The sequence below is a fragment of the Cryptomeria japonica genome, chromosome 4 (assembly GCF_030272615.1).
Source record: "Cryptomeria japonica chromosome 4, Sugi_1.0, whole genome shotgun sequence".
NCBI lineage: Eukaryota > Viridiplantae > Streptophyta > Pinopsida > Cupressales > Cupressaceae > Cryptomeria > Cryptomeria japonica.
The window spans coordinates 352,904,462-353,192,819 of NC_081408.1; the positions used below are offsets into that span (position 1 = coordinate 352,904,462).

General features: G+C 37.8%; 1 protein-coding gene across 2 annotated transcripts; it reads left to right on the forward strand.

The window, feature by feature from the left end:
* The first annotated feature begins 16,280 nt into the window (after positions 1-16,280).
* Positions 16,281-216,328, forward strand: LOC131063638 (peptide-N(4)-(N-acetyl-beta-glucosaminyl)asparagine amidase). Of its 2 annotated transcripts, XM_057997528.2 has the most exons (17): positions 16,281-16,695; positions 16,827-16,880; positions 40,908-41,090; positions 41,340-41,438; positions 41,571-41,657; positions 60,745-60,827; positions 97,855-97,968; positions 142,484-142,538; positions 142,705-142,791; positions 143,443-143,498; positions 143,679-143,738; positions 144,120-144,207; positions 144,336-145,094; positions 145,222-145,282; positions 155,202-155,304; positions 215,344-215,478; positions 215,603-216,328. In XM_057997528.2, exons 1-17 carry the CDS (start codon positions 16,618-16,620, stop codon positions 215,712-215,714), a joined length of 2,214 nt encoding a protein of 737 aa, XP_057853511.1. In that variant the 5' UTR covers positions 16,281-16,617; the 3' UTR covers positions 215,715-216,328. The 2 variants fall into 2 exon arrangements, with proteins under 2 accessions (XP_057853511.1, XP_057853512.1); XM_057997529.2 differs by lacking the exons at positions 16,281-16,695; positions 16,827-16,880; positions 40,908-41,090 and adding an exon at positions 59,624-59,672 and having other exon boundaries at positions 41,336-41,438.
* Positions 216,329-288,358: the final 72,030 nt, after the last annotated feature.

Genomic DNA, 288,358 nt, shown 5'->3' on the forward strand with positions numbered 1-288,358 from the left:
AATACATCACTGGGGGCACTTTTGGCTCAACTAGATGAGAATAAAAAGGAAAGAGCTATATTATATCAGTCGGACACTGGTGTCCTATGAGATGAACTACACTATTATTGAGAAAGCTTGTTTAGCATTGGTCTTCACATCACAAAAATTAAGACATTAGATGCTAGCACATTCTATCAAACTGGTGGCTAAGATAGATCCGCTCAAAAATCTTCTTAGAAAAGCAAAACTTACAGGGAGATTGGCTAAGTAGGTTATGATTATTATAGAATTTGACATTGATTATATAGAACGCAAAGCTATGAAAGGACAGGTCATTGCAAATCAACTTGATGATGCTCTGCTTGAAGACAATCAACCTTTGCATATAAAATTTCTGGATGAATCCACAATGCACCTTACTCAATGATCTTGGAAAATGTTTTTTGATGGGATTTTTACTCAACAAGGTTCTGGTGCTGGAATTCTTTTTATCACTCAAAGATATTCAATCCCAAAGGCTTACAAGATCCTCTTTCCTTGTACAAACAATATTGCAGAATATGGAGCCTTCGTAAATGGAATCAAGCTAGCTATTGAATGTAAAGTGGTTGAGTTATGCATCTATGGTTGAGTTATACATCAACTAGATCAACGCTATTTATCAAACTCGGGATAGAAAACTGATTCCCTACAAAAAGAATGGTTGATGACTTTAAGAAGTACTTTATTTTTGTATCATTTCAACAGATTCCTAGATCAGCAAACAGAGCAACAGATGCTATGGCTACATTGGCATCTATACCACAGCTACAAGAATTTGAGTATCGCTATAAATTCCTAGTGGAAGAGCTTCATTATCCTGCTTATGATTCCCCTGGGTCCCAGATGGTCTGTTCTATTATTGGACATGACTCATCTCACTATAGTCATATCTACTCTTATTTATGTGACCAAATTATTCCTAATAACCTAACTCGTAATGAGAAAAGAAACCTAATCTGAAAATCTTCACGGTATGTCATCATAGCTAATGATTTATATAAGAGAGGTTTGGATAATACTTTGCTTAGGTATATAGAACTTGAAGAGTCCCAACATGCATTATCTAAAGTCCATGAAGGTATTTGTGGATCTTACTCAAATAGTCTAACTTTAGCTCGAAAACTGCTAAGGGTTGGCTACTATTGGCAAGATATGGTAAAAGATGCTCTAAAGTTTTCTAAAACTTGTGAGAAATGCTAACTACATGGGCATCTCATACATGCTCTAGCTAAAGAGCTAATACCTTTTATCACACATTGGCCTTTTCAGCAATGGGTGTTTGATCTCATCGACCAAATCTATCTTGCATCCTCTAATGGACATAAGTTTATCATAACTGCTAGTGAATACTTCACTAAATGGGTTGAAGCGGTTCTGTTAATCAAAGCAACCAACAAACAAGTAGCTATGTTTATCCTTAACTATATCATCTGCAGGTATGGCATACCTTTTTTTATTGTAACTAAAAATGGAGGACAGTTCAAAAACAAAGATCTAGATGAGCTCTGTGAAAAGTTCAAAATCAAACAACATTGGTCTTCCATATATTATCCTCAAGGTAACGGCCAGGCTGAGGCATCTAATAAAAATCTACTAACTATCTTACACAAAACGGTCAAAAAATCTAGAAAGGATTGGCATCTACAACTCAATCTGGCACTGTGGGCTTATCGAACAAGCATCAGAACACCTACAGGAGCTACACCTTTTGCTTTGGTATATGGAGCTGAAGCAGTCTTGCCTATAGAGGTGGAAATCCCTTCTTTAAGAGTTTCTCAGTAAGGTCTTGTCACTGATGAAGATCACAGAATATCTAGGTTGCAAGAACTCGAATTGCTATATGAACATCGACAAGTGGCGTTTGATCATCTACGAGATTATTAGAAGAGAATGTCTAGAGGTTATAACAAGAAAGCTCGAGACAAAGAATTTCAGGTTGGCGACCTTTTTTTAAGAGACAATCCTAAAAATCAACAGTTTCGAGAACAAAAGGGGAAGTTTGAACCCAACTGGCAGGGTCCCTACATCGTTACTGTAGCCTTTGGCTTTGGTGCTTATCAACTCTCAATATCGGAAGGAGAACAACTCCATGAACCAATCAACACCATCCACTTGAATAAATTCTATACCCAACATTCTTTGCTTCAACAATCTGTACAACGAAAAAGACCTGAAGAAATTCTAAAAATCAGAAAAAGTCGTGAAAAAGAAGCGAAAGAAAAAGAAAAGAAGAAAAGAAAAAAATCAAAATATAAAAGAAACAATGCCTTGGTGAAAACCTGGTAAACAAGTACCTTGGTAGTAAAAAAAAAGAAATATTCTTTGCCAAGCAGGTGAAAACCTGGTAAATAGGCGCCTCTTGTACTCAAGTGCTCCATCTATGAACACAAATTTGGCATTTCCTACTTTTCTACATCTTCGCTTTAGCTTGTATATATCCTTTAGTCGCTTTCATGACACCTTGGTTCTTCTTCGAACTCCCATGGCTTGAAACTGATCAACATCCAAGTCTTAGGGAAATCAACTAGTCAATTCCTAAGCAATTCAACCAGGTCATCTTTCTATCGGTAGTCTAGGTCATCCAATCTGAGTCAGTCACTTGTCTCCTATCCACTACTAAGTTTTACCACTGAATGAACACATTAAGTAAGAACATTGAAAACAATCATTGAAAATCGTTTGATCTCTTATTGAAATTTTCCTTGAATATTGTCCTTTAACTTGGTTTTTGATTATTATTCCCTCTAAGTAACTTGAGGAAGTCTATCTTGACTAAGGGGAGCAAGGACTGGGGGCATAATACTTTTCTTTGTTTTTTGCTTGTAGGAATAATTCCAATGATCTAAAAAAAAATCTCATAAGTTGGGTGTCTGTGATAAGTGCCTTCACATCAAGGTGAAATCGCCACACATACCTTGACTTCGTTTATTTGTATGCTACAGGGAGGTTGGAATCCTTTCCTTGTCTGTTTTTAGTAAATTTCTTTATTATGCAATCTGGATACATGCTTAATTTGTCCTAGGATATGTACGATACAAGGGTCATTGTGGACATGATAATCAATATTGTATATAACAAGGAAGGAACTCTGCTTTGTTTGGTGTGTTTGCACGCAGGTAACATTCATGTAATCTTGGCTCTTTATGCCTTGGTGCTTATGTTGGCTTGCTATATTAAAAATGATGTGACATTTAGGTCATTCTGGCTCTTCGTGCCTTGATGCTTATGTTTATTTCTGACATTGTAAAATGCTTAGTGATGATATAAATAAAATTAAAATCCAATGACTCGGTCCTAGCTTGCATACGCATTCATTTGCATTCATACTATTGCACGAAAAAACAAAAAATATATATAATTTTACATCCTTAGCTCATCATAGTTATCATTTATTGCATATAAAAAAGAAGCAAAAAAAAATCATATTCTTCTGCATTACATACATACATACTGAAAAGAAATGCATTCATATAGAACAAAAGCATATAGAAAGACATCTCACAAATCATCTCATGTAACTCGGCACAAGAACAATACAATCAATTCACTGACTCGTATATCTCATAAAAATATCAATGTTAAAGGGTACAAATGACATCAACTGTCGTATCCAATGTCTATCGGAGCAAGAAATATATCGAGTACAAAAAAATGGGGTTTACAAAATAACACAGAACGTCAAAATCTAGCTATGACCATCTCCCTCATCGCTTGGTCGTGGAGGAGGTGCCTGTTGAGGATCAACTTGTTTAGGTGCCTGTGCTCCCTCTGATCGAGCCATATACTACGAATAAGGCACCACCTGTCTGTCTACTAGCACTGTTGCACTGTATGCTACTACATAATATGTTGCCTGACTAGTCTGATGGAGGACCTCACGCTGAGAAGTAGCTAGCTCTGCTCTCAATCTTTGAAACCCCTGATCCCACTCTGATCTCACTCTTTGCATCTCCTGGTCTCGCTCTGTCCTCAGGCTCTGTAATTGTCGCTCACGCTCTGTGATATGTGCCTGTGCCACTACCATCTATGTTTGCAAACCCCGCACCTTCCCTCTCAGGGTACAGATGATATCTCTAGGTGTCTATCATGCTCCAGCCTCATCCTCTCCACCTCCCTGCTCCTCTCTCCTCTGTCAGATCCTGCTGCCTCACCCATCTCTACATCTATTGTAGCATCTCCTCCCCTATCGCCACCTACATCTCCACCCACTTCTCCCAAAGATCGACCCTCTCCCCTAAGTCATGGTCGTCCTCCCATAGGTGCTATGTTGCTACTCGCAGCCAAATATCCTCCTGCCCTCCTAGGTGGCGTCTCTCCTTGAGCTCGTGCAGGCACCTCCTCAACCTCATCTATACGAGGCACATGCTCTTCAGGATCTATAAACCAAGGAAAGGGGTGTCTCTAAATCCAATCTCTATATTGGGGCAATACCCTCGCGTCTGCCACATCCTCTAAGCACTCCCATCTTTGCGACTATAAACCCACTAACTCCTGCATAGTCAAGGCATATGAGAGTCTAGGTGCCCATCCCCATCTCTCCTCATCCCCAAATCTAGCATACGTTGTAAACTCATGGGATATACTCTGTGGTCTCCCATACTACCTCAAAACCCTAGACACTACAAACCGCTCAATAATAGTACCCAATCTGCCAATGAGAGGTCTAGTCATAAACATATCTCTCTATTGTACCCTCCAATCATCCCACAGCTCTAGACCCCTATATGGTCACCATACTATAGCTATCAAGTCATCTAATTGCCTCCTCCAAAAATCAATCTTTCTGAGGTGGGGTTGTGTGATATATTGAATATCGACATATAATAGGTTGATGTGCCTCCCTTGAATCATCCACTATAGGTCTGCAAATGGGGATATGCTCCCATTCCCATATATGCAAAACTAGGACACCTGTCATCATACTCTTCGCCTCTTTATAGGCGATCTCATGCATCTCATGGTACATATGTGCAAGTAAGCATGAACCCCAACCTAATCTAACTGGATGAGTAAGCAATCTCTCTAGCATTATACCTCATCCACATAAGAATCCATGTTGTCCTCTATCAGGCATCACGAAACAACCAATCATGCCAACCAAAATGCAAGCAAGAGGGTATTGTGCACCATACCTACTCAACAAATCATCCCAACTGATCGAACGATCAAGGATAGTGTCATCATGGAAAATACGTCTGAGAGCCTCAATGCCCTATCATGGAGTCGAATCATAATCTACCTTATATCCAGAAAAAAAGAATCCTCAAAATCCTGTAAATATCCTCAGGAGTGATCATCATCTCTCCAGTCGGAAAAATGAAATGTGTTATACTCTAAATGGAAACACTCAACCAATGCAATCAACTAACCGTGATTTACATGGATATCAGGCATCTGCAACAAGTATCTAAAACCACACAACCCAATATGACCTCTTTGTGCATCTGATAAGTCATGCATTAATCTCATAGTCGGCGGATATGTGCATCTGAAATGTATATCTGGCAACTAAACCTACGAAATTGAACAACAAAATCGTTAGTTGATGATCAAATTTGAGCTTAGAAAGTATTAAACATGTTAACAAATCCAAATTTACAACCTTGAAAATCAAAATTTGATGTTTTGGTCCTTAAAAACCAATAGTGTTTTCCATACGAGTCAGTACAGTCGAGCAACAACTCGTACGATAAAATATTATGATTTGCACGAGTAAACACTCCCATATGACAAATAGTAACATGCAGAACAATCAAATGGTCTATTAAGAACATCCTCGTACGATATAAAGCTAGACACCATATGAAAAACCTTACATGACCATACGATAAAACAAAAATTGCCAAATACTCATACGAGAAACAATATTGCACCAAATGATAAAATGACTAATGCCAACTTAACATGAAATTAAAATTGAGAAATTCAACAAAAATTCAAAAAGTAAGAAATGAACAAGGCTTGAGATCTATCACTTACTGTTGGGGGATAGTTTTGAGGTCAATTATGTCGTCTATGTTGCTTGAATCGATGCTCTTGAATCGAAATTGCCATCTTTCTTCGCAGGAGGTTTTTCAAATTTTGAACTTTGAGAGGTAAAAATGAATTGACAACGACACATTGAACTCCTTATATAGCCAAAACCCTAATTTTCAAACTTGCTCCGATAGACATAAAATTTGTACTCTAAGCTAAATCGACTGTTCGGAGTCCATTTTCGAGATCGAAATCAAAATCTGATGTCAATTTTCTAGTCGAAATTTCACAACGTTGACAACTTAGTACTTTCATCCTCAAGTCAATTTTTGAATCATTTTTGCGCTCAAATCAATTCTGATCTCACATTAATTCTTACATCAATCTTCATGCTTAAATTATCATTGCCAAATCTTTTTATCCTTTCAAAATTTCCTATCATCACTGCACCCACGCTATCTTTCGATTTCGCTCCCGAGGGGGCACATTCATTACATCTCATCATTGCGTCATCATTATTAACGATTATCATTATAAAAAAGTCAAGATTTTTTTTCAAATCTTCATCTAAGTCAAGTAGAAATCTTTTTAATCAAAGATTAATCAACAAAAACCCTATTGTTCTTCAATATTGAATCAATCTCTAGGGGCATATCAGTTTCATCGTACCAAATCAAGCAAATATTGTCTTTATCTGAATCAGTCTCTTAATAGTAATCAGTTTCATCGCATCTCATCAAGTTGGCTATTCATTTAAACTTAATCAAGAGTTTAAAGAGAATTTTTAACAGTGATCAGACCCTCGATCCAAATAGGTGTTCAGTTTCATCGCATCAAATTAAGTTGGACATTTTCTCTAATCGGTTCTTGTTCAATCAAGTTTGAAATCAGTTTCATCTCTTCGCTCAATCTAGTTCAATCAAGTTCTAGATCGATACTCATTTCTTGATCAATCAAGTTCAAGATCGGTATCTCGCTCTTTGTCGGTCCCAGTACAATCAAGATCAGGATTGGTATCACTTTAATCAACCGGTTCAACTTCATCACTTCAAATCAAGCTAAACATCTCACTTTTCATCAGTTTGTGATCCATCAAGTTCAGAAGTGATAATCTGTTTAACATTAAATTTTCTTTGAATCAATGTGCTGCTCGCACATCAATTCAAAGAGGGGCAAATGTAATACCATAAAAATGGTCACCTAAACCATAGGCCCCCTAATCTCGACTACATCACCAAGGTCCTAACCAAAGGCAAATTAAATCAATTATGATAACCTAATTAATTAATTCTCAGTCATCAATGTCACATGGCAAATAAATCACTCTATTTTAATTAAATAATCATTTAATTAATTGATCATTCCAAGTAAATCATTTTAATCAATTATCCTATTTATTCAATTAAATATCCTAGCATATTTAATTAATAAATAAATTTGCCATTAAATCATCAAAAATGAATTAATTTGAATCAATTATCCTATTTACAACTTTTAATGCAATTTTGCCATTTTTCATCTTTTTGAAAACTTTTTTGTGACATTTTCCCATAATGACCCCAAAACTTGACAAAAACCTTATAAAAATATCAAATAACCCTTAAATGACCTTTTACAAGCATTTATGCCTTTTCATGGCATGTTTACATCATTTTGACTCTTTGACCCCACTAGGTCCTAAATGGACAACTATGCAACTTTTTCACAAATGGCTCAAGTAGCCTTACATTATGACTCCATTGGATAAAAATGAACTCAAATACATACATATATTCTTTACAATTCATAAATGACCCAAATATAATCAAATAGTGCCCTTGGACATCTTGATGTGCTTCTATAATGGGGTTCTCTTGCACCAGTAATTTTTGTGAGTTGAACCTGTAAACCAGTGTAAAGGGTTAAACCTTTCTATGGCGAGGTCAGATCTGGTCTAGGACACCCCCAAAAGATGCTTCTCCTCAGATCTACCTCTTGGAACTGTAATAAAATCTCTCCAAGACAAATCAATGATGCTCTAATGGCTCTGATACCATGTGAGAATTTGCCAAGATCTAGAGGCAATGGAAAGCACAAATAAGAGAAAAAAAATGTGACAAGAATAAACTGTATTCCTATCAATGATGCAAAATGCTGATCAGCTGGATCATCAAAAGTTGTTCTTGTTGTTACATACAATAAAGGATAAGCATGCTTATAAAGACAAGGCTAAGAGACAAGAGAGCACACAATGATGACACGTGGCTCAATGAGATGAAAGGGTAGGTAGGGGTAGGTAGGAGAAATAGTAAAATATTCTACATGAGGTGGATCATCCACCAAAGGTGGAATTATCACTCCACAATAAGTGGATATAATAGAGTAATAACAAGATCACACCATAAAAGGTGGAAACTATCCTACATACACACTCCCAATGTATGAACATCTCCCTAAGTGTCTCATATGTAAACTACAACGTGGTGCATGTACCTAAGTAAACTTAAGTAAAATGTAATTATATCCAAGATGAATAATTAATTTCCCCAACAACTCATCAAGGAGCTCATCAAAGATGTGCAAGCCACCCTTGAAAGAAGTGATGAAGTTGAGTAGGATATCATTTCCATTTTTGACAAAGTATCTTGCAAAATCATAAGTCACGATGGAGAGCTACTCGCTGAAAATATAATTATTAATGACTTAGTGTTGAGCCTTTGTCAGGAGTTAGAGTCAGAGCATTTTGTTGTAGCTTCGATTCACAAGTTTATGAATTACCAAGTGTTCTTTGATAAAATGCAAACTACTCTCGAAGAACATAGAGAAACAACAATAGGTGTTTTGATGTCATCATAAAGACTATTGCAATTACCATAAATATAGCAAGCCCAGATCCTGATGAGTTGCGGAGATCTATTAGCAATTTCCAGTCTTTTAGAGTTAGGAATGTAAAGGAATAAAAAGTGTCTCATGACACTTACTCTTTGTTTTTTGTTTTTTTGACAAGTTACATGTAAAGACAAATTTTTTGATTGCAAGTGTCACTTTCACTCACATTCTTGTAAAATGTAATTACATGTAAGGAAACTACAAGTTGAGTTAGATTAGGAATGTAGTTGCAATAAGTCATGGGGGTTGAGATAATTTCTCAAGTTAGTTAGGATCCTCCCACCTTTTTCTCAAGGCTCCTCTCCTATATATACAGGAGAGGGTCTATTGTATTGGATTGGTGCAGGAGCACCTAGGCACTAAATGCATCATGAATATTTTAACATTTGTCTTTGGTTGTAATGTGTCGTCAAAGCTATGTAAGGTCCTAAGGACCATTTGGAGTCAAACCAAATCACTTTGTATGGCTACTAAATTCATTTAGGCTCATAGTGACCTATGAGGTCTTGATAAGGTCAAACATAGCCAAGCTTGAAAAAATGTCCATGATGAGTAGAAATTATGTAATTGGACTCATATTTTCCATTTTTTCATGTATTGGGGGTCATTCATCAAGTTTTGTGGCCACATTGACAAGTTGGTAAAAAAATGTCATCTTGGCAAAAAGTTGTCATGCACAAAATGCAAAAAAAAAGTTGTCAAAATGCAAAATGGGTTGTTAGAGTTAGTTGGAGTTGGTTTGGGGGTTGGTTTTGGATATAGGTAGTATATATTTGAGTGTGAGGGGTAAAATGAAGGTTGGTTGGGCTGTTTTGAAGAAAGAAATAAATAAAATATTCACATTTTCCTTAATTATCATTGCTTTTTTAAATATTGTAGTATGATATTTCTTTAGTTTCATGGTGAAAGTTATTTGTTTTTATCAGAAAGCTATTGGATATTATAAGGTAGTGAGTTAAATTCATTTTAGTGTGTGTGGCATTTGATTTCATTGCTATTTGAAGGAGAAATCACAGTTTCCTTAAAAACTGTCAAAACCTTGCCTAGTGTTCCCAGTCTCGAGAAAAATGCCATAAATCCCTTTTTAACTGTTGAATCTTCATAAAAATTTCAGGGAAAGTCTGTAACTATCTTATATACAACCTCACTAGAGACATTTTGTTTATTATACTTTCTACAAAAGTTATGGATGACTGTTTGTTTGTCTCAGATTGAAAAAATAAACCTACTTAGACCTAATTGCAGAAGTACAGTCATGATTTGAGAGGTTCGGTACAAAACAACCCTACCTAAGTTTTGGATATGTTTTAAAGAAGCCAAATGGGTACTTAAATATGTTTTTACAATCAGGATATCAAGTCTTATTCAAAAGTTGTGAATGATTGTTCTTATTTGAAGGGCTAGTAGATTCTAGGCCTAGTTGTATGGACAAGATACATTTTGAGATAACCTGTAGCTTTGGAGGGTGTTGATGGCCAATTTATGTTATATTTGGTTGATTTATAATTTTTCCAATGTCAGGTCCAATGTTGTGAAGTATTGAACAAAAATTGGTGTTTGTAGTTATTGAAGCATAGTGTCATTGTGAAGGAACCTTAACTTGTAAAGGATAAGAATGTAATGTTGATTGTGAACTTGAACCCCACCTCTGCATCATGGATATCTTTTTTGGCAACTAAAAAAATTCTGCAGAATTTTCTACTCATAAAGACTTTGAGTTTTATAGTTGTAAATTGTTCTCTTTTGAGTAATATAAAGGAGTGTGAGATTTCAGACTTTGTGTCGAAATCTTACTTTGTTCCCTTTGTGTTCTTGTGTCATTTTGGAGCATTGCTTTGTGCTTACTTGAAGATTGTAGAAGGCTACTAAGAAGAGCTTCACCCCAAATACTTTTAGACTTTGTGTTGCAAATATTGAAGGTGGAATTAGTTTAGTTTATGATTTGAAGCCTAGAAGTATTGCAAGACTTTTGCTTGTAGTAATTTCCATCTAAGATGGTTTCTCAAAGTGCATCATATTTGAAGACTTTGTGATGCTATATGTTGTACTTTGTTCTTAAATTATCATTATAAAAGGGTAGATAAGATTTTAGACATTCAAGACTTTGTGCTTGTTATTGTTTTCCCATCCCGGAGGAGTTGACGAAAGTCTGTGCTTTCTAGAAACTTCATTTCCTCTCTTGGTTTTGCTTTAAAAGTTGTTGTTATTATTTCTTTACAACTATCATTACTTTTTTGTGAAGAGAAAAGAATATAGTCTTTCTTGAAAGAAGAGGAAAGATTGATGTCCTACCTATATTAGATTAAATTAGTTAAGTAGATAGGGGGAGCCTTCCCTAAATTAGGAGAGTATTATACTCACACATTGTGGTTGAAACCATAATTTTGCACATCCCCCGATGTACAAAATTTTCAGCCAACACATGTTATCTTGTCATTCTCTCTTGTTGAAGCTATTTCATTCTTATAGGGATCTTGGGATTGTTGGGGAGTCACCTATAAACTCCTACATAGCCAAGGGTTATAAGAGTATTTGTTTTCTTTTAAGCACTTTTACAAAGATGTAGATATGTAAGTTAATATTAGCAAAATGAATATCATGATCTTCTCCGATAGAAAGAAAAAGAATCAATTTGACTTTTATTTTAAAAGAAGTATTATAGAGGAAGTAACAAAATAAAAATTTCTTGGGATTGACCTCAACAACAAGATTAATTGAGAAACGTGTAGATGGAAAAGAACTTTGGGAGGGTGGACAACACTTTTTGTTTTTTCAAAATAAATATAGAGAGGTAGAGATATGAGATTGAAAAATTATTCAAAATCTATTTCTGCTATTAGTGATTTTCATTATGCATTATGGATGTGAAATATATGTTAGGATAAAGTGACATTGACCTTGCAAATCTTATGCCATCCATGTGTTTCCATGTTCCTTGGAAAGTGTTCCCTAAGACATGAGAAGAAAAAAATTAATATTCATACCTTTTGGCTAATTGTAATTTTATTTTCAAGACGTGAACATGTGATAGTGATAAGATAAAATGGACAAATTACCTTCTTTTAAGTGTGCACATTGGGATATAAAGGGTCATGCTTTGCATGCCTAACAATGGGAGGAGAAAGTTTATCCATTGGGAGATATGAAGATTCATTGGAGAGGTACAAAGCATCTGAAAAGATAAAGGTTTGAGTGGATATGAGATATGCACCCATGTTGGAGAAATTTGAAGAAAATTAATAAATTATTATGTCTCATGGCTGTCCACTTTCCTAGGCATTTGTAAGTGGTTTCTTGCCTCTTATATTGGGAAGTTCAACAATGGTTTTCTCTCCCTTAGTTTTCAATAAATTGGAGCCATGGCAGGAGTAGTTTCACATAAGTTATTTGCAAGTTTTCAAGTGATTCCAAGTTTTACTGGAGAAGTGAAATGAACTATATTATTGTTGTTATCTCTACTTTGAAAATTAATAATATACTTGCCCCTCTTTCTTAGGTGGATTTTTTTCCAAAAGGGTTTCTCCACATAAATCTAGTGTCTTATTGGTTTGCTAATTTTTCATTGATGTTGAATTACACAATCACCTTTATGTTTAAGTGTTGGTAATATTTTTTTTAGATTTAAAATTAAATAAATAATTTTTTATTGTAGGTTTTCTTCACCTTGTTCTTCAACATTTGGTATCATAGCTAATGGTTTTGTTGAGGGGGGTGACTTTCTCTTTAAGTGTTGAAGCTTTTTCCTTCAATGAGATATTTTTGTGTGGTATTTTAGATTTGAGAAAAGCATTGAAAGCCATGGATTCTACTTCTCGCATAGATATTAATAAATTCAATGACACTGACTACGAGATGTGGAAACTGAAGGTGAAAGATCTTTTGAAAGAAAGAGATCAACACTTATTGATTTCACAAGGTACAAAGCCATCCACCAAGACCAATAAAGATTGGAAGAATTTGGACAAGAGGGCACAAGGAACCATTGAGTTGCGCCTTACAAATTCCTTCCTCTTGAATGTCTCCATATAAGACTCCACGTACAAGTTGTGGACAAGGATAGGTGATATTTACCAAACTAAAAGTTTGTCCAATAAGTTATATCTCAAAAGGAGGTTGCAATCCTTTAAAATGAAATATGGTGAATCTATTACTAATCATTTGAATGAAAATTATCTAATTTCAAGCCAACTTACATCAGTAGATGTTAAGATGGGAGATGAGGATAAGTGTATCTTATTACTTTTCTCTTTGCCTGGATCTTGGGAAAATCTAATTATTGCCATTAGCAGTGGCAATGCAGAGCCAAAGATGGACAATATGATTTCCATAGTTATTTTAGAAGGTGTGACGATAAATTCCATGAATGTTGGCTCCCAAGACGCCTTACATGTGTGAGGAAGGTCTAAAGAAAAATGACCTAAAGGGGATAAAAACAAGGATAAGTCTAAAGGATGTTCTAAGACCCTTGAAAAGAGAAGTATTGGAATTGTGGTAAAAGAGGGTATGTGAAGAAGGAATGTAAATTTAAGAAAAATAATGTGGATTCCTCCATGGAAAATTTCCTTGATGATGATTTTGATGCTTTGTTTATTTCAACTAACACTATTAGTGATGATGCTTGGCTTATTGATTCAGGTTTCTCCTACCACATGAATCCTCACAAGGAGTGGTTTTATTATTATAAAGCATATGATGGGGAGAGTTTTTTCTTGGTGACAATAGCACAAAAAAGATTGTTGGTAAGGGAAATGTAAACTTGTGTTTCAGTGATGGGAGGATAAAAACTCTTGATAATGCTTTGCATATTCTAGGACTTGCAAGAAATATTCTTTTTGTATCCAAGTTGAATGATTCTAGAATGCATGAAATTTTGGCAAATCTAGTTGCATATTTGTAAGAGGAAGTTTGGTGACAGCTAAACAATCTCAAATAGGGACTTTGTTTAGGCTAAATATCTTGACTTATTGTAACTTTACCAATGTAATTGGCATTGAAAATGTGTATATATTGTGGCACCAAAGATTGGGTCACTTTGGTGAAAAAGGTCTTAAGACCATTCTAAATAAAAGGCAGGTTGATAGTAATTATAATTATTTTGTTGCTAAAAATAATTCATGCAAGCATTGTGTGTTTGGTAAATTGAATATATCATCATTTCCTATAGGGTTTTATAAGGCAAAGAGACCATTAGAAATTATTCATTTGGATGTGTGTGGCCTAGTAGATGTTGATTCTTTGGGTAGATCTTGATATTGTGTTTATTTTATTATCAATGTCTCAAGATACAATTAGATTTATTTTATGCATTCTAAATATGAAGTTTCACTAAGTTTAAGGAATTTAAGGCCTTAGTTGAAAATAGATCTAATTATAAGGTAAAAGTGTTGAGATTTGACAAGGAGGGTGAATATTGTTCTAGGAAGATTGATGAGTACTATAAGCATGCATGCATTGTTCAATAGAAGACTACTCCTTATACTTAATGGAAAGAGCTATGAGCATGTTAAGTGGTGCTAAGATTGATAGGTGCTTTTGGGAAAAATATGTTGGTATTATTTGTTATTTAATTAGTAGATCTTCTTCTTCTTCTTTAATTCGTAGATCTCCTTGTTCAAATCATGCAAGCAAATTCAAGTTTAAAATGTTAGTCCCCTACAAGTTTCTCTAGTTGAAATAAGTGCAATTCCTATTAAAGTCTTTGCTACGGTGCATCTTTTAGGATATCTAAAAGAATGAGTAGATAGAAGCACTTTGTTAGCCTAATCTTATCTTCAAAGATGTCTTTAGCAAAATAAAAAAGTCATGGATGAAACAAAACTATAGGTGGATGAACAAATGACACATTCATTTGAATTCTCAGCCTAATAATGATAAAGATATACAAATTTTTGTGTTAGACAAGTTTCAAAAGTCTAAGTGGAAAGAGATGTTAGGGAGAAAGAAGAAATATTGCTTTGAAGATTTAATGTCACTTTGGACCATCAACAAAATGCTTATTTAGAGGTCATTATCCCTTGGAGATCAATGATTCTCATTGTCTAGTTGAAGACTAACTTACATTACCTTGGACTCAAATAGGTAGATGAAAATACCAAAAGAGGTATAGGAAGAGCGAGTATGTGTCTTTTGAAGTTGGGACAATTGCAATAGAAAAATAACTTTATTTTGTATTGTAAGCTTACACAGACATCTAGATCAAGTATATAAGAAATTTAGTAGCAACCTCTTTTGAGGATTTGCTTAGTGAAGAGACGATTGAAATGAAATGAAAGATTTTTATAATGTCCACAAGGCCAAAGCAACCTATGGGACCCACAAACAACACATGCCCCCTAGAAAAAATAGGGCATCAAAACCTTCTACAATTTGTAACCTCCTCTCTAGATATGCTCTTTTATAGTGAATTTTGATCAACAGGTTTGTTGTTTTGTCTAGTTTTATTTCTTCAAACAAAGTGTTTAAATTGTCCATTTTCAAAATGTCATCATAGCTCACATGAATGTTATAGTACATTGGGCATTCCATGACAAAATGTCGCTTTGTCTTTACTGCTCCCGTGTTGCAAAATAGACATATTATCTTTTCCCACTCTTCTTTAGGTATCATCCATCTACCTGTCTCACACCTCAGGTGATGGGAGCTAATTCTTAATTGAGCTATCAACATTTTTGCTTTCCATTTAGTATTCACTCATATGTAGGCTTTTTCCTCATGGTCTCTTGTGGGTTTGAGTTCTTAGATGTAATAGACTTTTTTACACCCATTTGTTTTATCCAATAGCTACTCTTGAATTTTTCTTTCACAATTTTTTTTTAATTTCTTTATTGGTGTTTGGACATTGCTGTAAATTAACATTTCATTTTTTCATCCATTTGTCATTTTATTTCATCCACATGTTCTTCCTTCTATCTAGTCTTTCCTCTATAATCATCTCAGGGCAACAACATTTTGCCATATTTTGAATTTTCTTTAGGTAACTTGGTAAACAAATGTGTTGATGTTTCCGAAGGATAGGTGCCAGTTTCTATTGATAGAATCTCATATTGGACAACAATTTTAATATTATGATTGCTTATGATTAGATATTTTCAAATTCTTTCTACTTGCCTCCATTTTGATTTGACATACTGTTGTCCCATATTTCACATCCATATAAAATCGCCAAAATGACCAACAAACCAAAAAACATTCTCTTGATATCCAATCCTCACAACTCTACATTCTTACACCTATTTTATTAAAATATAAAATAATTCATTATAAAAAATCCTATTAAACATTATTATATTCTATAGTAGAAAGAATCTCATAGACTACTTTCCTCATTCTATTCCATTTCAATTATTCTACTCAATTCAAATCAAATTAAATAATAGAAAATCAACACCTCCAACACCAAAAAAACAAGTCTCCGTCCCATATACTATCTTTGACCTTTCAATGGCAATGGTACTTCATAATTCATTCCTATAGAGCCGACGCCCCTGCAGAACAAACATCAGAAAACGTGAAATGCACAACATTTTCGTTGTCGTCGGCAATTCTTACGGAAATCTTCTTGCCCAAGTTTTAGTATTTGCGAGACGACGAACTTTGTTCCTGGCGCGGAGGGAGTCGATCTCACGATCTGTGATCTGAATTCTTGGGAGAAAATTGAAGTACAATTTAATTCAACTTGCGGCAGCTGAAATTTATTTGAATTGAATTGATAGCAGCCGTAATTGTCTTTGGAGAGTTTTACTCTGCAAAATGGTTGTTCAGAAGCTCGTGGTTGAACACAACGGAAACGAGCACTCCGTAGATTACGACACGGAATTAGGCCTAGAGGTATTTAGTTAATTCAGTCGACACTTAATCAAAAAGGTTTCAATTTTATTTATCCTGGAAATGATTTTGTTTAATCAAAAAGTCTCAATTTTATTTATCCTGGAAATGATTTTGAGTACAACCCGTTCCAGGTGCTGAGATACCAACTCTATTCTCTCACACTCGTTTCTCCTGACAAGCAGAAGGTATTATTACATTTGCCCTTTAGCTGTTATACTATGCTTTGAGGTGGATTTCCGCTACCAATTGTTTTTTGAGCTCTGTTGATGAGTATTGCGGCAATTGTACGCGTAATTGTTCTATGGTTAGCAGTGTTATCCTGGGACCCTTTTTGGTGTGGCAGATTAGAATAAAATTATTCTGCACACGGGGAATACATTTTTAACTTACTCCATCCACACGGCGTTGATTGACAAAAACTTATTGCTGTCGGATTCACCTGGGTAGCATGCCCTATATCAGTTGAGCGCCTGGATTTTTTTTGATGTAAATTGATTCCTTTAAATCAGGATAAACGGTAGACCGATTCCATAGAATCATTAGGCAAGATTAACTGCATTTCCTGTGTTTAGAAGTAGTTTGAAATAACTCAGTCTTGTGGGAAACAACTGTCTTTTACTATACACACATACTGTTTTGAAGAGTTAGAATTGAAGTGGGAGTCTTGCATGTGCCTAGTAAAGGATTCGAGACCGTGTAATTGGTAATTAGATAGGGACTAACTGAATAGTCAGCAGCAGTGAATAGGTACCAGCAGTTACCTGAATTAAAGTGAATGGTTACTTGATGCAAATGAATGATCTGCTCTCAGAATATATGGTTGGGAACTCCTTTCAAATAAAGGCTTGGATTTGGAGAAAGGAGGAGGTATTCGCTGCCTTTGGGCTACAGCTTGGAGAGGATTCTTATGCTGTATGTTTCCAGCAATAAATGTTAGCACAATGGAGAGTTTGGAGATATAAGACAATGTGCAGCAGCCTACGGGGAACTTTGATACCATAGCAATGCATGTTTGATGGAAAGTCTGTATATAAACAGCTATGCTGTGCAAATATAATGTAATGGTTCTATTATTCAATAGATAGTTATTTTTTTTGATCAATAAGCGCTGCCAGAGGGGGCAGCTCCCTATGATTCGAAATAGAAAACCAAAGTGACCAAATGCATGCCCTTGCCACAAGGGGTGCAACAAAGAACAACACTCAAGTGCACAGATACACAAACACCACTAGAACCTCCACTAGAGTTGCCACAGAAACTTGCATGAGTACAGATTCAAGTGGCAAGACCACTCGATTGCAGAGCAAACCAGACCCGAATTTAGCAAGCCCAAACCTCATCATACTTAGAGAATCGACAGAGCCAAAAGACACTTCTATAAATTACTCCTATCCTGGAGTACCAAATTTTCCATATTCCGCCAAGACGAGGAGCTGATTGAGATTGTTTCTTCTTAATACTTGTCAATAGCAACATTGGCGCAGAAATCAGCTACCTTGTTTGCCTTACAATACACATGGTTAATTGGAAAGAAATTCAGTCACTCAAGTGTTGCCATATCGGCATTATCCAACCTTGCAGCTTCTAGCAGTTCACAGATTTGGCTTTGATGGCATTTACACAAACTTGAGAATCTCCCTCAATCACTACTTCCAGCAGGTTCTTTGAATTGCACAGTCTGAGACCAGCTTCTAATGCAGCGAGTTCCGCTTCGTTGTTGGTACCATCCGCAATCTTCTTCGACAGTCCCCAAACAAGTTTACCATGACAATCCTTGATGATGCAGCCAATACCCAATCACCCAGAATTACCCTGACATGCACCGTCGAAGTTCAACTTCAAACGACCACGGGGAGGGGGGGGGGAAGGGCATAACCATTTGGCTGAAGCTCTCTTTTCTTTATCTTTAGGGGCGGGATTGACATAGTGACTGGGGATTTTGAGTCCCCCCTAATTTTTCATTACTTCATTGTCCCAATTTGTATAGATGACATTAGCTCGGAGGGGTGCCCTAGCATTGAGTAGTTTTGTAATCCCCTCCTCAATGTAGGATAAAAATTGCTCCACACTTCGTTCAACTCCTTGAAAAATTTGCATATTGTGTTCCTTCCAAAGCTGCTAGATGACCATCGAGGGGGAGACCATCCAGATTCCATATGTCTTTCCAATATGAATTGGGTATGAGATGTGCCCAACTCTTAGAAAAAGCTAGCAAGTCCTCCTGTCTTGGCCCCTTGCCAATCTAACTTCCCCATTTACCAGTCCCAACAGTAGGAAGCCTCCTTGCAGCTAAGAAGCAGATGATTGGCATTTTCTTTATTGCCTTTGTACATTGGGCACCAGATTGGTCCTGAAATTCCCACCACATGCAATTGATCCCCAGTTAGAATTTTCTTGTGCAGAGCGGTCCAGGTGAAGGCACCTGCCTTTGGGAGGATAGCTTTATCCCAACACAACTTCACCGGCCAATCTTTTGACTCACGTCTCAAGTTTAGTATTTGGTAGCCCAGTTTTACTGAGTAGCTGCTGGAATTTACTCCACATGAAACTGTTTTATCCAGCATCTGGGAGAGAATGATTTCCTACCTTTCAGCTCAATTCTGAGCTCTTCCTTGGCTTGGTTGCTCACCTCCAGCTCCTCCAACTGTTGCCAATCCCAATCAAATTCATCGTTGGAGACTGAGAAATCATGTTTGCAACACACCTGTCATCAAGATTGAGCCTTGGTTGGTTAAATTCCGCCAAATTATCCATTTCTGTCAATGGTTGATATCTGTTCGAAGACTCAAGCCAAAACTTGGCCAAAATTCCGCTACCAATCTGCCATGTGATGTGATTTGTTATTGTCGGACACTTCCAAATGTGAGAGCTAAGGTGGGTGTTTGCAATCGTCGGGATTTTCTCTGGCTCATTTGAGTCCAAATACTTTGCCCTTACCACATGACACCACAATGAGTTGGGGGACCTATAAAGTTTCCATTTCAATTTAGCCCCAAGGGCAATATTTTGGAGGTCGATGTTTTTGATGGCAGCAGTGCCATTAATTGTTTCTTCTCTGGCTATCTCCCAGCTGAGTAGAGGTACACGTCGGGTCTCATTTGACTCTTCCCAAAGAAAATGTTTTAATATTTTATTAATGCCCATTTCCACCGATTTCGTCAGCTTAAGAGTTGACATGGGATATTTTGGGACGACAACCAGAACTGATTTTGACATTGTGAGCCTTCCAGATAATGTTAGCCACTTCCCCTTCCAACTCGCGGCTTTCTTCTGACACGCATCCAAGACCCCCCCTACAAGTGTTCAACTTTTGTTGCTCCCTGGAAAATTGGAACCCCTAAGTAGGTACATGGTAGCTCCTTAATATTGAACCCCAGGAGGTTCACAATTTGGTGTTGGACTTGTCGGTTTGTGTTGAAGAAGAATATAGTAGACTTCTCATTGTTTATTAGCTGACCAAATTTATTGGCATAGAGGGACAGCTCGAACTTGATCTTGTAAAGACCCCTTGTCTTCCAAACATTGGTTTCCAATGAAGGATGATGGTATCGTTGATTGTTTTTGGTTTGTTTTGTAATTTTTTTGTGTTTTGTGGATATATAATAATGAAAAAGTAATGCACATAAATTTCAAAGAAAAGTCTGAAATCTGAAACTAATCTGATTTTATAGGAATATAGAGCAAAAATAATATAGGACCTCTATTTTATTAATTCCTATTACAATGATAGTCACAAGCATACCCGATATGCAACCAGTTGTTGTCTCTATGACTTCCCAGCCAAAAAAGCAACCTAGGTTTGATCTGAAATCATCAAGTGTTGATGGGTGATGATCATGCATGTAATGCCAAAGCCTTGGATGCTGCTAGCTGCCTTCTTCTATGACAAAACCAAAATTTTTATGCAACTCCTTGCTAAGAATCGAACCCCTTAATGAACTCCTTCTTTGCGGCAGCTATGAACACCCTAGAATCAGATTGCACCAGCTGGGAATGGAACCAAGAAACCCTTCAATTTGCTGCCTTAAAAAAACTACAATGGAAATCTGAAGTAAAACTGATAAAACCCTGCAATTCTTATATCAATATGCTCAACAATGACCCCTGGATGAAGCCATTCCTCTGAAGCCAAACTCACTAGGTCTTCCACCAATTTATAAGGCTGTTACACTGAAGATTGCTCATTCTCCAATGCCAAAACTCTGAAATCTGCAAGAACCCTCGCCTTCTTTCCAGAGCTCAAGAACTTCAATCAATTTCATCAAAATGCCAAGTCAAGAAGAATTGATTTTCACCAATGAAGTCCTTTATATTCTCCCAATAAGGTCGAATTCCTCAATAAAGCATTTAATGATATAACTTGCAATTAATAATCATGTCGCCAAATTTTGGAAAATGAGCTCTTAAATTAATTAATATTTGGTCCCCCTTTTCATGATGCTTAGACCCTCAACTTAAGTGATTTATTATAAAGTTATTTATAACTTTATAATCAACCATTTAATGAATTAATATGAATTTGGTCACAATAATATTAATATCTCCTTAAATACACCATATATTAACGTGCCGTCTGAAGTAGTAGTCTCTCCTCTTAATTCCCCATGTAACCAAATACAATCTCTAAAAATAGTTTGGGTCCATCTCTATTTTTTCTGACTTACTATAAATAGTAAGTATGGCAAACGGAGTCCAAATGATGTCGAACGAAGGCCAAATCCACAATACCCTCAAAAGACCCTCTAACCATCCTCATTAGCCTACGAGGGTTGCAAGATAGGCTAATCCTCTGCTACTACTGACTGCCAAGGAGAAGGGGACATTACAGTCCACCCTCCCTGAAATTGCTTGTCCTCAAGCAATCTCAACTTAGGATGCTGCAAAATTTCTTCTCTCCCCCACGTCGCATCCTCAACCGGCAAATCTCTCCACTTAACTAAATATTCCCTGATGACTCTGTTTCTCAATCAGCGCTCCTGGAATCAATAATAGTCTCAGGTACTAATATCAGTTTCCCCTCATCATCGAGAGGAGGTAGCACTGTGGATGGAACAACATGGTGTCCATTCACCTTTTTGAGGCGTGACACGTGAAAAACATTATTCACCTTTGCATTTGCCGGTAGCTCTAACTCATAGGCCACCTCTCCAATGTGCTTAGCAATCTTGAATGGCCCATAATATCTCGGCTTGAGCTTTTTTGCGCCACTCTTCTTAAGAGTGGATTGCCTGTATAATTGCAGCATCAAATACACTATATCCCCCACGTCAAATGACTGCTCCACTCTCTTCTGATCAGCATATTGCTTCTGCTGGTTCTGTGCCTTCTGTATATTCTCTTTCAGTGATCTCACAATGTCCAGACTCTCCTGAAGAGTATTCCTGGCACTCGGCACTCTGCTATCACTCAGCAACAAGTCTAGAAAGTTGGGCGCGCCATACCCATACAAGGCCATGAATGGTGTCATCTAAATGGACATGTGGTAAGTAGTGTTATAGCAGTACTCACATAAGTGTAACCACTATACCCATGCCTGCTACTGTTCGGCTATATAATTCCGGAGATAACCTTCCACCCATTTATTCACACTCTCCGTTTGACCATCTGTCTGTGGGTGGTAGCTCATACTAGGGGTGATCTTGGTGCCACTAAGTCTGAACAACTCTTGCCAAAAATGACTCATGAATTTGCTGTCCCTGTCACTGACTATAGTCTGAGGTAGCCCATGAAGTCTGAAAACTTCTTGAAAGAAAAGATTTGCAACTTGAATTGCTAAATAAGTAGCTGAGATTGGAAAGAAATGGGCATACTTTGTGAGCCGATCAACAACTACATAAATACAATCCTTGCTATGGGCTTTAGGCAGTCCAATAATAAAGTCCATCGAAATACACTCCCACTTCCTTCCTATTAGGAATGGGAAGTAGTTGGAGAAGCCCTGCTGGATATGTATGTTCTTGTTTGTTCTGCTGACAAACATGACACTCTCTGACATACTGAAGAACATCAGATTTGAGCCCCTTCCAGGTAAATCACTCTTTGATCTGCCTATATGTCTTATAGTAACCTGGATGTCCCGCCGTAGGAGAATCATGCATGGCCCTCATAATCTTGTTCTTCATCTCTGAACTTGGTACCAAAAATATTCTCCCCTTGTAAATGATGAGATCATTCACAATGGAGTACCTGCTATCCTGCACCGTACCATCCATAATGCTAGAGGCCCCCGAATCCTTAGCATACTCTGCTGCGATCAAATGCCTCCAATCCTTTGTAATCTCAATTATAGCATTCAAATGAGGCCTACGAGATAAAGCATCAACAACCACATTATTCTTTCCTCTGACATAAGTGATGTCAAAATCATACGCCTGCAATTTGCTCACCCACTTCTGCTGGCGATCATTTAAGTCTCGCTGCCCAAGGAAATGTTTTAAACTGTTATGGTTTGTTTTTATGCTGAATTTGGACCCTACCAAGTATTGCCTGAACTTGGCCAAAGCATGCATTATGGCCAACATTTCCTTGTCATAGATGCTATAAGTCTGCTCAACCCCCCTCAATTTCCTGCTTTCATAGGCGATAGGGTGCTTATCTTGCATCAAAACTGCACCAATCCCCTCACCAGATTCATCACAATGTAGCTCAAAAGGTCTAGAGAAATCTAGTACAACCAACATTGGACTTTTAGTCATCAACTGTTTGAACTTCTCAAAACATTGTTGTGCCTGATCAGTCCAAACGAAAGCCCCCTTCTTTGTCAAGTTCGTCAATGGTGTTGCCTACTGAGAAAAACCCTTGACGAAATGCCTGTAAAAACCACACAATCCCATGAAGCCTCTAAGTTGTGTCAGATTCTCCGGAGTAGGCCAATCTATAATAGCCTAGACTTTATTCGGATCCATCCGTACCCCCTCAGCACTGATGATGTGCCCGAGATATAAGAGCTCTGTCAAACCCAATGCACACTTGGACTCCTTGGCATACAAGGACTCCCTCTCTAAAATCCCCAATACTGTATCCAAGTGAGCTAAGTGTTCTTGCCATGTCCTACTATACACCAAGATGTCATCGAAAAATACTAGGACATATCTCCTCAACTGGTGCTGGAATACCCGGTTCATATTGGACTAGAATGTCGCAGGCACATTGGTTAAACCGAAAGGCATAACCAAGAACTCGAAGTGACCACAGTGACACCGGAAAGCTGTTTACTCTATATCTTGCTCCCTCACCTGAATCTGATGATATCTAGACCTTAAGTGAATCTTCGAGAAGAAGAAAGCACCACACAATTCATCGATCAACTCATCGATGCGTGGGATGGGGTATCAGTTCTTGATGGTCCTCTTTTTTAAAGCCTGATAGTCAATGCACATATGAAGTGCACCATCTTTTTTCTTAACCAATACCACTGATGAAGCAAAAGGAGACTTGGACGAATGTGACCCATGTCCAACAACTCCTTAATTGTTTTCTCAATTTCATCCTTCATTTTCTTTGGATGCCTGTAAGGTGTAATCATGATGGGTTTGGCACCCTCCTCAAGCTCAATAACATGCTGAATACCCCTGTTGGGAGGTCTACCTGGTGGAATAGCACTCAAGGTGTTTAGTCAATAAGTCCTATATATTAGGTGGATAATCAACCTTCTGCTGCTCAAACTGCGTAGGCATTATTCTACATTCTGTTGCCCACTCTAGCTGATCATGGCGAATTAATCTCTCCATCCTCCGGAAAGAGATCGTTCGCAAGCTCGTATCTGTAATTGCTTTGAGCACATGTTTCCTTCCATTGGCTTCAAATCTCAGCTCTATGTGTTTCACATTAAGTGTAAGCTCCTCAATAGCATGAACCCAAGTCATACCAAGCACCACATCCATGCCACCCATATGGACTACATAGAAATCAGCCTTAAATTCATAGTCACTAGAAATCAGCCTTAAACTCATAGTCACTCAAGCGCATAGAGACGTCGGTAATCATTTTGTTACATGTGAGTGTATAACCATCCACCACCTTAACACACACTCCCTCAAACTCTTGTGTCTGAATCCCACGCCTTGCTACCAACTTCTCATCAATGAAGTTGTTCGGGGCACTTGTATCAAAAAGGGTGATGACTCGCTGCCCTGCTAACAATCCTCGCATACTGAAAGTACCCTCTCGATGTAAGGATGAGATGCACATAGTAGGTCCTTTACTCTCTAACTCATTCTCAAATACTTCTGAAGCCTTTTCTGTCTCAGAATCCTCATGCTCAGTCTGCTGATCTGAAAAATCAGAATTATCATCATGTGCATAAACCCATTCTATTTGCTTGGCCTTGGCCTTAGGCCTCAATGGACACTCATGCTCATGTGAGTAGGGTGCCTTACACCAAAAACATAATTTTTCCCTTCTCAATTCATTCAAACTCTCCTGATTTTTGCCCATAGGAAATTTATTTTTAAAGTCTGATTTTTCTGGTCTTTTTGATGGAAATTTATTATCTTGTTTGAAGAGGAAAACTTAGGTGTAAACTTGCTTCTAGGTGCAGCTAGTTCCATGCTTCGTGCTTTCTTCATTGCTTCCATCAAGGAGGGTGGATCAAATGCCTTAATCCAACCTCTCAAAGGCTCCAACAATCCCTCCATGAATAAAATAACTAGTCTCCTCTTTGAAATGCTCGACACGATCTCTGCAAGTCTTTGAACTTCCCCAATATATGCTTCTAAGTTACTGTTGATGTGTTTTTTATGCACATGTGAACACAGAATAAAATACCTAAAGGTACCTTATCCTCTCTTGAGCAAAGTTTCCCGACTGCTGAAGATCTTGCCGAAGGATCAGTCGAGGCAACTCCAAGGTTCTTGTATGTAGGTTCTCTACTCGTGGATAAGCTCTTTGTGGTATGATGTGATTTTGCTGGAATCACAAGGGGACTTACACTTGACGACCTAAACGTTTGATTTGCTGGAATCACAGGATTTCACTAGCCTAGATTTTTTGAAAAAAAAGGAAAAGGATGAGGGCGAGGAAAGGATCTAATTCTGACACTAAGAATGTAGGAGCAATGAATAACCTTTGGTGAAATTCTAACTAAGTCTTGTTTTGACATCCCAGGACCATCTCCACAAGGTTAGTGCGATCTTTGGAGGAAAGCTTTATGATGTTCAGATCATCACTATAAGCATAGACACCATCAGGTTGATGCATATCAGTGAAGAAGCGACAATTGAAGTTAAGCTTAAGCTGAATGATTCCAGTTGACTACACAAGGCAAGTCTGCAATCAACAAATTGCTAGTAGTATAGATATACAAATTTCACCATCAATCAAACACATTTCTTCCACTCATCTAATAACATGAAATCAAATCTGAGAAGTATAAAGACCATGCAAATTGTTGAATTGACCCATAGATTTCACCATTTCTTCAATGAAGTTTTACAAGTCTTTTACAACAACATCTTGGCAACAATCTTTGCCTTCTCTTGCTATTTTACTCTAATTGCTATTCTATCAACTGACTATTCACTATTAGCTAACTATTCACCTTCTAACTCCTGACTAACTATTAGCCTTTACAAATGAGGAGCCAGGGCTTATATAGTGCCCACAATACAATTCAATGGCTTAGATCAATTTGAGATCAATGGCCAAGATTTTACAATGAAACCCTAATTAGGGTTTGTTACAACAAACTCAATTCTGGCCAATGAAATAATTGCATTATTTGGACACATGTCTTCTCTGGAATATTCGACCAATGGAGAACCGGGGTAGGTACATTGAAGTTTGTGCCATCTCCCATGAGTCAGGTACATTGAATCTGGACACGCTGAGGTGGACCAACCCGACTGGAGGAGTGATGACTGGGATGCCACCTTGTCCGACACTTGGTTGATGTTCAATTTGGTGATGTTTAGAAGCTAACTTTAATTAACTCTTCTGAAACTGTTTGCTTCTCCAACGGACCCTTGCTCTGATCTCCTTTGTCTTTGATGTGCAGGATGGATGGTGTACCTTTCCTTCAAATGTTGGACTGGAAGAGGTCGTCCTTGATGATGCTGGATCGGAGAAAGCCGTCTTTTAACTGCAAGACAAACAAAAAGATGATTAAGGACACATAATAAATTCATTTCAACATAGCATTTTATACCTTAAATCATCAACAAGAAGACATCAAAATTAAGTTTGTTCAAGAGTCTTTCCAGGGATAGGCCCTATAAGAATTTCGCCCTGGACCCTCTGGAAGGGTCAGGAGCGAATTTCACTTTTGTAGCTCCCTTCTTCATCATTTCATCTTGAATTCTCCTCACAAGGCAAGGAAATACTTCTCTTCTTTCATCCAACCCAAGATTAACTTGATTTTGCAAGGCAAAATAGGTGATTGAAGGATTTTCGCCCTGGACCCTTTGGAAGGGTCAGGAGCGATTTTCCTCCTTTGACCTAAAATCATCATTTCTGGAGACAACCATCAACTCAAGGGCAATCTCAAGGGCATCTTTTACCTTGGTCTAGGCATAGCTTAGCATAAATTTGAAAGGAATAGGTAGATTTAGGATTTTTGCTCTGGACCCTTTGGAAGGGTCAGGAGCGAAAATCACTTCTAGGCTCAATTCCTTCATCTTTCATGGTTTCTAGCAACTTAAAGTCACTCGCAGGGGCAACTTCTCCTTGAATTTACCTTAGCCCACACTTGATCTAGCAAAAAATTGATAGCAAAGAGAGGTTTTGAGAAAATTCGCTCTGGACCCTTTGGAAGGGTCAGGAGCGAAATTCTCATTCTTGACCAAAAATCATCATTTTTTCAACTTGAAACTTCTTTGCGAGGTAGAATTTCATCTTTCATTGCCCTAGGAACAAGGTTTCATGTCCAAGAAAGGTCAAAAAGTAGGCTTATAAGGAATTTCGCTCTGGACCCATTGGAAGGGTCAGGAGCAAAATTTCCTTTCCTGGCTAAAATCCTTCATTTTCACAACTTCCAAACACTCTCAAAGGCAAGACCATGTCCATTTCCCCTTTCAACATGCTTTGGACATCACAATTTGGTCAAATAGGGAAGGAAATGAGGTCTAGGAGGATTTTCGCTCTGGACCCTTTGGAAGGGTTAGGAGCGAAAATCATGATTTGGGCTTGATTCTTCCTTTTTCCAACTCAAAATCACCTCAAGAGGTAACTAAACATCATCCTTCACCCAAGGGATAAGGTCTTAAGCCAAAACAAGGTCAAAAGAATAGGCTTGCAAGGAATTTCGCTCTGGACCCTTTGGAAGGGTCAGGAGCGAAATTCACCTTCTTGGCTAGAATCCTTCATTTTTTCAAAGCTTTCAAACATTCCCAACATCCAAACATGTCTACTCTTCCCTTCAAAATGCCTTGCAAATCAAAATTTGGTCAAATAAGGCCAAAAATGAGTCTTAGGTTGATTTTCGCTCTGGATCCTTTGGAAGGGTCAGGAGCGAAAATCTTGATTTAGGCTTTAATTGCTCATTTTTCAAACTTCAATCTTCTCCTGGAGGCAAATATAGATTGTTCTCCACTTGAGGAACCAGGTTTTAAGCCCCTTCAAGGTAGCAAATGAGGATTATAGTGAATTTCGCTCTAAACCCTTTGGAAGGGTCAGGAGTGAAATTCCTAATCTTGGCCAAAATCCTTCACATTTCTACGTTCCATCACCTCAAAAGGCAAAGACATGTTATTTCCTTCCCAAATTCGCCCATGGAACAAGGTTGGTATCCAAAACAAGGGAGCAAATGAGGCTTATGAAGAATTTCGCTCTAGACCCTTTGGAAGGGTCAAGAGCGAAATTCCTATTTTTGGACAAGATCCTCACTTTTCAAAACACTTCTCAAGGCAAGGATTTTCGCTCTGGACCCTTTGGAAGGGTCAGGAGCGAAATTCCTCTCCCAGGCTAGAATCCATCATCCCAAGGTCTAAAATCTCCTCTCCAAGGCAAAGTTGCATCAAACCTTCTCAATCATGCCTCAAAAGTCTATAAACTTGGTCAAGCTAAGGAGAAAAATAGAGGAAATAAGAATTTTGCTCTGGACCCTTTGGAAGGGTCAGGAGCGAAATTCACCTTAGGCCATGATCCTGACTTCATTCTTTTGCATTTCTTCATTCAAACAAGTGCTTTTGCCTTCATTCAAGCTTGGGAATGCGTTAGTTCTAGGTTTTGGTCAAAGTAGAATGTCTTATGGAGAATTTCGCTCTGGACCCTTTGGAAGGGTCAGGAGCGAAATTCGCTTTGGACCCTTTGGAAGGGTCAGGAGCGAAATTTGACATTTTGGACTCTCCGTCAAGATCATTTTATGGAATATAACATTTAAGTATAAGAAACTTATACTTTAAGTTATATTCCATATATACTTTCAGGATGTTTGAGAGTGGTTTCGGACCTCTAGGAGTTATATTGCAAAATCTAGTTTTTGGAGGATTCTTCAGTTTTCCAGACAGTCAAATTTCAGGATTAGGACATTCCAGACTTAGCCAAATTTCAGGATCAGGGCATTCCAGACTTAGCCAAATTTCAGGGCATTTGAAGATCAGGATGACATTTCAGACTTCATCACTCACCAACTCGACCTAGCTCGGACCTTCAAGAATGATACCCACTCACAAAGCAAGACACAACTAGCAACGAGAGCAAAACTAGGCCCTAAGGAAGACTCAAAAAGAAACCCTAATTCTGGGGCCCTGTGGACTCACCCTGGCTCAAGCAAAGCCTGTAATCCAACGATCCCCTCGACAGCACTCATCCTGCAAAGGCTAACAGACAAAACCCTAAAAGACCTAGAAAACAAACCCTAGATTGCAATGGGGCGATGTGTGAATACGTCACAACAGTTACCCACCTGTTTCAGCTATGCCAACTCTCTGAAGTACATCTCAAGATCCTTACGATCAAACCGCTCTATCAACCTGTCAATGAACTCTGCATATGTATTGATATGATTGTGACCAAGGGTTATCAACCCGTGGTACCACCAATCATGGGCAACACCCTCCAAGTGTAATGTGGCGAATCTAATGGCATCTTCTTCGAGCATTGGTCTTAGTGACAAATAGTTATCTAGCTTCTGCACCCAAGCTCTTGCTATACTTTTGTCACTTCCATCGAAATATGGCATGGTAATTTTCCCAAGATTATGCTGATAATCCATCCGTGCTGGAGTGTGATAATCATTTCTCCCACCATTCCTTCTACTTTGTTGGTTCATGAACTGATCAAAAGACCACATATCTCTCAAATCTGGTGGTAAAGTGGAGTATTCTAAATAGGCCTGTCGAGCTTCATCTGCATAAGGTATAGGGGCAGTGACATGTGGCTGTTCTTCCCGTGGAGTGAAAGTAGGGAAGAGAGGTCTAGAGGCTGATCCTCTAGTAAAGGTATCACGCTGATTGACTGTCCTATCTCTCCCAATGTCTTCCATAATATTGTTGGTACCGCTCCCACGAACACCACTATTCTCCCCTGAATTGTTTTGATGATTTTGATTTGTTTCAGGTTGCTGATTGTTGTGTGATTGCTCCATTTTTCCTAGCAGCCGTGACATCATATCAATCAGGGTGTCAAATTTCCTTTCAATCCTGTCATCTTTATCCTCTTCCGCCATGTTTGGAGCTTCCTTGTCTTTTCCTCTTTCCCTCAAGACTTCTGAAAATGTTTCAACCTCAGGTACCTGTGGATTTTGATATTGTTGCCTTCACTGTTCCCTGTTATAGTACCTGATTTCCCTATCACTCATCAATCACAGGATGGCAGGATCTTGGCTCTGATACCACTGTAAAGACCCCTTGTCTTCCAAACACTGGTTTCCAATGAAGGATGATGGTATTGCTGATTGTTTTTGGTTTGTTTTTGGAGTTTTGTAAATATTTTTGTTTTGTGGATATATAATAATGAAAAAGCAATGCACATAAACTTCAAAGAAAAGTCTGAAATCTGAAACTAATCTGATTTTATAGGAATATAGAGCAAAAATAATATAGGACCTCTATTTTATTAATTCCTATTACAATGATAGTCACAAGTATACCTGATATGCAACCAGTTGTTGTCTCTATGACTTCCCAGGCAAAAAAGCAACCTAGGTTTGATCTGAAATCATCAAGTGTTCATGGGTGATGATCATGCATGTAATGCCAAAGCCTTGGATGCTGCTAGCTGCCTTCTTCTCTGACAAAACCAAATTTTTTATGCAACTCCTTGCTAAGAATCAAACCCCTTAATGAACTCCTTTGCTGCAGCTATGAACACCCTAGAATCAGATTGCACCAGCTGGGAATGGAACCAAGAAACCCTTCAATTTGCTGCCTTAAAAAAACTACAATGAAAATCTGAAGTAAAACTGATAAAACCCTGTAATTCTTATATCAATATGCTCAACAATGACTCCTGGATGAAGCCATTCCTTTGAAGCCAAACTCACTGGGTCTTCCACCAATTCATAAGGCTGTTACACTGAAGATTGCTTGTTCTCCAATGCCAAAACTCTGAAATCTGCAAGAACCCTCGCCTTCTTTCTAGAGCTCAAGAACTTCAATCAATTTCATCAAAATGCCAAGTCAAGAAGAATCGATTTTCACCAATGAAGTCCTTTTATATTCTCCCAACAAGTTTGAATTCCTCAATAAAGTATTTAATGATATTAAATGATATAACTTGCAATTAATAATGTCACCAAACTTTGGAAAATGAGCTCTTAAATTAATTAATATTTGGTCCCCCTCTTCATGATGCTTAAACCCTCAAATTAAGTGATTTATTATTAAGCTATTTATAACTTTATAATAAACCATTTAATGAATTAATATTAATTTGGTCACAATTGTTGAAATCCAATAGCTTGATCGGATTATGCGTGAAATAAATATGAGCAAATTACTTATATTGGGCTGGGCCCAAATTGTAACAAATGTAACTTGTAAAGCATCTAAATTGGGCCTTATTAGAGCGCCCAAACAAACATATCGTGCCCTTTGTAAATTTTAAACTAAGCCCCAAAACTGGGCACTAAAAGCAAGGGGCATTACAGTCCACCCCTCCCAAATTTGCTTGTCCTCAAGCAATGTTGATTTTAACTTTCTCAAACTAAGTCATCTACCAATATGAACCAAAAACACGGAGCATACACATGAAAAACACGAAGCATACACCTGGATAAGTGCAAACACGAAGCATACACGTGAATACACATATTGTCAGATTTCTTCTTATCGACTAGAAATATTCAATGATTCATCTTTACCTTGCAGAATGGCAGGATCATAGCTCTGATACCATTTGTAATGTCCCTTAGGAAAAATAACTGGAAATGCCCTATATATTTCAAAGTAGGGACATTACAAGATACGTGGTGTTGTTAGGGAGACGTGGAGTAAATCCATCCCAAATTAGATGAGCCTCGAGGGTGGTCCAGACGGATGTTCCTGAGACCTGGACCCAATTGTGGAGGTGGTGTCATCGCGCCCTAGTCAATTAAATCCCCATCTAAGGCTGAGGATTAGAAAGGAAGTAAGAATTGGGGCTTGGATATAGCCACTATCTGTACTATGAATAAATATGGCTATCTAGTTTAATAAATTAATTTAAGGCATGATAATATTAAGTAATGGGTGTTGATTATGTTAATGTTGATCAGATTTGGTTGTGGTAGAATTTAATTTTATTCTCTATCGCTGATTATCAACTTGTTGATGTTCTCTCCTTGGTTGAATGTATTTGCCAACTTACAAACAAGGTTGCTGCTACTGAGGTATGGATATGCTATTTTATTTTTCAACTTATGATCTGATATGTATATCGATCTCTATGACTTGCACTTTCGATTTTTGTACTTGCCAAATGAATCGATATTCTACTCAAATATATATATTGAATTAGGAGGCATGTCTTCAAAGAGACATGCCTTCATGTGAATCTAATTCACATGGAGACATGCCTCTTTGAAGAGGCATGCTCCTCTCAAAGTGAATGGCTGTGTTAAAGCAAATATGTGTTATTTCATATCGATTCACATAATGATTCAATTCACAAACAATATAGAGTTTAATCAATTCCTTAATCGATATTATAATTCTCTTGATAAGTCTAATCGATATCATTACACGATATGTATATTAATTTGCAATAACAGAATTTAGAACAAGATCGATTATGTTAATCGATTCTCACTAATCAATTCACATAAATCGATTCATTTGATTGATCCTTATTAATCGATCTGCCTTAGATGATTCATTATGTTAATCGATCCACAATAATCCATTTAGTATGATAATCGATTCACAGAATTTGCAATGTAAGAATAAATGATTTTCTTAATCAGTTTATATGATCAAAGATTGCTACATTATTGATTTATATGTTTGATCTATTTAATCATTCTCTATACTCAGCATGATTAATAATAGTACATAATAATATTTCTGAGTTATATATATATATAATGTCATCTCCTAATTATTAATCATGCTGACTATAATCAGCAATACATAAATGAATCATGTATTTGATCATTTCGACTGAAGCTACAAATCATTAACACTCCCTCTTAGCTAGGGAGGATGATCACAAGGCATACATAGTAGTACCACACAAGGTGTGGTAGAGATATCATCTCATGATATCAGGAGCACTGGTCCACAAATGTCAACACATGACATTCACCAATGTCTCATAATATCCATGATGGTATGTGCACTAGCATCAACCATATGATGCTTACCATAAGGATATAATTTCATGGCATATTTACGAATATTAACCATTTTAATATCCACCATGACATATCTCAACCACTAGAGATATGATCTATCATGACGTGTACACAGATATCAACCATATGATATCAATCATGATAGATTAGAAAATTTATTGTAAAGTCGTCACTCTACAATACTACCAAAATACAAGTGATTATCATTTAGGAGCCGTCACTTCTAAATGATGCACACAGGGACCTACAATGTCATAAAAGTGTTTATATTAAACATCTTTTAGAATATATTAGTACAATAATAAAGCTGAGAGTCATTCTCACAGTTTACATTTTAATCATACCAAGTTTACCTCAGAAGTGTTCTACCTTCGTTTTGACGAGAGATTTGGTGAATATGTCTGTTGATTGATCTTTTGTACCAATATACCTCAACTAGAATGCCTTTCTCTCCACAATGTCTCTAACATAGTGATAAGGCATTTCAATATGTTTGTTCCATGATGAGTTACAAGTTAGGAGACCGCATCACACTTGGTGAATCTCAAGCTTATCATGTATTCATCTTTTGAAGAATATTACATGGGACTCTATCCCATGAATCATAGAGACTTCTGACTGTTGCAGTTTCCTGACCACTAGAGAAACTATCTTGTCATGATCTTCTCCCTCTGAACCAAGATCCTTGGAAATCAATTTAAGTTGATCCTATAACTGCTCCCTCTGAAGCTCAAGTTCATGTATCAACTTCCCAACCTCTTGGATTGTCAGAGTCCCTTTGAATCTGATCTCAATCTTCAACTTAGTCAAGCATCAAGATCTTTCTCGCTTGGATGTACTCTCTTATGCTTCTTGATTCGTCAAGGTTTACTTTCCCAATGTTAACCCATGAATGATTCAGGAATATTATTCAAGGGTATAAGATACCAATCTCTTATTGTCAAACATTTCATCCTTCTGGCAACTTCCACAACTAGACTTAATTTCCTTGTCTGCTTTGTAGGAGATGTGGACAAGAATGTTTCTGAGTCTTTCACATTTGCAGTGTGTAATGATCCTTCTCATCCCTCATTTTAATGAATCTAAGATTTCACTCATTAGTACAACATAGCTGGAGAATCTGCTAGGTCTTTTACTTTCCCTGAAGGTTCCTTTTGGAGCTGCATAATTTCCAGCTTCCTCAATCATCTTTCTGGCCCATAGTGGTCTTTCCTTAGTCACATTAGTGTTTCTAGGTTCATCAGTTTAGTCCATAGGTTCAATGTGATTGTTATCTTCAATTAAGTCATGAGTCTCCCTCTTAACCCTAGTATTATTTCAAAGTTTTAAGTCTTAAGAGATGAATTCCTCCTTATTATGTGATCTAGGGTTTTGTATTTCTTGACTATTATATTTTCTACTAGATTCTTAAGTTCCTTAACCTTTTAAGAACTTCACTAAACTCTTTAAACTTTAGAAAATGCATTTGTTGCTTTCAATTCTATGCGAGCGCTCAGCCCGTGTTGGATTCATCATATCGCTACTGTAATAACTTAAGATCTTAGATCCCGCGTAACAATCCATTGATGACTTCCTCAAGTAATTTTCTACATAATACAAAAAAAATCCTCCTAACGAGGAAACTGCTATATTAATTTTATATACATATATATAGGATCTACTTTTACTGCTACATGTCCTTTTGATATTGAGGTTTTAGGTTAGGACTTTTCCATCATAAAAGTGATCCAGTGTCCCTTGTCTTTAAAATACAAGCTTTTCAGAATCTGAGTTGATCTTACTGACTTATGCAATTGAGGCTTGATTCTTGATCATGTCTGGGCACTTTACAGCAATATGACCATATTTATCACATCTAAAGCATTGAACTTTAGATAGGTCTCTTCTTTGTTTGAATGATTTCTTCTCGGTTGAGTCCTTGCCTTTCCCTTTCTCGAAGTTATTTTTCTTTCCTCTTTTGTGTGACTGAGAGTTTAGAACTTGCAACTCTTCATTAGAGTTTATTCCAATTCCTCTAGCGATCAATCTTGATCTTTCTTGAATGTAGTCAGTCTTTAATCGATCAAATTTGGAAGTTTGGGTCGTGCACTGATTCCTTGAATAAATGATTCCCAAGAGATAGGAAGCCCATTGAGTGCCAGCATGGTTAATTCCTTGCTATCGTATGTGTGACCAATTGTAGATAGTTGGTTCCTTAAGTCTGTTATCCTCATGAAGTATGAGGTAATAGTTTCTCCTTGGCCCATTTTGATATGGTGGAGTTCTTGTTTTAGAGTCAAAGCCCTGCTAGTGTTATTTATCTCAAACATGTTTTCTAGAGTGGAGAACATTAGATAGGCAGTATCTAATTTTGAGATAATAGGAACTATATGATCTTTTACTCCATCTACTAATAACATCATAGCTTTGTTGTTATTCCTTGTCCATAGGAGTTTCTCGTTTTCTTCCTCGGGTTCGTGTGAAGCCTTTTCCACAAATGTGTTTAATTCATGTTCCTTTAGTGCAAGCAACATCCTAATCTTCCATGATATGAAATTTGCAGCTCCTTCAAGACGATCCTCAGGTCTAACTCCATTCACCATATTGTCCAATAGACAATTCTAAAAAACAAATTAAATGAAGGTTAGTTGTCCTTTCTTGCAAATCTGATCAGATCTTTTCCTCAACTTGGCTCTGATACCATGTTAATGTTGATCAGATTTGGTTGTGGTAGAATTTATTTTATTCTCTATTGCTGATTATCAACTTGTTGATGTTCTCTCCTTGGTTGAATGTATTTGCCAACTTACAAACAAGGGTGCTGCTACTGAGGTATGGATATGTTATTTTATTTTTCAACTTATGATCTGATATGTATATCGATCTCTATGACTTGCACTTTCGATTTTTGTACCTGCCAAATGAATCGATATTCTACTCAAATATATATATTGAATTAGGAGGCATGTTTTCAAAGAGACATGCCTTCACGTGAATCTAATTCACGTGGAGACATGCCTCTTTGAAGAGGTATGCTCCTCTCAAAGTGAATGGCTGTGTTAAAGCAAACATGTGTTATTTCATATCGATTCACATAATGATTCGATTCACAAACAATATAGAGTTTAATCAATTACTTAATCGATATTATAATTCTCTTGATAAGTCTAGTCAATACCATTACACGATATGTATATTAATTTGCTATAACAGAATTTAGAACAAGATCGATTATGTTAATTGATTCTCACTGATCAATTCACATAAATCGATTCATTTAATTGATCCTTATTAATCGATCTGCCTTAGATGATTCATTATGTTAATCGATCCACAATAATCGACTTAGTATGATAATTGATTCACTTTAATCGATTCACAGAATTTGCAATGTAACAATAAATGATTTTCTTAATCAGTTTATATGATCAAAGATTGCTACATGATTGATTTATATGTTTGATTTATTTAATCATTCTCTATACTCATCATGATTAATAATAGTACATAATAATATTTCTGAGTTATATATATGTGCATATATATATATAATGGTATTTCCTAATTATTAATCATTCTGACTATAATCAGCAATATATAAATCAATCATGTATTTGATCATTCCGACTGAAGCTACAAATCATTAACAAATTATTGGGAAACTGGTAGCCTCCTAGTACGAGACATTACAACCTTTGAGTCATCTCATTTGATCAGGTTGTATAGCATATGAGGTTTCTTTGTTCAAGAGGGGATAGAATACCTTGGTATTTTATTCAATGTTTGAGTTGCATAAAAAACACATCAACAGGTGGTCCCTTAAGAAAATCATGTGGTACCACCTCATGTTTGAACACCACAATTGGATCCCATATCTTATTATTGTCATTATTCTAGTTACTAGAATCAAGAAGTGCCCCAACATCCAACTCAAAGATTGGATTATCAAAGGATGACTTTGCATCCATCTCAAAAAGAGGATTATCAACAAAGTGAAAATTATTTCTACCCTCTTGTTCCAACCAATTTTCCTATTGATTTAACCCTATATATGCAACTTTTGATTTCTTTGGAAATTGTTCCAAATCAAAACCCTTTTTAAAGCTATCAAGCTCTTCAATTACTTGGCTGATTTCCTTTGCCCTTCCTCATTCTTATGCTTTCTAAATTGCTCTGCAACATCAAACTGATTTTTTGATTCTAGAAGTGTCACTTGGACACTTTCTAAAGAAAGCTTTGTTGATTTAAGCTGAAAGGTGATCTCACCAACTTCCTTCTCTTTTCTTTCCAATGCATCAAGAGTATCTTTTGCAAAATTAAGGGTATGATCCTAGATCTTGAGTTAATTTTTGAGACATGCACAAAGAAGTTAAGGACTATGACAATCATAGAGTGCTTCATTAAATGGAATAATATGACCATTGAAGATGTTTTCTTGAAGTTTTTGGATATGATTGTGGATGCTAGTTTGATTTAAAAAATGTTTACACAATCAAATCTAGAAACCTCAAGCTAATATCATAGACTATTGAAATTTCATGTCTTTATTGAAGATGCTATTAAAAGACCAGATATAAAGTAGAGCCAAAGGCTCAAAAATACATTAATTGGTCATTTTTTTATTCAACTACAATTAACGAGTTACAATTATAAAGTATCTCTACTATAACCACCGACTAACTAACCCAAAACTAACAAATTAATGTTCTAATGTGATTGGTAATCACTTACCATATTCTCTGCACATATTATTTATCTATAAATATTAACATCCTAACAGTCACATGTGAGGACTAATTCCCAACATTTCTTCCTTTTGTGCTAACATGCAACGAGGAACTTTATACTAGCATTGCATCAACGATTGGCTTGGTCAATTGTTGCGTCTATCTTCTAAGTTGTTGAGGTTCACTTCTTTCATATTTGCCCACCCTTGATGAATGTTTTTCTTCCATGTTAGTTTCCCTTGATAATGCTTCCAATTCATAGCTACAAGACTTGTTGAGACATGCACAAACTCACGATTCTTGAGCTGAGTTGACCAAATGGAGGCCTAGGGACCTATGATTCAGTACTTGGTGAGTCCTGACAAGTAGGCTTGTCTATAAAAAGCAAGGAAAAAGAGCATAAAAAACTGAAAATGTTTAAACCTAAAAGCATGAAAGTTGAGCTTTGTTTTGGAGGACTTCTGCAATGATAAAATAATGAAAAATGTCATTTGCCACGAAAAATGTCTGCTCTAGCTTTAAAAAAAAATGTAAATCTTTTTAGGCCATGCTGGATGGAAGAGAAACATTTTTTTATTCTTTCATTTTTTCCCCAATTAAATTCCTAATAATTAAATTAGTTTTATACTTCTGGTTTGCATGCCAAACCCTATCCTTAGCGATTCTTGTAAGGTTGTAGTGGCATTTGCAAACTTGTCTGAGATACAAGCACATGACTCCACAATAAAGTTAGTAATGTTGTCTAAGGGATACAAGTTCCTTTCTACCATAGTTCATGACTCCACATTGTGATTTTTGTTTTTGATGTTATGGATATTGTTATCCATAAGTTTTGTACACCTTGAACACTTGACAATATTTACATATTTAAAAATCTTGTTTCCTTTAGTTAAAATCCGCTTTTATACTCATGTGTATGCGATCAAAGTAGCTTCTATTCAATTAGTTATTTTTGGCTTTCAAGTTTTTCATATTTCATGGTTTTTTCAATTTGCCAAGTTTGACTGCTAGTCCAAGTATGGGTCAAAAATCACCTTGCCAAATTTGAGCGTTGTCTGAGTCTTGTAACATTGATCTAAAAATTATTTTGTACATTTATTTTGAAAATTATTAGTTACTCCCTCCTTTTTAAAATATTCTGATTCTCCATTCCATATGCAATTACTTCCTTATTACTTGAAAAAAATCATTATTTTTACATTTATAAACAAATTTATGAAGTTTGCTTATCTTTATTCCTCTAAATTGTCAAAATCCCTTTACAGCTGATTTTGTACTATTACATGCCCCATGCATATCCCCTCTCCAATTCTTATTTACATCTTCGCAAATTGGACCCCTTTGTAAACTTTATCATACATTTTGCATGTGATCAACCAGTTAGAATAACACTACCCTTTAATATGAAGTGTTTAAACTTTTTTATAAAAACAATCAGATTGCACCAAAAAATCATTATTGTCTTTATCAAAGTTTGAATGTACTTTTTTAATCTCCCATAATCACTGTTCATTCAATAAAAGCAATGCATATTCAAAGTATGAAGAACCATACTCAAGATGAAGTAGTGAAAACTGCACATGGTTATTGACAAATATATTAGTAACCATAAGAGACAAATGGCCAAAATTAATTCCCACAAGCTACCTGACAGAAACAAATAAAAACCAAACAGGATCGTCCAACATCTTCTTGACTGTAACAGTGTATTGGTGACTGATTACAGACAGTAGCATTGACAGAAAAGATTAGATGGCATAAATGCCCCTGATCTTGTTGGAATGGATTCCAAACTTTTTGAAAACTTACAGATTCTCAGCATAAGCAGTTGTCACACAGTAACCACTTGGATGCATGTAATATTTTCCTCTTAATGCTGATTCCAGCCTCAAACTGGTTTGAACACTCACTGTTGTAGTGGTCTCCATCAACAAAATTTTCCACAAGTGATAAAATTAATTTCGCTGCCTGTGATGAATAGGTGTGGTGGCATGATCAACACAGCAATGAGAGTTGCATTTACATACTTACAAAGCAAGTAGTAGGCACAACCTGCAGGCAGCTGCTAATCTTCATGCATTTTGAACATTTCTTGGATAATAACATCAACATTTCTTTTTGGTCCATTCACACAGTGATTTTGGCACATATGATTTGAAACTTTCATAACAAATATTTACACACAAACCTTTGGCAAACTAAAACAGGGCATATTGACTTTTTTAAAATAAATTTCTCTTTGATGAATTTCATATCATAATGTAGCATGAAGCTCCGACTAAGTCAATCATGGATTCTATTGGCTTTGTCTTCTGTTTGAGGAAACTGATTCCATTTTTCTTAAGTTTAATAATAAATACTTTCTTATGTGTTCTTTAAGTCCATTAATGGCATGCTCATGGCTTGTTTGTAGCATTGACTTTTATTGAGATTTAGTGTTGTTCCACTGCCATGTTTCTCAAATTAGTTTTTGAAAATCATTTTGATGCAGGTTTCGTTGAAAAAATCGTAACATTCTTCATTTGTCTAGCTTCTTATAGGTGATATGGAATATAAAATATAACAACAAATTAAATCTAATTTGTCTTGGTTAATAAAGAGCTTAATAAACTGCATTATAGGCTGAAGATGCCAAGTTTAGTAACAGCAGGAAGTGCCCCTTCGTCTGGCATAATAAGTCGTGGGAGTATTCCTGGGCTCCTTACTGCATCATTTGATGTTACGAATTGTGCCATTTTTTATTGAAAAATATTATAAAAAATATAAAACCATTCACACCTTTGTTCTTTCTCTCAAAGATTTTAGGAGATAGAAATCTTCCCATTGAAAACGATGAAGATCTTCTGCACATATCTTCTGGAGATGTAGACAGATTGAGATTGGTGGAGGAAATAGAATCTGTAACTTCATCCGCCAAGCCTTCACTGGAAGAGATTGCTGCAATGGAAAAAGCTGACGAGGAACTGGCACGATTGTTACAGGTAATCTGTTGTCTGCCATCCTGATTTTATTACTCCAAAGTCAATGTTATTCAAGAGGATACATTGCCTTGTAATCTGTGCGTGTTTACATATAAAGCATAACATAAAATTTTTGACAGTAGAGACTGTAACTTGTTACATGGTACGGATATCATGGATGTATGGATTTGTTCATGAAATGAGGTTAAATATAAATTTTTGATTGGGAACTATTATTCTATTTATCAGAAGTATTGTGTGAACTGACAGGCTGAAGAAGATGCTCTACTCATCCAGCAACAATATGCTGGTCAAGGTAAAGAAGAATTTAAGAGAAGGGTTGAACCATATATAAAACAAGTTCTACTGGTATGCATATGTTTCATGCTTTAGCTGAGTGGAAATCTATTTTACTTATTTTCTTTATTTTTGTATTTCTTAGTTAAGAAACATGTGTGAGGACTTTTAAGAATGTGTGTCTAATAATAATTCCATTTGTAGTATGAAGATCCCGTTCGACTGGATGCAGCACAGAAATCAGTTCGCATTGATGAGCTCGAAGAAAAAGCCCTCATTGCCTTGGCCAAGGTAAAAAGGATTACCCATTTTGCTTTCAAGTTGAATACTCGATTTTGCTTTCATGTTCAGAATATGGATCTGTCGGCCTTCTATATTTATTTCAAGTAGCAGACATATACCAACATAATTTTAACTACATCTAGTGTGATTCTTTGAAGTCATCACAATTTTTTTGTTATTGCCTTTAGGGCTAGTTCTTGTTTCTCTGTAAACTTTGGAAAAATCTTCCTACATGATGAACTACTAAGATCCTAACCGGTACTGAGAGAGGGGTGGGGGGGTGAATCAGTACACACAAAAATTTGCTTCAATACTTTGACAACTCAGAACACAGATAACCGGTTGACTTTACCACTTTACTTAACCATAGCAATACCGGTCCAACAGAAATACTTCAGACAACATTCAACAGATCTCAGATCTTGATAGCTGCTTTACCAGTTTAGTCATGCATGAGTTGTATCAATAATACCACAGCCATTTAGCACTACATGCATATCCAACTTAATAAAAAACACACAATCATCACATGAAAACTCATAGCCCATAACACACAGATTTTTCACGTGGAAACCTGTTGATGTGTATTTTGTACACGACCAAACACAAAATAAAATACCCAGAGGTATCTTATCCTCTCTTGAGTAAAGTCTCCGAATGCTGAAGATATCATAAAAAAGGATCAATCGGAAGGACTTCAAGGTTCTGCTTTGTAGGATCTCTACTTGCGGATAAGCACCAGTGGTCGTTGTGTTTGCTGTTTCATCAAGGGGCCTTACGTGCTTTCAAAGAAAGCTTGTCCGTGTTACTATCTTTCCAAATGAGGAACAGGATTTTCCTAATACTAACAGATTTTCAAAAAGATCAAAAGGTAAGGGGTTTCAAGGAAGAGATACCTAAACTAATCCTAAGAATGACTTGATGAAGGCTGGTCTTGATAAGATTCTACCAATTTCAGTATCGCCAAAGGATTACAACTCCACTGGAATTGGTGCGATCTTCTAAGGGTATTCAACGATTTTCAAATCACCAAGGAGATAGATACTCTCAAGGAGATACGTACCAATACTTCCAATGATAATTGAACTCTTAATCAATTTCAATGTTTCCAATTGACCACACAAGGCGTTCTTACAATCAGTAAGAAGCTAGTAGTTTGGAATGTGAGTCTTATCAAAGATCAGGCACAACATTCGTCCTTCAAACTTAAAATCTAAATGATATTTCTACTAAAAGTGATTCAAGAAGATAAACAACCATGAAGATAGCCACAAGGATTGAAACAAAACACCATAACTTCAATATTTCATTGATCTCATAGCCAAATAAACAACAATTGTTCAACTTTCTCTCTTCACTACTCAAATTTGCTACTAACAAAATTAAACTTATTTCTCTCCAACTTTCTAACTTTTTTCTCTCTGTCTCTAACTCTTTAAAATGAAATGAGTGAGGGCTTATATAGCATCCTCAAGTACAATGGACGGCCTGGATCAAAAGAAGATCGATGGCTGAGATTTTGACACCTAAACCCTAATTAGGGCTTGTTACAAAAAAGTCCCCATTTAGATAAACATTATTAATCCATAGCCAATAAAAAATTGGCACAAATACCGAGGAGACATAGACCAATAGGAATTAAGTTGCCACATCATCTTATAACAACTTTTCATCTAGAACTTTGTTCCCTTTCCTATGCTCTTTTCTAGCATATTCAATGAATCTGGACACAATTCCCTCAATCTCAGCAATGGGAATCTCAGGAAGATTCTTCATTCGTTCTTCCAAATGAAGGACTTGATTAAAAGCAGTGAGAAGAGTCGTCTCCCACCCAGGCTCAAGTTCTTTGGTCTTCTCAATCAGGAACATAGTAGCATACATTTGATCTTGTTGCCTTTCTGTGATGATGTTCTTCCTTGCAAAAGATGACCTTGATTCTGTCCTCCAACTCTTGGATGTCCACATCTGTCTCGATCTCAATCCGCCTGTCAAGGATGGTACACAACACCTCAAACACCTTGTCTTGAATTGGATGGATGATGCCTTCAACTCGGCTGCATCTGGTGTTGACATCTTCAAAAAGGACTTCCTTCATCTGGAGCAGAGCTGACCACTGCAGGAGGCTATGGGTTCCTCCATTCATTATCTTTTCTTGCGTCAGAATCCTTCTTGGTGTTTCTCTTATCACTTGTAAGACTGGGAAGATAACATTTCTAGTGTGAGTGAATGCAGCCACAGTTATCATTAGATTATGGATAATCTCAAGGACCTGGATAGCTCGATGAACTGTCTTCATCATTCTTGTTGCAAATTCAACGGCTCCCTTGTGCGATTCATCAATCCAAGAACTCATGAGTTGAACTAGGCTCTTCGCCCTTTCTGCCTCACTTATTGATTCAAGAGGAAGTGCATGTAAAGGAGATATTGCTGGATCCTGTCGTCTCAAAGGCTGGTTAAGATGGCTAAAATAATTCCTCCAAGCACTGACCTCCTTTCCAAGCTTCTTATTCTTTTCCACTTCCTCTTTGAGTTTGTCTTTGAGTGTTTTCAGTGAATCAGTTGCTTCTTCCATAGCCTGCTCGGTGGTAAGTGGACCAAGATCAAATGTTTCTAGATCATATTCTTCTGCTAGAATCTCATCCTCATATTTGTCCACCACTGGTGTAGCTATCTGCACTTTTCTGGATCCTGTCTCATCTCTAATTACCTTTGACATCTTTGTGGCCTTCTTCTTCTCTATTGCTTCATGAGAATTTCCTATAAGGCTTTCCAAGTCAAATACATCTTCTTCCTCTTCAACCACAACTACCCTTGTCAGCCTCTCTTTCAACCAATCCGGAATGGCAGATCTTGTTTCCCTCACTTGTATTTCTTTAGGTAGAGGTCTATCTTCCCGGAAAGGAGATGTTGCTTCATCATCATTCTTTTCTTCACGTTGCTCATTAGCACCAACTTGGGGAGATTGACTTGATGAATGTTGAGGTGTCTGTCCTTTGCCTTGTTTATCATTTTGTACCATGGATTCCATAGACTCATCAATTTCATATACTATTTGCCTCTGATCCTCTCCTTGACTTGCTTCCTTTTCATGCCTAGAAGATGTGCTTGGTGGGCGATCAAGATTTATTTTCTGCTTCTTCTTGGAAGGTTCTTTCTTCTCAGGTCCTTCTTTCCTCTTTGAGCCTTTGGAATGAGAAGTATTCTCACTCACACTTGCCTCTCCTTCTTCTGGCCTTGCTTCCAAGGTGAATGTCATAGATACATTCTGCTCCTTCAACTTTTGATGCTGTATATCCACCCATCTGCGAGTGCAAGATAAAACGGGAGCCATCAAAGCTCTCAAGTCTAAAACCTCGGGCTCATTCCAATCTATCTTCACTTCTTTGTCTTCCTTTTCATAGGATGACTGGAGGTATCTACCATTATCCTGGGCTTGATCGGCTACTCTATAAATTTTGCATTTCCTGATGAGATCCAAGGGTAACCTGGAATGCATCTTTCTTTTGACCTCGACATCATCTTGGACATTCATCCAAAAGTCCTCCACCTGAGACTCATGCCTGTACTTCTTCCCAACTGTTTCTTCTATATGACCATGAGGATCAAAATTCTCTCTCGAGGCAAAGGATGTGAATGAGTATAGAGATAATTCCTTCTCTGCATCTTCCACTGCTTGAGTATTAGGACACACTTCAACTGAGTTCCCTAATATGATGGGCACGGTAATTCCATTTCCATGCTTATGTCTGGATGCCTTCGCATAAGCTGCCAATTGTCTAGTCACCTCAAGTAGTACTATCCTGTCTGTAGGATATCTTGGCAACATGTAGGGAGGTGAAGGACACCCATGAATTCTGATTTATGTGAATTTTGGAAATTGAATGAACCATGCACCATGCTTCTTCACGAGCTCTTGTGCGTCCAGAGACAGTCGATTGTGAATCCCACCTTGCAATATCCTGGTAATATTCATCGTGAAGGTGTCATTGACTAGCTTGTAGTCACTTCTGGGCGGATGATGTAGTTGAACATAAGAATCACAAACTCTTATTTCTCCGGGTCCTCTTCCAACAACTCCTCTGTGAGGTAGTCCTGCATACTCAAAACCTCTGATCAAGGCATATACAACATATGAACTCATGTGGAATGAGTTGGTAGGCCTTAGTCTTCTCAATTGCACGTCCAGGCTGTTGCTAATGATTCTAGCCCAACTAAGCATTCCCTTTCCTTGGACAATCAGTTGTATGAAGAAGAAAATCCATTTATCAAAGAAGAAAGCTTGAGGAGCACCTGTGACCCGATTGAGCAAGGTTATCAAATCCTTGAACTCTTCTTGGAAGTCGATTCTGTGTGGTGTATTGGGAATCTTGTTCAGGCGAGGTCTGCTCTTGAGTAGCCAATTCTTGTTTATGAAGTTCAAGTAGGAATCAGGATCATCCTCATAGATCGACCTAGCTCCTTCTAGACTTTTGTAGACCATTTCTCTATGTTCCCGGAGATGAAAAATCTCACTTATAGCTTCCTCCGAAAGATAGGCTAAGATAGTTCCATCCTCGGCCACGATCGTCCTTGAGTGTGAATCATAGTGCTGGGCACACTCAATCATCAACTCATGACACTTGACTGCGGGAGGGAAACCTGCAGCTTTGATGATGCCACTCTCAATTGTTTTCTTTGCAACAGGTGACGGATTGCCGATGTAGTGCGCTTCCCGAAACTTCTTCACATTGAAGTTTCCTAGGTTGGTGTCTCCGATATTACTCCACTTGGACACGATCTTGGTCTCTAATTCGTCATTTCTTTGATCCTCCTTGATGAGAGCCTGTCGAGTAATGAATCCTCCGGCCTTGGGGGTCGTCATTTGACACCTACACAAAAGCTTAGAGTTAGGATTTGAGCGTAATATCTTCATTATAGGAGATTTGAGACCTTTCAAGGAAATAACTAAATATTAATTTGAAAATAATGATAAATCTAAGAATTATGGATTTTCAAATTAAATTAAAATCAGATTGTACAAGACTTAGATTTTCAAAATGATTACTATGGAAAATCAAACTAAATCTTGAATAAAAAACTTCAAAAATCTGATTCTTCGTACCTCTTTCTTGAATTTTAGCTATCAAACTTGAAAAAATGAAAGAAGGAAGATGATGAATTTGCTGGGCAAGGATGTTTGATCTAAATTTCTGGTCTTCCTTTGGACGAATTATGCTCCAATCAGCCTTCAAAGAATTTCGCCTTCTACTAGCCTTCAAATACTTTGCAAATTCTGGAAATTAACCTCCAACTTAGCTAGAATTCGCTCCTCTAGATCTGCTCTTCAAGCTCGCATGAAAACAAGGAATGAATGATTTAAATTTATCAAAATACCCCTCCCTTATATAGGGCGCTCAACCTAATTCTCCTTGAGGCCGACTTGACAAATATGAAATAAAATGAAATAAAACCCCTTTCAAAGGATGGCCGACTTGGCAAATAAAGGGAAAATAATAAGTATTGAGCGCTCAATCATAATTTGTTATTTTTTAAATTAATTTCAAAAGCTTTAAGGGTGGATTTTTCATTTATTTCAAGGCTTAGCAATTAATTAATTAAATTATGAATGCCTTAATTCATGGCGAACTTGTTTCAGCCTCCCAAATGTCTTGTAATAGGCGAATTTTAGTGAAAAATTATGGGCTAGCTTAGGAATGTCAAAGCTTGATTAAGGCTTGATGAAAATTATTCTCCTTAGGTATTAAAAATATCCAAAGTGATGTAGGTCTAAATCCTTTCAAGGCTTGTTTGGACCCCTTTTCTAGGCTTGTTCACTTCATGACTCAAAATCTTTACAACCTAGATTTGCAATCTCTCATGTCCTTGTCTTCACAATTTTGCAACTTGCCCTTGACTCAATCTAACAAGGATGAAAAAAAGGTGTTTTTGAGGATTTCGCCCTGGACCCTTTGGAAGGGTCAGGAGTGATTTTCCTGACTAGGCCATGAATACCATACTTTCTTCACCTCTAAATCTTCCGGAAGGCGAGCTTACGCTTGTTTTGGCCTAACAAAGTCTTGGATTTCAACTTTTTAGCTCTTCACATGAGTAAATTGGGTGAAAATAGGTATTTCGCTCTGGACCCTTTGGAAGGGTTAGGAGCGATTTTCATCATTTGGCTCGATTCCTTCAAACTTGATAATTAGGCACCTCTAATCTTGACCCACACTAGACTTGGCATAAATTTGAGGGAAAAGATATGTTTTGAGAAAATTCGCTCTGGACCCTTTGGAAGGGTCAGGAGCGATTTTCTCTTTTTAGGTCAAAATTCATCTTTGCTTGATCATTAACTTCCTCCAAGGCAATCCCTAGGATCTATTCATCTCAACCACTAAGTTAGCTCAACAGGATTTTGAAGGAAACACTGCTTTTTAGGAATTTTCGCCCTAGACCCTTTGGAAGGGTCATGAGCGAAATTTATCTCTCAGGCCAATTTTCCAATCTCCTTCACTTCAATTCATCAACATTCGCTCAGTTTGAACCCACTTCCCAACCTACTAGCATTGGCTTGATCTTCACAAGGCGAAAAAGGTCAGTTTTGCTTAGTAACCTAGCCAGGGACAGGACCTATCCAAAATTTCGCTCTGGACCCTTTGGAAGGGTCAGGAGCGAAATTCTCTCTTGAGTTCAAAATTCACATTTTTTGAAGGTCCAAATCTTTCCAAGGCATTCCAAATAGTTTCTTTCACTGTAATCCAGGCCTAGTTTTACTCGAACCTTGAAGGAAAAGGTGACTTCAGTGTTTTTCGCTTTGGGCCCTTTGGAAGGGTCAGGAGTGATTTTTTTTGCTTGTAGCTCATTTTTCATCATTCCAATTTCAATCTACCTCACCAGGCTAGGAAATAGTTTTCTTCTTTCACCCAATCCAAGTTTGATTTGTTTTTGCAAGGCAGAATATGAGATTTTAGGATTTTCGCCTTGGACCCTTTGGAAGGGTCAAGAGTGAATTTCCTCCTTTGGCCTAAAAATCATCACTTTTGAAACAAACATCAACTCAAAAGTGGTCTCAAGGGCATTTCTTACCTTAGTCTAGCCTTGTCTTAGCACAAATTTGAAAGGAATAAGTAGGTTTTAGGATTTTCGCTCCAGACCCTTTGGAAGGGTCAGGAGCGAAAATCTTGTTTTAGGGCTATTTTGCCATCCTTTCAACTTCAAATCACCTCCAAGGTATAGAACATCTTGTCTTTCTCCTTTCCAGGGTATAAAAACCAAAATCTTGTCTTGAATTGCAAAGAAAAAAGGGAAATTTTCATTAGGCTTTCAAATTTGCATTCTTGGCAACCAAAATATACTCTAATGCAATCCAAATGCTTTCTCACACCCTTGTCCTAGCTTGGCCTTGCTCAAAATTTGGAAAAAAGATGTTTTCAAGTGTTCAAAATGTAGAGTGTGATTACAGAAGCAAAGGAACTAAAGTGGATCTGCATTGGCATTGAGTGTTGTTATCAAATCAGTGTATTACATGTTGACTTCTAACCATTTTAGTAGTTGGAAAATCCCTTAACCAAGTAGCTTTAACAAGATTTCTGTAAATCCTTTAATAGGGTGACTCAAATTCATTGAGTTCTTCAAATCCTCTTGCAAGGTAACCTTTAACAAGGCTCTAACCTTTAACCGAGTATTTAGCCATCCCTTAATTGAGTGATCCCTAGCAGGATCGGTTCCTAGCAGAACCTATTGTACCTATTGTAAAGTCCTTAACTGGACTAGGCTCCTAACAAAGCAGACTTTAGAAGAGTTCAAAGAACAACTTGTGGGTATTCATCCCCACCGTGGTTTTTCATAGTTGGGTTTCGATGTGAAAAATCAGTGTGTTATGTGTAATGCTTTTTCATGTGATGTCTTAGTGTTTTTTGTCAGGAGCGAAAATCACCTCTAGGCTCAATTCCTTCACCTTTCATGGTCTTTAACAACTTAAAGTCACTCTTAAGGGCAACTTCCTCTTGATTTTGCCTTATCCCACACTTGACCTAGCAAAAACTTGATAACCAAAAGAAATTTTGAGAAAATTCGCTATGGACCCTTTGGAAGGGTCAGGAGCAAAATTTTCATTTTTGACCCAAAATCATCATTTTCTAAACTTGAAACTTCTTTGCAAGGTAGGATTTCGTCCTTCATTACCCTAGGAATAAGAATCCATGTCCAAGAAAGGTCAAAAGATAGGTTTATAAGGAATTTCGCCCTGGACCCTTTGGAAGGGTCAGGAGCGAAATTTCCTTTCTTGGCTAGAATCCTTCATTTTTACAACTTCTAATCATCCCCAAGGATTTCAACATGTTCATACTTCATCTCATCATGCCTTGGACATCAAGTTTTGGCCAAATAAGGCAAGAAATGTCTCTTAGAGAGATTTTCACTCTGGACCCTTTGGAAGGGTCAGGAGCGAAAATCCCTTCTTGGGCTAAATCCTTCATTTCTACTTTCCAAAACGACCTCAAGAGGCAAAAGCAAGTCATTTTCCTTCCATCCATGCCATAACAAATCAAAACTTGATTTCCTTTATTGCAAAAGTAAGAGCTTTTAGGAATTTCGCTCTGGACCCTTTGGAAGGGTCAGGAGCGAAATTTCCCTTTTTGGTCCAAAATCCTTCATTTTCAACGCTTGAAAACCTTTCAAAGGTAATAAGAATGTCCAAGCTTCCTTCCAAGATACCCTGCAAATAAAAAATTAGCCAATCTTAAGATGAAATGAGCTTTAGGAAGATTTTCGCTATGGACCCTTTGGAAGGGTCAGGAGCGAAAATCTCATTCTTGGCTAAAATTGCTCATTTTTCAAGCTTCAAACCACTTCACAAGGCAAAATTAGATCATCATCCACATTAGGAGCAAGGTTTCCAATCCATTCAAGTCAAGAAACAAGGTTTATGATGAATTTCGCTCTAGACCCTTTGAAGGGTCAGGAGTGAAATTCTCCTTTAGGTCAAAATCTTGTCCTTCAAAAATCCACAAACTCCATCTCAAGGCAAGATCAAATCAATTCACCCTCAAACATGCTCTAGAAAGCAACACTTAGCCAAAACTGAGAAGAAAAGGTGGTCTAGAAGGATTTTCGCTTTGGACCCTTTGGAAGGGTCAGGAGCGAAAATCAAGATTTTAGCTTGATTCTTGACCTTTTGAACTCTAATCCTTCTTGATAGGCGAACACAAACCTTTCTTCACGCATCCTCATCAAGATCTTGTCTTTAGCCAAGTAAAAATGAGAGCTTTCAAAAATTTCACTCTAGACCCTTTGGAAGGGTCAGCAGCGAAATTCATCCTCTTGACTAGTTCCTCACCTTGGTTCATTTCATTTCCTTCCTGCAAAACTCTTTCAATCATTATCAGGTGCATTCGCTCATCAGTTTCTGAAATAACCACTCCGATCTCCATCTGATCACTGACTTTGCTCAATCAACTCAGACCTGGAAGCAAACATGACTCTAACAAGAAAACCATCAAACTGGACCTACCCTGACCTTAGACCTATCCACCCTGCTCTTCAATCTCACCATCCCGATTCTCCTGAAAGGAATACTTCATTAAGGCAAACTTAAGGTACCAGGTAGACGACTAACGACCTCCCAAAATTAGGCTAGACTCAGCTTGAAAGAAACCCCAAAACGAGCCATCAGAGATTAACCCTAAACTAGCCAACCCAGGCAACCACTCACTCACTCCGAACCCAAGCAAGTAGAGAGAAAAACTAACTAAGGGAAAGCAAAAACCCTAAGAAAAAGAGGGGGTCCCCATTCTGATGGGGCGATGTGTGAAATGGTCACAACATCTGGCGACACCACTAAGAATGTTCGCGAACATCTGAGAATCAATCCATCTTAAAAGAATACTTAGAGAATCTTCCTCAATAAAACAGGGAGTTAAACGACACTTACAAGAAGAGACTTTCGTATTGAGACAAAGTACTAAGTCCATAGTTATCTATGTGTGTGCAATGAGTTAATTCCCACGACAAGACAATCATGATCTCCAGGTTCCCCTGTGATTAGCTATGTAGTTTATCTGAACCTCAAAAGCATCCTGGATAGAGCCTCGCTACCAGTCAAACGTCCATAGTCCCGACGAGGTTATCGCCGCAAGCTCACAAACATTGCTCCATTGCCAGCCGGGCGTCTATAGCCCCGATGGAGTTATCCGTATATTCTCGTTAGCCAATTTTGGTATTTCATTTTACTTCATCTTTTCTTGATTTTTCTCTTTCATTTCCTCATTTTTTTTTTTGATATTGCTCTTTTATTCCATCAATTCCTTTGGCTCCTAAGCGGTGAAGCTTACTGGGGTTTGAGGATTGCGGTGGCGCTGAAGCCAGATTTTAGATTTTTCACCGATCATAGCTTAGCCTGAAAACCATAACGACTCGGAGATTATAAGTGTGAAAAGATATAATAACTGAAGGACGCTAATATCTGAGTCCAATAAGCCAGTCTGTCTTCATTGCAAATACAGCTTGACTCAAAATTTTATCAAGAAAAACTTCTTCGTTCTTCTAAAAAGACTTCATGATTGACCAAATGAAATGGACAATCTAGCGGGGAGTCAGAGTTCTTCATCACAAAAGCGCCCTTTTCAAATGGATACCCCTCAAAACAAACAAACCAACCCAACCTAAGACATCAAGAAAAAAACACCTAAACCAAAACCTAAAACAAAACTAAGGAAAACAACCAAGACACACCAAACACCAAACCAAACAAACCGAATTGAAAAGAAACTAGGCTAACTATATACAAAGGCAGACCTCCTGAACTTCTAGGATTGGAAGTAATGCTTAAGATACCTCCCATTGACAGGCAATGGGACGTCTTCCCCAGTTAAGGTCTTCAATTTGAACGCATTTTCTCCAAGAATCTTAGAGATTTGATAAGGGCCTTTCCATAGTCTATCAAATTTATCATGCTCTCCCTTCTTTTCGTGTGCTTTATCCCAGTATAAGACAAGATCCGAGATCCGGAACGCCTTGACTCTAGCTTGTCTATCGAACCATCTTTTGACAACTCCCTGATGCTTTGCAAAATTTTCCAATGCTTGATCTCTCTTTTCCTCAAGATTCAATAGTTGCGTTAATCGAGCTTGGACAACGTCGGTGTCCTCCATGTATTCTTGGATAAACCTTAAGGTTGGGATCCTAAGTTGCATAGGGAATACTGGGTCTTGACCATAAACTAGGAAGTAAGGTGAAATTCCTAACGCGTTCTTAGTCCTTATCCGATCTACCCAAAGGGCAAATCTCAGTTGGGTATGCCATTCTCTTGGACTTCTCTCCAACAATTTCTTGATTACATTGAGTAGGTTTTTGTTTGTCGACTCAGCTAACCCATTACCCTGAGGGTAATAATTGGATGAAAATTTAAGGGTTATACCGTACTCAAAAGCCCAATTTGAAAATCTCAATGATGTGAAGGCTGAGCCATTGTCGCAAACCAATGCATAAGGACACCCAAATCTTGTAATAATGTTTTCCTCAAGGAATTTAATTACGGCCTCAGTGGTGCATACCTTCAGAGCTTGAGCCTCCGACCATCTGGTACAATAGTTAGTAGCAGTGATGATATACTTGTGTTGTGTCGAGGATGCGGGGTTGATGACATTAATAAAATCCATTCCCCATTTTGCAAATGGTCTTGCTTCGATCACTGGATTGAGTGGCATGGCATGATTCTTCTCTCTGAAAGCAGCGACTTGGCAAGTGTGACAAGTCTTGACATGATCAAATGTATCTTTGAATAGTGTGGGCTAGTAATATCCTGCTCTCAGGATTTGATGGGCTGTGGCCAGGTTAGCACCATGTCCTGTACCAAACTTGGAGTGAAAATGTTCAATTATTTGTTTGGCTTCTTCTTTGCCAACACATCTTAGATATATTCCTTCGTGATTTCTGCGATATAGGACGGATCCTTGAAGCATATAATTCTGACATTTTAACCTCAATGCTCTCTTCTGAGTGGGTGTCATATGATCAGGACATCTGTGGTTGAGCAGGTAGGTCACAATTTCCTTGTACCATTCATCTGGAGTGACATCATCCAATTCATAAATTTGCTGGACTAACCCGGGCTCGTCAATTGCCAGTGTCTGAGCTAAAGCCTGCCCTCAAACAAGTTTCGTAGGCTGGATTTCAATATCAAATTCTTGAATAATGGCGACCCACTTGCCTCTTCTCTCTCCTAGTTCATTTTGCATGAGGAGGGTTTTTACGGCTGCATTTGGTACAATTGCATAAATTTTGGCCCTCAAGAGGTAATGTCTAAACTTTTTGATGGCTTTGACCAATGCATATGCCTGTTTTTCAATATTAGGATATCTGAGTTCCACATCTTTCAAGGGGGTACTCATGAATGCAATCGGGTTCTCGTTCCTCTCTTCACTCCTTTGGGTGAGAATAGCTGCACAAGTATATTCAGAGGCGAATGAATACAGGTAGAAGGGCTTCATGTAGTCAGGACTGATCAATACTGGAGCTTCTGCGATTGCTAACTTTATCTCTTCGAATGCTCTCTTGGCCTGTGCCGTCCATTCCATTTTGGCGTCCTTCTTCAACATCTCATTCAATGGCCCGACTATCTCGGCAAACCCTGTGATGAATTTTCTGACAAAATTGATTTTGCCAAAGAATGATTTGAGTTCCTTCTTACTGGCTAGCAGGTTGATGGTTGATATAGTTTTCACTCTATCAGGATCAATAGAGATTCCTTTTTCTGAAATGACATGTCCTAGTAGCTTCCCTTCTGTCACCCCAAATATGCATTTCTTAGGATTGAGAAAAACACCATATCTTTTGCACCTTTGGAAGACTTTTCTTAGATATCCACATGATCTTCCCTTTTCCTGGAGAATACTGTGATATCGTCCATGTATATGATGATGCATTTCCCAATCAAGTCTCTGAAAGCGATATCCATAGCTCTCTGAAAGGTGGCCCTGGCATTGATAAGTCCAAAAGGCATCCTTTTATATGCAAATGTTCCCCACTTGGTAGTGAAAGCGGTCTTCAATCGATCTTCGGGTTCAACCAATACTTGATTATAACCTGAATATCCATCCAGAAATGACGTCATTTGTGACCTGTTGACAATTTGCAATACTTCGTTTAGCGATGGCAGTGGATAATTATCCTTCTCTGAAGCTCGATTGAGATTTTTGAAATCGACACACAATCTGATCTCTCCATTCTTTTTCCTGACAGGAACCAGGTTGGTGACCCACGTCGAATGTCTTACTGGAAAGATGATTTTAGCTGAGAGCAACTTCTTAACCTCTTGATATATTAAAGGTTCCAGTAAAGGATTGATCGGCCTTTGTCTTTGTCTAAAAGGTTTGCTTCCTGGCTTCAAAGGGATTGTGTGAGTGATGATTGCAGTATCATACGTCTTGAGATCTTCATAGCTCCAAGCGATGACATCTGGGAAATCTCTTACATTTTTCAAGATACCATTTCTCTCTTGCGAAGTACAGGTCTTCCCAATGAACACATTCTTAACCTGTCTGTCATCACCAACATTGATTGTGTCGCACGCATTTCCTTCCATGCTATGGCTTTTCATCTTCCTCAATTTGTCGGGATCAAAGATTTTTTTTAACTCCACCATTCCTTTTGGAATAGTGTTTGTTTTCAAATTCAAAACTCCTTTTGCATCCAATTCTGCTCCTTCCACTTCCTCTTCATCAATGATTTGGGCTAGGAAGACATCCGTGTTGGTTAAGAAATCCAATATGTGCTTGTCGTCTTCGAAAACCTGAAAGTTGGTGATGTTGTCTGGGACTGAAGGTACTGAGGTCAGCTCTACTGTGAACTTTTTCAATCCTTCCATAGCTAATGGTACCAAAGAGCTGGCGACTTGTGCAAGAGAATTAGCCACTTGATTCTGATGTCTGTATATGGACTTAATATTGAAGGCCTCAAAACTTTCAATGAGATCCCAAATTCAATTTCGGTATCTAGTCAGCCTTTTGTCATGGCACACATACTGCCTTCTGATTTGCCTTATTACTATTTCTGAATCTCCATATACCTGCAGTATTTTAGCTTTCTTTCTGATAGCTAACAATAACCCATGAATTAAAGATTCATACTCAGCCACATTGTTGGTGCAAGGGAACTGTAGCCTATGGGCAGCAAGGTAGGTTTCTCCTGACAGACTGATCAATTCAAAGCCAGCTCCAGATCCTTGCTTGGATTTAGATCCATCGAACCTTAATGTCCACATTGGATTCCCTTGGTCTTCTGACTCTTGGACCTCTTGGCTTTCCACTGATGTGTCGGATAGAGTTTCATCTTCTGAAGAACTTTCAACTTCTGGGTCTTCAATTTCTTCTACAATCAATGTTCGTGGGACCCTCTTGTATACTTGGTCTAATACAGTCTTGCACATAGCACAAGATAATTCTAAATGGACGGCATTATGTATCCTACACCAGTTGGGGATGAATACCCACAAGCTTGTTTGTGAACTCTTTTGAAGTCCGCTCTGTTAGGAGCGTAGTCCGGTTAAAGACTTTACAATAAGGTTCTGTTAGGAACCGATCCGGCTGAGGATCACCCGGTTAAGGGATGGCTATATACCCTGTTAAAGGTTACCTTGCTAGAGGATTTAAAGCACTCAATGAACTTGAGTCACCTGGTTAGAGGATTTACAACAAAGTCTGTTAAAGCTACTTGGTCAAGGGATTTTCCTTCTGTTGAAATGGTTAGAAGATAACAGGTAAAACTCCGATCTGATAACAACACTACTTGCTAAGGCAAATCCTTTTCAGTGCCTCTCTTCTGCAATCACACTCTGCAGATTCCTCACTCTGGTTTGGCAAGAATCAAATCTCCAACACACGGACATAAACACAACTTTTGCCAACCATTACAATAAAAAAAATCATCGACCTTATAGACAACAATTAGGTCGGTAGCATAAACCCTAAACATTTAGGTTTTGCAATTACAAGCGGTCCAATCCTGACCGTCAAAAAGAATTACATCGAATGAAACGATCTAAGACAGATCTCAAGTCATTCTGCATCGTCCAATCTTCACCGCATCTGGAAATCAGTAACCCATCACACGTTCTTCACACACCGCTAAGAAAAATGCACATTCCCGAGGTAGACATTCAATGCATTCGATCTTCACGCGCAAGATCCTCAAAGAAATCCTTCACGTGCACACAACTGACGTGGCATCTAGATCCTCATCCTTATTTCTTAACTAACTCATCACAAAACATCATCGGCTGCACCGCAGAAGCCAAATCGCCAAACCGGAAACCCTCGAGCTAAACTGAGACTACAAACCGGTAGTCACACTGTGAACCCCGACACTGGTCCACTCCAACCCGGTTGGCTATAGCCGCTTCCAGTCTTCACACCGGTTCATACCGTTTCACCTATTGACATCAATGACAACATACATTATCACCGCTTCATGATATGCCAACACCATCACCATATGCCAACAATCTCCCCCTTTGGCATTGATGGCAATACTCAGTGAATCATTGCTTAGTAAAATATATATACGGGTTGACACATACCGGTTCAACTTAAAAGATCACCACCACCACCTGGACTGAATAGTGTGCACATTGCTCAATATCTTCTCCATCATATATCTTCTCCCCAAACAGTATATCTTCTCCCCCTTTGACAACAATTCCAAAGTGGAGGCATAAGCTTCCAAGCTCCACTATGCTGCTCCCCCTGTGGAGTAGCATCCTTCAACACATCAATCCTGTAAGATTTGACACTATAGTACTTGACTGATGTGGAGCACACATCTTTAATTTATTTCATGAAGGGGCAGAACCGCTAATTCACCTCTCAAATAGGTAAATGTAGTCTTCGGTAAGGTCTTAGTGAATATGTCTGCTAGCTGCTCCTTACTGGAAACATGTCTTAATACGACCTCTTTATTCTGAACCTTTTCTCTCAAGAAATGATACTTGAGCTCAAAATGCTTGGTCCTAGCATGCAATACCGAATTTTTGAAAATATTGATTGCACTAGTATTATCACAGAAAATACTCACCGGTTTAGATACAGTCACTTTGAAGCCATTCACTACATGCTTCATCCAGATTGCCTGAGTGCAGTTCATAAATGCTGCCACATACTCCGCTTCAGCTGTAGACTGGGAAATACAGCTCTGCTTCTTACTCGTCCACGAGATTAGTCTTCCACCAAGGAAGAACGCTCCACCGGTTGTGCTCTTCCGGTCGTCCACATTACCTGCCCAATCTACATCGGTAAACACTTTGAGATCAAAGTCACCATTATATGGATACCACAATCCATAATCAATTGTCCCTTTCAGATATCTAAGAATCCTCTTTACCGCTACCAAGTGAGATTCTCTTGGATTCTTCTGAAAACGAGCCACTATGCCTACTGCATGAGCAATATCCGGTCTCCTGAGCACCACATAGTGCAACTTACCGATCTTTGACAGGTACTCCTTCTCATTCACCAACGCTGTATCATCCTCCTTTGTTAGTTTGCAGCCGGTCACCATCGGTGTTCCAACCGGTTTGCTCTCCTCCATGCCAAAGGTCTTCAATACCTCTTTGATATACTTGGACTGGGTAATGAAGATACCCTCTTTCATTTGTTGAATTTGTAGACCAATGAAAACCTTTATCTCTCCAATCAGAGACATCTCAAACTCTTTTTTCATTTCACCTGCAAATGCATGACTCATTTCATCATCTCCTCCGAAGATTATGTCATCTACAAATACTTCACAGATCAGAATCTGATCACCTTCAGATTTTAGGTAGATGTTGTTGTCCTCACTTGTTCTCTGAAATCCTATCTTCATAAGATGAGAGTGTAACCGTTCATACCATGCCCTTGGTGCTTGTTTCAATCCATACAGGGCCTTGTGTAATCTACACACCATGTCACTATCTTCTGACAAAGCAAACCCATCCGGTTGCTCAATATACACTTCTTCTAGGATTCCATTCAAGAATGCAGACTTTACATCCATCTGGTATACCTTAAAACCTTTGAATGCTGCAAATGCAAGTGGCATTCAGACACCTTCCAATCTAGCCACTTGGGCAAAGGTTTCTCCATATTCTTCTCCTTCTTCCTGAGCATATCCCTTGCAAACAAGTCTTGCTTTGTTCCTTACCACTGTGCCTTCTTCATTCAACTTATTCCTGAAGACCCATTTGGTACCTATGACATTCTTGTGTTCCGGTCTGGGTACCAAGGACCATGTTGCATTCTTCTCTATCTGGTCCAACTCCTCTTCCATTGCCTTTATCTAGTCTTCATCGGTAAGTGCCTCTCTAGTGGTCTTAGGCTCAAATTCTGAAATATTGTTTGGAAATTGTTAAAAAAAACTTTTCCCTTGAACAAGTAGAAACTAATGCCATAGTTGATGAAACTTAAAATTTTGACAATTTAACTTGATTACCTCTATCATTTGAGGAGTTAGCTATTCCTTTAGGTGAAGCTTCTTTAATGGAAGTCCTTGTTGGCAAAGTCTATTATTATTTCTTTCTTGTTTTTATTATAGCTAATATAGACGAAAGTTTACAAATATGGCTTATACGAGCATTTGACTAAGACTTAGCTTTTCACAAGCATTCATATGACACTACTATATAGCTTCTTTTGAGCATTAACATTAGACTAATACTTAGCTCCTTTCAAACAACTATACTGGATAACCATGAGATTCAAGGATTCAAGTATGTCTCTCAAATAAAAATAATACGGTTTTAGCTTAAAATATTACTCAATACAAAAAATTCCTATGGGAACAACATTGTCTTCATTCTTGGTACATAGTTAAGGGCTTCAATTCTATGCCAAGCTGATTGTAAGCAGAGTTTTGAATTTATAGCAGGAAATATAGCAATTCAGTAATTTAAATTTTGGGGGCTATTTGGTTCCTATGCTCATAATTTGGGAATCCTAAAAAAAATTGTGTGCAATGGAAAAATACAGGAAAAGAATGCATGCAAAGGAAAAAGTTTGCAAAGGCTCACTCATGAAGGTAAAAAATATAAAATGTTTGCATGCAAAATTTATTCAAGGAAGGAACTAGAGAAGCATTTCAATCTTTTATGTAAGCACAGTTTGCATTTGCCTTGACAGTGGATGCAAATGTCTAGTGAAATTCTGATACCACTTGAAGTGTACCTGCATACAAAAGAAGGTATAACTATGGCTTGGTGGACATGCACACTCAAAAGAAAAGGATCGCATCTGCACATTCTAATAATAATGCTGGAAAAATTCTCCAAATAGATACTTATATTGATATGATTATTGCAAAAAGAGGACTAAACTCATATTAATAACAAAATTTTGCTTGCTACACAAGTTACTAATCAAATAGTAATACCCAATAGAGTGATGTCTAGACTCTACAACACATACAATGACAAAATAGGTACAATTTAATTATGTGACCATATTATAAAATATAAGCCTAAGACAAAATAACCCATTATGAATTGTCATATTTCTTGCTTTATAAATAATGGGCTTATGAACCAAATATCTCACAAAATGTTGTTTTTGGTATGTGACAACGGAGTTTGGAAATTATTGAAAATAAGCAAACAAATTTACTTCTCAAAATGCCATGTTTTAATTTCATTTCCTGGGAATTGTTACTAAAAAAGAGTAGAATCCATCCAAGACATTTTCCTTCAAGAAAAAAAGTTTCATTGGCATTTTTAAGAAACTCTTATTTATTAAATGATTGCATCATGGATTCTCTTTGTAAAAGTAGATAAGATTATGTTTTTCCACTGTCTACTAGAATGTATTCCATGTTCTTGTCGCTCTTTTACTACTAGATGTTTGTATTTTCTGAATTCTTAGCAGTGGCTGAAATGGTTGCTTTCTTTGATCCCTTTAATGGGAGATTTTTGTTAGTTGGATTTGCTATTTCTTCTGTTTTGTTGAAAATTTTAGTCCTGGTGATGGTAATTGTGAAAATAAATTTCATCTTTTTTGTATTCAAAATGGTTATTTATATGGAACTAAATAGGAGTACTATCATAATCCTTATAATCAGTGAATTATTCTGAGCGCTTGAGTGATGATGTATTTTTCAGGGAGGGAACTTTAAGCCAGATAAAGCTGAGCAAGATCATGCTTTGCTTCTACAGTTGTTGTTCTGGTTCAAACAATCTTTCAGGTTTCATTGCATGGTTTCTTGGTTTCCTCCTTATCATTTTTTATCAAATATTTTCTTTGCATATTCCTGAATTAAGTGATTCATGTGTTGCACCTGATAGACCTGGATATAATAAATGCAGATAGTTGGTATAGTTTTCTGTTATATCTTATTAACAATGCCATAGCTCTTGCTGTATGTGCAAAGTTTGTACTAAATTGTGTGCATCTTACTAACTCTTTGGCTGTAGAGTCACTTTGTTTTTCTCATTAGATCTACTTAAGAATAATCTTGCACTCATTGGATTGTTTATAATTTTCAGGACCTCAGATTGAAAGCAAATTTAATTGAATCATGAATCTCAAGGCTAAATGTAACGTTATTGTACCACTGAGGTTACAGAAGTCAGCAATTCAATAGGAAAAAGTATTTATGATCTTATACAGAATTTTTGTGCCTAGAGTTAAGTTGCATCATTAGTTTTGTGATGTTCTGTCTTAACAATTTGTATTTCTACTGATTCAAATCCGACCGGAGGAATGATGACTGGGATGCTACCTCAGCGTGTCTAGATTCAATGTACCTGACTCATCGAGGACGACACAAACTTCGAGGCACCTACCCTTGCTTCCTATTGGTCCTCACTCTTGGATTGTAATTTTCTCATTGGCTAAGGAAGTTTGTTGTAACAAACCCTAATTAGGGCTTCTATCTTGTAATCCTAGCTATTGGTTCTAAGTCAATCAGAGCCGTCTGTTTGTAAAGGGTTCTCTATATAAAGCCCTAGCTCCTTTTTTGTAAAGGTGAATAGTTGGATAATAGATAATAGTCGGTGAATAGTTAGAAATAGTGAATAGTCAGCTGATAGAATAGCAATTAGAGTAGATTAGGAGGACAAGGCAAGAAATTGTTGCCATTGATTGTAAATAAACTCCATTTTCATTGAAGTTATGGTGAAGTGTGTTGTTTCTTTGCAATGTGCATGGTCTCTTGTTGAATCTTCATTTTAGATGATAGATAATTAAATTGAATGAAAGAAGTTATTGAATGCACTCGCGTGGAATCCACCTAGTCCAAACCACTAGCCTTTTGTTGACGGTAAGTGCGCCTTGCGTGGTCAACTAGCATAGAACGAGCTTAATCCCGAGTCGTAACACCTCTGTTGTTCATGCATTATCTTGAATGGTGATCAGTATCTGATGGTGTACGATTTGAACATATTTGAAACATCCCTTAGAAGATCGCACTGAGTTGGTGTTGAATTGTTCAGCCTGATTGATGGTGAGACCCAGATCAGTAGGACTTCACCTAGTCATTCATCCATCTTCTTGCATTCTATGTCTTAGAGTAGACTCGCTAAACTCTGTACCTTTTGCCATTTCTTTATCTTCTAACCAGTAGATAGGACTTGAGTTCCAGTAAATCAGACGTTCAGGTCGTCGAAAGTAAGTCCCCTTGCGGTTCCAGCAAAATCACATCGTACCGCAAAGAGCTTAACCACACGTAGAGAACCTACATATCGGAACCTTGGAGTTACTCCGACTGATCCTTCGGCGAGATCTTCAGCAGTCGGGAAACTTTGTTCAAGAGAGGATAAGGTACCTTTAGGTATTTTATTCTGTGTTTGGTCGTGTACAAAAGACACATCAATAGAATTGGCGCTAGAAGGAGGGCATGATCGTGATAAACGCCTGAACAACTGATAGAATTAGGATGGCATGAAGGCGAATGCGAACTCTTGAATCCAAGGAAGATCAGTGGAAAGCCATCTTCAACGCCTAACGAGAGCTGGTACAGAGAAGGAAGGTGATCGCTGAGTCATCAATTGGACTTGCAAAGAAAGGAAGAGCTTTGCACAGCTGGAACCGGTTGAGCTTTCAATTTGAATATGAGATATTCAAGATCTCTCTTATTCCTGAAAATCCAAAAAAAAAGTAAAAGACCAAAAAATCCCAAAAAAGTGAAAAATAGAAAATTAAAAAAAAAAAAGAAAGATTTCTCGATGGAGCGACAACAGTTTCACAATGAGCAACAAGTTGATTTTCCTCAGCTTTGGTGGAGATTAAATACATAGCTTTATCCATGCCGATTGTCCGAGTTTGCAAGGCCAGGGCAGTGTCTATCCATGAGACAAATGAACATGATGAAATGCATTGCTTGAAATAGTTATCAAGGATGGAATTGGCAGCGCAGGGAAAAATCTTCTTTTGGGATGTCCCCAGGCCAGAAGCAGAAGAAGACAGTTTCAGCATCCCAGAAAGCAGAGATCCTCTTCTAAGCTTCTTGTGGATGATCAAGAGTCAGCTTATTTTGAATGGTGAAATACGTTTAGAGAACATATTAATTCCATTGTGGTGTAGGATTCATAATGCACCTCACTCTGAATTTACCTGCTTAGTATGTGAAATGGCCATCAATCAAGTCAGAAATCAGTTTGGAATGCCAACTTTGTCCAAGGAAGAGTGTATTGTGAACAGATCTTGGGGTGCACATCTCGCAGCTGAATTCAGGAGAACCTATGAACAAGACATTGCTCCAGCACCTGATTGTGAGGACTAGTTGTACGTTGACGATACAAATGCACTTGATAAACAATGTATTACAGTGGATAGCTCACCATGCCTTGCACCTGAAGAAAAATACCATGTGACGAAAGTTGAAGAAGCAATTGAGAATGCTCAAACAGTAATAAGGGAAGATCAAAATGCCAAGCAAACAATCAAAGGAGAAGATGAATCATTCCTTGACGAATTCTCACTCATGCTACAGAAGGAAATCCTTGAGAATGAAATACTAGAGGTTTCAAGTAGCATCCTTGAAGAGGACAATCAAGTTGACATATTGAATGAAGAGCTACGAATCATCATAAGTGAGCCCAGGTATGAAGAACAATTCAAAGGGGGGCTTAAAGATTTCATCACCATCATACTATTTGAGGAAGCACTGAAGGACCATATAGAGGAAGCACAAGTGGAATCACTGCCAAATTTTTTTCAAGATAAACAAGCTATGGTGAGTGATGCGATCCATCACCAATTGTGACCTCCCGAGACATCGCTCGGGGATGAGACATCACCTGAGATTATCTTTGATCAACTAGAGGAAATGTTTGAGGCTCAATCCATCAGGGAGTACTTGTTTTTTGACGATATGCTCACAAAATTCCATGAAGATGCTTGGTTTATGCAAGATGTCTCAATGAAAACAGAGAATGTTGAGCTATTCGAAGGGGCACTGAGCTTGTTTCAAGAGGAACTTCCAAATCAAAGTCAACATATTGTGGATGCTCGTGGAATGGTTCATCGTCAATGGCAACCTCCTGAAGCAGCCAGTGACCTCGCTTCCGACAAGGCAGTTCCATCTGAGCCTGAAATATGCCAGGTTGTCTCTTTCCTTAATCCTAGCCTTGAAAGTTATTATGATTTTGATTATGGGGGTTTTGGGAAAAAAACTTGCATTTGGATTGATCATGGTCCTAACGAATTACGTTAGTTGATCATTTTAAGTGAAAACTTGCTTGAGTATGAGAAATGCATGGTGAGAGTTTGCTTTTCTGTATTTAAGGATGAATTTGCTCGACTGAGAACCATCACTTTTGCCATGCTTCTGTTGCACAGCCTGAGAAATCATGTAAAGTCATGTACATATTTCACTTCTTTGAGTCGTGTTGAGTCTGGGAGTCTTGTATATAGCTTTTAGAGTAGGTTTTCCTTTCGTGTGTTTTAGCTTAGAGGTCTTTTGAGCCTTGTTCTTAATTTGCCTTGAGTCATTTGACTCATGATCTTGAGTGGCTTAGGTAGTTTAGTTGTTTGCTTTCTTTAGACAGTTTGCTTTTTGGTGTGCGCTTTAGCTTAGTTTGTTTTGGGTCGGTCTGTTGGTTGGTTTGTTGTCGGTTAGTTTAGTTTAGGTGTCCTGAGTGGGAGCCTCCATCTTGTGAGGAAGGTGTCTGTGTTGTTGCTCACACATTGGCATTATCTTGGATCTTATGTTAGACTCATTTCTCAGATATCTATTTATGAAGTGCTTTGAATCCGAGGTTATTCTTCTTCAACTTTATCATCTGATTAGGACTTGTGCTTGACTTGGAAGAGAATCATCTTCTGTGTCTTGATGCCGACATCTATTGATTACTATATCTTTATACATTAATAGACTTCGAGTCATTATGGTTTTCAGGCAAAGTTGTGATTAGTGAAAAATCTAAAGTCTGGCTTCAGCGCCACCGCAATCCTCAAAACCTAGTAAGCTTCACTGCTTACGAGCCAAAGGAATTGACGGAATGAAAAAGCAATATCAAAAAGAAAAAATGAGAAAATGAAAGAGAAAATTCAAGAAAAAATGAAATGAAATGAAATATCAAAATTGGCTAATGGGAATATGTGAGTAACTCAATCAGGGCTATGGACGCCTGGCTGGCAATGGAGCAATGTTTGTGAGATTGCAGCGATAACCTCGTTGGGACTATAGATGTTTGACTGGCAGCGAGGCTCTATCCAAGATGCTTATGAAGTTTAGTTATATTGCGTAGCCGATCACAGAACCTGAAGGTCATAATTGTCTTGTCGAGAGGAATGAATACACTTGCACACACCTGGGTAATCAAAGACTAAGTGTCTTGATCTGGTTAAGGATTCTCCTTCCATTTTGAGTACATTTTCTAATCTCTTGATAAGTTGGGTTGAATTTTCCAGAGGTTTTAAGGGTCGACTGAGTCTTTATCTCTGAAATGTTCAGGAACATTTATTCAAGGTGGCGCTAGATGTTGTGACGTATTCACACATCGCCCCATTGCAAATGGGGACCCCTACTTTTTTTGCTTTCTGGGGTTTGTTTTCTAGGTTTTTAGGGTTTTGTCTGTTAGCCTTTGCATGCTGAGTGTTGCCAGAGGGATCACTAGGATGGCAGGCTCTGCTTGAGCCAGGGGGAGTCAACAGGTACTCCAAGTTAGGGTTTCTTTGAAAGTCTTCCTTAGGACAAGGTTTTGCTCTTGTTGCTAATTGTGTCTTGTTTGAGTTTGAGGAGGTCAATGAAGCTTGATGAGTGAATATCATCCTTTAAGGTCTGAATTAAGTCAAATTGGTGAGTGATGAAGTCTGGAATGTCATCTTGATCTTCAAATGTCCTGAAATTTGGCTGTCTGGAATGTCATCCTGATCCTGAAATTTGTTGGAGGTCCGAAACCACTCTCAAACATCCTGATAGTATATATGGAATATAACTTGAAGTATAAGAACTTATACATAAATGTTATATTCCATATATGAATCCTGACGGAGAGACCAAAATGTCAAATTTCGCTCCTGACCCTTCCAAAGGGTCCAGAGCGAAATTCTCCATAAGACATTCTACTTTGACCCAAACTTAGAACTAACTCATTCCCAGGCATTATTGAGGGCAAAACACTTGTTTGGATGAAGAAATGTGAGAAATGAAGTCAAGATTTGAGCCTAAATGTGAATTTCGCTCCTAACCCTTCCAAAGGGTCCAGAGCGAAATTCTCCCTAGACACCTTTTTTCCTCTTTGTTTGCACACAAACCTAGTTCCTTGGGCGTAGTTGGAAGGAGAATGATGTATCTTTGCCTTTTGAGTTGATAGAATGTGAAAGAATGGAGGATTTTTGACCAAAACAAGAATTTCGCTCTTGACCCTTCCAAAGGGTCCAGAGCGAAATTCATTTTTTCTCCATTTTGCTCTTTAACTTGACCAAGTTTGGAGCTTCTAAGGCATGGTTTGGAAGACTTGGATGCATATTTTCCTTGGAGAGGAGGTTTGATGCGATGAAATGGTGAAAATAAACCTAGAATGGAAATTTCGCTCCTGACCCTTCCAAAGGGTCCAAAGCGAAATTCCCTATAGGTCATGTCCTTGGCCTAGGTCCAGAGCGAAAATCCTCATTTGACCCTCTATTTTGCCTAGGACATTGGAAAGACCTTGTTTTGAGCTAAGTAAGTGGCAAATAGACTTGATGGTGATAAGGAGAAATTGGTTAAATCAAGTTTGAAGTGAGTTGAGGAGGAAAGAGGTGTGAAATCAACCCAAAACTTGAATTTCGCTCCTAACCCTTCCAAAGGGTCCAGAGCGAAATTCTTAGAAGACACCCACTTCTTCCTTGACTAGACCAAGATTTTAGTTTGTAAGGCATATTGAGAAGGTTTTGACATGTTCTTGCCTTAGGAAGTGAATGGAAGCATCAAAATGTGAAGATTTTGTTCAAGATCAAGAATTTCGCTCCTGACCCTTCTAGAGGGTCCAGAGCGAAATTCTTGCGAACACCTATTTTTCCTTTAGAGGAGGTCAAGTCCTTGGTCTTTATGGCATGGATGGAAGTGAGATAACATGTCTTTGGCTTTTGAGGTGGTTTGGAGTTGAAGAAATGAAGAATCAAGCCTAGAACATGATTTTCGCTCTTGACCCTTCCTAAGGGTCCAGAGCGAAAATCTCCATGGACCTCATTTTCTTCCTTGTCTGGCCAAGTTCTTAGTGTCCAAGGCATGTTGGAGGGTAGATTGGTATGTTCTTGCCTTGAGAGGTAGTTGGACGCATTGAAAGATGAAGATTTTGCCTAGAACAAGAAATTCTTGATAAACCTCTTTTGCTTCCATGTTTAGGCCCCAAACCTTGTTCCTTGGGCGAAGAGTGGTGTATTTTTACCTTGCAAAGAAGATTGGAGTTGAAAAGATGAAGAGTCAAGCCTAGAGTTCAAATTTCGCTCCTGACCCTTCCAGAGGGTCCAGGGCGAAATTTCACAAAACCACTCTTTTCTCTCAATTTTATGCTAAGTCAAGTATGGGCTAGGGTAAATTAAGATGGGAGATGTCTTTAGGCATGACTTTGACTTGTTGGTGATCTTCAAACTTGAAGGTATTGAGCAAAAACATGAATTTCGCTCCTGACCCTTCCGAAGGGTCCAAAGCAAAATTCTTAAAATCACCTATTTTCCCTTTAAAGCAAGTCAAGTCTTTGGTTGTTATGGCTTGGATGGGTGTGAGGTGGCGTGACCTTGCCTTCAAAGATGAATTGAAGTGAGAGGAATGAAGGAATAAGCTCAAAATAAGAAATTCTCTCCTGACCCTTCCAAAGGGTCCAGAGCGAAATTCCTTAAAACACCCTTTTCCTTTCATTTTTATGCCAAGCTAAGCTTAGACCAAGGTTGGAGAAGTTGAGGGATGCCCCTAGGATTGCCCTTGAATGGATTGTTGCCTCCAAAAATGAAGATTCTAAGCTTGGACAAGGATTTCACTCCTGACCCTTCCACAGGGTCCAGGGCGAAATCCCTTATAGGTCCTATCCTTGGCCATGTTTTTTAGTGAAATTCTCCTTTTAACCATTTTTGAGGCCAAGTAAATGTTGTCAAGCAAGTTGAGAGATGGATTCCTAGGCTTTGGAGAAGAGAAGGCTAACATATGCTTGTCTTAGAGGCATTTTGAAACAATAAAATGGTGGAATTTAAGCTTAGTCAAGAGTTTCGCTCTTGACCCTTCCAAAGGGTCCAGAGCGAAATTCTTCAAACCACCTATTTTCTCCTTGTGTGAAGCCAAGACTTTGATTCCTAGGGCGTGGTTGAAGGTGGAGTGATGTTATTTTGCCTTGTAAGATGAATTGAAGTAAAGGAAATGAAGGATCAAGCCTAAAACTAGAAATTCGCTCCTGACCCTTCCAGATTGTCTAGGGCGAAATTCACAAAATGTCCTTTTTCTTTCAAATTTGTGCTAGGCCAAGACCGTGATCAAGGTAGATTGGGCTTAAAGATTGCCACAAGCATGCCTTAGAGGGGATTGTGAGTGAAAGAAGTGAGTATCTTGAGCTAAGGGAAGAAATTCGCTCTTGACCCTTCCTAAGGGTCTAGGGCGAAATTCTCTATTTTACCTAACTTGCTCATGATGAAGGTCAAGGCATGGATTCCTAGGCTTTGGACAAGAGAAAGATAACATATGCTTGTCTTGGAGGCATTTTGAATCAATAAAATGATGGAATTTGAGCTTAAACAAGAATTTCGCTCTTGACCCTTCCAGAGGGTCCAGGGCGAAATTTTATGGGGCCTGTCCCTGGGAAGGATTTCAAGAGAACTTCATTTTGATAACTCTTATTGATGATTTAAGGTAGAAAATGCTATGTTAAGTGAATTTATTACGTATTCTTAATCATCTTTTGGTTTTTTTTGCAGATGGGAGGAGACCAAGCCAGGACAAGGACGACCTCTTCCAGTCCATCATCATCAATGACGTCACACAAGTAGAAAGGGAGGACTCAAGGTGCTTTGAAGCATTGGAAGACTAGGGGTGTTCAAGTAGTTCAAGTTAGCCTCAAATCCTCATTCTACCACAAGATGACAAAGAAAGGCTTTGCCAGCACTTCAAGGCGAGATATGCTACTGGAGAAGGAAAACTTGACAATAAGGAAGCCTGGTCAAACAAAGGAAGTACATCATTCATCAAAGCACATCAAGGACAGAGGACGATCAACCAAGTCACAAGCATTAGGCAAGGTGGCATCCCAGTCATCATTCCTCCGATCGGATTGGTCCACCTCAGCATGTCCAGATTCAATGTACCTGACTCATTGGAGGCGGCACAAACTTCGATGTACCTACCCCTGCTTCTTATTGGTCCTCGCCCTTGGAATGTAATTTTCTAATTGGCTAAGGAAGGTTGTTGTAACAAACCCTAATTAGGGTTTCTATCTTGCAATCCTAGCCATTGGTTCTAAGTCAATCAGAGTCGTCAATTTGTAAAGGGCTCTCTATATAAAGCCCTGGCTCCTCATTTGTAAAGGTTAATAGTTAATAGTGGGTGAATAGTTAGAAATAGTGAATAGTCAGTTGATAGAATAGCAATTAGAGTAGATTAAGAGGACAAGGCAAGAAATTGTTGCCATTAATTGTAAATAAACTCCATTTTCATTAAAGTTATGGTGAAGTGTGTTGTTTCTTTGCAATATGCATGGTCTCTTGTTGAATCTTCATTTTAGATGATAGATAATTAAATTGAATGAAAGAAGTTATTGAATGCACTCGCATGGAATCCACCTAGTCCAAACCACTAGCCTTTTGTTGACTGTAAGAGTGCCTTGCGTGGTCAACTAGCATAGAACGAGCTTAATCCCGAGTCATAGCACCTCTATTCTTCACGCATTATCTTGAATGGTGATCAGTATCTGATGGTGTACGATTTGGACATATTTGAAACATCCCTTAGAAGATCGGACTGAGTTGGTGTTGAATTGTTCAACCTGATGGTGAGACCCAGCCCAGTAGGATTCCACCTAGTCATTCATCCATCTTCTCGCATTCTAGGTCTTAGAGTAGACTTCCTGAACCTTGTATCTTTTGCCATTTCTTTATCTTCCAGTTAGTAAATAGGACTTGTCATTCCAGCAAATTAGACGTTCAAGTCGTTGACAATAAGTCCCTTTGTGATTCCAGCAAATCACATCTTACGGCAAGAGCTTATCCACACGTAGAGAACCTACATATCAGATTCTTGGATTTACTCTGATTGATCCTTCGGCGAGATCTTCAGCAGTCGGGAAACTTTGTTCAAGAGAGGATAAGGTACCTTTAGGTATTTTATTCTGTGTTTGGTCGTGTACAAAAGGCAACTGATCATAATATTTCCATACTGGTATAAGCAAGCGGTCACCCTTGGTAGAAAGATTAGGAAAATGCCTAAGCGATGCTGCCAAGTACACCAAATATGAGTTCATGTAGACAGTCATGGTGGAAGAGACTGCTGAAAGTTTTTCACACAAGTCATCGCTGATGACTTCTCCCCATGATATATGATGGGACTGCCTTATGAACATGATGAACTGGTACATCCAGGGCTCAAAAACATTAGAATGTTCAAGGCCCATTATCCTGCTGAGGAGGGTTACGATGTCTCCTATTTCCCATTTGAAGTCACAACGGTACAACTTAGCCCACCTTGAGAAGGCGGCTCGTGGCTCATGGATCCATTTGTTGATATGTTGTTTATAGTCTTTTTCCCTTTTCACATAATACTCAACTCCACTCTCTTTGGAGATTTCCATGTAAACAGGTGCGAGAGGTATTCTGAAGACTTTCTCAATTGTGTCTGCATCAAGGTGGATTATTGCTTCGCCATCATCATTTTTAATGATTCTTGTCTCCTTGTCAAAGTGATTGGCGCAAGCGAGAACAAATTCAGGTTCTAGGGCAGCCACTAGGAAAGAAGATGCGTGATGTATATGGATGTCCAATAGCCGCTGCATATTGCTATCTTGTGGATCCTCAACCCTCTTGAAAAATTCTGACACATCCACATGCCCTATTTCTTTATCTCTTATGCGATCCGAAGGAGAGGAAACTTGGGAAGGCGCAACTTCGTTTCGGTACTTGTCATATTTGTACTTCATCTTTTTTGGAATTGGTGATGACGGCAAATCTGACATTGATGGACAACCTGGAATACTGTGATGAAGACTTAAAAGTGTTAAGGCAACATCATATTCAGCTGCAACTAACATTTTTCCTTCGTCTAATAGGAAAAATTTTGACTCTTGAACTTCATGACTGTGAGAGAAAGAGGGGAAATAAATGGAAATGGGGGAATCTTGACTTTGAACAATTTCGGATCTTGGGGAAATTTTTGCAAGTATACAAGTTGGAAAGGGCATACATGCAATCGGATTTTTAAAACCCGAATGCAAGTACACTTGTAAATTTGCAAATGGAGAAATGGATGGAAAACGAGAATTAGACTTGCGGAAAATGACGAAAATGGAAAGTACGGATATGGGTGACATGAATGGATAAAAATGGGAAAATCCGGGAATGTCATTTTCATGAAAATGGGAAGAACTTTTCAACATGTAATCCGGTTCTTAAAACCCGATTTTGAAAGGAAGGGTATTTCACATCTTTTCAACTTGGAATTTTAATAAAAAATGGTTAAATTCTTTAACCATAAGGGAAGAACAAAGATTTCCAGCCAACTTGTAATCGGGATTTAAAATCCCGAATACAAGTAAAGAGGGAAAAAGGGGAAGAACAATGCAATCCAAAAATTGCTTATGAAGGGGGAAAATTTCTCTCACAAAACCAATTTTTGGGGCAAGAACAAAATATTTATAAATAAAAATTAGAAAGAAAAACTAAGAAAAGAAGAAAATAAGAAAATGAAACAAGAAAAGAAAAGAAATCATACCTTTTCAAACTGAAAATGCCTCTCCAAAAGATGCAACAATCTTGGAATGAAGAAGACAATCCATTAAATAGAGACAATCCACAATGTCAAACCCTAGCCACGTTTTATAAAAACGCTACTTGCATAAAAACGTGGTGTCAAATGCAAGGGAAATGGCGTGGAAAGTGGCATAAACTCTTTCTAACCTCAACGCCTTAGCATACCAAGCGAAAACGATTTAGGATATTGCTGATTCGTGGCATCCTTGAAGGAGAAAAACGTGGTTTTTACCAAAAACGTGTTTTCTGTTATAAACCAAGAAACCAGTAATCTTAACCTCCAAATGGCGTGAAAGATGTCTACAAATGCATTAAAATAGGAAGGAATCCTAAACGCCTTCTACCTCCAAAAATTTCTCCACAAAAACTTGATTAAAATCCTCAAAAAACGTTTTTCCTTGCTGGTCGGGTTTTTTGAAAAGAATAACAAGTTCGAATTAGCATGAATTGGAGAAAATCGGGTTTTTGGGATGCAATAACAAGTTTAAAATTGCACTTTTTCATTAATAAGGCAAAAATTGGGTTTTTAAAATGTAATTACATGTTTAAAATCCTAAAAAATGCACTTTACAGAGAAAATCGGGTTTTTTGGACCAAATAGCAGGTTTTAAATGTCACTTTTCTCATTCCTAGGCAAAATCGGGTTTTGGAGAGAGATGTGAAAGTTTAAAATCACTTGTAAAGGGAAAATAAAATCCCTACAACAAGTTATAATTCACTTGCACACATGTAATAGGGGTTTCAAATCCCTATTACAAGCAAAAACCATTAAAGTAGGGGTTTTAGAAAAGAATTACAAGTTTACTTGTAAGTTAACCAAAAAATCCCTATTTTAATTGAAAAAGCCAAAAAGCATCAAGGGGGAAATAAAAAGCAAATTACAAGTTTTTATTTTTCAATAAAGTGCGCTTGTAATTAGCTAAAAATTTCCCTACAAAGACCAAAACAATGGAAATCATTAAAACTTGCAGTTCAAGGAAAATTCTCCACTTGCAGTCAGGGAGAAAAAACCCGAAATTGAAGGAAAGACATATCAAACGAATCCAGAATGCGACGAAATTCGAAATGTAGTTCCAGGATGGACTGAGGATTACGCCAGTCCAAGGATTAGTCGAAATTTTGCCTCAGGAAGCGTGCCATAGAGTAAATTTTTCATTTTTTCACAAAAAATTTATGTAATGGTCCTTCATTTTTGAAAACAAAAATGAGGACAACAAAGCTATCTTTGGATGTGTGGTGTAAGAATATAGTATTGCAAGATTCATGGTTCTCATACACCAAGTTGCATACTGTGTTCCACATGGTTTGGCATCAAGGACGGTGCAAAAGAGAAATCTATCTTTGAATGTTGAGCACTTTGTCAAAAAATCCTTTTATGATCTCCAAGAACGAAGTACAAAGGAAATTGCTTTTCACCGTCTAATGCCAACAAAATATGTCATTAGATGCTCATGTAGAGAACCATTGCCAATTGGTTCTAGCGCAAAAGTGCTGGATAACCAAGATAGGAAACCTGTAACCATAATCTCAAGACCGAGCATATCAGTATAGCAATGCAATATCATCCATTTAATAACTCCACCATTATAATTGATTTAAAAATGAAGGGTAGAGTTATTAATATGAATAAATAAAACAAATGAATATTATTACAATGAATGCTTGTGTAGAGATAATTTGAAGCAGTCATCGGTGAGGAGGGACCTCAAAGAGATCAATTTGGATCGGTCAGCAAGAGTAAACACAACGGAAACACATAGATAGGATGGAGGCAATGCAGATTAGATTGTTTTATTGCATGAAATTTGATTACATCCAACCGATAACAACCGGGTTACAACATACCGGCTCATAGGCCTGGTAGAATAGGTCACAACCGAGACCTTGAATCTTATGATCTATCTTCTACGCACAGTCTAGCTACTTGGTTCTCTGATTGAGTCCCATTCTAATGCGTAATTACAAATGTATATATCGATCCAAAGGATCCAGTTGGCCCAAAAGGGATCAAAACCCGAAGAACAAGACCTAACGTTTAAAATAAACAAGGCCGGCCTCCGCCAAGAGATTCCTCTAGAAAATCCAAAGGATGAAACGTAGATCGCGGGAAAGGTCGGCCACACGCCAAGGAACATCGAAATCAACGCCCAAGGCTCTGCAAGCTTCGGAATGGGGTCCGGTAGATCACCAGAACAGGTCCAGGCAACCGGTAACAAAGGAACAATCGGTAACAGGAAATTGTCATGGAAATCGGAAGCGATATCTTGCTGGAAAATGATCCAAATGCGGTGCGGTCTGGAAGAAAGAAAGATGATCAAGTCTTCAAGTAGAATCCAACTACATGGGATTCGATGAGCCAAAACTGGGATACACAGAAAGGAAAACTGAAACTGCAAATAGAAAACAAAACAGAAAGGAAAATGTTTTTGGTTGATGCAAGATTGCAATGAACCGGGGATTCTCTTGCATCAGACATTCGGGGTTATTGAAAAAGTGAGCCTCTCACTTTGCCGGGGTCAGAGGGAAACCAAGGTGGTCTGCCTCTGTGTGAGATATCCAAGATGAATCTTCAACTAGTCTGTCCTTCCACTTCACAAGATATTCTTTATACCGACTACTCTGGGTACTACACCCAATCCTACTTTCCAAAATCTCTTACAATCTGATCCGGTTCCTTCCGAGGCAACTGTTTCTCCAAGTCTGTAACATTGTCCTCACTGAATTCTGGTTCATGATACTCATGAAGATTTGCAATGTTGAATATAGGTGAAATACTTAGACTATCCTGTAACTCCACTTCATATGCATTTCTAGAACTGAACTTCCTCAAAATCCTGCAAGGTCCAAACTTCTTCATCTGCAACTTGTTATAAGTTCCAACCGAGAATCTCTCTTTTCTTAGATATACCATCACTTCATTGCCAATTTCAAATTCCTTATGTCTCTTCTTCTCATCTGCCTTCTTCGTATACTTGTTGTTCATGTCTTCCAAATGCTGCTTAACCTGAATATGCAATGCTGCCATGTGATCTGCAAAGTCTTCTGCTTCTAAACTTCTCTGGTCTTCACTGCTAATATCTCTCAATTTTGATATACCTCTAGGATGCACTTTGGTAACAATCTCAAAAGGTGTTCTTCTGGTACTTCTATTCACTGAATTGTTGTAGGAAAACTCTGCTTGTTCAAGGATTAAATCCCAACCTCCGGTTTTATCTCCCACTAAACATCTCAACAAATTTCCCAAACTCCGGTTAACAACTTTTGTCTGTCCGTCAGTCTGTGGATGAAAAGTAGAACTGAACTTCAAATCTGTCTTCATCTTCTTCCAAAGTGTTCTCCAAAAATAGCCAACAAACTTAGTATCTCTATTTGAAACTATGCTCCTAGGTAATCCATGCAATCTCACTACTTCCTTGAAAAATAGGTCTTCTATATGCAATGCATCTGATGTCTTCTTACAAGGTATGAAATGAGCCATCTTCGAGAATCTATCCACTACCACAAATATAGAATCATTCCCTCCCAGTGTCTTAGGAAATCCAAGTACAAAATCCATGCTTATATCCTCCCAAGGTCTTATCGGTACTGTCAAAGGTTTGTACAATCCCACATTCTGACTACTACCTTTTGTAACTTGACAAACTCTACAACTCTACACATATCTCTTAATATCCTTATGAATCTGGGGCCAAAAGTACTGCTCACTCACCAATGCTACTGTTTTGTCAATGCCAAAATGTCCAGCTAAACCTCCACTGTGTTTCTCCTTTATTAGGTTCTCCCTCATAGAACTCTTAGGTATGCACAACTGAACTCCTCTGAATAACATCCCATCCTGAATGAAATAATCCAACCATTTGCTTCTGTCTACCATAACCGGTTCTCTACATGCTTTTCAAGGTTCTACAAAATCTGGGTCTTCATCATACAAGGTCTTCAAATCTTCAGATCTTCAAATCCTAATACTGTCACTCTCATCTTTGTCAGCAAATTCCTTCTCCTACTCAATGCATCAACAACTTTGTTAGATTTCCCACTTCTATGCTTCAACACAAAGGTGTAACTCTGCAAGAATTCTACCCATCTCATATGTCTTTGATTCAACTTACTCTGACTGTTCAAATACTGCAAAGCTTGATGATCTGTATACAACACAAACTCCTTAGGCAATAAGTAATGTCTCCATTTCTTCAATGCTTGAACTATGGCATAAAATTCCTGATCATACATTGAATATCTCCTCCGGGCATCATTCAATTTCTCATTGAAATAGGCTACTGCTCTTCCTTCTTGACTCAAGACTGCTCCTATTGTTGTTCCACTTGCATCACAATCCACTTGAAATACTTTATTGAAATCCTGTAAAACTAACACAGGCTGCTCAGTCACTTTCTGCTTCAGCAGTTCAAAACTTTGTTTGCTCCGGTGGTCCACTTGAATTCCTTCTGATCTCCTCTCATGGTCTCAGTCATAGGGTTACAAACTGAATTGAAATTTTTGATAAACTTTCGGTAAAAGCTAGCCAATCCATGAAATGATATTACCTCTCCAATGCTTTTCGGTGTAGGCCACTCAACAATTGCTTTCACTTTCTTAGGGTCCATCTTCAAACCATCCTCAGATTTCACAACTCCCAAATAGACTAACTCATCCTTCATGAAAATACACTTCTTGATATTGATCAACAACTTCTCTTCTCTCAATCTTTGCAAAACTTGTCTTAACTGCAACAAATGCTCCTCTTTTGGCTTACTGAAAATTAGAATGTCATCCAAATACACAATAACAAACTTACCCAAGAATTTCTTCAATACCTCATTCATCAGTCTCATGAAAGTACTCGGTGCATTAGTCAATCCAAAAGGCATCGCCAACCATTCATACAACCCTTTATTTGTCTTAAATGCTGTCTTCAACTCATCACCTTCTCTGATCCTGATCTGATGATATCCACTCTTCATCTATCTTTGTAAAGTATCTGGCTCCACTCAAACAGTCCATTATGTCATCCATTGTAGGCAAAGGAAACCGGTATTTCACTGTGATCTTGTTTATTGCTCTTGAATTGGTACACATCTTCCATTCTCCATTCTTCTTAGGTGCTAATATTGCTGGTATTGCACAAGGGCTTAGACTCTCCCTGATCAAACCTTTCTTCAACAAGTCCTGCACTTGTTTATTCAGTTCCTCATTCTCTACCGGTGTCAACCGGTGTGTAGCTTTGTTAGGCAAACTAGCTCCGGGAACCAAGTCCATGCAATGACTAATACTTCTCACAGGTGGCAATCCATTAGGTACATTATCTAAAATGATGTCCTCATATTCTATCAGCAAATATCTTATCTCTTCCGGGTGTCCTCCTTCCGGTTCCGGTCTCTCAGTCTTCCTAGGAATTAAGGCAAAACACACAATTCTCATGTCTCAGCCCATCTAGGAATTTCCTTCCATCTACTAAACAGATTCTAGCATTCGTACAGACTTCATTCTTCAAAGGTTCCTCCAAAGGCAACAAGGTTTGCTTCATCCCATTGGCCACAATAGTGTGTGTATTCTTCCTCCCATCATGTATTGCCTGTCTATAAAACTGCCAAGGTCTACCCAACAAAAGATGACAAATATCCATAGGCATAATATCACATAAGACTTCATCATGATAATTCCCAATTTTCAATTTCACCAAACATTGTTCTCTTACTAACAACTTATGTTCATCCTGAATTCATGCTATCTGATAAGGCTTAGGGTGTTTCAATCTCTCCAATTTCAACTTATTCACCATCTCTTCTAAAACAAGATTATCTGAACTACCACTATCAACAACAACTTTACAACACTTATTGGATACCTTACATCTGGTCTTGAACAAATTCTTCCTCTGCAAGGGCTCTTCATTTCCTCCGGTATGACACAAAGCTCTCCTCATCACCAACAGTTCTCCATCTTCCGGTTTAGAGTCTGATTCGGTGGGATTTTCTTCCACTACTGCTGCTCTTCCGATAGTTTTTGTCTTCTTACACTCGAATGCACGATATCCTTCTCCTCCACACTTAAAGAAGGTTCCTCTGAATGTCCTCTTGTCTTGTCTTCCAAAGTTCTCATTCCGGTAACCATCTAGTTCTCTCCTCCGGTAGAAATTTCTATCATCCTTCCGGTATGAATTATCTTCTTTGCTCACTTCTTTGGTCTTGTTCTAATCTGTATTGGTTCCTCTTCCTCCTTGAAATCTTCCTCCGGTAAACCTTCCACCTCTACCTCTTTGTCTCTGTTCATGTCTTTTGTTTAACTTCTCTTCTGCCTTTAGGGCATACTGGTAAGCCTCTTCAACACTCTCCAATTTGATCATTCTGAGTTCGTCTTGTATAGACATTTGCAATCCAGTCAAATATCTTGCAACTTGTTCAACTTCATCATGAACATGTCCAGATCTGATATTCAAATTGTAAAATGCTTCAGTGTACTCCTTCAACACTAGATTCCTTCTGTGTTAAATTCTGCAACTTCCGGAACAAATCCACTTGATAATTCGCCGACACAAACTTTGACTTCAACTTAGCAATCATCCGATCCGATGTCTTAATCTTCTCTTTACCTCTTCTTTGTCTATCAACTTGCAAATGCTCCCACCAAAGAGATGCATGACCTTTCAACCGGGTACAAGAATATTTCACCTTCCTCTCTTCTGCAGTGTTTTCGAAATCAAAATACTTCTCCGTCTCCGAGATCCAATCCATCAATTCATTTGAATCCAACTTCCCATCATATTCCGGTGGGGTCAAATGAGGTTTAGTGTTCGCCCTACTCAAAACCCTCAAAAACCTTTCCTTATCTGGATCAACCGCCGGTAGGTTTCCTTGTTTTGCTGGGGCTTCTTCTCCTTCATCTTCACTTACATCTTCAATATGTTGGCCTCTTCTCTGGGCTGTCTCCACGACTTCTAACCGGGCTGCTATTCCTCGCAACATCTCCATCACAACAGGGTCTGTATTCCCGTGTGCTCCTCCATTCCTAGCTCCTGTTCGCGCCATCATTCATGGTAGTCCTCTGCAGCTGTAGGTCGGATCCGCAATCCGCCACCCTACAACAAAATTTTGGGACACACAACCTCCAGAACAAAACTTCACTCTGATACCACTTGAAGCAGTCACCGGTGAGGAGGGACCTCAAAGAGATCAATCCAGACCGGTCAACAAGAGTAAACACAACGGAAACACATAGATAGGATGGAGGCAATGCAGATTAGATTGTTTTATTGCATGAAATTTGATTACATCCAACTGGTAACAACCGGGTTACAACATACCGGCTCACAGGTCCGGTACAATAGGTCACAACCGAGACCTTGAATCTTATGATCTATCTTCTACGCACAGTCTAGCTACTTGGTTCTTTGATTGATTCCCATTCTCATGTGTAATTACAAATATATATATCGATCCAAACGATCTAGTCAGCCCAAAAGGGATCAAAACCCGAAGAACAAGACCTAACCTGCAAAATAAACAAGGTCGGCCTCCACCAAGAGATTCCTCCGGAAAATCCAAATGATGAAATGTAGATTGCGGGAAAAGGTCGGCCACACGCTAAGGAACATCGAAATCAACACCCAAGGCTCCGTAAGCTTCGGAATGGGTTCCGATAGATTATTAGAATAGGTCCAGGCAATTGGTAACAAGAAACGGTCATGGAAACCGGTTGCGATATCTTCCGGAAAATGATCCAAATGCGATGCGGTCTGGAAGCAAGAAAGATGATCAAGTCTTCATGTAGAATCCAACTCCACAGGATCCGGTGAGCCAAAACCGGGACACACAGAAAGGAAAACTGAAACTGGAAACAGAAAACAAAACAAAAAGGAAAATGTTTTTGGTTGATGCAAGATTGCAATGAACCGGGGATGCTCCTGCATCATAATTCATTTCCAATTAACACAAGAATGTATACCTTGATTTGGTCCAATGCGCACTCGAGTGTTTTTTTAAGAAGAACCAATGAAACAATCAATGAAGACATGATAAAAAATCAACAAAAGATTTCCAAAATTGAAGGGACTTTCCCCCAACTTAACTTCATACTAAAAAAGCATGAGGACAATAGGATAATCCAAAAAATCAAGAAAGACAATGATATAACAACACCTTGAGCCTTTTTTAATGAACAATAATTCTTTGTAGTGTTTTTGGTATGGTCATTAATGCATTCAAACCCATCTAGTTGTGCTTAATTATGAAATCAATGATTGGCGGGCCTAAATCAATAAGGGTGTGAGGAATACACATTTTGACCATATGCCTCCAAAGATCTAGATGTTTGAGTATAAAAATTTTAAATGATAGATCTTTTAGACATTCATTGTTCATTTAACACAATTCTTTAATTATCAATGTGTATAGCTCAACATTTCTAATTGCCTGATTAATTTCAACACACACATTTACGAGTTTCATAATAAAAATAACTTATATTGAAGTATTTCTTTATCTATGTGAATGCCCTCTAAAGGTCATGATTTGCTAAGTAAATATTCAATTGATCATATTGTTCTTCTAATTGGACTAAACCATTATCACATACATTAGTTGTATTAATAGATTTTAATTTTGGTTCACCAATGTCAAGCACATTACTAGAATGTAAAGGGATCCTTGAAATTTCATTCTTATATGCTGTTTGAACCACCTTATTATGTAATGTTTTATTAGGCATTGTGGTTGCCCTTGGTGGATATGTTGAAGTGGATGGTTGGTGATATGAATGGGATAACGAAAATGGTAAAAGTTGTGGATATAGAGTGGGTGGGATGAAGAGGAAGGTATGTTGAAGATGGTATTATATATGATAGGTATTGTGGTTGTTGTGAGCATTTATTTTTCCATTCTTTGTAGTATGGAGATTGTTTCCATTCACCATACCCACTAGATGGAGAAGCATTTTGTAAAGAAACATATTGTCTTTCTAATCCAATAGAATTATAAGACATTTTAAATCGTCAAACATACATGGATCTTTCCCATTGGATGTATGAAGTTGCCCGTGAGTTACAAAGAAGGCTTGCTCACTTCCACCTTTGTTTTGTTGAGGCTCACTTATAACTTGTATCTCCTTCACCATGCCTTCATTTTCTTGAACAACTTGGCATGTACACTTATCTTCTTCTCCATAGCAATTAGAACAACAAATGGTCAAATCTTCGTCTATTGGCTCTTTTTCAAAAATCCATTATCCCTCAAAAAATTTACTAATTATGTATTCTTGTTTGGCTATAGGAATGATACTTGTAAATGCATGTGACAATGATAATGGGAGACCAAAATTCTCTAAGTTGCATTCATTAGGTAGAGGGGATATAAAAACATCACCTTCTGTTAGCGTGATTTCCCCACCAACTTCTTCTTTGGTTTTAAAATTTGAAAGCTAGGGTCTGGGGGTGGCAACCCCTAGCAGGGTCTCTGGGCAACGCCCCCACCGCCAAGAACATTTTTGTTCTTTTGCAACCTCTAGATTCTTCATTTTTGAAGCATTTTTCTCTCAAAATTGATATGTTTGAAACTTTGAACTACCTTGAAAATGCAACATTTTAAAGTTTTTTTCTATTGTTTCTTCAATATTATTTGTTTCTTATTAGTTGACTCCAAGTTCGATCCATAGGTTCCCTACTGGGCTATATGATTATAATTGTATGGAACCCTTCACTATATTTTCTCAGGGACCCCACCCCTATTATAGATATATAGGGCTTGCTCACCTAGTTTATTCATCAGTCAACCGATCAATATTCTGACAATCAATAGTTCTGCCTAAAGAAATTGAGAGGCATTCTGTCCTACCTTTAATTATTGATTCATTGTTGGTGGTCTCCTATATATAGGTTCCCACACCACCCTCCGAATCTCTCTATTGCTCCACCCCTTGACCCTACCCTTGCCCTTCACCAACTGCAACGAGGAGGATCGCCAACTGCAACCTTACGGCCAATCTTGGTTAAACTCTATTTTGGACTGAATGGAAACAATGGATGCATTGGGGCACTATAATTCAGCCTGGCCCAAATTATTGCTGATGAGAACGGGATAGCTGGTCCCTAGATACTTAAGAATCCAGGAAGCTCTGTTCAATAAGTAGTGTGGATATATAAATTGTTTTACCTTCGAAGATCTACCTACAAAATCTAACAATGCAAATTAGGATTACTCACCTAGGCAAGGTTGACAATTGCTTGAGATTTCTTCCTAACACATTGGTCCTAACTTAACTCACCAACCTAACAGGCCTTTAGCACCTTTCCCCAACTATGGCACCAAAATGATAGGCCAAAACTAGGGTTGTAATGAAAAAATATTTAATATTTAATAACTAAGTTCAGTTTTCCTTAAGTGTTAATCTAGGGGCATAAACTTGCGAAAGGTGTTGTGGCTATATGCACAAGGGCTACAGGTAGTGAGGTGTGTGGGGATGAAAATGCAGCTACAAAATTTTCATTAAAACTACTACAGTTATGTTTCTGAAATTTGAAAAGTGTCTGCTATAGGAACAGTCGAGTGACTACTTTAATTCACTCAGAATGCTATCAAACAGAACTTTCACTCAGAAAAGGAAATACAAAGATGATTTTGGAATTCTCAAGTAATAACTAAAATAGACATTTTATATAGCACTCACAATCAAATCACTTTAATCCACAAATCATGCATGTAATGAAATAAAATAATAATCACATAAAATCAGAGAAACGGGACTCGCCCGGACTCGCCCAGACTCGGTGAGTCCGAGTACGAGTCATGCTCGGCGAGTCCTAGGGACTCGGACTCGGACTCGTCCGAGTCTGGGGAATAAACTTGCCAGACTCGCTGAGTTGGCGAGTTTGGCTCAAAATCGCCAGACTCGGCTATTGGCAGGGTTAATAAAATGACAAAAAAAAAACATTTTAAAAAGTTTTTTTTTAAAAGTAATAAGTTTTTTTGGAAGGGTCAGGAGCGAAATTTGACATTTTGGTCTCTCCGTCAGGATTATTTTATGGAATATAACATTTAAGTATAAGAAAGAAATGTCACTTATACTTTAAGTTATATTCCATATATACTGTCAGGATGTTTGAGAGTGGTTTCGGGCCTCCAGGAGTTATATTGCAAAACCTAGTTTTTGGAGGATTCTTTAGTTTTCCAGACTTAGTCAAATTTCAGGATCAGGACATTCTAGACTTTATCACTCACCAACTTGACCTAGCTCGGACCTTCAAGAATGATACTCACTCACCAAGCAAGACCCAATTAGCAACAAGAGCAAAACCAGGCCCTAAGGAAGACTCTCAAAGAAACCCTAATTCAGACTTGTAATAAGTTTTTTTGGCCTCGCGGGGCGCTGCCCCTCGACCTCGCCCTGTATCACGACAGGGAGCGCGCAAGGGGCGTTGCCCCTTGACTCCGCAAGGGGCGATGCCCCTTGACCCCACCTTGGGGGCGCTGCCCCCAAACCCCCGTCGAAAAATATGGGGGGAAATTGCGTCGATAGAAGTAGAGAAAATTTAACCTCCGAATCTGACATTGATTGGATCGACCAGGTAGATATAGAGATTGAGACTATAGCCATGGTAGAGGAGGAGCGGAGAGCACGAGCACAGACAGGAGATTCAGAGGCAAATAGTGACACGGATGTTCCTGATGTTGATGAGCATGGCATGGTGTCACGGGGAGCGGCTATGGCAGTCGAATCATCCAGGACCTACCTTAGACGCCTTCGCAAGGGGCCAGGGCCGGAGGGTGCAGGCTCCTCTGAGCCATAGACTTGTAGTTGTATTTACCTTTGGTATTTGTATGAAACATTTGATGATGATCATATGATGACATGGATTTTTTATTCCATGAGTTTTGTAATATTGTATACATTTGACAATATTTATATATCTATGTTTGTTATTTTCTTCAGCTACAATTTGCATTTGTGATTGATGTATACTTGTGTATGTAATCAAATGAGCTGAGTTTGATGATGTTATTGTGTCTTTAAGGTGTATTCAATAAAGGGTGTCTGAAACAAGTTTTAAATATTTAAAAATCTCTAAATTTCTTGAGTTTTTCACTATCCCGAGTCCAGCCGAGTCTGGAGCCGAGTCTGACGCCGAGTCCCGAGTCCGAGTCCGAGTCCGAGTCGGCCTTGCCGAGCCCGAGCTGAGTCCGAGTCCCGTTTCTTTGCATAAAATACTTAAAAAACACACAAAGGTATCACTAGGCTTCCTAAGGAGTGGGTCCTTCCTCTTGGTCGGCAAGGTGATTAAAATGCTGCTACAAAATACTTATATCATGAACTGTAGATCTTTATTTCAAAACAAAAATTAAAATCTTCAATTCCTATGCTATTACATATGCTCTTTTTCGCTGCGGCTACATTTCTGTGTTGTCTTCTATTACACACAACTCTCCTTCTCATGCCATTTTCTGTTCTATATAATGAATATGGCGTGTAACAATATTTCCCATTCTCATGCCCATTTGCTATTATTTCATGATTTAAAACTCACAAATTATATGTGACTGTTTTATTTGTTGAAATCAATTAATAAGGGATTTGTTATGATTGACTTCCATTCCCACATTATTAGTTACAACAATAATTGTTTTTGGCTTGCAGTTATTACCATTCCAAAGCATCACAACAACAAAAGAATATATTTTTTGGATCACGGCTGTCCCATATGAATAGAAAATAAATCATTATTTGTTGCAACAATACAACTACCATCCAGCTGAAGTAAATAATGAATAGATGAAATTGGATTTCAAATGTAATGTCGAGTGATAGGAAATCTGCGTTCTCCACTTCCAAAAGCATGCTGCAGGATTTATTTTCTCAACATATTGGAAGCAAATATTAGTATTACAATCTAATATTTATTATTCACATATTTTATTTAAAAACTAAAATAAATATTACTTATTTGTATTGAGTCATATACAAAAAAAGGTGGTAAAATAGTATGATAATTTATGGAAATGAAATATGAGAATGGGTATGAAGGCATATGAAGAAGGCTAAAATATGGAATAAAATGGAATGCGAATAGCTCTCATCACAAGTGCTGAGGGTAGTAGTGGACACCAACCAAACCCATTTATGTGACCTTTAGAAACCATGAAAACATATGCAAAGGGCCCTTTAAACAAGAATAAATCTCTTCTCCAATTTGTTTCACTTGTGGATAAAAAAAAAGAAAAAAGAAGGAAGGAGTAGGGTGTGGAATTGTCATGTCTGCAAGACAGGTTTTAGAGGCAGCTACAGAAGGCTACAATCTCATTTTTTGGGTGTTACAAGCCATGGAGTTAAAGTTTTTCTAGCACTAAAAGAAAATGAGAAGATGTAGTGCCATAGATTGCACATGGAGTTGGAAATGGGGGCTCAAGGTGTGACAATGCTGGTACCTTCTTCTGCAAGTGCACAATCATCTATGCCTATGTCATCCACGATTGGTACTAGTCAAGTTGGCACAAGAGGAAAGAGGAAGACAAGTGGTGGCGAGAAGCCAGGGTTAGTTGAAGCTATGTTTGATGTGCAAGCACAAGATGCTATTGTAAATTTCCGGATATATATATTTTTTTTTGTTTTTAAGTGCAATAAGAATTACCAACCAACACATAACCCGTTAAGGTTAGAAAACATAATCTCAAAGCTTGCTGAAAATGCAACCCTTCCACTTTTTGATCACTAAGTGCCCAATGTGGGAAGGTGAGAGCATACGGTGATAAGGGGTTCGTTAGCTCACAAATCTGCTGGAATTGATAAAGGAAATACAATTTTGGGTGGCAAGCCAGCCCCTTCTGCTTATCCAGTGGGAAAGCAAGGAACTTGGCGGTGAAACAACCAATAGAACAATACTGCAGACACAAATCACTCTACCGCAATATTTCAGCGGGAGGACTGAATTACAAATTACTCAACTCAACAACTTATGCAGCGGGAGGACCATTACAACCAACATCACTCGATCGCTTATGCAGCGGGAGGACTGAATTACAATTTATCAGATGTAGGCGGCAAGCCAGCCTCTTCCACTTTTCAACGGGATAAGAGATTACAATCCAGAATGGGTTAGTAGTACTACTACTTAACTTTACAATAAAAAGGGAAGTGAGAGTAGAAGAATAATGCTGAACATAAGAGATAATGATCATGAAACTCTTTCAACATAAAAAATAGTAGGCTGAAAATGCATAACCAACAACCCATAAACCCACTAAATTACTCATATCTCTCTCAAATCTCACTCAATTCACCCCAAATCACTCCCAAACCAACACTAGACCAGGAACAATTAAGACAAACCAGAAGGAAGCTACCAAAACACCCCAAATTACTTTGCACGCATCCAAATTCACCCTCTAAAACCCACACCTAGCTAGATATTTTTGATTTGCATTATTAAATTCAATACTCAGTGAAAAGTGCCACAAACTTACAATATGAATCGCCAACAGCAAGAAGGATGATTGAACCAGTACCCAGAACGACCAGTCACTCAGGCAGAGAGGTGCTATAAAAAACGTGCTTCAGCCGCAGGGAAACCAACAACTCCAGAAATCACTCCAAACTCCAAAAACACTGAAATATGCAATGAAAGTATCATAGATTACAACACGCAACTAGGTACTATATCTCAAGTACGAAACTGGAAAACACTAGGGAGCCGCACTCCGAAGCTTCAAAGTTTAGACGCCAATCCGGCAGCATAACGATGGAAATTTTCAAGATCGCAAAATGAGAGCCCAAGGCTCATATTTATAACTTCACGCCTCCCCAAATGCAAATGCAAATGGCGCCGAAACTCCATTCAAATTCACTTCATTTCGCCTTATGTCTCCCACCAACATGGCAACCACTTACCTTTCCTAGGCAAGTTCGAACTTTGCCTTAGGTGGCGTCTTTTTGCAATATTAAATATTAAACAAAAAGATGTTTAATCCTCCTAAATTGCCACCAACAAATTCGCCCTTTGACTTAGGAAATAACACATGAATATCAATTAATTATTTTTCCCTAAGTCATCCTCAACAATTAATCAGTAACTGCGAACATTTAAATATTAAACCTTTGACAAGGAAATACTATTTAATTAAATTACTTATGACTCCCATACTGATCATTAACAAAAACTAGGATGAAGCGGAGTAAAGAAGACCAAAGAACTGCTACAGGACCTGGACCCTGTCCACTGCCAAAAATAGAAATACTCCATACTGCCACTTACTAAAAATAGTAAGTCATGAATTACTGCTCCAAAAAGCATGATCTTCACACCCAATGACAGAGCATGGAAAGCTCAGTAGGGCAACATCATCCAAACAACCAACCCCTAACTTACTAAAAATAGTAAGTTCTTGCCTCACCAACGTTTGAAACCCTAATTCTTCATTCCACATAACCTACGGGTCTCAGGAATAGGCCAATGGATCACTGAAAGCACATCATCGAGAAGGGGACATTACAGCTATAGAGCCTTCTATTGCCAAATTTTATTTTGTTCATGCCATCCCATTTCATGTGGCTCATTCCTCGTACTTCAAACAAATGATTAGAGATGTAGCCTGTCATGCCCAAAATTTAGGGCAAAAACGGAACGATTTTTTTTTTTTAAATACTAATTAATTAACAAGTTCGCTCATACAACAAGCGTTATTGAAATTTCCATAATTATATTCGAGCTAATTCTGAAACGAACCAAGCATCGATAATCTGTTTAATTCTAATTGCGGAAAAACTAACTGGTTTAATTTTATATCCACGGGATACCTAGCCATTAAGTTTATTAAATCAATCACGCTAAAGAAATAGGAGAGGAAAATTAATTCAATCTCCAATATGACTATATAGTCTAAACAACCATATTTAAATTTCTATTAATTATTTACTCCAAATTATAACCAGAATTATATATATATATATATATATTTATATATATATATATATATATATATTTATATATATATATATATATATTTATATATATATATATATATATATATTTATAATTAAATACTTACTCGAAAATATACCAGAGTTATATATATATATAGATATATATATATATATATTTACATATATTTATATATTTTAATTCTTTTTCAAATAATGTCAATAACTTTCCAAAATAATATCAATCTTTTTCCAACCCTATTTAGGGTTCTATTTTTTTATTTATATATTAACAACTCTAAATTATCATAACATTTTTATTTCATTTACCCTAGCCCTACCCGGGCCAGGGTTTTATCCTCTTTATTTTTTTTTATTAACACTAAAATCTTTCCATAGGGCCGAACAACGGCGGCCATTTTTCTTTTTTTTTTATGCAGGGTTTTGAAGAAGGCGAAGGGGAAGGGCCGCGGGCGCCACTGTGTGAACGCACAGTGGCGGCGCAGCACCACTGTGTGTCCACACAGTGGGCGCCGCTTGCGGCTCGCACCACTGTGTGTCCACACAGTGGCGGCCGCGGCCGTCCACTGTGTGTCCACACAGTGGGAGCCGAAACGGCTCGCACTGTGTGCGGACCCCACTGTGTGTGCACACAGTGGATGCCGCGCGGCCCGCACTGTGTGTACACACAGTGGGGTCCGCGTGGATCCCATAATTCCCTTTTTTTTTAATTTAGTTTTTTTTTTAAAATTATATTATATATAAATATATTTATATTTATATAAATTTATATATATACAAGTTTAAAGGGTGAATATATATAAAATTATATATATATTTTTTTAATAAGATTTACATACAAAATTTTAAACAAGATAACAAAGGGAAAGCATTATGTAAATCAAAATTTCATGTGCACAAATAAATGTTTATGTATATATATATATATATTCATATAAATAATTGATTTATAACTTAGGCTCTATTATTTATTTATTTTAATTGCTGATAAAAGAAATTGAAGTAGATCTTTTGCTAAACTTTTATTCTAACACATTTTTTTCTTAAAATACATCATACTATTCTGAAATAAAACACATTCATTGATTTTTCCACTAATAAAACAATTACTTAAAACACCCTTATTCTTTTAAATACTTAGGATCTTTCAGCAAAATAACTCATACTTTCCAACAAGTAGAATATAGATAAAATTTATTTGAAAACTAATTTTTTTTCCATAATACAAAAGAAGCTTTTACATGCAACTCAAGGAGGCTTTTCTTTTTTTGAAACAAAAAAACAGAAGTAGAAATAAAACAAGCTTTTTTACAACTCTAAGATATTCTGCAAATTTTACAGGATGTTTCTTTGTTTAGCTACAACAATAAACCTCAAGTCTATTTTCAAGAATTACAACTTGCCTCTCATTTCTATGAATGAGGGCATACTTCTGAATCAAATTAAAACAAATATTTGCAAATGAATTTGAGTATCTTCAACAATAATCTTCTGTATCTTTTCATGGTTCCTATTCTCTTCTCCTGACTTTCCTGCATAATAGAAACACAATATGACCACGGAGTGCTCACCTCCCAGCCTAGGCTAACTGGTAGCCACCCCCGAGCTCGGAGAACCAATTCCTAGACGGGTAACAAACAGGCAAACACATAGAAGGCAAATACATACAGATTTTCAGACACACTCCCAACTTGGCTTCACAGCACCACACTTTGGTGATGATCTTTTCAAAGGGTGGTAGTGGACCAATACCCTGAGGAGAACTGCAAGTATGAAATAAACAAGAAGCCACCTCATGGCACAATAATTATATCAAGAATCTTAACCCCTTAATCCTTATGCCCCCCAAAGGCATTCTAGCCTTATTTCCCTCCTTATGACCCCCATTGCACAAACAGGCCATGCAGCAAGGGTCACACAAAGATCCCTTGTGATCGCTCTCAAAAGAGAGTCTCTCACTCGATGGTTGTCACTGCTACCACCCACAAGATCCTCTTCTCTCCCAAGAGTAAGAGGTCTTGAGAAAACTCCCAAAACACAAACCAATCATAATGCAAAAATACCCAATGAATTTCAAAAAAAACATTCAAGAACACAGATTTCTTACACCAACATACTTCCAGACATAAGCAAGAAGAAGACATTATAATGAATAATTGAAACCAACCTTAATCTGCCCAAAGGTGTTATGATATTTGAGGAAGAGCTGCCCAATCCACGAATCTTTTTCCTTCTACCCTTAGTCAATTTTTCTATTCCATCCTATTATTTTCTTTTCAAAATTTCTCGTCTCCAAAAATGGAGAGTGGGTGATTACCCTCCAAATCTCAAAAATCTTGCTTGAGAAGCTCATTCTCTGAGTTCTCACAAGTTTCTAAAAACCAAAAAGGAAAGAAAAGCAGAATGCAAAAAGACTCTCCTTCCAAAAGGAAAAATCTTAATTAGATTTAAACTTCTAATTTTCAATTTTCGCACAACTCAAAAAAGCCAATTTTTAAAGCGTTAAAAAGATCATTAAAAAATAGAAACTTGCCTAAAATTACCCCTAACCCCTAGGTATACCTTATGGGCTTTAGGAAACCCTATTAAACTACCCCTAGGTGTTCATTTAACCCATTTTAAACCCCTCTGAAGTTTATTTTCGGGTCAAACATATGTTGACCACCCCAAATATTATATTCCCAAAGTATTTATGACAACACATTATTTTATTTAAGAAGAACTATAATTAAACACTTTCCCACCAAGAGGCCAAATAAAACATTTAAATTTAAATCCACACGTGTCAAGTGACACAAATAAAACACTTTTACAAAATAAAACATGAAATTGTCTTTTGTGGTTTTACACGTTAAATTTAAGTAACACTTAACACTCATGCAGCATATACTGTTACGAATAAAATACAACACGAACGGGGTGTTGTCTCTCCAAATAGACAACCCCTGGCTTACGAACATACATAAGTCTAGGTTTGGTTCTCCGTAATTTTCCATGGTCACATGGTAAATTTCTTGCACATCTCAATTTACACATTAGTACTTTCAAATATCCACATATAATATAATTCAAAGGAATAACAATACACATCATCCCTTGCATGCAATTTTCATCTGCACAAATTATATACATCTTTTATCAAGCAAATTCACATAAGCAATTTCATCCCAATTCACATAAACTTAACCATACATCATAGTTCAATATCCAGAGTAAAGTACTGCAAATTCAATAACGACATCTATCATTGCAATATCATCCTATCTAACAATCATGTAGTGTTCTATCTCATAAAGCATATAAGTAAATCATCAAATCATAGCAATGTTATCCAAATCCTGAAATCATATAAGTTTTAAGTCTCAAAAAGCATCAAAATAAAGTATCCATAATAGTCTAAAAATAAAATTCCACTGAATGTCAGACTGAGTCGAGGTGAGGCCTCACATAGCCTCTATTGGTTTCTCAATAATACCCCTTGGAGATCATAAGCTACGCACTACGCTCCTAGACAAAGAGTATTCCAAGTATAATGTGCTAATTGAGGATATGAGTTAAACTTGGATGAGGACAGGTTGCTCTATTGTGATGAATGGGTGCACTGATATTAGATATCAACCAATCATCAATATCATAGTCACATGCCCTGCTAGTTCTTTTTTTTCTCAAAGCCATGGATTGTTTAAGGAAGTGTAAGGATACAAATGTTTACCATTTTGCGAGATGCCATAGAAGAGGTTGGACCCTCAAATGTTGTATAGGTGATCACTGATTCAACATGTGTGTGCAAATCAACTGGTTTGATGGTGGAGGGTGTTTACAAGCACATCTTTTGGACCCTACACTGTGTTCATGCATTGAACAATACATTGAAAGACATAGGGGAAATAGATTGGGTGAAGCAAGTGGTGGTAGAAGATAGAGATATTCAAATGTTCATTTGCAACCACCACACCTCAATTGCTCTCTTCAAGACATTTTCAAAGGAGTTCCTCAAACTTGTTGAGACAAGGTATGCCACTTACTTTATCTTGTTAGAGAGGATGCTTGAGGTGCATGAACCTCTACAATTGATGATGGTGAATTCAGAATGGACTAGATGGCCTAATTAAAAAGAAGATCTAAATGTAATTTCTACACTTCAACATAAAAGTAACCTCATAATTTTATGTCAATGAATTAAATAAGTTATTAGTATTAATATTAATAATAAAAAAATATAATTATGTGTATTAATTTTTAAAATTAATAATATATATTAATATATATTCTTTGTTGATTATTAATATTAACATTATAATTTTATTATATTATTAGTTTATTATATATGAATTTTATAGATTGTATAAATCTTATAGATATTATTATATTAAAATATTTATATATTTTTAATTTTTATATGTTTCTGTATGGATAAACCCAGAGCCACAAAATAAATTTTGGTCGAATCTACAAACCAAACCCAAATTTGTACCAGGACCAGAACTTAGATTTGTGATTAGAATAATTCCTTTTCCCTCACAAATGTCATTTTTGAAATAATAATAACATTTCATGCACAATGGCCCCTTTAATTAGGCATCCAATTTAACATGCTGAAAATTTCAAAAGAGATAACCATTCAAATAATCTAACCGTTGCAAAAATAGCCGCCAACATGAGCATAGAAAGATGGATATTTTTTTTTTTATAAATTCAAACAAGAAAATGAATAACGATAACTGAAAGATTAAGTACATTGAACTAAAAATTAAGCATACATGTAATATTTAAGAACTAATTAACTTGCATGAAATGAAAGAGAGATAGGGTTTAGAGAGTACTTTTCAACTGATGCTAAATTCTGAACTTCAAACTCTGTCATGATACTGGTGGGGAGGGAAAGTATCATTAGGGCGCTTTTCTGCCCAACCACGAACTATCTAGTCCCCCGTGCCATATCCTTTTGGACTGGCCCGACCCTTCGCAGGGAGGTAAAGGAATACCAGAACTCAATGCCATCTGAGACTTGGTGTTAGGACCTACACACTTAGTCGGTCATACACTAAGGGTAACTCCCTACTAGTATGATGCTCTGACTAAGGGTGTATTTGGTCCTAAAGATCAGACTAGTGCATGCATTACGCAGCACCACCATGGCCAAGGTTTACACTGTAAGCACGAGTCTTCGCGCTATCAATGATCTCACCCTTCTCGGCAAAAGTCTGGGTTAAGGAGTTCAGCTGAACTCGAAAGTAAATCTAAGGACCATCTTGGGTTTAGCGTTCAATAGTTATAGTATGGGTATTTCCAATGTTAAAAACCATTTCTACCTCACACAACTACTATGTTTTCAACAGGTTTCAACTGAACTCCTGGCTTGGTACAAGTCTGCATCGCTATGCTGGAACATGTCTATCGGTGCATGCTAAGATATGCGTACATGGACACGTGAGTACAATTACCTTTGCATATACGTCAAATATTACCAGTTATAACTTCACTAGTACATACTTGCCGGTATATGCCCAAGTACTTGTACTTATGTGCACGTGTACCCGCCCTTCACATGCACAGTGAGTAATCACGATGTTTAAGGTTTACAACTTATTTTTTATTTAGGATAGACTTCACAATAGCCTTAACCTTTGTTTCACAATGACATAAATTTCATGAAGGCAGAGATTCTGAGGATAAGATTTATTTCAGTCTATAGTTCAGCTGAGGAATACATGTAAATCTAACACATAGACCTGCAGTTTACTATACACAATTATATCTAATTTAGAGATATATGTACTCGCGTAAAGGTGTATAATATATCTATAACATACACCTGTTGATTATAAACTTTATGGTTTTTTGGTTTTAGTTTGACCAATGGAGCCTTTCTGCACCTCCATACTGGTTATGTTCTTATGATTTTTAGATTTCAGTTAGCTGAATGGTGTGAGTAAACATAACTTCCAGGCCTGTACATCATTACTCAGATATACCTATATTTATAGATATAATACATTTATATATTCATTCATACAAGTAGACCTTAATCATCCTGGTCTAATAACAGTGTGACCTTGTTGTTTATAAACTTTATGGTTTTCTGGTTTTAGTTTGACCGAATGGAGCCTTTCTGCACTATAATAATTTTCCTAACCTTTCATAACATATACATTCCAAAGTTATATCTATACACACAAATATATATATATACACATAACCATGTATACATATATATATTTATGAGTATATATATATATATTTTCCATAACTGTGCAGGTATGAGGACCAGTGCATAATTTCATAACCATTCTAATTGTACCAAGAACAGAAAGTAAATCTGGTTTAATACAAAAATAAGCTGATATAATACGTATTTTGTCATTTAATGACTGCATAAGGGTTTACCCTTCAAGTAAATCTGGTTTAATATAGAAATAAGCAGATTTAATACGTAGTTTGTCATTTAAAGACTTCATAAGGGTTTACCCCTCTCATTCATTCTTTTCCTCTCTTTTTTTTAAGAACCTAGAATGAGAAATGGAAGAAGAACTATCAGATTCGTAGGGTATCTAGACTACATGACCGGAAAGAAGCAAAATCCATCAGAGGTTGCACTCTAACGCACTTCACACTCAAAGCCCTTGAAACTTGGTAATGGCTGAGCACACAATCACGGAATTGCAGAGCAAACCCTCTTTCTTTTCCGTCTCGAAGAAGAACAAATAAAACCTGCCCCCTTCTCTTCCAAGGATGGTTTAAGTATATACTAACACGTGACTCTTCCTTTGTTCGCCCTAAAACCAGGCGGAAATTTGAAACTGCCCAAGGAGTCACGTTCATCCCGTGCTCCATTCACGCCTTCAGCATTTCTTCCTTCCAGCAGAAGCTTCCTGTGGAAAAAATATCTTTCCATCCTTTCCCAAAGAAATGAATGCATAAAAATATCTATTTGGTGCTTCTTCCCTCCTAATAAGCTCGATAAAATTATATCAAGGTTGAGAAATAAATCTTTTTAATCTCCTTTATATTTATTTATTAAAACCTCCTTCATGCCCGATAAAATCACAAGGAAAGGTGGAGCGATGAAAAAGGATTTATTAAAACTTATTTCCCCCTCACATAACCTTCACTTGCATAATTGAGTTGCCAATTTAAGTTAGCAAAATATTAATTTATTTAATTACAATAATCCTTGTCATGCAACATATTAATAGATTTGAATATACTTATTTATATATATTTATATATATGTGACCCATACATCCTACGTATACCTGACTGCGGTAGTACGTATACGACTAGGTATACGTACTACCATACCCAGGTACTCGTTTAGGATATATTTGTAACGTATATATACACATACATAAATATATATACCTATACACTCAAAGAATATCAGTCCAGTCAACTTAATTAATAATTAATGAAATAATTTATTAATATTAATAATTAATAATAATTACAAGAAGCGACAACCTTAGGGTTATAAACCCTAAATTCTCTACATTGACCTACCAGGTTGCCTAGCGCACTGGCTAACAAGGTCTGACAAGATCAACATAGGTTTACCTGGCTTAGGTTAGGGTTTTTCTCAAACGGCATTAAGTTCTTCCTTCCTTTCACCTCCTGACCTGATGATACTTTCCCTCCTTTTGTGGAGGACGACGATCTTCTGCACACACTTGGCGCACGGAAATCGGTTAGATCCAATCTTGTCTAGTTCTGGCAATTAATAATTCATGATAAAAGTGAAACATGATATCCTATTGCTAACTGAAATTCATCAATTTACTATATCAAAGTACATCAAACTGCATAGAAAACATAATTATCATTATTCACATATTGCATAATCATTTGAAAAAATCCATCATTTAAAGCATAAAACCAAGCACATTATACATCATACAAGTATATCAAAATGCACTAGGGTTAACATGTATCAGGACGTAAATACTGCACAAAATAAACTAGGGCACAAGTGGGATGTAACATCCAACTCTTAAAAAATTTCATTATCTTTCTATCGAGCTATTACATTAAATAGTCTTTATTATTTCTCAACATTAGACAATATTAGTGAAATATTAATTAATTATTTAAGAACTCACCCAAAGTGTGGAAAGCACTGAAACTGAATCAGAATCAAACTTTGGTCACACTAGAATGATACTGAAGATGTAGGATGATGATCGAAGCCAACCAGGTGACTTACTAAAATTAGATGTGCTTTCCAATAAGTTTGGAGAACACCCCAGGAGACCAAAAGCACTTTTGAATGTATCATAACAACCCATAATGCCAACTGAGCTTAGTGCCACAAATAAAAACCTAAAATTACTGAACTTGAATCCTCCAAGAAGTTTGGAGTCCTCAACACCCTTAGTGCTTATGGGAAAGCTCAGAAACTGGCCAAAATTTCATGAAACAATATTGCTAAAAATGGGTACATTACAAGATACAGTGGTAGGAATTATATATGGAACCAACTAGTATGGTCTGAACTCTGAGTTAATGTCAGAAAAAGGAAGCAATTTATGCTTTAAATATTCTCTTTTGGAATTCTTCCTCGAATGATCTGATATTTGTGATAAGTACTGGTTTGACCTCTTTTATCTTAGTGAAATCGCCATGTTATATATGTAAATTAAGACATCCTCCCCCTTGGCATTAACTGTACCCATGAAGCATATAGTGCAGCTTACTTAGGATCTGTGCTTTTGAGATTATCCATGGTTTGTTCGTAGCGGTGTGTAGAAAATTAGAAATAAAGAAATAAATTCTTAACTCACCTATATTTTTCTGACTTTATCAGATCCTTGATCCCCAAACTGCATTTAATGGGAATGATCAAAGCTATGGAGGAGGATTGTGCCACTTGGTAATAAAATTCTGATGCTATGCTAGGATATGTAATAACTATAAACAGATGTGCAGCTGTTTGGAACTTGGGGAGGAGATTTCAATTGGATTGTGAACATGAATTGAACAGGAAAGAGGCTCATACTTTCCATTTGCATGTCTTTGGTTATAGGACAATGCATCAGCAGTGTAAGAAACATATTTTTATAATTACCCCTGTTTTGTCTTTTATCATCAGGTTTGTAGTGGAGCTGATGTTGTGGGAATGAATGGATGAACTAAATGGAGTTTTTTCCATGGTGTACAAAAAGCAAAAGATCTATTTATTCTATGTGGACAGAGAACATGACCATAGTTGTGGTGCTTGCAACCCAAGTCTGATATCTTAGCATACAAGTGTATGTGGTGGCACTTGCCTTATTTAATACAAATGACAGGGTGTGAGGATTTGATGGATGATTTGGATTTGAATCATTTGAAACTTGAGGAAGCTGTGGTTACTTGGATTCTTAATAATAGCACATTCATAGTAGATCCTTAGGTAGTTGGCTGGTCTGTTCAGTTTACCCATTTTTAAAGAGGTGATAGTTGTGCCAAATTTACCTGCATCTGTAACCCTTGTAATAAATTCTCATAAAAAGCTTAGAGAAATTGTGGATTTATTTGGAAACACTGTATTTAGGAACTCCATCCAACCTCACAACTTTTAGCAAGTATTTTGCACTTATTTTGTTTGATATGCTTTTTGAACCTATCTTCCCACTTTTTGTAGTCAATCAAATACCATGATAGCATTTTGGCACAAATCTAGAGACTGATGCTCTACTTCTATTTTCCTTCCACCATAGATATTAGTATGTCCACAATTTTGAAATCTGTATTCTACATATAATTTTTTGTTTGAGACACTTTGAACATGATTTCTTTGCTGACTTTATAATATCTGTCCTTCCATGGACTTTTAGAATGTTGCTGGTAAAGTAAATCCAGTACTAATTTTTAGACTTTATTCTAATGATTAGATGTCTTGCAGAATTCACAATTCTATGATCTTAATCTCTTCTGTGCTGATTCTTCAGCTGGGTCAATCAACCCCCATGTTTTAGATGTGGATACGAAACTACTAGCATTGGTATGGGTAGTGCTACAGCTGAGGAGCTTCGATTTGGAGCGAATAGGGTTGAATTATACAGGTAAGATTAATGTTCTTTCTTTCTTTCACAGTCAATGCTTGATCCTGCTATCTGTCTCTTGATTTTAGTTTGCAATTAAAATGTTTTAAGCGATTTGTATGCAATGCTACACTAAAATTTGCACTTATATGATTTGAGGCCAGGAAAAATAGTTTCACTGAACACAAGCAAAGACCATAATGAACTATAAACTTTTATCTGTTCAAGTTTTCTTTTTACGATGTATAGAAAATCTGGTTTGATAAATTAATACTTTGTTGTATTTGACATGTTTGTTCATGGATGTGTAACTCTGTTTGGTTGTCTTAGATTCAATTCATGTTTTTGTGGGTGTGGATGTTATAAATACAATACTCCTTTTTTTTTTTCCGATCAAATTGGAACTAACGGTTTATTTATATGTGTCACTTACAATATTGATTCCCAAATTTTAAAATTTCTTACCTATTATAAAATGCCATTCTGCTGGAACTCTCTGGTGTTTGGAACACTCAATTATGCAGGATAAAGATCTCAGCATGCACAGAGTAAATGTAAGAACCTGATCTGATATACACTCTGCAATGATTGGCACACAAACTTCATTCACATTGCCATCACATTCTCCTTAGGAAAAGAACTTTCCAACTCAACTATCTAAAATGAAGGCAATGGTATTCTATATTGATGATTATCACGAACAATTTCTTTACAACAGTCCAAAAGCAAGCATGCATGAACTAAATCCTCAGGTTCATGAATGGTTCAGTCTGAAATGTTAGTCTTGGGCCTTTGCATTCTTATTGGTACTGAGCAAGAAAGGTCAAGGCCCCACAGATGTCTGCTCGACTTGTTCAATCAGCAAGACCTTCAAATGGGAAAGTATAATGGGTACATGGAAGGCTTTGATAAAATGCTTAAGAGAAACAATGTGTAATGGAATGCCATAGTTGTCATATTGAGCATCAGCATCTTGCATGGGTTGCATAATCATTGTCGGAGCCCAACAGGGTTGCCACAACCTCGTCGGAGCCTGTGTAATGTCCCTGCTAGTTAGAGATAAATTCCGTAAGGTCCCTACTAGTTAGAGATCACTTTCTTGCAAAATAGACTGTTAGAATGCAACAAAATATATATTACTAATCTAATTTGCAATTAAACTTCAATTACTTAATTAAAACTAATCTCAATTCTTAGGTAATAAAAAGGATATGAATGAAGTATTGGGATATGTCCTTAGACGGTTGTAATGCCCGCCTTCTTGGAACCCATCATGGTTCCAAGCCTTACCAGGAAATCGATGGATAATTCGATTCCTGTCTTGGATGTAACATCTTACATCCAAGCCTACCAGGGAAGATCATCATATATGATCAATTCCTTGCCTTGGATGATACATCCTATCATCCAAGTCTACCAGAGAGGACAGGCCAGATTCGTCTCTTCTTGGGTGAGCTTTTGACACCCAAACCTTAACATATATGCATATGAATACTCAGTATATACTGCCTACAAGGGATTATCATAATCCCTGAATTAGGCTAAGGGAACTTCCTCCCAATAGCCTCCACCATATAGCCACATTATTGTTATTCATATAACATTTTATATTTCATTATCATTTCTAATCAATAATTTATGCTTGCCTCTACATATTTCTTAATTACTATTATTGATCCTATATACATACAAATATCCTGCATACATACATATACATATTGCTACATATACATGAAATAATATTATTATAAAACTATAACTTTGTCAAAGAGACAAATCCATTATAAACATATATGTGTGTGTGTGGCACACACATCCACACACATATATTATTGTGGGGTAAAACTCAACTGCTTACCTTTCTCGTAGTCCGTTGGCGCAGCTTCTCTCGTTTTCCTTTCTTCCCCGTATTAATTAATTTGGGAGTATTATCATTGTCTAATTGTTGGTTGAAAATTTTGTACATTTGGGGAAATATACACAATTGTGGTTTCAACCACAGCACACGAGTAAAAACTCTCCTAATTAAGGGAAGGCTCCCCCTATCTAACTAAAACTGAAATAAAAATAGGATGGTACAACAGTTTTCTTTCTTCAAGAAAGACAATATCCTTTTCTCTTCACAGAAAAGGATAACGATTGAATATGAACAGCAGTAACTACTTTCAAGTGAAATGAGAGAAAAGAAATGAAGTTTCCTAAAAGCGCAAAGACTTCCGTCACTTCCTTCGGGACGGGACAGCAATATCAAGCTCAAAGACTTGACTATTGGAAGTCCTATCTACCCTTTGCTATACTAAATTTTACAATGAATAAAAGATAACAGCTCAAAGACTGGAATAATCTATTCTTTCAACACAAAGACAAGAACTAATGCAAGCTCAAAGACTTGCTGCTATTTCTTATCAAACAGTAAATTTTCCTCAAGAATAGACGCAAGCTCAAAGACTTGCTGCTCCTTCAAGAGAGTTTCTTATTTTAATTAATCTTCTCTACTTGCAGCTCAAAGACTTCAAATCAGATTGGACTAAGTTCCTTTAGAAACACTTGGCATAGAAGAAATAAAAGATTCAAACTCAAACATGTAGCTCAAAGACTCAAAACTTGAGTAATCCTTCTTTATTATTCTTTAAAAACTTTCAATCCACATACATAAGCTCAAAGACTTCTTGCTGTAAATTTGGCAGAGTTTTTTGCTTGCTTTCCAAAAGATGATAATTACAATAGAGTCCTCCAGTATTTATAGAAGAGGAGCCTTGAGAAAAAGGTGGGAGGATCTTAACTAACTTGAGAGATTCTCTCAACCACCAAGACTCATTCAATAACTAACTGAGACTTCATTAACTAACTAAGAGTTACTCCAACTAACTAAGACTTATTCCAACTACAATCCTAATCGGACACAACTTGTAGTTGCCTTACATGTAATTACAAAAGCACAAGTAATGTTTAACTTGCATTTTACACAAAATACTTTTACATGTAACTTGCCAAAACTAAATTACAACTAAAGCTTACAAAAAAGGGAAAATTCAACTAAGTGTTGAAAAACACTTAAGTTGCATTTTGTGAAGACACAAATCCTTGAAATTTCCGGATGCTCACTTGTAGTTCCTCGGGATTCGGTTCATGGGTGTTCTTGGCAACAACCATAGTCTTCACAATAGTGTCGTGACAGCGGAGGAGCGCAGAATTGTTTTTATCCAGGATAGACTGGATTTCATGCAGAAAGGCTTGGTGTTTCATCAATGATTGAATCGAAGTTGCCGAGAATTTTTCGCTCCTCCATTCATTATGAATCCTCATTTGTAAATCAGCAAGAACTTCTTCTTCTGGAATCAGCTCTCCATCCTGACTTACTATGTTGCAAGAGGCCCTTTCACAATGTGAGACAATATCTCGGTAAACTTCACCCCGGAATCTCCTTGCATCACCGATCTCCTCAACGAGGGATTTAAGAACAAGGGTCTTGTTTTCCAGGCGTTCTTCAAATTCCAAGTACATGTTCTTGGAAGAGATGATGGCATGCTGCTGCAAAATATTCAGCTGTTGTTGGGGCATGGTACGCCAGATTGTCAAACTTTTTTCAACACTTTCCAGATTCTTTTTGAAAGTGTTAGAAGTCTGATCCAGTTTCTCCTCAATGGTCTCTAGTTTAGACATTATTTGAAAAATGTCTTTTATTACTTGTACACATTGATCATGAAGTTGATCAACCCAGGAATCCAGTGCTTGTACCTTTTGAGCAGCCCTTTCCACTCCACGAATCGATTCTTGGGAACCAGAAGAACCTATGTTGTTACTCCCTTCAGCAGTAGGTTTTGTGATTTTATGAATGGCTGCCATAAGCTGTCAGTTTTCCTCTTCTAGCTTGTCTTTCTTCGCTAGAAGCTCATCACACCTTTGCACCAGTGAAGCAACAGGAAACTGAACATCATGTTTAATTACCTCATGCGTTTGCTTGCCCAACTCTATCCTCGTAACCTTATAATTAGTAGCTGACATTTCAAAAAGTGGCTTATCTACAATAGGTTCCATAATTTCAGCTACTTTCATCTTGTTGCTATCAACAGTTACCCTAGAGATAGTCTTAGCCTTCTTAGCAACTTTGGATCTGGACTGTTTGAGTTGCTGGTAATCAAAGGCATCAAGTGAGATTCCTTGCTTCTTCCTTTTCGAGGTAAAAGAACTAAGCCATGGAGGCAAAGTCATCAACTCTCTTCCAGTAGTAGCCGTAGGTAAAGGAGAAGCAGTTTCTGTTTGAATTACCGTGGTCACCCTGGGAGGAATATTTGTTTGGACATCGACCACGGTTTGCTCAGTTACCAATGGGCATGAATATTGCCTCATGAATTCTTCAAAACCAGAAGTGGAAGTATCAATTTCTCATAACTGGATGCAAGTAGAAATATCCTCAGGAACTTTCAACACACTTTCTTGTTGATGATCAAGAGATGGCTCGTATGCTGAAATGGGAATTGCATTCTAAGGAGACTCATCTATGAGCAAATCAGGAGGAGAAAGAGGCATCTCAATGGAAACTGGAGGAATGACCTCAAGAGGCGAGCCTGAAACTGGAGACTTAGGAGCATCATCAGATTGCTGCCCCTCTTCTGGATTATCCAGATCGATCACCTGAACATGGAATTGTGATTTTTCCTTCCCACGAATGGTCGTGTCCTCAAGAGGAAGCACTACTGCACGACTGACTCGTAACTTGATCCTTGTGCCTGAAGATGGAGCACCCTTCTTGTTGTCAATCTGAATCTCAGATTTTCGTCCAAGAGGCCCTGTAGAATCATCTTCTTTACCAACCTTGATTTTGATAAGTCTAACAGCATTACTTTTCAGCCTTGAGTTGGTGTTGGCCAAGATAGGCTGAAATCTGTCAAGGATGGATATGCACTCCTTGTGTGACCATTGGATCAAAGGAAGTGGAGCTTCCTCAACCCTCCGTGAAGTGTATTCAGGATCAAGTATATGCCCGTCATTATTCATCCCTTGTGGGATATCTGCCAAGTTCAAATCAACAATTTGCTCAACAGTGAGCCTGCAGTAATCCATCTTGAGGACTTCGGCTTCTGTGCGGAGATCTACCCAGATGTCTTCAATGCGATGAACATGCACAAAGGATTTCTTGATTTTCTCCTTCATACCTCTATAATCAAAATCAGCTCTAGGTTTAAACCTTTTGAGCTTGATTTCTTGCAATTCAGCCTCCATGGCCTTAGCCTTTACAGATGTGACAAAGGAGTATTGGCGAATTTTCAATGGGTTTGTGGTAGAGATCCCCATTCCAACCTTGTGTCTAGCAGACTGAAAAGTGTGAACAGCCATGATCTGTCTTCCAACTCCATAAGAATTATCTTATCGGTTGGGTATCTCGAAAGCATGTATGGCTGACCATCATAGCATCCTATCCTCATATAGGTGAAGGTGGGAAATTGTAGAAACAAACACCCATACTCAGACACCTTGACCGATGCTTCATCTGATACTCTCTTGTTCTTGAGATTTCTGTCAATCTGACACATGAAATATCCGAAGAATGCATCTTGGACCCTTCTAAAATGTAGTCTGCTGGGTCTCAATGGCAACTGGTCATAATATTCCTAAACTTGTATAAGCAAGCGATCACCCTTGGTAGAAAGACTTGGAAAGTGTCTAAGTGATGCTGCTAAATATACCAAATAAGAATTCATGAAGAAGGTCATGGTGGTAGGAACTGCTGCAAGTTGTTCGCACAAGGCATCGTTAATGATTTCCCCCCATAAAATGTGATGTGACTGCCATATGAACATAATGAACTGATACATCCATGGCTCAAAGACATTGGAATGCTCAAGGCCCATTATCCTGCTAAGAAGAGTGATGGTGTCTCCTATCTCCCATTTGAAATCACAACGGTACAACTTTGCCCATCTTGAGAAGGAAGGACATGGCTATTGGATCCACCTATTGATGTGCCGCTTGCAATCTTTTTCCCTCTTCACGTAATATTCCGCCGCACTTTCTTTGGTGATTTCCATATAAACAGGTGCAGGAGGTATTTTGAAGACCTTCTCAATTGTATCTGCATCGAGACGAATTATAACTTCACCATCATCATTTTTGATGACTTTTGATTTTTTGTGAAAATGATGGGTGCATGCAAGAACAAACTCAGGTTCTAGGGCAGCCACTGGGAAGGAAGATGCATTTTGGATATGGTTGTCCAACAACCGCTGCAAGTTATTATCCTGTGGATCTTCTACTTTATTGACGAATTCTGCCATATCAACGTGCCCTATCTCCGTGTCTCTGATGCAATCCAAAGGAGAAGAAACTTGGGAAGGTGCAACCTCATTCTGATACTTGTCATATTTGTATTTCATTTTCTTTGGAGTTGGAGATGCCGACAAATCTGACATTGATTGTGAACCTGGAATGTTGTGATGAAAACTTAATAGAGTTAAGGCAACATCATAGTCAGCTGCAAATATCATTCTTCCTTCTCCAAATGGGTAAAACTTTGATTTTTGAATTTCACGATTTTGTGAGAGGAAGAGGGGAAATATGTAGAAATGGGAAAATTTTGATTTTGACCAATTTCGGATCTTGGGAGAAGTTTCACAAGTATACAAGTTGGAAAGGACATACATGCAATCGGGGTTTTAAAACCCGAATACAAGTACACTTGTAAATTCGAAAATGGAGAAATGGACGAAAAATGAGATTTTGACTTGCGGGAAATGATGGAAACGGAAAGTACGGATATGGGGAACATGAATGGATAGAAATGGGAAAATCCGAGAAAGTCATTTTCATGAAAATGGGAAGAACTATTCAACATGTAATCCGGTTTTCAAAACCCGAATTTGCAAGGGAGGGGTATTTCACACTTTTTAACTTGGAATTTTAACCAAAAATGGTTAAATTCCTTAACCGTAGGGGAAGAACAAGAATTTCCAGCGAACTTGTAATCGCGATTAAAATCCCGAATACAAGTAAAGAGGGAATTTTTAGGGAAGAACAATGCAATTCAAAAATTGCATACCAAGGGAAGAATCCTCTCACAAAAACCTATTTTTGGGGGAAAAACAACACATAATTAAGAAAAAGCAACTAAGAAAGAAAATTAAGAAAACAAGAAAATAAAATAAAGGAAAGAAAGGAAAGAAGGCATACGTTTCAAAAATCCTGAATACAAGTAAAGAGGGAATTTTTAGGGAAGAACAATGCAATTCAAAAATTGCATACCAAGGGAAGAATCCTCTCACAAAAACCTATTTTTGGGGGAAAAACAACACATAATTAAGAAAAAGCAACTAAGAAAGAAAATTAAGAAAACAAGAAAATAAAATAAAGGAAAGAAACGAAAGAAGGCATACGTTTCTTCAAACTGAAAATGCTTCTCCAAAAATGCAACAATCCATAGAGTGAAGAAGCAAAATCAATAAATAAAACCGAACCGCAATGCACAAACCCTTGCGAAGTTTTTGAAAAACGTCTTTAGCAGAAAATCGTGGCACAAAATGCAAACTTGGAGGCACAAGAAGAGGTCAAATCTTCCTCAAATCCCAACGCCTTAGCATGGAAAGCAAAAACAATTCATCTTGTCAAAGATTCGTGGCATTAAACCCTTCCAATTTGCAACCAAAGGAATCACGTGGAGGAAAAACGTGGTATTCAATGCATCATTGATGGATCATTAAATAGCTTAAATCTTATCCCAAACTCCACGCCTAGGTGAGAGAAGGGAAAACGATTTAGGAGAATGTAGATTTGTGGAGTGAAAAACGCCCAAAATGTGGATTGAAGGAACCACGTGTTAGCTGATTTAGCTCAAAAAACCAGTAATGATAAACCCTCAATGGCATAAAATGTGTTTGTAAATGCATGAGAATAGGATAGAATCCTAAACACCTTGCATCTCCAACAAATTTGCCCAAAAAATCGTTTTGAAATCTTCAACAAATCCGTTTTTCTTGCAAATCGGGTTTTTGGAGACAAGGAACAAGTTCGAATTGTCATGAAACAATGAAAATCGGGTTTTGGGGAAGAAATAACAAGTTTTAATTCACTTTTTCCACTTACAAGGCAAAATCGGGATTTTTAAGACAAATAGCAAGTTTAAAATTTTACTTTTTCACTTACTAGGCCAAAATCGGGTTTTTTGGAGCAAATGACAAGTTTAAAAATTGTCAAAAATGCACTTGCAAGGCAAAATCGGGTTTTTTGGAGCAAACTGCAAGTTTTAATTACTTGTAAAAGGGAAATAAAATTCCTACAACAAGTTAGAAATACTTGCACATATGTAATGGGGATTTAAAATCCCTATTACATGCAAAAACCATTAAAGTAGGGGTTTTTTAACCAACTGCAAGTTTACTTGTAGTTGAGCCAAAAAATCCCTATTTTAACTACACAAGACCAAAAAAACAATAAAAAAAGACAAAAACAAGAAAGGGAAATTTAAAATAAATTGCAAGTAACATCTTTAATAAAAATGCACATGTAATAAGCTAAAAATTCCCCTACAACAACCAAAACAATGAATATCATTAAAACTTGCAGTTTGAAGAAAATTCTCCACCTGCAGTCGGGATTTTAAAACCCGAAATTGAAGGAAAGACATAGCAAACGAACCCAGAATTTGACGAAATTTGAAACGCAGTTCGAAGATGGACTAAGGGTTAAGCCAGTCTAAGGATTAGTCAAAATTCTGCCTCGGAAAGCGTGCCATAGAGTAAATTTTTTCATTTTTTCACAAAAAATTCATGTACTGGTCCTTCATTTTTGGAAACAAAAATGAGGACAACACTAATGTTGGGGGACAATCTCTGATGCAGACAGTCTTTCTCCCCTCAAATATATTAATCCCCATTCCCTTACATACCCATCGATGGGGGTGTGATACGAAGAGTTATGCCTTTATCAACACATTTTTTGCAAATAATTAACCAAGCAATCTTAGCCTTAACTAATTACTAATGATCGGATTGCCTCCATAATCTTTAATAGCACCTTTTTTCCTCATTCCTTAGTCCAAGAATCGTATTCAACGTGATATTGTGATAACACATCTTGCTTTAAGTATGTATTTATATATTTTTATTTAGTTTCTATGATCATATTATTAATTTATTTTTATTTGAATATTTCAGGAATATTATTAGTAATAAATATTAATAGATATTAATTAAATAATACATTCAATAAATAAATAAAATTCAAATAGTAATTCGTTGTTATTATTATATTAATTAATAATAATAATTACTTCATTTAGGATATATATAACGATCAAGGAGGGGACATGACAGCCTGACACACTTCTTGTAACTGCTCAAAAGTGATATTTAGAAAGTGGACTTTATAAGGTTATTGTGAAATTCAAACAGTTTCGAAACTTGTTCCAATATGCGAATGAAGTTTTAGATCCTCTCTCTTGCCAACAATGAATATGCAAATAAAGACAATGTTCTAAAAGGTTTTGGCATTTTGGGTTAGTTTCTGAATCCCTAGCAGTTCTCAAAACCACTTAAAGCCTCGACCACTCCATACAAACACAAAAGGTGTTTTCATGTGTCATTTTGGGGACGTTATAAGGTTTGAAAACCTCACTCTAATGTCAACAGTCAGAATGGAAAGCCTTGCTTTAGGAAAATCTGATCAAGTGAAGAGAACCAGTCACACTTCGAACTTGTTCCTTGTCTCCAAAAACCCGATTTGCGATAAGTTTTTTTTGAGAAAATAATAGGAAAATCTGATCAAGTGAATGAAAAGCCTTGCTTTAGGTAATGTCCCCTTTTGAGATTTCCCTTAATTCAGTCCTGAGGCAACAATTCTAAATTTAAATTAGAATTGTAATATATTAATAAATGCAATTTTGTCAAAATTAAATATGTTTTATTATAAAATCCAAAAAATGTTTATAGGGTAGAACTTATCTTTCTCTAGTTTGACAATCAGAATGTATTATTCCACTTGCATACCACTGAGAACAAGATGCTACTGCCTGTAACTTAATAACAATGCTGATCTGATCTATATGTCGCTGTCTCTGATTTTACATTTAGTGGATTATGTCCCCAAAATCTGATCATAAATGTGGCTCCTGCCTTCCTCCTATTTCTGCTCTTTAGCCATGTATCATATATTCTTCCCTCTACAATATTAACACTTCATATATTTTGATACAAATCTGAATTATGTTATACCTGCAAAATATTGTCCGATATAAATTTCCTTTCTATATCTGCAAGATCTTATTTTTACATATCTTCTACAGTAACAACCTCCTTAATATCTGTATGAACTTCTAGTTTAACAAGTAGATCTGATGTAGCATTACTTTTCATACAGCATCTACTTATATATTTTAATTCTTTGTATATTCGTTTTGTATACCTTTCTTTAATGTTTATTCTTCACATATTTACTTACTACACTTTTGAAACTGCTATAATTCTGGTCACTAGTCTGATACCAAGCTATCCCATCTCGTCCGTATAGTCTTTCATATATACTTTCGAATTAATCTTATATAATGCCTCCTTTTTATAATTTGCAAATGGGTATGATGCCTCTAAGAGACATTTCCGTCGTTTCTTCATAACAATCATTTATCGATTGTATCTCTTAACATAATCGCTGCCATGTTAATCCTCTTCATAGCCAAATCGAGTTTGGTACACAATTCATTATTTATTATAATCACTGTATTTAATTACCACATATGTCGTCTCTGCCTTGGTCACCATTCTTTGACCCCTCCTTATTAACCCTCACATTAATAGTGGTTACCTTAATCCATTTACAAATTAGGGCTGGGCAAATATTAAGCATGTTAAAAATCTTTTCTTAAAGTTATTGTTTTTTAACCCATGGTACCTATTTTTGGGCACCCACGGGCTTGAGTTCCCTTGGGTTTGTCCCAGGTGCATCCCAGGTGACCCACAGGGAACTCAGTTGCCCGAGACGCACTTGGGATGAACTTGAGGGCGAACCCGGCTTGTACCTGTTGACATGCTTTTTATGACAGCGTCGAACACAGAATAAAGTTGCCTAACACTCACTTCACTCTCTCTTGATCAAAGTACGATTGCATGCTAAGATTGCAAGAAGTTCAAACAATTGACTCCAAGGTTCCTTTATGCTACAGACGTGACTCAGTCGGCTGATGTGTTTGCTGGTAATCCAAGGGGCCTTACGTTTGCATCATTCTTTCACTTCTTTGTTGTGGCTGGAACTCCATCATCGGATATGACAATTTTGCGATGTTGCTGCTTCGAACGGACTAAAATAAACTGAAAGTAAAGGGGAAAGGGTTAGAAGGATCCAAATCTATTCCTAAGGGCAGTGATAACAATGAATAGTGCTCTGGTGGACAAATTTCAAATAAACCAAGCGCTGCTTCGCCAAGTTCAACTACAACTCTGCAAGAACCGGTGCAATCTTCTGAGGATATTGAAGGATTTTCAAATTGAGAAAGTGCATTTGAATACCCAAAACGGTGCAATCCAAATGACTGTCCACAATTGAACTTAGCACAAGTTTAGTGGCTCAGGCTAACTTTACACTGCAACTTACAATCGGCAAGATACAAAAAGTATGAACCATGGAAATTCATCAGACACCATTGCATTCTCCATTGAAATCAAAGCACTTTACTACTTCTAATCTAAGTGAGGAAGGTGAAACCATGCAAGCTTTGAAAAAATAACTTAAGTGGACATCATCAGAGAACAATGTTTCACTATTATTTTCTCAAAAAAAACTTATCGCAACAATTTCATGCAAAGCTCCATCCTCTTACAAATGAGGGGGGTCACCCCTTTATATAGGCCTCAGGCCATGATTACATGCAAACCCTAATTAGGGTTTTCCCTAAAAGATTCACCACACATGATGCAACAAGGTGGGAATCGGCAATAAATAACCCATTATGCCCATTTACAATTAATTTAAAGAGCCTAAAATAGCGCCCACTAGCACATTAAATGTGCCCCCATGATGTTGATTATGCTCAGAATATAACCGACACCATCATAAATGCCCATCTTTCTCCTAGTGATGGCGACATGCATGGAGAATCTATCATAATGCCATAAATGTGATGGCTGCATGCAAAGAGATGCTTCATTAATTCAGCGATTGTTGACTCGGCTGCCACTTGGTGGAAAAAACCCTGGAGAGAGAAAACTTCAAGAGGGAGAATCTCTGACTCTGGAAGTATTTTCTTGAAGTTTTTGAACTTGCCTTGCTCTGGAAAATATTTTCAATGACTTTTCAACATCTCCTATTTTTAAGGAATTTTGCACAAACTAGGGTTTCAAGTCCAGGAGGAAGAGAATTCTCCTACGAATCCAAATCTGTAAAACTTTTGAAATTTGGATGTGATTTGATGCCCGAGAATGGATTTTTCAAATTTTTCCCTGGGGGGAAATTTCTTGTTTAGTTCATCCATGATTCCTTCCTTGCCTTAGAAATTTTATCTTCAATTCATCCTTGGGTGTGGTTTCTTGTTGTGGAGGAATTCTCCTTTGGAAAGAAATTTGTTCCTTACCCTTTCCTGGAATTTCTTCTTCTTGGGTGCAATTCTTCCCCGATGAAGGAATTCATCTCTTTGTGCACTGTTCATTCTGGCGCCCTCCACAAGGCCGGGGCGAAAACTCCTCCTGAGGAAGGAATTCATTGTTTTGTGAATTGTCCATGTCTTCTTTTCAACATCCCTATTTTTTAGGGATCCTCCTGAAATTTAGGAGCCAGGTTCATTGCATGGAGAATTCTGCCACGATTTCGAAACTATAAAATTTTCCACACTTTGTCGAGATTTGGTGTCTAAAAATAGCAAATTCGAAAATTTGCCTGAGGGGTATTTTGCTTTTTATTCCTCCTCGACTCCTTGGATTCCATGCCTTGGGCAAAATTTCAACTTTTAGCTTGGGCAGAATTTTCACCATGTCAAGGATTCATGGATTTTTCTTTTGTCCTTGGTTGACCCATTTTGGTGCCCAACTGCATCCTTGGGCGGAATTTTCACTCTGCCATGGATTCATGGAATTTGTCCATTTGTCCTTGCCTTCCTCATTTTGGCACCCAACTGCATACTTGGGCGGACTTTTCACTAAGCCATGGATTCATGGAATTTTGCATCTGTCCTTGCCTTCCTTATTTTGGCGCCCAATTGCATACTTGGGCGGAATTTTCAGTCTGCCATGGATTCATGGAATTTTCCATCTGTCCTTGCCTTCCTCGGTTTGGCGCCCGACTGCATACTTGGGCGGAATTTTCACTCTGCCATGGATTCATGGAATTTTCCATCTGTCCTTGGCTCCCTCATTTTGGCACCCGACTGCATACTTGGGCGGAATTTTCACTCTGCAATGGATTCATGGAATTTTCCATCTGTCCTTGGCTTCCTCATTTTGGCGCCCGACTGCATACTTGGGCGGAATTTTTACTCTCCCAAGGATTCATGGAATTTTCCATCTGTCCTTGCCTTCCTCATTTTGGCGCCCAACTGTAGACTTGGGCGCAATTTTGCTCTAGCCAGGGATTCATGGATTTTTCCCTCTGTCCTTGGCTTCTTCATTTTCGTGCCTGACTGCATAGTTGGGCGGAATTTTTCTAGTGTGAGGGATTCATGGATTTTCCTTCTCTCCATGGAAATCCTATTTTGGCACCCAATTCCACATTTGGGTGGATTTTCACTTATGCCATGGATTCATGGATTTTCCTTCTCTCCATGGAAATTCCATTTTGGCCCCCAATTCCACATTTGGGCGGATTTTCGTTTGTTGCATGGATTCGTGGATTTTCCTTCTCTCCAGGGAAATTCCATTTTGGCGCCTAACTCCATATTTGGGCAGATTTTTGCTTTGGCCATGGATTAATGGATTTTTCTTCTGTCCCTGGCTTCTCCATCATTTAATCTCCCAGACTTCGAATATTTTGACCTCTTGAGATTTTGAAGTGTTTTCCCGAGCTTTCTATTTTAGGCATGGATTTCCATCACTTGACCCATTTCTGGCTTTCTGTGTCTGTTGTCTGACTTTTCGGAATTAGAAATGTCTGCGTACGCCTGATCCTTGTCCCCTTGTCTGACTGACCCTGCCAGTACTGACTTTCCAAAAATAGAAACTTTCCAGGTGTCAACGTTAGACCCCTAGACAGGGTGCAGGAATGACTTACTATAAATAGAAACTTACTAAAAGTAGAAATTACTAAAAATAGTAAGTTTGATTTTTGGCATAATGACGACATTCCGGGACTTTGAAAAATCCCTAAAAAATAGGGACTTTGTAAAAATAAAAAGTTGTTTCGTTTGGGCTCAAATTTTACTGGGAGGTCCCTTGAAGGGTCCTGATTCCATTCGTATGTTTAGTTTTCCCAAAACCCTATCAAAAACCCCTAAAATCTAGGATAAAAGGCATCAACGCAAAAACAAGACAAAACAGGCCCTAGGCTTAGCTGAATTTGCTCAAACGAAAGGCAGACTTGAGCGATATGACCCCCAACACTTGCAAAGCAGAGAGACTGACGAGAGTGCTGCGAAAAGACCCCAAAAACACAAGCCAAAAGACCGGGAGGGCCTAAAAAGTAGGGGTCCCCATTTGCAATGGGGCGATGTGTTAAAACGTCACAACATCTAGCCCCCACCCGCATTAATGTTCCCGAACATTTCAAAGACAAAATCTAATCCACGGGTGAGGTGTTGAAAAACACTTTAGGGCAAAACACAGATTAAAGCACATTCATCTGATATTGCATAATTGTGTGCATATGCATTAATTCCATCTCACAAGACCATCCAGACTCCTAGAATTAGTCATGGTAGGCTAAAAGGTATCTATACTTCAAAAGCATCCGGGACATTGCCTCGTTGCCAGTCAAGTGTCCATAGCTCCGACGAGGTCGTCTTTGGAATTCTCGCGAATATTGCTCCACTGCCAGCCGGGCGTCCATAGCCCCGATGGAGTTATCCGTATGCTCCCAAAGCCAATAATTTGATAATTCTTTTCATTTTTTATCTTTCTTTTCTTTTGCTATTTCATTTCATTTCCGTCAATTCCTTTGGCTCGTAGGCAATGAAACCTACTATGGGTTTGGAGATTCCAGTGGCGCTGAAGCAAGATGTAATGTTTTTACGAACCATAACTTCTCCTAAGAGATCTGAATGACTTAGAGCAATTGACTAGGCGTGGAAAACAACATCATCACCCCACCCACAAACAGGAACTCCAAACAATTTAGGCTACTCCAAAACCCAAGACCAAAGCAAAACCACTTGAGCAGACAAGCTCAAGGGAAACAAGCACCAAAGGCTGGAAACCAAAAACCAAAAAACCAAAACCAACAGGGAAACAAACAAGAAAGAAAAACAAAACAAAACAAGCCAAAACCCCAAAAACCAACGGGAAAACAAACAAAGCAAACAGAAAGGAAACCTGCTCTAATAAGAACAAAATTTCGAACGGACAATACTCACAAGACCTAAGTATATACAACTCCTAACATGATTTCTCAAGATGCGCAAGAGCAACATCGCATTAGTCATGGTTCGAAGCCTAGCAAATTCATCTTTAAACTCAGAAAAGTAATCTTTCACAATACAAATCTCAAACTCAAGCAAGACTTCAGGAAATATTATCAATTGTGGCAACTTGTCGAGACCATGATCAATCTATAAACAAGTTCTTCCTAGATTTCCATAATCAAATTCATAACTTTCAAATTCAGGAGCAAGGAAAGAGACAACCTTGTGGTTTTCATGCGTGGGCGAGAATTCTCGCATATCATCCACTGCTTCATCAAGAGGTCGAAGCTGGTGGTGTATCGTTCCACTGGCATCTGCCACATGCAACTCAGAATTCCAGTCTTCAGTAGGCATGCGGTGGCGAAATCTGGACTGAAATGGAAACTTGGAAACATGGAATATTTCAACCGCTAGCTCCTTTTGAATCTTTGATAACGAGTTGAGCCCCAACCCGAATTGCTCTTCATTCTTCACCAGGACAACTTGTTCCTCAATTGGCATCTCACGTATCTCAATTTCTTTTAACAATTCTTCTTGGATCTTGAGTAGAGGTTCAAGCATCGACCCGACCTGCATTTCGTACTCTACTTCCATCTCAACGGCCCACTGACTATCACATATTCCTTCCCGCCTCGAGCTGCTTATCATATCTTCCATCTGGAGCATGCACGAACAGACTTCTTCATCAAGGAGCATCTCTTCTTGCTTGACTGTGCAAACATTGCTTGCATTTGTTTGAACATCTTCCATTTCTTTATCAACCTCCACTTCAACGGGTGTTCCTTTCCTTGGTATGAGGTACGCAAATTTTCTCTTGATTGGATTGTGTTGATTGTCTCGCTCAATTGTGCTTTCTTCACTACAAGATGTTGTAGTAATACCTTCTTCATTTGATGCTAAGTCAATTGGTTGAAGGTGAGCATTCCGCCACTTTTCTATAGTGTACATCTTTGCCGATTCTTCCAACTCTGTTTGCATCTTAGCTTGGTGAATAGCTTCCTTGCATGATGGACATGTGACTTCAGAATGAGTGGTATTGTGGATCCTACACCAACATGGGAGCAAGATTCCCTCTACGCACAAGTCTTTCTCAATACTTAAACCTTTCATAACCATCTCCTTGAACCTCATAAAAAATTCACTTTCACCAATTGAAGCCTCGGGTTCTACTTTTACCGGTACAATGGGCTCATGTACTTTTGAAAAGGAAATTTTTCCTTGCAAGGCTAATTCCATCCTTGACAGAAATGTTGAACAATGCATCTCATTGTGTCCACCAGTCTTATGAATTCTACAGCTATTCCTTGATGCGAATTCAAACAAACTCCGTGGATGTAACTGCGCATTCAGTCTCCACCAAAGTTAAAGGATATCAACTTCTTGCTCCATTGAGAAAGTTTTTTTATTTTTATTTTTTTTTAATTTTCAATTTTCTGATTTTTTTGGATTTTTCTGACATATAAGAGATCTAACATATCTCTAATTCTTCACTTGAAAGCTCATACTGGTTCCGGCCAGCTTGAATTTCTTCACTTGTGAAAATGAACGATTTGATGTTCATGCCCTCCTTCTAGCGCCAATTCTGTTGGTTGTGGAGGAGGGTAAAAAAAATGGCTTGAGATAACCTCCACAAATTTGAAATGACAAAATCTGGAATCCGCGTATTCACCCCTCCCTCTAGCGCCAATTCTGTTAGTTGCGGGAGGAGGGTAAAAAAATAAAATTGAGATTACCTCCTCAAATATGAATCGACAAGATCTCGAACTATTCACGTTCAGCCCTCCTTCTAGTGCCAATTCTGTTGACGTGTTTTTTATGAAAGCGTTGAACACAAAATAAAGTTGCCTAACGGTCACTTCACTCTCTCTTGATCAAAGTATGATTGCATGCTAAGATTGCAAGAAGTTCAAACAATCGACTCCAAGGTTCCTTTATGCTATGGACATGACTCAGTCGGCTGATGTGTTTGCTGGTAATCCAAGGGGCCTTACGTTTGCATCATTCTTTCACTTCTTTGTTGTGGCTGGAACTCCATCATCGGATATGACAATTTTGCGATGCTGCTGCTTCAAACGGACTAAAATGAACTGAAAGTAAAGGGGAAAGGGTTAGAAGGATCTAAATCTACTCCTAAGGGTAGTGATAACAATGAATAGTGCTCTGGTGGACAAATTTCAAATAAACCAAGCTCTGCTTCGCCAAGTTCAACTACAACTCCGCAAGAACCGGTGCAATCTTCTGAGGATATTGAAGGATTTTCAAATTGAGAAAGTGCATTTGAATACCCAAAACGGCGCAATCCAAACGACTGTCCACAACTGAACTTAGCACAAGTTTAGTGGCTCAGGCTAACTTTACCCTACAACTTACAATCAGCAAGATACAAAAAGTATGAACCATGGAAATTCATCAGACACCATTGCATTCTCCATTGAAATCAAAGCACTTTACTACTTCTAATCTAAGTGAGGAAGGTGAAACCATGCAAGCTTTGAAAAAATAACTTAAGTGGACATCATCAGAGAACAATGTTTCACTATTATTTTCTCAAAAAAAACTTATCGCAACAATTTCATGCAAAGCTCCATCCTCTTACAAATGAGGGGGGTCACCCCTTTATATAGGCCTCAGGCCATGATTACATGCAAACCCTAATTAGGGTTTTCCCTAAAAGATTCACCACACATGATGCAACAAGGTGGGAATCGGCAATAAATAACCCATTATGCCCATTTACAATTAATTTAAAGAGCCTAAAATAGCGCCCACTAGCACATTAAATGTGCCCCCATGATGTTGATTATGCTCAGAATATAACCGACACCATCATAAATGCCCATCTTTCTCCTAGTGATGGCGACATGCATGGAGAATCTATCATAATGCCATAAATGTGATGGCTGCATGCAAAGAGATGCTTCATTAATTCAGCGATTGTTGACTCGGCTGCCACTTGGTGGAAAAAACCCTGGAGAGAGAAAACTTCAAGATGGAGAATCTCTGACTCTGGAAGTATTTTCTTGAAGTTTTTGAACTTGCCTTGCTCTGGAAAATATTTTCAATGACTTTTCAACATCTCCTATTTTTAAGGAATTTTGCACAATGTAGGGTTTCAAGTCCAGGAGGAAGAGAATTCTCCTACGAATCCAAATCTGTAAATTTTTTGAAATTTGGATGTGATTTGATGCCCGAGAATGGATTTTTCAAATTTTTCCCTGGGGGGAAATTTCTTGTTTAGTTCATCCATGATTCCTTCCTTGCCTTAGAAATTTTATCTTCAATTCATCCTTGGGTGTGGTTTCTTGTTGTGGAGGAATTCTCCTTTGGAAAGAAATTTGTTCCTTACCCTTTCCTGGAATTTCTTCTTCTTGGGTGCAATTCTTCCCCGATGAAGGAATTCATCTCTTTGTGCACTGTTCATTCTGGCGCCCTCCACAAGGTTGGGGCGGAAACTCCTCTTGAGGAAGGAATTCATTGTTTTGTGAATTGTCCATGTCTTCTTTTCAACATCCCTATTTTTTAGGGATCCTCCTGAAATTTAGGAGCCAGGTTCATTGGATGGAGAATTCTTCCACAATTTCGAATCTATAAAATTTTCCACACTTTGTCGAGATTTGGTGTCTAAAAATAGCAAATTCGAAAATTTGCCCGAGGAGAATTTTGCTTTTTATTCCTCCTTGACTCCTTGGATTCCATGCCTTAGGCAAAATTTCAACTTTTAGCTTGGGCGGAATTTTCACCATGCCAAGGATTCATGGATTTTTCTTTTGTCCTTGGCCGACCCATTTTGGCGCCCAATTGCATCCTTGGGCGGAATTTTCACTCTGCCATGGATTCATGGAATTTGTCCATCTGTCCTTGCCTTCCTCATTTTGGCACAACAACTGCATACTTGGGCGGAATTTTCAGTCTGCCATGGATTCATGGAATTTTCCATCTGTCCTCGCCTTCCTACTTTTGGCGTGCAATTCCATTGTTGGGCGGAATTTTCACTCTGCCATGGATTCATGGAATTTTCCATCTGTCCTTGCCTTCCTACTTTTGGCGCCCAATTCCATAGTTGGGCAGAATTTTCACTCTACCATGGATTCATGGAATTTTCCATTTGTCCTTGCCTTCCTTATTTTGGCGCCCGACTGCATACTTGGGCGAAATCTTTACTTTGCCATGGATTCATGGAATTTTCCATCTGTCCTTGGCTTCCTCATTTTGGCGCCCGACTGCATACTTGGGCGGAATTTTCACTCTGCCATGGATTCATGGAATTTTCCATCTGTCCTTGCCTTCCTCATTTTGGCGCCCGACTGCATACTTGGGCGGAATTTTCACTCTGCCATGGATTCATGGAATTTTCCATATGTCCTTGCCTTCCTCATTTTGGCGCCCAACTGCAGACTTGGGCGCAATTTTGCTCTAGCCAGGGATTCATGGATTTTTCCCTCTGTCCTTGGCTTCTTCATTTTTGCGCCTGACTACATAGTTGGGCGGAATTTTGCGAGAGTGAAGGATTCATGGATTTTCCTTCTCTCCATGGAAATCCCATTTTGGCGCCCAATTCCACATTTGGGCGGATTTTCGCTTATGCCATGGATTCATGGATTTTCCTTCTCTCCATGGAAATCCCATTTTGGCACCCAATTCCACATTTGAGCGGATTTTCGCTTATGCCATGGATTCATGGATTTTCCTTCTCTCCATGGAAATTCCATTTTGGCACCTAACTCCACATTTGGGCGGATTTTTGCTTTGGTCATGGATCCATGGATTTTTCTTCTGTCCCTGGCTTCTCCATCATTTAATCTCCCAGACTTCGAATATTTTGATCTCTTGAGATTTTGAAGTGTTTTCCCGAGCTTTCCATTTTAGGCATGGATTTCCATCACTTGACCCATTTCTGGCTTTCTTTGTCTACTGTCTGACTTTCCGGAATTAGAAATGTCTGTGAACGCCTGATCCTTGTCGCCTTGTCTGACTGACCCTACTAGTACTGACTTTCCAAAAATAGAAACTTTCCAGGTGTCAGCATTAGACCCCTAGACAGGGTGCAGGAATGACTTACTATAAATAGAAACTTACAAAAAGTAGAAATTACTAAAAATAGTAAGTTTTTTTTGTTGCAAAATGACGACATTCCGGGACTTGGAAAAATCCCTAAAAAATAGGGACTTTCTAAAAATAGAAAGTTGCTCCGTTTGGGCTCAAATTTTACTGGAAGGTCCCTTGAAGGGTCCTGATTCCAGTCGTATGTTGAGTTTTCCCAAAACCCTAACAAAAACCTCTAAAATCTAGGTTAAAAGTCATAAACCCAAAAACAAGACAAAACAGGCCCTAGGCTTAGCCGAATTTGCTCAAACGAAAGGTAGACTTGAGCAATATGACCCCCAAACACTTGCAAAGCAGATAGACTGACAAGACTGCTGCGAAAAGACCCCAAAAACGCAAGCCAGAAGACCGAGAGGGCCTAAAAAGTAGGGGGTCCCCATTTGCAATGGGGCGATGTGTGAAAACGTCACAATAGTACCAAGCCCAAAATCGCTTCCAACTCCAATTTTGGGGCGTAATTGAAGAATCTGGTAACTTAGAAAAAATGTAAACAATTGATGTTCAAGTTGCATAATCCTAGCTCATGATTCTATTGAGAAGTTGAATTTTTTATTTATTCTTAACTATGTATAATGCTTATTAGTGTTCCATGTGGACATGTCCTTGGATATTCAAGCGACATCCCCAATGTCCCAAATGTACTATGAATTGGGCACTTGGACTGGATGTTCCTTTTTTTCAGGATTGGACAATGTTTTCTATTTGATGCATAAAAAAAAAATTTAATATTTTAAGAAAATTTATAAAACCCTAGAAAGTCCTGAAAGGGAGGATCACTATTGCAAATGCAGCAGACTATATTTACTTTTTAAAATTTTATCTGCTTTTAGATTGTCAAGTTATTTTTAGAAACGTTTTCAAAATTTGGAATTTTTTTTGTTGTCCTTGAAATCTCCTCCTCATGTCCCCACATCCCTTGTCTTGGAAACTTAAAGAAACATTGAGACTATGTTTTTAGTTACTTTCACAGGAACAAAACCTAGAACATGGACAGTTTGCTTGTCGATTATTATCTCAATCTACTAGTTCATTTGTAATTGAGAGAATTTTCTCTGTGTTCTTTGAGCTTTGAAGGACTCTATAATGTCCCCACTCTAGTCAGTTTCAATGACTGATGGGTTAGCCTATTATTTTAGACTCTCGTAGGCTAACATTTTGGATAGAGAGTCTCAGTGGCAGTTCCATTTCTTCAGTTCAGTCTTGGGTTCAATTCAAGGGCCTTAGCAGTCAGTGTGTGGGCTTACTATTTATAGTAAGTCAATCTTACAATTGTGTTATTTTTAGTTAGGACACCTAGACACATGGGGGTTATTCAATGTTGACTCCATCTTCAGACGACACATCAAAAAATTGAATAATGAAGGAAATATTAATATTTAGTGGTTAAGTTATTTAATTAACTTATATGGTTGTTATAAAGTCATAAAATGATTTTATTAAATAAAAAGCCACTTAAATATTATAAAGTGATTTTTATTAAATCACTTAAGTGAATTTGGGCGCCCAAGTTGATTTATAAACTATGCAAAGTGAATTAAATACATTTTAATGTATTTAAAAGACATTTGGGCGTACTTCTTGGAAATCGTGCCTTTTTGGGTTTATTAAGGCAAAGCAAGCAATTCAACCTCTATTATTGATTATTTGACATTACTTGTTATTTTGGTCTGTGGAATTCTTTGACAAGGAGTTCAGAGGTTTGGCCATTGGAGAATAAAAATTCTTCGTGGATTTGTCATTGTGAGACTGTGGAAGATCAACTGAATTATTGCAATTGTGAAGGCTTCATTCAAGAGTCTTATTGTGCTTCAACAAAGATTGTTTTATCCAAATATTGTAGATTTTTCACTAAGAAAAGGCCAAATCAGGTTAGATGCCCCTTTTAGTAGCTTACTTCATTTCAATAAGCAATCGTACAATTTCCAGTTGCTAGCTGTACAATTCAGGCTTGGTACGTGGGGTCCAGGATAGGGTCGTTTTGTCTGGAAGGTTGAAACGCCTTCTTATTTTGCAAACTGGTTGCACCATTCCAAACGCCCATCATATTCAGGTGGTTTCATCACATTTTTGGCCTGGAGAAATTGTACTCTGGACTTGTACGTCTATTTTGGTCAGTTTCCCAGTCTTGGCTGGCAAACTCCAGAATTCTTTATTTAAAATAAGCTAAGGACCTATGGGTATGTTTTATGTGTTAGTTTCATTTGCAGCAGTTATCTAATTCATAATATAGATTCAATTGCCCTATACTTGGTATCTATTCAGTTTTATGAGCAATTCTTGCATGGTGCACTTGTTATTTTTATTTAAAATTGTTCAAAACAAATCAGCAATAGTATTTTAGGAGAGTTAGAACCAACAGGGTTCTTATAGTGGTGTTAGAGCTCTGATCCTGCCTTCCTGGAGGGTTAGAAGTTCTTATGCATTAGCATCAGTTTTGGCCTCACAGGTTTTATACATGCAAGAGACCTGGTTTATAGGGAAACCGAGATCAATTTGAAGAGATACCATTGGAAATCATGGGAGACAGGAATGATGTTGAACCATGTAGAGAGCATGTTAACAATGAGGACCAAGATGCTAGAATTATTATGAGGGGTCTAGTAACTGGGCAAGAATAGGTGGCAAATTTGTTGCAGCAACTGACTACAGCCATACAACAGATCACTATGCCTAGGGGACATAACCAGAATCAATAAGAAAATGGAAGTGTTGCTGGTCGCCCAAGGGCACAAGTGACACCCACATGCACCTATGATAGGCTTACACGTTCAACATTTTTTGAGAAATGAACCTGCAGAAGAGGACGTGGCTAAGGAGGAAGATGAGGCAGCCTTTATAGATAATGTGATGACACTTCATGATGAGTGGGATGCATTACCACCAAGAGTTAAGGAACATCTTAACTTTGTCAGGTTCATTAGTCAGAAGAGGGAACACAGAAGGAAATGGAATTGGAATGACAAGAAACCTTGGAATAAAACTAATGATCTTAAGTATGCAATCAACAAGCTCACACTCTCTACTTTTGATGGTAATGGTAGAGTCACAACCAGAGCTTGGATTAGTAAGTTGGACACCTTCTTGACCCTACGTCCTATGTCAGAAGAGGATGCCATTAAATTTGCAGGTTTGCATTTGGATGGGGTTGCCCATGATTGGTGGCACCATGGGATGGTTACCTTGCATCATGAGCTTATTACTTCTTACCAAGAATTCACTGATAAATTGGTTGAGTGTTTTGACAAAAGAGATCCAGAGTTGTATTTCAGAGACAACTTAGCTGAAACAAATGCGCAACTTGGAATCTTATATTAGTGGGTTTCAAAAGCTCTCGGTCATGGTCACAAGTATTTCAGAGAGGAGGCTGGTCATTCTTTTTGTTGAAGGTCTTTATGAGCCTATGAAGGGTTGGATTAAGGCTTTTGATCCCCCTAACTTGCAAGAGGCTATGAGGAAACGTTGTAGCATGGAACTTACAGCTCCATGTGGTAAGTTCAACTCAAATTATTCCAAACCATCCTCATCATATAATGACAGCAAATCTGATCCAAAGAAATCAGAAAATGTGGACCAAAAGAAGCTTGCAGCACCTTTGGATAGAGAAACAATTAATGATTTGCGTAGAAGGAAGTTGTGTTTTTATTGCAAGGGCCCTTATGATCAAAACCATGATTGTCCTCTCAAGCCTAAGGGTCAGAATATGCATATGGAGTGGCTTTATGAGAATGACAACATGACTGATAACATAGACCAGCAAGCTGATCAAGATGATTGAGAGACTAAAAATTCAGAAAAAAGGAGTTGAAAATGAAGGGGAATTTGAGCTAAAGGAAGCTCATATGTCTAGCATGCAAAGGGAAGGCTCCTTTAGATTACATGGACTCTTGGTTGGTCAAAGAGTCATTTCTTTACTTGATACAAGTGCAACTCATAATTTTATTGATGCACGGTTGGTGGAGAAGTGTGGTATTCAAATTCAATAGTTTGAAGGGATAAGGGTAAAAGTTGCTTATGATAACACTCTCACTTGTGATAGAATGATTTCGGATTTACCTACGAAACTCAATAACTATGAATTCAAAGCTGATTTTTATGTGGTTAACATGGGAAACATGGATGTGGTTCTTGGCATGCCATGGTTGCATGCAATTGGTGAATTTACACTCAACCTTAGAGAAATGGAAATGAAATTCAAGGTGGATGGAACTAATCATGTGATTAAGCTATCAAAACCAGCAACTTGAAAATCATAACTCTTAGAAGAATGGAGAGACTCATTAAGCATGATATGGTAGAGTGGGGAGAAGAGTGTAAATTGATGCCTTCATATGAGGAGCAGCATAAAACACCTTATCATCTAGATGTACAGAAGCTTAGAGTTAAGCACACGAAGGTGTTTAGTGACATACCACCTAGTATACCTCCCGATAGGGGCACATAGAACATCATTGAGCTGGAGGAGGGCACCAAGCCAATCATGATTACACCTTACCAGCACCCAAAGCGTTTCAAGGATGAGATGGAGAAAACCATCAAAGAACTCCTTGCTATGGGACATAAAAGGCCGAGTAAGTCTCCTTTCGCTTCATCAATGGTTTTGGTGAAGAAGAAAGATGGTACACTTAGAATGTGCATTGATTACAAGATGCTGAACAGAAGAACAATAAAGACCAGGTATCGCATTCCCCGCATTGATGAGTTGATAGATGAGCTTCACAGAGCTTGTTATTTTTTTAAATTGACTTGAGGACAGGATATCACTAGATCATTGCAAGAGAGCAGGATATTGAGAAGACTGCATTCAGATGTCATTGTGGACACTATGCGTTTTTAGTTATGCCCTTTGGCTTAGCCAATACACTAGCTACTTTTCAGTCCACTATGAATAAGGTCTTCTAGTCTTAGTTGAGGAGATTTGTTCTAGTATTCTTTGACAACATTTTGGTTTACAGTAGAATTTGGGAGGAGTACATGGCTCACTTGGATACTATTTTAGGCATACTTGACAGGGAGTCCTTGTACGCCAAGGAGTCCAAGTGTGCATTGGACATGGCAGAACTATTATATTTGGGCCACATAATCAGCAGAGAGGGAGTTCGCATGGATCTTGATAAGGTTCGTGCCATTATTGATTGACCTACTCCTGAGAATTTGATGCATCTCAGGGGATTTATTGGTTTATGTTCCTTCTATTGTCAGTTTGCTAGTGGTTTCTCATGGCATGCCGCACCACTTACTGATTTGACAAAGAAGGGTTCATTTGTTTGGACACCTTTAACACAGGAGTGTTTTGAGAAGTTCAAGCAGTTGATGACTACATGTCCAGTTCTAGCTTTACCAGATTTCACCGAACCTTTTGAGCTTCATTGTGATGCAAGTGGAGAGGGTATTGGTGTAGTGATTATGCAGGATCGTCATCCTATAGCTTTCGAGAGCAGGAAGCTAAGGGGTCCTGAGATGAGCTATAGCATTTATGATAAGGAAATGTTGGCCATCATGCATGCAATGGCCAAGTTCAGGTAGTACTTAGTTGGCAGCAATTTTTGTGTCAAAACTGATCATAACAACTTGAAATATTTCCTTGGTGTTGTCCTCATTTTTGTTTCCAAAAATGAAGGACCACTACGGTCAAATTTTTATGAAAAAATGAAAATTTTTACTCTATGGCACGCTTCCTGAGGCAGAATTTTGACTAATCCTTGGACTGGCTTAATCCTCAGTCCATTCTCGAACTACGTTTCGAATTTTGTCCAATTCTGGGTTCGTTTGCTATGCCTTTCCTTCAATTTCGGGTTTTAAAACCCAGACTGCAGGTGGAGAATTTTCTCCAAACTGCAAGTTTTAATGATATTCATTGTTATGGTTTTTGTAGGGGAATTTTTGATCAATTACATGTGCACTTTTATTTTAAATATGTCACTTGTAATTTATTTTAAGTTTCCCCTTTGATGTTTTTATCTTTTTATTGTTTTTTGGTCATTTTTAGTTAAAATAGGGATTTTTTGGCTCAATTGCAAGTAAACTTGCAGTTTGGTCAAAAAACCCCTACTTTAATGGTTTTTGCATGTAATAGGGATTTTAAATCCCCATTACATATGTGCAAGTATTTCTAACTTGTTGTAGAGATTTTATTTCCCTTTTACAAGTATTTTAAACTTGCAGTTTGCTCCAAAAAACCCGATTTTGCCTTGCAAATGCATTTTTGACAATTTTAAACTTGTCATTTGTCCAAAAAAACCCGATTTTGGCTTGATAAGTGAAAAAGTGAAAAATAAAACTTGCCATTTGTCTTAAAAAACTCGATTTTGGCATGTAAATGAAAAAAGTGAAAATAAAACTTGTTATTTTCTCTCTAAAACCCGATTTGCTTCATTTTGGGCAAATCGAACTTGTCGTGTGTCTCCCAAAACCCGATTTGCATGAAAAATCGATTTGTTGAAGATTTCAAAGCAATTTTTTGTGGAGATTTTTTAGGGAGGTAAGGCGTTTTTGCTTCTACCCTATTTTCATGCAATCATCAACATCTTTCATTCCAAATGGAGGTTATATTGACTGGTTTTTGGAGCTAAATCAGCAAAAACGTGGTTCTTTAAATCCACATTTTGGGCGTTTTTACTTCATAAATCTGCAGTCTCCTTAAGCGTTTTGTCTTCTTCTACCTAGGTGTGGAGGGTGAGAGGATTTTCGCACCATTTAATGATGCCGTTGGAGTTTATAATGGTGGCCACGTGATTCCCTTTGGCCACGTTTTTAACATTTGGCAGCGTTTTCAATCATTTGGTGTCATTACTTCTTCTTCTACCTTAGGCGTTTTGCTCTAATAAACTTGGATGCACACTCTCATATGGCATTTTGGTCCTCCAAGTTTAAGATTGCTGCTATATTTGGGGTATTTTTTACAAAAAATGTGATAAGGGTTTGATATTCCGGATTGCTCCTTTTCACCGGTTTTGCTTCTTCATTTCAAGAATTGTTGCATTATAGGAGAAGCATTTTGCATTTTTAAGAAAGGTATGTTCTCCTTCCTTTCTTCTCTTCATTTTATTATTTTCTTGTTTTCTTTATTTTTCGTTATTAGTTGCATTTTTGGCATGTGATGTTCTTCCCCAAAAAAATTGGTTTTTGTGAAAGAAATCTTCCCCTTTAAATGCAATTGTTGAATTGCATTGTTCTTCTCAAAATTCCCTCTTAACTTGTATTCGGGATTTTTAATCTCGATTACAAGTTCGCTGGAAATTCTTGTTCTTCCCCTACGGTTAAGGAATTTAATCATTTTTGATTAAAATACCAAGCTTGAAAAGTGTGAAATACCCCTCCCTTGCAAATTCGGGTTTTAAAAACTGGATTACATGTTGAAAAGTTCTTCCCATTTTCATGAAAATGCCTTTCTCGGATATTCCCATTTCTATTCATTCATGTTCCACATATCTGTACTTTCCATTTCCATTTCCATCATTTCCCGCAAGTCAAAATCTCATTTTTCGTCCATTTCTCCATTTTCGAATTTACAAGTGTACTTGTATTCGGGTTTTAAAACCCCGATTGCATGTATGTCCTTTCCAACTTGTATACTTGCGAAAATTCTCCCAAGATCCGAAATTGGTCAAAGTCAAGATTTTCCCATATCTCCCCTCTTCCTCTCACAAAACTGTAAAATTCAGAGATCAAAGTTTTACCCATTTGAAGAAGGAAGAATGATATTTGCAGCTGACTATGATGTTGCCTTAACTCTTTTAAGTCTTCATCACAGCATTCCAGGTTCACAATCAATGTCAGATTTGCCAGCATCTCCAACTCCAAAGAAAATGAAATACAAATATGACAAATACCAGAATGAGTTTGCACCTTCCCAAGTTTCTTCTCCTTTGGATCGCATCAGGGACACGGAAATAGGGCATGTTGATATGGCAGAATTCATCAACAGGGTAGAAGATCCACAGGATAACAACTTGCAGCGGCTGTTGGACAGCCATATCCATCATGCATCTTCCTTCCCAGTGGCTGCCCTAGAACCTGAGTTCATTCTTGCATGTGCCCATCATTTTGACAAAGAGTCAAGAGTCATTAAAAATGATGATGGTGAAGCTATAATTCGTCTTGATGCGGATACAATCGAGAAGGTCTTCAAAATACCTCCTGCACCTATTTATATGGAAATCACCAAAGAAAGTGCAGCAGAGTATTATGTGAAAAGGGAAACAGATTGCAAGCGACACATCAATAGGTGGATCCAAGAGCCACGTCCTTCCTTATCAAGATGGGCAAAGTTGTACCGTTGTGATTTCAAGTGGGAGATAGGAGACACCATCACTCTTCTCAGCAGGATGATGGGCCTTGAGCACTCTAATGTCTTTGAGCCATGGATGTATCAATTCATTATGTTCATACGGCAGTCGCATCACATTTCATGGGGTGAAATCATCAGCGATGCTTTGTGCGAACAACTTGCAGCAATTCTTACTACTATGACCACCTTCATGAATTCTTATTTGGTATATTTAGCAGCGTCACTTAGACGCTTTCCAGGCCTTTCTACGAAGGGTGATCGCTCGCTTATACCAGTTTGGGAATATTATGACCAGTTGCCATTGAAACCTAGGAGACTGCATTTCAGAAGAGTCCAAGATGCATTCTTTGGATATTTCATGTGTCAGTTTGATGTGGATCTCAGAAACAAAAGAGTATCAGATGAGGCATGGGTCAAGGTGTCTAAGTATGGGTGTTTGTTCCTGCAATTTCCCACCTTCACCTATATGAGGATTGGATGCTATGATGGTCAGCCTTACATGCTTCCAAGATACCCAATCGATAAGATAATTCTTATGGAGTTGGGAAGACAGATCATGGCTGTTCATACTTTTCAATCTGCTGGACACAAGGTTGGAATGGGGATCTCTACCACAAACCCATTGAAAATTGGTCGATACTCCCTCGTCACATCTGTGAAGGCTAAGGCCATGGAGGCTGAATTGCAGGAAATCAAGCTTAAGAGGTTCAAACCTAGAGCTGATTTTGATTATAGAGGTATGAAGGAGAAGATCAAGAAATCCTTTGTGCATGTTCATCGCATTGAAGACATTTGGGTAGATCTCCGCATGGAAGCCGAAGTTCTGAAGATGGATTACTGCAGGCTCACTGTTGAGCAAATTATTGACTTGAACTTGGCGGATATCCCACAAGGGATGATCGATGACGGGCATATACTTGATCCTGAATACACTTCACCAAGGGTTGAGGAAGCTCAACTTCCTTTGATCCAATGGTCACACAAGGAGTGCGTCTACATCCTTGACAGATTTCAGCCTATCTTGGCCAACACTAACGCATGGCTGAAAAGTAATGCTGTTAGACTTATCAAAATCAAGGTTGGTAAAGAAGATGATTCTACAGGGCCTCTTGGACGGAAGTTTGAGATTTAGATTGATAATAAGGAGGGTGCTTCATCTTCAGGCACAAGGATCAAGTTATGAGTTAGTCGTGCAGTAGTGCTTCCTCCTGAGGAGACGACTACTTATGGGAAGGAGAAATCACCGTTCCATGTTCGGGTGATCGATCTGGATAATCCAGAAGAGGGGCAGCAATCTGACGATGCACCTAAGTCTCCAGTTTCAGACTTGCCTCACGAGGTCATTCCTCCAGTTTCCATTGAGACGCCTCTTTCTCCTCCTGATTTGCTCATAGATGAGTCTCCTCAAAATGCAATTCCCATTTCAGCATACGAGCCTTCTGCTGATTGACAATGAGAAAGTGTGTTGAAAGTTCCTGAAGATAATCCCACTTGCATTCAGTTATCAGAAATTGATACTTCCACTTCTGGTTTGGAAGAATTCATGAGGCAATCTTCATGTCCATTGGTAATTGAGCAAACCGTGGTCGCTATTCAAACAGATATTCCTCCTAGGGTGACCACGGTAATTCAAACAGAAACTGCTTCTCCTTTGCCTACGGCTGCTACTGGAAGTGAATTGATGACTTTGCCTCCATGGCTTAGTTCTTTCACCCCAAAAAGGAAGAAGCAAGAGATCTCACCTGATGCCTTTGACTACCAGCAACTCAAACAGTCCAGATCCAAAGTTGCTAAGAAGGCAAAGACTATCTCTAGGGTAACTGTTGATAGCAACAAGATGAAAGTAGCTGAAATTGTGGAACCTATTGCAGATAAACCACTTGATGAAATGTCAGCTGCTGATTATAAGGTTACAAGGGTAGAATTGGGCAAGCAAACACATGAGGTCATTAAACATGATGCTCAGTTTTCTGTTGCTTCACTAGTGCAAAGGTGTGACGATCTTCTTGCAAAGAAAGACAAGCTAGAAGAAGAAAACCGACAGCTCATGGCAGCCATTCATAAAATCACAAAACCTACTGCTGAAGGGAGTAACTCCATAGGTTCTTCTGGTTCCCAAGAATCGATTCATGGAGTGGAAAGGGGTGCTCAGAAAGTACAAGCACTGGATTCCTGGGTTGATCAACTTCATGATCGATGTGTACAAGTGGTAAAAGACATTTTTCAAATAATGTCTAAGTTGGAAACCATTGAGGAAAAATTGGATCAGACTTCTAACACTTTCAAAAAGAATCTGGAAAGTGTTGAGAAAAGTCTGGCAATTTGGCGTACCATGCCCCAACAACAGCTCAATATTTTGCAGGAGCACGCCATCATCTCTTCCAGGGTCATGTACTTGGAATTTGAAGAACTCATGGAAAACAAGACCCTTGTTCTTAAATCCCTCATTGAGGAGATCAGTGATGCAAGGAGATTCTGGGATGAAGTCTATCGAGGTATTGTCTCACATTTTGAAAGGGTCTCTTGCAATGTAGTAAGTCAGGATGGAGAGCTGATTCCAGAAGAAGAAGTTCTTGCTGATTTACAGATGAGGATTCATAATGAATGGAGGAGCGAACAATTCTCGGCAGCTTCAATTCAAGCATTGATGAAACAACAAGCCTTTTTGCATGAGATCCAGTCTATCCTGGATAAAGACAATTCCGCACTCCTCCGCTGTCACGCCACTATTGTGAAGACTATGGTTGTTGCTAAGAACACCCATGAACCGAATCCTGAGGAACTACAAGCAAGCATCCGTAAATTTCAAGGATTCGTGTCTTCACAAAATACAACTTAAGTGTTTTTCAACACTTAGTTGAATTTTCCGTCTTTTGTAATCTTTAGTTGTAATTTCTTTTTGACAAGTTACATGTAAAAGTAATTTTTGTAAAATGCAAGTTACACATTACTTGCACTTTTGTAATTACATGTAGGGCAACTACAAGTTGTGTCCGATTAGGACTGTAGTTGGAATAAGTCTTAGTTAGTTAGAGTAACTCTTAGTTAGTTAATGAAGTCTCAGTTATTTATTGAATGAGTCTTGGTGGTTGAGAGAATCTCTCAAGTTAGTTAGGATCCTCCCACCTTTTTCTCAAGGCTCCTCTTCTATAAATACTTGAGAGGTCCATTGTAAATATATCTTTTGGAAGGCAAGCAAAAACTCTGCCAAATTTACAACAAGAAGTCTTTGAGCTTATGTATGTGGATTGAAAGTTTTTGAAGAATAATAAAGAAGGATTACGCAAGTTTTGAGTCTTTGAGTTACATGTTTGAGTTTGAATCTTTTTATATCTTCTATGCAAAGTGTTTCTAAAGGAGCTTAGTCCAATCTGATTTGAAGTCTTTGAGCTGCAAGTAGAGAAGATTAATTAAAATAGGAAAATCTCTAGAAGGAGCAGCAAGTCTTTGAGCTTGCGTCTATTCTTGAGGAAAATTACTGTTTGATAAGAAATAGCAGCAAGTCTTTGAGCTTTTATTAGTTCTTGTCTTTGTGTTAAAGAATAAATTATTCCAGTCTTTGAGCTATTGTCTTTTATTCATTGTAAAATTTAGTATAGCAAAGGGTAGATAGGACTTCCAATAGTCAAGTCTTTGAGCTTGATATTGCTGTCCCGTCCCGAAGGAAGTGACGGAAGTCTTTGCGCTTTCAGGAAACTTGATTTCCTTTCTCTCATTTCACTTGAAAGTAGTTACTGCTGTTCATATTCAATCGCTATCCTTTTCTGTGAAGAGAAAATGATATTGTCTTTCTTGAAGAAAGAAGAAAGATTGCTGTCCCATCCCATTTTATTTTCCAAGTTGTAGTTAGATAGGGGGAGCCTTCCCTTAATTAGGAGAGTTTTTACTCGTGTGCTGTGGTTGAAACCACAATTTTGTATATTTCCCCATGTCTACAAAATTTTCAACCAACACTTGGACAACGGGATCTAAATGAGTGTTAATAGAAGTGGGTCAACAAGTTACAATCTTATGATTTTGACATCTCCTATGTCAAAGGGACTTAGAACGTTGTTGTTGATGCCTTATCTCGCCGTCTCCATTTGAGCTCTATGGCAGATGTTTCCGAAGATTGGAAACACTTGATTATAGCAGAGTATGCAAAGAATCTGTGGGCTTCTGACATTATTTACGGGACAGTACAAAACAACAGGTACTCTCTTGTGAATGATCTCATCATTTACAAAGAGAATATTTTTTAGTCCTTGTAATGTCCCTATTTTCGTGAGCATCAGAGTTCGAGGAGTTAGCCTATTTTTAGACCCTTGTAGGCTAACAGGGTAGGGATAAGGGGGTCAATAATGCAGTATCTTAAGGAGTGGCCTGTCTATTTGTTCTAGTTCAGTGTTGAGTTCAGTTCTAGTCTTCGTTTCATCAGTTTCTGACATTATATGAGGATTTCCTAATTTTTAGGGAAAAACTGCTAAAAATAAACATGGTCCTATTTTCATTGGCGTGGCGAACTGTGGCCCCAACTTCTAACAGATTCAGTTTTCGAGTAATAATGAGGGAGATATGAATTTTTAAGTTGTCCCACAGGCAATTAACATTTTAATGAAATATTAATATAAAATCACAAAGTGCATCACTTAAATTTATTTAAGTGAATAATTAATATCTCCCAAGTTAGGCGTTGCTTTTAGGGTTAAGTTGGGAACCCTAAAAGCAAGTTATGATTTTTAAAACCCTAATTGCCAAAAATCGTACTTTTTGGGCATTTAGGCAGCCAAGATGGAAATTAAACCTCATTCTTGATATTGAGCATTTGACATTTTCTTTTGAGCACTTGGCTATGGCGGCTAGGGTTTGGACCTATTTTGGAGAGTGTGCCTTCTTTAGAATTCAGTAGCTTTGAGATTGTGAAAGATCAATCGAATTGTTGCAGCTTGGTTGGCTTCATTCAGAAGTCAAATTGAATTGAATTGGAGCAGATTTGGCTTCTTACAAGGCAGATTTGTTGTAGGGTTTTCCTATTTACTGTTTTGTTGTTGATTCTTTTGTGGTTTGGAGGCTTCTTTTCCCAAACACACAGCTTGCTCATTTATTGGCGCCATCTTCCACTGTTTGGGTGTCTTAGTATTTAAATAAGAGCAGATCTGAATTGTTCCAGAACAAAAATCAGAACTTTGTAAGTTGCTGATTTATTCTTTGTTTTCAATAAATTGGCTAAGGACCTACGGGTATGCTTCTAAATTCTCCAATTCATTGTTTCAGTTGATTAAATTCATGTATTATTTCAATGTGTTGCAAATTAAGAAACCCTCTTCTACAACTTCTGTCTATTTCTGAAAGACCATCTTAATAATAAAAAATTACAAAGAAGATCTACAGATTACAATAGGTTGAAGAGTCGAACCAGCAAGGGTTCATCACAGTCCCAGATTCAGATACGAGGAACAAGGTATTGAGATCTTTACATGATTCACCTATGGCTGGTCATCCCAGACACTTTAAGACCTATAGGCAAATACGGGAGAGATTTACTTGGAAGGGTCTGAAATTTGATGTTCTTCAGTATGTTAGGGATTGCTTTGTTTGTCAGCAAAACAAGGGTTGCTTCAGCCACTTCCTATTCCTAAGAGGAAGTGGGAATGCGTGTCTATGGACTTTTTTACGGGCTTGCCGAAAGATGAAGGGAGAGACAACATTTATGTGCGGTTGACTAAGTATGCACATTTCTTTTGGATCATGACTACTTATTTGGTTGCACAGGTAGAAAATCTTTTATTTCGTGAGGTATTCAGATTGCACGGGCTACCTCGGAGTATTGTCAGTGATAGAGATAGTAGATCCATGGGTAACTTTTGATAGGAGTTATTCAGATTATGTGGACAAAGCTCACTCCGAGTACTAGCTACCACCCTCAGACTGATGGGCAAACTGAGATTGTCAATAAATGAGTGGAAGGATACCTGCAAAATTACATTTCTGGGCAGCAGAAGGCTTGGGTGAAGTGGTTGCATCTTTGTGAGTATTGTTATAATTCCACTCACCACACGACTATCTAGATGACACCTTTCAGTGCTTTGTATGGCTATGATGCTCCTAGTTTTCTGGATTTATTGATGAGCGATTGCAAATTAACGAGTGCTGGGGACCTATTACAGGAGAACAAGCATATCATGAGAGCTCTTTGTGAGAACATTCAGAAGGCTCAAAATCAGCAAAAGCAATATGTTGATCAGAGGAGGGTTGAGCGATCTTTTGAGATTGGGGATATGGTGTATTTGATGCTTCAACCTTATAGGCAGTCCTCTCTTAGGAAGAAGGGCTCAGAGAAACTCAAGCCACATTATTATGGGCCATTCAGGATTATCAGGTGAGTTGGTGAGGTGGCTTATGAGTTAGATTTTACTGGTAGATAGTAAGGTTCATAATGTGTTCCATGTTTCTCGGCTCAAGAAGGCATTGGGACAACATATAGCTCCTTTAGACTTACCACCCTTGGATGATGAGGGGAAGTTGATTTTTAGTACCTGAGCTCGTCATAGAGACTAGAGAGCATCATCTTCGGAGGCGGGTCATCAGGGAAATTTTGGTTAAGTGGAGAGATCTGCCGATAGAGGATGCTACTTGGGAAAGTGAGAGCATTTTACAACATCTAGCATTAAGTTTGCTTGAGGACAAGCAAATTCAGGGAGGGCGGACTGTATTGTCCCCACTCTAGTTAGTTTCAGTGACTGATGGGTTAGCCTATTATTTTGGACTCTCGTAGGCTAACATTTTGGATAGAGAGTCTCAGTGGCAGTTCCACTTCTTTAGTTCAGTCTTGGGTTCAGTTTTAGGGCCTTAGCAGTCAGTGTGTGGGCTTAGTTGAGGGACATACTATTTATAGTAAGTCAATCTGACAATTGTGCTATTTTTAGTCAGGGCACCTGGACACATGGGGGTTATTCAGTGTTGACTCCAGCTTCAGACGACACGTCAAAAGACTAAATAATGAAGGAGATATTAATGTTTTAGTGGTTAAGTTATTTAATTAACTTATATGGTTATTATAAAGTCATAAAGTGACTTTATTAAAGTAAAAGCCACTTAAATATTATAAAGTGATTTTTATTAAATCACTTAAGTGAATTTGGGTGCCCAAGTTGATTAATAAACTATGCAAAGTGAATTAAATACATTTTAATGTATTTAAAAGGCATTTGGGTGTACTTGTAAATTGTGCCTTTTTGGGTTTATTAAGGTAAAGCAAGCAATTCAACCTCTATTATTGATTATGTTGTCCTCATTTTTGGAAACTCATTTTTGTTTCCAAAAATGAAGGACCACTACGTTGAAATTTTTATGAAAAAATGAAAAATTTTACTCTATGGCATGCTTCCCGAGGTAGAATTTTGACTAATCTTTGGACTGGCTTAATACTCAGTCCATTCTCGAACTACGTTTCGAATTTCGTCCAATTCTGGGTTCATTTGCTATGCCTTTCCTTCAATTTCAGGTTTTAAAACCTCGACTGCAGGTGGAGAATTTTCTTCAAACTGCAGGTTTTAATGATATTCATTGTTTTGGTCTTTGTAGGGGAATTTTTGACTGATTACATGTGCACTTTTATTTCAAATATGTTACTTGTAATTTGTTTTAAGTTTCCCCTTTGTTGTTTTTATCTTTTTATTGTTTTTTGGTCATGTTTAGTTAAAATAGGGTTTTTTTGGCTCAACTGCAAGTAAACTTGCAGTTTGGTCAAAAAACCCCTACTTTAATGGTTTTCATATGTAATAGGGATTTTAAATCCCCATTACATAGGTGCAAGTGTTTCTAACTTGTTGTAGGGATTTTATTTCCCTTTTACAAGTATTTTAAACTTGCAGTTTGCTCCAAAAAACCCGATTTTGCCTTGCAAGTGCATTTTTGACAATTTTAAACTTGTCATTTGTCCAAAAAAACCCGATTTTGGCTTGATAAGTGAAAAGTAAAAATAAAACTTGCAATTTGTCTAAAAAAGCCTGATTTTGGCTTGTAAGTGGAAAAAGTGAAAATAAAACTTGTTATTTTCTCCCCAAAACCCGATTTGCATGATTTTGGGTAATTTGAACTTGTTGTTTGTCTCCCAAAACCCGATTTGCATGAAAAATGGATTTGTTGAAGATGTCAAAGCGATTTTTTTGGGAGATTTGCTAGAGATGCAAGGCGTTTAGGATTCTATCCTATTTTCATGCATTTACAAACACATTTTTCGCCATTTAGAGTTTAATATTACTGGTTTTTGGAGCTAAATCAGCAAAAACGTGGTTCTTTCAATCCACATTTTGGGCGTTTTTTACTCCATAAATCTGCAATCTCCTAAAGCGTTTTGCCCTCTCTCACCTAGGCGTGGAGTTTGGGATAAGATTCGAGCCATTTAATGATCCATTGATGATGCATTGAATACCACGTTTTTAGCAAAAACGTGATTCCTTTGGCTGCAAATTTGAAGGGTTTAAATGCCACGAATCTTTGATAAGAGGAATCGTTTTTGCTTTCCATTCTAAGGCGTTGGGATTTGAGGAAGATTTGACCTCTTCTTGTACCTCCAAGTTTGCATTTTGCTGCCATATAAGACATTCTTGCAAAAACGTGTAAAGGGCTTGGCATTGCGGTTTGGGTTTGTTGACCCGTTTTGCTTCTTCATTCCAAGAATTGTTGCATTATTGGAGAAGCATTTGCATTTTTAAGAAAGGTATGTTCTCTTTCCATTGTTTCCTTCATTTTATTGTTTTCTTGTTTTCTTTATTTTCGTTCTTAGTTGCATTTTTGGCATGTTTTGTTCTTCCCCCAAAAATTGGTTTTTGTGAAAGAAATCTTCCCCTTGGTATGCAATTGTTGAATTGCATTGTTCTTCCCAAAATTCCCTCTTTACTTGTATTTGGGATTTTTAATCTCGATTACAAGTTCGCTAGAAATTCTTGTTCTTCCCCTACGGTTAAGGAATTTAACCATTTTTGGTTAAAATTCCAAGTTGAAAAGTGTGAATTACCCCTCCCTTGCAAATTCGGGTTTTAAAAACCGGATTACATGTTGAATAGTTCTTTCCATTTTCATGAAAATGACTTTCCCGGATTTTCCTATTTCTATCCATTCATGTTCCCCATATCCATACTTTCCATTTCCATCATTTCCCGCAAGTCAAAATCTCATTTTTCGTCCATTTCTCCATTTTCAAATTTGCAAGTGTACTTGTATTCGGGTTTTAAAACCCCGATTGCATGTATGTCCTTTCCAACTTGTATACTTGCAAAAATTCTCCCAAGATCCGAAATTGGTCAAAGTCAAGATTTTCCCATTTCTACATATTTCCCCTCTTCCTCTCACAAAATCGTGAAATTCAAGAATCAAAGTTTTACCCATTTGAAGAAGGAAGAATGATATTTGCAGCTAACTATGATGTTGCCTTAACTCTTTTAAGTCTTCATCACAGCATTCCAGGTTCACAATCAATGTCAGATTTGCCGGCATCTCCAACTCCAAAGAAAATGAAATACAAATATGACAAATATCAAAATGAGGTTGCACCTTCCCAGGTTTCTTTTCCTTTGGATCGCATCAGAGACACGGAGATAGGGCACGTTGATATGGCAGAATTCATCAACAGGGTAGAAGATCCACAGGATAACAACTTGCAGCGGCTGTTGGACAGCCATATCCATCATGCATCTTCCTTCCCAGTGGCTGCCCTAGATCCTGAGTTCGTTCTTGCATGCGCCCATCATTTTGACAAGGATTTAAGAGTCATAAAAAATGATGATGGTGAAGCTATAATTCGTCTTGATGCGGATACAATCGAGAAGGTCTTCAGAATACCTCCTGCACCTGTTTATATGGAAATCACCAAAGAAAGTGCAGCAGAGTATTATGTGAAAAGGGAAAAAGATTGCAAGCGACACATAAATAGGTGGATCCAAGAGCCACGACCTTCCTTCTCAAGGTGGGCAAAGTTGTACCATTGTGATTTCAAATGGGAGATAGAAGACACCATCACTCTTCTCAGCAGGATGATGGGCCTTGAGCATTCCAATGTCTTTGAGCCATGGATGTATCAATTCATTATGTTCATACAACAGTCACATCACATTTCATGGGGTGAAGTCATCAGCGATGCTTTGTGTGAACAACTTGCAACAGTTCCTACCACCATGACCTTCTTCATGAATTCTTATTTGGTATATTTAGCAGCATCACTTAGACACTTTCCAGGTCTTTCTACCAAGGGTGATCGCTCGCTTATACCAGTTTGGGAATATTATGACCAGTTGCCATTGAAACCCAGCAGACTGCATTTTAGAAGGGTCCAAGATGCATTCTTCAGATATTTCATGTGTCAGTTTGACATAGATCTCAGGAACAAAAGAGTATCAGATGAGGCATGGGTCAAGGTGTCTGAGTATGGGTGTTTGTTCCTGCAATTTCCCACCTTCACCTATATGAGGATTGGATGCTATGATGGTCAGCCGTATATGCTTCCAAGATACCCAATCGATAAGATAATTCTTATGGAGTTGGGAAGACAGATCATGGCTGTTCATACTTTTCAGTCTGCTAGACACAAGGTTGGAATGGGGATCTCTACCACAAACACATTAAAAATTGGTCGATACTCCCTCGTCACATCTGTGAAGGCTAAGGCCATGGAGGCTGAATTGCAGGAAATCAAGCTTAAGAGGTTCAAACCCAGAGCTGATTTTGATTATAGAGGTATGAAGGAGAAGATCAAGAAATCCTTTGTGCATGTTCATCGCATTGAAGACATTTGGGTAGATCTTCGCATAGAAGCCGAAATTCTGAAGATGGATTACTGCAGCCTCACTGTTGAGCAAATTGTTGACTTGAACTTGACAGATATCCCACAAGGGATGATTGATGACGGGCATATACTTGATCCTGAATACATTGCACGGAGGGTTGAGGAGGCTCCACTTCCTTTGATCCAATGGTCACACAAGGAGTGCGTCACCATCCTTGACAGATTTCAGCCTATCTTGGCCAACACTAACATATGGCTGAAAAGTAATGCTGTTAGACTTATCAAAATCAAGGTTGGTAAAGAAGATGATTCTACGGGGCCTCTTGGATGAAAGTCTGAGATTCAGATTGATAACAAGGAGGGTGCTTCATCTTCGGGCACAATGATCAAGTGACGAGTCAGTCGTGCAGTAGTGCTTCCTCCTGAGGAGACGACTATTCGTGGGAAGGAGAAATCACGGTTCCATGTTTAGGTGATCGATATGGATAATCCAAAAGAGGGGCAGCAATCTGACGATGCTCCTAAATCTCTAGTTTTAGACTCGCCTCACGAGGTCATTCCTCTAGTTTCCATTGAGACGCCTCTTTCACCTCCTGATTTGCTCGTAGATGAGTCTCCTCAAAATGCAGTTCCCATTTCAACATATGAGCCTTCTCCTGATCGACGACAAGAAAGTGTGTTGAAAGCTCCTGAAGATAATCCCACTTGCATTTAGTTATCAGAAATTGATACTTCCACTTCTGGTTTTGAAGAATTCATGAGGCAATCTTCATGTCCATTGGTAACTGAGCAAACCGTGGTCGCTGTCCAAACAGATATTCCTCCCAGGGTGACCACGGTAATTCAAACAGAAACTGCTTCTCTTTTGCCTACGGCTCTTACTGGAAGTGAGTTGATGACTTTGCCTCCATGGCTTAGTTCTTTCACCTCGAAAAGGATGAAGCAAGGGATCTCACTTGATGCCTTTGACTAGCAGCAACTCAAACAGTCCAGATCCAAAGTTGCTAAGAAGGCCAAGACTATCTCTAGGGTAATTGTTGATAGTAACAAGATGAAAGTAGCTGAAATTGTGGAACCTATTGCAGATAAGCCACTTGATGAAATGTCAGCTGCTGATTATAAGGTTACAAGGATAGAATTGGGCAAGCAAACACATGAGGTCATTAAACATGATGCTCAGTTTTTTGTTTCTTCTTTGGTGCAAAGGTGTGACGATCTTCTTTCGAATAAAGACAAGCTAGAAGAGGGAAATCGACAGCTTATGGCAGCCATTCATAAAATCACAAAACCTACTGCTGAAGGGAGTAACTCCATAGGTTCTTTTGGTTCCCAAGAATCGATTCGTGGAGTGGAAAGGGCTGCTCAGAAAGTACAAGCACTGGATTCTTGGGTTGATCAGCTTCATGATCAATGTGTACATGTAGTAAAAGACATTTTTTAAATAATGTCTAAGTTGGAAACCATTGAGGAGAAACTGGATCAGACCTCTAACACTTTCAAAAAGAATCTGGAAAGTGTTGAGAAAAGTCTGGCAATCTGGCGTACCATGCCCCAACAACAGTTGAGTATTTTGCAGGAGCACGCCATCATCTCTTCCAGGGTCATGTACATGGAATTTGAAGAACTCATGGAAAACAAGACCCTTGTTCTTAAATCTCTCATTGAGGAGATCGGTGATGCAAGGAGATTCCGGGATGAAGTTTATCGAGGTATTGTCTCACATTGTGAAAGGGCCTCTTGCAATATAGTAAGTCAGGGTGGAGAGCTGATTCCAGAAGAATAGGTTCTTGCTGATTTACAGATGAGGATTCATAATGAATGGAGGAGTGAACAATTCTCGGCAGCTTCAATTCAAGCATTGATGAAACACCAAGCCTTTTTGCATGAAATCTAGTCTATCCTAGATAAAAACAATTCCGCTCTCCTTCGCTGTGACGACACTATTGTGAAGACTTGAGTTGTTGCCAAGAACACCCATGAACCGAATCTTGAGGAATTAGAAGCGAGCATCCGAAAATTTCAAGGATTCGTGTCTTCACAAAATGCAACTTAAGTGTTTTTCAACACTTAGTTGAATTTTCCCTCTTTTGTAATCTTTAGTTGTAATTTTGTTTTGACAAGTTACATGTAAAAGTAATTTTTGTAAAATGCAAGTTGCACATTACTTGCACTTTTGTAATTACATGTAAGGCAACTACAAGTTGTGTTCGATTAGGACTGTAGTTGGAATAAGTCTTAGTTAGTTGGAGTAACTCTTAGTTAGTTAATGAAGTCTCAGTTATTTATTGAATGAGTCTTGGTGGTTGAGAGAATCTCTCAAGTTAGTTAGGATCCTCCCACCTTTTTCTCAAGGCTCCTCTTCTATAAATACTTGAGGGTCCATTGTAAATATATCTTTTGGAAAGCAAGCAAAAACTCTGCCAAATTTACAGCAAGAAGTCTTTGAGTTTATGTATGTGGATTGAAAGTTTTTGAAGAATAATAAAGAAGGATTACTCAAGTTTTGAGTCTTTGAGCTACATGTTTGAGTTTGAATCTTTTTATTTCTTCTATGCAAAGTATTTCTAAAGGAGCTTAGTCCAATCTGATTTGAAGTCTTTGAACTGCAAGTAGAGAAGATTAATTAAAATAGGAAAATCTCTAGAAGGAGCAGCAAGTCTTTGAGCTTGCGTCCATTCTTGAGAAAAATTATTGTTTGATAAGAAATAGCAGCAAGTCTTTGAGCTTGCATTATGTCTTGTCTTTGTGTTGAAAGAATAGATTATTCCAGTCTTTGAGCTGTTATCTTTTATTCGTTGTAAAAATTTAGTATAGCAAAGGGTAGATAGGATTTCCAATAGTCAAGTCTTTGAGCTTGATGTTGTCCCGTCCTGAAGGAAGTGACGGAAGTCTTTGCGGTTTCAGGAAACTTCATTTCCTTTCTTTTATTTCACTTGAAAGTGGTTACTGCTGTTATTCAATCGCCATCCTTTTCTGTGAAGAGAAAAGGATATTGTCTTTCCTGAAAAAAGAAGAAAGATTGCTGTCCCATCTTATTTTATTTTCCAAGTTGTAGTTAGATAGGGGGAGCCTTCCCTTAATTAGGAGAGTTTTTACTCGTGTGCTGTGGTTGAAACCACAATTTTGTATATTTCCCCAATTGTACAAAATTTTCAACCAACAGATTATTTGACATTGCTCGTTATTTTGGTTTGTGGAACTCTTTGACAAGTGTTTCAGAGGTTTGGCCATTGGAGAACGAAAATTCTTTGTGGATTTGTGATTGTGAGGTTGTGGAAGATCAGATAAATTATTGCAATTGTGAAGGCTTCATTCAGGAGTCTTATTGTGCTTCAACAGAGATTCTTTTATTCAGATATTGCAGATTTTTCAATAAGAAAAGGGCAAATCAGGTTAGACGCCCCTTTTAGCAGCATACATCATTTCAATAAGCAGTCGTACAGTTTCCAGTTGCTGGCCGTACAATTCAGGCTTGGCACTTGGGGTCCAAGAAAGGGATGTTTTGTCTGGAAGGCTGAAATGCCTTCTTATTTTGCAAAATGGTTGCACCATTCCCAATGCCCAGCATATTCAGGTGGTTTCATCACATTTTTGGCCTGGAGAAATTGTACTCTGGACTTGTACGTCTATTTTGGTTAGTTTCCCAATCTTGGCTGGCAAACTCCAAAATTCTCTACTTAAAATAAGTTAAGGAGCTACGGGTATCTTTTATGTATCTGTTTCATTTGCAGCAGTTATCTAATTCATAATATAGATTCAATTGCCCTATATTTGGCATCTATTCAGTTTTATGAGCAATTCTTGCCTAGTGCACTTGTTACTTTTTATTTAAAATTGTTCAAAACCCTTGAAAATCCATAAACAAATCAGCAATAGTATTTCAAGAGAGTTAGAACTAGCAAGGTTCTTACAAACTCCAAAGTATATTGAGGGATTTGCTACATGTTGGGATGTTGTACTTGAGGGTACCACACATGTTGACAAAAATGTTGTAGTTTGTCAATATTAATTTGATAAGGTGTCCCTTAGAGCATTTTGTCAACCAAAGGATCCTCTAGTGTTATCTTGAGATTGCCATTTATGATGTTGAGTCTTGAGAGAACTTAATAGTGCATAGAGATTGAGAATAGAATAATAATGGTGTATGAAACATTAGGTAGGTTGCTTCATCATTTTAATTATTTGGTTATTGTAGGCCTTACATTCTTCTATTTGGTAATCAGTTGATAAATTTATTTATATTTTCATGTTTGACATTTAAATTATCTATTGTGAGTGTTATTTGACAAATATGAAGTATCATACCAATCTTGAAAGTTTGTAACACCAATTTGATGTTTGAAATTTCAACTTTCAATTATCATAATTGCCAATTTAAAATGTGATATGATGACTTATATATTAAACCTTGTTCCATTTTGAAATTCATCTACTAATGTCAAATGATGAAACTGTGCATTTATGCCCCTCAACTAACATAAGGAGATTGAGGATCCACATGAAACTCAACTGTAAGGTAGAGGACCTCTAGGCACTCAACCAATACAGTTACAAGTAGAATTGAATGTGATTAATTCTATGATGATTTATGAAATGGTCTGATGATCTTGTATGCTGAACTCATTGTTTATTTTTGGAATTCGTTCATATAAAAAACTAAAATTCCTACATTTTTTCATCCACATGTGTGGGGAATATGTCTCTTGAACTTCTTTCCACATCCCTGCACCTGATGAATTTCATGTAACATTACTTGTATGTACCAAATTATTGATATTTGTAATTCTCTTAGAGACTAACTTCCATTTCTTTCAGTAAACAGCATAAATGTTTATTGTCATAATATATTAGTGAATGACAGGTGCAAGAAGTGTGCAGTGATCACTCGCTTTCCTCGCTACAATGATCCACTGAAGGTTTGTAATTTTGTATCACTCTAATACACCTTAATTCAACATATTGAATGCATTGTTATTGAGTTATATCTACATGCTTGGTTTACGATTTTATCAATTTGATGGTCATTTGAATTAGATTTTAAAGAATGTGAAGCTCATTGTTTGATGATGGCCTTTACTACAGCTTGTGGAAACTAGGAGAGGCCGCTGTGGAGAATGGGCTAATTGTTTTACATTGTATTGTAGAGCACTTGGGTATCAAGCTCGCCTAGTGAGTAGCTTTTTTTAATAATTGTTTTCTAACAAACAGTTAACCTCATTTGATGTTTAGAATGATCACTAGGACTAGAATGGCAAGTTTTGATTTACATGTTATAGGAGTATTGGTTTAGCTTGAATAAAGAATTTAGAAAAAGCGAAGCTGGAAATCCAATGAAATATGATATTGAAACATGGTAGAATCTGCTATATGGAGATAGCTGAGGAACATTGCTATCATTGTAATCTATGGATATGGAATATGGTATATGAACATATGGATATATGGTCATTGCCATTAGTGTGTTACATTTTGATTAGGCAATGATAAATGAAACAAATTGACTTATAACAGTTTAGTTATTTTTGTTATCATAGTGTGTATGTATGTCTAATCATTGAATATTCAAATAAATGGTTTACTTTTTACAGTTTCATAATTTATAATAATTAGTATAAAAATAAATACTTGAGTGTGGTACCTTATGTTGGGAACCTTGATGTCCTCTACTGTCTTCTTAATTTTGAGGGTAGGAGACTTCCTTGATACCTTTTTCCCATCCCTCCACACACTTTTGTCCTTTAAACATGGGATAACATGAACTGATTTTTTTGAATTTTTTCTGTTGCTGTGATATGTTGATCAGATATTGCACTTTTGCAGGTTTTGGATTTCACTGATCATGTGTGGACAGAATGTTTCTCAAATCATCTTGGACGGTAGTATCGATATCATGATTTAATCTTTATGGTTGACATTATAATTGAATTTTTACCTCTCCATGTTTGAGTTTGAATTTCCTTTGAGAAGCTTCACAGTCCTGTCTTAAACACCTTACATTTAAATCTCTATTACATAGTCTAATGCTTCTAGTCTTTTGTATTCATTAATTATGTCAGGTGGATGCATTTGGACCCTTGTGAATCTGTGTATGACAATCCATTGCTTTATGAAGAAGGGTAAGGATATTATTATTGCAACAACCAATCCTTATTAGATCTATATAGTCTAGGGGTTCCAGATTGTTGTTTTCATTTAAAAGTATGTGAACCTGGAGTATTTTCTGAATTGAAAGTTGTTTTAATTATGTAGATGCACACTAACACTTTCATTATAGTCATTAATTACAGTTTACCTTTTCTCTGTTCTCTGTATCTGAGTGTTATACGGCTGAATTTCATCTAGTTCTTAGATGAGACAAGTTTTTATTTATCCAATTTGGGTTTGCATGTTGTTTTCTGGTAATTTCAACAATGTAGTATACTGAAAATGAAGACTAGGCAGCAATATATCTTTGTGTTTCTAGCAGTGTTTTCCTAACTGTGTATTACTGTATAAAGGTGGAAAAAACAATTAACCTATGTAATTGCACTTTCAAAAGATGGAGTATATGATGTGACAAAGCGGTACACAAGGAAATGGCATGAGGTATGTTACCACTTAAATGAGCAATACCTCAAAGTTGGTTCTTTGGATTTTGCATTTAGACTATCTTTGAACTATCTTTTGCTTTGTGAAATGTTATAGCTCACCAACAAATAAATTGCTTGATGTAGATTCTCTCTCGACGTTTCATCACTTCAGAAGCTAATGTGCAAGAAGTAGTTAGCAGTTTGACAAGGGAAGCTCGAAGACATCTCTCTCCACTTGATCGGACTTTACTGGAAAACCGTGATAAGCAAGAGTTACAAGAAATTGAAAAATCTCAATACAGTCATGAAGAGCTTTCAGGTTCACTCCCAGGACGACAAAGTGGATCTAAGGAATGGCGGATTGCTAGAGCTGAGTTTGGTGCTGATAATGACATGTCATCCAAGAGTCTTCCTTGCCCCATCCGTACATGTATAGATGATCATGTGGGGAGGATCTATAAGTCCTTTGGCTTAATTTTACATAAGTTCATTGATAATGAATCAATGTCCAGAGTTGTGGATGAGATGAAGGCTGTGCAGATGCTTATATCTAATCTTAAAGAAACGCCATTCAGGATTCGTAAGATGATGGTTGATATCAAATATAACAGCTTGGATTTATCTAAACTCGTACAAAGTAATTCATATCAATACCTACTTCAGGCTCTCAGCCTTAAGAGTTGTTCAGATCAGAATGGAAAGATGTATGTTTGTTTGGCTCAGGAACCAGTCAAGACCTCTCTTGCTCTGCCTGTGGCCTGTGAAATTCTTGATGGAATTGTAAAAAATGCAGACCTCATAAAAGACCTCACACATAATGAAACTGTTAAACTGTTTATTAATTGCAGGAGAATATGTAGTGGCTCTGTCCAAGCAAGTGGAGAGCAACTCCCACTTGGAATAGTAAGTTGTTTCATTTCTTGAGGGCCTATAGTTTAGTTGTTATGGTGAAAATTGGAAAATGAGATATCTTGGTGCTTGAGATTTAATTTTATATTTAACTGATGGCTTCCCTATTTAAAATTTGCAGGCTACTTCAGCTTTCGATGGCCTTCCTTCAACTAAATGGGAAGAACCAGATGGAGCAAAAGGTACTTTTGAATGTACTTTAGCTTTAATAGCTCATTTCATGATAGGATGGCTGATTGTTTGTGACATACACTATATTGTGGTCAACACTTCTTTTATATTTTCTAGTTCCCAAAAATGGATAAAATCTTTTGAAGAAATTTTGTAATTGTGAACCACGGGGATGCATTCCCCCCCCTCGAATCCCACTTTTTTGGGATGGGGATGTCTCTGGGATGTGGGGATGGGGGTGGGGCCTCCCTTGCCATCCTGCCACCACTGCTGGTGCTCCACCAGAATATTCAGAGATGGAGAAATACCCAGGAGTCTCCGGGACGTCTCAGGGACACCTAGGCATTTCCTGTCACTAGACTTCACAAAAGTGCAATTTTAAAATTTTTTTCATTTTTTAATTCAATTATAGGGTTAGGGTCAAACCCTAATTGGATGTGGGCCTCATCCATGCCCCCTATGCTTTACAAAACCCCCCTCAAATCCTCTATTTAAGTCACATTTGTTTTTCTGATTTTTTTTACCAGCTAGGTGGAGATGATTATAAAGAGATAGCTTGAGTGAAGGCAAGTGTAAGAAGAGTGGCAAATTTGGTCCACTCAAAGAAAATTATGTCATGTTTTGGAAGATCCTAAAAACATCGAATATAGAATTGAGATCAACAAGCTTTGGGGAATTCTTGATGATAGTGTAGTTGCAATGCCTACTATTTTGTTTGGTAGGTCATAGCTTTAGTAGGGCCAGCTACATGCTTCAAGTCATACATTGCAGGCAAGAGGAGTGATGTCAAGACCTTCGTCCACTTCCAATGCTGTGGCTCAATCACGAGAGGGTAAGGGGACCGAGAAACACAAGTTGCAAAGTAATCCATAGCTGAATTGCTCAATGTGCAATTGAAGGATGAGATAGATGATGCCATTGGCAAGTTCTTCTTTGCCAATGGCATCCCATTTCATGTAGCTCGATCTCATTATTATAAGAAGATGATATCGATGGTGGCAAGGGGAGGACCATCATATGTGCCACTAGGTGAGACCAAAGTGAGGACCACGATCTTGGATAAGAACTATTCCAAGATCAATGTTTTGATGGAGAAGATGAAAGCATGTTGGGTGGAGTTTGAATGCAACATTGTTATGGTTGGGTGGATGGACATTAGCCATCGTCCACTGATCAACATCATGGTTACATTTGCAAAGGACCCATACTTTATCAAAGAAGTTGATTGTATAGAGCATCACAAAGATGTTGATTTTCAGTTTGAGGTCCTTAGGGAGACTATTGAGGAGGTTGGGCCACAAAATGTGGTCCAAATAGTGACAAATGCAACACGTGTGCAAATCTGTAGGAAAATATATTGAGGCAGCCTACAAACATATTTGGTGGACTCCATGTTGTGTGCATGTCATGAACAATGCACTCAAGGACATTAGGAAGATTTATTGGATTAGAGGAGTGGTCAACGATGCGAGAGATGTGCAAATGTTTATCTGCAACCACCATTGTTCACATGCACTATTCAGGACCTTCTAGGAGTTCTTGAAACTAGTTGAGACCAAATATACGTCCTATTTCATTCTCTTGGAGAGAATGATAGAGTTGCAAGAGGCACTGCAACTCATGGTCACGACAAAAGAGTGGAATAGGGGTGTCGAGGCCAAGATAGAGCAGGGTAGGAGGGTGAAGGAGATAGTGTAGAGTGACATCTTTTGGAGTGATGCAAAATACATAGTCTCGATCATTGCTCTAGGTTTCGAGGTCATCAAATATGGGGATGGGGATGCACCTACCCTTAGAGAGGTGTATGAGTGCATCGATTCTATGGTTGACTAGATGAGGGTTGCTGTGTGAGTGAAGGACCTCACTTTAGCATTCTACAATGAGCACATTTGATTAACCATTTAGCACAAATGGGGCAAGCTCAACACTCCCTTGCATATGGCTACTTATGCTTTGAATCCTAAGTGGTACAAGGCTTGTCCTAGTAGAGTTACACCGATTCAAGATGATGAGGTGAAGGTAGGGTGTTTTAAGTGCATTGATAAGATGTATGATGCTATAAATGCTGACACAATTTGCTTTTAGTGGGCCAAATTTGCCACTCTTAGGGGTTATTTAGATGCAGCTAAGATGGATGTAGCAACTATGGCACAGGAGGACCCAATTTTGTGGTGGAATTGTCATGATCAAAATTTTATGACTACCACTCTAGCAATTTGTTTTCTATATCAGGTTTCAAGTTCTTTAGCTGTTGAGATGAATTTGTCTACATATAGCTTTGTCTACTCTCTTAAGAGGAACAAACTCTACCATTAGGAGAGCAGAGAAGCTTGTGGCTACACGTGGTGCTTTACGCCTCATTGACCACAAGACACTTGTGAACAAAGAGAGCCCAGTGGCATGATGGGAGGTAGAGCCAGAGGAGCCATCACAGGTTGATGAGGATGCTACCACTTTAAATGCAAGGCTGGTTGGTTTTATTTTGGGGGATCTTGACTGTGAGGAATCCAGTAGGTCCAGTGATGAGGAGTTTGCAGATGATTAGAGGCCTTCCTTCATATAGCTTCATCCACTCTCTTAAGAGGAACAAACTTACATCTAGGAGAGCGGAGAAGCTTGTGGCTATACATATTGCTTTGTGTCTCATTGATCACAAGACACTTGTGTACAAAGAGAGTCCAACGACATGATGGGATGTAGAGCCAGAGGAGCCATCACAGGTTGATGAGGATGTTACCACTTTAAATGCAAGGCTGGTTGGTGTTAGTCTGGGGGATCTTGACAGTGAGGAGTCCAGTAGTTCCAATGATGAGGAGTTTGCGGATGATTAGAGGCCTCCCTTCTCTACATTTTGGCATTTGTACTTATTTTGATATCATGCTAGTAATTGTAATGCTACTCATTGTAATGATGTAATCATCTTTATGATATTTTCAATATAATAGAAATCTCCAATTTGACAATTTCATTTGTCATATCTAGTATTCAAGAAATCCTAGTATTTAGTATTTGCAATTTCGCTATTTATAATCTTACTAATTTACCAAAGTTTCATTTCAAATGTAATTCTTATACATCTTCTCACAACTTGTTTTTCAAGTACTATATTTATATTAGCATCACCACCCTGCCACCTCCCTGCCTTGTCCCCTCGTCGTCTCCCTGTCATCCCCAAACTTAGGCGCTTTGTCCCCTAACGCCAGTGGAACACTAATTTTCAATCAAGCTCAATACACCTCTAGTACCATAAGTAGAGCAACTTGATTTTATGTAGTTTATTAAGTATGTCATTTCATTCCAAGACTATGGAAACCATATGATGGTTAGGAAAAAGGTGGACAAAATAGAGTATGAGCTAATAGTGTACAATTTAGCTTTTATGATACGTTTATCCAAATGCGAGACAAAACAATCACATAGCACTATAACAACATTTCCCATAGGGATTTTTCTCTAGCACTAGGAATAAGTTTTTTGTATTCAATATATTGCTTTAGGGTCTTTATTGGATCACCTAGGCCAGGATTGTATGTTAGTATCTATTAGCTTGTGTTATCAGCCCCTTCCTTGCAAACTCTGGTTTGGGTCTAGGTGTGGTTTAGGTAGCGGTATGCCCTTGGGTTTTCCTAGGGTATTGTTTACGTACCTAGGCAATACCTTGGGCAAACGTGGGATGTACCCGACCATACCCATGGCTTGGGATGCCCAGAAAAGGTGTTTTCCACATCCCCCAAAGCATGAATTTTCCTAAACTTCATCTATTAAATTTGTTTATTAAGTTTTGAATATATTTTTCAACTTTTTATGCATAATGAGTTATAATGCCATTTTTTAAATTCTTTTTTCAAGTGTAGTGTTGTTGATTTGTCATGTTTTCATTTTAGGCTCGTACAAAATGGTTGGTAGTGCTAGTTTGGTTGCTCGAAATGAAGAGAATTCTTTTAAATTTGATGCAACGTCACCTCCTTGGTGACATACAACAATGATTCAACAAATTCCTAGTGGAGGGTGTTTTCTTTGGCAATGTAACCATTGTTAGAAAGAGTATAAGAGATTATATTTTCAAATGAAAGCTCACTTGTGCACCATCCCTTTACAAGAAATACAAGTTTATTCAGAGCCAAATAAAAAAGGGTTAAGGATCTAATACTGGCTTATGTTAAAGAATAAGAGGATGCCGACATGAGAAGTAATAGATCAAAGACTCTTGCACATCCTCTTGCCAAGAAAAGCTCTGAGAAACCTTTCATGTCAATGCCACCATCTTCTAAAGAAGAGAATGTTTTGGTTTCACAAAAAAGAGGCCTATTGGACAAGGCCTTCAGAAATGAAATCAGAGGTTGTTGATTAGAGCATTGCTGATTTCTTTTATGGCAATGGGATTCCTTTCAACATTATTAGATACCATATTGGTGGGATATGGTGAATACCCTTTGTAATATGCCTTGTGATTATGTTAGTCTTGGATATGAAAAGATGTAAACCATCTTATTGGTGAAGGAGAAAGATTCAATAGAGACATCATTGAGAGTGATCAAGTATACATGGCCTTAAATAAATGTGTCCATTTCTGATGGATAGAAAGATTGCAAAAATAGATCATCGATCAATGTTATAGTATTGTCCCCTAATTAGGCGATGTTTTTGAAGGTAGTGGATTGTGAGGAGCAAGTAAAAGATACAAGTTTCATACCAACATCTTTATAGAATCCATTGAAATGGTGGGGGATTGGAAATGTTGTCCAAGTCATAATGAACAATGCTAAAAATTGTAGGGCAGCTGGGTCTTAGTGGGGGCTATATATAGTCACATTTTTTGGACACCATGTGTAGTCCACTCTTCAATTTTGTTATTGCAAAAGATTGGCACATAAAGTGAATGGGTCAAACAAGTCTACAAAGAGGTCAAGGAGATTCAAATGTTTGTGATAAATCATCATGTCACAAACCATATTGGTGACCTTATGCAAGTTGGAGTTATTGAAGGTAATTTAAATTTAATTTTTTAATTTTTTATAGTTGATATGTGATGTGCATTTTTTTTAATACCCTGTTAGGTTGACAAAGCAAAATTTGCATCTCACACAATCGTCTTAAAACAACTTGTGAAGCTGTGAGAGGCCTTGATTTCTATGGTCATTAACAACTTGTGGACTGTATGGAGGCAGTCAAGCACAGATTGAGCCCAAAAAGTAAAAGCATTGAACCTAGATAATAAGTTGTGGACTTTTGTGGAATATGTTTTGAATTTCATTGAGCCCATCATGAGCAGGATAAGGTATGTTGTTATTGATTGCCTATGTTTAAGTGAAATTTATGATGTCATGGACTCTATGGTGGAGAAAAGAAGAACAATAATAGACAACAAGGAACATGACCCAAAGAAGACATTTTTTACAATTGTGGAAAAGAATAACATTGATTGTTGAAACAAGATGATCACCCCTTTACATCTCTTAGCATTTATTTTTTCACCAAAGCATTATAGCAAAGAGATACTTTCATTGCCAAGGAGGGTGGCTCTATATAGAGATGGGGAAGTTGCTACTGGCTATAAGGCTGCGTTTATAAAGATATATACAGATGAAGAATTCCAAAGTATTGTCTTGAGAAAGTTTGGCCAATTCATAGCTTCAAAAAATTGTGATGTTTTTCTCGTTTAGACAAATAGGAAAAGTGCTGATGAATGGTGGTATCTACATGGTCAAGGATCCATTTTCTTGCAGCTTCTTGCAATTAAAATTCTCTCCCAAGAATGTATCTTTTCATATTTTATTTTTCTTGTTTTTCAGTCAATGCTATCATGCTATTAGCTATATATTATATTTAGTAATATTATATTTTTATTATTTATGAAGTTTTGATTCTTGAATTATAAAATTAAATACAAAATGTTGTATGCAAACTCAACAGGTTGCAAGTTCTTCAGCTGAGCAGAATTGGAGTTTATACTCCATCCACTCAGTCAAGCACAACTGTTTGGATGCAGAAAAAGTAGAGGATTTGGCCTACATACACTCCAACCTTCATCTCTTGTCAGATAAGAAACTTGAATACAATGAGGGTGATACGTAGGAGGTATTTTCCATAGCAAGTCAAACTATGATATTGCTATCAAGTCAACTGTGTAGGTTTTTGAGTCAAACTCATTGACCCATGTTTCATGAGTAATGGTTCACAAGAATCCATCTCTCATGAGACAGGGATCTAACCCTTGAGTGTACTGATTTAGATGCTACAGTTGCACAACTTTACTAGGTCTCTATATATGAGGTAGCTTTTGCACTTGACACAACTAGTGGGAATGGCAATCCAATTCATTGTGATTCAAATAAAATTGAACCAAATGTTGACCTTGATGCTTTTGATGAAGAATATGAATATTAAATATCAAAGAGGGGTAAAGTTGATCTTGGGTTACACCTCCATTATGCAATTGAGGCCAATCAAAAGAAAGTTGCTTAGAAGGATGATGGTGGTTCTGGTGTGGGTGGAAGAGTGGTTGGTTGTAGTGGCAATGACTATGAGGTTCGATCTTTCCTTGGTTTACTGATTCTTAAGGACGGAAGATCCCTTTTCATGATAGATTAGGATGTGTGGGTGCGCTTTGCTTTTCCTTTTTCTAGTCAGGAAGTAAGTTTTCAAATTTATTTATTTATTTATTTTTCTATTTTTGGACTGTTTTGGAAGTGCTGCTTGGGTGGGGTAGTTTTATTGTTCCTCTGTTGTTTGTATGATTTAATGTGGTGTGCAGAGGCAGTTTTAGAAACTTATTTTATCTGCCCTTTTCTTTAATATGTTTATATTAGTATTATGAATTTATAGGTGAGGCCCCCAATAAAATCCTCAATTAAAAGTAAAAACTATTATTTCAACTATGTAAGTATTAATCTCATGCTATTCTACCCTAAATATCAACTTTTTCTGTATCCATGTAGGAATATCTGTTATTATTGGACTTTTGATATTTAACAATATGACAATGCTTACACATGCTAGATCTCTGGAATAAAAAAAAACTAAGTTGTGGTATACAACTGGAACGCTGTCACCGATCCAAGCTGTGACTTTCGAGACAAATAATTAATTTATACAGAAAACAATGAAACATTAGCTCAGGCACACAACTAAATGTTCGACACAATATCGTATAGTTGCGCACACACTATATTTCATGTACTTCTTACCATAATTGGAAGTTATTTGCTTACTGTGGCTGATTGTGAGAGGATATGCTATAATAGTCATGCAATTCAAAATTAGACTAGCAGATTAGTCCTCTATTCTATGTGCTATATTACTCGTGATGCATTACTTGTAGATTGTGTGGGCTATGGCAAACTGTAAAGTCTATCTAGGGTAATGTCATGCCCCCACCTAAGTAGTACTGTTAACTTTACATCAATCAACAGAAAAAGTGTCTTATTCATAAGACATCAAAATTTCTAATCCATAGAAGGCAGCGATTAGAGTAAAGAACAGCAATACATTATCAACAGCGATAATTAATATGTAAACAAACAAGCGCTCATATTATAAACAACAATTAATGAATCCAGTGATTAAAATGTTCAGAGATCTTTAAGCAGCAATTAAGAAATGGATGAGGCAGCGATTGATCTTGAAAAGACATCATTAAGGATCGGTTTGGAAGAGGCATGATTAAGAAAGGATATGACCCTTCTAAAGGGACAACAACTTCCAAAGGTCGCCTTCATTCAAAGGGACTAAGGATATAAAACATAGAAGACTGCGTTGGAGAAGGGGAGAAGGCAAGCAATAAAAAGGCAAAAATGGTACTCATAGAAAGGAGATCAGTTACAAGTCAGCAGCAAACAAGCATATAAATTGACCAGATCAGAAACTACTACATATTGCACATCATAGCAATCTTATTTCTTATGGTATGCAAGATCATGATGAATAGATAATCTATCAATATTTTATGATGGCATATATGACTTCTATATATCGTTTATTATATGAAGTAATCATATATGACTTATATATATTGTTTATTATATGAAGTAATCATTTATTTATTGCAATCTCCTATAAACCATTATTTAAGGATTAGGGAGGACCTCAATAAGGTCAGCAGGTGTGTCTTTCCCTTCTAAGTGGCCCACCTCTTGTCGAATGGACAAGAGTTCCTACCACTTGGGGCCAAGAGGTCGAGTATGGATACTCCGCACTCTTGGGCTTAGTCGTCGTGAAGTTAGGGTGTCTTATTGAGAAGTAATGATTAGAAGAGCAGGTGCATCTTCCCCTTCTAAGTAGACCACCTCATGCTGGATGGACAAGAGTTCCTGCCACTTGGGGCCAAGAGGTTGAGTATGGATACTTTGTGCTTTTTGGGCTTACATGTGGTGAAGTTAGGGCACCCTAACATGCTTCCTCTCCAATCCCTATTATGGTGGATTATTGGAATGAAATTGCTGATTCTTATCTTCTTAAATGATTCATTCAATTAGATTGAAATAATTAATAATGCATATGCATTTATATGTTACGCTAACCCTTATTGAAATATTGAAAGCATAGTTTTAAAACTCGTGGACTCGCCACAGACTCGCCATAGACTTGCGAGTCCATGGGAGCCACGAGTCGACTCGCCAAGGACTCGCGAGGCGAGTCCATCTGAAAGACTCGCGAGTCTTTTGCATGGACTCGTGAGTCTTTCAGATGGACTCGTGCGACCCAAAAAAAAAGTCACGCAAGCTTTAAAATTGAGTTTAACATGTGAAAAAATTTGGTCTCTCCGTCAGGATTCATATATGGAATATAACATTTAAGTATAAGAGACATTTTATACTTTAAGTTATATTCCATATATACTGTCAGGATGTTTGAGAGTGGTTTCGGACCTCCAGGAGTTATAATACAAATTCTAGTTTTTGGAGGATTCTTCAATTTTCCAGACTTAGTCAAATTTCAGGATCCTTCGGTGATGCCCCTTGACCCCAACTTGGGGGCCCTGCCCCCAAACCCCCGTCGAAAAATATAGGGGGAAATTGTGCCGATGGAAGTAGGGAAAATTTAACCTCTGAGTCTAATTAGGCTCCATATAAAAGCATAATTAGCATTGAAGAAATCTTGGTATTATACATTTTAGAGTTGAAAGTTTGAAACTATGAGTATGTGACATGTGTAATGTTTCAATTATGGCTCTTATGTTCTCTAAATGCATTAATTTCTTTATGTTTTTTTGTAAAACTACGGTTTTTTTTTTGCCGAGTCCTTGCCGAGTCTTTCACGAGTCCGAGTCCGAGTCCAAATTTTTGATTTGCCGAGTCCGTGGCGAGTCTGAGTTTTTCAACTATGATTGAAAGAATTCTAAGTTACCTAACATGATTGTAGGACCCATTCTAGGGTTTTATCTTGCTAGAGACATATTTATTGGTGAAGTTAAAGTTCTAACTATATTACACCTCTTGTTTAATCGAACTTGTGATTCTAGGGAAAAATCTAGGGTAATCCCAAAAGGGAACATTATAGGAAATAAGTTTGGGTCCATAACATGTCAAAACAAATGTGATTTCCAGAGTGAAAGCCAAATGCCAATGAACTTAATGTATTTTCTTTAAGCACAATATGTTCCTTCTAGGATGGAACAAAGATAATTACAATGTTTTTAATTTTTATACATTGGTAGGTATACAACTTACTTTCTTATAATTGGGAAAGGTTTACATTTATTGTGATGCATCATATGATGTAGAAGTTTAAATTTCATTTTGTCTTTTGAGCCTTTTAAATTCTTGATTGTGTTACAAAAGTAAAAACATATGGTAGTATTTACAAAAGCACTGATTCTAAACTAATAATTCTTGTATCGTCTAATTTTGCTTCAGAATTTCTAACTGGTTATGAAAGATATTTAGCTACTAGTAATTATTAATCAGTAGTATTGCACTTGCCTTTCCACAGGATCTTGGATAATATATAAACTACCAAATGGCTTAATACAAAATCTAGCTGCATATGAATTCACTTCAGCTAATGATGCTCAAGAGCGCGATCCAAAGGACTGGTAGGTTACCCTGTAAACTTATTATTTAAAACTTACATTTGGATGAGATTCTTGCATTTTTAGGCATATTGATATCATGTTTTTCTGAAAGACTTCAAAACATCTTCTGGTCATATCTCTGACAGTTCATTTAGTTTTGTATTTAAAACTTATTTTTGTGTGATCTTTTTCTCATAGAAATGTTTTGACAGGCATGTCATTTTCAGTGTACTTGAAGTATTTGTGAGAGCAGTAGTGAAATGTCCCTCGCTAATTCTGCTGTCAAATCACTGATTTCTAACCTTAGGAATTTTGTCAAACAATTGCCTTATGAAATCTGGACTTGCTGATTGGTGATTCTTTGTGGGTATTTTCAATGAAGATAATGATAGTATGCATTCAGTGGACTCAAATGAATTAAGGATGTAATACAAGGTATATGTAATGCAATAAGATCGCTGATGTGCACCTGCAACCAAGGGACATTAATGCAAATACTTGGCAAGCAACCTACTTAAGCAAATAAACACCTATAGCAAGGAAGCATTTTAACAAACAAATCATATGTAGCTCCAAACTCTTTTATAGCAGCATTTTAAACTGATTACAACGATTGAAAATGCATAGGCATTATTGCAAATAGTTGGCATGCAATACTTTCATACCCGGATTTCAATGTCAATGACTGCAGGTCTGAAAACTATTATGACAGCAAATTCTGGAAGTGCAAACCAGTAATCAAAGTCCCCAATAAATATTCTCCAATAAGTATGCCATCTGCACTTGACAAACTTTAATCATTGCTTGATATAAACCCCACGTGCCAAGAGGAAGGTACTGTAGCGTCACTGTACACGAGTACTGTAGCGTCACTGTTCATGGGTACTGCTGCAGCACATCAAACCCTTGTAAAACCTTTGAAAATTTTCACCAATATGCACAATGGTGATTCCTGAATGGAACCAATCAATTACAGGCAATCCTCAGCTGGTATCTGACAACCTCAAAATGCACAACTTTGAAGTAGCTATGCTCTCCAAAGAAAACAATGACAGAAACCCTGGTCTCTTCTCCAACTTGCAGCAACAAAAGCACATATGATCGATAATCCTCATTTGTATTTTTGTTGAGTCTTTTATACCTCCAAGAAAGGGCTCGATTTCCCATAATTGAGCTTTTTAATACCATTAAATTATAATGAGCATTTAATGTTTAATATATAATTCATTAACGTGAGCACCCATTATGCAGTCATATTCATATTGACTTTTAACATTTTTAAATGCACCCCTCAATACTTAGTCAATATGAATTATTATAATATGCCATTAATATTACACCATTAATAATAATTATTATTAAAGCATTACTTTAATAATAATTATAATGTCATTACTTTGAAAATAAGTGGCATTAATCAATACCGCTGACACCATAGGCTATTGCACTGCGTACCTTGTCCAACTGGATGCCTTACTAAGAATAGTAAGGTCAACCTCTATCAATTCACTGACTTATTATAAATTGTAAGCTCATGCAAATGAAGCCGTAAACTCCTGAATATTGCCACCACCAAATCAACCAATGAACTGGAGAAAATAATCACTGCCAACTGCCTCTTGAAGAGCTCATGTATGCCCAAAATGGACCCTCTAATCCACCATACTAGCCTACGAGGGTCAAATGATAGGCTAGTCCTCTGAACTCAAGTGCTGACTGAGAAGGGGACATTACAGTCTGCCCTCCCCAAAATTGCTTGTCCCCAAGCAATCCCAACTCTGTATGCTGTAAAATGTCTTCTCTCTCCCAAATAGCATCCTCTACCGACAAATCTCTCCACTTAATCAAATATTCCTTGAGGACTCTGGTCTGTAGCTGACACTCTCTAGAATCAATGATAGCCTTAGGTATTAATATCAACTTCGCCTCATTGCCAAGGGGTGGTAGAGCTGAAGATGGAATAATATTATGTCCCAATGCCTTCTTGAGGAGAGACAAATGGAAAACATTATGCACCGTAGCATCTGCCAGTAGCTCTAGCTTGTAAGCCACCTTTCCTACACGTCTGATAACCCTGAAAAGTCCATAGTAATGTGGCTTGAGCTTCTCGGTGCCACTCTTCCTAAGAGTGGACTGGCGGTATGGCTGCAGCATCAGGTACACCATCTCACCAACATCAAACAATTGCTCAACTCTCTTCTGATCTGCATATTGTTTTTGCTGATTTTGTGCCTTTTGTATATTCTCCTTCAATGACCTTATGTTGTCTTGGCTCTCCTGAAGGAGATCTCTAGCACTAGGCACCCTGCTATCAGTCAGCAACAAATCCAAAAAGTTGGGCACATAATATCCATATAGCGCCATGAATGGTGTCATCCGGATGGACATGTGGTGAGTGGTGTTATAACAGGACTCACATAAGTGCAAGCACTTCACCCACACTCTCTGTTGCCCTGCCATATAGTTGAGGAGGTATCCTTCCACCCATTTATTAACATTTTCTATTTGTCTGTCAGTCTGCGGGTGGTAGCTTGTGCTCGGAGTAAGCTCAGTCCCACTAAGTCTGAACAACTCCTGCCAAAAATTGCTTATAAATCTGCTATCACTATTGTTGACAATACTCTGAGGTAAGACATGAAGTCTGAATACCTCTTGAAAGAAAAGATACAACTTGAACCACAGTGTATGTGGTAGAGATAGGAAACTTGAACCATAGTGTATGTGGTAGAGATAGGAAAGAAGTGGGCAAACTTCGTAAGCCGATCAACAACCACATAAATACAATCTCTGCTATGGACTTTAGGTAAGCCCGTGATGAAGTCCATAGATAGACATTCCCACTTCTTGTCTGGAATGGGAAGTGGTTGAAGAAGTCCTACAGGAAATGTATTCTCCCGTTTGTTCTGCTGAGAAATAGGACACTCTCTGATATACTGAAGAACATCAGACTTGAGACCTTTCCATGTAAAACGCTCTCCAATCTGCCTATGTCTTATAGTACCCGGGATGTCCTGCCATAGGAGTATCATGAAAGACCCTCAATACCTTGTTCTTCATCTCTGAACCTGGTACAAGAAATATCCTCCCCTTGTAAATGATGAGCTCATTTACAATCGAGTACCTGCTGCCCTGCACTGTACCATCCATGATGCTAGAAGCCCAAGGGTCGCTAGCATATTCTGCTGCAATCAAATGTCTCCAATCCTCAGTAATCTCAACTAAGGAGCCCAAATGTGGCCTGCGAGACAACGCCTCCACATCTATATTGTAATGTCCTCTTCTCCCTAGCACCTAGACATTCGTGGAGTTTGGCCTATTACTTGATCCTCGTAGGGCAAGGGCTTGTTTAGAGGGTCACTTGGGCAATTGCTTGTGGCTTCACATTCCACTCTTATATGATTTTTGGTGAGATAATGTGTTCTCACATACGGTGTCACGTATGTTGTCAATTGCACTTTATATTATAATGATATTTTAATTATCTAAAGTGCAATTAAATAATAAAGTCACTTAAATGATATTATTATTTTAAGGGGAATCTTCTAGAAGTTCAATTAAATGTTATTTTATTTCTTCTAGAAGGAGGCCAACCTCTTGAAAGAAAAGAATAAATAGAGGGGGCAGCCTCATTGTTGGGCATCCAGGAATTGATATTCGCATTGTTGAGTTTTGTGGAGCCAAAGGTTTCTGTAGATCATTTCAGTTATTGGGAACGATAACTCTCATTGATAGCATAACTGAGGGAGTGAAGGATCTCTTGAAGGGTTGCATTTGCGGAGGTGATACCTCAGTCATCTCATGAGTGCTTAATTTGTGGCCAAAGGCCAACTTGCTAAGGTTTGATTTTGGAGGAATGAAATGGAGACATTTTGGTGTAGAAATCTTCATTGATTGTGCTACATAAATGCTGATTACACCTTCTAGCTCACCGAGTTTATTCTCAATCATTTTCAGACTTGCCACGGCTGAGGGAAACTCATGATTTTGTTCATAGAAACCCACATTGGCATCGACTTCACCCCCTAATTGGAGCACTCCACTCCTAATGTGGCATTGATGGTTTTTGAAGCAAGAAAGGGAACTTAAAGGCTGCAAATTATTTATTCTGATCTGAAACATACCAGAACAGGGGTGGCTAGGGAGGGAGTTCGATTTGGCCTTGGAGGGTCTCTTTCTCATTGACTACTGCTTGCTTCTTCACACTCCAGCATTGAGCGATCTTCTTACGAGGTTCTTGCTTTCATTTGGTCATAAATTGCATTACCAATAGAGTTGTTGGTATAGCTGCCTTAGCTGGTAATTTATAAATTCTGAGTATAGGAGTGTGCATGTATTTGCAAGCTTTGAGCTTGATGGTTGTAATAAGGATTGCATTAAATAAAGAAATCAGTTGTGAGCTCTGTATATGCTGCAATAAGTCTTGTTTCCAATCTGAGGTTGCATGCTATATGTTTGACAAAATGTCAACTAGCTGAATATGATGATTGTATGCATTCATTGTTAGTAAATTTACTCTCAGTTCATTGCATTACATTTATATGTTCAATCAAAGCAAAATAAAAACTACATCAGCATCAATAACACACAGAGTTATGCAAAATCTTCCCAGTGTCAATAACACGCAAGGTTATCAGTCTGAAATGCAGAACAACAAGTCTAATGCTTGTATGTGAATTGTTTGATATAAAACCTTGGCCAAAAACATCAAGGAAGCAATCAGATTTTAATAACAATAGGTTTTAAGGTGAAGGATAACTGTTTGACAATATTCCGTGAAGTCAAAATTAGATATATTCAGTAATATTACAGCAAGGGATATTACATATATTGTGTTTCCCTTTGACATAGGCGATGTCAAAATCATACACTTGCAGCTTACTCACCCATTTTTGCTGACAGTCATTAAGATCTCGCTGCCCAAGGAAATGGTTCAGGCTGTTATGATCTTTTTTGATGCAAAATTTGCTACCCACTAAGTTTTGCTTGAACTTAGCCAATGCGTGCATAATGGCTAACATTTCCTTGTCGTAGATATTGTAGCTCCTCTCAGGCCCCCTCAATTTTCTACTCTCGAAAGCAATGGGGTGCTTCTCTTGCATAAGTACTGCACCAATACCATCACCGGATGCATCGCATTGAAGCCCAAATGGTCTAGTAAAATCTGGTACAACAAGTACAGGACATGTAGTCTTTAGATGTTTGAACTTCTCAAAACACTGTTGTGCTTGATGAGTCCAAATGAAAGCCTTCTTATTCATCAAGTTTGTAAGTGGCGTTGCCTGCTGAGAAAAACCCTTGACGAAGCGTCTATAAAATCCACATAAACCCATGAACCCCTTGAGTTGAGTGAGTTTCTCTGGAGTAAGCCACTCTATGATAGCCCGAACTATATCCGGAGCCATACGAACACGTACAACACTGATAATGTGTCCAAGATATAGTAACTTTGTCAAATCAAGTGCACACTTGGACTCCTTGGCATACAAGGACTCCCTCTCCAAAATGCCCAACACTGTATCCAGATGTGCTAAGTGTTCCTGCCATATCCTGCTATAGACCAAAATTTGATCAATGAACACGAGGACAAATCTCCTCAGCTGGTGTTGGAAAACCCAATTCATGGTAGACTGAAATGTGGCAGGGGCATTGGTTAAGCCGAATAGCATAACTAAGAACTTAAAATGACCACAGTGGCAACGAAAAGCCGTCTTCTCTATATCTTTCTCCCTCATCTGAATCTGGTGATATCCTGATCTCAAGTCAATCTTAGAGAAGAAGCAAGCACCATGTAAGTCATCTATCAGCTCATCGATGCGTGGAATAAGGTATCGGTTCTTGATGGTCCTCATATTTAAGGCACGGTAATATATACACATGCGAAGAGTTCCATCTTTTTCTTTACCAATACCACTGATGAAGCAAAAGGAGACTTACTTGGACGAATATGACCCATTTCCAGCAACTACTTAATAGTTTTCTCAATTTCATTTTTCATTCTTTTTGGATGCCTATATGGTGTGATCATGATGGGTTTGGCACCCTCCTCCAACTCTATAATGTGCTTAATACCCCTATCAGGTGGTCTACCTGGAGGAATGGGACCAAACACCTTAGCGTGTTTAGTCATCAAATCTTGTATGTCAGGTGGATAATCTACCTTTTGCTGGTCCAACTATTCATGCATCATGTGGCACTCTGCTGCCCTATCCACCATGTCATGGAGGATTAACCTCTCCATCCTCCTAAAAGAGATCATTTGAAAACCCATATCAGATATTGCCTTTAGAACATGTCTTTTGCCATTGGCTTCAAAACTCATTTCCATTTGCTTCAAGTTAAGAGTGAACTCTTTAATAGAATGTAGCCGAGTCATACCAAGTACTACATCCATGTCTCCCATATTAACCACATAGAAATCTGCCCTGAAATCATAATCACTAAGGTGCATGAGAAGATCTGGAATCATTTTACTGCAGGAGAGTGAGTAACCATCAGCTGCTCTAACCTTGACCCCTTCGAAATCTTGAGTCTGAATCCCATGCAATGCCACCAACTTCTCATCGATAAAGTTGTGCCTAGCACTTGTATCAAGGAGAGTGATAACCTGCTGACCTGCCAATACACCATGCATCTTGAAAGTTCCCTCTTGCTGTATGGAAGAGATATGCATAACTGGCCCCTTATCTTCTGCTTCAATTTCTAACAATTTTGAAGCCCTTTCTGTCTCATACTTCTCATGATCAGATTGCTGGTCTGAAAGATTAGAATTATCCTCATGTGCATAAACCCACTCCATTTGTTTAGCCTTGGCTTTAGGCCTCAACGAACATTCATGATCGGAAGTGTAAGGAGCCTTGCACCAAAACACAACTTTTTCCTCCTCAATTCATTCATACTTTGTTGAATTTTTCCCATGGGAAATTTATTCTTAGTCCGATTTTTCTGATTTCTTAGGAAAGAATTTGTTATCCTTGTTGGGAGAGAAAAACTTTGGTGGAAACTTGCTTTTAGGTGTAGCAAGTTCCATACTACGAGCCTTTTTCATGGCCTCCTATAAGGTGGGTGGATCAAATGCCTTGATCCAACCTCTTAGAGGCTCCAACAATTCCTCTGTAAATAAAATGATTAGCATCTTCTCAGAAATGCTAGGCACCATCGCTGCAAGTCTCTGAAACTCACGAATATATGTCTCCAACCTACCCACCTGTCTAATAAGCTAAGCTAACTCTCTGAAATTTATACTCAGGATCCTTGTGATCAAATCGCTCTATCAATCTGTCAGTAAACTCTTGGTATGTAGTAATGAGGTTATACTAAAGAGTAAGCATGCTGTGGTGCCACCAGTCATGCACTAATCCATCTAAGCACAGTGTGGCAAACTTGATGGCCTCATCCTCTTGCATAGGTTCCAATGACAAATAGTTGTCCAATTTCTGGACCCATGATCTAGTAGTGCATTTATCACTGCCATCAAAATGTGGCAAGGAAACCTTGCCCACTACACGCTGAAAATCATGTGTTGCCTGTGGCACCTGATGTGCTCTATGCTCCACCCTGCTTGCACCACCCCTAGGTCTCTTCTGATCTAGAAATTGATTAAAGGTCCATAATCTCAGGGGCTAAAGTCATGTACTCTGCAAAGTGTCTAGTGACATCTCCTATAGTAAGAACCTGTGGATCTGGCACCTATACCAGTGGCTTTGCTTGTGCCTGTGCCTCCTCGCTAGGAAGGAAAGTAGGCTTATTGGGCCTAAACACAGAACCCATAGAAGATGTAGACTACTGAATCACCACTCTTGGCTGCTCTACACCTCATGTCCCACTTAACTATCTATTGATGTGTTTTTTATGCACATGCGAACACAGAATAAAATACCAAGGTATCTAATCCTCTCTTGAACAAAGTTTCCCCGAATGCTGAAGATTTTGCCTAAGGATCAATCTAGGCAACTCCAAGGTTCTTATATGTAGGGTCTTTACGTGTGGATACGCTCTTGTGGTATGATGTGATTATGCTGGAATCACAAGGGGACTTACGTTTGAATGTCTGAGCGTTTAATCTGCTGGAACTTGAATCCTAATTACTAATCGGGGAGAAAAAAGAAATAGCAAAAGGTGAAGGGCTCATAAAGTCTACTCTAAGACCTAGAATGCAAGAAGATAGATGAATGACTAGTTAGAGTCCTACTGGGCTAGGTCTCACCATCAAATTGAACAATTCAACACTAGCTCAATGCGATCTTCTAAGGGATGCTTCGAATATGTTCAAATCGTTACACCATTTGATACTGATCACCATTCAAGTTAATGCATGAACAATAGACGCGTAACAACTCGAGATTAAGCTCATTCAATGCCAGTTGACCAAGCAAGGCGCCCTTACAATCAGCAAGAGGCTAGTGGTTTGGACTAGGCGAATTCCACGCGAGTGGATTCAGTAACTTCCTTCATTCAATCTAATTATTTACCATCTAAGAATGAAGATTCAACAAGAGACCATGCATATTGCAAAGAAACAACACACTTCACCATAACTTCAATGAAAAATGGAGTTCATTTAATATCAAGGCAACAATTCCTTGCCTTCTCTTCCTAATCTACTCTAATTGCTATTCTATTCACTATTCTAGCTACTAACTCTTAGCTATTAACTATTAACCTTTACAAATGAAGAGCCATAGCTTTATATAGGGAGCGCTTTACAATCCAATGGCTCTGATTGATTTACAATCAATGGCTAGGATTACAAGATAGAAAACGTTAATTAGGGTTTGTTACAACAAACTCCTTTAGCCAATGAGAAAATTATATTCAAAATTTGAGAACCAATAGGAAGTAGGGGTAGGTGCCTCGAAGTTTGTGTCATCACTGGTGAGTCAGGTACATTGAATCTGGACATGATGAGGTGGAGTTATCTGACTGAAGGAATAGTGACTGGGATGCCACCTTGTCTGGTACTTGCTCGTATCTCTTTTGATACTCAATTTGGTGATGCTGAGAAGCTAACTCTGGTTAACTCTTCTGAAACTATCTGCTTCTTCAACGTACCCTTGCACTGACCTCGGTGATCCTCCTTCATTTTTGATGTACTCGATGAATGATGTACCTCCTTGACTCCCATGTGTTTGATGAAGCCTCCTTCCCGGTCAAGTCACTCCTCCTCTGGCAGCTCATATCACTTTGAAGTTTTATAAGATCTTTCTTTTGATATCTTTTGGTTTCTCCATGTGGTAGAATGAAGATCTTGAGGATAGCTTGCAACTCCTTGAACACTTGAAGTCTTCCAACACTTTAGAAGCACCTTGAGTCCTCCTATATGCATTTGAGGTGTCTTTGATGATGATAGAACTTGAATAGGTCGCCATTGTCTGTTCTTCCTTCTAGCCCGGTCTTGTTGATCTGCAAAACAAACAAAAGATGATTAATACATGACATATTCATTCTAACATAGCATTTCTTACCTTAAATATCCAACAAGAAGGCATTAGGATGAAATTCGCTCTAGATGGTCTCCAAGGACATGACCTATAAAATGCGCTCTGGATCCTCTCCAAGGACAGGCCCGCCCTATAATGAGATTTTCGCTCTGGATCCTCTCTAGGGACAAGACCTATAATACAATTCGCTTCGGACCCTTTGGAAGAGTCAGGAGCGAAATTTGCATTTTAGCTCAAATTGTATCATCTCATTACCTCAAATCAGTTTTCAAGGGCAAGTACACATCGATCCTTTCCCAACCATTCTCTAGGAACCAAGATCTTGGTCTCAACAAGGAGCAAAATAGAGGTTTAAGGAAATTTCACTCTGGACTCTTTGGAAGGGTCAGGAGTGAAATTTGCATTTGCACTCAACCTTTCATCATTTCCTTGAACTTTTCTCCTAGGCTAGGCCTTTGGGTCCTCCCCCCTATACTATCAAGCTCATCTACCTCCAAAGTGATGTCCATTTCAACGTTTTTGGCAAGAAATTAGGCTATCCTAAGGATTTCGCTCTAGACCCTTTGGAAGGTTCAGGAGCGAAATTTGCATTTTAGGCCCAAATCCTCCACCTTCTCACCTCTCAATTGCTTCCAAGGCATGATGACATCCTAGCTAAGACTCCAAGGTACAAAATTAGTCCAAATTTGAAGCAAAGGGAGGATTCTATGAAATTCGCTTTGGATCTCTTGGAAGGGTCAAGAGCGAATTTTGTCTTTTAACCTCAAATCCATCATTTCCTTCACTTCCATTCAGTTCTTAAGGCAAGTATATATCCATCCCCCCTCAACCATGTCCTAGGAACAAAACTTTGATTTGAACCAGGAGGAAATATGTGTTTTTAGGAGAATTCGCTCTGGACCCTTTGGAAGGGTCAGGAGTGAAATTCTTCCTCTGCTCAGTTCATCTTCCATTCATCCTTTCTTTGCCTTGAATTTCACTTACTACACCTCCTCTTATCACCATCAAGCCAATTCACTATCAAAACAAGGCTCCCTTAGTGCACTAGTTGAAATTGAGAGTCTTCTTGGAATTTCGCTTTGGACCCTTTGGAAGGGTTAGGAGTGAAATTTACATTTTGCTCTATTTTCCTTCACAAAACTCCATTTCTCATCCTTTAATCATCAGAAACAAGTCTTTTGCCTTCAAAAAATGCTTGGGAATTGACTAGTTCATAGGTTGGAGCAGGCTATAATGCTTCATGGAGAAATTCGCTCTGGACCCTTTGGAAGGGTTAGGAGCGAATTTTCTCTTTTTGGCTCAATTCTCATCCTTTTTCACATAGCTTTGCTTTAATCTTGATCTTCGATCCTTTTCTCTGCCATGCATGACTACCATTCAACGTCCCTAGTGAAGAAATAAGCCATTTGGAGGATTTCGCTCTGGACACTTTGGAAGGGTCAGGAGCTTAAAACAAATTTTGCTCTGGACCCATTAGAAGGGTCAGGAGCGAAATTTGCAATTATGTTCAAATCCTTAACTTTTTATCACTTCACTTTGTTTCACACATCAATACTCTCTCAACTATGCCATAGGGATAAGGTTTATGAGGCAAATTTGGACCAAGAAGGGAGATATAAGGAAATTCGCTCTGGACCCTTTGGAAGGGTCGGGAGCGAAATTGAGGAATTAGTCTTAAATACCTTCCAAACACTCAATCTTCACATCATTTTCAAGTCTAGACTTGATCATTAGGCATTTTCCAAGGATAAATAGGTCAGTTTCATATCAATCAATGCCTAGAACTTTATCATTCATCAACTGGACCAATCTCAAAACCCTCAAAGGGAAAATCCTTGATGATACTCACCCACAAACCTTCATTCACTTCCTTAACTCAAAGACATAGGTCTAAAAAGGCAAGACTCCTAGCAGGATATAAGGACTTCCTCAAACGCGATCAAGACTTAACCTAGAAACAAGAGCAAAGCTTGACCTAGAGAAGGTCTTCAAAGAGACCCTGACCTGGACCACTTACTGACGCACCTCAACTCAAGTAGACCCTGCTATCCTAATGATCTTTCTGGCAACTCTCCGATGCAAAGGCTAATAGCCAAGAACCTAAAAGATCAAGAAAACTAATTCTAGAAAGAAAAAAGCAGGGATCCCCATTTACAATGGGGTGATGTGTTAATACGTCACAACACTATCCCTGCTGGAAGGTTTGTTGCGGTGGAGTAAACTGTCTCATGGTGCCCATTAGCTGAGACATCATGTCCATCATATTATCAAACCGCCTCTTGGCCTCTGTATCAGGACTAATTGAACGTGCACGGCTCTTATCTCTTTCAGCCATGATACCTATCACACTGTCACTATCACTACTGTTGTTGCAAGATGAACTTTTATGGATTCCTAGAACACTTGAAGCTGTTTCACCTTCACCAAAAATTGGAGGCTGCCAATGACTTGCACCTCTGGTATAAACTACAAACTCTTCACCCTCACTCATGAAATGCTATGAAATCACAGGCTGGCAGGAAACCACTCTGATACCATTGAAATGTCCCTTGCTAATTCTGCCCTCAAATCATTGATTTCTACGCTTAGGAATTTTGTCAAAAAATTGTCTTGCGAAATCTGAACTTGCTGATTGGGGATTCTTTTTGGGTATTTTCAATTAAGTTAATGATAGTATGCATTCAATGGACTCAAATGAACGTATGCAAATGACTGAAATTAATTTAGGATGTAATACAAGGTATATATAATGCAATAAGATCGCTGATGCGCACCCATAGCCAAGGTACATTAATGCGAATACTTGGGAAGCAACCTACCTAAGCAAATAAACACGTACAGCAAGGAAGTATTTTAACAAACAAATCATATGTAGCTCCAAACTCTTTTATTGTAGCATTTTAAACTGATTACAACGATTGAAAATGCATAGGCATTATTGCAAATAATTGGCATGCAATACTTTCATACCCGGATTTCAATGTCATTGACTGCAGGTCTGAAAACTTTAATGACAGCAAATTTTGGAAGTGCAAACCAGTATTCATAGTCCCCAATAAATATTCTCCAATAAGTATCCCATCTGCACTTGACAAACTTTAATCATTGCTTGATATAAACCCCACGTGCCAAGAGGAAGGTACTGTAGCAATTACTGTTGATGGGTATTGTAGCGTCACTACACACAAGTACTGTAGCATCACTGTTCATGGGTACTTCTGCAGCACATCAAATCCTTGTAAAACCTTCGAAAACTTTCACCAATATGCACAATGTTGATTCCTGAATGGAACCAATCCATTACAGGCAATCCTCAGCTGGTATCTCACAAACTCAGAATGCATAACTTCTAAGCAGCTACGCTCTACAAAGCGAACAATGGCAGAAACCCTGGTCTCTTCTCCAACTTGCAGCAACAAAAGTACATATGATCGATAGTTCTCATTTGTTTTTTTTTTGAGTCTTTTATACCTCCAAGAAAGGGCACGATTTCCCATAATTGAGTTTTTTGATAACATTAAATTATAATGAGCATTTAATGTTTAATATATAATTCATTAAAGTGAGCTGTAAATGTAAATAGACTGTTATTACTTTCTGAGCAATCAGAATTCTGAGACAACTAGTTTAAAAGTTTTAGCGTAGGATATAAGGAATGTAAAACCAATTTTAATAGTCTTATCGATTTGCCTCTGTAGATGAAAAGCAAACGATTATATTTACTACCGATCACAGTATTGTTTTCTCCTATCAAAATTATCTTATTCAATGGAGAGGGTAGCGCATATATATCTTTTGTTTCCATTGGATCGTGCCTCCACAGGGGGTCGTGATCTTATGTGGAACCACGTGGTTCCACATAGGGTCGTGACCCTTGTGTGGAGCCACGATCCTTCTACACCGGCGATCATTTCCTTAAGTAAGCTCAACGATGCATTAACTAATCATAGCATCGCAATTTTGTTAGTTAGTACTAACTAAATTTAATCTTAATTAAATTGCAAATGACAGACTTAGTTTCTGTGCGCTGATAAAAATAAGGAGATAGATTTATTTTCCTGAGTGTTATGACTGAGACTATAATTAACACTCCCTCTTAGTCTTAGGAGTATAGACCTAAAACTTAATTGAGCTCACCACTAATCTCATGCGAATTACATCACCTAGGTGTGAAGTATCATCGTGTGATACTCAGGATATACTCGCTTTGATATCCAATTTTAAGTATCAGCCTGTGATACTAAGGATATACTCACTTTGATATCCCTGTTATAGTATGTGCACTGACATTAATCCGCTTACATAATGTCTACTATAACTTATCATATTATTGATATTCAAATTGTCTGATTTTTCAGTTTATATGATCTTTCAAACATTTATAAGATCGTCACCTTACAATGTTAAAATACAAGTGTTCATTAACTAAAGAATCGTCATCCTTTAGGAGTGAACACAGGGAAAGGTTACATACTTCATATACTCAAATATTTGACCAAGAAGTTTACATAAATTTTAGACATCAATTACATTTTAACCATACCAAGATGCCTCCTAAAGTGATCAATTTTCACTCTTGCTAGGGGTTTGGTGAGAATGTCAGCTATCTGATCTCCTGTATTGACATATTCCAGTCTTATTACCTTTCTCTCTGTCATGTCTCTTACATAGTGATATGGGATCTCAATGTGCTTGGATCTATCATGAAAAACTGGATTCACTGAAAGTTTAATGCAGCTCTGATTGTCACAATGAATGATAGTAGGCTTCAGACTTTCACCAAACAGTCCTACTATCAATTTCCTCAACCATACAGCTTCCTTAGCTGCCATGGATGCAACTATATATTCAGCCTCTGTGGAGCTTTGAGCTACGGAAGATTGTTTTCTGCAGATCCAAGATACCATAGTTGACCCTAAGTTGAAACAGCATCTTGAAGTGCTCTTCCTGTCTATCACGCTTCCAGCCCAGTCTGAATTAGAGTATCCATGTAGGTTCAATGCAGTGTGTTCATAATGCAGTCCATAGTCCAAGGTACCTTGTAGATATCTCAATATATGCTTTACTGCAACCAAATGTATTTCTTTGGGTTCAACCATGTGTTGGCTGAGTGCATTTACTGCATAACATATATCAGGTCTGGTATTGACTAGGTACATTAATGATCCAATAATCTGTCTGTATAATGTTGGATCTGAAAATTTGGAATCTGCTATAGCTTCTTTTAGTTTATGTAGGTTTGTTTCCATAGGAGATGACATTGGCTTACAATTCATCATTCCAAATCTCTTCAGAATGTCCATGGTGTATTTACCTTGATTTAGATAAATACCATCTGGTTTTTGCCATACTTCTAATCCAAGGAAATAATGGAGTACACCTAAGTCCTTCATCTCAAACTCTGAAGCTAGTTCTTGTTTGCATTTTGCAATGAGATGATCTTCGCTTGTAATTAATAAGTCATCTACATATAATATGAGTATCAACATTTCACCTTTGATTATTTTGAAATACAGATTTGGATCAGCAATGTTTTTAGAGAAACCTATCTCTAATAAGTAACTGTCAATTCTTTCGTACCATGCTTTGGGAGCTTGTTTTAATCCATACAGTGCTTTCTCTAACTTGCATACATGTGTTTTAGCATTATTTACCTCAAATCCCTCAGGTTGCTCTAGATATACTTCTTCTTCAATTGTTCCATTCAAAAATGCAGTTTTTACATCCATTTGATGAACTTTCCATCCTTTAGATGCTGCTATAGCCAGGATTGTTCAGACAGAAGTGTATCGTGCAACAGGTGCAAATGTTTCTTCATAGTCAATTCCTTCCTTCTGAGAGAAGCCTCGAGCAACAAATCTTGCCTTATGTTTTTCTATACTGCCATCAGCAGCATGCTTAATTTTAAAGAGCCATTTAGAAGATACAACTGATTTTCCTTTAGGTCTAGGCACAATTTTCCACACATCATTCTTTAAGATAGATTGATATTCCTCTATCATGGCATCCTTCCATACTTGTTGTTTAAGAGCCTCTCTGGCACTTGAAGGTTCAGCATTTAAGAGGTCTGTCGTTAGAGTAACATAGCTAGAAAACTTTGAAGGTCTTTTGCTTTCTCTAACTGTTCCTCTAGGTGCTGCAAAGGATTCTGCTTCCTGTACTGTTTTAGTGGCCCATAGTGGTCTCTTCCTGGGATTCTTTGTTGTAGTGTTCTCAAGTTCCAAGGTGTTATCCTCAGGATGCTCCCTCTGAGTTTCAGAAAGAGAATCTTCTTCCAAATTAATGGAATTAGTTGGGATTTCAGGTGTGATGGAACTCCTTGTTTTGTTAATAGCTATATCTTCCTCAAATATGACATCTCTGCTTAATTCTATTTGTCTTTGACCAGGGATGAATATTCGGTAGGCTTTAGATGTTTCACTATATCCTACAAAAATCCCTTTCTATCCAGTAGGTTCTAATTTAGTTCTTTTCTCCTTAGGTACATGAATATAAACAGGACATCCAAATATTTTGAGATGGCTAATATCAGGTTTAATTCCAGTAAAGACTTCTTCAGGAGTTTTGTCACCAATATGAGAGTGAGGACATCTGTTTTGAATGTATACAGCGGTATTAGTGGCTTCTCCCCAAAGTGCAGTTTCTAGGTTTTGATCTAACAACATAGCTCTTGCCGCTTCTACTATTGTTCTATTTTTTCTTTCAGCAACCCCGTTTTGTTGAGGATTGTAGGGTACAGTGAACTCCCTCTTAATCCCAGCATCTTTACAAAACTCTTTAAATACTTTTGATGTGTATTCCCTACCATTGTCAATCCTAAGAGTTTTGATTTTACTACTAGAGTAATTTTCTGTAATAGATTTGAACTCTTTAAATTTCCTAAGAATATCTTCAGATTCTTTACTTTTAAGGAAATAAATCCAAGTTTTCCTAGAAAAATCGTCTACAAAGATTACATAGTATAATGTGTTTCCTAGTGATGGTTCAGACATAGGCCCACATAAGTCAGAGTGAACTAGTTCTAGCACTCCTTTAGTTTTTCTAGAATTGTAGGGAAAGAGCTTTTAGTGTTTTTTCCTAGTGCACATCCTTTACAAACATTTGAATGAATTGGCTTTAGTTTAGGTAGTCCTGTGACTAATTTCTCCATAGAGGGTAGAGCACGAAAATGTAAGTGCCCTAGTCTTCTATGCCAAATTTCTGCTTGATCTATGACTTCATGAAGTAAGGTTTGATTTGGTTCATTACACAATTCATATAGGTGCCCTTGTCTGTAACCAATCACTTGTGCTCTTTTGAAGGTGGCTGTTTTTGGCCATGCCATTACCTTTCCTTCTATGAATGAGACTCTATATTCGTCGTCCTCAAGTGCAAAGATAGAGACTAAGTTCCTTTTGATGCCTAGTACAAATAGTACCCCGGTGAGTTGGATTGAGATTCCAGACTTCAGTCTTATTGTACATGTCTCGACACCTTTTACAGGATGTGCAGAGTCATCCCCTATTGTTACCTCTTCATTTGATCCCTTTTCCATTGAGTCTAGTAATTCTCTGAATCCGGTGACATGTCTTGACGATCCACTGTCTATCACCTAAGTGTTAGACTTGTTTGAAGCTTGATTTGATAGTGCTGAATATAATACAAACTTCTCAGATTCAAGTTCTGTGTTCCTCTCTACTTTGGCGAATGATGCCTGCTGTTTTACTTTGTCAGGACAATTAAATGACATATGTCCGTACTGATCACATCTATGACATTGGATTTTTGACATGTCTTTCTTATGAAAGCTTTTCCCATGATGGGATTTTCTCTTCGTGCCTTTCTTACGGGAGTTGGTATTCAAAATGTGGAGGTCCTCATCTTTAGTTTTGTGATTTCCCCCTTTCATTTGCCTTGATTCTTCAAGGAGATAGTCATCCCTTAGTCGATCAAATTCTGTGAATTTATCCCTTGCATTTATGCCTTGTTTGAATGATTCCCAGGATTCAGGTAATCCGTCTAGGGTAATCATTGATAGTTCTTGCTTCTCGACATGATAATCAAGTTTTTGCAGTTGATCTCTGAGTGAACCTATCCTCATGAAGTATGAGTTTATTGTTTCACCTTTATTTATACTTATGTGGTTCAGCTGTCTTTTTAGAGCTAGGGTTTTGCTCGAATTGTTTATTTCATACCTCCTTTCAAGGGTTTTGAACATTTCATATGCGTTGTCATATTTTAATATAAGTGGTATTATATGATCCCTTACTGCATCTATCATGATTTTTACAGCTTTATCATTTCCCTCATTCCATACAGTTTTCTCAAGTTCGTCTTCAGGTTCGGGCTTGTCTTCTTTTATGAATTTGATTACTTTGTTCTCTTTTAACACTTTCATAATTTTGACTTTCCAAGCCACAAAATTTGCTACTCCTTCGAGTCTATCCTCGAATCTGATTGTGTTCGCCATTTTAGAACTCTTCAATTTTGTAAACTTCACTTTCAGTCTATTCGGATCTTAAGTAGTTTGGCTCTGATACCATGTAAATGTAAATAGACTATTATTACTTTCTGAGCAATCAGAATTCTAAGACAACTAGTTTAAAAGTTTTAGCGTAGGATATAAGGAATGTAAAACCGATTTTAATAGTCTTATTGATTTGCCTCTGTAGATGAAAAGCAAACGATTATATTTACTACTGATCACAGTATTATTTTCTCCTATCAAAATTATCTTATTCAACGGAGAGGGTAGCGCATATATATCTTTTGTTTCCATTGGATCGTGCCTCCACAGGGGGTCGCGATCCTATGTGGAACCACGTGGTTCCACATAGGGTCGTGACCCCTGTGTGGAGCCACGATCCTTCTACACCGGCGATCATTTCCTTAAGTAAGCTCAATGATGCATTAACTAATCATAGCATAGCAATTTTGCTAGTTAATACTAACTAAATTTAATCTTAATTAAATCGCAAATGACAGACTTAGTTTCTGTGTGTTGATAAAAATAAGGAGATAGATTTATTTTCCTGAGTGTTATGATTGAGACTATAATTAACATGAGCGCCCATTATGAAGTCATATTCATATTGACTTTTAATGTTATGAAATGCACCCCCCAATACTTAGTCAATATGAATTATTATAATATGCCATTTTTATATTACACCATTAATAATAATTATTAAAGCAATACTTTAATAATAATTATAATGTCATAACTCCGAAAATAAATGGCAGTAATCAATACCGCTGACACCATAGGCTAATCCACTGCGTACCCTGTTCGACTGGATGCCTTACTAAGAATAGTAAGGTCAACCTCTATCAACCCACTGACTTACTATAAATAGTAAGTTCATGCAAATGAAGCCGTAAACTCTTGAATAATGCCAGCACCAAATCAACCAATGAACTGGAGAGAATAATCATTGCCAACTACCTCCTAAAGAGCTCATGAATGCCCAAAATGGACCCTCTAATCCACTGTACTAGCCTACGAGGGTCAAATGATAGGTTAGTCGTCTGAACTCAAGTGTTCACTGAGAAGGGGACATTACCGTCCGCCCTCCCTCAAATTGCTTGTCCCCAAGCAATCTGAACTCTGGATGTTGTAAAATATCGTCGCTCTCCCAAGTAACATCCTCTACTGGCAAATCTCTCCACTTAAACAAATATTCACTGATGACTCTGGTCCGTAGCCGATGCTCTATGGAATGAATGATAGCCTTAGGTACTAATATCAACTTCCCCTCATCGTCAAATATAGTTAAGTATTTCTTATACTTTAAGTTATATTTCATGTATATATTGGCAGAATGTTTGAGAGTGGTTTTAGATCTCTAGGAGTTATAATGCAAATTCTAGGTTTTTAGAAGATTTTATAAATTTTCAGACAGTCAAATTTCAGTAATCTACAGGCTCCTATAAACATTTTCTCACTCTCTCTATCTCACTCACTTTATCCGTTATCCCCTCTTTCTACCCGAGATCTAGACCTATCTCTCTACCTTTCTCTCTCACCCTTAGAACCTCGTGATGGGTGCTATCCTCAACCTTGTTTTGGCGAGGTGGAGAAGCCACAGTGGACTCCTAGGGCTAGATCCTCTAGTTCTACCTCTCCCCTAGTTTTCACTAGAGTTGGGAAGAGGAAGATGTAAAATGTTTTGATGTAGTTACTTTAGTTTTACAAAAATAGTTTGCTATTTCAATTTTGTTTCAAACTATCAACCATCAACATTCCATGAGGATGCTATTTTGTACTCTGTTTGCATTTAAATTAATCATATATAACTAGACTCATCTTGTTCCTTTCATGTACTCATTTATTGACTCATTGAATGCATCTCCTCATTGAATTTTGCAAAAAAAATGCATCTCTAATTAAATTTAAGCAATTTTTTAAGTTGTCAACTTTTTTGCCTTGTCGCATTTTTGGGCCCCACCGAATTTTTTCCGAGTTCGAATTTTTCAACCATGGTTATTACCACAACTAAGCACTGAAACTAATCCATTCAGAGTGGCCAAATGCCCTATGAATACACATCATTATGATATTGTTGCTACATAGCTGAGGAAGTAAAATCATATCTTTTTGTTTTTCTATGTAGTGGTTGAAGTTGTAGCATCCAATGGCACATTGGATAAAATCGATAACATTGGGTTTTGATAGATTCATCTGAGTGTAACAAGGTACTGCTGCTGAACTTAACAAAGCAACTGAAATAAGAATCATGAAAGAACATTTTAGATATGAAACGTTTTTTTTTTATAAAAGTTAATTGAAATAGAAATGTTTAACTTTTCTACTAGATAGTACAATAACAATATGTTACTAGAGTGAATAAAAGAGCATATATTATAAAAGATTTATTCTAACTTAAGAACATAATGCAAAGATCGAGGAGTTTAGATAATACTACAAATGGCAGGTCATCAAGTTTCTTCATTCTTGTGAATTGTCTTACAAGAGGGAAAGTATCATCAGGGTGATTTACCACCCAACTATAGACCTAGCAATCTCCCACTCAACTTTCAACTCAAAGTGGTCGTGCCCTTCTCAAGGGTGTAAATAGGTTAATCGGTCTGATGCCATATGAGATTGGTGTTTTGACCCTACACAACTCTAGTCGGTCACACACCATAGGAACCTCCTAACTAGCATGACCTCTGACTAGGTGGTGTGTTTAGACCATGTGCACTGACAAATGCTCGCTTTGCGAAGCATCACCTTGGCTAAGGTTTTTATTTTGTAAACATAATTGTACGTGTTGTCTTTCTTCACCACCCTACTCAGTTAGAACCAACATGTGGGTTTAGTCTTACTGGCCATTAAGAAAGTCTCTTATGCTAACTACATACTATCATGACTTTGAGGCACTTTGGCACTAAGTTAATTACCATTCTAGGTGCAGATTGGTAATGGCAAGATTTACGGTCTTCTACCTTTTATTTTATGGTCTCAACAAATATCTTGATTTCCAATTGTTTAAGCTTAACTGGCTTCATTCTTGTGATCATGAGAGGCTTACTACGTCCCCCTTATGATTACAGAAAAGAATCTCCAGTGCATGTTTCACTGCCTTTATTATAGCTTTGAGATAATATACCCTATCTTACAATAAGTGAGGAAGAGTCGTATGCATATTTACATCTGTTATGGTTCTTTGCATTTACTCTTTCATTGGTCTTTCAAATTCAGACCATGATTTCTGTTATTTCAATCTTTACTTCTTAATGGATTGAATCAAATAAATATAAATTTATTCTAACATTGTTTCTATTTCCAGGTGAGTCTTTGTTAAGTTTCTCAGGTTGCAATGAGCCATAACTACTCACTCAGCTTAGAGAGGGTTTCCAATATAATAACTGCAATATCTTTCCATTTAAGTGAAATTTTTGAGTTCATACGTAATCATTGCAGCATTTGATTTATAAATTTAGAGTCATTTTCTAATTACTTCAGTTCTTTCTTTCTGCTATTTCATAGTAGACTCTACAAGGTACATTTCTGCTGTTATGACTTTATAAATTAACAAGATATTATGATTTTCATAGCTATTCTTTAACAATTCATAGCAAGAGATGGTTTTCATGCTTTACGAAGCTTCTGTCTTGCATATGACAACACTTTAGTTTTAAACCATTGATTCCAAACTATAAACCTTTCAATTTAAAAAAACGAAGAACCATTTTGTGTGACCTAGATTAAGCTTGTTCTTCAAACTGAGGATGAACTCCAAGCTCCAAATCCTTCCTCTCAGCTTCTTGCCAAATTACTTGTAGAGTATTCCCTGTGCTTTGCTTTTCTAGTTATGCAGAGTTGTCCTCATTTTTGAATTTTCAAAAAATGAGGCAATCCCTATGACTTTTTTCTTGAAATTCATAGTTTCATTTCTCTAAGGTGTGTTTTACGAGGTTCAAAACTTGTATTTGTTTGTGTTCAATTGTTAATGTGTGTGTTTTTGTCATCCTTGTGGCTTGTTTGGACGTTTTAGATGTCTTTTTTCCTCTTTTCCTGTTAATTCGGGTTTTAAGTTCATTATCGCAAGTAAGGGAACTATTTTATTGCATTACAAGTAAACTCACTTTACTTGTACTCGGGTCTCTAAGACCCGATTACAAGTAATTTCATTATTTACTTGTAATCGGGCCTTGAGATCCCGAATACAAGTTCGTTTTTGCTACTTCTTGCAAGTTAAAAAAAGAGGCAATTATGGTTAGCTTGTCATCGGGTGTTTAGTACCCGATTTCAAGTATACCTTGTGAAACCCCAAGTGGGCATCTTTATGCTTGCGTTCCGGCCTCTTAGAACCCGATATTTCTCTCCTTTCTTTCTTATTGCCTTGCAATAAAGAGGGGTTTTTTGTTTCAGTCGCATTTATATGTGTTTGGGTTGCAATAGGATTGTACCTCCTTGCTTGTATATTTTAATCATTGAGGGGAGATTTGAAATCATTTCACTCTTGCAATTTCGGGCTGTGTCAAGACTTGGGTGATTTTCCTTTCATTTCTTAGGGGTTTTGATTCAAGGTAAGTTCATCTTCTCTTCTTTCTTTTATGGTTTCCTTATTTTCATCTTGGTCTTTCCTTATTTTTCGTATGCCTTAGTTCCAGTTGTGTTTGTGATCTTTGTCAAATGCGTATGGATGCATTTTAAATCATCCTTAATACGCTGTTTTTGTTTTATTTTGGGACGATTTTGTTTGCTTGAAATCGGGATTTGGAACCCTGATGGCGAGTTTTGTTTTCCAAGTAATGTCTTCGTTTTAGAATGCAATTTGCATTGCTATGGTTTGCCCTTTTACTTGCATTCGGGTATCAAAGACCCGATTGCAAGCTTTCCTTTAGCCTTTGATAGTTGCAACCTTGTGCACTTGCAGTCGGGTCTTTGATACCCAATTGCAAGCCTCTGCCTCCTTTGTGGATTTGTCTACTTGCATTCAGGTCTCCAAGACCCAACTGCAAGCCTAAAATACTAGCTTTCCTATGCGCGTGATTGGATCACATTTTCTTCTATTACTTTCAAACTGCAAGTTTATTCTTCCCACCAGTGTTGTCATCTTGTGCACTTGCAGTTGGGTCTCTAAGACCCGACTACAAGCCCTCATCCACCGTTCTACATGCTTACTTGCAATCGGCTCTCTAAGACCCAATTGCAAGCCTTTCGCTACCATTCATTTGCAAATCATGTGAACTTGTAATTGGGTCGTAGAGACCCGTTTGCAAGTAATTTCCAAACATATAAGACTTGTCTACTTGCAATTGGGTTTCCAAGACTCGATTTCAAGTGCAAAGTATGAAGTTTTCCTATCATCACATTAGTCATTTTACCTTTTCAATCCAAGTCAATTTCACTTGCAATTCTTTCTTCAAGATTCGAAATTCCACCCTTGTCATTATCAAAGTCTTATCTATAATGCACCACTCAAGCTTATCCTTTCATCTTTTCACTTTTTCCATGATAAATATCTTGAAAGTGTAAAGAATAGGCTTTGTTTTCCAAGTTCTTCCATTTGAAGCAAGTGTTATGGAATCCCCAATAGCTTGTGAAGATGTCTTAACTCTTTGGAGTTTTCATTGCAGTTTTGCAGATTCCTGTTCAATGACAGAAGAGCCGGCATCTCCTTCCAACAAGAAGATAAAATATAAGTATGATAAATATCAGAATGAGATCGCTCCTTCTCAAGTGAGCTCTCTTGTTGATAAGATTAAGGACATGGAGATTGGACATGTTGATATGTTTGAGTTTCTTGAAAGATCGGAAGGATCACCAAGTCATGGCATGTAGTTGCTCCTAAATAGTCACATCCATTTGGTTTCCACTTTCCTAGTGGCAGCCTTAGACCCAAAATTTGTTCTTGCCTGTGCTGCTCATTTTGATAGAGGATCCAAAACAATCAAAGATGATGATGGCAATACCATTATTAGGTTGGATGCAGAGACTATTGATAAGATCTTCAAGGTACCTATTGCTCCAGTATGTGTATATCTCTATGAAGAGTGCTTTAGATCATTACAACCAAAAGAGGTCAGATTGCATAAGACATCAATTCCAAAAGTCTCAGGACTCCTAGGACCTGTTTCTCTAGATGGCCCAAATTATATCGGTTTGATTTCATTGAGGAGGTTAGTGATATGATCACACTTCTAAGCAGGATAATGGGGTTGAAACAGTTCAATGTATTTGAGATTTGGGTGTATAAGTACATTGTAGTCATGAGGAAAGGGTAGTCTCATATCTTTTGGTGAGAAGTCATCAATGAAAACTTGTTCGAGTAGCTGTCATAAGTTTCAACCACCCTCACCTTCTATATGAATTCCTACTCAGTGGACATAGCAGCATCACTTAGACAATTTCTTGGTCTTTCTACCAAAGGTGACCGATCATTGGTACCGGTATGGAAATATTATGAGCAACTCACTTTAAGACCCAATAGAATTCATTATAGGAGGATGCAAGATGCCTTTTTTGGCCATTTCATGTGTTTATTTGATAAAACACTTATGAACAAGAGAGTGTCTAAGGTAGCCTGGAAGAAGGTGAATGAGTATGGGTGCTTTTTCCTTCAGTTCCCAACTTTCACTTACATGAGTGTTGGATGTTTTGAAGATCAACCATATATGCTTCCCATATATCCTACTGATAAGATCATCTTCATGGAGTCGGCTAGGCAGTTGAGGACGGTTCATGCAGTCCAGTTAGCCAATCAAAAGTTAGGCATCAACATATCCTTTCACAATCCATTGCAGATTGGTCGGTATTCCTTGATAACCTCAACAAAAGCCAAAGCAATGGAGACAAAACTTCAAGAAGTCAAGTTGAAGGTTGGGGCGTGTTGATGTGTATTTTGTACACGACCAAACACAGAATAAAATACCTAAAAGGTACCTTATCCTCTCTTGATTAAAGTCTCCGAATGCTGAAGATGTTGCGAAAAAGATCAATCGGGATGACTTCAAGGTTCTTTGTTGTAGGATCTCTACATGTGGATAAGCACCAGTGGTCGTTGTATATGCTGTTTCTTCAAGGGGCTTTACGTACTTTCAGAGAAAGCTTGTCCGTGTTACTCTCTTTCCAAATGCAGGAACAGGATTTTCCTAACACTAACAGATTTTCCAAAAAATGTCAAAAGGTAAGGGTTTCAAGGAAGAGATACTTAAACTATTCCTAAGAATGACTCAATGAAGACTAGACTTGATGAGATTCTACCAATTTCAGTTTCGCCAAGAAATTACAACTTTACTGGAATTGATGCGATCTTCTAAGGGGATTCAACAGTTTTTCAAATCATCAAGGATATAGATACTATCATAGAGATACATATCAATACTTCCAAGAATGATTGAATTCTTAATCAATCTCAAGGTTTCCAGTTGACCACACAAGGCGTCCCTACAATCAATAAGAAGCTAGTGGTTTGGAATATGAATCTTATCAAGGATCAAGCACAACACTTCGTCTTTCAAACTTAAAATCTAAATGCTATTTCGACTGAGAGTAATTCAAGAAGATAAACAATCATGAAGATAACCACAAGTATTACAGTAAAACACCATAACTTCAATATTTTATTGATCTCATAGCCAAATGGACAACAATTGTTCAAAATTCTTTCTTCACTACTCAATCTTGCTACAACAGTAACTTTCTAACTTTCTTCTCTTTAAGCTCTCTCTCTTCTCTAACTTTTTTCTCTATAACCCTTGAAATGAAATGAGTGAGGGTATTTATAGCATCCTCAAATACAATGAATGGCCCAGATCAAAAGAAGATCAATGGCTGAGATTTTGACACCTAAACCCTAATTAGGGTTTGTTACAAAAAAGTCCCCATTTAGATAAACATCATCAATCCATAGCCAATAAAGAATTGGCACAAAAACTGAGGAGACATAGACCAATAGAAATTAAGCTACCACATCATCCTATAACAACTTTTCATCTAGAATGTTGTTCCCTTTCCTATGCTCTTTCTTAGCATATTCAATGAATCTGGACACAATCCTCCAATCTCAGCAATGGGAATCTCAGGAAGATTCTTCATTCGTTCTTCCAAGTGAAGGACTTGATCAAAAGCAGCGAGAAGAGTTGTCTCCCATCCAGGTTCAAGTTCTTTGGTCTTCTCAATCAAGAACATAGTAGTGTACATCTGATCTCGTTGCTTATCTGTGATGATGTTCTCCTCTTTGCAAAAGATGACCTTGATTCTATCCTCCAACTCTTGGATGTCCACATCTGTCTCGATCTCGATCCGCCTGTCAAGAATGGTAGACAACACCTCAAACACCCTATCTTGAATTGGATGAATGATACCTTCAACTCGACTGCATCTGGTGTTGATGTCTTCAAAAAGGACCTCTTTCATCTGGAGCAGAGCTGACCACTGTAGGAGGTTATGAGTTCCTCCATCCATTATCTTTTCTTGTGCCCGAATCCGTCTTGGTGTTTGTCTTATTACTTGTAAGACAGGAATGATAACATCTCTAGTGTGAACGAATGCAGCTACAGTTATCATTAGATTATGGATAATCTCAAGGACCTGGATAGCTCGATGAACTGTCTTCATCATTCTTGTTGTAAATTCAACGGCTACCGTGTGGGATTTATCAATCCAAGAACTTATAAGTTGAACCAAGCTCTTCACCCTTTCTGCCTCACTTACTGATTCAAGAGGGAGTGCTTGTAAAGGAGATACTGCTGGATCCTGACGTTTCAAGGGCTGATTAAGGTGACTAAAATAGTTCCTCCAAGCACTGACCTCCCTTTCAAGCTTATTATTCTTTTCCATTTCTTCTTTAAGTTTGTCCTTAAGTGCTTCAAATGAATCAGTTGCTTCTTCCATCGCTTGCTCAGAGGTAAGTGGACCAAGCTCAAATGTTTCTAAGTCATACTCTTCTGCAAGAATTTCATCCTCATATTTGTCCACCACTGGTGTAGCTACCTGCACTTTCCTGGATCCTGTCTCATCTCTAATTACCTTAGACATCTTTGTGGCCTTTTTCTTCTCCATTACCTCATGAGAATTTCCTATAAGGCTTTCCAAGTCAAACACATCTTCTTCCTCTTCAACCACAACTACCTTTGTCAGTCTTTCTTTCAGCCAATCGGGAATGGCAGATCTTGTTTCCCTCACTTGTATTTCTTTAGGTAGTGGCCTATCTTCCCGGAAAGGAGATGTTGCTTCATCATCATTCTTTTCTTCGTGTTGCTCATTAGCATCAACTTGGGGAGATTGACTTGATGAATGCTGAGGTGTCTGTCCTTTCTCTTGTTTATCATTCTGTACCATGGACTCCATAGACTGATCAACTTCATATACTATCTACCTCTGATCTTCCCCTTGACTCGCCTCCTTTTCATGCCTAGAAGATGTGCTTGGTGGGTGATCAGGGTTTGTTTTCTGCTTCTTCTTGGAAGGTTCTTTCTTCTCAGGTCCTTCTTTCCTCTTTGAGCCTTTGGAATGAGAAGTATTCTCACTCACGCTTGCTTCTCCTTCTTTTGGTCTTGCCTCCAAAGTAAATGTCATTGATACATTCTGCTCCCTCAACTTTTGATGCTGTACATCCACCCATCTGCGAGTGCAGAATAAAACGAGAGCCATTAAAGCTCTCAAGTCTAAAACCTCGGGTTCATTCCAATCTATCTTCACTTCTTTGTCCTCTTTCTCATAGGATGACTGGAGGTATCTACCATTATCCTGGGCTTGATCGGCTACTCTATAAACTTTGCATTTCCTGATGAGATCTAAGGGTAGCCTGGAATGCATCTTTCTTTTAACCTCTAAATCACCTGGGAGATTCATCCAAAAGTCCTCCACCTGAAACTCATGCTTGTATTTTCTATCGACTGTCTCCTCCATATAACCATGAGGGTCAAAGTTCTCTTGCGAGGCAAAGGATGTGAATGAGTATAAAGATAATTCCTTCTCTGCATCTTCCGCGGCTTGAGTATTAGGACACACCTCAACTGAGTTCCCTAGTATGATGGGCACGGGAATCCCATTTCCATGCTTGTGTCTGGATGCCTTCGCATAAGCTGCCAACTGTCTAGTCACCTCAAGTAGCACTATCCTGTCTGTTGGATATCTTGGCAACATGTAAGGAGGTGAAGGACACCCATGAACTTTGATGTATGTGAACTTTTGAAACTGGATGAACCATGCGCCATACTTCTTCACAAGGTCTTGTGCATCCAGAGACAGTCGATTGTGAATTCCCCCTTGCAATATCCTGGTAATGTTCATCGTGAAGGTGTCATTGACTAACTTGTAGTCACTTCTAGGCGGATGATGCAGATGAACATAAGAATCACAAACCCTTATTTCTCCGTGTCCTTTTCCAATCACTCCTCTGTGAGGTAGCCCTGCATACTCGAAACTCCTGATCAAGGCATATATAACATATGAGCTCATGTGGAATGATTTGGTGGGTCTTAGCCTTCTCAACTGCACGTCCAGACAATTGCTAATGATTCTGGCCCAATGAAGCATTCCCTTTCCTTGGACTATCACTTGTATGAAGAAGAACATCCACTTTTCGAAGAAGAAGGCTTGAGAAGCACCTGTAACTCGATTGAGCAAAGTTATCAAGTCTCTGTATTCCTCCTGGAAGTCAATCCTACGTGGTGTATTGGGAATCTTGTTCAGGCGAGGCCGACTTTTGAGCAACCAATTCTTATTGATGAAGTTCAAACAAGACTCAGGATCATTTTCATGGATTGACCTTGCTCCTTCTAAGCTTTTGTAAATCATGTCTTTATGGTCCGGAAGATGAAGAGCTTCGCTTATAGCTTCCTCTGAAAGGTAGGCTAAGATGTTCCCGTCTTTGGTTACGATCGTCCTTGATTGTGAGTCATAGTGGCGGGCACACTCGATCATCAACTCATGACACTTGACTGCGGGAGGGAAACCTGCTGCCTTGATGATGCCACTCTCGATTATCCTCCTTGCAACAGGTGATGGCTTGCCAATATAGGGGACCTCTCGAAACTTCTTCACATTGAAGTTTCCTAAGTTGGTGTCTCCGACATTATTCCACTTGGATACGATCCTGGTGTCCAATTCGTCGCTCCTCTAATCTTCCTTGATGAGAGCCTGCCGACTAGTAGATCCTCTATCTTTGGGGGTCGTCATTTGATGCCTATACAAAAATTTAAGATTAGTCTTTAAGCATCATACCTTAAAGCATAGCTTTTAAGAACTTCCAACATTAATTTGAAAAGGACATGATTCCTCAAATTAATTATGAATGAAAGTTGGATTTTCAAGACTTAAACTTTAAAAAAAATGCTATGAAAATCAAAACAAGTCTTGAATAAGAGCTTCAAATAATTTGATTCTTCATACCTTCTTCTTTGAAAGCCTAACTATGAACCTCGAAAAATGAAGAACGAAGATCAGGCTTTGCTGGATAAGGATTGAATTGCTGGCCTTCTTGGATGAATTATGTCTTGATTAACTTTCAAAAGAAATTCGCCTTCCACTAGCTTCCAACACTTAGCAAAAATTCGCCTCCAATCTGCTAGGATTCGCTCCTCTAATCTGCTCCTCAAAATTTGCATAAGAAGTAATGAATGAATGATTTGAATTTTGAAACAATACTCCTCCTTTATATAGGGCGCTCACCCTAATTAAGCATAAGGCCGACCTAGCAAATAAGCTTTAAAATAAGATAAAATCCACTAAAAAGGAGGCCGACTTGCTTGTAAAAGCAAATAAATGTATTTGAGCGCTCACCTTTATTTTTTCATTTTTGAATTAATTTCAAGCTTTAAGGGTGGATTTTATATTTATATTAAGGCTTTAAAATTTAATTAATTCAATTGTAATGGCCTTAATTTATGCGAATTTAATTTAGACTCCCCAAATGTCTTGAATTTGGCTAATTTAGTGAAAATTGAGGAACATCAAGGTTTGATTAAGGCTTAATGAAGTTTCTTTATGATTTCGCCCTGGACCCTTTGGAAGGGTCAGGAGCGATTTTTCAAATTAGGTCTTGAATACCTCATTCCTTGACTCCAAAATCTCCTGGAGGGTGAGTTCATGTGTGTCTTGACCTACTCCAGGTCTTGCCTTTCAACTTTTTATCATTTTTCATGAGGAAATTAGGTGAAAATGTGAATTTCGCCCTGGACCCTCTGGAAGGGTCAGGAGTGATTTTTTCATTTTAGGCCAAAATTCTCCTTAGTTTGATCATTAAACTCCTCCGAGGTAATCTCCAGGGTTCATTTCTCTCCATCACTGGGTTAGCTCATCAAAATTTTGAAGGAAATGCCACCTTTTGGGAATTTTGCTCTAGACCCTCTGGAAGGGTCAGGAGCGAAATTCTCTCCTGAGCTCAAAATTCTCATTTTTGTAAGTCCAAAACCTCACCAAGGCATTCCAAATGGCATCTTTTACTGTAGCTCAGGCTTAGTTTCACTTGAATTTTGGAGGAAAAGGTGTCTTTAGTGTTTTTCACCCTGGACCCTCTGGAAGGGTCAGGAGCGATTTTTCTTGCTTAGGCTTACTCCTCCATCATTTTAACTCCGATCCACCTCACAAGGTTAGGCAATGATCCTCTTCATTCACTTCATGCATGCTTGGTTTGTTATTGCAAGGCAAAATATGTGTTTGAAGGATTTTCGCCCTGGACCCTTTGGAAGGGTCAGGAGCGATTTTCCTTCTCTGACCTAGAATCATCAAATTTTGAAACAAACACCTACTCACAAGTGGTCTCAAAGGCCTTTTCTAGCTTGGTTTAGCCTTGTCTTAGCACAAACTTGAAAGGAATGCACTGGTTTTGGATTTTTCGCTCTGGACCCTTTGGGAGGGTCAAGAGCGATTCTTAGGTTTTAGGGCAATTCCTTCATCTTTTCATCTTCGAATCATTTCCAAGTGATAGAACATCATGTCTTACTCCCATCCAAGTCATGAATAGCGAAATCTTGTCTTAAATTTGCTAGAAAAAGGGAGAATTTAGAAATTTCGCCCTGGACCCTCTGGAAGGGTCAGGAGCGAATTTCCCTCCTGGCTTCAAAATTTGCATTTTTAGCATTCCAATTCCACTTCAAGGCAATTCAAAAGTCGTTTCAAACCCATGTCTAAGCTTGGTCTAGTCCAATCTTTGGAAGAAAAGATAGGTTTTAGGATTTTCGCCCTGGACCCTTTGGAAGGGTCAGGAGCGAAAATCATGTTCTAGGCTTGATTGCTTTTTCTTGACAATTTCAATCATCTTCAAAATGCAAAACACTCTTCCTCACACCCATTCAAGTCAGAAAAACTAAAAAGTTGCTTTGACCTTGCAAGGAAATAGGTGCTTTTAGGAATTTCGCTCTGGACCCTTTGGAAGGGTCAGGAGCAAAATTCACCATTTGGTTCAATTCCTTCACTTTTTGATGATTTCTTGCAATCTCAATTCACTCCTAGGGGCAATTCTTTTAGTGTTTGACCTTATCCCATACTTGGCTTAGCAAAATTTGATAGCAAAAGGTGATTTTTGAGGAAATTCGCTCTGGACCCTCTGGAAGGGTCAGGAGCGATTTTTGCAATCTTGACCAAAAATCTTCATTTTTTCACCTTAAAACTTCTTTGCTTAGTGGGATTTCATCTTTTATTGCCCTAGGAACAAGGCTCTCATGTCCAAGAAAGGTTAAAAATGGGTTTACAAGGAATTTCACTCTGGACCCTTTGGAAGGGTTAGGAGCGAAATTGCCTTTCTTGGCTAAAATCTCCATCCCTCAATGCTATCAAACATTTCTCAAAGCAAGATCATGTCCATTCCTCTTTTCAACATGCTTTGGGCATCACAATTTGGTCAAGCTGAGCAAGAAATGCCTTCTATAAAGTTTTTCGCCTTGGACCCTCTGGAAGGGTCAGGAGCGAATTCCTCAATTTAGGCTCAATTCAATCGTCATTTCTAGTTGATTTCACCTCTCAAGAAAAAGACACTACTCCTCTTTCATCTATGCCAAGCTTGACTAGATTTTTGCAAGAAAAATAGAAGGATTTGAAAATTTTCGCCCTGGACCCTCTGGAAGGGTCAAGAGCGAATTTCCCTCTTTTGGGCAAAATCCTTCATTTCTTCATGACTTCTAAACATACCTAAGGGTTTGAATATGCTCATTCTTCCTTTCATGATGCCTTAGAGTCCTCAATTTGACCAAACAAGGCAAGAAATATCCCTCATAGAGATTTTTGCTCTGGACCCTTTGGAAGGGTCAGGAGCGAAAATTAGGTTTTAAGCAAAATCCCTCATTCTTCAAAGTTGAAACTTCTTCAGGAGGCAAAAACAAGCTATTCTTCTTCCATCATGTCAAAAACTTGACCTTCTTCATTGCAAAATAAGAGCCTTTTGGTGAATTTCGCCCTGGACCCTCTGGAAGGGTCAGGAGCGAAATTTCCCATTTTGCTCAAAGTTCTCCATTTTTCATGCTTCCAAATCTCAAGGATGTCCAATCTTTCCCCCAAGATACCCTGCACATCACAATTTAGCCAAAGTCAGTGAAAAATAAGCTCAAATGAAATTTTCACTCTGGACCCTTTGGAAGGGTCAGGAGCGAAATCTCCATTCCAGGCCAAATTGCTCAGTTTTCAAGTTTTAAACCACCTCATAAGGCAAAGTTAGGTCCTTTTCTAGGCCAGGAACAAAATTACAAGGCTATCCAAGGCAAGAAATAGTGTTTAGGATGAAATTCGCCCTGGACCCTCTGGAAGGGTCAGGAGCGAAATTCCTCTTTCAGGTATCATCTTGTTCTTCAAATTCAATCAAATCCTTCTCCAGGCAAGAACACATCAAATTACCTCCAAACGTGCCCTAGAAAGCATCACTTAGTCAAAAATGAGGAGGAAAAAAGAGGTTCATAATGATTTTCGCCCTGGACCCTCTGGAAGGGTCAGGAGCGAAAATCCTCTCTCAGCTTGATTCTAGATGTTTTAAACTCCAATTTTCCTTGAAAGGCAAACATAGATTCCCCTTCACGCATTTCCATCGAGATCCTGCCTTTAATTACCGACTCTGCTCAACTTACTCAGCCCGGGAAACAAACATGACCCTGACCAGAAAAAACCCTCTTTCAATCTAGACCTGACCTGAGATGAGACCTATTCACCCTGCCCCCTGATCTAACCAACTTGAATCTCCTAAAAGGCATGCTTCATTCTGGCAATCTTGAGGCTTCAGGTAGACGACTAACAACCTCCTAAACCAGACTAGACTTAGCTTGAAAGAAACCCTAAAACGAGCTTCCAAAGTTTAGCCCTAATCTAGCCAGCCCAGGCAGACCACTCACTCACTCAAAACCCTAAAAGCAGAGAGAAAAACGAGCAAAGAGAAAGCAAAACCTAAGGCAAAAAAAGAGGGGGTTCCCATTCTAATGGGGTGATGTGTGAAATGGTCACAACAGGGCGGAAAGTGATTCTACAGGACCAGTTGGGCATAAGTCTGAAGTTAGGGTTAAACCCAAAGAAGGTGCTTCTTCCTTAGGCACTAGGATCAAGCTAAGGGTAAGTAGAGCCTTAGTAATTCCTCCACAAGAGGTGTCATTGAAGGGAAAAGAGAAGCCTTAGTCATTCCTCCACAAGAGGTGTCATTGAAGGGAAAAGAGAAGCCTCAAGTGCAGATTCATGTTATTGATCCTGAAGATGAAGCACATGAGGAGAATACAACAGGATCCCCTCCTACTATGGACTTGGATTCTCCCCACATGATCATTCCCCAATTGTCTTTGGATGAACCTGTGTCTCCAATTGACACAAATGTGGATCCTATTATGCCGAGTGCATCTGCCTGCACAAATGTATCATCATCAGTTGCATACACTTCTCATGGCAACTTGGAGAGCATTTTTTTACGTTAATCCTTTATATGCCATTCTATCCAGCGTATCACTTCCAAAAATTGATACTTCTGCGATAAGTTTTGATAAGTTTATGTCTGAAGCCTGCCTTGATTTGTCATCTGAGCAAACACTTGTCGCTGTCCAGATTGAGGCTTCACCTAGAGTAACAACTGTGGTATAGGCAGAACCTGTTTTTACACAAACCACAGTTGTTGTCACAAATGCGAGTTCGTTAGATCTACCCCCATGGTTGAGTTCAATCACTCCTAAGAGGAAGAAGCAGGAGATTTCTCCTGATGTGTTTGATTTTTAGCAACTTAGGAAATCTAAGCCAAGGGTTGCTAAGAAGGCAAAGACAGTTGTGGGAGTTGTTGTGGACACCAATAAGATCAAATATGCAAAGGTGGCAGAACCTCTTGCTGATAAACCACCAAAAGAAATGCAGCTATCTGATTATAGATTCACTAGAATGGAGCTAGGAAGGCAAACACATATTGGAATGATGCATGATGCTCAGGACTCGGTGGCTTCATTGGTTTAGGGTTATGATGAGCTCCTGGCAAAGAAAGATAAGCTCAAGGAGGAGAACGCACAACTCATCTCAGTGATTCAAAAGATCACTAATTCTTCAAAGAAGGTTTATCCTTTAACTTCCTCCACTTCTGAAGAGTCCATCAAACAATTAAAGAAGGCTACTCAAAAGGCCAAAGCAATTGATTTTTGGGTAGATCAATTAGTTGATCAAAGTACTCAAGTGGTGGAGAAGGCATTGCATGTGTTGAGCAATGTAAGAGTGGCAAAAATGAAGTTGAATCAGACTTTATAAGCTTGTAGCCAAAATTTGGAATCCACATAAAAGATTTGAAAATCTGGCATGGGATGGATTAGGTCAAGTTAGAAACCCTATGCAACAATATGGTGATACCAAATAGGGAGAGATACATCTAATTTGATGAGCTTATGGTCAATAAATCATTGGTTATCAAAGACCTTATTAAAGATGTATAGATTGCTCTTGAAATGAGTATTGAGGTGGAGCAAGATGTCATCTCTAATTTCGAGAAAATGTTTTGTAAGATTTTAAGTCGAGATGGAGAATTTCTCTCTGAAGATCTTATACTTTCTGAGTTGGTGTCAAGGCTTCGTCAGGAACTGGAGTTAGAACAATTTACATTGTTTTCAATCCATCGGTTTGTGAATTGCCAAGTTTTTCTTGATAAGATGCAAACTGTTCTTGAGGAACATAGAGCAACAACAGTAAGATATTTCGATGTCATCATCAAGACTGTTGTTGTTACAAGGAATACAGTGGGTCTAGATCTTGATGAGTTGCAGAAATCAACTGACAAGTTTCAATCTTTCATGGCCAGGGATAGAGAAGAATAAGAAGTGTCTTATGACACATGAATTTTGTTTAGTTTTATGTATTTTCATTTTGACAAGTTACATGTAAAGTCAAAACTTGTAATTACAAGTAGTTTTATCACTTGTAATCTTGTAACTTGTAATTGCATGTAAACAAATTACAAGTTGGTTAGCAATAGAATTGTAATTTGAATTAGTCATAGTTAGTTGTGTAAAAAGTCTCAGTTAGTTAGACTTCTCCCACTTTTTTCTTTCAGCCCCTCCTCTATATATACAGGAGGGTGTTTTTTGTAAGTTTTTATCTTTTTAGCAAGCAAGAAAACTCTGCAGAAATTTACAGTCATAAAGACTTTGTGCTTCATACTTGTAAATTGGTCTCTCAAGTAATATCAAGAAAGCATTTAAGTTTCAAACTTTGTGTTGAATCCTTGGTCTTATATCCATCGTGTTCTTGTGTCATAGTGGTATATTTTTCTGCATTTGCTTGAGATTCTAACGAGATTGTTGAAAAGAGCTTTGATTTGATTTCTTGTAGACTTTGTGCTACAAGTATTAAGGATTAAATTATTGTAGTTAAGTGTTCAAAATTGAGAAGATTTGCAAGACTTTGTGCTTGTAGTTGTTCCCATTTGTAGTGATTCAAAAGTGCACCATATCAGCAGACTTTGTGCTGTTATATGTTGTACATTGTTCTTATTTTAATCATTTTGGAAAGGTGGATAGGATAGTAGCTTTGAGATTTGTTTCTATTCTCTCATTCCAAGGAAGTGACAAAAGACTCTGGGCTTTCGGGGAAACTTCACTTCCTTTTGTATAAGAGTATTTGTAGTTTTCAAAATTCTTTAAGTTGTATTTATTTTCTTAATTGTTGTTTTTTTTCTAGGAAGAGAAAAGAATATCATCTTTTTTGAAAAAAGAGAAAAGGATGTTGTTCCATTAGACTAGTGTTTAGTTAGTAATAGTAGAAAAGGGGGAGCCTTCCCTTAAATTAGGAGAGTTTTTAATTCTCATGCTGTGGTTGAAACCAAGGAAGCAATAATCGTTTGGCGAATTAATCGGCAAAACAAAAGTATAAGATTTTTTCAAAAAATCGGGAAAAAATCGAGAAAAATCAGATTTACAAAAAAATGTAAAAAATTGCAGAAAAGCAATCAAAAACTACTTTTTTTATATTTTAGGGCATTTCCGTAGCATAGAGATATTGTAGGCAAATAAAATAGACACGTGAACACATGAATTGCAAGAAATAGATTTTCGTTGTTTATATTCATATGACTGATTACGTTGCACAAAATATACTACACCATAAATAATATCTAGATGGTGATAGATGTCAAAATGTCAATTAAAATATAGTTTGTGACTTTGAACAAAGTCAACTTGTAAACTAAGTACAAAATTCCAAAATATCAAATGTAGGCAATGACATGCTAGAGGGCAGGAGGCCTTGATGATGAAGCTCTCGGGCGAGAGCTTGTCCTAATTTGTTCAACCCATTGAGGACCAAAGTTGGTTTGCCTCATGATATCAAAATCTTCAGTCTCAAATGGACAATCAACAACAACATCATCATCATCATCAGCATCATCACTAGCAATCAACTCACACTCTGGATATATCTCATCGAGGTCAATTGCTAAGCCATCCTTCAATAGTTCCTGATTTTGAATACAATTTAAAAAACTGCAACCATATATTAATATTCTCAGCTTGAGTTTTCCTTATCTTCAACCGGAGGTTGTGATGAACAAATACCAAGTCATTCATCCGTTGTTGTGATAGGCGGTTGCGTTTCTTGGAATGTACGTGTTCAAAAACACTCCAATTACGCTCACAAGTTGATGAGCTGCATGGTTGGCTCAAAATGCGCACTGCCTATTACACAGGTAATTGGTAAATAAAATGAGTATGTTAGTTGAATGAACAATACGTTCATATAGAATTACAAAGAACGAAGTTTCTAATAAGAAACTCGTCAGAATTAGAAATAATCTAATTATACAAGATATACATAATATTGACCATTAAACAATATAGAAACAAATAATACAAAGATATTATTCTAATACCCTCCCTTAATGGTCAATTTGTCTACTACACCAAGTAGCCCCCTGAACTTAACAAATTTATCCGGAAGTAGGGACTTGGTGAGGATATCTGCAGTCTGGTCCTCGGTAGGAACATACTGCAAGTCCACGGATCCATCTTCAACCAGCTTGCGGATGAAGTGACAATGAAGCTCAACATGCTTGGTTCTCTCATGGAAGACTGGATTCTTTACGAGTTTCAACACCCCTTGATTGTCACAGTAGAGGGGTGTAGGACCAACCTGAGACTGTTGGATGTCTGAAAGCGTCCATCGAAGCCAAACTGCCTCACAAGCAACTTTGACAGTTGATCGATATTCAGCTTCAGTCGAGGAAAGAGCTACGGCCCGCTACTTCTTACTGGTCCAAGTGATAGCACCTGTGCCCAAATTGAAGACATATCTAGATGTAGACTTTCTGTCATCAACAGAGCCCGCCCAATCCGAATTTGTGAAACCAATGAGTCTGGGGTCTTTGGTCTGTCCATAAAGGATACCAAAGTCGGAAGTGCCCTTGACATAGCACATGATTCGCCTTGTTGCAACCCAGTGTTCTGATGTAGGGGCTGTCATGAAGCAGGATATGTAGCTCACTGCATAGCTCAGATCAGGTCTAGTGGAGGTGAGATAGATTAAACTACCCACTAGTTGCCTGAAGTCGGATTCATTATCAACTGGAGAACCGGATTTGGCCAACAACTTCAGGCCTCGCTCCATAGGTGTAGATGCAGGTTTACAATCCTACATTTGGAACTTGTCCAGCAGAGCCCTGGCATATTTGGACTGAGAAATGAAGATGCCATGAGACTGCTGCCAAACCTCAACACCTAGGCAGTAGTGCAAAAGCCCAAGGTCAGTCATGTCAAAAGACTGGCATATATTCTGTTTGATTCCCTGAACCAAAGATGCTGAGCTGCCAGGGATGATCAGATCATCAACATAAATAACCAGAATGATGATATCACTACCAGTAGTGTTGACATACAGATTTGACTCAGATTGACTCCTTTGGAAACCTTGATCTGTCAGGTACTTATCAATTTTTATGTACCATGCTCGAGGAGCCTGTTTCAGGCCATAGAGTGCTTTCACCAGTTTGAGAACCTAGTGTTCTTTACCGACAACCTTGAATCCAGGAGGTTGTGTCATGTAGACCTCTTCCTGTAACTCACCATTCAGGAAGGCACTCTTGACGTCCATCTGATGGACCTTCCAGCCATACTGAGCTGCCATGGCTAGGACTAATCTGATGGTGCTCATCTTTGCAGTTGGAGCAAAGCTTTCCTCATAATCAATACCTGCACGCTGAGAAAAGCCTTTGGCAACAAGACGAGCCTTGTACTTATCTAAAGTACCATCAGCCTTGTATTTAACTTCTTAGACCCATTTGCACCCAATGGGTTTCTTGCCTGGAGGAAGATTTGAGAGAAACCAAGTGGTATTTTTAAACAAGCTCTGGTGCTTAGTTGCCATAGCTTGTTCCCACTCAGATATCCCTTTCGCCTCTATGTATGTTTGAGGTTCATACACACTATGAATGTTGGCCATGAGAGCAAAATTGACATAATCAGGCTGCTTGCTCGTTTTTCGAGCAGTTCGACCAACGATGAGCTCATCATCATGAAGATCAGCAAGTGTCTTAGCCCACCATTTAGGCCGAAGAGTAGAAGTGCCAACATCAGATGCAGGAGGCGCAATAGGATCAAGTTCATCAAATAGAAGATCGGATGAATCTCGTGGAAAATCTGGTGGTGCAGCTGCCTGTCTAGGTGATCCTACAGAAGAAGGAATTGGTGAAGGTGTAGGAGTTGGAACAACTGGAACCCTCCCATTAGGTGGACCTAATGGAAGACGAACACTCAAGTTTGAAGCTTGCAAAGGCTGATCCTCTGAATCCACAACAAGAGGAGAGCGCTGAAATGGCCCTCGGCCCTCATCAAAAACCACGTCCCGACTGAAGATGACACGATCTGTCTCAATATCAACCAGGTGGTAGGCTTTGTGATTATCACTGTAGCTGGTGTGCATAAGTTTCTGACTCTTGGTATCCAGCTTGGTGCGTTTTGCATCAGGGATCCAAACAAAGGCAATGGAGCCAAAAACCTTGAGGTGACTGATTTTGGGCTTGCGGCCTGACCAGGCCTCTAACAGAGTCTTCTTCTTTATGGCCACAGTAGGAGACTGATTCAAAAGATAGACTGCAGTATTAACTGATTCAGCCCAAAATTTCTTCGGAACACTCATGTGTTCAAGCATAGACCGGACCATTCCGGTAATCGTGCAGTTTCTCCGCTCAACGACACCGTTTTGTTGCGGGGTGTATGGTGTAGTGAGTTGGCGCTTGATGCCATGTTGTGCACAAAAATGGGAGAAAGTAGAACATAATTCTCCCCCATTATCAGACCGAAGAGTTACAATATGATTACCAGACTCTTTTTCTACTAATGCTTTAAATTTTTGAAACACAGCAAAAACCTTTGATTTTTGATGAAGAAAATACACTCACATTTTTCTACTAAAATCATCAACAAAAAGTAGAAAATACCTGGACCCAGTGACAGGAGTAGCCATAGGTCCACAAATATCAGCATGGACCAGTTGTAGTACCTTAGAGGCTCTCCAGGAGTCGCCATCCGAAAATAGAGTCCGATGCTGCTTGCCAGTCTGACATGCACCGCAAACTCCAAGGTTCCGGGTCTCAATTTCTGGCAATCCAATGACAAGATCTTCCCGAACAAGCTGAGAAAGATAGTGCACATTCAAGTGCCCATACCGTTGATGCCAGAGTGTACTAACAGAGGAGCGCTTGGTTGCCATGGCAAGCTCCAAAGAATCACTAGAATCAACTAGTCTAAATAGACCATGATCCTCAAGACCCACAACAACAATTGTCTGAGTCTCCCGATCAATGATACAACACTGATGTGAACTGAAGGTCACAGCTAGCCGAGGAGAATGTCTCAGAATTTGACTGACTGAGAGAAGGTTGAGTTTCATTCCTGGAACATAGTACCAGAGTTCCCAAACTCGCCGCGAGTCAGGCGAGTTCGCCGAGTTGGCGAGTCGAGCCAAGCTCGGCGAGTTTTGCTGACTCGGGACTCGGACTCGGCGAGTTTTGACCATAACTCCCCTGACTCGCGAGTCAGGCGAGTTATGGCAAAACTCGCCGAGTCCAAGCTCCAAAACTCGGCCACCACAGGTCAATGTTTTGACTTGTTTGACAGGTTAGTATGTTCGTCAGGATTCATATATGGAATATAACATTTAAGTATAAGTGACATTTCCTTATGTCTTTTCTCTTTCTTATACTTTAAGTTATATTCCATATATATTGTCAGGATGTTTGAGAGTGGTTTCGGACCTCCATGAGTTATAATGCAAAATCTAGTTTTTGGAGGGTCCTTCAAATTTCCAGACTTAGTCAAATTTCAGGCCATTTCAGGATCAGGATGACATTCCAGACTTTTAAGGCGAGTTCACTCTAACCATGATGTAAGGGATGGGACCTAGGAGGACACAATGCATTCAACCAAGGTTTGATTTAGCAACTTGAAGCGTGACCAAATAGTACACAAGAACCCTAGGAATGATCTAAATAACCCCTAATAACTCAACTGACCTAACCTCCTTCACTCCACCTTGAGGAGATCCACCTGATTTGATGACCTTTGAGAAACTCAATCCCTTTAATGCAAAGGCTAAGACACTAAAACGACCAACAACAAAACTAAAAGAGCTAACCCTAGAAAGCAAAAAGTGGGGGTCTTCATTTGCAATGGGGCGATGTGTGAGTACCTCACAACAGGGATGTTTCTTAAAATTTTGAAAAAAGGGGGTGAGTTGGGGATATTTCCTACCTATCCCCACATCCCAAAAAATCCCCCCATGGGGCACAAGGTTATTTTTGGCAAGGGACATGTCTCTGAGGAGCATATTTCAAACCCTTCTGGCCTCACAATTCCCCCTTCCATCCAACATATATATAGCCTAAAAACTAACAGGTCCAAGAAAGACCAAGGTCAACTATAGTCCCAAGGTAAAACCTAAGTTCAAAAAGCACACTATTTAATGCTACCATACACAAGCATTCCTTACAATTTCCAAGTGAAGATGTTCATGATGTCTCATGTTGGTGCTCCCAAAATTTCAATTTGGCCAAAGAAAATACTAAACAAAAGCCCCAAACAAGTAGATACTCTACCAGCATGCCTTTCATGGCATAACAAGCTAGCACACATTATAATTGGGCTTTATTCAATAATGGGTGCATGAAACAAGTTTTAAATTGTTAAAAATCTCTTAATTTCAAGGTTTTTTTAATTTTGCCGAGTCATTGCCGAGTCGTTGCCGAGTCATAGCCGAGTCACGAGTCGAGTCGGCCTTGCCGAGTCCGAGCCGAGTCTGAGTCTGGGAACTTTGCATAGTACACATCGAGGAAAATTAATTTCCTCTTGCCAAACTCAATCTGTACATTGCCCTTTCCGACAATGGTGTACTCTTCTCCTCCTCCAAAGATAACTGAATCTAAGTACGGCTGAAAAGCAGTGAACCAATCTCAACGATGAGTGAAGTGGCATGAGGCACCTGAATCTATATACCAGGCAGAGGAGTTGACTTGGTTTGCAGGTCGTTTAGTCATGAAGGTGTAAAAGGCAGACTCGCTCTGCTCAGTGTTCTCTGCGACATGTGCTTTCGGCTGCGAACTACTTTGCGTAGCCTGGGCAGCCAAGCGCTTACGACACTCAAGCTTCATGTGACCAAATTTATGGCAGTAATTGCACTGAACATTCTTCTTCGGGCCTTCTGATGACGGAGTAGAGTGCTTCTGCTGATAAGGCTGGGAAGGTTGTGATTTGCTTTTATCCTTCTGAAAGGATTTAGCTACGAGTGCTTGTTCTGAAGAGGATGGCACTAGGACCACTGCCCAACTGCTACTTCCACCAATCTTGCTGCAGAAGTTTAGCGTAAAGATCAGCGAACATTAGATCAACACCAGTTGAGGTGATGTTGAGAGTTTCGACAAAATGCTCATAGGACTTGGGTAAGCTTTTCAGAGTTATCACGATCATGTCCTCCATTTTCCGGCCGATGGCTTCTAACTGATCACGGATTTCTTATTGAGGTGATCCTGAAGAGATTTCCTCTCATCCATGACAATAGAAAATAGCATATTCTTCAGAAAGAAGGCTCTGCTCTTATCAGACGTTTCATGCAGCGTCTTGAGATGCTCCCATATCTCGGCAGCTGTGTTGCCGGAAGGTATCTGAGGAAGCTAATCGTCGGTCACTGATAGCTTGATGAGCATGACTGTTTCACGATTTTTTTCATCAAACTTTGTTTGGTCAGGACCTGCTGCAGAGGGACGGGTGGCCTTTCCAAGAACTAACTGATCAATAACACGATAATAAAAAATGGTGAGCATCCGCTGTTTCCAGGTATTATAATTTCTACCATTGAATTTCTGACTTCCCTCTAGCAGAATATTCGTCAAAGATGCCATTGCTGAAAACTGAGGTCAAAGCTGGTTGACCGGATAATGGCACAAATATCAAGGCAAAAAAATGCGTGAAATCACCTAAACGCGATGCGTGCAAGAAAACAGAGGCAGAAGACTGGCATTGATTTCGAGATATATTACAAAAAATATTTCGGCACAGATCCCAATGTACGGATTTTTGTAGGACCCAAAAAAATCTGACAGATACTCAGAAAAGCTGATGAAAAACCCAGGTCTCTGATTTTTATTTTCTGAAAATTTTGGGCCGTAGAAACAAAATAGAGGGTTCGAAATAAACCCTCAATGCAGAAGCACTAGAAAACGTGTGAAGAACGCACGTCTTGCTACAGAAGTTAAATGAAGGTCGTGAATGTTACAAAGACCCCGACGCGAAGTGCAGAAGACAAAAATCGCGAGCCGAAATCGCACGAAAAAATGCGAAAACAAACACCGCAAAAAATGCACAGAAACGAGATGGCTGTTGGGGGTTGCTGACTCAAAATCCTGACAGGAGTTTAAAAAACGCAGAAGTCGGGTGTGAAAAATCGCGCAGAGAGTAAAAACGGGCACGAAAAAAATCGCACAGCTCTCATACATGCACGTTTGAAAAATCTCAGACGGGAAGCATGGACGTGGGTGAAATTTTTTTTTCCCAAACAGATCCACGAAAACCCCTAGGATGAACTAAAAAGTTCCACTAATGGAAAAAATTTCGAATTTTTATCCTATGTTTGGTTGAAAATTTTGTACATTTGGGGAAATATACAAAATTGTGGTTTCAACCACAGCGTGTGAGTAAAACTCTTCTAATTAAGGGAAGGCTCCCCCTATCTAACTACAACTTTGAAAATAAAATAGGATGGGACATCAATCTTTCTTCTTCTTTCAAGAAAGACAATATCCTTTTCTCTTCACAGAAAAGTGATAGCGATTTTGATATAAAACAACAGTAACAACTTTCAAAATGAGATGAGAGAAAGGAAATGAAGTTTCCTGAAAGATCAAAGACTTCCGTCACTTCCTTCGAGACGGGACAGCAATATCAAGCATAAAGACTTGATTATGTGAAGTCCTATCTACCCTTTTTTATACTAATGCTATCAAGAACAAATTATAACAGCTCAAGAAGTGGAACTGGAATGACAGGAAACCTTGGAACAAAACTAATGATCTCAAATATGCAATCAACAAGCTCATACTTTCTACTTTTGATGGCAGTGGTAGTGTTACAGCCAGAGCTTGGATTAGCAAGTTGGATACCTTCTTGAATCTACGTCCTATGTCAGAAGAAGATGCTATCAAGTTTGTAGCTTTGCATTTGGATGGGGCAGCCCATGATTGGTGGCACCATGGGATGGTGACTTTGCATCATGACCTTATTACTACATACCAAGAATTCACTGACAGATTGGTTGAGCGTTTTGATAAAAGAGATCCAGAGTTGTATTTAAGGGACTTAGCTCAGCTGAAACAAATGGGTAGCTTGGAATCTTATATTAGTGAATTTTAGAAGCTTTCAGTTATGGTAACTAACATTTCAGAGAGAAGACTGGTCATTCTTTTTGTTGAAGGTCTTTATGAGCCTATGAAAGGTTGGATTTTTGATCCCCCTACCTTGCAAGAAGCCATGAGGAAGGCACACAGCATGGAACTTACCACTCCTCATAGTAAGCTCACTCCAAACAACTCAAAACCATTCTCAACATTTAATGACAGCAAGTCTGATCAAAAGAAATCAGAAAATGTGGACCAAGGGAAGAAGTTTACAGCGCCTTTGGATAGGGAAACACTCAATGATTTGCGTAGAAGGAAGTTGTGTTTTCATTGTAAGGGTCCTTATGATCAAAACTATGATTGTCCCCTCAAGCCTAAGGGTCAAAATAGGAATATGGAGTGGTTTTATGAGGGAGAAAACATGACTGATAACACGGACCAGCAAGCTGATCAAAATGACTTCGAGACTGAAAATTCAGAAAAGGAAGTTGAAAATGAAGAAGAATTCGATCTACGGGAAACTCATATATCTAGCATGCAAGGAAAAGGTTCTTTTAGGTTGCGTGGACTCTTGGCTGGTCAAAGAGTCATTTCTCTACTTGATACAGGTGCAACTCATAATTTCATAGATGCACGGTTGGTGGAGAAGCGTGGGATTCAAACTCAAGAATTTGAAGGCATAAAGGTGAAAGTTGCTGATGGTAATGTGCTGACTTGTGATAGAATGATTTCAGACTTACCCATGAAACTCAATAATTATGAATTCAAAGCTGATTTTTGTTGGTTGAAAATTTTGTACACTTGGGGAAATATATAAAATTGTGGTTTCAACCACAGCGTGTGAGTAAAACTCTCCTAATTAAGGGAAGGCTCCCCCTATCTGACTACAACTTTGAAAATAAAATAGGATGGGACAACAATCTTTCTTCTTCCTTCAAGAATGACAATATCCTTTTCTCATAGAAAATGATAGCGATTTGATATAAACAACAGTAAGCACTTTCAAAATGAAATGAGAGAAAGGAAATGAAGTTTCCTGAAAGCGCAAAGACTTCCGTCACTTCCTTCGGGACAGGACAGCAATATCAAGCTCAAAGACTTGATTATGTGAAGTCCTATCTACCCTTTTCTATACTAATGTTATAAAGAACAAATTATAACAGCTCAAAGACTGGGATATCTTATTTTTTTCTACTTAAAACCATGGGAAGTAGTATAAGCTCAAAGACTTAGAGCTATTTCTCACAAAATCTACTCCTAAATTCTCCTAAGAACAAGTGAAAGCACAAAGACTTGCAGCTTCTCTCAACAAAATATTTATTTTAATCTATATTAACCTCAACTACTTGCAGCACAAAGACTGCAAATCAGATGTGATTAAGCTCTTTAAGAAACACTCGCAAGAAAGATAATATAGAACACAAAGTCAAGTATGTAGCACAAAGACTCAAAGCTCGAGCAATTTCGTTCTATTCCTTTCAATTCTTGAATTCACACATGAAAGATCAAAGACTTCTTTGCTGTAAATTTGGCAGAGTTTTTGCTTGCTTTCCAAAAGATAAAACTTACAATAGACCCCTCAAGTATTTATAGAAGAGGAGCCTTGAGAAAAAGGTGGGAGGATCCTAACTAACTTGAGAGATTCTCTCAACCACCAAGACTTATTCAATAACTAACTAAGACTTATTCCAACTACAGTCCTAATTAAATACAACTTGTAGTTGCTTTACATGTAATTACAAAAGTGCAAGTGATGAGTTAACTTGCGTTTTACAAAAAGACTTTTACATGTAACTTGTCAAAAGAAAAACTACAACTAAAAATTACAAATATGGAAAAATACAACTAAAACACTTAAGTTGCAGCACGTGAAGACACGAATCCTTCAAACTTTTGGATGATCATTTGTAGTTCATCGGGATCCGGTTCATGGGTGTTCTTGGCAACAACCATGGTCTTCACAATAGTATCATGACATGGGAGGAGCGCAGAGCTATTTTTATCTAGGATGGACTGGATTTCATGCTAAAAGATTTGGTGTGTCATCAACATTTCAATTGAAGCGGCCGAGAATTGTTCGCTCCTCCATTCATTATGTATCTTCATCTATAAATCAGCAAGAACTTCTTCTGGAATCAGCTCTCCATCCTGACTTAGTATGTTGCAAGAGGCCTTTTCACAATGAGAGACAATATCTCGGAAAACCTCACCCTGTAATCTCATTGTATCACCAATCTCGTCAATGAGGGATTTAAGAACAAGGGCCTTACTTTCCAGAAGCTCTTCAAATTCCAAATACATGACCCTGGAAGAGATGATGACATGCTCCTGTAGAACGCTCAACTGTTGTTGGGGCATGGTACGCCAAATTGTCAGACTATCTTCAACACTTTCCAGATTCTTTTTGAAAGTATCGGAAGTTTGATCCAGTTTCTCTTCAACGGTTTCCAACTTAGACATCATCTGGAAAATGTCTTTCATCACTTGTGCACATAGATCATGAAGCTGATCAACCCAGGAATCCAATGCTTGTACCTTCTGAGCAGCCCTTTCCACTCCACGAATTGATTCTTGGGAACCAGAAGAACCTATGGAGTTACTCCCTTCAGCAGCAGGTTTTATGATTTTATGAACAGCTACCATAAGTTGTTGGTTTTCCTCTTGTAGCTTATCTTTCTTTGCTAGAAGTTCATCACACCGTTGTACCAGTGAAGCTACAGAAAATTGAGCATCATGTTTAATCACCTCATGCGTTTGCTTACCCAATTCTATCCTTGTAAATTTGTAATTAGTAGTTGACATTTCTTCAAGTGGTTTATCTGCAATGGGTTCAACAATTTCAACTACTTTCATCTTGTTGCTATCAACAGTTACTCTAGAGATAGTCTTGGCCTTTTTAGCAACCTTGGATCTGGACTGTTTTAGTTGCTGATAATCAAAGGCATTAGGTGAGATTTCTTGCTTCTTCCTCTTTGGAGTAAAAGAACTAAGCCATGGAGGCAAAGCCATCAACTCTCCTTCAGTAGCAGCTGTAGGCAAAGGAGAAGCAGTTTCTGTTTGAATAACAGTGGTCATCCTGGGAGGAATATTTGTTTGGATGGTGACCACGGTTTGCTCAGTAACCAATGGGCATGAAGATTGCCTCATGAATTCTTCAAAAGCAGAATTGGAGGTATCAATTTCCAACAGTTGGACACAAGCAAGAGTATCTTCAGGAACTTCTTGCACATTCTCTTGTTGATGATCAGGAGGTGGCTCGTATGCCGAAATAGGAATGGCATTATGAGGAGATTCATCAGCTAGTAAGTCAGGAGGTGAAAGAGGCGTCTCAATGGAAACTAGAGGAATAATCTCATGAGGTGAGTCGGATGCTGGAGACTTGGGAGCATCATCAGATTGCTGCCCTTCTTCTGGATTATCCAGATCGATCACCTGAACATGAAATCGTGACTTTTCCTTTCCACGAACTGTTGCCTCCTCAGGAGGAAGCACTACTGCCCGACTAACTCGCAATTTGATCCTTTTGCCCGAAGATGATGCGCCTTCCTTGTTGTCAACCTAAATCTCAGACTTACGTCCAGGAGGCCACGTAGAATCATCTTCTTTTCCAATCTTGATTTTTATGAGTGTAACAACATTACTTTTCAGCCAAGCGTTGGTGTTAGCCAAGATAGGCTGAAATCTCTCAAGAATGGATATGCACTCCTTGTGTGACCATTGGATTAAAGGAAGTGGAGCTTCCTCAACCCTTCGTGAAATATATTCAGGATCAAGTACGTGCCCATCGTCAATCATCCCTTGTGGAATATCCACCAAGTTCAAATCAACAACCTGCTCAACAGTGAGCCTGCAGTAATCCATCTTCAGAACCTCGACTTCTGTGCGGAGATTTACCCAGATGTCCTCAATGCGATGCACGTGTACAAAGGATTTTTTGATCTTCTCCTTCATACCCCGGTAATCAAAATCAGCTCTGGAGTGAAACCTTTTGAGCTTAATTTTTTGCATTTCAGTCTCCATGGCCTTAGGTTTAACAGATGTGACAAGAGGATACCGAGCAATTTTTAGTGGGTTTGTTGTAGAGATCCCCATTCCAACTTTGTATCTGGCAGACTGATGAGTGTGGACAGCCATGATTTGTCTTCCCAACTCCATAAGAATGATCTTATCAGTTGGGTATCTAGAAAGCATGTATGGCTTCCCACTATAGCATCCGATTCTCATATAGGTGAAGGTCGGGACTGTAGAAACAAGCATCCATACTCACTCACTCTTTCCCATGCCTCATTTGATACCCTTTGGTTCTTCAAAGTTCTGTCAAACGGATACATGAAGTAACAGAAGATTGCATCCTGGACTCTTTTGAAATGCAATCTGCTGGGTCTCAGAGGTAACTGATCATAATATTCCCAAACTAGTATAAGCGAGCGATCACCCTTGGTAGAAAGACCTGGAAAATGTCTAAGTGATGCTGCCAAGTATACCAAATATGAGTTCATGTAGAAAGTCATGGTGGAAGGGACTGCTGCAAGTTGTTCACACAAGGCATCGCTGATGACTTCTCCCCATGATATATGATGGGACTGTCTTATGAACATGATGAACTGGTACATCCAGGGCTCAAAAACATTAGTGTTCAAGGCCCATTATCCTGCTGAGGAGGGTTGTGATGTCTCCTATTTCCGATTTGAAGTCAGCGGTACAACTTAGCCCACCTTGAGAAGGCGGCTCGTGGCTTTTGGATCCACCTGTTGATATGTCGTTTACAATTTTTTTCCCTTTTTACATAATACTCAACTACACTCTCTTTGGAGATTTCCATGTAAACAAGTGCGGGAGGTATTCTGAAGACCTTCTCAATTGTGTCTGCATCAAGGCGGATTATTGCTTCGCCATCATCATTTTTAATTATTCTTGCCTCCTTGTCAAAGTGATGGGCGCAAGCGAGAACAAATTCAGGTTCTAGGACAGACACCGAGAAAGAAGATGCATGATGGATATGGCTGTCCAACAGCCACTGCATATCGCTATCTTGTGGATCCTCAACCCTCTTGACAAATTCTGACATGTCTACATGCCCTATCTCTGCATCTCTGATACAATCCAAAGGAGAGGAAACTTGGGAAGGTGCAACTTCATTTTGGTACTTGTCGTATTTGTACTTCATCTTTTTTGGAATTGGAGATGACGACAAATCTAACATTGATTGAAAACCTGGAATATTATGATGAAGACTTAAAAGTGTTAAGACAACATCATATTCAGCTGCAAATAACATCTTCCTTCTTCAAATGGGAAAAACTTCGACTCTTGAACTTCACGATTTTGTGAGAGAAAGAGGGGAAATATATGGAAATGGGGGAATCTTGACTTTGACCAATTTCGGATCTTGGGGAAATTTTCGCAAGTCTACAAGTTGGAAAGGGCATACATGCAATTGGATTTTTAAAACCCGAATGCAAGTACACTTGTAAATTTGCAAATGGAGAAATGGATGGAAAATGAGAATTAGACTTGCAGAAAATGACGAAAATGGAAAGTACGGATATGGGTGACATGAATGGATAAAAATGGGAAGATTTGGGAATGTCATTTTCATGAAAATGGGAAGAACTTTTCAACATGTAATCCGGTTCTTAAAACCTGATTTTGAAAGGAGTATTTCACATTTTTTCAACTTGGAATTTTAACCAAAGATGGTTAAATTCTTCAACTGTAAGGGAAGAACAAAGATTTCCAGCCAACTTGTAATCGGGATTTAAAATCCTGAATACAAGTAAAGAGGGAAAATGGGGAAGAACAATGCAATTCAAAAATTGCATATCAAGGGGAAAATCTCTCTCACAAAACTGATTTTTGGGGGAAGAACACCATATTTACAAAATTACAACTAGAAAGGAAAACTAAGAAAACAAGAAAATAAGAAAAAGAAAGAAGGAAAGAAAAGAAAACATACCTTGCATAAAACTGAAAATGTCTCTCCAAAAGATGCAACAATCTTAGAATGAAGAAGACAATCCGATAAATAGAGACATTCCACAATGCAAACCCTTTCCACGTCTTCTCAAAAATGCCTTTTGTATAAAAACGTGGCAGCATATCCAAAAGAAATGGCGTGAAAAGTGAATGAATCTTCTTCTAACCTCAACGCCTTAGCATAAGATGCAAAAACGACTTGGGAGATTGCTGATTTGTGGCACCCTTGGAGGAGAAAAACTTTGTTTTTGGCAAAAACGTGTTTGCATTTTGACACCAAGAAACCAGCAATAAATCAAACTCCCCAAACCCTAGAGTGGCGTGAAAGATGTTTGAAAATGCACAAGAATAGGGAAGAATCCCAAACGCCTTCTACCTCCAAAAATTTCTCCACAAAATCTTGCTTAAAATTCTCAAAAACCTTTTTTCTTGCTGGTCGGGTTTTTTGGAACAAATAGCAAGTTCAAATTTGCATGAAACAATGAAAATCGGGTTTTTGGAAACAAAATAGCAAGTTTAAAATTTCACTTTTTTCATTTCAAGGCAAAATCGGGTTTTGGAGAGAGATGTGCAAGTTTAAAATCACTTGTAAAGGGAAAATAAAATCCCTACAACAAGTTATAATTCACTTGCACACATGTAATAGGGGTTTAAAATCCCTATTACATGTAAAAAACATTAAAGTAGGGGTTTTAGAAAAGAACTAAAAGTTTACTTGTAACTTAATAAAAAAATCCCTATTTTAACTGAAAAAGCCAAAAAACAACAAAAACAACAAAGGGGAAATAAAAAGCAAATTACAAATTTTTTATTTTCCAATAAAGTGCACATGTAATAAGCTAAAAATTTCCCTACAAAGACCAAAACAATGGAAATCATTAAAACTTGCAGTTCAAGGAAAATTCTCCACCTGCAGTCAAGGAGAAAAAACCCGAAATTGAAGGAAAGACATAGCAAATGAATCTAGATTGTGACGAAATTCGAAATGTAGTTCGAGGATGGACTGAGGATTAAGCCAATCCAAGGATTAGTCAAAATTTTGCCTCAAGAAGCGTGCCAAAAAGTAAAATTTTCATTTTTTCACAATTTTTATGTAATGGCCCTTTATTTTTGAAAACAAAAATGAGGACAACAATTTTTATGTAGTTAACATGGGAAACACGGATGTGGTTCTTGACATGACGTGGCTTCATGCCATAGGTGAATTTACACTCAACCTCAAAGATATGGAGATGAAATTCAGGGTTGATGGGACTAATCATATTCTTAAAGCTATCAAAGCCAGCAACTTGAAATTAATCACTCTTAAAAGAATGGAGAGACTTGTCAAGCATGACATGGTGGATTGGGCAGCAGAGTGTAAACTCATGCCTACTTATGAGGAGCAGCATAAAACACCTTATCATTTAGATGTTCAGGAGGTTAGAGTTAAGCATACCAAGGTGTTTAGTGACATACCTCCTGGTAGGCCTCCTAATAGAGGCATAGAACACATTATTGAGCTTGAAGAGGGCACCAAACCCATTATGATTACACCTTACCGGCATCCCAAGCGGTTGAAAGATGAAATTGAGAAAACTATCAAAGAACTTCTAGCAATGGGACACATAAGGCCGAGTAAATCTTCTTTCGCTTCATCAGTTGTTTTGGTGAAGAAGAAAGATGGTACACTCAGAATGTGCATTAATTACCGTATGCTGAATAAAAAGACTATAAAGAACAGGCATCCCTTTCCTCGCACTGATGAGTTGTTAGATGAGCTTCACGGAGCTTGTTACTTCTCTAAGATTGATTTAAGAATAGGTTATCATCAGATCAGTGTCAGGGAGCAGGATATTGAGAAGACTGCATTTAGATGTCATTGTGGACACTATGAGTTTTTGGTTATGCCTTTTGGGTTGACCAACGCACCAGCAACCTTTTAGTCCACAATGAACAGCGTCTTCCAATCTCAGTTGAGGAGATTTGTTCTGGTTTTCTTTGATGACATTTTGGTTTACAGTAGAACTTGGGAGGAACACTTGGTTCACTTGGATACTGTTTAAGGCATACTTGACAGGGAGTCTTTCTACGCCAAAGAGTCCAAGTGTGCATTGGGAATGGCAGAACTTTTGTATTTGGGTCACATAATCAGCAAAGAGGGAGTTCGCATGGATACTGATAAGGTTTGTGCCATTGTTGATTAGCCTACGCCTGAGACCCTGACTCAACTCAGGGGATTTGTTGGTTTATGTGCCTTCTACCGTCGATTTGTTAGTGGTTTTTCATGGCATGCTGCACCACTCACTAAATTGACCAAGGGTGCATTTGTTTGGACACCTCTCGCACAGGAGTGTTTTGAGAAGTTCAAGCAATTGATGACTACATGTCCAATTCTTGCTTTACCCGATTTCACCAAACCTTTTGAGCTTCATTGTGACGCATGTGGAGAGGGTATTGGTGCAGTAATTATGCAGGATCGTCACCCTATAGCTTATGAGAGCAGGAAGTTTCGGGGTCCGTAGAAGAGCTATAGTATTTATGATAAGGAAATGTTGGCCATCATGCATGCAATGGCCAAGTTCAGGCAATATTTAGTTGGCAGCAAGTTTTGTGTCAAAACTGATCATAATAGTTTGAAGCATTTTCTTGGACAGCGAGATCTAAATGAGCATCAACAAAAGTGGGTCAGCAAGTTACAGTCTTATGATTTTGACATCTCCTATGTCAAAGGGACTCAGAACATTGTTGTTGATGCTTTATCTTGCCGCCCCCAATTGAGCTCCATGGCAACTGTGTACGAAGATTGGAAACACTTGATTATAGCAGAGTATGCCAAGAATCTATGGGCATCTAGTATTATTGATGGAACAATACAGGACAGCAGGTACTCTCTTGTGGATGACCTCATCATTTACAAAGAGAGGATATTTCTAGTCCCAGGTTTTGAGGTGAAATGCATTGTATTGAGGACTTTCCATGATTCACCTATGGCTGGACATCCTGGGTACTTTAAGACCTATAGGCAGGTACGGGAGAGATTCTCTTGGAAGGGTCTCAAGTTTGATGTTCTTCAGTACATCAGAGAGTGTTCTGTTTGTCAGCAGAACAAGCAAGAGCACAACTTCCCTGCAGGGTTACTTCAACCACTTCCTATTCCTGACAGGAAGTGGGAATGCGTGTCTATGGACTTTATTACGGGCTTGCCAAAAGCCCAAGGGAGAGACAACATCTATGTGGTGGTTGATCGGTTGACTAAGTATGCACATTTTTTTCCGATCACGACTACTTATTCCGCTGGTCAGGTGGCTGATCTTTTCTTTCGTGAGGTATTTAGATTGCACGGTTTACCTCGGAGTATTGTCAGTGATAGGGACAGCAGATTCATGGGTCACTTCTGGCATGAGTTATTCAGACTTTGCGAGACAGAGCTCACTCCGAGTACCAGTGACCACCCCCAGACTGATGGACAGACAGAGATTGTCAACAAGTGGGTGGAGGGATGCCTGCGGAACTACATCTCAGGGCTGCAGAAGGCTTGGGTGAAGTGGTTACATTTGTGCGAGTATTGTTATAATTCCACTCACCACATGACTATTCAGATGACACCTTTCAGAGATTTGTATGGATATGATGCTCCTAGTTTTCTGGATTTATTGATGAGCGATTGCCGAGTACCGAGTGTTGGGAATCTGCTACAGGAGAACTAGGATATTATGAGAGCACTTCGTGATAATATTCAGAAGGCTCAGAATCAGCAAAAGCAATATGCTGATCAAAGGAGGGTTGAACGATCTTTTGAGATTGGGGATATGGTGTATTTGATGCTACAGCCCTATAGACAATTCTCTCTTAGAAAGAAGGGCTCAGAGAAACTCAAGCCACGTTACTATGGTCCTTTCAGGATTTCTAGGCGAGTTGGCCAGGTGGCTTATGAGTTAGATTTACTGACTGATAGTAAAGTTTATAATGTGTTCCATGTGTCACACCTTAAGAAGGCATTGGGACAACAGATAGTTCCTTTTGCAGTTCTACCACCCTTAGATGATGAGGGGAAGTTAGTGCTAGTACCTGAGGCCATTCTAGAGTTCAGAGAGTGTCATTTGCGTAGAAGTGTCATCAGGGAATTTTTTATTAAATGGAAGGATCTGCCGATAGAGGATGCTACTTGGGAGTGTGATAGCATTTTACAGCATCCAGCATTGAGTTTGCTTGAGGACAAGCAAATTTTGGGAGGGCGGATTGTAATGTCCCCATCCTAGTCAGGGACTTGGGATTGAGGAGTTAGTCTATTTTTGGACTCTTGTAGGCTAACAGAGTATGGATAAAGGGGTCAGTAATGCAGTATCTTGAGGAGTGGTCTGTCTATTTGTTCTAGTTCAGTGTTGAGTTCAATTCTGGTCTTCGTTTCATCAGTTTCTGACACTTTATGAGGATTTCCTATTTTTTAGGGAAAAATTGCTAAAAATAGACATGGTCCTATTTTCATTGGCATGGCGAACTGTGGCCCTAGCTTCTGACAGATTTAGTTTCAAAGCAATAATGAGAGAGATGTGAATTTTTAAGTCGTTCCATAGGCAATTAATATTTTAATGAAATATTAATATAAAATCATAAAGTGCATCACTTGAATTTATTTAAGTGAAAATTTATTATCTCCTAAGCTAGGCGTTGCTTTTAGGGTTAAGTTGGGAACCCTAAAAGCAAGTTATTATTTTTTAATCCCTAATTGCCAAAAATCGTACCTTTTGGGTATTTAGGCAGCCAAGATGGAAATTAAACCTCATTCTTGATATTGAGCATTTGACATTTTCTTCTGAGCAGTTGGCTATGGCGGCTAGGGTTTGGACCTGTTTTGGAGAGCATGCATTCTTCAGAATTCAGTAGCTTTGAGATTGTGAAAGATCAATCGAATTGTTGCAGCTTGGTTGGCTTCATTCAGAAGTCAAATTGAATTGAATTGGGGCAGATTTGGCTTCTTACAAGGCAGATTTGTTGTAGGGTTTTCCTATTTACTGTTTTGTTGTTGATTCTTCTGTGGTTTGGAGGCTTCTTTTTCCAAACATACAGCTTGCTCATTGGCACCATCTTTCACTGTTTGGGTGTCTTAGTATTTAAATAAGAGCAGATCTGAATTGTTCCAGAATAAAAATCAGAACTTGTAAGTTGCTGATTTATTCTTTCTTTTCAATAAATTGGCTAAGGACCTCTGGGTATGCTTCTAAATTCTCCAATTCATTGTTTCAGTTGATTAAATTCATGTATTATTCAATATATGATGCAAATTAAAGAAACCCTCTTCTGCAACTTCTGTCTATTTCTGAAAGACCATCTTAATAATTAAAAATTACAAAGAAGATCTACAAATTACAACAGATTGAAGAGTTGAACCAGCAAGGGTTCATCAAACATTTCTTACACATATGTAAGGCTGGGGTCCCATGGAGGGGGGCTTCCTAGAAAATAGAGCTGGAACTGCTGAGATTTTTTAGGAAAATTTTAAATTTGTTGGTCCCATGAATTTTGTAGTGTAGTTTAGCTTAGAAATTTAAGCTCCTAAATTTAAGGAAGTTGGTGGTCTCATAAATATAACACCTTTGTCTTTTATACTATGTGGATGATAAAAACAAGTAAAAATAATTCATTTCCCTTGAAAACTATTTTTTAATAGAAATTAAACTTAGATGTTTGACAAGTGATAGATAACATCCCTAAGCTGGTGGAGCAATTTCTAGCCCCACCCGTTTTTCACCCACTCAAATTTGCAGGCCTAAAAAGTAGGGACTTCTATTTTTAAGGAAAAGATTCCAAATAATCCCACAACACAAAAAAATTTCTTCATGGGACTACCTCTTGCTTAAAATTAGAGCTTAAGCCCCCCCCTCATGGGACCTCTACCTAAATATTATTGATCAATTTGATATTTACAAAGGAGACAAAAAATTCTTATATAGAGTTTACAAGATTATCTTTCATAATGAAAATGATTTAGAATAAAATCACGAAAGACAAAAAGGAAACTTCCTAAAACTAACTAAAAAATAGAAGACATAAAAGGAAGTTTCTAAATACCAACTAAGATGACCATTATATCAATATTACAATATTATTTTAATACCCTCCCTTAATGGTCATCCTACTAACTACCCTACAGAAGACTTGACATAATTTGTAGGTCATTTGGTCATGAATGCATAAAAGGTTGACTCCTCTTTAGAACGATCTACAACATGAGCCTGTTGAGACCCTCCTTGGTTCTGCAGAACTTCTAGATATGACCAAGGTTACTGATGCAGAGCACATTCCATTACACATCTATTTTCAAGCACATGGTGGTGTCTACAGGTTCATTTGTGATGTAATAATGGGTTGGATCAATGATCACCCTTGATGTAATTGAATGCCTTTTTGTATGGTCAATAATCTCTTAGGTGAGCATATAAACCTAGAGGTCTATTAGGCCATGAAGGCTTGGAATTTGGATTTTCAATGTTAGTATGTCTAGGATGTTGTCTTAGGTGTTTGGAGTCTAAAAATGACAAATAATGACCTTGGACGTGTTTCCATAAGGTCTAGATGGTTAATAATGGATGTTGTCCTAAGTTGCAAAATGTTGCATTTGTTGTCAAACAACTTTTCAAAGTTGCCGGTAGGATGCCAACTGCTTCTCCAAAGGTTCTAACTATTTAAAAGTTGGTTATGGACGTTGGAAAAGGTTTATATATGCTTGGACAACCGTAGGAAGGAGTCGAAAGTTTGTAAAGTTTGGTGGAGAAAGAGAATAGAACAAGTATGATTTCGCCATAACAGTGATATTTTTCGTACTATCCATACAGAGCGTGAGATCTACTGATGAATTTTTGATTGGGTTAGAAAGAACCCTGAAACACCCTTCCAATGCATTTGGTCTGACCTCTTGAAGTAAAGTTTGGTGGAAGTTATAAGCGTTTTATCCTTTGCGGGTCCGAAACCCTCCATTTTCAAGGGTTACAATGTAAATAAGACCCTAACTCGCCATCTACTCATTGGGATCCAATGGCCATGGGTAGAATGCAAGTTAGGGGCATGTATTTTGAGATTCTAGAGGGGCGAGGTCTAAGGAGTTGGTTGGTACCTTACCACCAAGCCCTAGTCTAAACCGGTTGAGGGTTTAGATTAGATTAGATGAGTTTCATTGAGCATGCAATGAACAATGATGATATGATGAGTTGAATTGATAGAATTGGAGTATGTGGACATAGAAGAAACCTCTTGAAGAGTTGGAACGTTCCTGTGATCCCATTCTTGTATACCTCCTTTGTAAAACCAGTCTAACTTGATCAATTAGGCCTGTGACCCAAGTAGGTGTTGAAGAGTGCAGGAATAGGGTGGAATCCCAATCTTTTGGAACCTGATAGTAATCCCAAAAGGGTGTCTGAAACCTAAATTTGTTTAGGGTGTTGTTTGGTATGATCTGGAGAAAAATCCAAAAAGACAGTGAAATAGGGCTACTAACCGGTAGGCTTGTACCGGTAACCCTGTGCCGGTAGGCCAGTTTAAGCCTCAAAAGCCAATATTTGCTTTGTGCTTCAAAATAGCATTGTGGAAGATCTTGATAGGTCTTAGGAAGTGGGTAGACGTGTTGTGCCATCCCTGGTTAGGGGTAAGAGTTTGATTTCACAGTTGAGGTGTGAATCGTAGCCGTGAGGGAGACTCAAGGTAAAGAAGACCAAGGTGTGTAGGTGGGTTTATCACCCTACTGCTGCCAACCTTTGCATCAGTTACCACAATCTATTCACAATCCTTCCAACCTAATGTTGGGTAATAAAGCCAACCCTCCCTTTATCTAGAGACATTGAGATCAACTTCTCTAAAAACTTTGATTTTTGTTGATTGAGAAAATTGGAAAAAAAATTGAAACCGCCATTTTGTGAAAAAATCATCAAACCCTCAATGCGATGCTAAAATCACACCCCTTTGTTTTTGTGGAAGAAATGATAAAAACCCCAAAAACAAAAAAAGACCACGATGTTTAGGACAAAATCATTGAAAACCCTCCATGATTTTTTTGTGGAAAAAAAATCAGAAAAAACGTGCATAAAAAAACCTATCTAAAAACCACAATTTTTGTAAAAAAAAATCATCAAAAAACATGAAATTGCACCAAAAACCCGAGGTGCTCATTGTAGGAAACCCATGAGTATGTAAAAAAATACCCATCATAGTAAACTGCAGAAAACCCATGACCATATAATAAAAAAATCAACGAAAGACTTGCAAAGATTTTTCATGGGAAAAACTCGAAACCCCCCAAATGTAGAAATCATGGGTTGGGAATAACGCCCATGACGAGCAAGAGGAGAAACCAAGGCCCATGAAGCAGACTCATACTGCGGGCAAAATTCCTAGTTGTGAGATGAAGCTGTGACCCAGAAAAGAACAAAAACCCATGATTTTTTTAGACAAATCATCAAAAAAGATCTTGTTCATACCACGATTTTTCAAAAAAACAAAACAAAACGAATAGACACCACGATTCTTAGATGGAAAACAAGACGTTGAAGGTTGTTTTGGCGTTGCGATTTATAGAGCAAACAATCCAACATGATTCTAATGAAAAACCCGCGTGATTTTTGACACTAAAAAGATTGCACGATTTTGCAAACAAAAATGACATGGTTCCACCTTTGTCGTGCGATTTCCAAACATGAACTTGCAAATTCTCAACAAAAACTAGGTCGCGAACTTGTAGAGAAAATAACCCAAAATGTGGCATCACCTGTCGCAAGAAACCAAAAAATGACCCATGAGCTAGGAAAAAATAAGTTGTGATTTTTAGCTTTAGAAAATCGACTAGAAAAGCACACCCACGAATTTCCAGATCTATGAAAACACCAACCAAATTTTTTTTTAAAAAAATCGATGAAAAAACATCTAAAAAATAATTCAAGTAAGAATACCACTGCGATTTTTCTTAAAAAATCTTAAAAACTTTTGGAAGTAAATTCCAGGTAATACCGACAATTTTTTTTTAAAATTCGTCAAAATGATTTAACCCGCTTGGATACCATGTAAATATTATCGATTAAATTGATATTTACAAAGGAGAGGATACCTCCTTAAATAGAGTTTCTAAATACGAAAGACATAAAAGGAAGTTTCTAAATACCAACTGATGACTAATATATATATATATATATAGTAAATCTTCATCAATGACCAACTAGGAACACTAAGTTGAGACCCATAGGCATTTAGGAAGAGGAAATATAAATTAATGTACTTGCCGATAAGTGTTGCTCAAAGTTTAACATTGGACCTATTTTATCTGCTATAGGAGTCTGCATCAAGGGTCTGCTAAGAAGATTAAGTGGAGCTATATAGGCATTTTTGGAAGAGGAAGGAGAAACTAACAGACATCGATTACTAACATACAAACTGAACCCTTCCATTGGAACTTGTATAATTATGTCCATCTATATTTTGGGCAAATACTTGTCTAGATAAAGACTTCCTTGTCCGTGCTTAATGCTTATTGATATGAGTGTTTCAGTTGTTGACAATTGCAATTCACATTTTCAGTTTCAAATCTGGCAGAACATATGCCATGGAGGAGATATGTTGGTCCTAGCTAGAAGATTTTAAATCAAGATGGGTATTGTGCATGAAAAGTCCTGAAGCCCCCAAAAAAACTGGAAATTTGAACTGGCAGTATGATTGTTCTAAAAATGCTATTATGTAATTGTTTCAATCTGGCATCTTGAAGAACGTTGCAGCTTAAATAGACAGTAGTTTTGATAGGAGAATGTCAATTCAGTTGCTTTGTAATTAAAAAATTTGGTTTGTGGTAAGAAGTAACACAAATATACTATCAATTAATTGAGTTCTGCAATTGAAACTGAGATGTGTTGTAGTTCATGATTTAGATTTCTTGAAATCATCTTCAGGGTGCTAGAAGGAAGTAGTGATGGGCATCAAACTTGGGACATTCTTGACGAGAGGAAGTCTCAGATTTTTGAGAAGCGATTCATGCGTAAAACCTTTCTGATTGCTCCAGAAAAGAAGATGTTCAATACTTTGAGGTATAGCTTTTACAAGCATTCCAAGGAATTATGCATTACCTTAATTTGATACTTGTGCATTGTCCTTGAACATCCTATTATCATATACTTTACAGAATGCTGAAATTGGTTCTTTCTTGAGCAGGTTCAGGTTTTTATCAGTGCAAAATCCTAATGTAACAACTCGACTACAAATTGCATGCATTGATCTATATGCCAAAGAAGACAAGCCCTTGACTAAAGATTCTTTGGAGTGACTCTATCTATAAATTATAAGAAAAAGATGGTGCAGTTATATTTCAATCTAGTAAAAATTGAATAATATATACAAAAATTCTTGCTCAGAATTGAACATTCCAATACAAGGAAAATTCATGTTAGAATAGTTATCATGTTTTAAACTTTATCCAATTTGAAAATTGTCATTTGAATTCAGAAGCCGGAGACAGTGCAACACAGTCAAGTAAGGCTTAAGGATCCTTTTCATAAACCCTGCCGAATTGGATAGATGGAATGTATTTAAAGTTGAATTTTCGTTAGATATTAGGTTTTATATTTACTATCAATTCAGCAAGTAGAACTAGAAATTTTCATCATTTTACTGCTGTTGTGATGTTGCCTTGCAGCATTTATCTGCATTAGCATTTGGAGCGAACTTATTCTTCAAATACAATTGCGACAGCAATACATAAATTATCTTTGTAGTTCCTATAGAAAGCTTCCAATGGATTTCTTTGAGGAACTCAATATTGGCAGTTGTAGACCTGTCTGAAGTAACGTTATGAGTTGGTCTTTATTTTGAACATTGTTTAGCCTTAAGAATTTAATTTCTTGAGATTAAATCTATCAGATTACTGATTTAAATTTTCAACCAGCACACTTCATTCCCTTTTCATTAGTTATTATATGAATCTTTTTGCTTTGTGGTCAATTTTATTGTTGACGATGTATGCACTTATGCAAGAGTCCTGCCCTATCACGGTATTCTTCAGAATTTTAGAAATATGCTACTATGTTAAACACAACAGTACAAAATTTTTCTTGGGAATAACGTGGCAAACCAGAAGATAATGTTTTTTCCAATTTATTAGAAAAATTGGGTTAAAGTTTGGGAAAAATAAGAAAAAAAACATTGTAGAAATTGAAAAAATCCAGAAGCCCAAAATTAAATCAACCAAAACATAAAAAGAAAGCTAAAAAGCCATGGAAAATAATGAGTTAGTCACAGGCCATGATTTAATCAGGATGTGTTCATGATTTTATTGGTCAAAATCTTGTTTGAATGATTTTTTCAGGGAAAATCCCAGCATAGTGAGCAAGAAAAGATAAATCATGATGTTTAAGATTATTTCCCTTTTATTAAAACTACACAAAATCTATCAGTTCCTTCATGTCAAGCAAACTTTTAGGACTTGGAGTCAATGTAGACTCGACATTCTAAAATAGGACTCAAACTTGGGACTCAGCATGGACTTGGTAAAGAAGAAAACCGTAGTTTTACAAAAAGGAAGAAGAAATTAATGCATTTAGAGAACATAAGAGCCTAATTTGATTATCAGTTTATCTTAGTTCAAACATTACACACTCTATATGATCTTCAAATAATATTTGTAATTTCATCATTCGTACTCATAGTTTCAAACTTCAAATGTATTACAGCATCATGAGTTTATAAATGTTTACATATAATGATATGTCAAAAGGAGAAAAACAACCAAATACAATCTACATTTTTACTCTCTTAATGTAATTCAATTTTTCAAGCCTCGAACTAGAAGGTGCTAGTGCTACATTATCTAAATGATTATGAAATGTTTCTTGATCTTCAAAACTATCTTCGTTCTCCTCCATTGCATTCAATCTTGTTGTTTCTACTTCTTTTGTTGCTTTTGTTTCTTCCACTGCTCCTCTCTCCAAGTTTGCAAGATGATCTTTAGTAAGGAGGACATCATCATCATCGTCATCATTTTGCTCATTGATAGTCCATTCACCATATGGATCAATATCATCCAAGTCGATGGTGTTGGAATTGTTTGTCATTGATGTCAAGATGGAAAACTAAGGTTATTTAACTATGATTGATGTCATAAGGAATAGGAGTATGTTGGATGATACAATTGGAACTAGATATGCATTACAGTATGTATATTCAATTGTGACAAGTACAATAACAATGATCGTGAGAGGAGGCTAGAATGAATAGTGATTAAGGAAATTGATCGAATGTTCAAGAAAATAAGACTGATTATATGGTTGATTCTCCAAGGTGATTGAATTCTTTGCTAACCCATCTAATATACAGTTATGACAGTAATTGGAATTGTTTATATTAATTATAAACAATAAACATTAAGCAGCAGTTACAGACATTGGAATTGTTTATATTAATTATATAAACAATAAACCTTAATCAGTAGTTATAGACAAAGAAGAAATATTATAAATAGAAAAGGTGGTCTATTAGGTGCAGCAATTAATGTTAAGAAGAGTAGCAAATTACAATAAATTGTTTTGGGGCCCACCACCTTATAATACAGCTCACTAAAAGACAAAATAATCCCACATATAAGAGTTATACGGTAAGTGCACAAAGATGGTGGTAAAAAAGGGGGGTATAAGTGGACATTTTTTTTTTTGAAATCAGGTGAACTTGAATTTGGAGGCAAAATTTGAAAGTCATCCACTCAAGATATGAAGATAATCAAAGAACAAATATTGTAGTACTCTGAATCTAGTTTCCAAACTACTAAACTAAGGAAGTCAAATCTTTCGCGCACGAAAAAATGAACCTGATTTTTTCTGAAAAACATAACAGTGTCTGACGTGCGCATCAAAAAAGTCATAGTTAGATTTAGTATTTTGACAAATCCTTTGGCAGAAAGATAGTTAAGAGTGAGCATTAGAAGATGTGTAATTCTTTGTTGAATATTTTTTTTTTATGATTTTTCCAATCGAGCACATCCTGAAAATTAGATACATGTTCGTGCGCGAAGCATAAGTTGCATTAAACAAACTGAAAATACAATTTTAAATTTTTTTTGTAAAGAATGGAGTGCACTACAATAATATATAAAGTTTTTTAAATTTGGATAAGTATATCAAAAGTTATTCAAAAAATGGTGCACCTATGTCTGTGAGAACTATGGAGACACTAGTAAAAGAAATTCAATAATAATATGTTATTGTTGTTCAAATTGAAAAAAAATTATATGGTTAGAAAGTTCAGAAGATGGGTGTAAATATGGTGGCAATTCTAGAAATATCCACTCTATGAAGTGTAAACCTGATGATGACAAAGTCGATAAACCAAGTTGATAAAATAAAACACGTAAAAAATGAGAGAAATGGAGGGAAATCAAACTTCCAAACCGTACCTGTCATCTATGCCTATTTCCAAGCCTAAACAGTCAAAAGCGTGTACGGGGTACTTATGGTTTAAAAAGCGCGTACAGGGTACTTATAGTGTAAGCAGCGCGTACGTGCTACCTTTACTATAAACAGCGCGTACGTGCTACCTTTACTATAAACAGCGCGTACGCACTATTGTATAATATGATATTCTATATATAATGTGTATATACATATAATATATGTAATATATAATATGTGTATAATATGATATTGTATATATAATATGTTTATATACATATAATATATGTATATATATAATATATTAAACTTATATATACACATGTAAGTGTATTGTCTCCCCCTCTCAAACGCATACAAGGTCTCTCTCTCTCTGTCTGTCTGTCTGTCTGTCTGTCTGTCTGTCTCTCCATACCCCGTCCCTCTTTCTCTTCTTCTCTCCCTCCCTCCCTCCATACCCCACTGCAACTGTGTCTGTACTTCTATAGAAGTAAGTGAATTTATTTCTTGTTTGCAACTTCCTTTTTGATTTTTATCATATATGCTCTCCTAAAAAAATTGACTGATGGATTTGTGTGTGTGTATTGAATAGGAGGAATATGGTTTGAAATTGAACCACGGGTGTATTACCGTAACAAACAAGGAAACCTGTAGCAATATTCTTCTCGAATTTGTTTTTGATGAGCATAGCAGATGTGGAAAATAGTGTCAACAAAGCAACATGATGAGTCAGAGTACCCGCAATATGTTTTTCAGAAGGAAACAACAGGTAGGAAGAGAAAGAGGGAGAGTAACACAGATAATGTCATGTAGAATGATAGTGGTGGGTATGCGAGAGTTCCCATGTTGTTACACAACACCTGTCACCTAAAGAAATTAAGGTTTGTTGTATGCATGGCAGTGGTAGTATATGATGATCATCACTTGTCAAAAACTTGGAACTGTACATTCCCATGGAAGAAATCAAGTGTGTAATTCCTATAGTCACAATCGAGATCAGTCTTATAACCTTGCAAATTTAATCGCATCATATGTTTTAGAACTTAGGCAGTACTCTTAGGGTTAGGTCAAGCTCTTACACTTTCTTTTTAGCGAAGCCTCATTGTTTGTTCGCTTGGAGTCTCGATGACTGATGGATTTGTGTGTGTATATTGAATAGGAGGAATAGGGTTTGAAATTAACCACGGGTGTATTATCGTGACAAACGAGGAAACCTATAGCAATATTCTTCTCGAATGTGTTTTTAATGAGCAGAGCAGATGTGAAAAATAGTGTCAACAAAGCAACATGATGAGTCGGAGTACCTGCAATATGTTTTTCAGAAGGAAACAACAGGTAGGAAGAGAAAGAGGGAGAATAACACAGATGATGTCTTGTAGAATGATAGTGGTGGGTATGCGAGAGTTCCCATGTTGTTACACAACGCCTGTCACCTAAAGAAATTAAAGTTTGTTGTATGCATGGCAGTGGTAGTATATGATGATCATGACTTGTCAAACAGCTTGGAACAGTACATACCCATGAAAGAAATCAAGTGTGTAATTCCTATAGTCACAATCGAGATCAGTCTTATAACCTTGCAAATTTAATAACATCATATGTTTTAGAACTTAGGCAGTACTCTTTGCAAATTTAATAACATCATATGTTTTAGAACTTAGGCAGTACTCTTAGGGTTAGGTCGAGCTCTTACACTTGCTTTTTAGCAAAGTCTCGTTGTTTGTTCGCTTGGAGTCTCGATGATTGATGGATTTGTGTGTGTATATTGAATAGGAGGAATAGGGTTTGAAATTGAACCACAGGTGTATTAGCGTGACAAACAAGGAAACCTGTAGCAATATTCTTCTCGAATGTGTTTTTAATGAGCAGAGCAGATGTGGAAAATAGTGTCAACAAAGCAACATGATGAGTCAGAGTACCTGCAATATGTTTTTTAGAAGGAAACAACAGGTAAGAAGAGAAAGAGGGAGAGTAACACAGATGATGTCTTGTAGAATATAGTGGTGGGTATGCGAAAGTTCCCATGTTGTTACACAACGCCTGTCACCTAAAGAAATTAAAGTTTGTTGTATGCATGGCAATGGTAGTATATGATGATCATCACTTGTCAAACAGCTTGGAACGGTACATACCCATGAAAGAAATCAAGTGTGTAATTCCTGTAGTCACAATCGAGATTAGTCTTATAATTTTGCAAATTTAATAGCATCATATGTTTTAGAACTTAGGAAGTACTCTTAGGGTTAGGTCAAGCTCTTACACTTGCCTTTAGCAAAGCCTCATTGTTTGTTCGCTTGGAGTCTCGATGACTGATGGATTTGTGTGTGTATATTGAATAGGAGGAATAGGGTTTGAAATTGAACCACGGGTGTATTACCATGACAAACAAGGAAACCTGTAGCAATATTCTTCTCAAATGTGTTTTTAATGAGCAAAGCAAATGTGGAAAATAGTGTCAACAAAGCAACATGATGAGTTAGAGTACCTGCAATATGTTTTTCATAAGGAAACAACGGGTAAGAAGAGAAAGAGGGAGAGTAACATAGATGATGTCCTGTAGAATGATAGTGGTGGGTAGGCGAGAGTTCCCATGTTGTTACACAATGCCTGTCACCTAAAGAAATTAAAGTTTGTTGTATGCATGGCAGTGGTAGTATATGATGATCATCACTTGTCAAATAGCTTGGAACAGTACATACCCATGAAAGAAATCAAGTGTGTAATTCCTATAGTCACAATCGAGATCATTCTTATAACCTTGCAAATTTAATCGCATCATATGTTTTAGAACTTAGGCAGTACTCTTAGGGTTAGGTCAAGCTGTTACACTTGCTTTTTAGCGAAGCCTCGTTGTTTGTTCGCTTGGAGTCTCGTTGTATGATGTTCTATTCATAACTTTAAATTTAATATATCATTTTATTAGCCCACCATATGACCCCTTAGGTGTCATTAGAGGTTGTATTGTTTCCTAAGAGGTCATATGGTGTCCTACGACCCCTTAAGACCCCTCATCTTTCCCTCCCCCTACTCTCCCCCCTCTCCCTCTCCCTCTCTCTACCTTCCCTCCCCCCTCTCTCTCTCCCTCTCTCCCTCTCTCTCTCTCTCTCTCTCTCTCCCTCCTTCCCTCTCTCCCTCTCCCTTCCTCCATACCCCTTCATCTCTCCCACCCCACCTCTTCTCTCTCTCTCTCTCTCCCTCCCTCTACCACTCTCCCTCTCTCTACCTTCCCTCCCCCCTCTTCTCTCCCTCTCTCCCTCCATCTACCTCTCCCTTCCCCCCCTCTTCTCTCCCTCCCCCCCTACTCTCCCTCTCCCTTCCTCCATACCCCTTCTTCTCTCCCACCCCCTCTCTTCTCTCTCTCTCTCTCTCTCTCTCTCTCTCTCCCTCCCTCTACCTCTCTCCCTCTCTCTAACTTCCCTCCCCCCTCTTCTCTCCCTCTCTCCCTCCCTCTACCTCTTCTCTCCCTCTCCCTCTCCCTTCCTCCATACCCCTTCTTCTTTCCCACCCCCCCCTCTTCTCTCTCTCTCTCTCTCTCTCTCTCTCTCTCTCTCTCTCCCTTCCTCCATACCCCTTCTCTCCCACCCTCCCCCCTCTTATCTCCCTCTCTCCCTCCCTCTACCTCTCTCCCTCTCTCTACCTTCCCTCCCTCGCCTCTCTCTCTCTCTCTCTCTCTCTCTCTCTCTCTATCTCTCTCTCTCTCTCTCTATCTTCCCTCCCCCCCTCTCTCTCTCCCCCTCTCTCTCCCTCTCCCTTCCACCCCCCCTCTTCTCTCCCTCTCCCTCCCTCTACCTCTCTCCCTCTCTCCCTCTCTCTACCTATCTCCTTCTCTCATCTTCCCTCTCTCCCTCTCTCTCTCTCTCTCTCTCTCTCTCTCTTTTCATTCACATCTTTTCTACTACCAATAGTGCGTACGGGGTACTGAAACTATTAGTTCACTGCCCTGCCATAACTTTTTTAAGGCAAAGGAGCGCGTACGCGATACCTATTACTCATAAGCGCGTACGGGGTACTATTCCCATTATTCGTTACCCTGCGATAACATTTTTTAGGCTTAGTAGCGCGTACGCGCTACTTATTAGTCCAGAATGGGAAAAAAGAATACCGTTGGGCTTCTCAATATTTTGTGGTCTAATAGCGCATACGCGGTTATTAATGTAGCGCGTACGCAGTTTATAGATAGTTTTAGTTGCCCAAGAGCCTCAATGGCCTCAAAAGAAGTTTTTGAGGTCGTTGAAGGCCCCACTAGAACTGTGTCTGCACTTTTATCACTATTGTATACATAAAAGTACGTGAATTTTTTGTTTTTGCATGATTTCAAATGATTGAATTGTTGTTTTTATTAGTTTTTTGTTTTTGCATGATTTCAAATGATTAAATTGTGATTGTTTAATAGTTTGATTCCAAAAAATAGTGATAAGATGCATATTTATGGTTATTTGTTTGTTAATGAACTTTTCTTTACATATATATGTAATATGATTCTATTTAGGTCAACCGATATAAACCATAGGAAAGAACAAGTGAGGAACGATGAAACAATGAGAGGCTCAAAAGGAAAGACAAAGGCATCGTATGAAGAAATTGCGTGACATAAGAACAATGGGAGAAGAAGGTATGTCATCCTCAACATCTCAATTCAATTTACCAAACGAATATAATGCACCTAATGCAATTGAAGAAGAAACATTTGATAATTTACCGTTTGAACCTAATGCAATTGAAGAAGATACCGCATTGAATAATCAATTAAATGATGAACATATTACACCTTCTCTACTTGATAAATTGAATGTACATAATGCACCGATGTTAACACCTCCTAGAATCATTCGTAGGAAACCAAAGTATCTAATTGACTTTGATGAGAATATATTGAAGTCAATGCCCAATAAAATGAATGAATGAACTTGTAGGAGAATGGTTAAAAGAATATGGCAAAACTATTTTAAAAACTTAAATCAAACCGCAAGATGTCAATTAATTGTTCAAATGATTAAAAATTTGAATTTTAGAGAGACAATGAAAATTCTAGGCCTAAGATCATCTGAAAGTAACAGTGAAAGAACTATTGTCAGAAATCTATTTGATGCATTTCAATCTATTGGTTCAAAATCACGTAGTAAAGATTCTGATGCTACTCGACATGTCATTACATCAACCATAATGAGTAAGAAAATAAAAAAAGATCATTTGATAAGCAAAACAAGTAAGTCATTAGACGTTAGTAGAACAACATTAAGTAAAGCATTAAAGAGGCGAGAACAAATAGAGAAACCTAACAATAATTCTCTTTGGGCATTCTCGGGTAGACTACCACATAAAGACAAGGTTGTTGTTGATGCACTAAAAACATTAATTGAAATTTTTTGGCATGACATCACAAGAGTATCGCCCAACCAAAGAAATGTTGTTAGAAGGCGAATTGGGTCTAAAAATCGTGAGCCACATGCCAAACACTATTTGGATATGACTCAAACTAAATTTTATGAAAAATTCCTTCAAAAATTTCCTCAAATAAGAATTTCTCAAAGATTTTTAGAAATGGCAAAACCTTTTTATATTAAGATTAGTCATGTACACACCACGTGTTGTTATAGGATTCATATTGAATTTTCCATGCATTATGATATTTTTCGTCATATTTGTTCTACTTTGCACACTAATGATGTTTTGCAAGAATGTAATATACAAGCACCTCCTAAGTCGGTAAGAGAATTTATTTCAAGTGTGCTATGTAATAGACATGATGGTTGCATTTATTATAAGATGTCTTGTTTGAAAAGTTCTTGTGCTATATGTGGTGGTTTGTAATGTTTACCAAGATGCATACATTTGGAGAGCACACATGAAATTGGTACGAAACTAGTTTCTTTCAGAAAATACAAGACAGTCACATATAAAGTTAAAGATGGAAAAGATTTGAAGAGATGTGAGCTAGTGAAAAATGATATATGTGTAGCTCAATTTATGAAAATGTTTCAAGAGAAACTAGTTTATGAGTACATAATACATACACATAGAGCTCGATGGTTAGATGAGCAATTCAAGTTATGTAAGGACACATTTCCTCTTGGCACCATTGTCTCTATCATTGATTTCGCTGAAAATTATACACTACAACCTCAAAATGAAGTGCAATCCATGTATTATCACTCTACACATGTTTCTATTTTTGTACACATAGCATTCATGCATGCAGATGATAGCACAAAGGAGGATAGAAAGGTTGTAAGAGAGTATCACTTCTACATAAGTGATGATCGTACTTATTCATCGGAGTTTGTACAAGGATGCTTTAAAGTTTTCTATGATAGTTTAAGGGAAAAGAACATACGAAACAACTGACACTTAATATGGTCTGATAATTGCACTGCACAATTCAAGAATGCAAGGATGTTTTATTGGTTGACAAGGATGCATGTGACAAGCGGTGTACAACATTTTTGGAATTTCACTGAGGCTGGACATGGTAAGGGAGAGCACGATGGTGCAGGAGCATGTGTGAAAAGAGCCCTGGCTAGGGAAGAATTGAAGTACGAAGGTGGTGCTGAGTTGGTAGATGCAGAAACAATTGTGCATGGTGTAAGTCTACGATGGGTCCAGGTAATCCACGTACGTCATTGGTTCGTAGATATTTTTGGTTGATCACTGAATCTAACATTGAAAAATATCTAGATTGTTGTACAGTTGCAGGATCGAGTGACATGCACTCATTTATGAGTTCAAATTCAAGTTAAATGGTAATTTATACGAGACAGATGGTATGTTTTTGCTCTTCATGCATGTATTGTTTGTGGGAAGAATGTGAATCACAAGAGTGGGTTGACAAATGGTCTTGTAGACCGTTGGTTCCCATTGATTCATATCAAATTCCCAAAGCACTACAATTGAGCCAGATGGAGACATCAGTGGATTTTGACCATGTATCCGACCTAGTAGATTCAGGTGATTTTTGAGTTAATTTTTTTGCAAGTATTCTTTTTGGTACATTTTGTTGTACATCATACTTTATTTTAGGTATTAATTAACACTTTATAAAATGCAGGTCATGTGTATGCAGTTGTTGCAGAAGAGAACAATGAAGAAGGAACAAATTACTATTTGTGTCGTTGTGTTGAGCCTAAAAGAAAATTGACAACCACAATCATTGACGGAGAGGGTATTGAGTACCCAATAGGGTCTGCTGTCATGACAGGAACATGGTTTCAGAGATACCCTATCAAGAATTCTGATGTTTGGTTGTTTGAGGACTTTGAGACACACATACATATTCTTCATTTCTCTAACCTTGTTCTTGCAACAAATATTCATTTGATGAAGTATCGTGGTAGGCCTCATAATAAGATTTTATGGAAAGTTCATAAATCTGACCACGAGGCAATACTTGACACAATACGGGTTAGAGTTGATTCTGAAGGCTCACTTGATTGATTCTATGGTTCAGAGTAGAATGATTTTGAGAATTTTGTATAAATCGTCGACGAATTGTTCTATATTCATTTTTTGTATATATAAATGCCCATGAGCTGATTTTTACAAGTTTAGGGGCATAATTTTGTATATTTAAATGGCAATGAGCCGATTTGTACATATGCACATGCCAAATTTTGTATATTAAAATGGCGATGAGTTGAATCGCACATATTGTAATGCCAAATTTTGTATAAAAGCCCATGAGATGATTTGTAAGACATTTTTTTATATAATCAAATAGCCAAGAGCTGATTTGACCATATTTAGAGGCAAATTTTTGAATAATATGTGACAATGTTTTGTGACTATTTTGTGTGTCAATGTTTTGTGACTATGTTTTAAGTATATGTGATGTGTCCCTGGTCAATCATGAGCATTCTTGATTCTTGTATAATCATGGATAATTATTTGAGTCATTATCAGGTCATAGGGGTCATAGATTGAGACTAGATACAATTTGAGCAAAAATTGTCATTGTTGTCAAAAAAATTGTCAAAAAAGTTGTCAAACAACTTCTACATTGCGTCGGTAGGGTATAACACTTGATGTTCTGGTGCTTTGGGATGCATGATAGGGGCATGCCTATCGTAAAACTGCCCACTCGGATGCGCTCGTGACGTCGGTTTGTGCACAAAACGAACCGAATCAATTCTAGCTAATCCTGCAACTTTGCATTGTATGCAACTGATGACTTTTGCAGCAGGCGAAAAATGCTACCAATCAAAAATGGTTCTGAGTCATCAAAAACCGAGAGAGGACATTGTAGAGGAGCCTCACGCGACCCCATGGGTTCAAAAGGATTGACCATATGTGTCCTGGATTGGAAGAAACAGTCCGTCAAGTTTTGACAATTTTTTGGACTCAGGGCACTTGAGAGATCGCACCGGTACGGTATGACTCTCGACGTTTTGGTACTTTGGGATGCACGACAGGGGCATGCCTAGCGTATACCTACCCACCCGGATGTGCTCGTGACGTCAGTTTGTGCACACGACGAACCGAATCAATTCTAGCCAATCTTGCAACTTTTCATTGCATGCAACTGACGATTTTTGGAACAGACGAAAAAATGCTACTAATTGAAAATGGCTTCGAGTCGTTGAAAATAGAGATAGGCCATTATAGAGGAGCCTGACGCGACCCCACAGGATCAAACGGATCGACCATATGTGTCCTGGATTTGAAGAAACAGTCCGTCAAATTTTGACAATTTTTTGGACTCAGGGCACTTGAGAGATCGCACCGGTACGGAATGACTCTCGATGTTCTAGCGCTTTGGGATGCATGACATGGGCATGCCTAGCGTAAACTTGTCCACCCAGACGCGCTCGCGACGTCGGTTTGTGCACACGACGAACTGAATCAGTTCTAGCCAATCTTACAACTTTTCATTGCATGCAATTGACGATTCTTGGAGCAGGCGAAAAAATGCTACTAATTGAAAATGGCTCCGATTCGTCGAAAACCGAGATAGGCCATTGTAGAGGAGCCTCACGCAACCCCACATGATCAAATGGATCGGCTATATGTGTCCTAGATTTGAAGAAACCGTCTGTCAAGTTTTGACAATTTTTTGGACTCAAGGCACTTGAGAGATCGCACTGGTATGGTATGACTCTCGACATTCTGATATTTTGGGATGCACGGTTGGGGCATGCCTAGCGTAAAACTTCCCACTCGGATGCGCTCACGACGTTGGTTTGTACACATGACGAACCGAATTAATTTTAGTCAATCTTGCAACTTTTCATTGCATGCAACTAACGATTTTTGGAGCAGGCAAAAAAATGCTACTAATTGAAAATGGCTCCGAGTCGTCGAAAACCGAGATAGGCCATTGTAGAGGAGGCTCACGCGACCCCACGAGATCAAACGGATCGACCATATGTGTCCTGGATTTGAAGAAACAGTCCGTCAAATTTTGACATTTTTTTGGACTCAAGGCATTTGAGAGATCGCACCGGTACGGAATGACTCTCGACATTCTGGCGCTTTGGGATGCACGACAGGGGCATGCCTAGCATAAACCTTCCCACCCGGACGCGCTCACAACGCCGGCTTATGCACACAACGAACCAAATCAATTCTAGCCAATCTTACAACTTTCAATTGCATGCAACTAACGGTTTTTGGAGCAGGCGAAAAATGCTACTAATTGAAAATGGCTCCGAGTCATCAAAAACCGAGATAGGCCATTGTAGAGGAGCCTCACGCGACCCCACGGGATCAAACAGATCAACCATATGTGTCATGGATTTGAAGAAACAATCTGTCAAGTTTTGACAATTTTTTGGACTCATGGCACTTGAGAGATCGCACCGGTACAGAATGACTCTCGACGTTCTGGCGCTTTGGGATGCATGACAGGGGCATGCCTAGCGTAAATTTTTCCACCCAGACATGGTCGCAACATCGGTTTGTGCATACAACGAACCAAATCAATTTTAGCCAATCTTGCAACTTTTCATTGCATGCAACGAACTGTTTTTGGAGCAGGCGAAAAAATGCTAAAAATTGAAAATGGCTCTGAGTCATTGAAAACCGAGATAGGCCATTGTAGAGGAGTCTCACGTGACCCCACGAGATCAAACGGATCGACCATATGTGGCCTGGATTTGAAGAAACAGTCCGTCAAATTTTGACAATTTTTTGGACTCAGGGCAAATGAGAGATCGCACCGGTACGGTATGACTCTCGATGTTCTGGCGCTTTGGGATGTATGATAGGGACATGCCTAGCATAAACCTGTCCACTCGGACGCGCTCGCTACGTCGGTTTGTGCACACGATGAACAAAATTTGACCATTGGGAGCGTGAGGGTACTCTCGCACCAAACATATTGTTGTTTATATTCATATTGTTGATTTTTGTTGTTTATATTCATATTGTTGATTACATATGCAAATATTCATTTAAATTTATAGAAAAGGCAGCCACCAAATACATCGAATACACAATAATGAACTGAATACAAGGAGTTTTGTAGGGTTAATTCAACATTTTAAATTTTCTATCAAATCATATTCCACGATTGCAATGTTATATATCATATATTTTTGTTGTTTATATTCATATTGTTGATTACATATGCAAATATTCATTTAAATTTATAAAAGGACAACCACAAAATACAATGAATACAAAATAATGAACTCATTACACATTTCTTGGATCGAATATCGATATTTATATATATATATAAAGGCATGTCTGTCAAGTCAATACAAGTATTACAAAAATGTGGCATATGCCATGTCCAAATCGATATACAATAAAAATGTAGAATATATCTACATGTATTGGTCATTCTATGACCAAAACTAACACTATATGATCCTAAACTTGTGGTGGATCATCAAAATCAAGCCTCTTCGATGTAGTACGCGGCTCTGTAGATGGCTGCAAAACCATAATTCAAAAGCCAAGTTAGAATTCTTTTGTAGAAAATAGTTCACAATTAACAATATAACTATGCATTTAATTTTAATTCATTTGCAATTGAAATGTAGATTACCTCATCGGTTGATCTAGGAGCTAATGTCTTCACTCTCCTCTCCTTGTCACTCTTAGGAGTTTTCTTGAAGACATACTTAAATGGATCCACGTTATGGTCGTACCGCGAAGGGGTCTATTGTAGATTAAATGTATAATTAATACAATGTACTAACATAAATATATCAAAAACACTTAAAAGCTATAATATAGAGAACAATGACGTACCTATGTCTGAGATTCTTCTCCAATGGACTGAGGATGGCTCACCATCGATGTAGAAACTGTCGCTATTACCTATACAAAAAATGTTCAAAGATTAAATACAATTAATATAATGATAAGCATTGAAGGTTAAAAACAATTAATTTTACATATCAAACAAAAGTGTACCGGATCCTGAGATGCTTCTCCAGTGCAAGGAGGAGGGTTCGCCATTGACGAAATAGGTATGGATATTTCCTGTATGAAAAAATTATAAGATTATAATATATCACAAGTTCACATGTACGCATGCATATAATCATGAAATCAAGAAAATAAAGTAGAGATACATACCTCCGCCCTCTCTTGATCCGCGGGTGAATTGAGTGCATTCAACAAATCCACAAAGCTCAATGGCCATTGTACATGTAAAACAGACAAAAAACACTAATCAATCTACAAACTCCAACTAATACTTGATTTCAACATTTTCAAACAATTGTACAACTAAAAATGTGTTCAATTACCTTTTTCCCACGTTTTGGCGTCTTCGAGGAATTCTTTTTCTTAGGATGAGCCCTAGACACAGAGGGGGTACCCTAAAAAAACAAAATTAACATGAGATATTAGTATAGATAATAAATTAAACATAATTTTAAAAATCTAAAATGAAATGACTTGCATATTCCATCAAAACAATACATAAAAAGAGTTGTACAAAATATGATACTGTATAGCCTTGTAGGCCAAAATCGATTGCTGAGAGCGTGATGTCATCAATCTGGGACATTTCGTCCCTTGTCAACATCTACAAACCAGAAATTGGACCAAGCATTAAAGATAGTTAGTATATCTTGTATTTTTTTGAATTCAAAGTGTACTATTCTATTTTAACATGTTACAAAATTTATACCTTAGGCATCGAAGTTGCAGCTATAGTAACCGAGGGAGGTGTATGGGATACTGCTGCTGCATCCTGAAATGCATATTATTTGTCTCAATTTAAATCAATGTATAAATAAAAATTCATTTATGTAATTACAAATTTAAAGTGACTGATAAATAAAATGTTATGAATTCAAATCAACACACCTGTGTCTGTGGCTCATGGGCAAACACCATGTCCATCAACTCATCTGTCAGCGTGAAATCCTCAACCTTGTGAGCCTGACATCTACAACTGCAAATCATGCACAGATGATATGAAGATCCATCTGCACCGGCTGCATCATCTATCCCCGAGCAACTAACACACATATGCTAGATGGGCTCTATGTCGCCCTATAATGGCTCATCATCCAATACAATAGGGTGAGCTAATAATGTTTCATGCTGGATGATGACACCAGTCAATGTTGTGGCCACCTGAAGAGTTTGTAGCTCCATCGACTCTTTCAGCTCTAATGGGACAGCTTGATCACCTTGGGTTTGGGTGCTAGGGGCGGTGACTCTTCGCGGGTAATCGCCTATGGGCTCTAGGTTTATCTTGGGCAGAGCCACCACCTCTACCATGAAACTCTCTCATGTTAAAATAGTTTGGCCGCACATTGAGCACAAACTCACAATATATTTTTCTCAAAAAATATAATGGTACCTCATAATTATTACAAGGTGGATCATCAAAGACCATCCACCACCTCTGCCAAAAAATATTCTTCATCTGCACATTGGTACACCAATATATGGGAAAACTCTTTGCATTGAGAGGTAATGTCTGACCAGTTTTGGGATCAACAAAAAAGGCACATATTTGTTGTTTAGTATTTTTTTTGTTTTTTACTCCATCGTATGATAGCCCATTGACATAGAATTGACGACACCTATCCCTAAAGCTTCCCCATTTGGTAATTTATGTGGAAACAACTATGACACCACTAGCTAATGTTTCTAGGCTAGTGGCGAGGGATTGATGATGGTCAAGTTCAAAAGTTTTCAATTTAACAATCAGTCTATTGATTTTAGACGTATTTTGTCCTAATTGATTAATTAATTCTTCCTGTGTTTCCGGTGTGCGGTCAAAAGGAGGAATTGGGGGTTATTCTTGTGTGTTTTTAGGAGGTGCATTTGGTTGTTCTTGTGGATTTTCAGGAGGTGCATTTGGTTGTTCTTGTTTTGGATTAGAAGAATCTGGTTTTTGAAACAAAAAATGAAAAAACCTAATCAAAATTAATGAAATTAAATTCAAAATGTAAAACAAATTGCATAAACCGGAAAGAAAGACAAAAATAAACAAAAATTAACCTTGATCCATAGCTTGGAGGACAAATCTAGCACCCCGTTCGCGGTTTAGGGGAGGAAATGGGGAAAAAACAAAGTTAAAAACGCTCTATTCACGGGTAAATGAGACCCATTTTTTTTTCAAATTTTTTTTTTACCAAACACCGCGTACGTGGTTTTCTTTGGATTATTAGCACGTACGCGCTCATTTTCCTATGAGCAGCGCGTATGTGCTCAATTTCGTAGGCGTAGCAAGTACACGCTCATTTTCCTAAAAGCAGCGCGTATGCGCTACTTTTTCTAGACTCGGGAAGAACAAACCTAAGCGCGTATGCGGGAATTTCAAATTTTAAAACCGTGTACGCGCTGTTTGTTTTTAAACCATGTACGCGCTGTTTGTTTTTCCATTTTTTTTTTTGGTGGTGTCAACTTTTTTGACCACCATCTTTGTGCACACGCCCTATAAGACAGTGGTACGTGGCTAAAGAATGAAAAGAAATTGGTTAATATTTGTCATACAAACATAGTAAATAGTGGTTCATTTTATTCACAAAGGCAGCAGTAAATCATGGTTAATGAACAACGATCATGCACATGGAGAGCATAGAGACAGCGATTACATCAGCTAGTAATATAATAAAAATTAGTGACTTGGTGAGAGACATCCGTGATGATATTAGGAGACACATATATTTATAAAAGTGGCGATTTATTATGGATGTGTGGTGTTCGTTTAAAGACAAAGGATGCAGCAAACTTATTATGGCATATGAACTATTAACAGAATAATTCATCGTAAGAAATGTATGGAAGATTATTAAATTAAACATCAGTATTAAAGGTCTATGAACTGTATTGAAATCATGCTCAGTAAGTACCAAAAGAATCGGGTGACATTAATCCATTCATAGTCACGATAGCTGGCTCACCATATGAAGTTTAAAATGAAATAACATAGGTCTCAAAGCAAGCAATCTACAGCCGGTGGCAAGTAATCAATTTGCTGGAAATTGTGTAAGATCGTCAATAAATTGCGAAGTCTATCTATTTGTTAAAGAGCCGTCACATATGGTCTAAGTCATCAGGTTCTAATTTGAATTCGAAGTTCGACAATTTTGAAATTCGAATGAAGTTCGATGAGGAAAAAATTCGAATTAAATTCATCATATGTAATTTTTAAATTGTTTTAATAAATATATGTAATATATCTATAAAATTGCCTAAATAGTTTAACATTGATAGATAGATTTGAAATCGTTACAAAAAGATGACATATTTATAAAATATAAACCATAGAAAACATATGCTAGGGCACGAACGGCGGCAAAAACTGCAGGCGAACTTCTCCGGTAGGCTGCGACTATCACGGGTCCGCGACTACTTCTCCAGCAGGCTGCGACTACTGCAACTCACGAACAGAAGAAGAAGGCAAAATAAATATAAAATAAAAAATAAAAATAAAAATAAAAAATAAAAAATAGAAAAAAAAAAAAAAAAAAATTGAAAAAAATAATAATAATAATTTTGAATTTCAACGATTTTTATTGCATGTTTTAAAGTTCGACGAATTTCGAACTTTAAGGATGAAATTTGGCCAAACCTGGTGACTTAGCCTATGGTCAAGTTAAGACAAACATGATAATATTAATTAAGTCAAGGTTGCTAAGAGGGGTGCGATTTACATTATGACCGATAGTCAACTAATATTTAAATCTGAGCATCCTACTTAATATAACCAATGGTTATATAATTTAAAGGACATGATTTGTAAAGGATGCGGTTCACTAAAGTGACTAATATTAAATCGACTGTTGTTTGCAAATAATAAAGGCATAGTTCGTAAAGAATGTGACTAAAGTTTTGACAAGATACGATCATATTTGATGAAAGGTTTGAACTTATCGCTACTCTTAAACAGTTAATTAAAAGTTAAAATCTATAAAAAGAAAGATCTTTCTAGAGGGATGCAACTCTTTGGAAAAGAAACACCTCCGTTAAGGAATGAAGAATGATGCTTTTTGAAGAATTCGGAGAACTATAAATATAGTCTATTATTTGTGAATTAGAGTGCGTAGATATATGATGCTGAGATTGTAATATATAAAAATAAGAAGAGAATATATCTGAGTAGAGAGGTATATAGATGGTATGAGTACCTAAGGAATATTTATATTCAGATCTGCGTTACAAGAATTAAAAAGAAGATTATTAAAAGAATCGATATGCAGAAAAAGGGGGTGTTGTGGAGTATATGGTGTGGTGTGTAAAGATTAAGCATATATATCAGATTGACGGTATATATTTTAGAAGATCATTTGCAGATTCAATGAAAATATTATATAATATATTTCAGTGAATTCTGTCTGTATGGTATATTCATGATCAGATTTATAACAGAATTGAGAAAGAAATCATAGCAGATTTTGGAGAAGAAATTCAGAGCGGTTTATGAAGAGAATATTGTAGCGTTGAAAAGAAATGATAGAAGATTTATAGAAGACAATATAGCAGATTAGTGAAAGAATTTATAACAAAGTTGTGGAGAAAAAGTCATCCATCATTTGTTGTTGAAGCAACATTGTCAAGGTGGAAAATCAGATTTATGTGAAGTGGGTTGGTGCTCACTAATTTTCGATTGGGGAGTTGGCGTTTCCAGTGGGTTGGTTGGTGCTTCCACTAGGTTGGTGCTCACAAACAAACATAGGGGTTGGTGCCTACAAACATTGTAAAAGAAGAATTCTATAGTACCTACAAACATTGTAAAAGAAGAATTGTATAAAAATATTTATTGTCGTGGTTTTCTTCTGTAAAGGTTTCCACTTGTGTTCATGTTAGTTAGATCACATATGAATGTTGGTATGTAATGAATATGATAATGAGATAAGTTATATACTTGTGATTGAAGTTGAAAAAGTTTAAACTGGTTGTCATATTGATTCACTCCCCTCTCCCCTCCCCCCTTCCCCCCTCAATATAACCGTGTGCTCTTCAGATGGACTCAAGTGAAATCCCCTCCACCTTTCTAGTTTGAAGGCAAAGGTTGTAACAAACGAAGACATGATCATTGAGGTGTTGTTGGGTCAACCTATTTCTCTTTTTTGTGTGAATGTTCTCAATTAAGCTCCAATTGTGTTCACACCCAAAAACACTACATGGTTGGGACAAAATAAGAATGACTATCTTTTGAAGATTAGGTGTGTCAGCACCATAATTCTCCCACCATAAATCTACAAAAGATCATTTAAAAATATAAGAAATAAGTAAAAAATATAAGAATCAAATTTCTAATTTTTTCTTGTAATATTGAACTAATTTTTTTTACCTAGTTGTTGTTTTCTTCTTTTATCAATTGCTTGAGATGAAGAACAAAATTTCCCCTCTACACCCTTGTAGAGCTTGAATAGATAAAAAATTAAATTAAATCAAATATAGAAAATTAGTTCTTATGTATGTAAAATGGATGTTTTAAGATAGTCAACATTGCCAAATTCATAAATAAAATATAGCAAATCTCACCTCAAACTCATCAAGAACTATGTCTCTCAAGTCATGATTAGGCACCATCTTATTAGTGCATGTGACAATACTTGCCATGACCTCCTCATTCATCTTAAATGTGTTAAAGAAGTAGAATTTTGGGTTTAGGAAGTAGGCCAAGGCATGTATTAGTTTGTGGAGTTGGTTTGTTCATGTAAGATCAATTATTCGCCAAATGATTTCCTATTTTATCTCGTCTCTGTCATAGTAATGTGAAATGGCCTCTTTGGCCCTATCCATGGCCTCATAAATCAAACTCATTGGCATGCTCTCTCCATACACCATACAAAGAACCCCAACCAAAATTTGTCACCTAAAAAAGTGAAAACAAATTATAAATTATTATAAATTACCCCCTCTAAAAAAATAACAAACAAATTATCTTGTATAAAGTCTATGTTTGTGTTTGTTACTTACCTTATTAAGTCCTCTCCATTTTTGTTGAATGTGTCATCAAAAACTATACTTACAATATTCTCATCATCTTTTATGGAAAATGGAAACTCAAAACAAGCATCAGACATAAACATTTGCTTGAGATGAGGAATGTCACCAAGAATGTTTTGTAATGTGAGGAAGTGATAAGCAAATCGTGTCACTCCTAGTCTCACAAGGTCCTTGTCATTTGTGTGTTTTCTCATACAAAAGGGCCCAAGTATGGTTGTAGATAAATTTGGTACATTTTTAGCATCTTCAACCATACTTTTCATGCATCCAATATTCCCAATGCCCTTTAATAACAAGTCCAAGCAATGTGTAGGAGTCCATGAAATTGTAAGATGCCTCTCCATAATAAGTCCACCTACAACTACATATGCAGTTGTGTTGTCTGTGATAACTTGGATAACATCCTCAACACCAACCTCTTGAATCACCTTGTCTAATAAATTGCATAAAGTCTCAACATTTTTTACTTCATGTGAGTCATCTATAGAGTTTAGGAACACCAATGCACCATTAGAAGCCTCAAAAAAGTTCAAGAGAGTCCTATTCTATATATCTATCCATCCATCTGATAAGATATTGCAGCTTTTTCTCTGCCAATTTTTTTTTATCATCAATCACAAGCCATGTATTATTTATGGCTTCCTCTAGCAATGGCCTGCTCAATTCTCTAGCTATTGGGGTCTTAAACTCCTAACCTAGAACTATCAATGCGTTCACCAAACCTTCCCAATATGGATCATTTGCCATAGTGAAAGGTAAATTATTATAGTACCAAAAAACATTTGTTGTCATTCTAGCCTCCTAATGTTTTTCTTTATTGCAACAGTACTTTAAAGTGAAGATTGTGCTCCTTGAACATTGTGTGGAAGTATGGGACGATGATGAAGGAATTCAACTAGCAAAAGAAAAATAACACTTAGGATTGTGCTCCTTGAACATTGTGTGGAAGTATGGAAGTTGGTGATGATGAAGGAATTCAACTAGCAAAAGAAAAATAACACTTAGGATTCTCACAAAAAGATGAATGTGGACGATAGATGCTTGGACCTAGGCCACCAAGGGGATCCAATGGTGTAGAATTGGATACATTTATGACTCATCATTGCTAGTAGTGCTTCTTTTGTCTTTTGTTTTTCTTCTTTTCTCATCTCATACTTATCAAGAAGGAAATTCATCTCTCTGACCATCTCTGAAGTTGATGCATTGCATATCTTCACATTTTGCCTTGGTATTTTGGCAAGGTGGTATTTTAATCTATTAATTCCCCCTGACATTCACTAACCACATTTAGTATAAGTGACCTTGGCCTTTCTATTTCCTAGTATCCCATACTTCCATGCAGAGTCTCTTTTACATGGCATGTGTTGACTTTGAAGTTGACATTGTTGTTTCAACATGAAAAAATAAAAAAGATCAGTAGGGGTTTACAAAAAATCAGCAAAAAAATGATAATCAATCATTTGAAAAAATAGAATTAAAAAATAAGATAAAAATACTAGGAAATAGGTTACAAAGGGAAATGGAATTATTTTTGCCAACATTTCCCCTTGTTTTTCAAGATTTTTCTAACTTTCAATTGAAAAAAAAAAAAAAGAGAGAATAAAAATCACTTGTGTCTATTTCGATCTTGTATGCTCTTCTTGTTCTCTTCCAACCCTATTTCTCTATGCAAACCAATTTTGGACAAGAACGAGGAAAATGAAGTGGAAATTTAAGCAAAAAAAACAAATGTAGCATCATAAATTGTATCCTTACAATTTCATCCTCACATAGCCTTCACATTGGCATTTTGACCTCTAGTGTTCAATGCCTACTTTCTTGAAATTTGCATTGTCAGCTTTTGATTCAACCCATTTGTAGTCTTAAGTGACAAGACCATGATGCCCTAGTCTTCTCGATCAAGACCCAAAATAGAATGTGGGCAAGAAATTTGGCTCTATGTTGGCCTGCTCAAAAAATTAAAACATTTGATGCACAGTTAGATATAAAGGGAAGTCTACCCCCCTCATTAGATAACTAGAAAATCACAAGTGAGCTCTTAATTACACTCTAGCAAGATCAATTCAAGTCTATGCGAGAAAGCATTCAAGCATTCATCAAGCATTGAAGGAGAAGGTGATGTCAAGATCAAGTATTCATGATGAACCTTCTATGAAGACATTCAACATTACATTCTAAGAATTTGCATGAGATTCAAGCATACATCATCAAGGTACCAAAATTAAGCATTTTTAGATCAGATCTAGCCTTTCCCTCAAAAGAAAAGCATTCTATTTCAGTTCTATTTCAATTCCATTTCAATTATTGTTTTAAGGTTAATTCCTAAATTGGGGTTTGACTTAAGGCAAACCTTCATCAACCAAACCTATTTCCTTCTTTCTATGTGCAAGGAATTGTCTTAGAGCTGCAAGCGAGGAATCAAGAAGTGTAAGTGACAACAATCAGACTCAAATTTTGAAGGCGCAAAAAGCGAAGAACCAGGACGTTTAGTTCCCCTTGGTCGTGAGAATTTCTTACAACCTTTCGATAGTGGAATTCATGCATCATCCTAATCTGGAAAAGATCCAGTCTATCTACCCCCAATATTCAAAGAACCGGGGCAACCTTCTCCCCTTGGTCTTGACAATTCAGCACAAATCTTCCATCACAAGTTTTGATCCATTTTCCTTCCTCATTTTTAGAACATTTTGTTACTCTTGTTTTATGTCAATTTCTCATTGTTTGGCCTAAATCTAGCATTGTAATTCAACCCTAATTACAATTCAATTTCAACTCAAACAAGGGAAGAATTAACCTAATTTGAATTCAATTCTTTTAGGATTGGATCAATCAAGTTCAATTCCCTTCGCTTAATGTTTTGGTGTTCCCATGGAAATTAGTGGCTTTATAAAGTAAGGTGTTGAAGCTTTAATATTTTTAAAACCAAACACCCATGTTTTGAGCTTGTTGGACGTCTCAAGTGCATACTAGAGTCTCTTTCTAGGACTCGCGAATCTGACTGCAAAACTTGAGCGAATCTGCTCAATTGGAGAATCTTGACATGGAATTTGACAATCTTCAACAATGGATGGATTGAGAACACCAAAATATCGAAGAAGTCTCCTTGGTTGAAGGGTTGAAGAGAATAGTTCAAAGTGGAAGTGTTATATGGCATTTCTCATATTGTTGATACCAATATTATGCCTATCAAAAGTTGTGTTGAAGCTCTTGGTTATTCTCATCCTACTAGTTAAGTTGAGCATTCAATTCCTATGACTACAGCCTTGCCTAGTGTGTCTACATATACATCTTCTATCATGACTACCTCTACAAAAAATGTTAATCCTACACATGTTAGTCATGGGGGCAATCATATTAATTTATACTCTTACATACTTCCTTCCATTGAGTCTTCCATTTGTTTCCCAACCATCTCCTATACCAACATATCATAATGTTCCCCTTTCTCACTCTCAACCTCTACCTACCTACAACAACATTACTCCTCCATCACAATCCAATATGTCCAATTCCAATCCATTCATCAAAGCTATTATCAATAACCTAGCTCAAAGTGTCTCATCCTTACAACAACCGTTGGCTTCTTTAACCGAATCCAAGTTCAATGTTCTTACTTATGATGTAGCAAACCCACTATCTGATGAGATTGTTCATACAATTGCTCCTAAGAATGTGGAAATCCCTCAATTAGAGTTATACACAAGAAAAGGTGATCCCTTGACTTACGTGAAGACATTTCAAACCTTGTGTAATGATTTCTCTCATGACCAAAGACTCATGGCAAAATTATTTAGCCGAACATTTAGATATAAAGCTTTGCAATGGTATTGTTCTTTGCCTCCTTATTCCATCATTTGTTTTCAACAATTGGCTAATGCTTTTATTCAACAATTTCAAAATAATATTGGTCCTAAGATTATTTTGACTGATTTGATTCATTGTAAGTAAGGAGTTGGAGAAAAAGTGGTTGATTTTATTGGTAGATATAAGCATTTGCATTCACAAATTGCTTATCATGTGCCTGATCATTATGTTCCAATAATTTTTTACCAATTTGCAAGAGGATATTAGAGATAAGCTTCTATTTTTTGAATTTACCTCTTTCTCTTTCACACAATTGTGTGTAGCACTTCATAACTACCAGCTTCAAGTGAGCTAATTTGAATCATCTCATTCAATGGATTCGGTTGATAAGAATGAGAGCACTCAGCAATCATTTTCAAAATTCAACAAACACAACAAAGGTTTCATCAAGATAAATGATAACTCTTCCAACAACATCAATACTCTAGGAGCAACTAGAATATTAGGTATGGCCCCTTTATCCAAATACTTTAGAAAATAATTAACTCATCTTTTCAAGTCTTTGCATAGCATAATGTTGAGGTTGATTAATGCTAACGTGTTGCAACTTCCTCTCATCAAGTCTATAGATACCTCTTAGCCTATTTTACCCTCCTTTGACCACAAAGCCTTTTTCCAATATCATCACTAAGTAGCACACGATACTGAGAAGTGATATAAGTTGAGCTATAAGAATCATGACCTTATTGATAACAATGTTATATCTATAGCGGGTGTGAATGATAAAGGCAAAAAATCCGAAGCACCTCCTAATCAAAACCTTCTAATCTTTTTCAATCCTTTGCTTTCCCACTCTACCAATGTCATTGATTTTGAGTTACATTCTTTCCCGATGACTTAGGTGTCGATTCCAATAATGTTATGAACCTCATTGAAAAGCCTAAACCTAAACTTGAATTACACATCACCTTTGATCCTAGTGAGATTATTGTTGCACCTGATGGACCATTTACATTATTATGAAGCTTAAAGGCAAACTCTCACAAGAGTTGTTCATTGATCTAGTATATATGGTGAATATTATTACTGACGAACATCTTTTTACTGAACAATTGCATCAAGTTACATATGATAAATCTAATGTTATGATCAAAGTGTACGATGATTTTTCTTTCCCTACTATTGGTTTTATTACTCTTCCCATTGAGGTTGGTACTAAGTGCTTAGATATTACCTTTTCTATTACTCCTGCATCAGATTAATTTCATGTGAAGTTGAGACATCATTGGCTCTCTTCCATGAAATCTATCACTTCTACAATCCATAAGTGTTTGAAATTCCCTCACAATGGGAATATTATCACGATTAATCATAGCTTTTACCAACCACATCAAAGAATGTAAATTTAACCCTTGATTACTTTTGACGTAAATAACTTGAACCTTTAAAGTCTTGAGAGGATGCTCCTTTTAGATCTTATCAAAAATGGAAAATTGATACGGTAATAGCCTTAAGTAAACCTAGAGACCCTTCACTCATGGATATTCCTCCTCATCTTCTTTCTAGACCTTCTATTCCTCCTATATATGTTGAATTCCCACCTCCTACATCTTATAAAGGAAAATGCTCATCATCTAGCATCTCTCAACTTGGTGAGTCTCTTTTTTTTCCTCCCCCTACAATGGAATAAAAGAAGCCTATGTTGATTGATCCTCAACATTCACAAGTATTAAGTAAAACTAAAATAAATCATTGTGCAAGAGAACACTGATGAAGACGTCATGCCAAGGATCGTGAACCCACTTCCTAAACCATTTCCTCCCCAAAGACACCAAATGTTGACTTAGCCCCATTTGTCCAACCTGTTGGAGTTGAGAAACACAACACCACAGGAGCCTAAAGATCTTCTGCAAGCTAAAACAATCTGTCACAAGGAGAAGCAATGAAACAAAAACAATCTGCAGAACAAAACACAGGAAAATATGCTCAAAAGAGGAGAGCTCTATATTCACCAAAATGTGTAATGACATAATGAATCAAAGAAAAGAAAATTGACCTTTAATAGGTCAAGAAACCCTAAAAGGGAAAACCCTAGGCTTGCACATAATAATTAATAAAAGAATTAATTATTATGCACCTAATGTTAGCTTAAGTGTAAAAAGATAATAGGGAACTTAAAGAATTAAACAAATATTGTTTAATTAATCAAGTAAATACCCAATTACTCTAACACCCCCCCTTAAGCTAGACTTAGGGAGAAGCTAAAACCTAGAACAACTACTGAAAGCAAGAAAGATGGGTCCCGGTAACAAGGCCTGATCAGGTACCCAAATACAATGAAATCTCTATGAAACGGAGAAAAGGAGAAAACCTAGTGGGAAAAAATTCCTCTCCAAAAAGAGATAAAAGAACATGCTGAAAGATGAAGAAGGAAGGAAGGCCTCAGAAAGACCCCCCAAGGACAACTTCCTTCACCCCAAGCATAGAGCTCAACTGAAGATAGTGCGACAATGCAAAAGGTTTCGTGAAGATGTCTGCAACCTGCTCGGCAGTGGGAATGTACTCCAGAACGAGAACACCATCCTAAATCAACTGGCAGATGAAATGCATGTGAAGCTCAATGTGCTCCGTCCGCTGATGCTCTACCGGGTTGCGGGAAATATGAATAACACTCTGATTGTCACACCAAAGAACAGTGGGACTATCAGGAGGAAAACCAAACTTAGTCATCAATTGGCAAAGCCATAAGATCTCCTAACTGGCAAGCACAACAACATGGTACTCAACCTCTATAGATGATAATGCATGAGCAGTCTGCTTCTTTCAAGACCATGTGATAGGACCAGAGCCAAGATAGAAAACAAAGCCATAAGTAGACCTCTGATCAGTGACATCAGAAGCCCAATCTGAGTCAGTGTAGCCAACAATGTGAGGTTCCCCTGATGTGTAGTGAATGTCATGAGTACTAGTGCCCCGAATGTACCTCAAAATACATTTGGAAGATTGTTAATGAATCTCATGAGGATTATGGGAGAATCGAGAGACAAGACCAACTGCAAAGGAAATATCAGGACGAGTGTGAGTCAGGTACAACAAATTGCCAACCAACTGCCTGTAAAGTGTAGAATCTACTGAAGGTGTGGGACAAGCAGTAATCAAAACAACCCCTGACTGAAAAGGAGTGGGAGAAGGCTTGCAATCAAGCATGCCAAAGTGTCGAAGCATGTCAAGAGCATACTTCTGCTGATAAATATAGATCCCATCAGAAGACTGAATTACCTAAAGACCAAAGAAATAGTGCAAAAGACCAAGATCTGTCATCTCAAACTGATCCATCAAGGCTCACTGGATATGTTGAATCATAGAGGATGAGCTACCTGTGAGGAGGAGATCATCAACATATAGCATAAGAATCAAGATCTCACCCTCAAGAAGTTGAATGTACACTGTGTGATCAGAATGACTACGGGTGAACCCAGTGGAGAGCAAGAAAGAATCCATCTTCGCATACCAAGCCTGAGGGGCCTGTTTGAGACCATACAATGAACACCGAAGTCTGCAAACCAAAGAACTATCCTATACAAATCCCTGAGGGTGTTCCATGTAGATTTTCTCCTATAGATCCCCATGCAAGAAGGCACTCTTCACATCCATCTGAAAAATAGGCCATCCCCTAGAAGCTGCAAGAGATAGTACAAAGCAAATAGAGTTCATCTTGGCGATAGGGGCAAATGTCTCAGATTAATCAATACCCTCAACCTGTGAAAACCCCTTCACAACAAGACGGGCTTTGTACTTATCAATGGAGCCATCAGCAGCATACTTAGTGTGATACAACCAGTGGCACCTAACCATCTTTCTGCCCTTAGGAAGAGGACAAAGATCCCAAGTATGATTCCTCATCAAAGAAGAATACTCCTCCTCCATAGAACAATCCCACTCAGGGTGACCTGTCGCCTCTGAAAACTTCTGAGGATCATTTGAAATAGCATGACTCAAAAGACTAGAACCCACAGTATGAGAATGAGTGCGATGAGTATCTGAAGGATCACCGACCATAGGACCTGCCGCCTCAACAGTAAGGCGAGCCCACTTGGGCATCTGAGGTGGAGCAGGTGGAGGTGGAGATGGTGGATCATCAACACCATCATCAGAATCATCCTCAAAAAGATCCTGAAGGGGTACAGTGGTCAAAGTAGGCAGAGGAGTAGATACTGGAGTCGGGGTATCCACTGTGGGAAGACGCTCATCAAACTGAACATCCCGACGAAATAGGACCTCTCTGGAATTAGGATCAAACAACCTGTACGCCTTAACATCAACACAGTAGCCAACAAAAATGAGGGGTCGGCTCTTTCGCTCCATGGCTTTCCTTTGAGCATTAGGAATAAAAGCCCATGCCTCACTGCCAAACACTCAGAAAAAAGAAACATCAGGCTTGTCATGAGACCAAGCCTCCTTAGGAGTCATATGTCAAATCGCCTTGTGAGGCATCTGATTCTGAATATAGTTGGCACAATTGACTGCCTCAGCCCAAAAAGACGAATCCATGGACCTGGACTGAATCATACAATTCGCCATCTCTCGTAAAGTTATGTTCTTGTGCTCAGCGACACCATTCTGATGAGGGGTGTAGGGAATAGTAAATTGATGCTGCAAACCATGCTCAGTGCAAAAATCTCTGAAAGCCTGATTCACATACCCCCCCATTATCTATACATATTTTCCGAATAGAACAACTAGACTGCTTCTCTACAAATGTCTTGAAGACTCGAAAGGAATCAAAGACATCAAACTTGTACTTAAGAAAGTACACCCATGTGCGTCTGGAGAAGTCATCAATAAAAGTGAGTACATACTTGGCCCCAAAAAAAGGAGTGGGAAATGACATAAGATCACTATGAATCAACTCCAAGGGTGCCAAAGCACGAGAGGCTCTTCCCTTTGGAAAGAGATCTTTGTGATGTTTGCCAAGCACACAACCATGACAAATACCATCAGTACAGGAAATCTGTGGGAGCCCAAGAACAAGTGCTTGTGTACTCTTCTGCTCAAGATATCTATAATTGACATGGCCCAAGCGCTCATACCAAAGATGACTCACTAAATCTGCATGTGCTATAAGAGATGAATCTGTACCCGAAGAGGGCTCAAATTCATCAAATCTATAGAGACGAGATGCAATATCAACACTCCTAGTAGCCACAACCAAATCAGGGTCATGGAAGTCCTGAATAACCATATCATGTGGTGAGAACTCAATTGTCTTACTAGAGCCAAAGTGGCAAATCTGATAAATGGATAGGAGGTTCGTTGAGATGTCAGAGACAACCAGAACATCCTACAGAGTAACCCCATCCAAAGAGACAAAACCTGAACCCAAGACTGAAAGCTGAACTGAGTCACCCACTACAATCTGTGAAATACCACAAGAGGAAAGAGAAGTAACCAACTGTTGAGCATGAGTCATATGGTGAGAAGCACCAGAATCTAGTATCCATGTGGACCCATAGGTCGAAGCTCGAGCAGTGAGAGCATGACCTTTCCCTATGGAAGGAGAAGATGCCTGAGGTGAGGAGATGTGATGCTATTGCATGGCTTCCTCTAAAGCCTCTAAATGTTTCCAACACCTAGAAACTGGATGTCCTTCCTTGCCACAAAAACTGCAAGTGTCTCCTGATTTCTTCTTAGTCTTGGAGGAAGACTCACCAGACTATGAAGATTTCCCTTGTTTGGGAGGAAACAATGGTTTAGAATCAGACTTAGGAGGTGGTTTGGAGGAAGACTCACTACCTGCAGAATTCTTCTTAGGCTTCGGTTTCTACTTTTTTTTCTCCTTCTCCTTAGAGGACTGAGCAACCAATGCTTTGTTCTTGGAGCCTAAGAGCTTATCCAACTGAGAAAGATGAGACTGCTCACGAGATAAACGCTCACAAAAGACATCAAAGGTGGGCATGTTGAAACGAGCACCCAAGCCATCCATGGTGGAGTAGAAAGCAGAGGCAAAAAACTAAAAGTGACTTCAAAGCTTCGAAAGAATCAAATGAATGCACTCTATGTCTGTCTTGATCTTGTCACATCCCTGAAGAACAAATCTTGTAGTTTTGAATTTGTTCAAAAAATCCTCAATAGTGGGAAAGGAATCAGGTGACAAAGAAACCAACTCGGCCTCAATCTGTAATGCCTAAATCTCATTAACCCGCCTGAAGAGAGAATCAAACTTCAACCACATAGCCCGAGGAGTGAGCAACTCATCAAGGTGAAACAAAAGACTATTGGAGACATGCAAAGAGAGCAAACCCATGGCCTCATCCATCTTGTTCCTATGTTGAAGAAGCTCATAAGGACGCTACAATACTGGTTGAACCTCATCCAAACAAGATCACAACCCCCGTGCCCTGAGAAGCCTCATGATGCAGGGCTTCCAGGTGTGATAGTTGTGTGAAGTCAACAACTCAACTGAAGGATCTGCCATGAAAACAAAAAAACTCTACACCTGCACCTGCTTGTTGGTTTTTTTTATTATGTGATCTTTCAAAATAGATAGAAGATGCAAAAGGGTTTTTTTTTTTAAGAGTTTTGGTGTTCTTGATTTCTGATATAAATGACAGAAAGCAAGAAAAAACACCCCCCACAATAGATAAACCCAAACCCTAGTACAAACTGATGAGAAGGAAGTAGTGCATAAGCAAAAAAACTTCAAATTGATATCTCATATACCTGATGAAAATTATGAGAAAAAAATATCACAAATCTGAATAGAACAAGCTGATAGCTTTCCAACACCTATCCATTTTCAAAAAGCAGAGTTTGTTTGCACAATCTACGGCCCCGGAAGTGCAAAAAAGAAGCCCGACTTTGATTGGAAAAAAGTATATTCAAATAGCAGATTCAGAAAAAAAATCCAACTTCACAACATCCGGCTCAGAATTAGCTTTCCGATGCCTATTCGTTTGCCAAAATCCGACTCCAGATGTGAAAGATAGACCCAAAAAACCAACCCCCTCTAAAAAAAGACTAGAGAGTGGAGAAGGTAGGAGGAGGTGGTTGGAAGGCGGCGGTGGTGGTGGTCGGGCTGGGCAGAGGTGGTGATCGTTGGGCAGAGCGGAGCTGAGCCTGCGGGAGGAGCAGTGGCCGGCGGCGAAGATAGGTGTCGGCGGCAGTGGAGAGCTCCAGCGGGGGGCCGGTGGGCGCAGGGTCGGGCGGTGCAGACGGCGGTGGGTGTAGTGTCGATGGCAGGTGCAGAGCTAGCAGTGGGTGCAGAGTCGACGGCGGGGGCAAAGCCGGCGACGGGGAGGTAGTCAGCGGTGGTGGGTGTCAGAGGAGCCGGCGGTAGGGGCCAGAGTGGCCGATGGGGGCCAAGGCCCGGGCGCCGGTGCCAGCAGGGGCCGGACTGACAGGTCCAGTCGCCGTATGGCGGTCGGACTGTCAGATTTGCAGTACCCGCAACCCCAACAAAAAATCAATTTTTTTTTTAAAACTTTCCTTTTTGGTTTTTTTTTCGCCTCTTTTAACCTTTTTTTTAAAAAATAAAAATAAAAATAAAAAATTCGGCCTACATGCCATAAAAAGGCAAAAAAAAATTCTCGATTTGTGTGCCAAAGTTGTACGGCCTGGTTTTGGAGAAAAAAATCAACGAGATGCTCAGGAGTCAAAAATAGACAAATTTTATATGACTATAGGGGTTTTTGGGCCTTCTAAGCACGATGGTGAGGTCTGTTTAGGCCCAAAGTGCTCAGAAAAAAAGCCTAACCCTAAGCACACACAAAAAAAATGCCTGAAACCCCAGATCTGCTTCCACTGCAAAAAATTCTCAAAAATAGGAACAAATGGCTGCAGATCTGAGCTCTGATACCATGCTGGAGTTGAGAAACACAACACCACAGGAGCCTAAAGATCTTTTGCAAGCTAAAACAATCTGCAGAACAAAACACGGGAAAATATGCTCAAAAGAGGAGAGCTCTATATTCACCAAAATGTGTAATGATATAATGAATCAAAGAAAAGAAAATTGACCTTTAATAGGTCAAGAAACCCTAAAAGGGAAAACCCTAGGCTTGCACATAATAATTAATAAAAGAATTAATTATTATGCACCTAATGTTAGCTTAAGTGTAAAAAGATAATAGGGAACTTAAAGAATTAAACAAATATTGTTTAATCAATCAAGTAAATACCCAATTACTCTAACACAACCTTCACCTAATCTTATGGAGGAAGTTCAACTCAAATCACCGAAATTAAAGATCCTATTATGATTAATTTAGATGATGATATGGATGATGATGATGTTGTTAGAAGTATGGTTTTCATTGCACCAAAAGATCTGTTGGAAATGTGCCTTGAATTAACTTGACTTGTGTTCAGACTGATCAGAGTAACCTATCCCAATGGAACAACTATCGGTGTGACTGATTGCCGACGGGCTGATGGAATCTTCTTCCTGTGATCGGTTAATGATCAAGCAGATCAAGGTTGATCCAATGATGGTTCCTAGGTCGTGATAGGAAACTACTCGTTAGACTTTCCATCACGACCCAATGACAAAGAAGAGCTTCATTCTGAGTGGTTAGTAAGGTCGTGCTAAGGTGGCAGGGCAGGGACTCTGAAGCCAATCAAGAAGTGACAAGTGGCATAAGTGAGCAGCCCAGGTGAGATAAGGGTCGTGCAAATCGAGAATATCCAACGACAGATCCGAGGAAGATCAACAGTGGAGTAAAATTTTGGCACTATCAGCGGCTAACGTTGTACCGAGGTTGTGAGGTGCTCAAAATCTTATCCCTCGCGACATGGTGACCAAGTGGTGGGACCTGGTAGGAGAGAGGCTAAGGCGAGTTAAAGGCCGAGCAGATCGCAGCTGATTGGAAGACGATTGCAGAATATCTAATGATGGTTGCTAGGTCGCGATGGGAAATTGCTCGTTAGACTTTCCATTGTGACCCAACAACAAAGAAGGGCTTCATTCCGGGCGATTAGTGAGGTCGTGCTAAGGTGGCAGGATAGGGACTCCAGAGCCAATTAGGGGGTGCCACGTGGCGGAGCACAGAAAGAGGAAAGGGAATCGATCCAGTGGCGGATGAGGTCATGCTCAGGTGGCAAAATAGGTAGTAACACCGTGGCAAAAGAGAGATTGAGTAGATCAAGGAATATCGGGCGATCGAGATAGCTATTCGGTTGTCTTGCCGATGAGGTCGCCTTCGACGATCGGGTTGATATCAATGATCGAGGTGACATTGTTGGGTTATGTCGATGGCCCGATCAATTCGCTATGGTTTCATCGGGAGATCGGGTATACCTGATTGAAGGCTATTTCGATGAGTCGATGGAGCCAACCTGTTTGGAGCCGCATTAGTAGAGTCGTTTGCTAGTTCATCGGGAGATCGGAGCAACACATTTGTGGTCTTTCTGATGGCCGATGGAGTAGAGACTGACTACACATATGCATTCGAACCAAAGTCCAAAAGGTAAACACTTAGACACTGAAGATGGTCTTGTTGGTGTATATAAATATGAACCAACCCAACTTCCTGACGAATGTGGGATAATGGACGAGTCGTGAATACAGGATGGTCGACAATTAAACTTCTTGGCAGTTGGAGCGACTAACTGTTGTGTGAAATGCATTCGACAGATGTAATCAGAGTAGCCAAAGGAAACCGAAACGCAATGTTGGTTAGGTGGATGGATGTTATTGAATGACAGACCATTGGACTCCATAACAGTTATTCTTACCTGATATGTTGTAATCGATGGCTAATATATATGTTGCCAGAGATGTAACCAAAAAGTGTGAGAGAGGTTACTGTGTGATGTATGGTGTGGAGTCCTGTATGTTGGAAGCCTGAGTGTTCTGCATAGGTGATGACTATGATCTGAACATAGATTCTGAGAGCAAATGTCTATGAAGAGGATCTGTAACTTTATTGTAACCTTTTGTTAACTGTGAATAAAGTGATCTCTCTTTGGTGGTGGGTTTTTTATCCGTAAGGGTTTACCCACATAAATCTGGTGTTAACTCTCTGTTGTGTTTTCTATGTGATTATTTTTTCATTAGTCTGTGTATATATTAATGTTCTACAAAAGAATTTAAAGACATACTTGTTTGATTCCCCTTAGAATTGGTGTTAGGAAGGCATTTTCGCATTGTGCTTTCCTAACAAGATTGGCCTATTAATGCCCAATACAACCACTAGACTTATAGAATCCACAGGAGGTGGTTAAGCCATGTCACAAATCTGAGTGTTGTGCTACACAACACAAGTAGACCAAGGGCGCACACCTTGCAACAATCCCCCCAGCGCAAGCGAGGGGCTTTGAACTTGTGACCCAGGCTCTGATACCACTTGTTGAAGTACGGTTGTTGTTGCACCAAAAGATTGGCCTGTTAATGCCCAATACAACCACTAGACTTATAGAATCCACATGAAGTGGTTAAGCCATGTCACAAACCCAAGTGTTGTGTTGCATAGCACAAGGAGACCAAGTGCGCACACCTTGCAATAGTTCATGCTAACAATGTTAATCCTAATGATTCTAATGACATGTATGAACTTGTTGATATTAATCATGAACTGTCTTCACACTTTTCAAAAGCATTAATCTTAGTTCCTATTGACAAACAAAAGTGACAACATTATTACTTGAATTCTCTTTCATCCTGATGATGGATCATGGAGTGCGATCCAAAATATTGATGATTAGAAATTTGCACACAATCAAATCTAGAAGTTGTTCTCTTAAGCATGGTCCTTGTTTGGAACTTGCAGTAGCTCCATTTATTGTACTCATTGTTGATCCTCTTGCATCTTGTCCACCATCCCTAAATGATGTTAAGCAAGATTGGGTGATGGATGATTTGGTTGACTAGCTTCATCTGTGTTGTAAATTCTTATGTGTGTTTTCTTGTGTGTAATTTGCTTCCCCTGTGATCTGTTGCTTGATATTTCTTTATTTTATGTTAGGTTCCGTTTGGATGACCCTTGTCACTCCATTGGTGCAAGGTAATAAAGAATCTGAATTTGTTGTGACATTCCTCTATTTGTATCTCAATTCTTCTATATGTCATATGAATGTTATGTTGTGCATGTGTTATTGTTCATAAATGTGTCTTTGTGTTGTCTACTTGGGAATGATGCAAAGCATTGAGATCTCTTTTTGGTCTCTTCCATGTTGACTCAAAAATACATTTGTTTATTTATCTTATGTGCTCTTCTTCCATTGTGTTTGTAGTTCCAGTACCTTGAGGGATGAGGTCAATTCAATGCAATTATTCTTGATATACATTATTTATCAAAAGTGCATACTAATCTCTGCTAGTGAATCACTTATGTTCTTTTTATTATATTTTATATGATGATTGCCCTTTGATTTGTCCTTTCTTGGGGGAATCTCATTATGGAAATGTTCTTGTCTTTTGGATGCATGTATGCTTCCTTTAAAACTAGTGCTTTTGGTAAGACATGCACAATTGCTTCAATGTGGGGGCATACACTTTGCTCAACATTACACTTTGTGCACACACCATGAGACTTGGTTTGTATACTTTGTTCACACACCATGACATGTTTGGTACATGTTGCAGTATCCATTTTCCAAACAATTCAATTTAATGTTCGGATTACTTTGCAAACTGAGCCTTTTGCTTTGTAATCTTTTTCAAAATTTTCAAACCTACATAACTCATAGTAAGCACAAGCTTTACTAGGCCAAGTATGCTTATACTCTTTTGTATCCTCTTCTTGTGTTGCTCCTTTTATCTCGATATTAGATTGATAAGATCCTAAGTTCCTAGGGGTTTGGTGTGCCTTGTCTCTTTGGTATCTTGGTGAAAGTTTTTCAATGTGACTTTGTACTTTCTCGTGAGTGTGGACATAGGCTCATACTCTCGCTAAAATGGAGGATAAATGTAGCATTGTAAATTGTATCCTTATACAATTTTGCCTATCCCTCACCTTGGCATTTTTGTTTCTGGTGCTCAACGTTTTCTTTGATGCTGCTCCAACCATCTTGAAAACTACATATTCAACTCTTGATTTAGCCACTATCCCTTTTTGAGTCCTAAATGACAAGACCAGGATGTCCTGGGCACCCTAGTCTTGGATGAGGACCAAATGCCCTGGGAGCCTTGGTTCTCCCAATCAGGTACCAAAATAGCACCTCACAACAATTACCTAATGTGAGTGGTAAGTTTGGCTCCGTGTCAGTCTGCTCTAAAAATTCAAACATTTGATGCAAGGTTATACCTGCATGGTTAGGTATAAAGGGAAACCTACCCCCTCATTTGGTAACTACAAAATAACAAGTGACCTCTCAATTACACTCTACCAAGATCAATTCAATTCTATGTGAGCAAGCATTGAAGCATTCATCAAGCACTGAAGGAGAAGAGGAAGTTAAGATCAAGCATTCAAGTTTAAGAATCCATGATTAACCATTTATGAAGAGATTCTACATTGTATTATAAGCATTTTCATGAAGATTCAAGCATACTTCATCAAGGTATCAAGTTCAAACATTTTTAGATCAGATCTAGCCTTTCCCTCAAAAGGAAAGCATCCTATTTCAGTTCTATTTCAATTCCATTTCAATTTTTGTTTCAAGGTTAATTCAAACTGGTATTTGACCTAAGAAAAACCCCCATCAATCAAACCTATTTCCTTTTTCTTGTGTAGAGGGAATTATCTTAGGAGCTATCAGTGAGGAATCAAGTAGTGTAAAGAACGACAATCAAAATTAGATTTTGAACACAAAAAAAGTGGAGGACTAGGACGATTGGCTTCCCTTGATCCCAAGAATTTATGGTGACCTTTTAAGAGTGGATTGTATGTGCCATCCTGATCCAAAAAAGATCCAGTTTGTCTACCCCCAAAATTTGGAGGACAAGAGCAACCTGCTCACCTCAGTCTCAACAATTCAACTTGAATCTTCTATCATAGGTTCTTATCCATTTTCCTTCCTTATATCTAGGTTCACAGCTCTACTCAACATCTGGAACATTCTGTTACTGTTGTTTTATGTCAATTTCTCATTGTTTTTCCTAGATCAGGAATTACAATTCAACTCTGATTAAAATTTAATTCTAACTCAAAAAAGGGAAGAATGAACCTGATCTAAATTCAATCCATTTAGAATTGGATCAATTAAGTTCTAATGCTCTGCAAAAAGGATGTTAGGAAGACACACAAACACAAGGAGCAATTCAAACATTAGTGTTAGTGTCAGAAATCATAAATAAAATACTAAGGAAATCAATATCCTAAGCAAGCATATCAAGAGAGATACCAAACATAAAATGGAAAGCTTAACAAAATGACGGAATGCAATGAAACATCCCCAAATGCCCTCCAACATGCTTGTAGTTTCTCCTCCCTTGTTCCTCTCCTCTCCAAGTTCCAAATGAGTGTAGCTCTTAGTAGCTTTTTGCACTATTATGGATGTCTTATGGAGATTCAAGATTGAAATGATTAATTATGCCAATGCAAATGTAAAACAAGCTAAATATGAGATGTTATTTAGTTAACTAATGTTAATTTTAGCCAAAAAGACAAATGTAGATTATGCTAAAATACTCTCCTAAATTCACTATAACTTAGATGCATGCAAGATTTTTGGATTATGGCTAGATGATCTTAGATGCTTCAAGATTTGAAAATGAGGAATGTGAGCTCTATTTATAGGAAAAATGGAGAAATGGATGGTTGAGATTGAGTAATCTCAACAAGGGTCAGGATTGATGGGTTTATGATCCATGTGAGGGCTTTCAACCCAATCCCAAGATGACAAATGTCAACATGAGATGGCTTGAGAGGAGATAGAAGAAGCATTAAATTCTTGAGATGACTTGAGGGTTACCTTAGGAGTTAAGGTTTAAGTTAGGTTGAATGAATAAAGCCTTTAGCCATTGAAAAATGTCTTTATCCAATGGATAAACTCTTGTGCAAGAGTTAGTGGGGATAACCATGGTCAAAGAAATAAATGCTTGAGAAGACACATGGGTTACATAGAGGTTGACTTAAAGGTTAAGCCTCTAACCATGTGGGCAAGTGGAATTAACCATAAATGGTTATGTAAGAGCCATTAGTGGTTTGGAAGACTTTAGGGATTAGCTTGTTGAACACATAAAGCATTAAATGCTTTTCAGAGACTTTGAGGCTTTGAGAAGTGACTCCAAGTTGCTTAGGAATGTGACAATAATTAGGGGATGGTATTAGGCTAATTAGGAATGGTTTAGAAGAATCTAGAGTGGGTTTAGTGAACAAGTGGGTTTGGTGGGTGAGGGAAAATAGGATTTTTATTAAAATAAATTACTTTATTTCAACAAAATAGGTGCAACTTGCATTTGTAGGAGAATGCAAGTGTGGGGGATTTGTTTAGTGATTTAAATAAATATTTATATATTTATTTAAAAGAAGAAAGTGGTTTAAATTAAATAAATATGTTTTATTCATTTAATTGGTTTAGAGGTGTGGTTTAATTAATTAATTTAAATAAATTGGATAATTTATTTAGTTAATAGCAAAAGAGTGTAAGGATGAATTAATTAAATATTAATTTAATTAACTGTTGGCTAGTGGATTTAATAATCAAATAAATAGTAAATATTTATTTAATTAAATGGAGAGATTTATGTGTCTACATTTGCCCCTCTTTGAGACTGTGCGATTTATCGCGTCGTTTCAAAGAAAGAAGTATAGGTGTGAAGAAAATGCCTCATATATGTTAATTTAGTGGGTGGTATGCCCCCTCAAGAGATGGGCCGAAAACTTTCGAAAAATCAGGCGATCTCTTGAAAAAGAGAAAGAAATTAGGGATATGAAGAATATAAGAATTTAGAAATAATGGTGAAAGAACGGGAGAAGATGGAGTGAAACAGAGAAACAACAAGCCAATGAGTACCCTTAGGTCATGTAGGAGATATGGTGCAAATGCGGTGTTTGTAGTGTGTGCTTGTGATTGATGCTATATAATTGATCAAAATTGGTTGGACAATCTGGTGCAATTGGTTTAATTGCCTTGGTTAAGTCAAAGCATGACAGTTGATGTCAGTTGTTCGCTTGGATAGGATAAAGTCTGAGTAAGTGAATCAAAGTGGCCTATTGTGACTTAGACAATTGATGTAATTTCCCAATGAAGTCAAGGTATATGAAGCAAAATACTCGTTGAGACTTAGACAATTGATGTAAGTGTCTGTGTTGGATTGTGTTTGAGTGGTTGATCAATTGATAGTGTTTGCATGGTAGGTTGGTTGTGGTGAATCATAGAAGCCCCGTTGAGACTAGGTCATTGTAATAAATGCATGTTGTAGTCTAGGTTTGCTATGATCGATTACCTGTTGAAACCCGAAGATACTTGACCAAAGTATATGTTGATAGTCTAGGTGTGCGTGAGTCAATGTGCCTGTGTAGATAGAGTAACTGGCTTGATTGGGTTGACTTAGGATGGGAAACACAACCCCTCCTGTTAGAGATGGATGGTGATGAACATGGCTTAATTGGATGTGATGGGAAACAATAAATGGATTATGATGATGCTGATGATCAAGATAGGGAGGGTGAGGGGGAGATTCAATGTTAAATAGAAGATATGGAGGACCTAGGACCCACTCCTATGGAAGATGGTTTAAATAGAGTATGCATTGTCATTACTATGTATGAGTGAGATGCAGCTATATGAATGTATGGATGGATGGAATGCAACGAAATGCAGTATATATAGATGAGATGGAATGACGATCCATAGTGCTTTATTTTTCATCATTGAGCATGGTAGTATCAATCTTGGATGAGGCAATAGGAACCAACTTTGGAGCATTGTACCTGTAAGCAAGAAGTATAGATAAAGAATATGGGCCCTCCATTCTAGTTCATGTGCATATGGTCGAGGTATACGCTATAGTCAGTAAGCCATAGTGATCCATGACTATATTTTTGCATATGATCATGTATCTTAGTGAACTTCCCACGTAGACACCATTAGTACATGCCCCAAAACTTCATTGGAACAATTTGCAGACAAAAAACAAAATGATACTTAGGAACCATCACGGCCACTCTAATCACTTGTGGATACCCCGGAGTAGCGTAGGAACCTAATATAAATGAATAAATAACTAGCAAACCGACCATGTACTTGATAGCTTAAACATAATTTTCTTGTCAAAGAAAATGTTATCATGTCTTTGTTTTGGTAAGGAATGATGCATCCTTATTAAGATAGTTTGTGTGCAAATGTTTTGATTGGTTGGTTGATTTGATAAGTGATCATTGTTTGAGTAGCTCAAAATGTTTGTTTGATGTTTGTTTGCAATTGTGGATGTACAAAGGTTTTTATGCATTGCTATGTTTTTTATTGATTTTTTATGTTTTATGATGTTTTTGGATTTTTCAAGTGTTTTTGAATGTTTTTGGATTTTGTGAGACAGTTTTTGAATGAAGAAATCAATGAATCACAAGTAATGTAGTATCCACTTCCATCAATAGGTTAAGAGTATTGCCACTAGTTTAGACATCACTTATGAAAAGTAGGATGCATGATAGATGAAATACTAACCCTGATTGTAAATGATGTTCAATTTTCAATTCAATATGCAAGATGTATTCTAATTTGTATTCTCTCTATCTATGAATTATCTATTTATATTATAACTTTGACTATCTTCTTTTGTATGGCAGATGAGAGGAGTATTTATCGATTTCAATATCCTCTTCACAAATATCGATTGATATATATATGCAAGAGGGGAGGATCAAGAAGTGCCTTGACCGGTCATGACTTATGGACATGACCAATCAAGACACTACTTGATCTCACCCTTTGATATATAACTATCAATCAGTGTTTATATTAATCACTAGCCCGTTACTAATCGGGGTCTATGTAACTTAGAATTGCATGCCAACTGGTATTCATGTGGTATGTTTAACCAATGTCAATCGGTGTTTGCGTGGCATATTAACTGATGTCAATCGGTGTCTAGTTTAACCAACACCAATCACTAACTAATAGTTATATATTAAGCGGTGCATACTTTGCCACCCGATAACAATTCGATAATCATTATTTGTTTGTTGTTGAGAAGATATCTGATATAAATCGGGATACATGGTTAACCCAATAATCATTGGTGATCACAGTTATAATGCAAACCGATATACCATGCTATGATATGATTATCGATATTGTAGATTGGATATATACAAATGAGGAATGATCATCAAATGAAATAGCTTGAAGTTTTCTTGATAGTTTATTGATAGGATAAATGATTGAATGAGAGACTTCATTTATCTCTCATTCAATCATTTATCTTACCGAAGCTACCATGCATTAACACTCCCTCTTAGCTAGGTAAGATAAATGTGAATAGTATATCAAGCATCACAATTCAAATGATGGTTAGTATTCTTTACACAATCTAACTTTCTAAGAAATCATATCACCTAATCACATGATATGAAGTATCACCTAAACATGTGATACAAAATGTCCATCACGTCAATCTTGTGATGACAGGATATCACCTAAGCATATGATATCAGTATTGCCTAAACACACAATACTTAAGGATAATCATATGAGAAAATATTCAATTCTCATCTTTATCCAAGTTGTGGTAGGTGCACTAACATCTTATACAAATATTTTACCACAACACAATCACGGCTCATCCATGACACACTAGAGATCCAACATGATAACTAGTTTGGACATTATAAGATCGTCACCTTATAATGTCTACATACAAGTGTTCATTATCTTGAGAGATCATCACCTCTTTGATATGAACCCAAGGGATAAAATCCAAAATGTCCTATCATGACAAAGAAGTTTACACATTAAACATAGATTATTGATATGTAAATACAAATTACAAATCAAATTACCTTTCTATCATACCTAAACCTTTTCTGAAGTGATCAACCTTCACTCTGGAAAGAGGTTTGGTTAGAATATTTTTTGTTTGATCTCCTGTACAAACATATTCTAATTGAATCACATTTCTGTCTACCATATCTCGCACATAGTGGTATGGAATCTCAATATGCTTGGATCTGTCATGGAACACTGGATTTATTGAAAGTTTTGTGTAGCTCTGATTGTCACAATGTATAACAGTGGGTTTCATAGGTTCTCCAAACAACCCCACAAGCAACTTCCTAAGCCATACTGCCTCTTGAGCAACCATAGAAGCTGCAATGTATTCTACCTCGGTGGAGCTTTGAGCTACAAAGGACTGCTTCCTGCTGATCCAAGATATCATGGCTGAACCTAGACTGAAGCAACACCTTGAAGTGCTTTTTTTGTTAGTTATACTTCCAACCCAATCTGAATCTGTAAATCCATGTAGGTCTATATCAACTTTCTCGTATTTGAGACCAAAGTTTAGGGTACCTTGTAGGTATCTCATGATGTGTTTTACTACAACTAGGTGTATCTCTTTAGGTTCACACATAAACTGACTTAAGGCATTAACTGCATAATAGATATATGGCCTTGTATTCACCAGGTACATCAGGGACCCAATCATTTGTCTATATTGAGTAGAGTCGGTGAATTGTGACTCTGTTGCCGCTTCTTTAAGTTTGTGTAAATTGGTTTCCATAGGAGAGGTCATGGGCCTACAGTTAAGCATTCTGAATCTCTTCAAAATATCCAAGGTATACTTTCCTTGGTTTAGTATAATGTTGTCAGAATTCTGCCATACTTCCAATCCTAGGAAGTAATGAAGGTGTCCCAAGTCCTTCATATCAAATTCTTTGGATAGATCTTTCTTGCATTGATCTATAAGATGATCATTTCCTGTGATTAATAAGTCATCAACATATAAAATCAACATTAGCCTATCACCTTTATTTCTTTTGTAGTAGAGATTAGGATCTGCATCATTCTTAGAGAAGCCTAGTCCTGAGAGATAGGTGTCAATTCTTTCATACCATGCCCTGGGAGCCTATTTAATCCCATAGAGAGATTTCTTGAGTCTACACACATGAGACTCTACATCATGAATTTCAAACCCTTCAGGTTGCTCTAGGTAGACTTCTTCTGAGATCTCACCATTTAGAAATGTTGTCTTAACATCAATCTGGTGTACCTTCCACCCCTTTGCTACTGCAATGGCTAATACAACTCTTGTTAGGTCCAATATGGAAAGCTAATGTACTAAGAGGGGAGGGGTGAATCAGTACTTCAAATCCTTTTTCCAACAATATCTTTACTGTTATGCATAAACAGAATAGTGCAGTAACATAAAATAAAGTTAAAACAAATAGATAACAATCATACATGATTCACTCCATAACACATATATTTTGGTTACACAGAAACTCTTGGTTAGAGAGAAAAACTGCGGTGGGGATGGCACCCACAACTTCACTACTGCAATAATAAAGAGTGCTTGGTTAGAGCTACATATTTAGCTATTTCTGATAGCTTACCCTGTTAGGAGTAACAAGATCTGTTAGATCTACCTTGCTAAAGGATTTTACAACACTATATATAAATGCTACACCTGGTTAGAGGATTTACAATTTATAGACTTGATTAGAGTCTTTTACCCTGTTAAAGGTTTCTCTTACAACTTCAAAATATTACAATAAGACTTTACAAATATCTGCTACAGCATTTTAAAACAAACAGATAACAATCATACATGATTCACTCCATAACACATATATTTTGGTTACGCAGAAACTCTTGGTTACAGAGAAAAACTACGGTGGGGATGGCACCCACAACTTCACTACTGCAATAATAAAGAGTGCTCGGTTAGAGCTACATATTTAGCTATTTCTGATAGGTTACCCTGTTAGGAGTAACAAGATCTGTTAGATCTACCTTGATAAAGGATTTTACAACACTATATATAAATGTTGCACCTGGTTAGAGGATTTACAATTTATAGACTTGATTAGAGTCTTTTACCCTGTTAAAGGTTTCTCTTACAACTTCAAAATATTACAATAAGACTTTACAAATATGTGCAACTTTACATCTGAAATGTTGTAGCAGATTCTATGTGCTCAAAATAAGATTTCCTTGCCTATAGCATATCTCGGTAACTCATAAAGTAACTCGGTAAACCCTTCTGTTTACTCTGTTCTTTGATTGTTCTCTGATAACCTTCTCGGTGACCTCTGTGTCTCTATAACAGTCATAATACTCTATGATTTCTCATGTATCACATAAGTCTTGCTTCATACACATATGCACACACATTTCTCACATTCACATCTGTTTCTAACCCTAAATTCATGTTGTATAAATAGACTTCTTATGTCGGTGATCTGATTCATTGCTTCAATCTTACAAACATGATTTCTTGAATAAATAACCATGCAAAATATTTCATTGGTTAGATGACCTCAAAATTATACAAAATCTATATGTGCAATTTCCAATGCAATAACGGTTCTATGTGCCTCGATCTTGTAACACGTTTTCATATGTGTGTCCATGTTCAGTAAATCTGGTAACATGTTTCACTCGGTGTACATCAACTTGGTGTATTATCTTTATTGCTCGGTAGACATGAAATAACACTCAGTAGATAGCTCAATGTATACTGGGCTTTGTTACTGTTTTCCTTTTGTAACCGACTAGACTGTTCATACCGACTAAATATTTCAGAGTATTGACCGACTAGAGTATATAGAATGACTTTGTATATAAAACTAATGGCAATTTGATAAGTAGTAACAATCTCCCCTTTTGACATTAGTTGAGATGTTTGACAAAACTACTTTCAAAGTCATTACTCAAAAATTTGTATACTTTACAAAATTTGAGTAAACATGCAGTATATACATTAGTCAATGAAATAGTATAATCAAATATACTCCCCTTATCAATATGCTGTACAAGACTCTGATTATGTGTGCTCGGTGATCAATACTCTGTAATCACTATTCTTTCCTCTGTTCATTGCTCGGTTCACTGCTCTTGGATACTCTGCATATTCTGCTTATTCTCTGCTCAGTATACTCCCCTTGTATACTACACTCTAGTTGTTTGATACTTTGAATACTATACACTCCCCCTGTGTACTTTGATGCTATATATACTCTGATGATATATGATATACTCCCCCTTTTTTACAAACATCAAAATTTAGTTACCATTGGGAGGTGGCAACTGATCAAAAATGGATTTGTACTTTATATTGGCTTTGGTGAGAGCGACAGAGAGTGCATCCTTTACACTGTCCATTAAAGAATTTTGTGCATTAATATTAGCCAATAATGAAATTAAGCCATCTAAAGTGATTCCCTCTTATGTAGTAGAGAGATAAGTGGCTCGGTTTAGCTGTTCTTGAACGGATGAAAGATGAGGAAGGAATAATTTTTGAAGTGTCATTATGTCCATCTTGATCTTGTGTTCTTCATTCCTTAGTTCCAATTGTTGAGCCATGAGCTCTTGTAGCTTAGTATAAAAATTCTGAACTGAATTGGGCTCGGGGGTCAACTTATTTGAGAGATCGGTGATCTCTTTCTCAATTGCTTCTGTTTTATTCTTAATGTCCTTAAGAAATAAAGAAAATGTGCAGAGTTTCTGAAATAATGAAAGAATGTGCTTGAGTTGAGGGGACAACTCAGCAATAAATTTGACAAGTTTTACCTTGCCAACAACAATGGATTTCTATACTTCCTCTATCCTTTTAGCAGTTAGCTCCTTGTCTTTTAGTTTGCTCAAGTATTCGGATGCATCTACTCCAAATGTCTCAATCTGATTTAGGAGTTCATCCAATTGAATATGGATGGCTGCATCGGTTGATACTGTAGCTGAAGGTAGCATATTTGATAGTAAGGTCTTTACCTTCTGAAGTACTTTATTCTTCTTTTGTATGGCCAGTTCCTTCTCCTGTTCAACCTTTTCTTTGCACAGTTCACCAAATTTAGTGAGTGCTTGCCCTTTCAATTTGGAGATGTCTACATTGGGCAACACTATCAGTTTTGATAAATCAATTTTGAAACTATTCTTTTTCAACTTCTTTTCTTTACCTTTCACCGGGTGAACCACTACAATAGCTTGAGAGTCTTGAGGACCCTCGGTAGGTTGTTCGGTAGAGGCAACACTTTGGTCGGTTACTTTAGCCTCGGTAGTGTCCTTCGATGTCTCGGTGCTTGGTGTCTCAGCTGTAACATTTTCCATGCTAGAAGGTGCTTGAGAGGTTTGTTCTTGTGAAGTACCTTCTACTATAGACTTTTGACCTTCGGTGCCTTCACTTGTATCCTGACGAGCTTCGGTAGGAGTAGGTTGATTGATTGGTGGGTAAGGCTGAACTTGTTCCAAAACAGATTCACTGGAGACAAGTTTTGCATAAGCATTGCCTTCTATCATTTCTTGTTCAGGTGCCTCTGCATCCATGATATCTTCATCTATTTGAATGGTGTTAGTAGGGTCTTGCTCGATGACATCAGGCTCTTGGTCGGTGACATCGACTATTTCCACTGTAGATTGTTCACCAGCATTCTTTCTTCGAAAGATGGTCTTCCATTGCTCTTTTGTTTCCTTCTCCACTTCTATATACATGCCATTCATCAATTTCAAGGCCTTTTGTTTTACTATAAGTTGTGTTTGGCTGTTTGTCAGATGTTCTTTTATTTCATCAACCGACATATCAGGAAAGAGATGTACCAAAATTCTTTCTCTGCTTTGTTTCTCTGAGTCTAGGGCATATTGCCATCTGGTTTCAATATGTGCATATAATTCCTTAGGAATAGAATTACATACTTCTAATGGGACCACTCGGAATTTTAGAAGTGTACAAATGACAACTTCTTCAATTTGCCTCTTTTCATCAGCAGATCTGGATTCATATTTGACAAATCTAAATCCACCAAATCCACCATATTCCTTTAGATTATTACAAAAAAAATTTACACTATGTACATCTACCTTCTTGCTTTTAACAATCTGAAATTTATTTGCATCTTCAAATTTGGTATCACTCGACTCTTTTGGCAAAATGAGTCTCCGAGTAGATTTCTTGTAAGTTCTAGTTACCTTAGGAACGACAACAGTCTTTTGTTTCTTACTCGGTGATGCAGCAGATGCCCTTGTGTTAGGTCTCTTTGTTGGAGGGGTCGGTAGGGCCATTGAAGTGTCCTGTTTCTTTCTCTTCAACAATTTTCCCTTAGGCAATTCGGTGCTAAGTGTTATGGTTGCTTCTTGGGCTTCTGTCTCCTCTTCGGTGATGGCTAGAACTCTTTTGACTGGTGTAGAGGAGGATTCTTCTCCAAATTTCTCAGATAAAACCTTTATCATTTTTGTAGCTTTTCTTGTAGCCTTAGGTACTACAATGCTCATTTTTACTTTTTCCTTCACCTCTTCATAGGTTCCATACCTCAACTTAGTAGTATGCCTTGACAATGATAGATAGGCATCAATTTGTTGTTGTGTGATATCAAAATCAATCTCGTAACCCATAGGTGACAAAGATTGAGTCCTCAGTTCCACAACATTCACATAACAATAATCGGTGTCAACCTCAAAACATATTTCATCTTTGTATTTTTCTACCAACTGTGGTGGAATTCGGTACCTGTTATGCATTTTGTCTTGGAACTTGCTAAAGTAATCATCCATTATATCATTAAAGTTATCACCTAACTTCTTGATGAACTCATTGATCTGATGGGTGATTGGTCGGTGTAGTTCCCAAACAACTTTACCGACTGTTGGAAAAAACTTCTCAAAGTAGAAAAGCATACATACAAGTAGTGATCCAAATTTTAGAGTATTTGTCGAGTTGTTCTTCTTCGGCTTCCTGATTGTGTTCAGATTTTCAAACAAGTTCTTCAGCAATGCTTCACACAAGTCAATTTTCATGCCTTTCTTAACAATTTTGTATGCTAAGTCCACTGCTGCACAGGGTACACTGTTTTCCCTTGCCGATTGGAAGAAACAGTAACCAATTACTCTAATGGCAAATTTGAGTTCAGGATCAGTGACATTGTTCAACTTCAAACCTCTGCAATCTGATTCAACTCTAGTCAAACTGATCAATTCCTTTTGTGATATCATTTTCCGTGCTCGAGCATGATCATAGATAGGATAACCAGTGATCAGATGAATGATTTCTTTAGTGATCTTAAACGGTTTCTCTTATAGCCATTTGAAATCATCATGCACTCGGCTTAGTACAAACTTGACCCACTGGGGTTTGAACACACGGGGATAGGTTAGGGCTTCGGTCAATCCCTTGATTTTGATATGCTCATACTTGCTATCCATTTTACCATTAGTGCACAATTCATCATATGCATCTTTGATCTCAACATGACCGAGTTCTTCAACATGGAATTTTGTGAAGAATCTCACATCCTTGACTAATAAGACTCGATCCGAGATGAGTGAAAAGGCAGTTTTGTCATCCGGTTCAGATGCAATTTTGGGAGTCAAAGAGTATTTTAGTGAGGGCTTCTCTACATTTGTGACAACAATGGGGTCTTGGATCTTAGGTGCCATTTTGATTTTAGATAAAAATTGACATAGGAACCTTAGGGTTTGAGAACTTAACAAATGACAGACGCTTCACACTCAACAGATAATAACAACTTAATGAGTTCGTTAAACCAGCTTAACAATGCGATGAGATTCGATGTAAATACCTTAGATTTTTCTTTGAAGATGGTTTGATGCCTTGATTCACTCTGCTCTACTTCTCGAAAACTTGGTGAATGAAAATGACCGCGAAAAACCTTTTAAGTACTCAAAAATACCTTATCGGGCTCCGTGCAAGTTAGGTCAAAGACATTAAATGCACTCGGTTCACTTAACTTTCTTTCCCTTTTTTTTTTTTGTGCTTTAATCGAGTAACCAGATTTCCTTCATATACCAACTTGATAGGCTTCCTGAATTCACCGACTTAACAATTTTCTTGTAAAGTGCTCCAAAAGACTTTGATAGAATTTCAAACTTACTATTACATCTAACTATGCAAATTTTGAATTCAGTACATACTAAAATAGGAACTGTTTAAGATTTAACCTTGTGAGAATGCAGTCCCTTCATACCTTTACCAATTAATTTGGAGTGGGAGCACCTAACTCGGTAGGTAAGGTGCTTTCTTCATCTGACGTAATTTCCTTCTTTTTCCAAATCATCTTGAATTTTTCTTTTATCTCTTTAGTGTCTTCTCTAGGTTGATCTCTGCAATCGCCAACCAAGTGTCCAACTTTGTGACAATGAAAACATGCCATACCAGGATTTCTCCATGATCTTCGGTTATTCATTCCAAACCTTATAAAGCAGTTGGCACTTATATGTCCATATCTTCCACAACATTCACACCATATCCTTGTATTGTAATCCCATGGTACTGTAGAATATTGTCGGTAAGGATCTGTGTGAGCTTGGTAACCTCTAGTATTTGCGCGATGTGCAAACCATATGTGGTTCTTTTGCTTAAACCAACACTTCTTGGTACTATGTCCATATCTATTGCAGTTTTTACAAAACCCTTTGAATTTTGCCTTCTGATAATTGTTAACAGACTTTGTCCTACATTGATTAGATGTGTGACCATATTTATTGCAATTGTAACAATAACCATTGGTCTTAGTGGTATTCGGTTGCTTACCTTTTCTGATTTGACACATGTTGGTAGTATGACCTTGATTTCCACAATAGTAGCAAATAGGCTTCTTCCTTTTGATGTTATTCCTTTTTTCAGCTTGTTTTGATGATTCTCCTCTCTCGGTAGTGCAGATTCCCTTCTCGGTAGAGTCTTTTCCTTTGTAACCGAGTCCTGCATCTTTGTTGGGTCTTCTTGTATTCAGTTGCTCATCCAACATCTTTGATGCTTCATAACTCTTCTTTAGTGTTTCCTTGGATTTCTTCTCTGTTTCAAGTTCATTGCTCAACCTTGATACTTCAAGTTTCAATGCTTGATTCTCATCATCTTTTAGATTTGCTTCATGATGTGTATAACCTAGTTGATCTGTCAGATTTTGTTGAATCTCAGTCAACCTTATGATTTCATCATCCTTATCGGATACTAAAGCTTCAAGTTGTTGTTTCTCTCTTTCTAGATCTCTTACTTTGTCCTCGGTGGTCCTCAATGCATCAAGATTTTCAGTCATCTGTGTGCTAAAATGTTCATGTTCTCTTTTCATTGCTTTTAGTTGATCAACCAATGCTTTGTTCTTTTCTTTCAATATTCCAATCATTTCTTTAGTCTCTTCAGATATACTGTTCTCAGATGATGTCTCGATTTGTTCCACTAACTCTTGAGAATCCTGCAAGTCATCAGATAATCTTCTCCTCACTTTCAAAGATTTTTGCATTTGCCTTTGCATGTGTGCAATCACTTGATTTGCATTATCCAGCTCTTCTTGTAGATACACAATCTTTCGAGATTGTTTGTAGCCTTCCATTGATAAGATCTTTCTCTTTAGGTAGTTAAACCCTTTTCCAAGATTCAAGCTCTGACACCAATTGTTAGGCCCAATATGGAAAGCTAATGTACTGAGAGGGGAGGGGTGAATCAGTACTTCAAATCCTTTTTCCAACAATATCTTTACTATTATGCATAAACAGAATAGTGTAGTAACATAAAATAAAGTTAAAACAAACAGATAACAATCATACATGATTCACTCCATAACACATATATTTTGGTTACGCAGAAACTCTTGGTTAGAGAGAAAAACTACGGTGGGGATGGCACCCACAACTTCACTACTACAATAATAAAGAGTGCTTGGTTAGAGCTACATATTTAGCTATTTTTGATAGCTTACCCTGTTAGGAGTAACAAGATCTATTAGATCTACCTTGCTAAAGGATTTTACAACACTATATATAAATGTTGCACTTGGTTAGAGGATTTACAATTTATAGACTTGATTAGAGTCTTTTACCCTGTTAAAGGTTTCTCTTACAACTTCAAAATATTATAATAAGACTTTATAAATATTTGCAACTTTACATATGAAATGTTGTAGTAGATTCTATGTGCTCAAAATAAGATTACCTTGCCTATAGCATACCTCGGTAACTCATAAAGTAACTCGGTAAACCCTTCTGTTTACTTTGTTCCTCGACTATTCTCTAATAACCTTCTCGGTGACCTCTGTGTCTCTGTAATAGTCATACTACTCTATGATTTCTCATGTATCACATAAGTCTTGCTTCATACACATATGCACACACATTTCTCACATTCACATCTGTTTCTAACCCTAAATTCATGCTGTATAAATAGACTTCTTATGTCGGTGATCTGATTCATTGCTTTGATCTTACAAACATGATTTCTCGAATAAATAACCATGCAAAATATTTCATTGGTTAGATGACCTCAAAATTATACAAAATCTATGTGCAATTTCTAATGCAATAACGATTCTATGTGCCTCGATCTTATAACACATTTTCATATGTGTGTCCAGGTTCAATGAATCTGGTAACACGTTTCACTCGGTGTATTATCTTTACTGCTCAGTAGACATGAAATAACACTCAGTAGATATCTCGGTGTATACTGGGCTTTGTGACTGTTTTCCTTCTGTAACCGACTAGACTGTTCATACCGACTAAATATTTCGGTAGTATTGACCGACTAGAGTATATAGAATGACTTTGTATATAAAAGTAATGGCAATTTGATAAGTAGCAACAACTCTTACTGATGTATATCTGGCAACAGGTGCAAAAGTTTCTTCATAATCTATTCCTTCCCTTTGTGAGAAACCTCTAGCTACAAATCTAGCCTCGTGTTTTTCAATACTACCGTCTGCAGCATGTTTGATCTTAAAAAGCCATTTAGATGAAACAACAGATTTCTTAGTTGGCCTAGGAACAATCTCCCAAACATCATTTTTCATAATGGACTGATACTCTTCAGACATGGCATCCTTCCATACTTGATGTCCAAGTGCCTCTGATACATTGTTTGGTTCGACTTTAGAGAGATCATTCATAAAGGCAACATAGCTAGTGAATTTATTAGGCCTTTTGCTTTCCTTGAAGGTCCCTGAAGGAGCAACAAACTTTTGAGCTTCTGCTATAGTCTTGGTGGCCCATAGTGGTCTTTTCTTGAGGTTTTCTCTAGGTGGACTTTGAGTTTCAATTATAGTTTCCTTAGTATTCTCCCTCTGAAGCTCAAGAGTAGGATCTCTATCTATGCTAGGGGTGGGAGTATAGACTTCAGGGTCTAGAGAGCTTTGGGCTCTTTTGAAGGCTAATTCTTCTTCAAAGATCACATCCCTACTTAGTTCAATATTCTTTTGACCAGGTATATAGATCCTGTAAGCCTTGGAGGTTTCACTATATCCTACAAGGATTCCCCTTTTTCCAATATAGACAGGGCATCCAAATATCCTAAGGTGGCTAATATCAGGTTTTGATTTAGTAAAGACTTCCTCAAGGGTCTTATCTTCAAGATGAGAGTGAGGACATCTGTTTTGAATATATATATAACAGTGCTAGTTGCTTCTGCCCAAAGATTGACATTTAGATTCTGATCAAGAATCATAGCTTTGGCAGCTTCAATGATTGTCCTATTTTTCCTCTCAACTATCCCATTTTGTTGAGGGTTATAAGGTATTGTTGAGCCACTGTCGATCACCCAAGAGTTAACTTTGTTTGATGCTTGGTTTGTGAGTGTTGAATAGAGTACATACTTCTCGGGGTCCTCTTCCCTTTTAGATTTTCCTATTTTGGCAAATGTGGCTTGCTTAGTTCTTTCTAGACATTTGGCAACATAGTGCCCAAATTTGTCACATCTGTAACATTGAATCTGAGAAAGGTCCTTCTTGAAGGTGTTTTTACCGTGATGACTTTTTCTCTTCTTGAATTGTTTCTACTTGCTTCCCAAAGGTTACTACAAAGACACATTTCTTGGGATTAAGTCGTACATGATATTGCTCTAATCTGTCGAAGATTTGACCTAGTATTGCTAGATGACCTTCTCTTGTTAATGATTTTGCCAGTAAGTCATTGACATAATCCTCCATTATGGTATGCATCATATCATGAAAGATGGTGGTCATAGCTCTTTGATAGGTCTCCCATGCATTCTTTAGACCAAAAGGCATCACATTCCAACAATATGTTCCCCATGGGCATGTGAAGGCAATTTTATGTTGATCTTCTGGAGCGATCTTTATCTAGATGTACCGTAAAAAGCCATCCATAAGAGAAAGCATGGCATGTCCTGCTTTTAGGTCCACAATCATATCGATGTTTGGTAGGGGGAATTCATCCTTAGGACATGCCTTGTTTAGATCTCTGAAATCTATGTAGATACGGATGCCCCCATTAGGCTTGCCGATAGATACAATGTTGGAGATCCAATCAGCATAATCGATTGGTCGGATGAAACCAACATCTAAGAGCTTTTTGAGTTTTGCCTTGACAAGCACAAAAATTTGTGGGTGCATCTTTCTGAACTTTTGTTTTACCGGTTTAGCTCCTTCTGCCATAGTGAGGTGATGCATGACCAAATTAGGATCAAGGCCAGACATGTCTGCATAAGACCATGCGAAGTTGATTTGAAGCTTTTGGAAGAATTCTACAAATATTGGTTTTTCCTCTGGAGTGAGTAGAGATGCCAAATGTATTTGGTGAGGAGTCTCAGGGGTCCCCACATTGAATTCTTTTGTTTCCTCGATTAGGATTTTCGATCTCTCTTGATTTATACTAGAGGGGAGGATGTCAAGCCTTTCATCCGTAGGTGCCTTAGAGAGGTTTTCACCGTTGGATACACTAGAAGATCCATGTTTTATTGTGATATTTTTGCAGCTAAAAGGTTTGGCATCCACCCCAAAGTATGTTGCGCTATTAAGTTCAATGGTGAATCCAACTTTGTGATCCCTGCTTGGTATGTTATCTCATAGTTCCAAAAAGTCAATGATCGCCTCATCATTTTGGAATTGATCAAGGCATGGGGAATTAGGTTGGTTCCATTCAATGAGTTCAGGATGGATAATGGGCATTACCTCATTGATCAGGTTAAGTTCATGGGATGCGTCAGTGAGGGTTAAGACATCATGGTGAAGGTCATTGATGGTACTCTCCCCATCCAAATCAGGTGTAGGATGTGACATAGGGTCTGTGGAAGGTGTTTCCAGTTTAGGAACCCAAGAGGTTTTAATTTGTACCTCTGTAAACAAGGATTTCTTTGCGAGGTGGAGGTGGTGATGCGTCTTCCTCATCTGAAGTATTGAGATGTAGGGAATCAAATTCCCACTCATGGGAGTTTGTCTCTGAGTCACTTTCTAGTATTTGATTACTATACCAAACTAGGATATCTTTTGAGTTGAACACTGCAGTTGTGATCGACTGATGCACTACTATTTATGAAATTGTTGGTATTGTGGGTGCCACTGATGTTGCTAATGGGTTTACCAATTTTGTCGATGTTGTTGGGGTATTGATACTGCTAATGGTACTGTTGATGTGGTTTACACTACTGATGGGGTTGTTGGTTTGATTGGTAGGATGATTGGTGATGTAGGTGGGATTATCGATGTTGTAGGTAATATTATCGGTGTTGTAGGTAATATTATCGGTGTTGCTAGGGGGATTATTGGTTTTTCAGGTAATTTTAGCGGTGTGAGTGGTGTTGTGGATCTACTGATGGAATTCTCAGCCTTGTTGGGGGAGTTGGTGTTGTTCTTGGGGTTGTTGATATAATCAAGGGTGGCCTCTATAGATTATTAGACTGATATAGAGGTTTGATGGGTTCCCCTTTGAATCTGAGCTTAGGAAGAGATTCCTTTTGAAAACCTAATCTAGTGTTATCTTTGGCTTTTAATTCTGGTTGTAAGGGCTCATGTCATCCTTTCTTGCAAGGTCCCAAAGCACTCTGGCCATCATAGCCCATTCTTTACATAATGGTGAGGCCTTTGCCATATTTATTAGTAGGAAGCTTAGCCTGTGGAATTTCTGTGGTGATAGGGTCTTTGTAGATCCCTTCTGCTAGGTCCTCATCTCTGGTCTCCTCTTCCTGACTTTTTCCAGGGTTGAATTATGCCAAAGTGCATGCTGGCTTGACTAGTGGTGGTTGAAGCAACCTTTGAGGCTTGCCATAAGTTCTAGGGGAAGCGGGTAATTGCCCAACACAAAAGTGTTGGCTTAGATTATATTCCCCAGGACCTCCCTTAGCCATTTTCATTTTCAACTTCTCTTGCTTTGGTATAGAGGTGATTGAACTAGAAAGACAGGTTGGACTAACATATGATATGGATGAGATAACTTCTTTGTTGTTAGGAATGGTGATCTCTGGTTGATGGTTAATATTATTACAATGTGTAAATGGATTTGCATCACCCAGAATTGTGGTTTCTACACCGTTATGGGGAAACTTGATACATTGATGATAGGTGGATAGAACGGCTTGAATGGCATGTATCCAAGGTCTTCCTAACAAGAGATTATATGGCAGAGGAAGGTCCAGAACTTGACAGATGATGTGCTTCACCACTGGGCCCACTCTGATAGGTAACACAACATCTCCTTTTGAAGAACACTCTGCATCATCATAGGCTTTTATAGTTATCTTTTTGTTAGGATCCACTGATTCTATTGCATATCCCATTGTTGTGACCAACTATAATGTACATATATTTAGACCGGCGCCATCATCAATCAAGACTCGCTTGATCCTGTGTTGGTTTACAAATCCTTCAATATGGAGTGAGGCGTTATGAGGTTGTTGGAAGGATGTATTGTCACTTTTAGAGAAAGTGAGACATTGTGATGACCTCAGATTACCAACCATAGCTTGAAATTGATTTGTATTAAGGTTGGCAGGGACTTATGCTTCTTGGAGAGCTTGGTCCAATATATTTTTGTGGGATGGAGATAGGCGTAAGAGATCTAGTATGGAGATGAGTGTGAGTGTTTTGTCCAATTGTTCCACAAGGTTATACTGCTTGGGGATGGATGTTGTTCCTTGTGGAGCTGCTTTAATAGTGTTCTTTCTACGTCGCGTAACAACATTGTAGGTAGGGTTCAGATCTTTGATGGTGAGGGTTGCAATTCATTCATCGACGTCATAGAGGTGATTCATAGTATAATTATAGGCAGCTCATGTATAATTAGTTGTATCTGTGTTTCGCCTTGAGGCGGAAGGACCCCTTTGATCTTGTGATGGAAGCGGATTCTTGAACATGAGATGATCATCATTTGAGGTTTTTGGATCATGTCCTTCGATTTCAATTTCTCCTCGGTCAATAAGATCTTGAACAATATCTTTCAGTCTATGGCAGTTGCTCATTTTATGCCCTTTCCCTTGTTGGAATTCACAATGTTCATTATCTCTCCACCACGGAGGTTTGACCTGAGGTTCATAGTTAGATGTCTTTGGTAAGGTCACTAGATTTGAAGAGACTGATTGACACAATATTGTTTTGATGGGTTCCCCTAAGGGTGTGTATGTACGTTTTGATTTATAGTTTTTTTTGTCATTGTCTTGGTTCCTCTTGTGGTGCATTGCGACCTTGATTTTGTGGAGGAGCAATGGTGTTGTTTTTAGGAGGGGGATTTTGCCCCGCAAATCTGACCATAGGTTGTGCACTTTTTATGATCCTTGCATCTACAACCCCATCATTGATGATGTTCTTATTCTTGTTCTTATTCTAGAAGTTGGTTTTATCACTATTAAAACACGGGCAAGGGCCATCTTTTGGTTCATTGTATATTTTGATAAGTCCCTTTTTGATAAGGACCCGTTCACATTTTAATCCATGGGTGATCATGTAATCAAAGGACTCCGTGCCCTTCATGTCTAGATGAAATTACATTTCATCATTTAATTTGGAAATAAATATTTCCACTAGCTCTCGTTCAAGCAAATGAAGAGAACGTCTGCTAGACAGTTGTCTCCACCGTTGTAGGAAAGCTAAAAACAACTCTCCTAGATTTTACTTGGTATTGCATAGATCTGCTATGGTAACATCGCGTTCTATGTTGTGTGAATAATGCGTGATGAACTTTTGGACTAGTTCCTTGAATGTCCTAATTCTACCTGGTAATCAAGAAAACCATTGCATGGTTGTTCCCCCCAAACTCTGAGGAAAGAGGCGCATTATATATGTGTCTTCATATGCCAGTTTGAGGCAAGCTGAGTGAAATTCCCTAACATGATCTCTAGGGTCTCCTTTTCCCCTATACTTTTCAAACTTAAGTGTTTCAAACCCTCATGGAAAAGGTGGCATATGTAGGTTCCTATCAAAGGGATAGGGACAAATATCATTAAGTGAAAATTGGGTAGTCTTCACACCACTGTGGAGTTTTTGAGCGAGATTCTTGACTTGTTGCCTCAACATGTCTATTTTGGTAGGAGGAGGTGGGGGATTTATTTGATTAAGTTCATATCAGAAGTAATCTCTACCTCTTCCACCCTCGTTATGGCTATGGTTTGCTGATGTTTTTCATATTTGTGTGGTATCAAAATCAGAGGGTAGTTTAGCTCCCTCTTGAGCAAGTCTCAAAAAATGAGCATCTGTGTTGTTTTTAAGGATTTCATCAAAAAGTCAATTGAACCTAGGGGTTGTGTTGTGCTCTTTCTATTGCTTTGGGAGTTGGAGTACTAGGATCTTCATCATTTGGACCTCCTCCAATGGCTTCTTGGAAATCGTTGAGATTTTCATCCTCTTCTTCTTCGATATCTAGTTGTCTAGTTTTCGATCTGGTTTGAGCCATTTGTGTTGAGAGTTTTTGAGGTTTGGTGAAAGTGATAATGAGTAGGTGATGAAATGAGAGATAAATGTTTTGTGAAGTGTTTAGAAGATGGATCTCTAACACTGAAGGTTGGGTGTTACCAAAGTTCCTTGTGAATTTCTCTTTGTGTTATCAACAATGTTGATGTGATAAGGTATAACAAGGTTTGAGATGTGTTACAAACCAAGCTACCTAGTAATGAGAGAATGCACTCATAGACTAGTTTTAACTTGCATAGAAATGCCTCTTAGGATGATTTATCCTAGATGTAGAGACACTCTAAAAAGTGGTGTGTTGTTTTGATTTAAGCAATATCTAAAAAGAACTTGGGACAAGACCTTTTTATGTTTCGAGAGTTGAATGGATAGATGATGTATGAATGTGAGAGTGGATAGAATGTGGACCTCAATAAAAACTTTGTGTCACAAAGGGGAATTCTTCCTCTTCTCACTCAGAGGTTGGTGGTTCTTCTCAAGCTACGTTATATGTAATGCAGATGTTTGGAAAGAAAGCAGGGTTGATTTTGCCTCCTTTGTTTTTATGATAACTCAAAGCTCTGTACTAAGTAAAATCTTTGTTGCTCAAAGGCTCTTTATCTAACTCATTGGATTTTCCTTGAAGATATAGACACATAAGGCGCAAGAAGGCTCCGAGTGAGATAAAAATTTGTCTATTGAGATAGAAAAATTTCCTTCTTTTGATAAAAGCCTTTGAACTCAATGCTCTTTTCTTCAAATTGACATGTTGATGAAGATTCCTTTTTCTCAAGATTTGAAGGATGGTCATATAATTTGATATCTTGTTTGCACTTTGTTTTGATGTTGTTGTTGGTCAAATGTTTGATGGAAATTTGTGTTGGATGAATACTTGGTTTGAATTGGTTTTGAATTTCTTTGACAAGAAAACAGAGCAAGCACACAAACACAATAATTTTGCCTCAAAAAGGTACAAATAGGTGTGGGTCTAAATCAGCCCAATCTTTGAACTTTTTGACCCTTTTTCAAATGTTTTTGTATGTTTTTCCAAAAGCTTGAAGTCGGCTCAATTTATAACTGGTCTAACAAAAAATGAAGACACTTCAAACACACTTTATCCCTAAGGTCAAATGGCCAGTTGCGATAATTTCAGCTCACATCTTGATATTTCTTCAACTTTGGTACTACATACCTTATGAATCCCATCGTAGCAGGTAAGGATGTGATATACTAATTCTTGCGCGAGCATAACAGATAGATGATCCCTATGATGGGGGAGTCACCACTTTTATCAAGCTACAAGTAGCCTTTCAAAAAGCCCTATTTCTATTCAAGGAAATATGTATGGTGAGTATCTTGGGAGCAAAACCATCTATGCTTTTGCACTGAACTTCTCACAAATATGCTCAATCAATAGAACGGGCGGGCTTCTATATAAAAAGGTGTCTATTAATGTTTGATGTTTTTGGACATAAGTTCATTTTGCAGTGACTCACTTAAGAGCCTTGTAACTTGTGGTGGGGCCCATATGTCCTTTCAGCAAGTTACACTGTAGGAACAACTATACCAAATGCTACATCTTTCGCTCACACCTGATTTCTATAGCGGCTCGAAGGATTTACTGCACGAGGTCATTCCCAAGAGTGATGTGTCTCTTGGCAGGCCTCTCTTAAAAAGATAAAACTTTGAGTGTTACCAACACCTTTCTCTTGCACCTAGGACCACGAAAGTCAAGGGAGATGATAGTGTGTGTTAGAAGTAGGACCACTCTACAAAACTTTGCACAAGTGTGCCAAACACTGAAAACACTTGTTCTTTTTAACCAAGTTATAGCAATGTGATCTAAAAGTTATTTGGAGATGTTGCTCCAACAAAAATGTTCTTTTTAACTTCAAGGCAAAATGTTATGTAATCTAGGAACTTGAAATCTTGGTCAACTGAATGTGAAGCACGTTTTGCTTTGAAGTAAATCGATTTGAAAACAAAACTTTGACAAATTGGGGGTTCTTTTTAACTTGCACAAATGAAGTGTTGATTGTGAATTTTTAGCTTGATGCAAGAAATAAAGGTTTGTTTTGTCTTGTTTTAAACCCAAAATGAAATGAATCCTAACTTGCAAGAAAAGCAAATTTGTTGGTTTTGAGTTTGTGGTTCTTTTTATTTTTGACAAGTGAGGTTCCTTTTAAACCCAAATTTAAAAATGTGATTCATTTTAGGACCCAAAAGGAAATGTGGAGTTAATTCTTTTAAGCCAAAATAGAAAGTGAATTCATTTTGACCCCAACTTTGAAGACAAAGTTAGTAAAAAATAATTTTACTTCCTAATCTAACTCTTAAAAATCCTGCAATGGGGTTAGTCAAAAACCTGCACAAAAAAGCAATCAGTCAATGAAAAAGGAATTTTTGGTGGGCTTCTACAAGCCTAAATGATTTTGATTTTTCGATTACAAAAAGGATTTTACAACTCTCTATTACAATAACGCTACTCTGTGTGAAAATAGAAGCGTTATTTAACACAAAAGCACTATATTAATGACAGAAGCGCTAAACTAAATACAACCACGCTACAAGAAAGATAAACGCGCTAAAAGACTCTGTCAGACAGAATAAAATTTTGTCAAATAGAGAGCGCAAATGCGCTAAAACTAGGTACAATAGCGCTATTTAATGGTCAATAGCGCTATAAAAAAGACAATAGCACCAATTGGAAGATAATAATGCTACTCTAGTGAACAATAGCGCTAAATCACCAACTTTCAAAGGCACTAGAGTGTGTTCAATAGCACTAAAGTGCAACTTGTGTATCAATTAAAAACAAGAAAAGTTAGTAGTGTATCAAAATTGATCAGAAGGTTGCATGTTCGATTCACGTTGGGTTCACCAAATGATGCTCTGCAAAAAGGATGTTACGAAGACACACAAACACAAGGAGCAATTCAAACATTAGTGTTAGTGGTAGAAATCATTAATTAAAGACTAAGGAAATCAATATCCTAAGCAAGCATATCAAGAGAGATACCAAACATAAATGGGAAGCTTAAAAAATGAAGGAATGCAATGAAACATCCCCAAATGCCCTCCAACATGCTTGTAGTTACTCCTCCCTTGTTCCTCTCCTCTCCAAGTTCCAAATGAGTGTAGCTCTTAGTAGCTTTTTGCACTATTTTGGATGTCTTATGGAGATTCAAGATTGAAAATGATTAATTATGCCAATGCAAATGTAAAACAAGCTAAATATGAGATGTTATTTAGTTAGCTAATGTTAATTTTAGCCAAAAAGACAAATGTAGATTATGCTAAAATGCTCTCCTAAATTCACTATAACTTAGATGCATGCAAGATTTATGGATTATGGCAAGATGATCTTATATGCTTCGGGATTTGAAAATGAGGAATGTGAGCTCTATTTATAGGAAAAATGGAGCAATGGATGGTTGAGATTGAGTAATCTCAACAAGGGTCAGGATTGATGGGTTTATGATCCATGTGAGGGCTTTCAACCCAATCCCAAGATGACAAATGTCAACATGAGATGGCTTGAGAGGTGATAGAAGAATCATTAAATGCTTGAGATGACTTGAGGGTTACCTTAGGAGTTAAGGTTTAAGCTAGGTTGAATGAATACAACCTTTTATCCAATGAATAATGTCTTTATCCAATGGATAATTTTTGTGCAAGAGTTAGTGGGGATAACCATGGTCAAAGCAATAAATGCTTGAGAAGACACATGGGGTACATGGAGGTTGAGTTAGAGGTTAAGCCTCTAACCATGTGGGCAAGTGGAATTAACCATAAATGGTTATGTAAGAGCCATTAATGGTCATGTAAGAGCCATTAGTGGTTTGGAAGACTTTAGGGGTTAGCTTGTTGAACACATAAAGCATTAAATGCTTTTCAAAGACTTTAAGGCTTTGAGAAGTGACTCCAAGTTGCTTAGGAATGTGACAATAATTAGGGGATGGTATTAGGCTAATTAGGAATGGTTTAGAAGAATCTAGAGTGGGTTTAATGAACAAGTGGGGAAAATAGGATTTTTATTAAAATAAATTACTTTATTTCAACAAAATAGGTGCAACTTGCATTTGTAGGAGAATGCAAGTGGGGGGGATTTGTTTAGTGATTTAAATAAATATTTATTTATTTATTTAAAAGAAGAAAGTGGTTTAAATTAAATAAATATGTTTTATTCATTTAATTGGTTTAGAGGTGTGGTTTAAAGAATTAATTTAAATAAATTGGATAATTTATTTAGTTAATAGCAGAAGAGTGTAAGGATGAATTAATTAAATATTAATTTAATTAACTGTTGGCTAGTGGATTTAATAATCAAATAAATAGTAAATATTTATTTAATTAAATTGACAGATTTATGTGACTACAAGTTCAATTCTCTTCCCTTGATGTTTTGGTGTTTACATGGAAATTAGTGGCTTAATAATGTAAGGTGTTGAAGCCCTAATATTTCCAACACCAAACATCCATGTTTTGAGCTTGTTTAGTGCAGGAGCACCTAGCCATGGAGATGTATCATGAGGTCAAATTGCATTTGTCTTTATTTGTAATGTTTTATTAATTATTTGTAAGGTCTTAAGGACCATTGGTATCCAAATAATTCACTTTGTAAGGCTTGATGAGCCAATTTGTTCCAAGAAATCTAAAAGGTCTTGATAGGGTCAACTATGGTCAAAGGGTGAAGAACATCCAAAAAAGATTTGAAATATTATAATTGGTCAAATTTAATCCATCATAACATGTTAGGGGTGTCCATGAATGCTAAGGTCAAGTTTAGTAGCAATTTGTCAAAAATTGTAAAAGTTGCAACATAACAACTATGCAAGAAAGTGCAAAGAAAGGTTGCAAGAATGTAATGGTTCGGTTCTAGAGCTATTTGGGCAGTTAGAAGGATTGGAAAAGGTTTATAATGCAATGTTTGGTCAAAGTATGGGTGATGAGTAGTTTGGAGGGGATTTGGCAAAGATTATCCATCAAACCCTCAAACTGTCATATGGTTTTGAGTAATCTGTGACTATCACAAAGCCATGAAGGCTCATAAATGATGTATTTTAAATATGTAATTGTTTTTTAATGATATTTTAATTAATTTTCTTTCCAATGAATCCTTTTGTAGTAAATTCCATGAAGTTTTGTGAGAGTTACAATGGTTTTTCTAAAAACTGCCTAGAACCCTACCAGGGGTTACCCGGTTTGGAAAAATCCTCATAAGTTTTTATTTAACCTTTGGATCTGGCTAAAAATTGGACAAACTTTTTGTAACTAGTTAATATAAGATCTGACCTGAGAGATTTTCTCAATGATTATTTTCGTGGGAGTTATGAACGACTATTTTTCCGTAATTCATGGTGAAAATCAGACTGTCAAAACTGTGTATGATAGGTACAATCATGTTTCTGTGCATTTGTGTATTGAATATGGCCACATAAAGGTGGAAAGGGATTGGAATTTCCTTAAGGGATATTGGAACCCTTCATGGTATTTGGAGTTTGCAAAGAATGGGGTCTTGAGTCCTTTTGATCACCGATTTGTTATAGAATAAATGGTTGTCACGATCAAGAAAATCTTATTGATAAGTATCATTGTGTTCCAACCAAGAATTGGAAAAAGATTTTTCATGATAGGCATGTTATAGTGGAGGCATACAATCCTTCTTTTAAGCCTTGCATTCATCTTGAACATTCAATGTTAGGGTAGAAAGATTATTGTTGTTGAATGCCTAAAAGGCTTAATTGTTGATTGATAGTTGACAGTTAGTGTATTTATTTTAAATATTACATGCCAAGTCCTTTGTATGTTATCAAGGATCCAAATGGGGATCAAGATATATAATCACAGTCAGGGATTATTTGTGGGAAGTTATTGTCAATATAGTCACTGGGTAGGGCCAATTACCCTTAAAAATCAGAGTTAGTAATCCTATTTGAAGGCATTGATACAAAAAATCTTGTTTATTGAGCCAGCATAAGACAATTGAATGTCCTTTGGGGTTGGAGTTTTTGTCTCTTGAATGTGTGATCAGAACTTGTTTTGTTGAGGCCAATAAGTCTGATTTTATAGAAAAGTTTACAACAGTGAGATCCCCACTTTGTGGATAGTATTTAGGGGTACAAGAAAGGTATGTTGGGTGATCCTAAGGTGTGTTGAAGCTCCTATTGTTGGTGATTTTGAATGAAATACTTGTGAATAATACTAATGGTTAGAGGAGAATGGATGTGTTGAAACATTTTTGAAGTGTCATGTCAAGTTAAAGATGAACTAATCTTGTTGGATGCCTTATCAAATCAGGTTGAAGGTCTTGAATTAGTTTGGGTCAATAGTACCCTTGAAGGTTTTATGGTTTGGGATAGATGCTTTGCATCGGACATCCCAAGTGCATACGAGAGTCTCTTTCCAAGACCCGTGAATCTAACTACAAAACTTGGGCGAGTGTCATGTTAGGACCTGATGATTTTTGTCGAGATTCGTCAAGACTGGTCTCATGAGTCCATGGTGAATTGACTCAATGAGCCTTAGGATTCATGAGTCCCATGAGCCTTTGCAAAACTCACCGAGTCCTAAATCAATGGTGTCATGTGTTGGAGATGAAAGTGGGAAAATGCAAAGATGGGGGCACAAAAAAGGTTGAAACTTGAAACAAATGTGAAGGAGACTTTGGTAGTAGCAGTGCTTGATAAATCTACTTTGTATAAGGATTTTTTTGGTGTTATTTTCTTGGGTTCCCAAGGAAAATACAAGGCTTCATGTAGGCATCAACAATCATCACTCATATGAAGGCATATGTGGTCTTGCTATCATGAAGGTAGTTGGTCTGAGTGTCAGGAAATTTATGAAGGATGCATGAATGCTACCAATCCATTTTACATTTGTGGGGCCTTTTGAAAATCAACTTTGTTATAGAAGGATTATTCATGTTCATATCCTTGTCCTTATTCCTACTATGAATGTGTCTCTTGATTCAGTGTTGACAAGGCAAACGAATGAGGGTAACCCCCTTTCACAAGATCATCTTTCTATGAGACAAGTGTGGACTCATCATAGGATTTGGAAGAAACCAAAGAGTGTATATTTTTCTCTCTTGTAGAATATCTCAAATTTGCTTTCCCACTCTATGGAATTCTACCTTACCAAAAACTAAACTAACCCCATTATTGAATTTTAAGAATCTCCTCAATCATTTGTAGAGTGATGGGTACGAGGTCATCCTTACTGAATTTTTACAAATGCACAAAGAAATTTTGGCCTTGAATCTTGACCCTTCAATGTTTGGCCTTCAATTTTGCAATTAAATTTTAGTCACGAGCAGGGTGTGATTTTGTTTAAGCCAATGGTTATGGCTTTCAATGCAAATTCAATGCATGTGACATCTCTTTGTTAATTCGACAATGGTGGATTTCTCTCAAGCCCCCATATGAATTAGATTGTACAATCTTCCCCTTAGTCATTTCAATTTTGCATCATTTGAAACTTCTTGTGGAATGGGTATGGGTTCTCATTAAGATGATCCCTAGAAGATTTATAGTCACTAGGTCAAAATGTGTGTGGTAGTTAACCTATCAAAGCCTCTTCCACACTCCATATGCATTGAATCGATCTTTTCCCCTTGGATCCGATATATTTATATTATGAATGTTTATCATTTTGTTGCTTTAGATGTAATCAAATGGAGCACTTAAAGAAGGATTGCAACTCCTTCATAGTCTCTTCTCCCTAGATAGTTAAAATACAAAAGTGAATTGTGAAATTTGGTAAAGTGGATGTAAATTTTATATGGAGAAATTATGGATAGTTTATGTTGGATAAATAAAAGTTTATTGGGTTTTCTTCCTCAAAGCATGATTTAAAGGCTAGGAAAATTAGGCTATCTCTAATCAATATGAAATCAGGTTTCTATAGATTAATTTCATTGGAAAATAAAATAACTTTTGTTAAAAATTAATGTATAGAAGTTGGACACCTCTAAGGCAATGCAAGGTGTGGACTCTTCTCTTCCACATTCAAATACAAAATCCAACAAGAGGAAGAGAAGAAAAACAAAAGTTGAGAGACTATATTTGGAAGCCAAGGAGTCCATCAACATGGACTCTTTGTGGACAATAAAAGCTTTCCTCCCTAGGAGAGGGAGGAGGTATGATTTGATCCAATCCTAATTTAAAAGCTAATAGTTGTGAAAAAGGTTTTATTTTGATGCATTTCAAATTTATAGTTATTGAGCAATAGGTTAGAGTTGGCATGTAACAACTCTTCAGATATTGTGCAATCAATCTTTGTTGCTATGCAATAGTCCTGTGTTGTTATGCAGTAGTCTTCAATTGCTAAATAAAATTCATTAGGTTCCTTACAAAATCCTTCTATTCTTGCATGACAAGTTTTAGTTGTTAGGCAACAAATCAATGACAAATAGAGTTGAAATCCATTTTAGGTTGTCAAATATCAAGCTTTGAAGGTTTGTAGGTGTTGTTTATTTTTGGTTTTGTTATGGACAATGGTATCATACAATTTTCTGCTTTTTGCTTGTCTACTTTTTATTATATTTTATATTACAATGAAAGGGTGGCCTACCAAAATTTATTGATTACCAAAAAATATTCTAAAATGTCTCATTGGAAAATCATTTTCCATTTATTCTCAAAGGTCTATAGCTTCTTTCAAACATTTGTTTATCACCTCTTTAAAGAATATTGACTTTCACCTCCAATGACATCTAAGGATTTACAAAAAATCCAAACACTAGTTGTCGATTGGAATAGGAGATGGTTCATTTGTAGGTTTATGTTCTTTTTGGAAATCATCTATAAATGTTGCTTATCATAAGTTGTCATTGCATTGACCTCTTAGGTGTGTACCAAAGGATTATTTCCCAGTATAACCAATTAAATTTCACTCATAATGCTTGATTTTACAATTTCTTCAAGTTGTGACATAGTCTTGTCATTGTCTACTAGGTACTTAGTAAAAGCATTGAAAACATTCTAGATTGGATGATGCTTCCTCATTCTGTGTTCTAATTGTGTTTTAAAATGATTTTATATTTATCACTATGTGGTAGTGTTCAAATTTAGTTTCCACTTACCACCTCAAGGTCCTCCCATAGACCTCTCTGAGTCGACCCTGCAACCTCTCACGTTTAGCCTTTGGAATCTCGCCTCACAACATGATTGCTATCCTTGATGCATCCCTTGCCTCGAGCCCTGATTGCTTTCTTGGCTGCATCCCTCCTCTCCTCACGGCCTCCCTCTCCATCTTTAAACCAATGATCTTTGTTTAGCATCAACAATTGCTACCAACCCAACTTAGCCCAATGCTGATTGGAGCAAGGATGTTGGCCTCCTTACCAAAAACACATTACTCCTCTAATCCCAAAGTTTCATTTCAATTTGACTCTCTTCCTAATGCAATTAAAATCTACAAGAAAGATTTTTTGCAATTTAGTACACTCATAAGAAGATTATTAAGTTCATGTTCCCCTACAAAGAAGGATATTTGGTTTTCTAAATATGGAAGTTTTATGTGGTTATAAAAAATACGATTGAAATGGAAAATAAACTTTGGTTGCTCAAGAAGAATGCCCTTATGTGTAGGTTTCCTGGTTCTTTTCTAGGGCACAACTTTAAAAATATAGGCACAAGTAAATTTGGAAATGGTCCGAGGCATGTAGATACATGTATGACCTCAAAGTGATACCTTGGCAATCTTTTCCACTAGAATATGATAAGGATAAAATTTGTAGGGAAGCCTCAAGTTTGTGAATAAAAAGTTTTTTCTTGTAGCATTTATGTCTTACCTTAAATACCATAGAAGATCTTCCAATCACAATTCTCATGTGGTGTATAGGTACACCTACTTCGAAGTAAATATGGAAAGAACCAATCCCCTAAAAAAATACAAGCAACAAGTTACCATTTTATTATGAACCTAAGGTTTTTTACCATGCATGGTTCTATGTCAACATTAATAAGGAACAATCATTACTTGACCATATGGTTTTAGATGTGTAGGCTTATTGGGAGAATTGAAGATATTACAGGAATATCCCCTCCATGGTGTAGTATTTTTCATCAATAAGGCCTTCTAGTCAAGATTTATATTGGACATCAACCAAAAGAATAGAAATTTTTATTGATATAATTACACCAAAAGTTAATTTTACTGAGATTGAATTATGCTAAACTTCTTTTGGAGTGTAAATTTTTTGTAATATTATTTTTTTCTATGTATAAAATTGGATATATTTAATATATCAAAATTAATTTTATATGGCAACAGACTTTTTTTTTTATCGGTAAAAAATTTGTTTTATTAAGTAAAATGAAATTGTACATCAACATCAAAATTGTATCCCTCAAACCACCCAAAGAGTCCCACAAAAACCTCCAAACCACTCATCAAAAAAAACATCCATAAACTAGTAGTTTGCACAAAGCCTACCCCACAAATACCAGTACGAGAATGACATATACATAGTGCCAGACAAAATGGCATAAACAATTCAAACTGTTTTAACTGTAACTTCAGATTTCAAAGAAAAGTTAACTAGAAAAGAGAGTGGCACCAAGAGGTACCCTGGTCTGCAACAACTTTATCGTCTTTTCCCTGCCTCTGCGTCCAAAGAGCTCATAGCACCCCCAACCCTATTCACATCCTTAGTTGCTATGTTAGCTCGCGACATGTTCTACTTGGCCATTTTCGTAGAAAGGTGCCTGGTTATCAGTTGCCTCCTCTGCACCTCCTCCACCACCCCAACTTCTTCCTTCGCCTGCCTGATAATCTCCTCCAACTCCATGATTATGATTATACATTGTTAGGCCTTCCCAACCTCTCCTCGCATCATCCCAAAATCTAGATTTTACCTCTTCATGGCATCTCAGAAAGGGAATTCATAAATGTGTACCTCTAAGCTTAGCGTGCTCCTTCGGGATGCCCTCTGAAAAGTTAAATCCCATCTCGGGACCACCCACTCCAGCAAAGATTCCATATTGAGTAGGTAATCTCTTGGCACTATTGTCGTCATCACTTTTCTCACATCCTCATAGGGATAGCCAAATTCGAGCACCCTCGCCATAATTAACTCGTAGATGTCCACCCTTGTTTTGTATCTATGTCCAATAACAACCACCTCCTCACCCAGGACCAGTTGAACAACCTTCAAGAACGAGGGGTCCTTCAGAATGAACATGTTTTGTAGGAATCGACTGCCAAAAAGCTGGCATGAGTTTGGATATTTTGAGTGTGAAGTTAGCTTCCATATCGCATCCCCACAGAAACCACCTAACTCTACACACGGACCAGAAATACCACCACCAAATTCGCTCAACTGGCACAAAGAATGAGCAAAAATTCCCATACCAACAATAAATGGAGCTCTCCCAACTACCGCCGCCAATGCAGAGTAATTTGGCATTAATTGCGCGTTATGCTTGAGCTAGCCTAGGCACGAATAGAGGGAAAATAAGTACTTTTCACACATTTCAAGTATGACAAGGTACTGTACTGGCAGAATATCTTAACTCCATTGAATGGTACTTTCATTACCATCCCACCACCTCACCTCTCCCTTAGCAAGATCACATACCACATTGGACAATCCATCAACATTGATGTTTCCACTTCTCCTTACATGAGAGATGCAAAAAACTTGAAAATATTTTAATTTTGAATTGATTAATGTGATAAACTTGTTTAATCTCCAACTCAGGGTTACTCCTTTCATGATTGCATTAACCACAACTTGAGAATCTCCCTCTAAATGGACTTTCGAAACCTTCATGTTTGTTGCCAAATCAGTTGCTAACAAAGCCGCTTGCACCTCTGCCTCATTATTAGTTCCATCTTGCAACCTTTTTGCACCTTTAAAAAGAATCTTCCCTTCTTCATTGCAAGCCACACATCCTGCTTCAGAAGTGCCCAGATTACCCCTTATAGCCCCGTCAAAATTGATCTTAACCCATCCTCGTTCAAATTTTGACCAAATCACCTCCTTACCTCCCAAAATCTGACCAACAAGATTAACCCTTTGAGACCCATGAACGGGTCATATGGCAACAAAATTATTATTGTAATTACTTAATTATTATAATGTGTATAAATTAGATACAAATACAAAAAAAATATAGATTTATCATTGTTGACTAGTTTAAGACACATAAAGAACACCATCATGAATATATAAATTGGCATCCAACAATATGAATGTTATAAAAATTAACAAATAACATCTTTAAAAAATTTAATCAAATCAACTCCATCTCATTTATTTATAATTATAAATATCTTTGAATAATAATAAGTCCAGTTCTTTTTTGAATCCCAAAAATTGGATTTTAATGTCATTGGCCCTTAAATAAACAATTATCTTAAATAAAGATATGTCCAATTTGGACAATTATCATTTAAAGTGTATATCATTTCACGCAATCATTTAAACAAAGTTTTTAAACAAGTATGAATCTATAGACACCTAAATTTAATCATTAACATTTGATCAAATTAGTTGTCATTATCCTCCACGTTTGTCACCTTATTAATTAAATAATGTTATTACTTGATTAACATCCCTATATTGTCTAAGGTAAATTATATAATTGTAGTCCTTCCACTCATTTAATTAAGAAAATCCCCACATTTAATTAAATGTTCATTTTCCCCTTTCCATCTATTTTGAATTTAATTTACATCCAAAACCCCTTTTTCCTCCACTTGAAATTAAAATCGATTTTTAAATCCTCCCCCCTTTCTCTCTCCAAATGTTGCAATCCTCTTACATTTCCCACTTGCATGCTAATCGTCATTCATTAATATAATCCCCTTCTCCCAAGTATGTGTACACCAACCTATGACTTAAATGACTTCCTTATCAAGCCCACTAAGCCTTCAAAGCCACCCACTTTTGTAAAGTACCCACATGAGTCCCCTTTCCACTTATCCCTTTCAAGGAATTTAAAATTCCTTTATTCCTCATTCTCATGTACATTGGAGTGTGAGGACAAGGAATGCCTTTATGTTAAATATTCTTTAGACTCCTTCCCATTCTCTTTTCCAATCACTTTATCCTCTTATACCTTCCTAAGTTGACACCTATCAACCTCTCATGGAAGGTGAGAACACAAACCATTCTTCACCCTTGATCTCCATCTTTCCATCCTAGCCATCCATTCCCATGCATTTAATACTTAGCCAAAACTTCTCCCATTCTCTCATTATGCAAGTTCAACTTATGAACTCTCATTACCACCTCCATGCAATCTTGAACACTTTGAGCACCCTTATGCTGTTGAAATTTTCAGCACACATCATAACTATCATTATTCATTGCATCGAGGAGGCTAACGTACTTCATTTTGGTTTGATTGTGTTATTTTGGTCTCCTCTTGTCCAATCTTGATTTTTTCTTTGTTTATGTGTTTTTGGGTTGATTTATTAATTATTTCAGTCTATTTTGAAAGCACATTTTGTTACATAAATTATGGCACTCCTAGTGGGACCTACGTCATGGGTTTTTTAGCATCTTAATGTTTACAGGTCATAGTTTGATGGGTTTGTACTCAATCTAGTGGGTTCACCTCTATTTTGACAATTTTGCCTTTGAGAAACTCAAATTTCCTTCTTTGTTATTCCAGCGAGTAGGCTATGTGAATTGGTGGGCTATATATGTATCTCAGTGGGTTGGGAATCGAAGATCCCCTCATAGTCCAATGAGTTTGCAAAGTGGCAACTTTTATAAATTGGCAGGTTTGAAATATTTTGGTGGGATTGACTTGTAAAGTGGTAAGTTCTAATTGTCATTTGGCAAGATTTTTTATTTATGTGGGTTTGACACATATTTCAATGGTCTTGCACTGTTCTTTAGCAGAGTTGATTACTTTGGTAAGTTTTTGAGCTATTTTAAATTTAGTTTTCTTGGTACTAATCAACTAACTTGTCTAGTGTGTGTGATTTATCTAACAAACTTGTGTAGCTTGCCTCTTGATAGTCGAAGACAATAAAAAAATATTATACTACTAATGAATCTGTCATAGAACATGATCAAAGATAATTGTTTCCACACTAATCTAGGAACACTTCAATTTAATAAGGGATAATTAACGATAGGATATCGTGTTTGGGATTAGCATGTTGACGTATGCTCCACCCTTTCATGTTCATGTGATGTTCGGTATTAGAAGTTGCATGTTAATCCAAGTCTTGTGTCAATCATGTGGGTGCTACGTTGCACACATGCTCTACCCTTGCATACCCATATGAGTTTGGGAATCATAAATGCCTAACACTTTTAAGTATTTTTAGGGGGCATGTATGGGGATTTGATCACCCCAAAGGGCAATCTCAACCACATGAATCAGCAAGGTATATAAAGGGGCGAAAATAAAATTTGTTTCCCAATCCATCTCATGTCGTGTCTTGCGAAATCTCAAAGCTTGGGTGATACCAAGATAGGCTTGTAGGGATAGTTCGAAGGGCTTAATTGGCCTTTTTGACCTATGCATGTGATAGAGTGGTGTTCGCAGACCTGCCTCGCATACCCTCATGGTATTTAGAGGTAAGCACTAGATTTCTTGTATAAAATTAGCTTGAAGACTACGTCCATAGCTATTGTGGTATAAGGGATGTGAATTGTACCCCGAAGTTACAATGTATTAATTTGGATTGGTATAAAAATCTTTTGGTCGGGCTTATCTAGATTCTTTGAGAGAGTGAAGGGAAAT

Excerpts from the sequence above, each read along its gene's own strand:
- LOC131063638 (XM_057997528.2), top strand. The coding sequence starts at position 16,618 with ATGGTTGTTCAGAAGCTCGTGGTTGAACACAACGGAAACGAGCACTCC. Across the intron at positions 143,499-143,678 it reads TTCTCAAATCATCTTGGACG|GTGGATGCATTTGGACCCTT; the intron begins GTAGTATCGATA and ends TAATTATGTCAG. Across the intron at positions 145,283-155,201 it reads AGAACCAGATGGAGCAAAAG|GATCTTGGATAATATATAAA; the intron begins GTACTTTTGAAT and ends GCCTTTCCACAG.